General features: G+C 44.6%; 24 protein-coding genes and 1 pseudogene across 25 annotated transcripts; 12 read left to right on the forward strand and 13 right to left on the reverse strand.

Moving 5' to 3' along the window:
- Positions 1-1,026: 1,026 nt before the first annotated feature.
- On the reverse strand, positions 1,027-19,123 carry LOC137876630 (mediator of RNA polymerase II transcription subunit 13-like). Its single transcript, XM_068716381.1, has 30 exons — positions 18,280-19,123; positions 17,243-17,477; positions 15,959-16,127; positions 13,037-13,182; positions 12,709-12,906; positions 12,131-12,325; positions 11,860-12,016; positions 11,649-11,756; positions 10,838-11,557; positions 10,526-10,742; positions 9,675-9,702; positions 9,437-9,558; positions 9,201-9,291; positions 8,914-9,110; positions 8,623-8,822; positions 7,505-8,394; positions 7,198-7,365; positions 6,883-7,106; positions 6,568-6,763; positions 6,096-6,474; positions 5,073-5,289; positions 4,411-4,602; positions 4,047-4,270; positions 3,827-3,969; positions 3,516-3,674; positions 2,920-3,102; positions 2,655-2,800; positions 2,340-2,504; positions 2,054-2,154; positions 1,027-1,961 (listed from the first exon to the last, which is right to left on the reverse strand). Exons 1-30 carry the CDS (start codon positions 18,343-18,345, stop codon positions 1,829-1,831), a joined length of 6,369 nt encoding a protein of 2,122 aa, XP_068572482.1. The 5' UTR covers positions 18,346-19,123; the 3' UTR covers positions 1,027-1,828.
- Positions 19,124-20,171: 1,048 nt separating this feature from the next.
- c18h3orf33 (c18h3orf33 homolog (H. sapiens)) lies at positions 20,172-22,764 on the forward strand. Of its 2 annotated transcripts, none has more exons than XM_068729272.1 (5): positions 20,172-20,329; positions 20,750-20,809; positions 21,088-21,247; positions 22,050-22,210; positions 22,341-22,764. In XM_068729272.1, the coding sequence occupies exons 1-5, from the start codon at positions 20,192-20,194 to the stop codon at positions 22,596-22,598; spliced, it is 777 nt and encodes a 258-aa protein (XP_068585373.1). In that variant the 5' UTR covers positions 20,172-20,191; the 3' UTR covers positions 22,599-22,764. The 2 variants fall into 2 exon arrangements, with proteins under 2 accessions (XP_068585373.1, XP_068585457.1); XM_068729356.1 differs by having other exon boundaries at positions 22,344-22,764.
- Positions 22,765-24,474: 1,710 nt separating this feature from the next.
- Positions 24,475-71,740, forward strand: plch1 (phospholipase C, eta 1). The gene is made up of 24 exons (XM_068716394.1): positions 24,475-24,583; positions 30,233-30,338; positions 43,841-43,987; positions 46,378-46,621; positions 46,730-46,859; positions 49,252-49,422; positions 49,734-49,827; positions 51,320-51,523; positions 52,035-52,155; positions 54,636-54,807; positions 57,094-57,201; positions 59,435-59,590; positions 60,320-60,382; positions 61,489-61,583; positions 62,268-62,365; positions 62,465-62,644; positions 63,340-63,447; positions 64,188-64,312; positions 64,495-64,579; positions 65,216-65,362; positions 65,760-65,839; positions 65,964-66,023; positions 66,562-66,943; positions 67,821-71,740. The coding sequence occupies exons 2-24, from the start codon at positions 30,260-30,262 to the stop codon at positions 70,547-70,549; spliced, it is 5,778 nt and encodes a 1,925-aa protein (XP_068572495.1). The 5' UTR covers positions 24,475-24,583; positions 30,233-30,259; the 3' UTR covers positions 70,550-71,740.
- Positions 71,741-72,720: 980 nt separating this feature from the next.
- On the forward strand, positions 72,721-76,824 carry LOC137877064 (extracellular calcium-sensing receptor-like). The gene is made up of 11 exons (XM_068717144.1): positions 72,721-72,974; positions 73,304-73,542; positions 73,637-73,719; positions 73,859-74,038; positions 74,131-74,319; positions 74,422-74,898; positions 75,008-75,217; positions 75,336-75,459; positions 75,542-75,735; positions 75,885-76,166; positions 76,252-76,824. Exons 1-11 carry the CDS (start codon positions 72,721-72,723, stop codon positions 76,672-76,674), a joined length of 2,655 nt encoding a protein of 884 aa, XP_068573245.1. The 3' UTR covers positions 76,675-76,824.
- A 5,322-nt stretch (positions 76,825-82,146) lies between these two features.
- Positions 82,147-86,021, forward strand: LOC137877815 (extracellular calcium-sensing receptor-like). The gene is made up of 11 exons (XM_068718276.1): positions 82,147-82,406; positions 82,662-82,897; positions 83,030-83,112; positions 83,222-83,401; positions 83,498-83,686; positions 83,782-84,285; positions 84,433-84,642; positions 84,737-84,860; positions 84,943-85,136; positions 85,217-85,507; positions 85,599-86,021. The coding sequence occupies exons 1-11, from the start codon at positions 82,147-82,149 to the stop codon at positions 86,019-86,021; spliced, it is 2,694 nt and encodes an 897-aa protein (XP_068574377.1).
- A 2,419-nt stretch (positions 86,022-88,440) lies between these two features.
- On the forward strand, positions 88,441-92,621 carry olfcr1 (olfactory receptor C family, r1). Its single transcript, XM_068719470.1, has 12 exons — positions 88,441-88,706; positions 88,882-89,063; positions 89,233-89,324; positions 89,635-89,814; positions 89,911-90,099; positions 90,237-90,448; positions 90,578-90,773; positions 90,903-91,112; positions 91,208-91,331; positions 91,414-91,607; positions 91,819-92,100; positions 92,199-92,621. The coding sequence occupies exons 1-12, from the start codon at positions 88,441-88,443 to the stop codon at positions 92,619-92,621; spliced, it is 2,550 nt and encodes an 849-aa protein (XP_068575571.1).
- A 1,150-nt stretch (positions 92,622-93,771) lies between these two features.
- Positions 93,772-97,938, reverse strand: olfcq20 (olfactory receptor C family, q20). Its single transcript, XM_068720646.1, has 9 exons — positions 97,694-97,938; positions 97,110-97,404; positions 96,870-96,956; positions 96,326-96,595; positions 95,773-95,979; positions 95,404-95,679; positions 94,988-95,212; positions 94,761-94,884; positions 93,772-94,682 (listed from the first exon to the last, which is right to left on the reverse strand). The coding sequence occupies exons 1-9, from the start codon at positions 97,936-97,938 to the stop codon at positions 93,772-93,774; spliced, it is 2,640 nt and encodes an 879-aa protein (XP_068576747.1).
- A 913-nt stretch (positions 97,939-98,851) lies between these two features.
- On the reverse strand, positions 98,852-104,869 carry LOC137880222 (extracellular calcium-sensing receptor-like). Its single transcript, XM_068721865.1, has 10 exons — positions 104,625-104,869; positions 104,040-104,334; positions 103,800-103,886; positions 103,256-103,525; positions 102,703-102,909; positions 102,334-102,609; positions 101,918-102,142; positions 101,691-101,814; positions 100,716-101,612; positions 98,852-99,153 (listed from the first exon to the last, which is right to left on the reverse strand). The coding sequence occupies exons 1-10, from the start codon at positions 104,867-104,869 to the stop codon at positions 98,852-98,854; spliced, it is 2,928 nt and encodes a 975-aa protein (XP_068577966.1).
- Positions 104,870-105,782: 913 nt separating this feature from the next.
- LOC137881007 (extracellular calcium-sensing receptor-like) lies at positions 105,783-111,994 on the reverse strand. The gene is made up of 10 exons (XM_068723098.1): positions 111,882-111,994; positions 111,492-111,786; positions 111,163-111,249; positions 110,611-110,880; positions 109,829-110,044; positions 109,470-109,736; positions 108,920-109,144; positions 108,689-108,812; positions 107,646-108,542; positions 105,783-106,084 (listed from the first exon to the last, which is right to left on the reverse strand). Exons 1-10 carry the CDS (start codon positions 111,992-111,994, stop codon positions 105,783-105,785), a joined length of 2,796 nt encoding a protein of 931 aa, XP_068579199.1.
- Positions 111,995-117,087: 5,093 nt separating this feature from the next.
- Positions 117,088-120,569, forward strand: LOC137881792 (extracellular calcium-sensing receptor-like). Its single transcript, XM_068724228.1, has 7 exons — positions 117,088-117,348; positions 117,444-117,733; positions 117,978-118,273; positions 118,420-118,625; positions 118,763-118,984; positions 119,465-119,588; positions 119,665-120,569. The coding sequence occupies exons 1-7, from the start codon at positions 117,088-117,090 to the stop codon at positions 120,567-120,569; spliced, it is 2,304 nt and encodes a 767-aa protein (XP_068580329.1).
- A 2,962-nt stretch (positions 120,570-123,531) lies between these two features.
- LOC137882737 (extracellular calcium-sensing receptor-like) lies at positions 123,532-127,079 on the forward strand. The gene is made up of 7 exons (XM_068724928.1): positions 123,532-123,792; positions 123,888-124,177; positions 124,481-124,776; positions 124,923-125,128; positions 125,267-125,488; positions 125,971-126,094; positions 126,175-127,079. Exons 1-7 carry the CDS (start codon positions 123,532-123,534, stop codon positions 127,077-127,079), a joined length of 2,304 nt encoding a protein of 767 aa, XP_068581029.1.
- A 1,657-nt stretch (positions 127,080-128,736) lies between these two features.
- On the forward strand, positions 128,737-132,770 carry LOC137883922 (extracellular calcium-sensing receptor-like). Its single transcript, XM_068725914.1, has 8 exons — positions 128,737-128,834; positions 129,191-129,485; positions 129,581-129,870; positions 130,173-130,468; positions 130,615-130,820; positions 130,959-131,180; positions 131,662-131,785; positions 131,866-132,770. The coding sequence occupies exons 1-8, from the start codon at positions 128,776-128,778 to the stop codon at positions 132,768-132,770; spliced, it is 2,397 nt and encodes a 798-aa protein (XP_068582015.1). The 5' UTR covers positions 128,737-128,775.
- Positions 132,771-135,191: 2,421 nt separating this feature from the next.
- On the forward strand, positions 135,192-139,245 carry LOC137884734 (extracellular calcium-sensing receptor-like). The gene is made up of 8 exons (XM_068727119.1): positions 135,192-135,289; positions 135,642-135,936; positions 136,032-136,321; positions 136,559-136,854; positions 137,090-137,295; positions 137,432-137,653; positions 138,131-138,254; positions 138,341-139,245. Exons 1-8 carry the CDS (start codon positions 135,231-135,233, stop codon positions 139,243-139,245), a joined length of 2,397 nt encoding a protein of 798 aa, XP_068583220.1. The 5' UTR covers positions 135,192-135,230.
- Positions 139,246-143,671: 4,426 nt separating this feature from the next.
- LOC137885554 (extracellular calcium-sensing receptor-like) lies at positions 143,672-147,287 on the forward strand. The gene is made up of 7 exons (XM_068728180.1): positions 143,672-143,932; positions 144,028-144,317; positions 144,621-144,916; positions 145,133-145,338; positions 145,476-145,697; positions 146,179-146,302; positions 146,383-147,287. The coding sequence occupies exons 1-7, from the start codon at positions 143,672-143,674 to the stop codon at positions 147,285-147,287; spliced, it is 2,304 nt and encodes a 767-aa protein (XP_068584281.1).
- A 4,040-nt stretch (positions 147,288-151,327) lies between these two features.
- Positions 151,328-155,320, forward strand: LOC137886454 (extracellular calcium-sensing receptor-like). The gene is made up of 8 exons (XM_068729313.1): positions 151,328-151,425; positions 151,801-152,095; positions 152,191-152,480; positions 152,718-153,013; positions 153,160-153,365; positions 153,503-153,724; positions 154,206-154,329; positions 154,416-155,320. The coding sequence occupies exons 1-8, from the start codon at positions 151,367-151,369 to the stop codon at positions 155,318-155,320; spliced, it is 2,397 nt and encodes a 798-aa protein (XP_068585414.1). The 5' UTR covers positions 151,328-151,366.
- Positions 155,321-159,890: 4,570 nt separating this feature from the next.
- Positions 159,891-163,394, forward strand: LOC137887266 (extracellular calcium-sensing receptor-like; annotated as a pseudogene).
- A 1,971-nt stretch (positions 163,395-165,365) lies between these two features.
- Positions 165,366-170,084, reverse strand: olfcu1 (olfactory receptor C family, u1). Its single transcript, XM_068729477.1, has 13 exons — positions 170,063-170,084; positions 169,659-169,842; positions 169,332-169,469; positions 169,018-169,170; positions 168,740-168,940; positions 168,037-168,213; positions 167,701-167,892; positions 167,442-167,572; positions 167,059-167,155; positions 166,763-166,886; positions 166,094-166,566; positions 165,917-165,997; positions 165,366-165,782 (listed from the first exon to the last, which is right to left on the reverse strand). Exons 2-13 carry the CDS (start codon positions 169,812-169,814, stop codon positions 165,432-165,434), a joined length of 2,274 nt encoding a protein of 757 aa, XP_068585578.1. The 5' UTR covers positions 169,815-169,842; positions 170,063-170,084; the 3' UTR covers positions 165,366-165,431.
- Positions 170,085-172,904: 2,820 nt separating this feature from the next.
- On the reverse strand, positions 172,905-181,447 carry LOC137886885 (extracellular calcium-sensing receptor-like). Its single transcript, XM_068729597.1, has 7 exons — positions 181,187-181,447; positions 180,802-181,091; positions 180,183-180,478; positions 179,831-180,036; positions 179,474-179,695; positions 174,196-174,319; positions 172,905-173,809 (listed from the first exon to the last, which is right to left on the reverse strand). Exons 1-7 carry the CDS (start codon positions 181,445-181,447, stop codon positions 172,905-172,907), a joined length of 2,304 nt encoding a protein of 767 aa, XP_068585698.1.
- Positions 181,448-183,338: 1,891 nt separating this feature from the next.
- LOC137888038 (extracellular calcium-sensing receptor-like) lies at positions 183,339-186,832 on the reverse strand. Its single transcript, XM_068731691.1, has 7 exons — positions 186,572-186,832; positions 186,188-186,477; positions 185,649-185,944; positions 185,297-185,502; positions 184,936-185,157; positions 184,331-184,454; positions 183,339-184,243 (listed from the first exon to the last, which is right to left on the reverse strand). The coding sequence occupies exons 1-7, from the start codon at positions 186,830-186,832 to the stop codon at positions 183,339-183,341; spliced, it is 2,304 nt and encodes a 767-aa protein (XP_068587792.1).
- A 22,026-nt stretch (positions 186,833-208,858) lies between these two features.
- LOC137888914 (extracellular calcium-sensing receptor-like) lies at positions 208,859-212,050 on the reverse strand. The gene is made up of 7 exons (XM_068732833.1): positions 211,748-212,050; positions 211,365-211,654; positions 210,767-211,062; positions 210,415-210,620; positions 210,057-210,278; positions 209,844-209,967; positions 208,859-209,763 (listed from the first exon to the last, which is right to left on the reverse strand). The coding sequence occupies exons 1-7, from the start codon at positions 212,048-212,050 to the stop codon at positions 208,859-208,861; spliced, it is 2,346 nt and encodes a 781-aa protein (XP_068588934.1).
- An 8,497-nt stretch (positions 212,051-220,547) lies between these two features.
- Positions 220,548-224,012, reverse strand: LOC137889682 (extracellular calcium-sensing receptor-like). Its single transcript, XM_068734010.1, has 7 exons — positions 223,752-224,012; positions 223,368-223,657; positions 222,829-223,124; positions 222,477-222,682; positions 222,116-222,337; positions 221,533-221,656; positions 220,548-221,452 (listed from the first exon to the last, which is right to left on the reverse strand). Exons 1-7 carry the CDS (start codon positions 224,010-224,012, stop codon positions 220,548-220,550), a joined length of 2,304 nt encoding a protein of 767 aa, XP_068590111.1.
- Positions 224,013-231,944: 7,932 nt separating this feature from the next.
- Positions 231,945-235,489, reverse strand: LOC137890555 (extracellular calcium-sensing receptor-like). Its single transcript, XM_068735074.1, has 7 exons — positions 235,229-235,489; positions 234,846-235,135; positions 234,244-234,539; positions 233,892-234,097; positions 233,534-233,755; positions 232,930-233,053; positions 231,945-232,849 (listed from the first exon to the last, which is right to left on the reverse strand). Exons 1-7 carry the CDS (start codon positions 235,487-235,489, stop codon positions 231,945-231,947), a joined length of 2,304 nt encoding a protein of 767 aa, XP_068591175.1.
- An 8,798-nt stretch (positions 235,490-244,287) lies between these two features.
- On the reverse strand, positions 244,288-247,824 carry LOC137891329 (extracellular calcium-sensing receptor-like). The gene is made up of 7 exons (XM_068736289.1): positions 247,564-247,824; positions 247,181-247,470; positions 246,581-246,876; positions 246,229-246,434; positions 245,878-246,099; positions 245,273-245,396; positions 244,288-245,192 (listed from the first exon to the last, which is right to left on the reverse strand). Exons 1-7 carry the CDS (start codon positions 247,822-247,824, stop codon positions 244,288-244,290), a joined length of 2,304 nt encoding a protein of 767 aa, XP_068592390.1.
- A 9,020-nt stretch (positions 247,825-256,844) lies between these two features.
- LOC137892145 (extracellular calcium-sensing receptor-like) lies at positions 256,845-261,160 on the reverse strand. The gene is made up of 8 exons (XM_068737487.1): positions 260,856-261,160; positions 260,129-260,423; positions 259,746-260,035; positions 259,146-259,441; positions 258,794-258,999; positions 258,436-258,657; positions 257,830-257,953; positions 256,845-257,749 (listed from the first exon to the last, which is right to left on the reverse strand). The coding sequence occupies exons 1-8, from the start codon at positions 261,158-261,160 to the stop codon at positions 256,845-256,847; spliced, it is 2,643 nt and encodes an 880-aa protein (XP_068593588.1).
- Positions 261,161-267,463: 6,303 nt separating this feature from the next.
- On the reverse strand, positions 267,464-271,367 carry LOC137865851 (extracellular calcium-sensing receptor-like). The gene is made up of 8 exons (XM_068701799.1): positions 271,063-271,367; positions 270,335-270,629; positions 269,952-270,241; positions 269,372-269,667; positions 269,020-269,225; positions 268,662-268,883; positions 268,449-268,572; positions 267,464-268,368 (listed from the first exon to the last, which is right to left on the reverse strand). Exons 1-8 carry the CDS (start codon positions 271,365-271,367, stop codon positions 267,464-267,466), a joined length of 2,643 nt encoding a protein of 880 aa, XP_068557900.1.
- Positions 271,368-281,521: the final 10,154 nt, after the last annotated feature.

Genomic DNA, 281,521 nt, shown 5'->3' on the forward strand with positions numbered 1-281,521 from the left:
GTCAATACTATGACATACTATACTATGAATTTTTTGAGTTTTTCGACATGCTATACTATGACTTTTTCGCACCTTTTTAGACAGACTATATTTATATTTTCAGGACTTTTTAAGACATACTATACTGTGACTTAATGACTATTTCATGACTTTTTTGCCATACTATGCTATGATTTTAATTACTTTTTTTCGACAGAATATACAGATTTTATTTTCTACATAAAGTGTAACTTTTTACATTCATTAATTTGAGACAACATGACTTTATTTCCCACATACTATACTATGAATTTTTGGATGAATTACATTTATTTTTCGTGACATTTTTTTTATGACACATTGCGCTTTGACTTTTTTGTACTCATGACATGACCATCTTTTAACTCCTACTATGCTACTAAACTTAATGACAAACTATACTATGATTTCTTCGGACTTTTTTCAACATATTTTTTTCATCACATTTCACAACATACTCCAAGACTTTATGAGAAATACCATCCTGTGACTTAATATTTTCTTTAACATCGTCTTCCATGGGTGCATGGTGGTACGGTTGCCGGCACCGTCACCTCACAGCGAGAGGGGCCTGGTTCCAGTTCCCGGGCTGGACGGTCCTTCTCCATGGAGTGTGCATGTTCTCCCCGTGTCAGCTCTCCGGCTTCCTCCCACAGTCCAACGACATGCGTCTCAGGTTAACTAACTACTCTAAATGGCCCTGAGGTGTGACTGTGAGCGTCTGTCTCTACATCAGCCCTGTGGTACGTCAGCTGGGGTCGGCTCCAGCCCTCCACCACTCTGAAGATGATTCATGGAAGACTCCATCCATTACATGAAGTATTCAGATATTAAACTGTCTTATGACTCGGTACATCTCGTTCTTTCCTTTGATTTTGACCAGATTAAAATATCTATATTTATTGATGTCCACTAGTAAATTGTTGGGAGTGTTGTAGTATTTTTGGTGATGAAGTACCCAAAGCTGTTCAAACGTGTCAAAAAACGAATCAACAAGAACAAAGAGCATAATGTAGACGCACTTTATTCCTAAAACAGAAGCTGCACCATCAGTAGCGGCACACAATTATATGTACACATATACACACACAATTACCTAAATCTGTTATATAAAATATATAATCTGACAATGTACCTTTTAATTCCTCTTCAGAGCTCATTGAGTTACTGTGCGAGAGACTCTGGAGCCGAAGCAGAGAGAGAGGTAAGTCTCGTCCACTCATCGGGTGGGACACAAATGCCCAGGCCAGCTTTTTACTTCATCTTTACAGCATGGCAATAAAAAGGTCTGTACCCTTTGAAAAAATAATATTCTAAAAGCAATCTACAGCAAAATTCACTTGAACGGGTTTGTCCGTGTTGTAATTGAGACAATCACACTTTTTTTGAAACCGATTCCTTTACAGTGAGATGTACACACCCTCTAGGATTTGTAATATATAAAAGATATTAAGCATTAAAAATTCCACATTTAAAAACTTACAATAAATAATATATGCAGGCATTTCATTAAGATAAAATTTCATAGATTGCAATCTACAGTCAATAAAAAGACAATTTATTCTCCTTTTATGAAATGTCCCTTGATCTTCCAAAATGCTAAAATGGATTCTTGGCATCTGATTGATAGATTGATTGGAAACTTGTAGTCAGTCAGTGTTGTGGGAGTATGTAAATGTGAAGGGAGCACTTTAACGCTTCCTCCACATTTGTGCCCTGATGGAATCGGGGATCCTTCACAGCAGGCGATCCAAGATTCGACCGAGCCAGCCGTCCAATCGCATCTCAGCGGTTTGATCCCATTCAGAGTTCAGAGCATGTTCTGGATGAAGTTGTACATCTGGGTGAGCACCACGAAGTGAACAGGCAGACAAGAGCGTCGGTCCTGGGTTGCAGGGTCGCATGTCAGCCAGGAGAGGGCGTTGTATTGCTCTAGAACAAATCTATAATGTGGAACGCAGAAACAGAACTTTAGATCACACACATCTTGCACCATTCTCTTTGTAAACGGACTCTTCTTATCCGAGCGCTTTACCTGAGCACGTCAGAGGTGTGGTTGGAGTCCAGGGGGTGGGAGTGTTTACTGTGCAAGAGCTCGTCTGATTGGACAGAAGACACGTGCAGGTGCAGAGAGGCCTGGGGGAAAAAGAAAGATCGAGACCCAAATCAAGTCATTTGTGCTTCTCAGAGATACAGACCTGAGGTAAACGGTATTAAACAGACACCAGTCAAGCAAAAACACCAACAATTCTCTGGCTGCTGCTTGTGAAAAATGAAAAATAAGCATTAGTTGTAGCCCTACATGAATGTGACCAGCGTACCTTGAGGAAGAGAGGGCACTGGTTCTGGGCTTGAGGGCAGGCCGACCAGAACCAGTCAGGCAGCGGTCCGGCCTTGGCCGTTGAGACAAAGTAGCCCAGAGCCATCGGCTGCTGCAGGATGTTCAGAGCCTCCTCGTGGGACTCCATACGATCGGCACTCTGTCCCTGAAACACGACGTGGAAACAGTGAACGAGCTGCACTGTGAAAATAAAACGCTCTTGTACAAGCGTGCAGGTCAATGAACTTTATGATCTGTAACAGACGTTTAATATCGGCTTTTGTTCCGTCGTCGAGTAATAACAAAGGTGACCGACCTTTCCTCCTTCCCCCCCCTGGTGGAAGTGGGAGCCGGGCGAGTGAACAGGCGACGTTGTGGGGGAGTTGGGCAAAATGTTTATGAGGTCTGGATCCACCATGTCGTTGTCAAACAGGTCAAAGATGCCCATTCCATCAGATCCATCTGCAGAAGAGAAAACCAGGCAGAGAGCTCAGGGTTGGTCACCTTCAGCAGCATTCATGATGAAGAGCACACACAAAAGCGACGCGCTCCTTTGAGGACTCGCGAGCTGCAGATCGTACCGGGATTTATAGGATTGAAGTTGATGTCGATGGGCTCCGACGTGTTGGTGTTGACCTGCACCATGGCTGAGGTGGGGAACACCAGAATGTGTGTGCAGGATGTGTCCTGAGGAGTGCTCAGCTGCGACGTCTGCATGTTGAGAGTGGTGCTGCGACCAAACACCGAACCCGTCGAGACAGAATCTGCGGAGACAAAAGACGGACCATCAGATTTCGACGAACATTGGGTCTCTCTCGTTTCCTCGATCGAGGAGGCTTGCCGGAGGAGCTATGAGCGAGGAAACACCGGCGTGTCCTTTGCGGAAGTGTTTTCGGCACACGTTAACCAATAAGAGGCGTGACACACAGTGGTAATTATCTCAAACCACAGCTGGACTCTACAAATGTAACAGCTGCTTTTGTTTTCATAAACTGTATTAATTTAAGATGATCAATGATTTGTTAAACGCCTGCTGCCTCGACTCCTCTCCTCGCATCCTTCGCGGGCAGGACGAAGACGCGAGGCGAGGGGTCGAGGAAAGGAATCGAGAACGTACAAACTGTACTGGGCTCTCTGTTACAAAGTCTTAACAAACATGTTGCCGTTTCTCTTTTACCTGGCATGATGACAAAGGAACCCTGGGGCTCCATGGCAACCAGACAGGCGCTAAGGATGCTGGGAGTGTCCGCTGCAGAGATGCCGCACAACCTACACGTCTCCTTCAGACGCTTACTGAGCGACTGCAAGTTCCTCCTGCTCAGCAGAATACTCCAGTCTGGACCGGGGGACCAGAGAAGAGCTCATTAGTGTGCATACGTGTGTGTGTGTGTGTGTGTGTGTGTGTGTGTGTGTGTGTGTGTGTGTGTGTGTGTGTGTGAGTGAGAGAAGAAACCGCATGTTCTACAAACACTGCTGATGTGTTCGTACCTCTCAGCTCGCCGTGGCCCATCCTACCAAGCCGGCCAATCACCACCCTCCACGGCAGCGACGTCACCTGCACCAGGCCAAGGCACCACTCCCACAGCTTCTGCAAACCCACCCGCCTGGCTGAGCCCTTTTTCCTGCGAGCCCTGTGTCAGACGTCACATATTTAATATTTAATCGACACAGACACAGTTCTATCAATAGCTAAACGAGCGGGACATACCTATTGGGTACGTCAATACTAATGATGCAGGTCTCCAGCAGCTCTCCATGTTGGTCAGTGCAGGAGGCCAGCAACCAGCGCTGGTCATGTGACAGACAGTAGCCAACAAACAGGACGTTGTACTTCTGGGAGGCCTCGCCAAACGTCTCCCCGAGCTCGGTCTGCTTGTCTTTCACAGGAGCCAAAATGAAGGGCGGCGTGTACAGACGCAGACACTCGGGTCTCTGCGCAGAAGGGAAACGTGTTCGTTAAAAAAAACAGAAGAACCGACAGAGGACGCCGTGTTGCAATGCCGGACTCCGTTCTGGCTTTTCTTTACCGGAAGCCGAGCCAGTTTCAGACACGAGGCCGGAGCGGCACTTACCTCTGGGTTCCTGAGGGCCATATCGATGGCGAGACCGGGACCGAAACCGGTCAGCGCCTTGAAGTTGGTGGAGTTGGGCAGCGGCCGGCGACACTGCGTGAACACGGAGAAGGCCAGCGACTTGAGGTGCTGGCCGTAGAGATGGCGCTCACCGCTGCGCACCGGCTGCAGCAGATACTGGCAGGGAACAATCTGACGAGACATGAGCGACGGTTTAACAGTTTAAACAGGGGCGTGAACACACAGGTCGTCCTTCACTTAGAGCAACCGACTTTTGAATATGTACCATTTTCAGCTTCTTCAGCTAATATTATTATTAAACCAGCTCTACTCTAAAGAACAACACTGAAGCTATTAGCACATTCACACCTCTCGTGTTTCAGAATCCCCTCTGGCACGTTGACGCAATCTCGTTTCACTTTATCACAGGCGTTGCAGTTAGCGCCTTAATTAGTGTCTGCTAATGAGGCCCCTCCTCCTCCTCCTCCTCCTCCTCCTCCTCCCCCCCGTGTCTGCTGGTAGAACCTGCTCTATTGTGACTCAACTGGCCCTCAACCACAGCTCATCAGCTCATCAGCAGACTGCTGCGAGAGACTCAAAGCGTGTGATCTCAACGCGTCTCTCCAGCAATACTAACGTAAGACTGTGTTGCTGGGCTGTACCTGCACTGAGACGGCGTTTCTGATGCGAGACGGCAGGAACTGGAGCATCTCCATGTAGCAGCGCAGCAGGCCCAGCGTGTAGGCGCTGGAGTGGACCTCTCGGTCGGCGTCCTCGTAGCTGAAGGGGTCCACGATGTACACCACGATGGCGGGCGGGTAAGACACGGCGTGGGACTCTCCGTCCGTCGGCTTCCCCACTTTGTCTCTCTCCATTGTGCTGTTGATTTAAAAAAAAAAAAAAAAAAAAAAAGAGGCACATCATGATTTAGAAATCAGTCCGAAAAGAAACAACCACTAAATGTGATTAACTGAACGATGAAATAGATTCTTTGTATGTCAAAAGGACCTAAATTACACTAGATTCTATGTCACAGTGGTCTTCCAATGTCACACGTGTTTGATCACACAGTACAACGTGAACATAGAGGTCTAAATACTCCTCAACAGGATGTAGTATTCAGTACAAAAGTACTGTGCAGTAACTGTTGAGTAGACATCGTCAGCTAAGAAATATTGGAGCAGCCAAAGCCAAATGAAACAACATGGTTAAACAGGATAACGCTTATTTATTTAATAAAGAGTTGTTTATGGGAACCAAAGAATAAGAGCATCTAGGGAAAGCCAGATGTTTACAGTGTCATAAATCCAGATGTTCAAAACTTTTTGTGGTTTTGAAAAAGATCATCATTTGCATCCTTCGTCCACTCGTCGTGTAACAGCACCACCACAACTCAGCTGAGTCCCAGGCTGTCGATAAGTTGTGTCCTGTATTTGCATATGTGACACCGGGTGACATTCATGCATGACATTTATCTCTCTGTCAAACAGCTGTAGACTACAGGGACTTTCACAGTATTTTGACTAAACTACAACAGAATGGAGCGTTCATTTATTGAGATCTAATCTGTTCTCATAGTGTACAGAGGAAGGGCTTTGTTAGTAGTCGTATTAAGTATAAAACAAATAAAAATGCTGTAATCTCTCCATCTGGACGCCTCACTGACTCTCGTAGTGGTAACCTACCTCTCCGGCGCCTCGGTAGGCGCTTGAGGCTGGTTGGCAGAGGGTCCGTTCTCTGCCAGCCCCCCGGCACCCTGTGGGTTTGACTGGGGTCCATTCTGAGACGCGCCGCCCTGCAAGCCCGCCGTCCCGAACGGCGAGTAAGAGCTCGACTTGGCCGAAGCCATTCCCCCGACGGTCTGGGAGCCTGAGGTGGAAGAGGGAGGGGTGCTGTTGATCTGGGCAGGCTGGGCAGAGCTGGTGCTGGAGCTGGTAGTGTTGGTGCTCTGGGGTCCTGAGGAGGTGCTGGAAGAGCTGGAGGTCTGGGAGGAGGAAGAGGCCACAGCGGGGCTGCGCTGGGACAATAGGGAGCTATCCAAAGACTGCTCTGACAGGTACGGAGCTGACAGAAGGTAAACAAAAGAAAATGAGTTAAACACAACCTATGTGACCGTTCAAAAAATGGGATTTTAAGATTCACGAGTCAAGATGTTACCTAGATCATAGCGGCACACTTGAGCAAATAGTTTGAGCTTATTAAAGGCTTCATTGTTTCCGTCTTTGGCGGCCATCTTGAGGAACCAGTCGCTAAGGGGCTGCTCCGTCATGCTCCTGCCTTCTGTGGAGCCGACCTGCAAAACGCCCTCTGGGTGACTCTTGCAGATGGGCCTGTGTTGCCCAAGCTGACATGCCTGAGTACAAGAAGGTGAGATAATAGGAATGAAACCGCGTGAGTCACTTCATGAGAGCACGTACCGTGTTCTCGGGGCATGTCGGTACAAGAGGATTTTGTTTCCTGCCAGGTGCGTACCTCATACATTGCACTCAGATCTTTGAAGAAGGTCTTTGCTCCGCGGAGCAGAGCCTCATTTTCCGGGCAGACGACAACATATCCAACGTCTCTCTGGGAACCAAAAGGATCCAGAAGAAGCTTCTCCCAATAGGGCAACCCAAACGGAGACAGCACCACAAAATCGTACTCGTAACCGACCAGAAAAGTGGGGATGGGAAGAGGCTCAGGAGACTCGTCTGTACCTGCAGAGAAGAGACAAGATGTTCATCTTTAATTTCAAAAACCACTATATTCCAAAACAGATAAGCCTGATTAGATACACTCTCCCCGTACCATATGATCCCCTTCCAGCCATCTTGTGGAACTGTTGCCAAGTGAGCGGTCCCTGAACGCCCCAAGAGCGCACACTCCTTTTCTTCTGAATGGTGTCCTGCAGCACAGGCTGGAGGGACAACAGCAACCGCAGGACGTCCTGAGAGAATAGCTTGCTCATGTCTGCTGCTACAAAAAAAAGAAAAAAAAAGAAGGGAAAAACAAAAGAGAAACATGTTTTAACTTACCGGGTTTGAAGTTAGTAATGAAAGAAAAAGCAAGAAAATAAGCTTGCGGTACAAAGAAATGGTGATACAAAAATACATACATTTGCATTTTGGCCACTGATGAAGACAGGTGCTTTTCACTAGTGTTTCATCTACTTTGCCTCCTGACATATTGTCCATGAATTGCCTGCCGTGCTCCAGGGCCATGTAGCAGTCGTTATAACAGTCTCTCTCTTCCACCCTCAGGAATGAGCTGGGGACCGAGCCTTGCTTGGGGTACTCCACGCCGGCCATCGGGGCAAAAGGGTTGGTGCACTGGTCCTGCAGCAGCAGAATGAGCTCATCCGGAGGTTTTTCCGTCAGGCTTCCGGCCTTGTGCGCCGTGGAAGATCGCAGCTCTTCGAAACACCGCTCGGTGTCCCGACTGGCGTCCGAGCCTCGCACCACGACGTCCAGCTCGTCCTCCAGAAACAGCCCGGCCGTTTGACCGAAACGTCGATTGGTGACGGCGCTGAAGCCACAAGTGCAGGAGTACTGGGCCTCGCCATTGTCCTTGAGGTACACGCCCACATCCGCTCCCCTGATGTTCATGTTGCAGACGCAGACGCAGCAACTGTCAAAGTTGCAGTCCTTGAAGAGGTTCATCACCGACTCGGAGAGGATGAGGGTGACGTAGAGACTGTGAGCCTCGGGGATAGAAGGTACCGTGGCCGGCTCAACGGAGCTGAGCGGTCGGCAAGTGGAGGCAGTAGAGGCGGGGGAGTAAAGGTCAGAGTTGTCATACTTGAGTGAACCCTGGACGCTCGACGGGCCGCGGGGCGTCCGTGGAGTGCGCGGTGTGCGAGGCGTGGGCACCGAGAACCGTGGCGTGGCCGGGGAGGGCAGGATGCCTGTGCCGCTGTTGCTTGGAGGGGCGCTGCTGGACATGAAGGGCGTGTGGGTCTGAGGGGTGTAGGTCTGGCTGTAGTCCGGCTCCACACTGGGGACGTTACTGTTCCAGAGAGAGAAACAGGGATTCAAACGCATTTCATATTATTACCATTATAGGACGAGTCCACAAGGTTCAGACCTAGTTGCCGTTAAAGGAATATATACAGTAAGTGATGTGTTGCTTTTAAACAATAAACATGTTAATGAACATCTGTAATAGACTGCATCCGTTAAAAAGGTGACACACTTAATTTAGTTAGTGGTCCCTTCCCCCACTGTGAACACTGACCTGTCTTTGGTGAGGAGATTGACATTCGTCACTGGGGGTATTAGTTCCATTTTGCCCAGGGTCCAGCTGGGCGTGTACACACAGTCTTCTGGCAGTTTGATAGGCAACAGACACTGGCTGGGTAGCATCTTCAGGGGTGCGTACATGGAACAGCCGATCAACAACTGTTGAGTCTCCGGCTTGTATACAAAGGAGAAGTCCTAAAAGTAAAAGAGAAAGGTTTAAATGGTGAGGTACACTGATGTTTAACGTTTTAAACCTCATACGTAGCAGGCGTGTGGCGTGTCATACCTTTATATCGGATGGCTTCGGGCTACAGAAGCCCTCCTCCACCTCCATCTTGTAGTGGTTGTTGAGCTGGCTGCCATCCAAAAGGGTGAGGCCCGTCCCTGCTTCCAGGCTATCCTTGCTCCCAGAGTTCATGGGTGAGTAACCCTGTTGCTCCAGGGAAGGCGGAGTGGGAAACATCTGGTGCAGGTCTGCTGAGCCTAGAGATTGAAGACATTATGACTTCTCTTGAAAAACACATGATAAGTGGCTCCAATGCGCAGTGATTAAATGACGCCCGGTCCCCTTACTTATGCAAGACAGGGGGTCCGTCGTGGCTGCTTTATTGTCTTTACAGCCAAACTTGTCGTCGGTTCCAGCACCAGCTCTTTTGGATCCAGGCTGTGACAAAACATAAACCATTACATCATCCATATCAAGGTTTCAACAGGCTTTACAGCCCCCCCTCCCCCATCAGCAGCAGCTCTCAAGGCTGAAGAGTAAGATGTTCAACAAACAATTCCGTTAGCCGTATAGATGCTCTTACCGCTAGCTCATCTTCATCCGAATTGAAGATCTTATCCAGGTCGCTGTAGGACACAGCCAGGTCGTTCTCGTGGATGAGGCTGGTGGAGGCTGAGGGTTTACTGCCTGCGGCGCCCTGACCGTCTGCAACGCAAAACAATCAGAGAGGAGACCTCGAATAAGACACCAAACCGCAAATATGAATTATGATTAAATGTCGATCCTCGAGGGCCAGGCGAACAAAGGGATGGTGTTCTCACCGTCTGCTGCTCCAGCATCTTCATCCACCTGGATCCAAAAAAAAAAGAAAGAGAAGAAATCAATCAAGAGCATTGTGGTAACACTACCGGCCTCACAAGAGCTGTAGCTGAAGAAAAACAGTCTGAAACCGGCCAAACTAGAATTTCAGTAAATATCTGAGGCAGGAGTAAGTAAACAAGAGCAGATTGTGACAGGCATTCGATGCTGATTTTTTTTTTTGGTCAATGCAAATATTGTGGTTCAACAAACTTTTTTTCATAGACATGCTGAACATCTCAGGTTCAGGTCGGTGCTTTATTGGGAGATCGGAGCAGATCTTAGCATGAGCTCCTGTGCCATGCTAGGTAGGGGTGGAACGGCTCACAAAATTCTCGGTTGGATTCAACACAGCGGTGCCACGGTTTCAATACAGCAACAAAAAAAGCCAAATCCTCACTGGGGAGACTCTCAAGGGGGCGTGTCTGAAGAACATGGCTCTTCATCTCCCGTCCAGTAGTGAGGTAATGTGTCGTTACAGTCAGGTAGCTTAGTGTAGTCCGTGACGTCCGGCCGGCTGTTGTCAGAGCAACAGCGGGTGCTTCGGACATTTTTCCTGCTAAGCTAGTTTTGCATAGCGTGTAGAATGTTGTTCTTCCGTGGAGGCCGTGTTGAGCGCAGTGGCTCCACCGAGAGAACATTATCCTTCCCACAATTTAAGCTTCTGCATTTTCCAAAATGTATTATAAAATTTTTCGATTGTTCGGTTCGTGATGCGTTACCAAACAGTGAGCCTCGTACCGAACGGTTCACTACGAATACGTGCATCGTTACACCCCTGAGACTAGGATCTCAACCCCAGTCAGGAACCCACCTTGTGTTTCTTGCTGCCCTCTCTCTCGGCTCCAGACTTGTCCTTTTTGTCAGTGAAGCTGAACTCCTCGTCTCCCTCTTCAAAGGCGTAAGGGTCTGGCTCCTCGCCGTGTTCTCCGTCTCCTGTGGCCGAGGCAAGATGGCTGTTTCTCCGCTGGGCGTAGGTCCTGACCAGCTCCTGGGACACCTTCAGGGTCTGCGTGGAGCCCGACATCAACCTGAGTGGAAAGACATTGTGCAGAAATGCTCAGACAGATACACCAACAGCTACTTTTGTTTTAATGCAGCTAAAGACGAGTCATTTTACACTTACTCGGTGACCGACACGACACTTTCTATTCCTCCGCTTCGCCCTGAATCATCTCGTATTTTATCCACAGGTAGCTGGGGAGTCAGGAAGTTGGATGCCTTCTTCCTGGGCAAGTTGAAATACTTCCACGGGTTGTGGGTGGAGTCTTCATTGGGGTTGATGGCGGAACCCACAAAGACGGTGGGTTCTAAGGTTTCACTGTAGGCTGGGGGGAAGGGCAGAGGAGGCATAGGCATGTTCTCCAGCTGAGGTTCCTCAGATGTGCCCTTCTGTGGCAGCAGACAGGGCTCCACTGACGGCGGGTAGAACTGTTGGTGAATGGGCGTGGATGAGTTCTTCATCTCGCTCGGAGTCATGTCACCTTCTACGTGATCGCAGGGATGCGGGCTGAGTGGAGGGGGAGGCGGGGATCCGACGAGGTCCGCGGGGGGGCCGTGCGTGTGCAGCGTCGGGGCTTTGGAGGGCCCCGTGTCCACGTGGTGCAGGCTGGGATACGAGCCCTCCTCCTGTGATCTTAGACACAGCCTCTGGGTCTGCGGCTCCAGCGACTGCTCCTCGCTCACAGAGTTGCGGTGGTGAAAAGGCGTCTGCGGCCTCTTCTGCTGCTTCTCCCCCTTTTCCAGCTTCTCGCCCAGCTTGTGCTTAGGGGCCGGCTGGGCAGGCTGGCCTGATGAAGGCGGGTGTCCTGAGGTGCTGCTGGACCGCTGTTTCTGACTCTTATGTCTGTGTGGAAAAGAACAAACAACGCTTTCAAGATTCTTTCTTGTAAACATACAGCAAAATCTAGAGTCACTTGTGATTGCCATCGACATACCTTGAGCAGTTGCAATGTGGCCTGTGCGTACACTCCACAAAATCCCAAAGTCCAGTGTTGTCTGACTCCTCCTCACAGGTCCCATTGGTCAAGGTAGTAAACTTCCTCCTATTAAAAAAAAGGGGCAGATTAGCAAATAATCAGTCAGCATGGAGGGACTACTTTGACTGGCAATGGTCATTTTTGGAGGAAGAGATGTCACTAAACATACTTGTTGCCTGTACGGTTGATGTTATACTCCTGCCACACAGACTCAACCATCTGGCTGGCCAGCCTCCGAGGGATTTTACCCCCATGAAGAGTGTTGTTAGAGCTGTAGCCATCCGACGCAGACGACAACTTGAGCCACCTCTGGGAAGGCTGATAATCTATGAGGGAAGAGGAGACAAAAAATAAATAAAACTTAGTACGCAGAATCTCTCAGAAATAAAAAGGCTGAGACCTGCGTTCGTTGAGTTCTGGTCGCTATGCGGCAGTCTTACCAGTCTGAGCCTCCTCTGGTGACGTTGGAGGTGTCAGAGTGACAGAGGACATGGCAGGATCTCTGTGAGCAGCCGGGCCCTGCTGAGCACCGCACAGGCTTCCTGAGGTGTTGACGGAGCCCTGAGGGACCACAGCAGGGAGGTCCGACAGGGGGAGGAGTACCAGACAGGAAGGGTAAACCATCCTTACTCCGGCTGCAACCACACAAACACAAAGTTCAAAAACTTCATCATCATTTGTTCCATTTTGCAGTAATGTAACCAACCATTTCCGTAGTTAATTTGATGGTTTGGTAATTTATTATCTTCACTTCAGTTCAATCAAGGTTCTGATCATTTAAACAACAGGATACGGAAGGAGAATACCTGTAGTAGGCAACAATGAGACCACTTTGGGCTCAGTTGCAGCTCTGCGTTGATCTCCAGATCACCCACTTTCATAAAAAGGTTAATGTAACACTAACCTACTAAATCCTTTGGCAGTGACTCCCATGACGTTACAAAAGTCTGTTTCTCAAACCTTTCCGACCCTCTACCCCGTCTGCACCGCTCAGACATCCAGCATTATGACGTCTTACCGACAAGGACCTCCACAGCTGCCAGGGAGTCGTCCTCCCAGTCCGTTTCCTCCATTTTGTCTTCCTGGGCCTGCTTGGGATTGGGGCTGATGGGATAGAACTGCCTCCACTCTTCTATGAGCTTCTGAGTAGGGTGGTCTGACATCTTAAACGCCTGACCGGTGAGGGTCCCGTTCAAGCCATACGGGCTGAGGATGACTAGAGGGGCAGAGAGCAATCACAATGCTTACGCTGGATAACTAATAAACCAAATGGAAAATGCATTTTAAAAAAGGCATATGAAACATTTTTTTTTTTTTAACATTGTGCACAGCTGGCGTCGTCCTACCTTGCAAGGGGCTGGAGCTCTGCTGGGCGAGGCTGATGTGTTCCTCGTTCAGCCGCTGAAGAGGCTGATGTTGAGCGATCTCCACACTCGTGCACACATTGCTGTCGCCGTGTACGAAGAAGGTGAACGCACAAGACAGGTGCTCGCTGCAGGGAGGGTCAAAGATCAACAACAAAAAAAAAAAAGAGAGTTTAGAGAGATTTGTCCCAAAGCATAACCAATTAACATATTAAAAAAAAAAAAAAAAAACACTTTGCAATCAGCACCAAATAGCTAATGTAAACCATTCATTTATGGTCCGGACGTCACGGTCCGGTGCATGCAGTCGCACACGGTATATAGATTGATGCACGTTAATGACCGAGAGCGAGGTCTGCCCAGAAACCAAGCTGGCAGCTTGAGCTGAGGTTAGCCCAAGAAGCAGATTGGCACGCGGGTCAGTCCCACTATGTTGAGCAAAAAATGAAAACTGTGGAGCTGGAAGCCCCACCGGCAGCTTCCCAGCAGCTAAAGCAGCGACGGGAGAAGAGTTGTGTACAGTGGGGAAAAATATGATCTCAGCCTCGAGCGAGAGGATTTTGTCCTTCTTTGACACTTTCACTGAACAGTGTCTCCTGTCACGGGGTATGAACCGAATCAAGACTTCTGTGCATCGTTACACCCCTTGAAGTCTCAATCAGTTATTGTGAAGGAATGACACAAAGGGACTGAAAAGAGTTGAGATAATGTGAGAAGTACAATTCCTCGCATATCTGGCTTTAACCCAAATCATACTTTCAGGTGAGAGAACATGAGGGCTGCACACTCTGAACCTTTATCAAACTTTCTTGCAACTCACGGGCTAAAAATGTGAGTCAAAAATAAACATGGGAGATTTTTATAGTCCTGAAATGTTATAATAATAATATTCATAGTTATTTTCTTACTTCTGGAGGGCCAGGCGGCTAAACGCACTAAAATAGTACTTGTTGACATGGTTGCTGTAAAACCACAGTGCACACTCAGCATTTTCCAAAGACTGCCCTGCTCACCAGCCAGAGAGAGACGGCGACAGCGAGACTGACAGACTTTTATGTCGGCCGTCCTGCACTGCTGCTGCTGCCGCCGCCTCAACGCCACACTTGTAGACATCTTTATGTAGAAGAACAAGCTGAACACCAGCGAGCAAGAAATCACCTCCTGTTCTATACCAACAACTCTTTTATACAGCCGCTAAAACTCTCATTGACAAAGCTGCCAGAGGGAACGGAGCCAAGAGCGGCTGTGCATCAAACACGAGTCAAGCTTGTATCAACAGAGCCAAAAAAAAAAAAAAGAAGTACCGGCTCAAATGAGCTCGTCAGGGAACTCGTCAGGAAACTCCAGGATACACCAGCCCCCCCCCCCCCCCCCCCCCCACACACACACTCAAGAGCAAGGGAGCGCTAAAACGATGTCACCGCCCATGTGTGCAAGAGGAAAGGAAATACAGCCGTGCAGAGACACACTAGGTATTCATGTGCTGCTGCTGGTTCACATCAAGCTTGTATTTCTACTGCACAGACCAGTTCTACCTAAACGTGGAGGTGTGAACATGAAACACGACTCTGGAAGTGTTCTGCTATTACCTTGGACGAGACTAAAATGAAAGAGAAAGTGTGCAACAGGCGGGATGACTTCTGCTTGACAATGTGTCACGCTGATGGTGTAATTATAACATCGCAATGATCCTGTCATACTCTATCACAATTTCACATAAGATTTAAACTCTGGGAATGCAATGTTTCTCTGAAAAGTGCAGGATTCTGGTGACTTAAAGCGACACGAATCTTGTTCTAAATGCTTTTTTTTTTTTTAAATTAATATGAGTTATAAACTGACCTCAGATTATAAAACTGTATACGAGTTATGATATGTCTAGTGTCATGGTTACATTCGTTTAAGCTACTTTTTGTATGAAATTCTGTCTCATTCCCATAAATCAGCTTATAACAACAACAACACTGAAACGATGCAGTCACAAGCACCGTTTCTACAGTTGAATCACAAATGGGAATTTTAACAGGAATTGTTATGGGACATTTAAAGCACAACTTCCAGAACAATGAAGAGCCCGGCGAGGCTTCACACACACACACACACACACACACACACACACACACACACACACACACACACACACACACACACACACACACACACACACACACACACACACAGCAGTAAACAGTCGTCGGCCTTAAACGAGCAGAAAACACTGCATGCATGCTTCAAAAACACCCAACAAATATGTCAATCCACCTCTTTATACAGACGACTGTACTGCAGCAAAGCTTCTTGACCAGACCTCTCAGACCAAATACTGACTCACGTTCAGCCCTTCCACACCAGCAGGCATCCTGCTCTTCTGCCACATCAATCTGCAGTGATTGAGCAGCTTCTTCTGCGTTACAAACAAACTAGCTCGAGGAACACGTAAGCTCGACCGCTATGATGCGGGTGGAAAAAAGGAGCATCGGTATCGATACGGCCTTGTCGTCACTAGTTCAGCTTAAAATAATGTCAACAGCAGCATGTTTATATTGAAACATGAAACAATCTCCTTTTTACTGGACGGAGTTTTGTTGTGAGGAAATGTTGAGACTCATTAAAAAGAGCTTAACAATGCCAAAAGTAGAATCAGTTCGGATTACAGTCCATCAGTGAGAGAGAACAGTGGTTCTGTTAAATAGAGGAAAAAGCAGAGCAGCAGACAGCGGAGTGAAGCAGAACCATGTTGAATACCGACAACAGGTTATTCCCACAGATCCAAACAGAAAGCAGCCCAGCTGGAACTTGTCTTGACATCTTGATAATTAGTCGAGTCTCGGCTGCCAATTTCTCAAATTATGGTAGGTCATAAAAGTGTGTTGTTGTTGTTGGCGGGTAGGAAGCGGCGCATACCTTTTATTAATGGTCTTCTCCTCCTTCTGGTATGGCTTAACGAACCACTTGCCGATGCGAACAAAGCTGCGGTTCATGAGACACCGCTCCAACAAGTTGTGGATGGCTTTGAACAGGAGTGTTCGACACTCGTAGGACAGGCCACTCTCCCACTCACCGTCCTCCTCACCTGAAACAAGGCAGACACATCAGACCAGATGCTAACAAAACGGACCTCTCTGTTTCCTGAGGAGCCGCCTCGTGTCAACGGTAACCTGGGGTGTGCCAAATGGTTCTGACCCGTAGGGGACATAGTTTAAATGGTAAACAACTCACCACAGTAGTAACTGAAGTGACAAAAAAAAATCTGATTGGTTATACAATAACCTCATCCAAAATAAAAGATAAGTCAGCCCCTTAGATGTTAAGGTGAATGGAGACAAAACATTTTCATTATATAAAATGAAACATTATTGTAAAAAGATTTGAATCTGTTCCACAGATGAAGCACACCCATGGATTTTTTTGAATGCTGCTCTGTTCAATGATATTTCATTAAAAAAAACAACAACACACACACACAATGATTAAATGCAAAGTTCAAACTACAAAATAAACCCTCCAAATGTTATTGAATTTCATCTGACATTGGTGGATATGTGTTGCTGCTCTCTCTGTCTCTGTAAAGGCCAATCTGTGCTGTATTCAAGTTACACCTGACACTCCTGAAGACAGGAGGCAGACTACCTGTTCACTAAGGGGAACTGCTTCACAAATATGAAGACCATCAAAGCTAGACCTAAAATCAAGACTGCGTTAGGTGACTCTGATGCGCAACACCTTGCTATGATGCTACCACACAAACTTGCACCTGCGTGGCTGAGAGCCAGTGGATTCCACAAGGCTTTAAACTTTAAAAGACCCGACAGAAAGAAATCAGGCTATCGCATCTTATCGTCGTCAGACTACGCATCATTAAAGCTGCGTTCAAAATATTTGCTGCAGGTTAGAATGGTTGGCGCGGTCTTCAAACACTAAACATGTTTAAAGATAAACAGCAGTTCTTCGCAAACGGACCGATTTTGCCTGCAGCTTTTAATAACATCAACTACCACACACTTGAATCTTTGTTTTGAACATCGAGGCACCGATTCCAAAGCCCCGGAATAACTGGTTGTATTGTATGTGAATGTGACGATCATTTAGGGTAGATGTCAAAAATATGGTTGCTATTTACACAGGGGAATGAAATATATTCTTAGTGTAGCCAATTCTGACGAACATGGAGATGTCGCATGCACTTACTAGAGAGCTCATTATGGATTAGTTCGGCAAAACTGGGGTCGTCCCCCCACCAGAAGAGCCAGAGCTCTCTGCGACCCGGGGTGTGGTGCCTTCTCCACACACTCAGCACATCTGCCGTCAGGCATCGGCTGAAACTACACAAGATCGGGTCCTCCTCGGTCACAGGGAACAGGATTGGCGAAGAGGTGGGTCCTTGCCACACAAAACGCCGCCATTTTATTCCAGTCAAATCAGCCTAAAGAGAAAAACAATGTGAGAATGAACACAGCATAGCTGCACAGCATTAAGCCAATCATCTGTTGTTGACTGCATAACTCAGAGCTTGTGTGTGTGTGTGTGTGTGTGTACACAGGAGAGGAAACACACACACACACACACACACACACACACACACACACACACACACTAATGAGAAGCTGAAGACTGCTGTCATACAGAAAATCACTTTGAATGAAAAAAAAGCTAAAAACAGACTTGCTGTCATCTTGGAAAGTTTTGCAATACTTTGTACATGTGACACCACAATCATGACTGAAACATAACTGTCATGCAGAAATGTAGTCAGCAGTTATTAATTACTACCACTGACACACCACTGTCTAAAATAAGATTCGTTTTTCTAATTTAAAACTATTTGGCTTACCTTCCATTATGTGTATCATGTAATATTAGTGTCACTTCAATTATACAAAAACATGATGTCTTTGACAGGTTCTCAATAATTCGCCTGTTGGCTTGACCTGTAACCATCACGTTACTAACATTAATGCTTGTTGAGTATTTCTGTAACCAAAGCAGTGTAAACACACTATCGTGCCATTTTCACGGTCAACTCTTTAATATAGTTAATTTGCATTGTGTGCTTTCTATATTATGAAAGTTAGTTATATCACGATTTGCAAGTTGCAGGCCCGATGCCTTCACGCCAGTCTGCAACTGACGTTACAAAGCTTGTTGCCTGATTAGCCAAAATGGCTTTCTGGCCTCTCAGTATCATAGCTAACGCTAGCTAGCGCAGAGAGCAGTGTGTGTCTTACCAGGCAGAAGAGATTGGAGTGGCAGTCCTCCAAACTGGCCCCGTTTGGTACAAAGCACGAACTCATCCTTTCACTGCGTGGTTGTAACGTTAAAGTCCATTGTCTCAATCACCATCGGGGGCAATAGCTGATGTAGTGAAGTCTCTGGCGGAGCGCTGTTCTGTCGTAATTATCCCGTTAAAGCGCTAACCAACTTGCTAGCTACAGCTAGCTACCGCTAGTCAACCAGACAACTTGTAACCGGCGCTAGCCACCGCTAGCCCGGTAGCGCTAAGCTAACGTTAGACAGGCAGCCAGATAGCGTCAACTGAAAGCTTTTAGCTATTCGACTCATCAATCCTATTTGAAATGTATTGTCTGATCTGGTTAGCCGCAAGCTTGCAGCTACGTTACCTTAACGCCAAATAGTCAACGTTAACATCACCCGAAAAGACTAACGTTGAATCAAACACCAGAAAAGTTAGATGCGCAATAAAAATAAGAGCTCGAAAACTAAAAAAAACTTCACCCCGAAAGCTTAGTCCCTGGTGTGCTAATGCTAATGCTAGCTAGCTGATCTGAAACAATTTCAAAGCAAAGGAACTCTCCCCTCCCCCTGATCTCTGCTAGCATGCTAGCACAAAAGCTAACATACCAGAGCTCCAGCGCTAGCTTGCTAGCTAAATAAAACAATTAGCTACACCGCCCTCCTTTTCGCTAAAACCATCACAGTGCTCCGTCATAGTAAAACTACTCTTAAAACAGACGAAATGCCAATTTAGCGAGACTACTCATCGGCTACTTTTCTCTGCCAGATCCATGGGTCCTGCAGATTTCCATTATTTCAGTTCATGGATTGAATTCTTTAATGGCGGCCAGGAGGACAACTCTGCCTCTCAACTCCTATTGGCCAATTTGTGGTAATGGGGGCGTCATCCGTCTTCAAGTAGCTCCATGACTTCACAGTTTACAAGATGAGAGCTCCGGTGCATCTGTCATACAGTCGGTGGTCACTCCTCAGCGATGTCTGTTACTAAACATGTCTCACTTTGCAACATCTGCTGCATGCGACTGCTATAAAGAACTGACTTTTTTTGTTCACCATCAATGGGGACAAATGTGCGGTTTTGCACAAAATATGAATTATTATAAATATGCACGTCAATAAGAAGAACATAATATTTTCTGTCTGAGCCTTTTTGCTTTGTGCATTGAAATACAGGCTACAGCAGGTATGAAGTTATCTAGGTCAAGTTGTGCAGACAAAGATGGGGACCTGATTCCACCGGTAGGCTACAGGCTAATAGATTGATCATTTGAATCTCAGTTGCAATGGACATGAACTACTTACTTATATATATATATATATATATAATATATATATACATATTTAATGTGTGTGTGTATATATATATATATATATATATATATATATATATATATATATATATATATATGTATACATACACACATAAACATGTATTATTTATATACATTTATATATATATATATATATATATATATATATATACACATTTATATTTTTATTTGTATTTATATATTTAATGTGTGTGTTTATACATATATATATATATATATACATTTATTATTTATGTACATACACATTTATTATTTGTATATATATATATATATATATATATATATATATATATATATATATATATATATATATATATTTATGCTTGCTTAAATTAGCTTTTGGCAGAATAACTTACTTATATTAATATTTACAGTGCCAAGTGAAAATGATTGCAATTTCTGTTTTTATAACATATGCATTCAGGCGCACGTTGACGCCATCCTGTCGTATCCAAACCAAACCACAGGGCGGAGATTGTACTCAAGCGAACGCCTCTTGTGCGTCCCTCCCATGTAGGCGGAGCGTCGCGGATGCATCGCAAATGTCAACAACATGCCGGAGTCTTCTGGAGAAACAGAAACTGACGAGGCACTGACTGTCAGACAACAAAGAGATCAAGGACATCCGTCGTCTCGTAACGTCGTGTCTGTAATATCTCAGTTCGCAGATGATAATTTAACACTCGTGCGGGTAGGAGTCTCTCTTGTGTGACCTGGATTTGACTGAACATGAGTGTGCAATGTAGTCACTTCATTGCCAGGATGTACGTGAGCCACGTGCATCTACGTTTAATCTGTCAGTGGGTGGCAACATGACACAAATCAAACATCTGGACTGTGTGTGTATATATATATATATATATATATATATATATATATATATATATATATATATATATATATATATATAAACAACATTTGGGATCTTCCAAGTTCCTCCCAAACTATTCCTCCATATGAAATGGTGTCACCACACTGACCAGATCCTGTCCTTCACCAGTTGTTCCCAGTGGGTTTTTTGATGATCTTGTTTCGTTGTCATTATCCTACAATGTTCAACTGTTATCCTGTCAACTGTAAACCCGTCATTGCTCCTTTGTCTCTCACACAGAACATAAGCACAGGACTGGCAGTTGCTGGTGTCATTGTAATTGCAAGGAGTATCAAACTGGTAAGAGGATTAAAGCACACACTGGGGCAAAGGGACCCTCAAATTACAGACTCAGCTTTTTTTGGATTTAATGAGCATGTACTGTTGCACAGTAATAACCTTTGTTTCACGTTCAAATGTGACACTAATGCTCCTCAGTAAAGTGGAAACTATAGATTCTTGCAGTCTATCGGCTTCTGTTCTCTCCCTTAATTCCAAATCTCATTGCGTCTAACGACATTAGACTTGTAGTATGTTATTTAACGTGGCCACTCGGCTGTCTCCTCCCACCTCTTCAGGTCACCACGTTTCAAGCTGCGTCTGAGATCCCCGCTCGCTTTATTGAGAGGAACGTCAGCCTCCGTGGGAAAGTTCATTCGATCACAGAGAGAGGACTTGAAGTGGAGCATGTCCCAATCTATCTGCCAGTCGTCTCTCCGTTTCTTTCTAGACACAAAGGTAAGAGCATCCTTTGAGTGCAAATCAGGAAGGTGAACACACACACACACACACACACACACACACACACACACACACACACACACACACACACACACACACACACACAAATATTACAGCTTGCCTCATTAGTTCAACAGCATGATCAGTTACTGAAGGGGCAGCTTCTTGTCTTGTTATACCCAAAAATGTCATTGTGACATCTTTGCAAATGTCAGACTGTTTCATTTCATCATCTCTTCATGAGTGAGAGTGACGGGTAAGCTTGTTATCTCTGTTATCAAATTATGGTGTTCACTGACCAATAACGTCAAGCAGCTGATGCGTCGTACAGAGCGCTCCATCAGCATCTTCAGCGTGAAGGACTCACGTGAACAGATTGGCTCTCGTCGAGTTAATTCAAATATTACCTTCGTCCCACTTGACCTCCCGCCTTTTAAAGCGGATTAGACCCATCGCTTGGGACTGTGGCTGTGCACAAACAGGGTTAACGTACATTTACTTCATAGGTGTGGTTGGCCTGCGTGTGCTGTTTTTCATATTAAGTCTCGGCCAATCAATTAGATAGTTACTGATATGAAGCCTAATCTTTAGCTTAATCTAACGTATTTATGCTTTTCAAAATAAGTTAAAAAACAAAGGTATCATTTTTTTATTGATACCAAAACTCAGGTATCATATCGGGTCTATAAAACCCAGCCCTAATGATAATCAGTATTACAGTGTGCATAACTACGGATCAGCCATGTCCTATGCTTTACTGTAACACGCATGGTCGATGGCTCTTTCGTGTCCTCGTTAGGTGGGTGCAGGTCCCCGATGCTGGTGCATCTTGCCGGCGTGGAGATGACTCCAGAGGGCAGGGCATGGCTGCAGAAGAACTTGGCTCCTGCCCAAACCGTCTGGCTAAAACTTCTCAGCCGAGAAGACGACATGCTACACTGTCTGGTGTCTCAAAGCAGGGTGAGTAAGTGAGACGAAGGGAGTGGGGTCAGTGGAGCACCCTGAAAAAGTACTTGTATACGTGTATACATGTATAGTAAACGTATACCTGGACTTTATGTTCTGTAAAGTAATTTCCTTGTCTCTCCAGCAGGGGTCGATGTGGAGCTACTGTATCAACGAAGAGGTCCTCAGGCTGGGTCTGGCTCGCGCTGCGCCCCTGGTCGGGGTCCCGTCTGACTCTCGCCTCTACTGGCGTCTCCTCAAACGGCTGCACAGGGCAGAGGTCAAGGCTGAGAGGAAGGGGCGGGGACTGTGGAAGCAGGACGGCCTATGGGAGAGAGCCTCCAATGTTGTCAGAGACAATGCTTTATTCAGACTGATGAGGAGGATCTTCAAGAAGACCTGAGACTGATGGTTCTGATGGTCACGCATGATAGATATGCTTATCAATGCAATGAAAACAGATTCCCCTGATCTTACAAAACAAACGAGAACTCTAGTGATATATTTGTGTTTTTATTTCCATGTTTCACAGAAGTTTGAAATGATTAAACACACATTTCAAACCCTGATACTAATCCTTTGGCTTTCACTTACCCCATTAGATTACAGCTTAGCACAGCCTCCTCTGTAGCAGTGTGTGTGTGTGTGTGTGTGTGTGTGTGTGTGTGTGTATATGTGTGTGTGTGGGACACCCTACTAATCACTAAACCATGGCGGGGTATGTTAATGGTGTTCAACATGCAGAGGGGGGTCCCTCTCACTGTTGCTATAGAAACACCAAATGTGAAATACAAAGCAAAGGCTAAACTCTATATGGCCGCCCTCAAACCCCACAGGAGCCTTACATGTTGTGTGTGTGTGTGTGTGTGTGTGTGTGTGTGTGTGTGTGGGGGGGGGGGGGGGGGGGGGGGGGGGGGGGATCTTGAGGTACCTACAAAGAGGGCCCTTTTAGCCACAACGTGATCAAGACATTTGACTCCTTAAATGGAACAGAGACGAGGCCAGGCCTGTAACCCGCCTTGATTTCATTTGGTGTCATTATAGCAATGAATGAAGAACCCTTTTGAAGAATAAGCCCCAAAGCAAATGTCCTGGATTTCTAGGATCATGCTCACGTGCTTGTCTTTAATGTTTGCAATACAAGTACGCCGCCAAAAGTGCACCTTGTGCTGTGGTTGCTATCCATGCTTCATCCAAGCACGGCGGAGGAGGAGGAGGAGGAGGAGGAGGAGGGCCTGCAAATGAAGCCCGACTGTAATGTGTGTCCCGTGGGGTGCAGGGTGAGGGGGTCTAGATGCAGTGAGTGGGAACACCGGCCAGTCAATCCAATGGGCTGAAGGAGATTAGTGCAAAGGGGAGGAGGAGGGTCGCGGGGGTAGAAGGGGATTTTGGGCCCGGGCACAAAGACAGCAGAGGAGGAGTCACAGTGGAAGGGAAAGGGAGTGAAGGAAAAGGGGGGGGAGTTGATGAATCAGCTCTCTTTTGTTGTGCAAATGTTACTAGCGACTGTTACTGGTCAAAGAGGCTTGTGATTGGTGGGCTGGTTTAAATTGTAAGGTGCATTTCAGGCTGATGGCTGTTGCTGCCAGACTTTGAACTCGCACAGAGGGAGGAGTGGAAGGGAAACCACGAGACAGAGAGAAGGGGGAAGGAAGGGCAATCACCTTCTATGTTAATGGAGATGATTGTTGAATATGTGTGCAGATGTCTCTGTGTGAAATCAACGGTCAATATGTTATTGGAGCCATGTGGTCATCAATGTGCTGCATGGTTACCTACCACACTGACTATTGTAAATTAAACACCATGTGTCCAAATTGAAGCTTGAAGAAGTTTCAAAGGAACAAGATTATTTAAAAAGAACGTCAAAGGTAGGATTTAGGACCGCTTGTTTCTTCATCATACTTTAAATACTACAGGGCAAAAATAATGTTAAAATTAAAACAAAATCATAACATTTCATTCTATTAACACAAAGAAAATGAAGTATTGTCCCTTACTGGTAAAAAGGGTTAATGAGGTCTATGTCTCATCTTCATTTGTGCTCCTAGTGTTGAATGGAAGGATGGATTGAACGAGTATCTTTCTCTTTGGTCCCTCGTGGAAAAAACTGTCCACTCCAAAATCCATTCCAGGTTTTTCCTCGCTCCACTAGTCCCACACCAGTAGTAGTCATTTGAAAAGGCACTGAGCTTGATGTAGTGGTGGGTACTTGCCCACACCAGTGAAGTTGTTGGGACATTCTCTGTCTGCTGACTTCTATTACTTCTGTGCTTGATGCCATGGACATCCAGTGCCCTGAAGGACTACTGCTCTGGTGACACTGGCAACATTTTGTGAGGAAGCTGACAAACGTGGTTTCAAAAAGCTGAAACGGAAGTGGCAGAAGTAAGTAAACCTGTGATGCTTGTTGTGATTCATGAAGACATTTCTTTTGAGGGAAACAGTGACATTAGATCTCACACGGTGCAACTTTAAAAAAGAAACACTTAATAACTGTGCACTTTTCTGACGATGCCAATCAGCGTACAGTTAACTGCCACTTTAAATGTGCTGTTGTCAGGATACTGTGTACAGTATCCAAGCAAGCGTGCACCTGTTAAACCTGTGAGCCTGGACACTGCTCTGTAATATAGAAACTCAAGACATGTCCTTATCTTCATTGCACCCCTCTAAGGAAAGCCACAGACAAACATGTGCTTAATCCTGAATCATTTTGACAACCACAAACTGCCTGAGCTGATGTGATCAGGTATATAGGTCTGTCATGTACATTGGCTTGTATTCTACCAGAAGCAATAATTCATCGGTGTGATTGATAAAGCATTTTCCGCTGCGTGCGTTTTCACATGTTGCTGCTCCTTCCCATTGTGCTTTAACTTAACAGCAGAGAGATTTGCAGCAGGGCAGCATAACAAAGGCCTTTATCAAACTCAGCCGGCAGCCATTGAAGAGGGAAGGAGACGGGGCGATCCCCCGTCCCAGAGCAGGGTCCTTGGGGATTTTTTGATTTGATTTGAGTGGTTGTGTGTGTGTAGCTGCCCGGGTGTGAAAGACAAAGAGATTTAAAGAGACAGAGAGCTGGTGTGACACTGACTGCACCCCAAAAAGACACAAAGGTGACCCCCCATCTTTGCTCCTGCCTGATGGACCTTACACAGTGTTGTCAACGTCTCATACAAGGAGGGTCTTTGTCAGGCAGAGTTGGTGAAGCTTATTTGCAAATTGACACATGAATAAAGGCCTCAGGTCCAAACTCACTCACTTTTGTGACGTGTGCATGTGTTGATTGAACTTTCTCACTCTTGATTTCACCTGCTGTCACTATAAACTCTTACTGTGAAACAACTATAACACTCAGTAGCTTTTCCATCACACACCCACATGCACTGTAGAGGCTGTGTGTGTGTGTGTGTGTGTGTGTGTGTGTGTGTGTGTGTGTGTGTGCAAGAATGCATCAGCCGTAAAGTGACTCCCTCGTCATTATGCGACTACAAGTATTGTGAACAGTGTATCGGCTTGCTGGTGTAGGGTTGTAGGAGTGGGAACACGAGTCGTTGTGGGAGCTGTGATACCCTCATGGATAATTTAAGATTTTTGGTTGGAAAGGAAGGGAGGACTGAGGGTGAACACTTTGGGATCGAATGAACCAAATTGTGTGTGATTTGTGTATATGTATTGTATGTGTAAAAGACACAAATATAAAAGCAAGCGGTGATAAAGCTGTCGACTGTACGTCAGAGGCCAATCACACACTTCCTCATATCTATTATCAAATACTGAATTCTGTCAATAAGGACATTTAAGCAGACAGTTTGAGTCTAACACCTGAGAGTAACAGTAAAGGATAGGGACAGGAGGGAGAGATTAGGAGGTCGCTCTACTTGAAATAGATCCGAAGGTTTGACTCATGACCTTAGCCACCCCTCAATTTCACGGTAAAGCAAGACGACCCCACCGCGCACACACACACACACACACACACACACACACACACACACACACACACACACACACACACACACACACACACACACAGATGTGCACAGAGCAGCACACATGAAAGTTAAAATAAGACTGCACTGGATACTTGATATTCTTGATATAGAAAATGTTTGGACACTTAATGATTCTCTTCTATAAACTTTAATTTGTTAACACAAGTGCTCTCCAGGTGTCTATTTCAGCTTTAAATCTAGACGCTAAGTTTGACAGTACAGTTTGGTCACAGAGGAGATTTCTTAGTTAGCGTTGCGTTTACGACTCCGTGGCGTTACAGCGTCTGTCGGCAGCCTCAGATAGCCTCGCTGACCCCTCAGTGACAACGCTGACCCCTCGGTAAACTCGCTGCCTCGAGGTTCGCTCTGTTTCCTTATCAGGTCAAAGGCTCCGTGAAACAGCACCGGCTGAACAACTTCCTCTTGCTTCCTCTTCGCCCGGTGAACACACGTTTTAGCTGTTCTGTAGAGCTCAATGATAAGTCAATTTTTGATAATCGCTTAATTGCTTAAACCTTTTCAAGCAAAATTGACAATTAATCTCTTGTTCCAGCTTCTCAAATGTCAGGATTCTCAGCATGCATGATTATGAATCGGGTTTTGAATTGTCGGTCAGAAACAGCCTATTGAAAGATGTTACTGTGGACTTTTTCCTATTTTCAGATATTTCATCGACCAAACAATCAAGAAAACAATATGAAAATTAATTGAATCATTCAGTTGCATCTCTATAGATTTGAACAAGTATAAGAAATAGAAGATTCTACAGTCTACACATTGCCAATAAGCAGAGAATTAACTTTGATTCATTGTTAGAAGAAATACAAACTGTAGTGATGCAGATACAGATATTTGACCATCCCAAACTACTTACACATGAAACAGGAACTTTATTCCATAGAAAGCATTTCCAAGTCTGTGACAATGTTCAACAAGGACAACATGTTCACGTTACTTTAAATGCCTTTTACCTCTAGCCCCCCACACACCCTTTAGTTCCATATATCAATGAGTGAGTGGAAACCTGTCTAGCCATCAACATACCAACCGAGATAGTTGCAGATTTAAAAATACATGATTATTATTATTATAATATTGAATGCTGGTTACTAATCACTCAGTAGTTATGCCAGCTGGTCACATGAAAAAGAATGGCGGTTGTATATCTCATTATTCATGTGTTAATAGAGCGCTCTTTGACATGTGTCAGTATGGGTTGACAGATGCTGCTGTCTTTGTGTCTGTGTGCCGTGAGAGGCCCATTGTTGCAAACAAACATGTTTATGTGAGCCGCTATTCGTTCCATGAATATTAAACAGCCCTTTAAAAAAGAATTATGGTTTAAACCTGAGTTTTATGTTCATCGTTAAGCTTAACGGTAACAACTTTGCAGGTGCTGCAGTTCTGTTATTATTTCTATTCAACTGTCATAAACATAAAGACCCAAAGACGTGATAATCACAGGTGATAAATCTGATTAAAATCAGGCATCCACGATCTTGAAGAATAATAATAGACATTCTATTTTGTATTGCAGCTGCACAGGCCTGCTCTCAATATTTGAAAGACACAGTAGTACCCCTACAGTTAACGGGTCCAATTTATAGTCCACAGCCAATGGTTGTTCAGCTAGATAAGAACCAAAACCAGCTGCATCAGCAGTGCATTGACCTACAGCCTGCGTTAATAGAAATGGATTGCTCTCCTGTCAGATCAAATCTGTGTTTTACATCCAGAAAAAAACAGGAAAAGTTCTAAAATGCTGCATCCACATATTTCAGATCGTTTTAGTTACGTTTCATTTAAATAGCTACGACAACAACACTTTGAACTTGGTGGCATCCTCGGGCCAACTTCCTGTCAGGGCCTCACATGGAGTAGCTCATCAGGCAGTCTGGCAGAGAAACATTTATTTATACGCTGCTTTCTCTCCCAGCAGCCTGGAAAGAGCACACTGCATTCCCCCGAGGTTACTAGTGTTACACACAGTCAGAAGAGCAACGTCGTTTTACTCTCTCACCTTGATCATGCACTGACGCACGCAAAGCAGCCTCAGCCAGGTTAGCCTAGCTTAGCATAAAGACTGGAAACGGGGAAATAGTTAGCATGGCTCTATCCAAAGAGATATATATATATATATATATATATATATATATATATATATAGGCAAACTCACGTTGATGACAAGACTCCAGGCAGAGACTGTTCCCAGCCAAGAAATAGTCCCGCCGCACATTACACCCCGCAAAAACCACAACGCTCCATTTTTCAAAAACATTTTGTACTAATTAAACAAAAGGAGAATTAACATGTTAATTAGTTGCATTGTGAATATGTAGTCATTTCCTTTGGTTCGAGTGTTTCAATTTTCGCTTGTTATGTTTGCGACAGTAACCGTGGAATGAGATGTTAAATTAAGCTGCACCGCTACTATAGACACTGATCTCTGATGATGTGTAACTTGCAGTTACATGCAGTATTTGTAAAGCTTGCTAACTTGCACATTCTGGTAACTTCTTTATGCTCCGTGACTTCAGTGTTTACGGTGGATTCATGTAATCTAGCCGCATCGGGAGCTGACATGCCGTTAAAGCTGCTCAGACAGTGTCTTTCATCTGCCTCGACTCCGATCTCAAATACGGGCTCTGTTATGAAAACAAACAGTAATTTAGAAACATTATTCTATAATCGAGCAGAAAGCCACAAGGGGCCGTGCTCTGCAGTGAGTTCACAGCAACAGAGCGGCGTTGCAGGCGTAAGGTGAAGCAGAGTTTAATGACTGTGAAGAAAAGCCTCTGATGACTTCTTACGCTTACAACGTGAAGGAAACACCAACGGTTTCAAACTGCACACACTGCAACGGATTCATACTTCAGCAGGAATTATGATATGAGATCAAAGGCCCACCAGAAAGCACTGATTATAGGATGATCACACATATTTGGTCTTTTCTACTTCTCTTTTCCTTCATGTCTTGTTGTAAAAGTGAATCTTTTGGCTTCCAACTCAACTTCCTGCACCAACTTTGAATCACCTGAGTACGACTTAATATTTAATAAGTAATGATAAAATATTACCGATGATAAAAAGCTCTTGCATTATTCAAAGGAACAGATATTAAACGTTGCTGATCTAATCTACGACTATAGTAAGAGAGCAGAGATCCATTGCATTATTCAACAAACTGCTACTACAATACATTTATGCCACACAGTTATCCAGGTTTTGGTTCTGCACTGGATGCACACACTAACTTGCCATGACATGGGTGTCATATTCCCAGAATGAGTGGGTCTTTGTCCCATATCGTAAACCATGTCATAAACATCACAGACATAACAGGCCTCTGTGTTTTAAAGTGAGGTGGCGGCGGGGTCACAGGAAAGTACTTTCACCTCAGAGACACTTAACCCGCGAGCTCTACGTGCTCCACCAGACACTCCCCTCTTCTCGGGTCAGCCGGCACCAGACGCCAATAACTGTCTCAGAGGCTCCGAGCCTTTCTGGATCTATACAACTCCTGTGTGTGTGTGTGTGTGTGTGTGTGTGTGTGTGTGTGTGTGTGTGTGCGCGTGTGTGTGTGTGTGTGTTTGTAGTGGGATGCAGTAAATCAGAGGAAGACAGATGAGCAACAGGTGGGGAAACACTAAGCGGTCCAACTGGCAGGAATGAAAAGTGATCAGGAGGAAGTAGTTGAAAATTGGGAATCCGGGAATAATGGCGAGGAGAAACAACAAGTAGGATGAAAGATATAGAAATTCAAAGAGTACAAAAAGGTGGACAATAATATGTGTTAAGGCATGGAAGAGTTGGCGATGCTGCCACTAACAAAATAATAAAAAATAAAAAAAAACATTTCAAAATAAAAGCTTAACTAAATAAAACTGGACAAAAACTCTCTTCTAACTCTCTCAAGAATCCACCATTTATGAAAATGTAATTTGAAATGTTTGCCTTTCCCCCCTCAAAGTCTCCCTGTCCAGAAAGGAAGCAAATGATATTAAAAAACACAAACGTTAAACTCTCTTCTCCCCTACAGGTCCTCCCCCATCCCTCCTCCTCCACCATGAGCTCCAGGGTTGTGAACAGGAAAGGAGAGCCACAGTACCGCCGCCACTTCCTGACAGACAACAGCACCTTTCATGGTAAATACAGTGTGAAACACACACACACACACACACACACACACACACACACACACACACACACACACACACTTTAATAGCTAAACCTATGAATGAATGTTCACACAGAATCAGGTGCTCTCTCAGTCTCTCTCTCAGTCTCTCTGTACATCTTCTCTGATAACTGTACGTCATGGGAATGACCAGTAGGGGGAGACTCGTCTCCATTATTGTGCCTCAAACGCTCAGGCTTTTTGTCAGACGGCACAACCGAGATTCAGTCTCGTGACCTCAATAAAACCGTATTACTGGTAGACAGAACCTCAATCCCAATCACTGTGGCGTGAATGAAAATGTGTCCCCAGCACTTCATTCAGACAGGGTGTGGTTTTGCCAATATAAAACCATGTGTACTAGCGGGCTACAACCCCCGAGGTGTATTGCTATGTCTGTCTCCTCATGTGGGATTCCTGCATACTAGCACTTATACAGTGGGAAGTTAGAGAAAAAGGACAAACCGGCACAATAAGAGGATTTGCTGCTCTGCTACTAAATAATTGCATGCATGGGCTTGAGTAACCTGACACATGTATGCAAAGCTGTTCATACCAGTATCTTGTATGATTCAATGAACAACAACACATTTGTCGTTCTGCTTAAAGCTGACATTAATCCAGACATCACTTTGATCATGATTTATGAGTTTCGAGGCAGCCAGGCTGCACACACTGACAGATCCGCCTCACGAATCCAGAATCAATCTCTGATCTCGGGTCTGCCTTCGTGGCTGTCACACCTTCAGCAGACGGGTCGCCTCACCTTGACTTACTACAGCCAGCGTCCACACCCAGCCCCTGCAGACTGCGTACAAGTGGGTACTTCTAGCTCGTCTGCGGACCACACAGAATCCAGGCCCGCTGCCCTCTGCTGTGGATGATGGATTGACCTGGTTGATGCAGAGATTAAACACAAGGGTCTGCTTCCCCTTCCTTCGTTCATGCTTACAAATATTGATATTATCACATTTGTGGGGATTTCACAGATTTTGTCCCTTTGCAAATACGTTTCTCCAAGTCAAAGTCGATTTGTCCTCGAGAATCTGTGATTAATATGTTGTTGCAATGAATACAGAGCATGAGTACATTTTTATAAATTCCCACAAAAATAAACTGCACTACCCTTTACCCCCTCCAATCCGTATTGTGAAGCTAATCTAGTCACATGTATTACATCCAGGCTGCTAAAAGGGAGACAGGAAGCAGAAACAGAACATAGTGAATAAATTGTATGTAATATCTTCATTTAAGATCCTAATCTCCGTCTGTATTCCCCCTCGTGTCCCTCGCAGTTTGTCCTTAATTGTCACACAGAACCGTTTTGGTAACATCTGCCTCTTTGCCTCTTTTCCTGTCAATTTTCCGCATGAAATCGCTTCACTCTGCCTCGTTCTCTTCCTTCCAGTTGTTTCCAATCTGTTGTGAATGACAGCTTGGCTGATGGTTTTTGTTTGGACATGGTTCATAAATCAGTGTAAGGGGGGGGGGGGGCTGTCTGTGATCAGGCAGGTGTGGATGAAAAGAGGTTTACAACTTAAATCAAAGTGAGCAATCACTGGAAAGACCCATGTAGCCTACTTGCAAATACACAGCGTGCACATTCACACACACACACACACACACACACACACACACACACACACACACACACACACACACACACACACACACTCTCAGCAGCATTGAACTGAGGGTGACGCTGGTGGTCAGACATGTCTTTTTGTTCCTCCAGACAGCACTTATCGATTTGGTAACCTCTGCCTCTGGCTCTCAGTGTCTGAACACAATTGTGTGTGTTTGTGCGCAAGTGTGTGTGTGTGTGTGTGTGTGTGTGTGTGTGTGTGTGGCTGAGTGTGCTTGGTCACTCCATAATTGTCTCCTGCAATCCTAAATTAAATGGCTTTAATGTGGAACTGACACACACACACACACACACACACACACACACACACACACACACACACACACACACACACACACGCAGGCTCTCAGTCTCTCTTTCTCTCACTTGGGACACGGGCCCCAGTGTGCACACTACCCTCATATGCAGTTTTTTCCCCTGCTGCGCCTTTGAGGAAGCACAACACGAGAGACATACCGAGAGCGTAAAGTAGGTCACAGCGCTGGCATCCCTGCGCAATGGGGACTCTTTAGGATACACACCGAGGGACGGCTGACCGAAAACAAACAAACAAACAAACAAACAAACAAACAAACGTGTGTGACACGAGCTCGGTTTGGTGGGAATTCAAAGTGTCGCCACAGAGCTGAACCAGACTGTCGGGCAAAGCTGATGAAATGCCCCCAAAAATGTCCAACTCTTGCAGTTAAGCCACCGCTCTGTGCGCTATCATTCACTCTCGCTCAGTCCACGCATTGAGTAATCTCTTGCTTATTAACAACCACTCTCCGTCGGTCCAACGAGCGTGTGAGGAATCCGCTTATCGTGTTGCGGCTGGTGAGAGGAGCGGATGTGCGCGCAGCGGCTGTGGATGTCAGAGGTTTGAGAACCCACTCCACAGATCGCACAGGGCTGGGGAGGCAGATGCCGAGGAGCAGTTTGTTTCTGGGCTCGTTTTTAGTACAACACAAGTGACACTTCATTATCATGGCGCATTTCATGTGAACGTCCAATCATCATGGAGAAATGGACTAGTCAGGCATGGTTTGATGGGTTTTCGAGCCGCTGCAATTAGGAGATAAAAATGATGTCCAAAACGCATGGAGGGACCTTGTGAGATCAACAACTCGAGTCCTAAATGGCAGAACTTGAAGTTTGCAGAAATCTCAGTTTGGAGAAGGGTAAGTTATAATTTTCAAACCTTTTTTCCCGTTTGGTAATTTCATCTTTCAGTCATATATGGAGAGAAATACTGTGTGGTGCACGCATTCCTTTGGATGCCGAGCATTCTCCATTGCAGGCAAGCGGGAAGCCCATGCGTAATTTCTCCATTGCGCTTGTTTTTGTGGAGAAATTACATCCCCCACGCTGTTAAACAGCTGAGAAATTAATCTTAATTGAGGATTGCCAATTAGCATGAAGGCTTTATTGTGTAATAATTAACGTTTATCGACATTTGGGGTACAAAACATCCGAAATGTGTGTTTTTTTAATGTGCATTTGATTTATAAACTGGTTTTGTCAGTTTACATGAAAGCTCACGATGAAGAGCATCATTGGAGTACAGCGGGAAACAGTCCCTCAAAATTCCCCTTTGTTCTTGTCACTAGGGGGCAGACAAGCCTCTTAATATGTTGATTTGACAAGACTCGCTCTGCCCTCAGACCATACAGCGTCACATAGGTGTGGAAGTGCCCGTTCTCTACCATCCTGCACCCTCTGCACTGGTCACACACATGTGCATGGGTTCTGTCACTGCAGCGCCTGGGAGAGAAGCCGCCTAAGACACTTACAGACCACATAGCATTACCGCATGCCAAAGCCCAGTGACAGCGGTGGGGTGTTTTTGTCTTCAGCATTAGCAGAAGGAACCCCTTGAAACCCAGAAAGGGCACGTTGAGCACCACACACTCTGACAGAGCTTTGGGTCGAGCTTTGACGACACAATTTAAGTCCAAACTGTCCCCTGGCTATATTAGAGTGACCCCTTTGCTCTTCCCTGTACGCTGTCAAAAATGTGACGCATGCCTGGGACTTAAAAACCAGGATGTGTCAGGCTGCCAGTCTTCACCCCTACAGCGCCTGCTTTTCTTTATCTATTTGAGCGTTGGGGTGTGAGAGGGAGGTTCCAGCTTTCTTCAATGGCCAACAGGGCTGCCTCTTAATTCATTTTGGCAACACTTGTGCTTAGAAGACGAGCCCTTGCTGAGAGAAAAGGAGAGGAAATGATGGAGGGAGGAATGTTTTGGAGGCACATGCATGGCTACTAATCTCCTCCACATGGAGGAAATGGCTTTTCCATGTAAAATGTGTTTTTCCTCATGTGTCTCTCCTGCACTGATGATGATGATGAATCTCAGCATGCGCCCCCTTTTGTCTCTGCCTCTTCCTTTCTGTCGCTCCAGGGCAGATAAACAGCTAACAGACACCAGGGAAGGAACACACTCTCATCCTTTCAGCTCTTCTCCTCGCTTTTCTTTTTGTTATTTTCAATCTCCTTTCCTTTCCTCTCCTAAATACTTTATTGGTACTGACGGGAATGTGTTGAGTGTGAGTACTGAAAGCCCTAATGTACCAAAAGGCAGGCACTGAATGTCAAATGGCTACTGATTTATGATTTACTCATATGTCAGATTTAGGCACATTTTTCAAAGTAAGTCAAAATGAGGTATACTTCTCTCCTCTCCTCTCCTCTCCTCTCCTCTCCTCTCCTCTCCTCTCCTCTCCTCTCCTTATGGCAAGGTATCACACCTCAATACTTTTAGAGACCGAAATGTGTCTGTAGCACAAGAGTAACACAAAATATCAAGAGCCAAAAGCTGGTGTTGAATATCTGATCTGGTAGTTCCAATTAGCTAAAAATAATTTGCCAATTTTAGACTTTTTTCCGAAAACAAATTGTTCAAAGTAAGGTTTCAAAATAAGTAATGTTAGGAAACTCAAGGTTCTGTTGAGTCATTTTAGAAAATACCCAGCCCTACCTCTACCCCCCCTTCCTCCTTTGTATCCAATTTATCAAAAATATTTGTCACATTTCATTTGTTCATCAACTAGCTTCACATCTGTGATATCCAGGGAGCCACTAACACACTTGAGTTACTGTATCTACCCACATCTTGACTTAGCCACTGGCACCGTACGTTTGCGAATGTGAAACGTCAACTTCTCAAACCTACTGGGAGGCCGTCGGCTCTATGAGGCGGCGTGTCTATATATACCTGCGTATAGGCGAGAAATGAAAAGCAAATGATACATAACCACTTTTATTTCATGCACCTCCATTCCCTCAGCAAATTAATACGATCCCCAGAAGCCTGGTTCACTTTCAGGCCCGAAAAGCAGCTACAGCTTCCCTCCAACATTTGCATCAGTTTGCGTGTCAGACTAGCTCTGCTCACCGTGATCCTGACTGGTTTAGAAGAAGCTTGGACATTGTGTGAACATCAATACATAATTCCCCCCCCCCCCCCCCCCCCCCCCACACACACACACACACACACACACACACACACAAAACACACTCAGGCTTCAGTTCCCTCCTTTGATGTCAGTGCTGAACTCCACCACTCGGGGAGCCCCGGGCAGCATCTTTAGTGAACGTGTTATCATGCTGCAGTTGTCGTGTGTTTATTTTCATTCCGGTGTCGCGCAACCCTCTGTACCCTGGGGGGGGGGGGGGGGGGGGGGGGGTCTGGGAACCCATTTGTAGCATTGGCTGGTGTGAGCGCTGCCTTGGGTGCTCTTAATTAGACGAACTGTGAGACCAGAGTGTGTGTTTTTTCCCGCTTTTCGCTCATCATTTCTCTTTGCAGCCGAACCGTTTCTGTTGCTAATAAGAGGGGACTCCACAAATAATTTGTGACTACTTCCATGCCGCTATTGTGTCATTAGTTGTCTTAAAAAAAAAAAGAAGGTATTTACATTTGAATTTGTCCCCCTATGGGTGTGAATATTTAAGACTCACCAGCGTTATGCTGCTGTAGAATGTGTTGAAGTAGTGAGGAAACATTTCCAGTGATAAGCTGCCATTTTCATGGATTAACTCTTATTACTGCGAGTCGTAGCAGCTGTTTATCAGAGTCACTAAGAACGTCGTGTTATTCTTGATATATGCAGTGTATTAGTAGGTAGTCAGGAATTACATGAAAACATGGTTAAAAGCTCACATCAGCGATGATCGTGTGCTACCATGTTGCTGTTTAGCAGGCACAACGTTGACCATGTTCACCGTGTTCCTTTAGCGTCTTACCATTCATGTGCACTACACACAAAGGACAGCTGAGCCTGGTGTTATTCTTGAGTTGAAAACCACATACAATACATCCAATATCTGTCGAAACAGAGGAAGAAGTCAGAGGATCGCCAAAGTCTTAAGATTTTAGAGAGATGCAACTAAAGTCCCGCGCCGGATTCAACCAGAGACGTTGTGGTTCATGGTCGCCATCTTTCCTTACAAGTGACCTCTTGTGGTTGTGTGAATGACTGTTGTCTTTCACCAGGAAAGGCAGAAGTAGCGGTGATGCCATTTAAGCGCTCCAAAGCCTCTTAAGGGGGACTTTGGGTGGGTAGATTGACAGATGTCATATTCAATATCAAAGTTAGTTTCTTATAACTCCCTATTCTCAACAAAGTCTAGTTGCCTAACCAAACAAACACATGCTGGGGCTGTCTGAATTATTTTTGTGATGGTAATCTGTAGTGGTTTGAAAGGCACTGACTGCTGAGAGAGGGGCCACATGAGGAAATGATGCAATGGATCACAATGGAAGGCAATTATAAACAACCTGTTTATTCATTGACGTAAGATGGATCCTTCTCGGGCACCATTATATCTGCCAGAGTTACAACCATCCTGATTATTTGACACAACATGAAATGTTTCTGTATTTGTGCTCTTCTTGCTGTTCTGAAATGGGCGGGGCCTTGTTCGAGTGTGGCGACTTCAGGCTTTTTCATTCATTTCATTCATCACGTATGAATCACGGTGGTTGGACTGTTTGCCTGTTTCCATTTTTTTGGACGTGCGCTCTCCCTTCTTTTTTGTTTCATTGACTAATAAAAAAACAAAATCAGCCAGTGAATGTCGTTGTGGCTTAGTGTTTAGCTCTACTCCCTTCGGTCTGCGTGTTATCTCTGCCTTCTTTGTTTCCTTCCAACGACACACATCAGACTCCAGCTGTCCCGCCGGTATGAGCGTCTGTCTGTCTGTGTTAGGCCTGACTGACGACTGGTTCAGGCTGGACCTATAAAGCATACTCCATGAGGCTGAACAGATACGAACAGAAATATGACCGCCCAGTAGTCACGTTGTTGGCCATCACACTGGTGGAGCAGGTGATGGAGTTTGGCTCAGTACTGTACCAGCTTCTGTCCATCCAGCCTGACTTCCCCTCACATTTATCCCAAAGTCATCAAGCCGAAGCTGTGCGCCTGACTAAATTAATTTCACAAGCTGTTGAATGTCCCGAGAGGATCAGCGAAAGCAGGGCCGGGAACTAATGACGCAACCCCAAATTCAGAACTCTATTAAAGAAGATAACGCGGCGTCCCTGAAACATCCAAAACTGAAGCTAGAGCGTCATCGTTTGAAGCGCAGGGCCAATGACCAAGCGGCTTGACGAGTCGGGAGTGAGAGCATGTTTTGCTTTAGGTGTCATTTCGGGTTTACCATCTTTGATTTACACTTCTGCAGTGATATCAGAAACCAAGCAGCCTACTAAGCTAATCTGAAACACAACAAACATGGTCATATAATCACTTCTTCCATCTAGCTGTGCCTGGTTGCCAGAATTGCACATTTTGTTTATCATGCCCATCTGTATTTACATCTGGATATAGCGTACCATTGAGCCCTTTTCCCAGAAAAGATAGCTCCAGGAGTTTTCCGTCAAAGTCAAATGATATTCTCTCTTTTTTTTGATGGTATTTCGTTGTTCCCGAAGAACGGGCTCTCCCTGGTTTAGTGATCCAGTACCTGGAAACACCAGTAAGCTACACATAGTGAAACGTGGGCAAAGAGGACTTCCCCCTCAGGAGGGCGAAGCCTGTGTGAAACAGAAGAGCATTTGGTTCACGATGGACAGATGGACAGCACACACACACACACACACACACACACACACACACACACACACACACACCACAGGTCAACCCATTAAATCTTACTTTTAGTAATGCATTATCATGAATGTTATGTCATCGTTCTTATCCCCTCATCCCACTGGTTGACCTCAGTGATCCCAGCTGATATGCAGAGACACACATCTGCTTGCACTCCACTCTTCATAATCGCGCCATAAACTACACAAACAATGCTGGAGCTGCTAAATATGCTGAATTGTTGTTTTTTTTTGGGTCCGGGCATCAGGGCAGCACGTTGGCAGCAGACTGACACAGCAGCACATCTTCTGAGAGACTGCAAACATCAGAGAGAGGTAGATGGGAAGAGCAGGAAGGGGGAGTGGAGAACAGATGACCAGTAGAGAGGTGGAAACGTGTGTGTGTGTGTGTTTGCACAGAGAAGACTGTCAGTTGAAGGTGCCGCCACAGATCACAGGACGGCGCAGAGGATGATGAACAGCAGAAGTTGTGGAGCGTGAAGGTTTTCTGTCTGAAGCCACTCTGGAGTCAGGTCCGATGTGAGGAGAACCAGAAGCGTTTAAAGAGTTTTTAGCTACAGGTGGAGTGTATTGCGCCACTGGTGGATTCCTACTGGCTGCTTATTTTCTGCCGAGAAAATGGAGGAAATTAGTTTGGGTCCCGCTGCATTACCTGCGACTAAAGTTCGATCCACTTTTATTTATGGTCCTGCTGAAAAATCGTCGGCGTCGAGAGTCGCGACTCTCCTGGCGCGCAACGTCTACCACATTGGCGGCACCCTGGCTGTACCGCAGAAATGCAGGCTTACACAAATCGGTAAGTCACTGTGTGTTTGTGAGTCTAAGCACTATAATTCAGTGTTGCCTTAACAGAAGGAAACGTAAGAGATTGCATTTCCCACCGCTCGACACTTAAATTGAGACATTCTGTCCTTGTGTTTCTCTTATTGTGCAGGTTCTCGTCTACAGACTAAATTTGTGCGTGTGGACGAACACACTGCATATTGATCACACTGCTTGTCGGTGCTATTTATAGCGCAGGAAAGGAGCTCATGTTTATGTATCAGAATATCCCCAGGACGATCAAACTGCTCACTTTCGGCCTCCGTAACTTTGAACCTGTGAAGCTCGTCTTAATGAGACGCTGCTCCTGCTGGAGACGAGTTCTGTGCGTTTTACCACCCGTCTGAGCAATAATCACGTGTAAATGTAAGTCATGTTGACAGTTAGTCAACCAAAACCGAATCCCGTCTTGATTAAACTTCAGCATGCAGAGCAAACCTTCAGGTCACGAGAGCTAACAGAGCAGTGAGTGAAGAAGCACGGTGCCTCCGTTCAGTCGGACTGGCTCGGATAGTTCGGGTGGCGGAGCCTCGTGTCACATGAATAGTGCATGAAGGATCAGGCAGATGCTGCTGAATATGAATTTATGTACTTATGAATAATTCACGATAAATCTTCCGGCGGTCCGTTCGAGTCGTCACCTTCTGACCAAATCTTAACAGAGATCTCACGCAGAGCTGTTCAACAATATTACTCCCGACTAATAATAAACTCATAAGCTCCGGAGACCGCTGAGAGGAATCTCTCGTCGTCGTCATCTCATCGCGTAGAGGTAAAATGGAGACTGCTGCGGACGCTGTTGTTTGCTCGCCGTCGTTGCGTGGATCTGAGTGAGGACGGGTTTGTTCATCAGGCCATCGCAGAGTCGTCTCTCTCACCTGCCCCATTAAAACCTATTTGAATTGCCTGGGCCTCTGTGGCGAGACAAAGCTTTGATGTGCTCTCTCTGCTCTGCACCGACAGAGATGATGAGTTCAGGCGAACACACACAGTGAATGCACACGCATCCATCTATCGCTCAAAAGAAATGGGAACCACAGGGTAGAGGTGGGACAGAGGGAAAATATGTTTTACATATATATCTTTTTGTTCTCTTACCTCGCTGAAAATCCCATTCTTCTAATACTTTGGTTGAGTTTGGCTTTTCTGTCAAAGCAGAGCTACTCACTGTAGCCACCGGCAGCAACAAACGAGGAAGGATAACCTGAGCATAAATGTCAGGTGGGGTTAAGAAGACATTCAATTCACTTTTTTTTTTTCTTTCAGATGTCCAAAAAAAAAAAGATACCGGAATTGAAAGTTTAAACTAAACTGTACATTTCAATCCTCACACTCAGATGGTTAGAGCGTTAATAACGCTTGAGGGAAAACGGGACAAGAGATGGGAGTGAAGACGTGAAGGGCGCTCACTGATCCTTTGATTCAGCCGTCGTTGCTCTTCTGAGAGCCACTTACATCAGTTCTCATCTTTGATTACGAGGCAGCTCCCCCCTCTCTCCGGACCGGAGATTAATCCCGCTATCGCCTCTCCTTGGGCCTCTTGCTTAGCCACCGTCAGCCTCAGTAGGTCTGAGGTTTGACTCTTCATGGTCGGTATCATAGCTGATGGAGAGGAAAGAGGCTGGAGTACCAAAGACAGATATTCCACTGGTACCACCAACACTAAGGAGCGTCCTTCTTTTAAGAAACAGGCTGACGTGCCATGGATTGATTCTTGTACATGTCAGTCCTCTGCTGTTGGAGAGCTGTTCATGTTGGCAGTTAAGCTTGATGAAGATAAAGCAGACGTCTGTATTCTGTGCTCTCTAGTGATGGCGGATAGCACGAGTTCACTTTGGGCCTGATTCATGCCGTGACATATGTACGCACCGGAAAAGTGTTGTTGGCTTGTTTTAGTCATGGATTTATTACATTTTTTTTTAAGCTTGGTGTGAGATCAAAGATCCCAGAAGAACACGCCTGCTCTCTGCAGCAGAGCCCGTGGACGTGATCAATACTACAGTCAACCCATATTTAACAGAGACCTCCAATGAAGCTGTGTGGATTTCAGAAAGGTGCTGCGTGAGATAAATAATTAAAAAACGACCTATTTTCTTATTGCTGATTAATTCTCTTTCCCCGAGTCTTCAGCGTCCCGTTCTTTTGTGCAGCTCTGAAGAGTCGTCACAATGCTATATACTATATACTATACACGATGCTTTATTAAACATTATGAGCATATATATATATATATATATATATATATATATATGTATATGTATATGTATATGTCTCCCTGATGAGTGGGTGGAGACCACAGACAGAGCTGAAACAAGAGGGAGCACTGGACGTAATGTCTGCTTGATGTGTAAAACAATGAATGCATGTGGCTTCAAACCGTTGATACAAAGCGATACATTTGCTCAAGCGGTTCCGTAGAACAAAGTTGTGCGTTAATTGAAGTTGCTCTGTTTTATTTGCCCGTAGTGGAGACATTTCTGCATCAAACCTAATCTCTTGTTTACATGGCTGCTTGCTCCTCTTCCCACATCCTCCACTGTGTTGTCAACACAGCAAGTTGCGTGACCATTTTGATGCATTTGCCATGCACCTTGTGAGATAACGCACAGGCCTCAGGGCCATGTGCTTAAGTTAATACTGTTCCTGGAAACTCAGAGAAGTCCTCTAGTATCGAGAGAACATTTGTGTCACTGCTGAGCCTATCCTTAGGACAGAACGCCTGTTCACTAGTATTCTGTTGAGTATTCTTAAATATGTGTTATGGATCCGGAGAGGTTTGAATTGACTTGTCTTTGAAGAACATTTTAATGTTTTTGTCTAATAGTGTGTGTGTTTTATGTGAGTACTTTTGGAAAGTTTAGAAGTCCTTGAACTTTAGAACATCTTGTAATTACTCATTTTTAAAAGGCTAATAGTTTTAAACCCTGAAGACGTTGGGGCGTTGGGCATTGAGCATTCTTTACATTTAACATCTTAACCAGGAATTTTGGAAAAACAGGAAATGCAATTGTTTTTTTTATATATCCTTGATGTGTGGTTCCAATATGATAAAAAAGTGTCCAAAACATTGGAACCCTGAGCAGAGCTAAATGCTACAATATTTAGGGTTTCGGATTCAGATTGGAGTTATGGTATACGTTATACTACCAGTTAATGTTTGTGTGTGTGTGTGTGTGTGTGTGTGTGTGTGTGTGTGTGTCTGCGTTTGCAGTTTCTGGTGCTCAAAGAAGTGGGTAATACCTTGTAGTTATGGTAAATAAACTTGTACTTGTACGGTGCTTTCCTAGCGCTTTAACACGACTTGTCATTCACCCATTCACTGATAGGGGACAACTATCTTAAACCTGACAAGTTGCGAGCAGTGGTGGGGCCTGGTATTACGTAACAGATCTGAAATCCATCTAAAAGGTTTATTTTGCGTTTAATGTTTAAATGTCTTTACCGGAGGAAGACCATGTCTGTCATTTCTACGTAGGATGAAAAGAACCAAGCAGTGTGCAGGCATTTCTTCATCTCTCAGTGCCAATTATTATTATTATTATTATTATTATTATTCAGCACCAGCAAGGCATCGAAGGGTGACTGCGTGCCTCGTACAGAGCGCGTTGCACAAAGAGAGCCTGTCCTTGACGAGCATTCAAACAGCGGAAGTGCTTCAGAAAGCCCTCGAACTCTCAGAGTCTTGTCAAATAAAAGCTTTGTGCAAGCTGCAACGTGATTTCATCCCTACTCTATTCTACTCTTTACTCACTATAATGACGTGAGGTGCACTGAATACTTCACAGCCAAGGTTGTATTGAGTAAATTCTATTAATTAAAAATAATCATTTTCTTCAACAATGTTATTCTTTAAACTTCTTTATTCTCAGATGTGTGTACTGATGCATGCAATCGTATCGTGGACATATAGACATATTGCATGTATACACTGAAACACATGCTGCAGTACGTGCACACTTTCATAGCCAAACACACACACACACACACACACACACACACACACACACACACCCATAGGGGCTTGCATGCACACACTCTACTAATGAGGATGGAAATCCCAGCAGCTCTCTGTTGTCATCGCTGTCTGTATCTCTGCCACAAGCTGTCACAGAAAGTACAAAGTTTGAAGTTTTGTCTTTTATCCTTTCTTCATGCTGGACAGTGCCAGGCAGTCAAGCAACACACACACACACACACACACACACACACACACACACACACACACACACACACACACACACACACACACAGTCACTTCTCACCATCATTTCAGTCACTGTGTTCTCCTCTTCAGAACACTCCATCATTATTTTCTTTCTCTTTTTCAATTCAAGTGTCTTTAATTGAACCATCGCCTGTAGATGACAGTAGATGATTTTTTAATTTCTTTTTTTTCGATGCAATCTAAATCCCACTCACCTCTGTTGTGGTACGGGCGAAGAGGCTGAACATCCAATCACATAAAACTCAAATGATCTGCAGAGGCAAAGTAGCAAAGTATGATATTTCTTTTTTTTTTGTTTGGGTAAACCAATTTCTGGAATCGCCGTTGCAAGATTAAAACAATTTCACTGTTTTATGCAGCCCGAGCTCCCACCTGCCTCAGCATGATGTGTAGATATATGAGACACGTCGGCTCTGTCTCTCTCTCTCTTTGAGAGCTCTCTCTCTCTCTCTCTCTCTCTTCCTTCTCTCCATTGCTTTCAGCAGCGGGTCAGTGGGAAACAGAAAGGCGGCCCTGTGTGTCCACACAGTAGCATCTCTGTTGCAGTTTGGACTCTGACCCACATCAGTCGCCTTACTTCCTCCTAAGAAACAGAGAAGCCAGACACCTGTTCCCTTCGTGTCTTAGCATAGTGCTCCGCTGACCCCAGTGTTTGCGTTTGTGCACATTTTCTTCCGCAGTGGAGCGATGCATGGGCGTGATGCAGTCGGGTACACAGATGGTGAAGCTGAAGGCGGGATCCAAAGGGCTGGTGAGACTTTTCTACCTGGATGATCATCGCTCCTGCATTCGCTGGAAGCCCTCACGTAAGAGTGAGAAGGCCAAGAGTGAGTATTCATGGGCACGCATACATACATACATACATACATACATACATACATACATACATGGTGTGGAGTCTGAAAGACGCGGTTCTAACTAAATACATCATGGAGTTCAATCATGGGAACGGTAGGTTCCTGCATATTTGCAGATTGACCTTTACTAGAGAAAAAAAAACAGCATATCTCAGCGTTTGCTGCTTTAATTCTGACAAACATTGTTTTCTACAACTTTATGGAAGAAATCACTGGAGTATCTACTTTGCTGAAAAGCCTAAAGGGGCAAAAAAAAAAATTGAGCAGTCAGCATCAAAACTCCAGGTTGCATAAATTAGTTTGGAATAGAAATCAAAGTGAAACAATAAAATGACTTATTGTAAGCATTCACCACACTTTACGGACTGATCCAACTTTGAATACAGAAAATAATCCCATTAAGTCATCACTTGTGACCCAGTAAGTGTGCGGCGCTGGCAGCATCTGTATCTGCAGAGACCTTTGCCCTCGGCCCGTGTTTTCTTATTTTGCGGTACTCAACACGTTTCTAGGTAATCAACCTCTACAAAAACGGTATAGCGGTCAGGTGCCGGATCGTAAGCCAGCATCCAGGAAGCAACCACTATGGCAGAGACGGCCCTGAAAAAATGCAAATATAGTGAGGTGAAACACCAAGCGGTCAAAGGTCGGGGTTTGTTTGGGGTTTGGCTTTCACCTGCCGGCCAGAACCCCAAAACTAGGGCCAGAACTCAGAGGGTGTTGTTCTGGTGTTGTCGAGCTGTGGAGGAGGAGGGGACAACTTTGAATGTTGTCTGACAGATCCTACCTGTTCTGCCATTAAAGATGCTAACTTCCATATTCAAAGCATATCTGTGATTGAGGAGTTAAGTCCCAGTGAAACAGAAGCTAGAGCAGCTTGAGCTCCTTTGTGAAACAGAATATCGGAGCGGTTTACAGTCACGAGAGGAATTTAAATAAAATCCTTTGCATCTGATTGAACCTCTACAAAGTGGTCAGGTGTTATGTCACAAAGGGCTTTGAGGGGATTACCATCATTTCAATGGCCTCCTCAAAGCATCACTGTCACTTTTTTACTTAACTGGATTTATGTTACTGAAGCATACATCTATGGACCTGTCCTTAACAGTGTGTGTGTGTGTGTGTGTGTGTGTGTGTGTGTAGGCTGTCAGCATTATATAAGCCTCTTAGATACTCTCCATTGACATGATTAAGTGACTCAAACAGCTGCGCAGTTCTTTCTTTGAGAGTATGTCCTCCTGTGTGTGTGTGTGTGTGTGTGTGTGTGCGTTGTCTATCTGAGCAGGATCAACATAAGGCTGCCATGTTGTTACTTTCAGTCGTATCAGACCTTCAGAGATGAGATTATGTAATGGGGAAATGGACGGGGATCATTTTGGAATGGATTATGACAGAAGTATTTTTGGGGTGGATGAGAAGGCAATTAGCTGAATTGACTCATCATATAATTCATTCATTAATCAATTATTCAAACGCAATGACGTTTCCAAAAATCATTAAGGTCCATTATTCTGAGGGAAAACACATTAGAGCATTGATGAGGGGCATTAATGAATCGATTTAATTGAATGAGACACATGTGAGGGTGAGGAGAAAACACGCTGAAGAGGCTGGTGTGCAGAACAGGAAGTAGTTTACTGCAGGCTGTGGCTCAAAGACACAGAATCAAAAATAGTCCAATCTCATTAGACTGTGATGCACTCTGAAGCCTACAGGAACTACTTACCCCATGTGTGTTCAGATTGAGAACATCTCAACAGGTTTTGGTCATTGTTGTTTTTCACAAAGATCAGCAGTTTTTTTGCTGCTATTCCATTTTAAAAATGTGTAATTATTCTGCCTGCTCAATTCCTCTGTCAATGTACTGTAATGGGAACTTGTCATGAACTTGGGTCACAGTATTAAAGGATAAGACCGGTGCTATTCTAATGGTTTAGTCTGCCTCTCAATACTCTCCCACTCCCCGACCTGGTCTGTGGCCCCAAGACTCGTTCGTCCCTGCTGAACAGTAAATCTTTAAATACATTGAAACTTTTATAAAAGACCCAATATGTTCCTATAGCACCTGTGCATTGTAGTTTTTAGAATAACATATGGAAACAGGAGCACACCGCATTAATACACATTGGGTGCTCTCATGAGTGTTTACAGCAGGTAAACATGAACTACTACTGGCCACGTTCGTGGTAATAAAGGTCCAACAGTGTGGCTATTAAATATGTTTTTAATATTCTGTGGACAACAATGGAGGTCTGTGAATACGTGTTATATATAGAAACATAGGATATCACCAGCTTCATCGTTCAAGTTAACGCAACAATAATCAAACGTCTCTCTTCGTGTCCTCCGCTCTCCCTCAGTCACCATCGACTCGCTCTACAAAGTGACAGAGGGCAGTCAATCGGACATCTTCCATCGGCACGCAGACGGCAGCTTTGACTCGGCCTGCTGTTTCACGGTGTACCACGGGAACCACATGGAGTCCCTTGATCTGGTGACGTCAAACTCGGAAGAGGCCAGAACCTGGATAACCGGCCTCCGCTACCTGATGGCCGGCATCAGCGATGAGGACTCGCTGGCGAAGCGACAGCGTACGCACGACCAATATCCTTTAGCCCAGTGTTCTTTGTGCAGCACCATCCTTGTCAAACTTGAAGTCATGCACGCGCTCAGATCGCACACACCTCGTTTTCCTTAATGTGCGTGTTTGACGTGGCTGAAGCAGACGTTTGAGGAGGCCGATAAGAACGGAGACGGTCTCCTGAACATCGATGAGATCTACCAGCTTCTCCACAAGCTGAACGTCAATCTGCCACGCAGGAAGATCAAACAGATGTTTCAGGTGAGAATAAGAAGCCGTTGTGTTATTCATTTCATCTCAAATCCAATATATCGGATACAACCTTTGAGGCATCGCTATATCAGTGAATAGAAATTAAATATCAAAACACGTACGTGTATATATGAAGCCCTCTTATTACATAAAAAGTAGGTTTGCTTTCAGCTGAATACATTAAATTCCTTGTGTATAAATATTTGAGATCGGTGACGTCACATTACAGTTTAAAATGAATAACTCAAATATGTGTTCGAGAAATATTTCATACGTTCGTGCGCTAGAGAGCCACTTTAAGAGGAAATGGATGAAGAAGTGTGTGGAGAGGGCTGGTTCCATTTTTAAAACAGATGTCACCTTGAGTGATGTCAGAAATCCACACACAGAGTCTGCCGGCTCTTCTAATGGGGTTCATCGTTTGCAGAAACACTTTCTTCTTTTATCTACTGACCACAAACACAAACGTGCCTTTGCTCAGGCAGGCATGCTTGACTTTGAACAGCCGTCCTAATTTGATAGTTAATCCTGAGATGAGAATATGTCTTTTGATCTTTTAATTTGGACCTGGGTGAATTGGCCAATTTTGTTTGGAGGAAGCTTTTGTTTTTGTCAGTTGTGAGCACGCTCAGAAGCAGATGTTTGAGGGTTCAACTAACTGGTGCAGGAGCGATGGCTGAAGATGCAGACTCACAAGGCAGAGGTTTAGGGGTTAAACAGATCCAAAAAATATAGTCAATACCTGCAAGGAAATCACCACCCAGTGCTCAAGGGACCGAGGGATGCACGGCAAAGATTAGCCAACAAGGGCACAAAGACAGCAGGAACATATGCTGGCTCTGAAGGCTAATGGGACGCAGTCAGGTGACGGGTCAGGTGATGGGTACGTTCAGATGGGCCGGTGTGGACCAACAGGAGAGGTTAGTCCTGTGCGAGAGTGACCAGGAAAGCTAGTCTACCGCGGGCAAATGATCCCAACCTCAGGTTTGCAGTTTAGACTCGATGCAGTGGATTTCAAAATGTTTTGTATCTCTTCATAATTGGCTAAACTATAATTTTGCTCCATAAAAAAAAATGCACTCTTTGGGTTGAGATTAGATGGGAAATTTCATTAATTTATGTCTTTCCTATTGAAGCGTTGGCAGATTACAACGCAGCAAACCGGACCAGCTTGTGCAGTTGCTTGATATACCCTGGATCTCTTTGTTTTCTGTCCATCTCGGTGATTTATCCCGCTGGCTGTGTGTAGATTCTTTCTGTGATCGAATCCCCCAATGCGCACGGCGAGCTCATTATGGGAGTGTGATGGATGCATTAGCTGGTATTATTAGATTCTGGTGCGGAGAGTCGATGGGCCCCTGTGTGAGATCCAGGTGAAATGAGACGCTGCCCAGCGAGCAGCCAGAGCGAGGCGGGCGCGAGAGAACGAGCAGCGCGCCCGGCCGTGGGTGTCCTCAGGCAACGTCTAGTGAGACAAAAACCGGGTGAAGAAGTAACGTGTCTGTCTCTTAAAGACTGATACAGTGTGAATGTGTGTTTGTATCAGTGTGTCTCGTGATAAGAGATGGACAAAAACAAACAGAGATGAGACGTGTGCAGCTGCACGTGTGCGCAGATCAAATCTCAGACCGATGTATAGGCAGGGCTGGTGTTGGCTTATCACTTACGGTAATTATAGTTGTTTTTGTGGCTACAATAGCCCAATAAGAAGACTGAATTGCCATCTCTTCAGCCTGACATTGTGTTCATGGCGGCTGACATCTTGTTAGGACGGAAGGTCATTTTGTGATGCGTCTATCTGGCCTTCCTCCCGCCTCATTTTGTGTAGTTTGGTGTGGATGGATGAAAGCAGATTTGGGTTATATTTGCATGTTTTTATATATTCTTTTGCTAACATTAGATATTCATACAGCTAACAGACATATCCAGCGTTACAAAAATGTGTTAGCGTTCGTGAACATTAGGCGGCATATTTCCGCGATAGTCTGTGCATCTAAACGTTTTTTTTTACATTAATCGTTATTTGTATTTCTATAAGTTTTGTTTAGGTGTGACATATGAAGATGACATCTTCTACATATGAAGATGACGTCCTCGTTGTTATTCTTGCGTACCACGCTATAATTGGTTGTTGAATATGCAAAATGAAGTGACGTGAGGTACATTTTTTAATTTTAAGCTGGGGGGGGTAGATACATTTGCGGTACTGGGAAGTACTCAAAAAAAAAATACTGTATGTTAATTGTTAGTGCAATCGTGTAGAATATTTTTTTTTCGTCCTGTCTCTAAAAACAGTTGTTTACGTGTCGTAGATAGTTCATTTATCTGTTATGGCCTCCAAAATGTAGTGAGATTGAGTTCAAACTCACATCCCTGTTTTCTATTTTTCTCGTCCTCACAGGAAGCAGACACGGACGACCAGCAGGGCACGCTGACCTACGAGGAGTTCTCCGTCTTCTACAAGATGATGTCTCTGAGGCGGGACCTGTTCCTGCTGATGATGGCGTACAGCGACAGGAAGGATCACCTGACGGCGGACGAGCTGGCCAACTTCCTGCGCAACGAGCAGAAGGTGAGAGGAAGACTAAAGACTCTTCTTCACACGTTTTCTCTATCAGTGTTTTTCTTTGTGTTTCTGACACGTTACGCTGCGATGGTGTCATTTTTCATCATGCTGTATTTGCCTTTGAATCTCAGCGTTAATGCTGTTCTCAGACTGTGCCGCTTGCTCGACATGGCTGCTAATTAATTTACAGCAACACAAATACGTTACAATGATAGGAAATCAGTCTGACTCCATTTAGCATTCGTAAAGGGGTTTAATCATTATGTGCTACATCTCAAAGAGTCGAAACCATTTTGTGCATCTCTTTTTTTCTCTAGATGGCCAATGTGACTCCAGAGTATGTTGCAGAAATCATGGAAAAGTTTGAGGTGTTGGATGAGAATAAACAGATTGGAGTCTTGGGGATTGACGGTAACGTTCACTGTTATTTTACCTCTTTATTACCCACAATTCTTTCCTCAAACGTGTTTGGCTCATAGTCAAGTGTAACATATAATCCAGCTTGATATGCATATATGTCCTTGACTTTGGTTTTATCAGCCATCTAGAGACCAACTTGCGATGGGACCATTCATTTTGATCCTGTAAACTTTTGTGTTGCCAAATCAGTTCAGACAGACAGACAGAGAGCGATATGTGTATAAACACCTCTCTGTGGTACTTCCTGCTACAGTAGGTGTGTCCAGCACCACATTTTGGCAAGACTCATAAGGTGAAAACAACACCAGCGCCACTGTCACAGCTGGTAAAAACACTGGTGTCCTTTTAAAATGAAATTGACATTTAAGGGCAATTTAATAGTAATTTCATCACCATTTTTTACTTTTATTTTAGAGCAAATTTACCATTTTTTACATTTATACTAACCCTGTTTTTGTAATTTACTGTGAATTCCACATAAGGTGTTTAAAATCCTGACAAAAAGAATGGCCATGAAGGATTTGGGACTTTGCCTTTGGCAACTGTTCGTCTCTGAGTGTTATTTTAAGTAACGCCACATGCAACCGAAGGGTGAGCTTAAGGGAGAAGAAGGAGCGCCGAGCGAGCAGGGTAGCTGGAGTGAGAAAATTGGGAAGTAAGAATGAAGGCGGTGGGAGAGAGAAAATGAGAGTGTGACAGAAAAGAGAGGAGGGAGCATGGGGAGAGGAGATGAGAGGGGTAGGAGGAAGGGTGAGACTAATCTTGTTGTTGGGAGGCATGACGGCTAAAACTGTGTGCGTCTGACTGATCGGACCAGTGTGCCTGCAGGCCAGAAATGTGTGTTTCAACACTGCATTGTGCACAGATGTGACGGCGACGTACAAACAAATCCACATTAACAGCTTCTTTTTTTTTTACAGTGTGACAAGCTGTCACCTACAGTGTTTTATGTCATATACGGTGTACTGGGTTTAGCCGTGATGGCACCGTGACGAGATCCCGTCTCCAGCCTGATCGCTGACTTCCCGTATGAAAAACCTTCACACATGTTCACATTGTTTCGTTTCTCCTCCAGTCTCCACATCAGCTGTCTGCCTCTCTTCCCTCGTCTGCTTTGCTCTCTGGCGGGTTTTTTTTTCCACGCTCTTGGTATTCTTGTACCCCTCCGCTCTGGATGAAGGGGGCTTTCTTCCCTCTCGCTCCTCCTCATGCTTTACCGCCTTAAAAAAAGTTGAATGTGTGAATTATATCCACCGTAGCGCGGCTTCAAATCCCACTTCTCCAGTTTGAAACCACAGCGCTCGGGCTTGAATGTGCTTGTCTGTCATCCCTCGGTGTTTTCCAGGAGATGTCACTGTTAGACGCTGTTAAAAGGCGATATGATATGATCTGGAAGCCGGTAGTTTAAAAATAAAAAGGTTGTGTTGCGGCGGTCACTTTCATTTCAGGATATTAAATCTAAATGTGAATCTTTTTCCTGCAGGTTTCACAAGCTTCATGCGCAGTCCAACGTGTGATGTCTTCAACCCTTTGCACCACGAGGTGAATCAAGACATGGAGCAGCCTCTGTGTAACTACTTCATCGCCTCCTCCCACAACACATACCTGACTGGAGACCAGCTACTCTCCCACTCCAAGACCGACATGTATGCCTGGGTGTTGCAGTCGGGCTGCCGCTGTGTAGAAGGTATGCATACGGCTCCTGTGCAAATCTAATCTTGACTGTGCAAACATTGAGCCTGTTCCTCAGAAGACATTTGATATGTGTCACAGCAGGAAAAGCACAGGTGTAAAGAATAAGATAAAGCTGTGCTCCGGTTAGCCGTTTCACTTTCTGGCACCTTGGTGACATTGCTGTCACACTGTCGTGATTTACTGGGACACGTCCAACCAACAGGGTAATCGTTAATGTTGTGCTTTTTCCTAATGTGGCATGTCAAAATGGCGACTGTGGAAAACGTCCATTTTAATTGGACAAGCTGGTTTATAATTGCGACCCACAAATGGTATGCGTTAAAAGTGTAATAACACAAACACGGCTATTTATGGACGAACTGTTTTGTGTCACGGAATAATTTTTACGCTAGCGTTCCCAGGAGAATATGAAATAGCTCGGATGTCAGACTGTCTTTTCAATATTCAAAGCAAAGAGAGCTATTCATGCATCACGTCTTCTGTCTGTCTGTCTGTCCCTGCAGTGGACTGTTGGGACGGTCCTGATGGAGAGCCGATGGTCCAACACGGCTACACTCTGACCTCCAAGATACCGTTCAAGTCTGTCATAGGGACCATCAATAAATATGCCTTCATAAATAACCAGTGAGTCAACAACCCTATTGTTGTGTGTGTGTGTGTGTGTGTGTGTGTGTGTGTGTGTGTGTGTGTGATAGCATATGGAAACTAGACAAGATCTCATATTGTACTGGGAGAAAATGGCCCAGAATATCAAATAGAAATGACATTTTACTTATTTCTCCTCCAGTTTTCTCTCTCATGTACGTAAATATGACGGAAACAACATTGGTTGACATTCAGTAGAGCAAATGATGAGTCCTTTGCACCAGGACAAACCTTTCTCCAAGTGTGCGCACACACACACACACACACACACACACACACACACACACACACACACACACACACACACACACACACACAGATTAAATTATTGATTGAATATTGTTTTCTTCTGTTCATTTGTGGCGCTGCATCTTCTCCTACGGGACGAGATATAATTGCATCAGCTGGCTCGTAAAAAGAAGCTGCAGACCTGCCGTATCTTTCTTAATAAAACTCGTCTCAAACCAGCATTTCTCACACAGATTTAATGAAACATCTTTGAATTCGATGTAAGATTCCCCTACAAGGCGTAACAAGAGAGTTGCAACATTCAGACAGCCAGGTTGGTGTGTTTTCGGAGAGCGTTGTGATTCCTGGCAGTAATTAGCACCTATTACTGAACCATCTGCTCAGCAGCGTTTCCTCTGGCTCCCCGAGGATCCACTGTTGGTCTCTGTTGGGTCCAACAATACCCAAACAAAGTGATGAATGATGCAGCTTCCTGCTGCTACATTGGCTCGCTTCGACATTTATTGCCACTACTTATGAGTGCAGTGCTTGTGTTATAAAACCATTTATTCTACACGAAGGCACAGACAGTGTTGGAGCAGATTACATCTATGTAATTAAACTTAGAAAGCTAAGTATGTTTAGCAATAGCTTATTTTCTAGTCGTCAACAATTATTTCAATATCGCAGGTAATCAACGATGTGGTTTTATAGGAATGATTCAACATTTTTTGAGTAAAATGCTTATTTTAGATGCTTTCTTACCAAGAGTTAGATGATCAGATTGATGCGACTCTCAGAAGCTCAAGCTAGCAGCTACTTAGCTTAGCATAAACTCCATGAAGTCATTTTTTACTCTTTTTGATCAGGCGACACACATGTTAGGAAGTGAGCTGAGTTTGATTTAGCAACCTGTGGACAGAGCATGACTAGCCGCCTCCTCTTTCCAGTCTTTATGCTAAGCTATGCTAGCTGTAGCTTCATATTGCATATATATATATATATATATATATATATATATATATATATATATATATATATATAGCCTAATTTCAGAACAAGGATAGAAAATCCCACGAAAACGCTGTTAATGGCTGCCTCTCTTGACGCTACGCTACAAGTTAGAGCTGATATACGATTAGTTGATGAATTGATTATTCAATAGGCCAAATGATTCAGTTAATTGGAGAAATGAATTGTCAGATTCCTCTGTAATTCAAATAATGGTATATGTCTGTTCCGTTGAACATGTTTGACTAAGTTGCAGCTCAGGGTAACTCCTTTGTATTCCTCTGTGAATGTAGTCAAACACCATATATCGCCACCTTCACACGATCTAAAACCAGAATTATCTGTATAGTCTCATAAACTTAACACCATATTAATTAGTAATCTTTAATTCTGACAGCGAGACCAGCAGAATAAATTAAACATCCTGTGCTTTATCTCCTCTCCTCCTCTCTGCTGTTATCACCTTTTACATACAGCTGATATTTTATCACCAGCGCCACCTGTTAATATGATTAATGGCCCCATGGCTGTATTGAAATGGAGCGAGTCTCTGCTCTCTCCCCCCCCACACACACACACACTACACACACACACACACACACACACACACACACACACAGCTCATTGAGCCGCCTCAATGTTTCACTTGAGAGAAGCTCCTGGATGTCAATGTCTCTGTGTCGAAGTGAAATGACTGGATGCTCTATTCTCTGTTGTCTCTTTTTGTCTTTGGCAGTGGACTCGTTTGTGTGTGTGTGTGTGTGTGTGTGTGTGTGTGTGTGTGTGTGTGAGTGTGTGTGTGAGTGTGTGTGTGTGTGTGTGTGTGTGTGTTTTGTGGATCAAAGGTGGGGTTTGAGAGCGGGGCTGCTTCCCCTGAGGGAGAGCTGTCAGTCTGACAAACCTGACATTTGAGCTGCGCTACCTTGTGGCCACAAGTCATTTCACCTTTTCTTGATGAAAACACAGAGACACACACACACACACACACACACACACACACACACACACACACACACACACACACTTTGACATACACACCATGTCACATAGGTGGAGAGGTGTTTATGCAGCTGTCTTTTTTTGATCATTTGCCTCCTCGCTGTTCTGTTGGTTGGAGCTGAGACATGGAAGTACAGTTAGAGACGTGGCTCACGCTCATATCAGACTATGTCGTTTATAGAAATCTGAATATTTATATTGATCTTTTGTCTTTCCTACAGGTACCCAGTGATTCTGTCCATAGAGAACCACTGTAGCATCCAGCAGCAGAAGAAAATTGCTCAGTACCTTCGAGAAATCTTTGGAGACAAACTGGATGTGAGAGATGCTCTGAGCAGAGATTCAAAAACACTACCCAGTCCCCAAAGCCTGCAGGGCAAGATCCTCATCAAAGTAAGGACACATCTACGGACACTGCTGATGCCATGGTGGACCGACACTTCATGTTTTCAAATGAATTGATCATTTGCTTGCAAATGAAACCATCTGCATTGCACGTCTCCATTTCCTTCCTCTTATTCCAGTGGAGAAAGCGGAGAACCGTGTTTTACTTCATGTGCGTTACTGTACTGACGTTGGGGAGTGGGAGAGGCACTGCAAGCAGCTAATTATTGCCCATAAACAGATGACGGGAAGGAAGAGGACAAAACTAGGTCATTGTATCCGTAGTGGGGAAAGGAGAGGAGGACGAGATGCTGAGAAAAAGACATGTTTTAGTTTCCTTACACAGTCATGCACAAACAGGAAAACACAACCTGCAAGGAGAGTCACTCGGGGCTGTCCAACTATTATTTGTTCAAATTGCTACTAGCCGCAGCAATTCTGCAATTAACCGTAATGAATAGATAAATATTTAACGACATTGCACTCCATGAAACACAATGTCACCCGGCAGAGTTTAGAGTTTAGATCGTAAGCAGCAGATTTGCCCCCCGACCGCTGCAACACCCGCTGCCCGTCTCGGCACGGCGACCCTGGCTTTGTGAGGAGTCCCTCTAAGCCTGTGCAGCGCTCCTCTCTGAGGGCGTCGTCGTTCAAGACTAGCTTTGCTGCTTCCACTGACCTCAGGTCAGAAAGCGTGCGCGTGTCGGAGCCCCAGTTGACACTCAGACCAAATCCCTCCTCTGTTCCCAAGAACTGAAGCAGCTCTTTCAGGTTGAGGGTTGCACCGCTTGGATACGTTTTGTTTTTCACCCCCAAAGCTACATGTGCTTTGCCCAGTTGATGCGTGGGCGTTAGATTTTGAATGCACGGCCTGTGAAAAGGTGTTCGTGTGTGGGGGTGGAGTGGTCGGTGAAGCCCTATCCAGAAGATTCTTTGCGGGACGGCTTTGTGAAGCCTAAAGGTAGGTGGGAAGAGAGCCTCCCACTGCCGTGCACACTCTACACACAGAGCAGTGTCGGTGGCTCTGCCAGGTGGGGGTGAGCGTTGAGGACATGCGTACGGCAGAGAGGCGTGGTTGACGACTTGTCCGTTCATACGGTTCCATCTCTTGGACACGTCAGGCTCCTTTTCAGGGTCTGTGTTTACTGGAACGACTGGTGAGAGAGCTGTGTGTGTGTGGATCGGTTGTGCTGCACCTGCCCCCCCCCCCCCCCCCCCCCCTTTGGGCATGATACACCTGCATTTTACAGTATGCAAGTGATCATGTCCAGCCTCGTCAAGCTTATCTCTTTACAGCACCTATTGTTGTAAATCCCAAAGCAAAAGATGATCTGTGAATCATAGTTGGTATGATCATCCTCAAGAGGAATGAAAAACCCAACATCGTCCTGGTTTTAATGCCAGCTTTCACTTTAACTGCCTCAGAGCCAGACGATCCTTATCCACCAGCACGGGGAGAGTTGTTCATACAAAGAAACGGAGAGCATCTCGTTGAGCTCTCAGCTTTCAGCATTTATGGATAAGATTAAATTGACTTTATCTGTGATGTGAAAAAAAAAAGCCTGCATCTTCCCCAGGATCTCTGGCTTTGTCCCTCCCCAGCCAGATGTGTGGAAAGTGAAAGAGCATTATTGATTTTCTATAAAGCCCTTTACTCCTCTAACACCCCCCCCCTCCCCACACTTCATGCCCTCGTTTGAGAGCCTTTAACCTCTCTCCGTCCCCCAGTGGAGCAAGACACCAGAGAGACAATAAAGGAATACGGCATCACGGCTTTTGACATTCACAGATAGAAAGAAGGGAGCAGACTGCTGGTGGCAGTGGCTGAAACGAGGGCAGTCATGTCAGCCAGTGAGACACTCGACGTACTGCGGGAAGCTCGGAGTCTGCCATCGATTTCTGGAAGAACCTTAGAAAGTCTTGACTCCCACTCACACCTTCAGAACGGCTCACTAATGGGCTTTCTACTCTGCAGGAAGAGCTGCTCAGGGCGCTTCGAGGAGAATCTGCAGCTGATTGTATAATTTGTGTGTGTGTTGGTGTGTGCACGAGTGTGTGTGTTTTGTGCCCTCTGGTGTGCTCGTATGTGGCGGTATTTGCTTTCACTTTGCCTATAAATACCGAGAAAGGAGTCACATGACAGAGACAACTTCAAGGTGCGTGTTTGTGTGTTTGAGTGCAGTTAAATGATTAAAGCGTGCTGCGTTCTTCTGCGTCATGCTCGGAGCGTGTGGGCTCTCTACAGACGTGGCTGCATGGTTTACATGTGTTCGTCCGTCCGCTCTCTCTACCCAGGGCAAGAGTCTGCCTGCCTACCTGTCTGCAGACGTCGAGGAAGGCGAAGTGTCTGACGACGACAGCGCTGATGAAATTGAGGACGACTTCAAGCTGAAGAGCAGTAACGTAAGATATAGATACACAGCTATATAAATATGCACACAATAACGCATGAAGGACCAAGTTACCACCCCCCCAAACAGACGTTAGCTCGCATTACTCAAGTCCTTCTCAAGCCCATCTATGGCGTCAAGTTTCTGTCTCTTATTTCTGGCGTTATCATAGTGAGACGGTTATGTGTATTGGCAGGGTAACCGGGTGCTCAGGAAGGCCGTGTCCTAAATGTAGTATTGCATTGTAATGTTAATGTTAAGGCAAGGCAAGTTTATTTGTAGAGCACATTTCAACAACAAGGCAATTCAAAGTGCGTCACATAAAACCATTAAAAGCATCAAAACATAAGGCGAAAGAAAAGGAGATTTAAAAACAATTAAGAACATTCATTGAAACATTAAAAAGAGTCATTAAAACACTAAAACGCTAAAAAATAGAATAATAGTTGCAGTGCAGTTTAAGAAATAAAATACAGTAGTAAAATGCAGAAATGGATTAATACCCTTGAATGTGGTTCAATCAAAGGCAGCAAACAGAGACGTCTTCAGTCTGGATCTAAAGGAGCTGAGGGTCTCTGCAGACCTGCAGCTTTCTGGGACTTTGTTCAGGATATGTGGAGCAGAAGAACTGAACGCTGCTTCTCCATGTTTAGTTCTGACTCTGGGAACAGAAAGTAGACCGGTCCCAGACCACCTGAGGGGGTCGGGATGGTTCATGAGGTAGCAGCAGATCCCTGAACCATTCAGTGCTTTATAAACCAACAGCAGGGTTTTTTAAAGTCAAGTCTTTGTTGGACAGGAAGCCAGTGAAGACCTCAGAACTGGAGTGATGTGATCCACTTCCTTGGTCTTAGTGTAAAACAGCCGTACTGTCAGAGAGTCATCATTCTTGTTTTTCTACAATTGAAACCAGAACAACACTGACATGATTTGAATAAAAATGAATCCTCTAACAAACTAGAGCAATATTTCGATAGATACAACAGATCATATGAATGAACCTGCTTTTTGTGCTTCTCTTCTGCTTCATCAGTGATGTTAGAGAATACAGCCGGTCCTCCACATACAGAAGCGAGATAATGGGATCTTAATGACATTGTTGTGCTCGAGGTAATGACCTCAGTAATTGGGTAGTAATGTTGGTACTTGTATCGTTTTATTGATCATCATTGCAGTAATGTTTGGGAATAATCAATGCTTAATGTTGCGGATATAAATACAAGCATCTGAATTTCTGTTGCTTTTAGAAGATCAGCAGCTCAGAAACACGTCAGCGGATATCAGCGCTGCTCGCTGTGTGCAAATCACTCCTGAACGTGCCTCGTGCCACTTTAATAATCATTCTTAATAATCCTGATTATTCATCCCTTCGTAGTGCCGCGGTCCTCCTCACCACATTTAAAGCAGGACAACACTTATTTTCCAGATGGTTGAGTTGCGTAACGTGGCATCGCTCTTCCACATTCAGCTGGAGGCGTGAGGCTGCAGATGCCACTTTGGATGATCGTTGCCATTTTAAAAGGGTGGCGGCAGGTTTTCACTGATGAGAGGTTTTTGTATTGCGCTCGTTAAACCAATATGCTTTCGCAGCAGTCGCCGCTAACATGTGCATTAATAGCATGATATAGCTTTTTGTCTGATAATGAAACACCGGCTGCAGAAAAAGAGAGACTCGTATAGTGATGCCAAATAAAATCTCAATTTACAGCTCACTGCAGACTAAACTACTTGGTGTCTGTTATGTAGGGAGACAAGTGAGCTTATGAATCTGTATAGTTGTAATGTTTTCCATTTTAGACTGGTACCACTGAAGTACAATTCAGCTTGTGGCAATAAAACTTTAAATATTAAACACACACTGTCTTTTGCAGCTGTGTAAAATGACTGGTAACAGTTATTGTCTGCAGGTGGAGCAGGAGTCCAAATTGCAGCAGCATGTTGTTTCTCTACCGCACATCTATATGTGTCTATATCTGCAATTCTAAACTGCTGCTGTAGTTCATTTGAACGGCTAAGGGCGGTGCTGATGTTGCATTTGGTGGATTTGGGTTGAACCTGGTTTCAGGTGCTTTGCATCAGTCACGATGTGTCCATCACTACTCTCCGTCATCTCCTTGCGTCTGTATTGAAATGACCACCTTCGTGTGTCTCACCTACCCGCCCAGCTCTCTCTCTCTCTCTCTCTCTCTCTCTCTCTCTCTCTCTCTCCTTCCCTTTCCTAATGACTCTCTTCTTCTTTCACTCAGGACAATGGGCATCACCAGGTGGAATCTCACATCAGAAAGAAACTGGACTCTCTGCTGAAGGAGTCTCGGATCGGGGACAAGGAAGACACAGACAGCTTCAGCATCCGAGCTCTGCTCCGGGCCACTCACCAGGGCCTTCAGAAGAACCTGCGGCAGGTACCACCCCCGAGGCATTGTGTGGAGCTGCGTATGGAGTCGAGTAATACTCGTCAACAGATTAGGAGAAGAAAGCAAAGGGAGGGGGGGGGGGGGTAAAACTAGGCCATGGTATTAGTCACAGAGGGAAATGGAGAAAATGAAAGAGTGGACTAGTTACTGCACCACTCACAGGTCAAACACTCACTGAACAATAGGAATACAAACGGAGGGTAAAGCAGGACCTCCTCGGGCCGGTCTGAAGGGACTCCTGCTCTCCCACCTCAGCGGCGTTTCATCCAAAGCGTGTCAAAACAGACGGAAAGTGATGAGAACCTAAATGTCTGCAGTGTTACTTAATATTTAATTTCCCTGCTTGCCTCCTGTGCTATTTTTAGAAGGTTCAGTTTCCTGTCAGCCATTTTAATGCAGTGGGTGTGCATCGGGGTTTCCTATGCTTTCCATTCCACCCTTCTTTGGTGATCCCTTTCCCCTCTTTTTCTCCCTGTCCTCTCGACTATAATTTTCCTTTTTTCCGTTTCTCTCTGTTTCTTGTTTCTCTCCCACTCTCTTCTTCAGCTGCGCTGATGTCTGATACAGCCCCCCTCCAGCTACTGAGCTTCAGGGTTTAAGTGTCTTGCTGGGTGCTAATGTAGTCGGGATTAGATTCACATCAAATGATCCACACACACATGAATGTAAACAAGCACACACACACACATATAAAAGAATGTGTTTTCTTGTCTGTAGAGCTCCAAAGGCGTTCTGAAGAAATCCCAAAGCAGATCCTTCATCACAACGCTTAAACAAAAGGTGAGGAGGAAGAGAGGTTTGTCTTTTTGTGCTGTGAGTTCCCATGAAACTGTCCACTGAGTGTCTAGTTCAAACATTAAGAGCCTCTTCAACTGACATTCACGTAAGGGAAGCTTCACTGTTCTCCTGCAGATGCATCTTCCATAAACTCATTCATGATAAACATGCCTGCACAAAGCATGACCGTGGATCAAAGTGAAGGTTGTGTTAGATCCAGACGTATCTTACAATTTCACACCGCGGATCGATGCGTTGAACGTGTGCGCTGTGCGCTTCTGTGAACTACAGATGCGGATCTAAAGCATGTAGCCTATAGGATTCACATCGTGTGTTTTTCTCGCATCGTGAAATTGATTAAGTTGTTTTCTATTCCTTCAGGGGTTTTCTTGAAGATGCAGTTAGCGTCGATCCATTTGATCATTCATTTTACAGTATAGGTTTGGAGGACAGTGGGTGTTGTGTTAAAGACGTTTCCTCTACACTCCCTCATTATTTCCCACTCTGAATTCTTTCCTCCGTCCATTTGCTTCATTTTACCTTCCTCTACTTCATGTGCAGTTTACCCACTCACATCTCCTCCTCATTCTTTTATGCCTCCCACTTTGCATATTATGCATCCTCCCACGTGTGTGTGTGTGTGTGTGTGTATATATATGCGTGCATGCATGGGTGCATGTAATCTGTTGGCAACCAGCCTAAACCCTGTAATTACTGTGACCCTCATCCGCTCCTCAACTCCACTTTAGCCCTAATAGAAATGTTCAAAATGCACACTTCAGCAAATACACACAAATATAATTACATACGTTTTATCCAAAACAAGCACCAACATGCACGACCACACACTCACAGTGCTACTGCAACGATAACACTCTCCATGAATCACACAGAAACACATGCAATCAGCTAAAGACACATTATCAACCTGGTCCACTTCAGAACTCTTTACTGTGAGTTCATGTGTGTGTAGGCAGTATCATGTTTGTGTGTTTAACACGTTTATCACGATGGCAACTGAAGACAAGGATACACGCCATGCCTTCATTGCAGTGTGTGTGTGTTTATTTATGTATTTATGTATTTATGCATCTGTGTCCGTTGTCCAGAGACACTCTAAATCCAGGCTGTCATGCCAAAGCGTGGACAAGGAGGAGGACATTCAGGAGAAGTGTGGGAGGGAGGCCGGAGGACAGTTCAACAGGTAACCTTTAACCTGCTTCACCGCAACACTGACGCTCCCTGACAACTGGGAGGTTTGATAGTTGCTGATTGCTGGAAGCATTGAACAGTCCAGGACTTTATAACCACAACGTCCTGCTCATAGTTCCGCGAATTGGATATTCACGCATGGAAGAGACCCAAATCACAATCCAACATGTCAGATCACATCATTGTTTACTCCCCTCCTTTAACATGGTTATTGATAAACAAACAACTGAAAAGTGAATATCTCCCAGTTCTCTGTCACACACACTATTCGTTCACCTCTGTCATGTTTTCTTTGTGAGTAAGCGTTGGACAAGAAGTATGGAAAGTCAGCTGTCTCTTCCTTGTCTGTCTTTGTTATGGTTGCATATCAATATGTCACAGTGCAGATTATTGCAAGCATGTGTCTTTGTGGCTATGTGACTGACTTACTGATTGCTAGACTGTGTGTGTGTGTGTGTGTGTGTGTGTGTGTGTGTGTGTCGTTGTATATGTGTGGATTCCTGGTGTGCAAGCTGCTTCAGTGATGGACAATCCTTTTGCTTGATTTGCGACTGTTAAATCTTTAAGCAGGCATGAGCGCGTGCACGTCCTCTTGCTTTACCTGTCCCGTATTATCTCACTCGCTCTCTTCCGTCCTCTCTTGCAATTGTCTTCTGTCATCTGGCAATCGCTACAGGGGTGGAAGGAAGAGGAAGACGATGAAGCTGAGCAGAGATCTGTCAAATCTGGTCGTGTTCACCAACTCTGTTGCCTCGCAGGAGTGCCTGAATGAAGGTGAAACGCCGAACAAAGCTCCGGCACCTTCACACACGAACAAATAGTCGCGTCGCAATCTTTACCTCGAAGACGTGCCCAACCCTTGTTTCTCTTCAGGTACTCCGGGCGACGTTCTTTCGTTCAGCGAGACCAGAGCCCAGTCTCTGGTCAACCACAGAGCCGAACAGTTCTTGGCTTTTAACCAGAGGCAGCTGTCACGGATTTATCCCTCAGCCTATCGCATCGACTCGTCCAATTTCAACCCCCAGTTCTACTGGAACGTGGGCTGTCAGCTGGGTAAGACGGCCGTCTGTCGCTCTAAGGTGCCTTCTCTATAGCCACATACCTGCCAATACACACTAACTGACACTATTGTGTGTAACGTGTGTGTAATGTGTGTGTACTGTATGCATTTGCATGTTGTGTATAATTGAATATGTGCATGTTTATTTTGTAGGGCTACAGTTGGAACAGGACAGTGTGAGGATTTGGGAGAAATACATAAATAAATAAAAAGGAGATAAGATAATGAAAAAGAGTCAGAGATGATTATTTTTTTTTTATCTTGATCTAAAATGAGCAGCGTCAGGAAATCCAACATTCAAGGAATCCCTGCCTGTCCCTGCCAATTAAAGACACATCTATTAAATTCAGAGAGCAGAGAAATCTCCGTTAGGTGTACAAAAATAGAAACAGTTAAACAGGAAGTAAAACTGATAATAAATAAAAACAGAGAAGATTATCATTGAATCGTCCTTTTCATTTTTGCTGGTTTCCTTCCTCATCTGTTTTTTCTAATTAAGATTTCAAGGTTGTGTTCAGTCTTCATGAATAAATGAATGAGTCTCCTCATATCATTTTTGCTTCAGACTATTGAGCATCCTCAGTGATTTTCACAGTTCATGTATACTGCAACAACATCGGGGTGATAATTAAAGATTGCAGAGTTTTAGTGACACTTTTGTATCTTGACTTAAGTGTTTCTGTTTCAGTCGCTCTGAACTACCAGACGGAGGGCAGGATGATGCAGCTCAACAGAGCCAAGTTCATGGTGAACGGAGGTATTGGCTACGTCCTCAAGCCTCCTCCCATGTGTAAAGGTGAGGCAACCCGCAGACCGCATGCACACCAACAAGCACCCACACGTGCATACCAATCATTGTTCATGCAATTCAAAACTGATGTGCAAATCAGTGTGCATGGATGTACGAAATAATAGCAGGTTAGAATTTAGGAATGTAAATATATTGGGTGTTCACAAACATACATACATGGTGTAAAGGAACTGTAAGTGGATATAACTTATATATCACTCTCTTCATTTTCCATTTGAATTAAAACCTTTTACACTATTGCACATACAGTACATTTTGGATCTGCATGCTCTATTGGAACTAGACAGTAGACTGATATTGGTACACAATTACATGAAATAGATACAAGTGATAATTTGCATCAAGTTTTATAAGTTTTTCCTGTAAATCAATGTGAGATATTTGCTGTTTTCCACACTACATCAGTTTATGAAGATGATCCACATTATAGTACTGTTCCACTGTTGATTGTTTTAATATTCATATTTTATATTATCCATCTAAAAGAGAGCTTGCTGCACATGTAGTTTATAACACTGCACTTTATGATGCCGTGCGTATTGAGCACATCTGTAGTCAGTCAACATGATCTGACCAGCTACAGAAATGTGTGTATACATGTCATTTTCACCTTTTGTGTGCATGAATATTACATATAACAGGAACAGTGTGAGAGGATCAGACGTTGGCATTGAGTGATGACGTGAATCAAAGTTATTCCTCTGCTTGTCTGTTATTCCTTGTAGGCTCCTTCAACCCATTCTGCGATGACCCGCTTCCAGCTTATCCCAAGAAGCAACTCATTCTCAAGATCATTAGTGGACAGCAGTTGCCCAAACCACCAGACTCCATGCTGGGGGACCGTGGAGAGGTACAAACACACCGAAGCACACAGTCGCCATCTGTATTTTTCACACACACACACACACACACACACACACACACACACACACATGCTTGACTACTCATCAATGTTCAACTTGCTTTCAGCTGCAAATATATGCAGCATCATAAAATACATATAACTAATGTTTTTTTTTTTATCCTCGTCAGATTATCGATCCGTTCGTCGAAGTAGAGATCATCGGCCTGCCAGTTGACTGCTGCAAGGAACAGACACGAGTCGTTGATGACAACGGTTAGACGCACACGGACTTGAACAACATCACAACACCGCGCACTCACGGAACCACTAAAGAACGTTTTAGCATATCACGCATCTCTCTCATCTTCAACCTCTTATCCGGGATTGGGTCGCGGGGGCAACAGCTCCAGCAGGGGACCCCCAAACTTCCCTTTCCCGGTGCCACATCACGCATATCATCTTGAAATAGCCTTAAAGGAGCTACAGTGGATATTATAAAAACAACGTGACAACAATGTGAAACGGGTCGCTTGTGGTGACGAACCAACAGAACTTCAATCTGCTGCCTCTGAATAAAGCTGAGCCATTGTTACTGAGTCAACATGTCTCTTGTGAAAATGGTCTGTTGTCTATTGTAGACCTTTTACCCATAAAATATAGATCATAACCTCAGGCGCTGTTGGCAGTTTTACAATATAGATGAAAATAACCCGGTTCAATCTAATCTAGGGCTCTGATAATTGACCAATGACTTGACTAAGTATTGGATAATCGGGTCAACCACACGTTGTACCTGTGAAAAGTGACACCTAACATTTTAACAGTAAATTACACTTTACATACTATAGAACCTATTCTAAATATGGAATACATCATTTTGTCTTGTGTACTCTATACATGTTTTCTCAGGTTTTAATCCAGTGTGGGAGGAGACTCTGTCCTTTACACTTCACATGGCTGAGGTGGTTCTGGTGCGTTTTCTTGTCTGGGACCATGACCCAATTGGAAGGGACTTTATCGGTCAACGGACTGTTGCCTTCAGCAGCCTGATGCCTGGTATGTGCAGAATCCCTCAGTGTTTGTAAATGACCTGAACTTAAGAGGGGGTACAATTTGTCACTGCAAGTAACAATCATTATAGTTCTGCAATGTAACACAAATAGACAGACAGACTCTCAATCAAACACATGATTTCACTTTAGGGTGCTGGCAGTGCTACGGCTGTGGGGCAAGTTATCCAGTGAACCATGCTTTGTATAGTAACAGACCTTTGGGTTGGTGGGTTATTTTTGTTGTTTACATCCATTAGCGTAGTCCCTGAACTCCCGATGCCCTCTCCGCAGGCAACTACCACGCAAACACCAGTCTGATGGCAACCCACATCTTTCTTTGACCCGCTCTATCGCTCACTCTATCTCACTCACATGCTTTCTCTCTCCATCTCTAACAACAGGTTACAGACATGTCTACTTGGAGGGGCTGACTGAGGCTTCTATCTTTGTGCACGTGTCAGTGCATGATGTCTATGGAAAGGTAAGTGCAGAATTCTGGTCTTTATTGTAGCATTTCCCCCTGCGACCCACTTTTGTTCAAATAGAAAGAAATGTGTGTCCCTCAACACATGAATCCATTGAAGCCCCATCCTTTGTCTTTCTAGTGGAGTCCTCTAGTCCTGAACCCCAGCTTTACCATAATGCACTTTCTAGGATCTAACAAGGTATCCTGATGCCCTGAGGCTCTGTGTGGTGCTGCATGAAACAGCAATGCATGATGCTAAAGTGCAGATTGTGTTCAGCCGTATCTCAAATGACTTGTTTGTGTGTTACATTGAACCACTGAGGAATACAGTTTGCTATTAAGCTCAAAATGAATAAAAATCAACCGAGGTTGTCTCATTTTCAACAAAGACGGAATCATTTGCAACGTGAGCATGCATTCATAATCCTCGACGTCTTCTTGCAGATTGTTCGTTGTGTTAACTTAAGGAGGAAGGGTGCCATCTATTGGCAATGCATTTAAAAGCATGCACTTGTTATTATTAGCTGTGAGTTAAGTTCAGTACTTGATGTCTTTTTGTTGTTTTCATGAAAATTGCCACTTTAATTTCAAACTGTAATGTGTGAAAAGGTTTTGGTCGGTCTTTGTCTGAAGTGCACCTTGGTTGATAATGTGTTTCTGAGCACGTCTCGCCTCTTTCTTGTTGTCTTTTTTTCCCGCTTCTTATTTCTTTCCTGTTGCGTTCCTACTGCCCTCAGGGTCATCAGCTGCGAGGTATCCGAGGTTTGTTTAACCGTTCTTCCAAGTCCTCTATGGACACCAACTCCGGTGGCCTTCGGAAACGCTCCATCAGCGACCACCTCCTGCGGCGCACAGCCAGTGCCCCAGCAAAGGGTCGGAAGAAGACCAAGATGGCGCTGTCAGAGTCGGTGGCTTCAATATCAGACCAAAAGAATGGCGCGGGAGCAAGAGGAGAGGACATGTCAGGGAAGGAAGTAGGTGTGGAGAAACGCTACGAGCCACGAGGCCCCCTCATCCACAGACCTATCTCCATGCCTTTAGACAGGCTTCTGCAAGGGCAGCTATCCCTCTGCTCCCCAGACAAGGAGCAACGTGACATGGGCTCAGACACGGTCATCGGTGGGTATTGTCCTTTCATCATCACAGTCAAAGAATTAAGTACTTTTGGAATTATGCAAATACACCCACATTACTATTATTAATTATGTAATAAGCATAAGGAATTTATACGATTCATGATACTAATACAAAACCAAGCCGCAGCAATCTGATGCATTAACTATTGGCTTTGGAAACAGTTGTGCTGTTTTATTCAAGGCATTTCTTTAAGTGCTACTTTCTTTGTGATGAAACGCTTGGAGTGTCTTAAAGCAGCATTTTTGCATTGACTTGTTTTGCACATTAATTAATGTACTTTTTCAAATTTCACTCCTTTGCTTTACATATTCTACTACAACTATCTAAAATCCATGTACAATAACCATGTGAACTGACATACTGCAGCCTACTCTCCATGATACCTTAACATGCCTTTTCTGTCCCATCTTCATTTGTTGTGCTTCTTTATAGTAGAGAACTGACTAGGATATTCCAGCAGGTAATCTAAAATACGTATTGTCTGAAGATTGCATCGTCCAAAAACATACCAGTATTGCGTCCACCCAGTGTATTTTGTCCGAAAGTCGTATGAGGAATATATTGCTGTGTCTTTTGATCCCATTTGACCAAACCAATCCCATTTGACCATCTCTTTCCTAATCTGATGTCCTCAAACATGGATTCTTCCTTTTGTTTTAACCTCCTCAGCCTCATTTTCCAGCTTCCCCTTCACAGTTGTACTTGGTGATCCATTTGTCTGTGTATTGCTATTGCTTTGTATTGGCTGGACTGTTAATTGTTGTCATTTAATTGTTGGTTGGCTTGGTGTTCTACATCAGATGTTGTATATATAAGCCTATCTGTATTAATCTCTTTGTTCAATTATCTGTGTCCACAGGAGCTTGCCCCTTCAACAGACCCAGGTCTTCCTCTTTGGACCCTTTCATCGAATCCTCATTTTCTATTGAACCAAACATCTCTTCCCCTTCTAAGACATACATCAATAGAAAAAAAGACTTTGACCAATCAGGGGAGGCTTCTTATCTGGTTATTGGTGGAGGCAATGTAAGAAAGGAAGAGGAATATGCCAATTACCAGTCAGAAGACAACAGAGTCAAATCAAAAATCATCGCCACAGGAGCAGAGAAAAGGTGTTTCGTCTCGCCTTCCAGGAATGGCCAGATGAGATCACATAATCCAGAAACATCAAACAGCACAACATTCACAGTTGCACCTTCAATCTCCTCATCCTCATCCTCTGCCCCCTCCTCTTTGCCCCCTCTTTCCCCTATCAGTAGGGACTGTGATCTGAAGAGTCCAAGCTCTTTGCACGACAGCACTATCTCCAGACTCATTGATGCTGTGTCTTTGGGCAATGAGCAAGACACATGTGGCTCTATTTCTGCTCTGATTGGTCAGTTTGAAAGCACTGTTGAACAAAACGAATCACACACATTACCTCATCATACCCCTTTCCGTCATTCAAACTACAGGCCTACCACCCCTACCACACTACAAGATTTAAGGTCACCTATGAAGACCATCACTGCATCTACTAACAAGAACCACTTAAGTCCCCAAAAAGTAGCTGAAAAAACAAATCATGAAATCCAATCACCGCGCAAGATTTCCCAGGCAGGAGCTCCTGCACCAGCTCTCCTCTCCAGCCCAGAAACCGCAGAGCTTGAGGAGATCTACACCATTCTGGATGAGGAGGTGCTGTTGCCTGTATCAGTGTACGACCTGAGAAAGCAGACAGTCCATGTTCAGGCAGACACTAGGGAGAGCATACCTTTAAATAGCTTAGGGTCCTCTCCGGCCAAAGTGGTCCAGGGTTTAGGGAAAGGGCACAATCTGGGCTGGGATGACGTGAACAGAAGGAGGGGCGGGAGGGTAGAAAGTGAGGAGGCGGAGGAGAGTGTGTACGAGGAAGTGTATGATCCACCAGCACTAGCATCAGTACCAGGCATAGAGCAAAGTACTTCTAAAAGGTACACAGGCTCCTCTGTAAACAGTAACTGTTTCCAGTTTCTCCATGACTCAGCTGGAAATGCTTTTGCAGAAGTGGAGATAAATGTCGACGAGGATCCGTTAGATATGATGATGACCTCGCCGAAACATAGCAACCAATGGGAGGGACCCATAAGTCCAACCAAACGGCATGCTATTTACCAAAACCATGAGTCCACTCCCGACCACTCCCAACAAAAACAGCCTTTGTCATACCGTGATCCTCAACAGCAGTACCCGCCACATGCATTTTCACAGCGTCCCACTGCAATGAATCAACCTTCCTATCAGCTGGCCAATCACCACCAACACCAGAACAACTCCCAGGCTTCTTCCTTCCACAGACCCATCAACTCTAGACCTTCCAACCCTAGTCCACTGCGTCTGAACAGCTACCCTGTTCCTCAGAGCAATTCTGATGCCTTTAACAACAGCAGAGACTTCAGGAGTTCCTACACACAACAGAGGAGCTATAGCGGCAGCCTGGTCATGAACGGGTCCCATCAAGATAGGCTAGGGTATAAACAGATGGAGATGGAGCAAGTAAAGTGCTTCTACAATAGTATCTCCTCTTCTGAAGGCCTCCCTGGCCAATCTGCTGTGTCTACAAACATTGGTAGAGAGAGAGGCCTATACCCCCCTTCTTCAGACTGTGATGGAGTGTACAGCCACCTGGACTATGACTGCATTACGCCCCCATTAGAGTCTTTAGCTACTCAAAGAACCCACTCACACTGTCAAAGTCAAACACAATCATACTCCCCTCATTCCTGGAACCAAAATGTTTCCCCCATCACTACAAAACACCAGTCATACCCTGAATCCACAGATTCTCTCCACTCAAACGTAGGCCCTATATCTACTCGACACCAGTCTGGTTCCATAGACCCCACAGCCCCCAGCCCATGTAAGTCCAAGTCCCTGGGAGACCTGACCTCTGAAGACATATCATGCAACTTCCAGAGCAAATACCACATTATAAGTCGCAGTTTCATCACTCCCCATATGAGGAAGCAAAAGAGGATGGGCACCATGGGGGAAGTAACTTTCCAATCACAGTCTTGTGATCCACTTACAGAACAGCTACGTAAGCTGGTCAGTCTAGAGGGGGATGACAGTTACAGAGATAGACCCCAGCCTCCTCAGTCGCATCAGGAAGCAAAAACCCCACTGCCTCAGCCCCAGGTAGCAAGTGTAGCTTCTGTTGTTCACAGGGATGTAGAGGATTCCCCTCCACTCCTTACCCGGCGCCTATCTTCTCGGAGCCAAAGCCGAGTGCGTCACATCAACATCCGCGCTCGTGAAAGACTGCAAGAGGCTCTAAAGCCTCGGGCAGGTGAGGCGATCAATAGCACTGCCAGCATTGGCGGGGTGGTATTGAGGAATAAACCAGCTTCACAAAATCCTCCAGCAAACAGACACTCGACTGGTTCTTACATAGCAGGCTACCTTGGTCAGCTGGAAGACAGGGGGCTTCCTGAGGGAGCTTGTACATCATTGCGTAATGGCAATGGGGATCATTATGGAGATCACTTCTACACAGATGACTCTCTTCCATCTGCTGACTCCAACCACTCTGCGTCAGAGCCTGAGGTTTACTTTCTGCTCAGACTCTAGCTCTGACCATAACCTAAAATTAGATTAATGATCAAGCTGTGATTCTTGGTGACTTCTTCAATTACACCAAAAGCCAGAAGATCAAGGAAATAAATACTAGCCATTGTTTTTACCCATGTTCAAAGACCAGTAGGTTTCCATCATGACAGTTAAATAAATCTTATTCTGGGCCATTTCTAGAGAAAGATGTAGTCTATATAATGTATGTGAAACATCACATGTAATCCATAGCTGGATCTGACGGCATGAACTTCTTGTATGAAATGTTCTCTATTCAAAGTGAATGGTCTTTCTAGTCTGGCAGTGTATTGTCTGTATTCTGCTTAATGTGTAAATGTTCTTGGGAACTTTGATTCCCTCCGAATGGCTTCCTAGACTGATTGTACAGATACTTGTTATCTTTGTCCCTGTGATGTATTTTTCAAACTGTGAACATTGACTATGAAGCAAAAAAAAAAAAAAAGAAGAATTGGGTTTTAAGCAGAGAGGGAATGTCTTTCTTTGTATCATTTAAATGTGTTGTATAATCAAACAGCTACTTTTAATAGATGGGGTTCATCTTTTCAAAGTCTTCCTTCTCTTTTCAGTGGTATTTCTTTACGTGTGATGTGTAAATGTGTCCTTGTTTTAAATCTGAGATGGGTTTTAGTTGAGAACCAATTCTAACTGTACATTTTTGTTTGTGCATGTTACCTGTGAACATGTCAAGCATGACTATGCACCAATTCATACGATAGATGTTGCATCGCCTAACAACATTTTGCACAGAACAAGTAGCTGCATTGGAAACAACCGAGGATGTAGGCTTGTTTGTATTAGGTGCAATACAGTACATTAACTTCCTTGCTTGGACTTGTTGATCTCTATGATTTGTAGAATTTGAAAACATTATTGCAAATTTGAAAGATTTGGAGTTTAAAGGTTTTATTTTTATAATTACTTTGATACAGACTGCAAAAATAATCTCTTGTTGGTTATGGTTGTTTTATTTTGTATAACTTAATGAAATGAAAACACAGAGTGACAGCTACAGTGGGCCTGGCTGAGGAGGGGAGGGTGGCAAAGCAGCAGTTTGTTTTTTATTGTTACAGTGTTACGCCATCCTATTTTCTTTGTATCGTTGCTCATCGGCGAACTCTGAGCATTTTCCTACCAATGCAATAAAACATTGAAATATTTGATTTCAACAAATTTCATGGTTTATTTTCTGTTTCACTCTAAAATGCTACACAGAACATTTGACAGATAATTTATCAAGAATGAAGCTCAAGCTCAAAAACAGCCTAATCTTTCCCCATATGCCACCTTAACTTTAATGGGATGTAATTGCTCATGAAATTACTGTATAATAGAGCTGACAAACAGCACACCTGTTGCTCTGGGCGTACAATTCCCCATACCAGACTGCCTCACTTTGTTAAGTTGTATGGATCAATCGTAGTACAATATTCCTTAGAAATGTAAGAGAAAAGGAGCCGTGAAGTTGGATGTTTTCTTTCATTTTGTATCTTTTCAGCTCATTAAAGATAATCAGCCTTCTGGCACTTTCACTTGTTTATCTTGAGGTACAGTATCTCTGTTACCTGTGTTCATTTGAACGAAATCATACAGTAGTTTATCTATAGGAAACATAATATACACCATACACACACACACACACACACACACACACACACACATACACACACCTTACATGCTAATCACTTGCAAGCATTCGATTGTTTTTCCACCATCACTCTAGAGAGGAGTCATTTTGGCTTGTGTGTCATCAGTTTTACTTCCTTGCAAAGGGCTTTACACCTATTATAAATATTCACAACAACACTTCACTTGTGCAGAGTAGGGGGGTGGTTATGTTCAGGTCATATTCAGAGTTATCTATGTACCTTGTGATAGGAGCTTTTGAACTAAGTGTAACATGTTTCTGTTCTCTGTTTTTGACATGAGGCTATGATGTTGGATTGTGACATTTAATGGGATTTGTCTTTGGTAACAGGAGCTGTTGAATTGTGTCTATGAGGTACCATTTGTTCTGAATTTAACTTGCTCTGTTGTCAGGTTTCCTGATGTAGGTTGTGTGTGACTGGTGTTTTACACAGACTGAATGCATTGATGCATATTCTGACTTTCAGATAACCTATATGTGCTAAATGTTCTCAACAGCTGCATCAATGTCTTGGCTCCCCTGGCTCTTCGCTCCGTGGTCGCCCTCAGCTCTCTCCCTGCTGCTCCTCAGTGTAGTGGACCGGCAGACGGGGCTGGAGGTGGCTCAGGCGATAGTGTGCTCCAGGTGGGGAGCGCCGGTCGACAAGAGCCTCTCCCAGGATGGAGATGTGATTATTGGTGGACTTTTTAATCTTTATTACAGAAGTTCAGCTGTAGAGCATGGATTCACCGAGCTGCCTCATTATGAACCTTGCACAGGGTAAACCCAACATGTATTATTATTATTATTATTATGTATTGTCATGCTCATATATTTCTGTTAAAATACAGAAATGTTGAGCTATTATGTTATATAATGTTTATAATATGCATTGTGTTTTATAATTGGTTAATTTATAACAAAAATGTTAAAGTTGCATATATCTGAGATAAGCAAATGTTTGTATAATTTAGAAGTATAGTAGAATGATTTCAACACATGTTGCTGTAATACCTCTATTACATACCTTATATACATCTATCCACGGTGAATATATATTTCACTGATATTGTCGTTTATTTCATTCGTTTCATCTCCTGTGGTCTCAGTTTAGATCTAGAGTCATTAATAAATGCATATACTATGACGTTTGCGGTGGAGGAAATCAATAGAAACAGCACCCTGCTACCAGGAGTGAAGCTGGGCTACCGCATACTTGACAGCTGTGCCAGCTCCTACTGGGCTCAGCTAGTTGCACTGTCGCTGGTCGGAGGAGACGCGCCCAGCTGCAACCTAACACCTTCTACGCCTCGCTCCGCAGCTCATGGACAACCCGGAGAGACAACAGGTATGACTTGAACATTTACCACGTCGATGACAACAACAGCTCATATGATTATAGTATAAAAAGGTTCACGTCATGCAATTATACGTCTAAGCAGCTGGTCAGCCTGTTCCTTTGCTCATTGGTACGGCCTCATCAACATCCACCATAGTTCTGTCCAGAGTCCTGGGGCCTCTCTCTGTGCCGCTGGTGAGTTTCATTACCTAAGGAAATGAACCTTTATTTTTATACATCAAGATACTATTTGAAATCATTTTAATTAAAGATGTTATTGCTGTAAAAGCGGTGTCAAAATACTATTTCTGCATCTTTCTTTCAGATCAGCTACATGGCAAGCTGCCCTTGCCTGAGTGACAGGCTGAACTTTCCCAACGTCTTCAGGACAATCCCCAGTGATACTTACCAAGCCCGGGCCATGGCACGGATGGCCATTCGCTTCCGCTGGACTTGGATAGGAGCTGTGATTGTAAACAAGGATTATGGTCATCTGGCAATACAGGTGTATGTCTTTGATATTTTACAGTAAATCTCCTGGATTTCCTTTATATATAACAATATATGCATGAACGTGTTTGTTGTTTTGGTCTCCAGGCATTTCAGGAAGAGACCCAAGGGAAAGGGGTGTGTTTCGAATTCATAGAGACGGTCCTTAAAGAAACTATTGTGAGTGATGCCAGTCGTATAGCGCTCACGATTCAAGCTTCGACTGCCAGGGTGATTCTGGTCTTTTGCTGGTATACAGAGATTAAGAAAGTGTTTCTGGAACTGGCCAAGATAAATGTGAGCAACCGCCGTGAACATTTGTATAGACTACTAAGGGATTCATCACTAAACAAAGACGTATATGTTTCTTGTCGTAATGCTCGTGTCCTTTCACTGTAGGTGACTGACAGACAGTTTCTGGCCAGTGAGGCTTGGAGCACCAGTGATGATCTTCTTCAAGATGTTGACATCTCTAATGTGGCAAGTGGTGTTGTTGGTGTGGCCATTCGAAGTTCAACAATACCCGGATTTGAAAATCATCTCAGAAGTTTGCACCCAATGCGTCGTCCTGATGATGAATTCTTACGGGAATTCTGGGAAAATGAGTTTGGATGCACTCTTGGAGCTTCTCGCTTTCCTGCTAAAGGGTCCTCTCAGAAAGGTTCTCTGCCCCTCTGCAGTGGGACAGAGTCCCTGGAGGGAGTGAAGAATCCCTTCACTGATATCTCCCAGCTAAGGGTGGCGTATAACGTCTACCTCGCTGTTTATGCTGCAGCTCACGCCCTTCACCGCCTTCTCTCCTGCCCTGATAGACAAAGCTCATCCAGAAACAACAGCTCCAGCTGCTCTTCTCCAAAACACATCGAACCCAAAGAGGTAAACAGTATTGTCCCTGAGCTAGCTTTTAACATCGTCAATGGATCTTTTGTAAACAGAATACAGAATTTTAAATGTTAACAGTCTCTTCAACATTTGGTACTTTCAGCTGTTGCGGCACTTGAACAAATTGAACGTCACCACACCACAAGGAGATATGTTTTATTTCCAAGGTGCTGACATTCCAGCAAAGTACGACCTTGTCAACTGGCAAGAAACCCCCGAGGGTTCACTCAAACTGGTTCTGATCGGTCGTGTGGATGGGTCTGACCTCCACCTTAACGAATCAACTATTCAGTGGAGCACAGGATCCAATCAGGTGGTCAGATCAACAAGTCGTCCCATGTCTACTAACGAAGTTGCTGTTGAAATAAACACCTTTGTTGATTCACCGGATTATGTCATTGAGAATGTTGAACATTGAGATTTTTGTGCAGGTGCCTGTTTCAGTGTGCAGTGAGAGCTGTACCCCAGGTACCCGAAGGGCCAACAAAAGAGGAGAACCTGTCTGCTGCTTTGACTGTATCCAATGTGCTGAAGGGGAGATTAGCAATCAAACGGGTGAGGAAATGTCTCCATAAGACACCCTCCATTTTCCTCTTTGCGTTTTACTTTCCTTAACTCCTCTGTCTTCCTGTCCCAGATTCCCTTCACTGTGAGCGTTGTCCATCTGAGTTTTGGTCCAATGCTAAACAAACTGCCTGCATCCCTCGCCAGCTGGACTTCCTTTCCTTTAATGAAACCTTGGGCATCACCCTGACTACAGCAGCTGTGTCTGGTGCAGTGGTGACAACAGCTGTGTTTGTGGTGTTTCTCTGTTACCGTCAAACACCTGTGGTGAGAACCTAACCTAATACAACATATGAGTGCGTTGTATGCATTTGAAATTCTTCCACATTTCTTTCTTTAATTTGTTTTTGTCCGTGCAAAGGTATTGTATTGTTTAAGCGGTCACGTCTTTGTCTGTTCATCTGATTCCCTTCAAGGTGCGAGCCAACAATTCAGAACTGAGCTTCCTGCTTCTCCTGTCCCTCAAGTTGTGCTTCCTGTGCTCACTGGTGTTCATTGGTCGTCCATCAGTCTGGTCTTGTCGGTTCCAACAGGCAGCTTTTGGGATCAGCTTTGTACTTTGTGTTTCCTGCCTGCTAGTCAAAACCGTAGTAGTTCTTGCAGCTTTCCGCTCCGCTCGGCCTGGTGCTGGAGCCTTGATGAAGTGGTTCGGTCCAGGCCAGCAGAGAGGAAGCGTCTGCCTCTTTACATCTATACAGGTGTGAACATTGTTTAGTTGATGAGAACATTTCTTCACTTGATATAAAAAATGATAACACTGACACGTGTTTACTTTCCATCCAGATTATCATCTGTGTGACATGGCTGTCCCTCAGCCCCCCCGTGCCTCAACGTGATCTGGGTTTCCAAGGGTCAACGGTCACCTTGGAGTGCGCCATGGCCTCTGTGGTGGGCTTCTCTCTGGTTCTGGGCTACATCGGTCTGCTGGCCTGCACCTGTCTCCTCCTGGCCTTTCTTGCTCGGAAACTCCCTGACAACTTCAACGAGGCCAAACTGATCACCTTCAGCATGCTGATCTTCTGTGCTGTCTGGGTGGCCTTTGTCCCTGCTTACGTTACCTCTCCTGGAAAATACACTGTTGCTGTGGAGATTTTTGCAATCCTGGCCTCTAGCTATGGTTTACTGCTCTGCATTTTTGTCCCCAAATGTTTCATCATTCTCTTGAGGCCGGAGAAGAACACTAAGAAACACCTGATGGCCCGGTAGTTTTTCTGGCTTGAACGTGAGCACATAACTGTGTCTGGTGGAGACAGTAGCCCCGGTGTCATGCAGTTGTTCACGTGTATGCATTATGTCAATTCCTTTCATCTAAATAATGCTTCTTAATGTGCTAATATGAAATTAGCAAACCTCTTGCAGCTATTTGTAATTATGGCTTTCATTGGTAACTAAATATTGTTCATACTGTTCATAGACAACACCTTTAAATTTAAATCTGCTCACTATGTTATTGATATATTTTGCATTAATGTGGTTGGTTGTTCTCTTTTTCTGTGTTTTTGAATAAATATACCGTAACTCAACTGAATTAAGCTCTCTACCAGTTATTACTACACAACATTAATATATGATCTAGTCAAGAAAGATTATGTAGCTTGTGTACCATACTGCACTATTTTAAGATAAGATCATAATCCTTTATTAGTCCCGCAGCGGGGACATTTACAGGATTACAGCAGCATAGTGGATAGTGCAAACAAGAGACATAATACAAAAACAAGAGTAGGTTTTTTGGTTAAAATTACATTATATTATTGTTATTAAATGTACTTCAAACCTTGGGAAAACATACATATTGTGTAAAAATACATAAAAAATAAGTACCTTTCAGGTTAATCTCTGTAAATGTAGGGTGTTCGTTTGTTTCTTAAATTGCTCATCCATAGGCGGCACTAATAAGAGTCTCTCTGGTGAACAGAGGCCGAATAAGTGATCGCCACCAACCTTCACGAGTCACCAGACAAAGTGGCAAGTGGATCTGAAGGTTCAGTAAACTGTTGGCTTTTGAGAAACAGGGCCACAAACAGCATGCGCCGCCTGTGCTCCATTTAAACAAGCCAAGTGTACAAACCCACGAAGTAAAGAAGCATAGAATTTGGGAAAACACCTTACGCATCCATGGAGCCCATAGAGCAAGCTCACTAGCAACAATCAAATTATTTTTACTAAAAGATAGAAAGCATGTGAGCAAACTTGAGGAATGACTGACATGACATAAATGACTGTCTCTGATTTATAATGCCGCTTCTTCATTATATTTGTGTTTCTTTACTTTATTTAGTAAAGACATTTTTGACCAACATGGGAAAAGGACTGAAAATGTGCATCTAATTTATGATGTTGTGGTTCTTAATACAATTTTAGTGTAGACTAAAGGTAGTGCTTTGTTAGGAATTTAGGGCACAAATTGCTGTAAAAAAAACAAGACATTTCAGACAGTAATGTACTGTTTTTCATATATACAGTTGATAAAACTCAAGTCACATCGAGTCCCTCTAACACAGTTAACATAAAGAAATAAAACAATAAGCGGCACTTATCATGGATCTGTGATTATATTCAAGATAGAAGGTGATAGAAGAGGAAGAGAACGAATTGGAGAAGACAATTTTCAACTGACTCTGGACTCTGGAGCGCCACCTGCTGCTTTATTCAAACATTGCACACCGCGTCAGACTGCGTGGTCCATCCTGCTCCTGCGGTTTACTTAACAAGGCAAATTGAATGTTGTGAAAGTTATATAACTTTATAACCCAGCTATGACATTTTGTGTTGAATTGTTGTTTATAGAACATAAGTCTGTTTATTTTCTCAAAAAGATAAATTGTGTCTCAAAATGAGATTATTCCCTTTTATTTAGAAGACAGAGAGATCATTATAATGAGAACAACTTAGAATTACATTTTTATTTATTTTACTTAATGTGTTGAGTTGTTTCTGTTCTGGCAAGTTTCAGGGGTTTTCATTTTGAATTGTGACATTTTATAATAATCAGCGTTTAGCAGTGTTATACTGTCAATATGACATTCTATAGTTTTTTAATGCATTTTACAGTATTACACTTTTGGCTTTTTTTCTATACAGCACAGTACTGTAGTACTGTTTACAGTATTACACTGTTGTAGACGACAGTAGGTAGACTGTAGAATTAGAGTTGAATGTAGTGTACTGTAATGTAACAGGGAACTGTGTTACAGTGTAGGCACAGTAAGTTTAGGATTCCTCAGAATACAACGTTTGACTGTATTTAATTTTATTTTACGTATCTGATGATTTCATACTAACCACTTTTAACATGGGCAAATTGTTGTATTGTGAAAAAATGTGCGGAAAAATACGTAGAGTAAACTAAATATCATATTAGTAGGGGAATCTGCCACCTATTATACCAACTGCAGTTAATACGTTCATCACTTTAAAGAAGGAACAATATGTTTTTTTTTGCTGCATGTACAGAATCACGACCACTAGATGGAAGTATTATACCGTTCAATTATACTCTAACGCTCTCTCCTCGTCACTCCACAATGTTTCCTCCTTGTGTTCATGTACGTCTACATTAACTGTGCGACATTGTTCTCTTTCTCTACTGTTAATGAAGCATTTGCTCTATGTACAGTAACTGTCCTGTGGTTAAAATACTGTAACATTACAAATTATTGATGAACTTTTTAGAATACCTGTTTTTTTAAGATTACGTCTTTTTTTCTAGGTACAGGGGAGGGACAGGGGAATTGCAACATTACACAAAACTATTTTATTTTATTTTCAACGAAGCAACAACTATATTGTACACATATATTTTCCTCTCAAATACATTTTTAAAAAGTGTTCAGCCCATGAATATAACTAGAGATTGACGTTGGATCCTACACACTGCTCTGTTGAGTGGTCTTGTCATTTTGCCAATCAACTCCACAGCTGACAACATGAATTCAACATGTTTCATCTTCTCTGCTAATACATCAGTCACCAGAGTCACTTGGACTTTGTTCAGCCGGTGTCCTTTTGCTGTTTCAGTGGCCTGCCCAGATGTATATTTGTATTGCATATGTCACTGCTCACTGAAGATGTTAAACATCATGCCAGTTGTGTACTCTCGTCACTGTCTGCTCCTACCCCTTATAGGAGCCATTTAAACACAGATATCTAATGCCACCTTTCTAGGTAAAGTATAATTCATGACAAACATCTGTGCTGCAGATATTCTGAGTTTGAATCCTGACAGACTCTTTTTTTTTTTTTTACAATAGTTTTCAAGTAGTAGGTGCAGTTCCCACTGTGCATGTTTATTGGGACTAGTGTGGGTTCAATGCATCCTCTAGTCACACGCCTAACACCCGTCACACACCTATTCCCATCAGGGAGGCAGGTGGGTGTGTGTGACAGAGTTGTTTGCCTCTACTCACTTGTGCGTGATGCCGATCGGGGAGAGTTGAGTGTGGCCGTTACCTTACTGTTGCGAGTGCAGAGGGAGCCTGAACATGACTACCTTCTTTTCTCATGAACAGGCTTGTTCAAATACTCATGCATAATGTATGTATTCATGTATTCCTGCATGGTAGTGTACAGTAATATGTTAGCAAAGTAGGTAATTACTTCACAACACTTTATATCCCTTTGGAGGTTTGGATAGAAGTAGTATGTTAATGTAATCATTTCCCCCAAAGCCAATATCAAATCCAATTTACCCCTGAAACTGCATTCATTTCGACGACGCCACCAGAGTGCAGAGGGAGAAGGCGAAGCTTGAATGAAATAGAACGAACATTATTGCAACCTTTCCTCATCTTCTTTTAACTTTTTTATTATCTAATTTATAAACTAAGCTATGATCTGCATCACCATGAAAAACAACAAACATGCACACAGCCTCTTTTTCCCCTCTGAGCCTCCTCTCTGTCAGTGTGTAATGGGATGTAATTGTTTGTAAAATTAACAATGATGGAGGTGAGCGATTGCACACCTGCGACTCATCCTCACTAAACCCTCTTGAATTAATTGTGATGTAACTTAGTCCTCGGAGACGAGATGACCTTTTGCTCTCCTGAACGAGGGCTGTCCCAACGTAAGCCTTGCTTCCTACCTTTTAGTTACCTTTTAGTTGCAAGGACCATTGTCACAAATGATTTATTACATAACACATGAAGACGCCTCCCAGACGGAGAAATATGTAATAATTGCCGTGAGCCGCACTTTGCCTCTGCCTGGTATGTTTGCAGCTTAAACCATCCAAAGCCTGTAGCTGGCAGGTTTAAGACAACTGGCATGAGTGCATGGTTGTGAGACGACTGGCTGTGGACCACTGCCGCTGGTGTTCAAGTCTGTGTTGCAGTGGCTGATGGATGCCAAGCCCACTAGAATATAATATGACAACTCTACAGGGATTACCCTCTGGCCGGTAGGAGGGCTCGGACCTAGTTTTTGAGATGTAGGTTTCCTTGTTTCTTAGCTGGAACAGCATATGGTGGTGATGACTGGCAAGGCCGTGGTCTCCTCCTAGATGGGGAGCTTTTACATCTAGCTGTCCCAGTCACAGGCCCAGGGGCAGACAAGGTCTACTTGTGCTTTCTTTGCCATCGGCCATGTTTAGGCCACATCCAAAGTCAGACGTTCCAGCTGGCCCAACATGGCTGCCGTTGTACTTCTGAGATGTTCGGGGCTGTTTCGGAACCGGGGAAGAGGGTTGTTGTGACTTCATTACTTTATCTACGGCGCTCGGACATGGTTCACCCTGGACGGGTCGCCGGGCTGTCATTGGGCTGACACCATTTAGAGTCCTCATTTAATCCGCATGTCTTCGGACTGTGAGGAAACCAGAGAACCTGCAGAAAACCCACGCTGACACGGGCAGAATATGCAAACTCCACACAGACGTGTCTGCCCTTTATTGTATTTAGTTTCCACAAAAGCATAAACGTCCCCATGAAAACAGCCCACAGTGAGGTCTTAGAGACTTTCTGCAAATAGACGTTGCTGCTGATTTGATACATCTAAACCTGAATGTTACTAGATACCACAAGAGGTAAGCAAAACTAATATTTGGATCCACCACATATTAACTTTCTTTTATAAAATGAAAGATCCAGTCTTTTAAAACATATTTTGCAAAAGGTCTTTGTAATGAACCTTTTTCTGATAAAGCCCAATGTGGTGAGGCAGGGCCCCGGTGTGAGAGGTGTGGCTGTGTACTTCAACTAAATGTTAAAGATGAAGTGCAACTCTATTGGGACATCCATGGCCACTGCCCTCCAGGTAAACCCTCTAGTTTCTGCATCACGCAGCAGTCAGCTATTTCATTGTCATCCTGCTCTCACCTTTGAGAGAAGTGATTCGGTGCAGTGTCATCCTGTTTACTATCATTCCGCCTGGACTTTACAACTGTTATAAATACACAGAACAACATCTATGTTGTGCAGAGTAGGAAGGGGGGGGCATGTCATACCTTGTCAGTTGTCAGTGCAAGTTGTATCTGTTGTAACATACATTTTGTAGTTTAATTGTGTTTAGATTTTCAGGTGGATGTTTTCTGGATGCAGTAAGGGGGATTTAATCAAATTCTACTTTTTAATTTCAGGAACTATTCACGGTTTATTACACCTCCTATGTTTTGCCAATGAGAAGCTACAGTATCTGACTGAGTATATTGTATATAAAGTGGCCAGAACTGCTCCGTCCATGTCTCGGTTATCCTGGTTCTTCACTCTGAGGCTGTGCTCATCCCTGCTCCTGGTGGAGCTTGTGTGCAGACAGCTGGGGCTCAGGGTGGGGCTGCAGGTGGTTCAGACGGCGGCTTGTTCCCGATGGGGTGCATCGAGCGATCAGGGTCTGTTCCAGGAGGGAGATGTAGTGATCGGTGGGCTCTTTAGTCTTTATTACAAGCCTCCAGCTATAGACAGCGACTTCACTCAGCTGCCATACTACAAACCTTGCACTGGGTAAAACTCTGAGCTGTACTATTTACTGTGAAAACTATGTTTGACAAACACAAGAAGCATTATTGGCTGCATCTTTTCTATTCTACTGGCGGTATAACTATTGGTGGTTTCTTTACATTCACATGTTAATTTTCTTGTTGTTATAATAGTTTATACAATGATGGCTGATTACGTATAAAATTAAAAAAATTATTACAGAGTCATTTCAGCATTTTGACTGATATTTCTCTAATTTCCTCTCTTCTGTGGTCTCAGTTTGGAAAATCTTCCATTACAGTACATACATGCGATGGTGTTTGCCGTGGAGGAAATCAATCACAGTACAACCTTGCTGCCCGGTGTGAAGCTGGGCTACCACATTCATGACAGCTGTGCCCTGCCCCTTTGGGCCATGCAGGCAGCTCTGTCGCTGGTCGGGGGAGACGCCGCCAGTTGTAATTCAACAGCCCTGCCGGACTACTCTGCTGGAGAAGGAATCAGAGGAAGGAGAGGTACTAAATTAAGCTTGCCATGGAGCTGATGTACATCCTTCTACATTAAGCGAATAAAATGCACCACAATGCCGTGTCTGAAACAGAACCAAAGCTTGACAATGACTTTATTGCATCTTATAATTTCATCAGGTGATCAGACTGTTCCTTTGATCATCGGTGGTTCCTCCTCTATAACAGCCCAGATCCTCTCCAGGATCCTGGGGCCCCTTGCTGTACCTTTAGTGAGTTCTCAAAAAGTGAAAATAATCTTTATGTGAATGCAATTTCAGAATGACTATGTGATTTTACAATATCTATGTACGTATGTGTCCTTTACTGTAGATGAGCTACACGGCGAGCTGTCCGTGTCTGAGTGACAGGCGTGAATTTCCTAACTTCTTCAGGACCATGCCCAGTGATATCTACCAAGCCCGGGCCATTGCCCAGCTTTCTATACGTTTCAATTGGACCTGGATCGGAGCAGTTGTAGCAAACAACGATTATGGCCTCGTGGCAATAAAGGTGATTTCCATTCAGCATCTACACAAGACATCAACACTTGAACACTCTTTATTTATCTAATCTGCTCCTTTCTCTATATGTCTATGTACATGTCAGGTTTTTCAGGAGGAGACTCGGGGGGCAGGGGTGTGTCTGGCATTTGTAGAGACTCTCCAAAGGGAGAACATCGTGAGCGACGCCAGACGAGCAGCGCTCACAATTCAGGCCTCGACTGCAAAAGTGGTTCTGATCTTTACCTGGTACACAGACGTGAGAGAGCTGTTTCTGCAGCTGGCCAAGATTAATGTGAGCAAATTAAATAAACCTGAACTGAACTGATGTCTTTTGAGAAACATAATAGCTTTTTTTTTAAATATCTTTGATCGTGTTGCTATCTGTAGGTGACTGACAGACAGTTTCTGGCCAGTGAGGCTTGGAGCACCAGTAGCGATCTTCTTCAAGATCCTGTCACTTCTAAAGTGGCAAGCGGTGTTGTTGGTGTGGCCATTCGAAGTTCAGCTATACCTGGATTTGAAAATTACGTCAGAAGTTTGAAGCCATCTGGTCGTCCTGACGATAAGTTCTTTAAAGAATTTTGGGAAAAGATGTTTGGTTGTAGTGTTGGGGCCACGCCACTCTCTACATATGCATCTTCACCGCCGCCTCAACAAGACCGGTTGCTTCAGAAAGGTTCTCTGCCCCTCTGCAGTGGGACAGAGTCCCTGGAGGGAGTGCAAAACCACTTCACTGATGTCTCCCAGCTAAGAGTGACGTATAACGTCTACCTCGCTGTTTATGCTGCAGCTCACGCCGTTCACAGCCTTCTCTCCTGCCCCGATAGACAAAGCTCATCCAGAAACAACAGTTCCAGCTGTTTCTCCCCAAAACACATCGAACCCAAAGAGGTAAACAGTATTGTGTCTATTTCAACGTCACATATTTTAATGGGGACATTAACAGTACCACTGCGATTTTGTATGTGACCAAATGCAGCTGCTTAATCTTCTTTTAAATTAAAAAATATATATTTATTACAATTTTGTTACTTTCAGCTGTTGCAGCACTTGAACAAGGTGAATTTCACCACACCACAGGGGGAAATGTTTTATTTCCAAGAGGGTGACACTCCAGCAAAGTACGACCTTGTCAACTGGCAAGAAACCCCCGAGGGTTCACTCAAACTGGTTCTGATCGGTCGTGTGGACGGGTTTGACCTCCACCTTAACGAATCAGCTATTCAGTGGAGCACAGGATCCAATCAGGTGGTTAAAAAAGAACAATATTGATTCAGGCCAGTACCAAAATATGATTCACAAGGCATTAAGTCTTGACAATATTGTTGTACTTGTTGTTTAGGTACCGACTTCAGTGTGCAGTGAGAGCTGTACCCCAGGTACCCGAAAGGCCAACAGGAAAGGAGAACCTGTCTGCTGCTTTGACTGTATCCAATGTGCTGAAGGGGAGATTAGCAATCAAACGGGTGAGGAAATGTCTCCATAAGACACCCTCCATTTTCCTCTTTGTGTTTTACTTTCCTTAACTCCTCTGTCTTCCTGTCCCAGATTCCCTTCACTGTGAGCGTTGTCCATCTGAGTTTTGGTCCAATGCTAAACAAACTGCCTGCATCCCTCGCCAGCTGGACTTCCTTTCCTTTAATGAAACCTTGGGCATCACCCTGACTACAGCAGCTGTGTCTGGTGCAGTGGTGACAACAGCTGTGTTTGTGGTGTTTCTTTACTACCATCAAACACCTGTGGTGAGAATCCAGAGATTTGCGGTTTGTAATTGTGAGAATGTGTTGTTTATTACCAAATTAATCCCAATTCTTATTTAAAGGTGCGAGCCAACAATTCAGAACTGAGCTTCCTGCTTCTCCTGTCCCTGAAGTTGTGCTTCCTGTGCTCACTGGTGTTCATTGGTCGTCCATCAGTCTGGTCTTGTCGGTTCCAACAGGCAGCTTTTGGGATCAGTTTTGTACTTTGTGTTTCCTGCCTTCAAGTCAAGACTATAGTTGTTCTGGCAGCTTTCCGCTCCGCTCGGCCTGGTGCTGGAGCCTTGATGAAGTGGTTCGGTCCAGGCCAGCAGAGAGGAAGTGTTTGCCTCTTTTCTTTTATACAGGTCAGAAATGCGGAAAAAGCTTTTAAATAGCAAAATGAATACTTATTAAAATATTTGTCTTACTTTAACATGATATTGTACAATGTGTTTTTTCATCAAGGTTCTCATCTGTATTATCTGGCTACTGTTCAGCCCCCCCGTGCCTCAAGTTGACCTGGACATCCCAGGGTTAAAGGTCACCTTGGAGTGCGCCATGGCCTCTGTGGTGGGCTTCTCTCTGGTTCTGGGCTACATCGGTCTGCTGGCCTGCACCTGTCTCCTCCTGGCCTTTCTTGCTCGGAAACTCCCTGACAACTTCAACGAGGCCAAACTGATCACCTTCAGCATGCTGATCTTCTGTGCTGTCTGGGTGGCCTTTGTCCCTGCTTACGTTAGCTCTCCTGGGAAATATGCTGTTGCTGTAGAGATTTTTGCAATCCTGGCCTCTAGCTATGGTTTACTGCTCTGCATCTTCGCTCCAAAGTGTTTCATCATTCTCTTGAGGCCGGAGAAAAACACTAAGAAACACCTGATGGCCCGGTAGCAGAGAAATGAACAACACATCTGAGTCCATATGTCCTTGCATTTGTTTTATGTAGTAGGCCTACTAAAAAACCCTCATCTTTTTTTACAGATTCTCCTAAAATGTGACATGTCCTGAGATTCAGTTGTGCCGCTCTCTGCTGGCTACTATTAGTTATTGAGCAATAATGTCGGGTGTGTTCACGCAGACAACTGAATAGTCTGTGTTATAAATAAAACAAGTAATAATACATTGCTTTAACATTAACAGCTATTATTACTGTAATAAACCTTGTACCGCTTGAGAAAAACAGCAACATTAATAAACATAAATAAAACAATGTCAATGTTGTGTTTCGTTTTTTTTTGTAGTTATGTAACTATTTGCATCACAGGTTTTGGCGTGCACATTTATTTTGAGCAGAGAATCAAAGTGAGAAGGCGTTACATCAGATTTCACAATGATTTACTGAATTAACATATTTTTAGTAGATCAGGTGTGAATCACAGGAGAGACTCCATGTGAAGTGTTGTCGGGAGAGAAATACAACGGTGGTCACACCACGACAGATTACAACTTTATCATTTTGGAGTTCTTATGAAATTTGAGAAAATACCTAAAGAGAAAGCTGCTTTTGAGGACTTCAGCATTTATTAGTTAAACCATGATCTCTTCAGTCAGTCAGCAGGGGATTGGAATCAAAACATCAAACCGTATTTACAGAAGTCTTGTTTGAAATGCACACTAACATAAATCAAACATTTTAAAGCAGTGAACTACGGCGAGGTCTCGGTTCTTATCGTAGACAAATCCAGATCTTTGATCCAGATCTGAAGAATGAACAAATGTCAAAATCCCACAAAAATCTTAATAGTTTCAATTCCATTCAGATCAATTCGGGTTTTTTTACAGCCCAAACATCACAAATTTGCCTCAGAGGGCTTTACAATCTGTACACCTACGACATTCTCTGTCCCGGGACCCTCACACCGGAACAGGAAAAACTCCCCCCCAAATAAAGAAAGAAACCTCAGGGAGAGCAACAGAGTGCAACAGATGTCATGTGTACAGAATGAACAACATAACAGAGTTACAACACATTCAATGCATACGACATAAATGACTCAACTAACGAGTAGTAAGCAGAATAAAGACAGACAAAGTATGACTACTAACAATAACAGGAGCAGTGGATATAGTAGAATAACAATGATAATGGTAACAGTAATGTGACTAATAATAATAATAATAATAATGACGGTAGCAGTGGGTGTCAGCACGGCCATGGCAGGAGACACGACCACGGTCCAGGTATAACCATGGTCCATGGAACCCTGCAAAGAACCGCTCAGAGTTACTGACCTAATCTTTTATCCCTGAACAGGTAATAAACCCATGAAGGACAATGAAGACGAACCGAACTGAATCATGGTCTGAGGGAATTGCAAAAGGTGTTTTTTGAGACACATCTTAAACACACTGAAAGCCCAAACATATAATTCACTGATGAGACTCGGTGAGTCCTTCTAAAACTGCTACAAGGATATGGTCTGAAATGAATCATTTGTTAATGAGTAAGTCCTTTTACCTTCAGCTAATGTCATAAGGTCATGACATACATCTTAACAGTAGTTGCAACTCTGCACTGACAGAGTATTTTCTTTACCGAATGTCATTATTGACGACAGTTATTCATATTCACGAGGTCAGTTTCTATAAAATAGATGTGACAGTGATGTCAGCCTTACAGATAAAAAAAAAGGCCTATCTGTATGACCTTTATCAGCTTTTGCTTGAAATGTGCATTTGTGCTACATGTTTGTCTCGTCATGCCTGTCTCACCAATGAAGCTAAGGTCAGCAGGAAGTGTTGCACACCAGGCCGGCCCGTTGACCCAAACATCAAGAAAACATAGGTTTCCTGCATGTAAAATAAAGCATTGAAGAACTCAATTTAATAAAGGAAAAACAAATACATTGGCTTGCATGTACACACACTTTGCACTTACACCACTTACACACACACACACACACACACACACACACACACACACACACACACACACACACTAATCATTTGCCATCGTGCTGTTATTGTCTTACTGTCACTCTTGAGAGGAGTAATTTGGGATTGTGTGCCATCCTGTTTACCTGGTTGCAAAAAGGCTTTACATGTATTATAAGTACCCACGTCAACGGTGCAACTGTTCAGAAGACGAGGGGGGTATGTCACAGTTTGGATGCTGTCAGTTGGCTATGCAACTGAACTTCACAGTGTTTTTGCTCTAGGTGGATGTCTAGAAATATAACCTTTTCCTACTGCATTGTGAGGGATTTTGCTTTTTCATTGCACAACTGTTTATGTATGTTGAATGTACTGCCTCTGAGAAACCTAACTGAGTATATTGTACATATTCTAAGTGTCCAGAACAGCTGCGTCCATGTGTCGGTTCTCCTGTCTCTTCACTCTGTGGCCCTCCTCAGTCCCATCCCTGCTCCTAGTCTGGCTTGTGGGCAGACAGCTGGGGCTCAGGGTGGGACTGCAGTGTGTTCAGACAGAGACTTGCTCTCGGTGGGGTGCGCCCGGCAACCAGGGTCTGCTGCAGGATGGAGATGTAGTGATTGGTGGGCTCTTTGCTCTTCACTACCAACCTCCAGCTATCGACAACGACTTCACTCAGCTGCCGCACTACAAACCTTGCACTGGGTAAAACTCTGCTCTGCACTGTGGAATGACAATGATTGCACAACAATAATTTATAATTTACATCTTGGGTCTTTCTTTATAGGACAGAAACTTAAAAATCCAGATCAGTACATGGTGGCTTCAACATTTTGATTGATATTTCTCTCATTCTCATTTCTTCTTCCTGTGCTCTCAGTTTAGAAGATGTTCCATTACAGTACATATATGCTATGGTGTTTGCGGTGGAGGAAATCAATCACAGTGCAACGCTGCTACCAGGTGTGAAGCTGGGCTACCGCATCTTAGACAGCTGTGGCCGACCGCCATGGGCTCTCAAGACGGCACTGTCACTGGTCGGAGGAGACGACGCCAGCTGTAGTTCAACAGACCCTCCAGACTCTTCTGCTGGAGAAGGACTCATAGAAAGGAGAGGTAGCTTGTTGTTTATACTCTGTCTATAACATAATTCAAATGATGCATTTTGGTTCTGTAAACATTATTTTTCATGTAACAAACCCTTGATTTCTTCTTTTGTTGCTGTCTTTAGGTGATCGTCGTGTTCCCTTAATCATTGGCGGTCCTTCATCCGTTACAGGACAGATACTCTCCAGAACCCTCGGGCCACTCTCTGTACCGTTAGTGAGTTTTGAATAAATAATAAACACTGTACTGTAACTTGTTTTTCCCTATTTTAGGGACCTGGTGCCATATTTTACTTCACTATCTTATACCCTTGGCAATATTTTATTTTCCTTTCTGGGAGAGGACCTGATTTTACTCTGAACTGCAGTGAAAAGTTTCCTTCTAGGGCAGGAAAACAACACTTTTTGGGGATGAAGAGATTAAGTCTGGGAAGAAAATCACTCAAACACACCTGCTTCTTTTAAGAAGATAAGTATATTTCAATGAAAATATCAAATTATGTAACTTTTTTCTTCTGATCTTTCAGATCAGCTACTTTGCGAGCTGTCCGTGTCTGAGTGACAGGCGTGAATTTCCTAACTTCTTCAGGACCATGCCCAGTGATATCTACCAAGCCCGGGCCATTGCCCAGCTTTCTATACGTTTCAATTGGACCTGGATCGGAGCAGTTGTAGCAAACAACGATTATGGCCTCGTGGCAATAAAGGTGATTTCCATTCGGCATCTACACAAGACATCAACACTTGAACACTCTTTATTTATCTAATCTGCTCCTTTCTCTATATGTCTATGTACATGTCAGGTTTTTCAGGAGGAGACTCGGGGGGCAGGGGTGTGTCTGGCATTTGTAGAGACTCTCCAAAGGGAGAACATCGTGAGCGACGCCAGACGAGCAGCGCTCACAATTCAGGCCTCGACTGCAAAAGTGGTTCTGATCTTTACCTGGTACACAGACGTGAGAGAGCTGTTTCTGCAGCTGGCCAAGATTAATGTGAGCAAATTAAATACAATTGTGTTGTGAATATAGTAAATGCAATAGACAATTGAGACATTTTATATTATAACGATATCATTTAAAAAAAAATCATTCTTAACTTGATCGTGATCTTGTCTTCTTGCTATCACTAGGTGACTGACAGACAATATCTGGCAAGTGAGGCCTGGAGCACCAGCGGTGATCTTCTCCAAAATGTTGTCTCAACTAAAGTAGCAAAAGGGGTTTTTGGTGTTTCCATTAGAAGTTCAGCTGTACCTGGATTTGAAAATTATATCAGAAGTTTGCACCCAATTCATCGTCCTGGAGATGAGTTCCTAAGAGAATTCTGGGAAGCGGAATTTGGGTGCATTTCTGGGGCCTCACCTCTCTTTTCACATTCCTCTCCATCTTTCAAATACGCAGCCCCATTAAATATCTCTACATCATCTCCTGCCAATAGATTTTCTCAGAAAGGTTCTTTGCCCCTCTGCAGTGGAACAGAGTCCCTGGAGGGAGTGAAGAATCCCTTCACTGATGTCTCCCAGCTAAGGGTGGCATATAACGTCTACCTCGCTGTTTATGCTGCAGCTCACGCCCTTCACAGCCTTCTCTCCTGCCCTGATAGACAAAGCTCATCCAGAAACAACAGCTCCAGCTGCTCTTCTCCAAAACACATCGAACCCAAAGAGGTTAGCATGATAATCAGCATTTCACTGAGCCTGAAAATCAATTAATGATGTTAATAAACCCCCCAAATAGGTTTGGCATTATTTTGCACATGCTGTCAGTGAGTATTTTTAATATCTTTATACTTTCAGCTGTTGCAGCACTTGAACAAGGTAAATTTCACCACACGACAGGGGGAAATGTTTTATTTCCGAGGTGCTGACATTCCAGCAAAGTACGACCTTGTCAACTGGCAAGAAACCCCCGAGGGTTCACTCAAACTGGTTCTGATCGGTCGTGTGGACGGGTTTGACCTCCACCTTAACGAATCAGCTATTCAGTGGAGCACAGGATCCAATCAGGTGGTTAAAAAAGAACAATATTGATTCGGGCCAGTACCAAAATATGATTCACAAGGCATTAAGTCTTGAGAATATTGTTTTCACTTGTTGTTTAGGTGCCGACTTCAGTGTGCAGTGAGAGCTGTACCCCAGGTACCCGAAAGGCCAACAGGAAAGGAGAACCTGTCTGCTGCTTTGACTGTATCCAATGTGCTGAAGGGGAGATTAGCAATCAAACGGGTGAGGAAATGTCTCCATAAGACACCCTCCATTTTCCTCTTTGTGTTTTACTTTCCTTAACTCCTCTGTCTTCCTGTCCCAGATTCCCTTCACTGTGAGCGTTGTCCATCTGAGTTTTGGTCCAATGCTAAACAAACTGCCTGCATCCCTCGCCAGCTGGACTTCCTTTCCTTTAATGAAACCTTGGGCATCGCCCTGACTACAGCAGCTGTTTCTGGTGCAGCGGTGACAACAGCTGTGTTTGTGGTGTTTCTTTACTACCGTCAAACACCTATGGTGAGATCCTTAAATATTATAAATAATACCGTACTGTACACTTTCAACAAATTGTCATTGTGCAGCTTTAGCTGATTAATCTGTTTCATACCATGCCAATTATTCTACAAGGTAAGCTGGAGAACAAAACATTAGGTTCACCTTAAACATGTCCTGTTTGGCTTAAGGTTAATGTACTTGACTTTATTTTTATATTACTTTTCAATTATAGGTACGAGCCAACAATTCAGAACTGAGCTTCCTGCTTCTCCTGTCCCTGAAGTTGTGCTTCCTGTGCTCACTGGTGTTCATTGGTCGTCCATCAGTCTGGTCTTGTCGGTTCCAACAGGCAGCTTTTGGGATCAGCTTTGTACTTTGTGTTTCCTGCCTTCAAGTCAAGACTATAGTTGTTCTGGCAGCTTTCCGCTCCGCTCGGCCTGGTGCTGAAGCTTTGATTAGGTGGTTCGGTCCAGGCCAGCAGAGAGGAAGCGTTTGTCTTCTTACTTGTGTACAGGTACTAAAAATGTTTTTATTCTAATTTGTTTTAATATGTACATAAACTTTGGCATACAATATTTTACATCAATTTGATTACATTTTATTTTCATCCAGATTATCATCTGTGTGACATGGCTGTCCCTCAGCCCCCCCGTGCCTCAACGCGATTTGGGTTTCCAAGGGTCAACGGTCACCTTGGAGTGCGCCATGGCCTCTGTGGTGGGCTTCTCTCTGGTTCTGGGCTACATCGGTCTGCTGGCCTGCACCTGTCTCCTCCTGGCCTTTCTTGCTCGGAAACTCCCTGACAACTTCAACGAGGCCAAACTGATCACCTTCAGCATGCTGATCTTCTGTGCTGTCTGGGTGGCCTTTGTCCCTGCTTACGTTACCTCTCCTGGAAAATACACTGTTGCTGTGGAGATTTTTGCAATCCTGGCCTCTAGCTATGGTTTACTGCTCTGCATTTTTACCCCCAAATGTTTCATCATTCTCTTGAGGCCGGAGAAGAACACAAAAAAACACCTGATGGCCCGATGACAGGGATACATTAACAATGCACACATTTGAGTGAATCAAATAAGACCAATATTCCCCACACAGCCACTCTTCAGGTCCTCTTAGTTTTCCTTTCTTTTCAATGTCAATGCATTTATCATATTCCTTAACTGTAATGTTATGAAACTATAAAAAATGGGAAATAATATGTTATAGTAACTATTGTTGCTTTAGTGTTTAGCATATCTCTACATTGCCTAATCTATAATTACTGAAGATATTAAACCTTTGACATAATTAAAAACATGTTCATGTTAAATTGTTGTCTTTATTGTAGTCTCACAGAATGAAAGCAGGCACCTGTCTTATGTTAAATATTTCTTGTACTGGGTTCTGATTTTGCAGACTGTACTATGGATTCAAGGTTTCTGTAAACAATACCTGCATACATTCAGAATCAGAATCAGAATCAGAACCATTTATTGCCAAGGACGTTTGCACCTACAAGGAATTTGTCATGGTGGGAGGTGAATGACATCAAACAATAACATCAAACAATCAACAACTTGAAATTGAAAGCTTGTTTTGACTGATTTGCGATTTATAATCAAAATCGTGTCAATTCTCAAATGTACCAACTGGTGAGTGTGCCTTTAAGTCCACATCAGCTCCAGACAGTTCAACATATATATATATATATATATATATATATATATTTATAGAGAAAGAAAAAGAAGAAGTCCTAGACTAGAAATATAAAGTAGCCTAAAATGGAAATACTTAAGTAAAGTATAGGTACCTCAAAATGGTGGTTAAGTAGGCCTAAAGTACTAGAGAAGCCTGCAGAAAGTGGATACTTACATCCCACCACTGCTAGAAGAAGGTTACCAAATTGTTTACAAAAGCACAGAGTTCTTCATAGATCTAACCTCTTAATTTGGTTCTCAAAGTGCACCAAATTGATGCATTTAACTTTAAAATGTACAAACATTTTAACATGGACCCCTCCGATGGTCCGAGGTCCTCCCTCATAGTCTCACTAAATCATGTTTGAAACATTGATTCTTTCATATATGAGCCAAGTCATCAGCCCAGCTTTCACAATAACTAAACATCGCTACTATCGACCAAATATTTTTCTATTGAATAAAGAAAATGCATCAATCATGTCTTGGTAATCTAAGTGCATGTTTTATGACTGGATGCCCCGACCCATGATTGCTTTCTTTGTGTTCCTCTCTGGTCTCAGCAGGATTATATAACATTTGGGTCCAAACAGTGCTAATAAGAGACCAAAACTGGAGGCCAAGATGGCAAAAACCTCCACTGCATCTGCATAATGGCCTGGGGAGTTGATGTAAGCGGGAACAAAGGCCACCCACACAGCACAGAAGATCAGCATGCTGAAAGTGATGAGCTTGGTCTCATTGAAACTATCTGGAAGATTCCTTGCCAGAAATGCTAACATGAAGCTGAGGACAGCCAGTAAGCCAATATAGCCCAGTAACACTGCAAAACCAACAGTAGACCCAACTACACACTCATACACTATCTTGTCGTTGTGGTATTGAGTGTTTTTATGGGGAGCTGGTGAGGCAGAGACAATCCAAGCAGTGCAGATTGCTGCCTGAATAGAAGTAAGAACCATAACTGTCCCTCTCTGCTGCACAGCACCAAACCACTTTAGACTGCCTCCAACTCCTGGTTTGGAGGCCTTGAACACAGCCAGAACCACCATGGTTTTTACCAGAATACATGACACACAAAGCACAAAGCTGATCCCAAATGTTGCATGTCTCAGCTGGCATGTCCACAGCCTGGGACGGCCGATAAACAACAGTGAACACAGGAAACATAATTTAAGTGACACCAAGAGCAAGAAACTAAGTTCTGAATTGTTGGCGCGTACTATAGGGGTGCTGCGATGATAGGTGAAGATTCCCAGGACAACAGCACAGATGAATGTTCCCAGCAACGAGATGGTTGTCAAGCAGATACCCAGAGGTTCTTGATAAGAGAGGAACTCAGTTTTCTTAGGGACACAGTGGTCACGCTGGGCAGTGGACCAGAAGTCCTCTGGACAAGTGGTGCACTCCAGGGAGTCTAAGAAGACAGGGAAAGTGTTGAGATACATGCTTAAATTATATCTCCAAACTGCTCTGTTTGAAACTGAATACCAACCAGTCCTATTGCTGATCTGTCCCTCAGAACAAAGGATGCAGTCAAAACAGCACTCAGATTCCCCCTTCTTTCTGGCCATCCGGGTACCTGGAGGACAGCTCTCACTGCACACTGACCTGGGTGGCTATAGGTAGAAAAACAAACATCTGTTACCCTACACTACGCTACACTGCTATAATGAGTCATCCATGGGATGCAAAATAGTTGTCTGAGTAATCAGGAATAACCTTTTTGGATTCAGAGTTCCAGAAGATTTTGTCTTCATCAAGTGTGAGTTCTTCACCTTTGGCTGACTCTTTAAACTCACCCACATTCTGAATTTTAGTTCTTCCGTCAGGGAGCCACAGCCAGTTCATCACATCATATATTGGTAAGGCATCACCATTCTCATCAAATGACACTTGATCACCAAATGATGTGGTGAAGTTGACCTTTTCCAGGTAATGCATAAGCTATAAATGGGGTACAATTTAAATAAAGGAGGGGAGACTCAAATACAAATACACTGCTGTTGATTGTGCATATGCTTTCAGATACTGTTACCCATGTAGGGAAAATCCTTTCAGCTGTATGCTTTAAGATTAGTAAACACATAGCTTTGTATTTAATTCTATACCCTAATTGCTGTAAACTGATATCCCACCTGCCATGACTCCAGTCTTTGCAAAGTTCCACAGCTGTTCCCACTGAAAGGCCCTCTCCCTGGCTCGCACCGCAGCATGTCATCAAGTGCATACGCCAGGGCGTACACCGCCTTGTACACGTTGTACTCTGGCCTAAGGTTTGAAATGTCCAAGAACTTAGTCTCCGCAATCTCCAGATCTTCCTGTCCAGTGCATAGTGATCCCCCAGCTTCCACCCAACCTGCATGAGGTGGTGCAAAGCTACACTGAAATGTGTATTCCCAAAATTGATTCACCTGAAATGTTGTCAAAACAGAGTGTCATAAACTAGGACAATATACTGTATTAGTATTGCAAAATACCAGTTCAGACTGCAAGGTTAAACTCACCATGCTGTTTCCATAGCTTTTGTTGTGTTGTAGGTCAGGTTGTATTTGTAACAGGAAGTCCCTGAAACCGGGTATTTCTCCTCGACGGATGGCAATGCCCAGAATGCCACCTATGTACGGCATGAGTTGAGGGGTCTGAAGCACAGTAGCTGAAATCCAGGCTTCGCTGGCCATCCACTGCAGGCCTGTCACATTCTGCCTCACCACCTGGGCATTGCATTATATCAACATATGTAAATTCATACTGTCATGACATGGTTGGTGTCTTGCTTTAGTCATTCAAACATATGTGAAATCCTGTGTTTTACACAGTATTATGAGCAAAGTGATACATGTCATTATAACTACAGGTCAATGTAGTTTGTCTCAGTTAGTGATCTCAGTCTAATACCTTGCTTACAGCGCCTTGAACAATAAGACATGATTTAAATGTTCTTAATTACATCTATTTTTTACAGGACGTTTTATTGCAACTTACATTTTTCGGTTTGATAAATAAAACATTAAGGTGTATAACTATATTAAGTTACGATTAAACTATTTCAAGTCCAACCTCTTCCACGAGGTTAATCATGCGACTCTCATGCGCAAACACAATGACCACACGAGCTGTAGATTTCCTCATCACATCCACAATTCTCCTTAGTTCTGCTGGGTCATTGCCCAAGGGCAAAACCTCTAGGTAGGCCAGACACCCTCCACTAGACTGAGCCAAGTCAGATTGGAAGGAACGGGCAGCATGGAGTCCATAGTCATCATCACTGACCAGCAGGCCTGTCCAAGTCCAGCCAAAGTGCCGGAGAATCTGAATCATAGCGCGCACCTAAGTAAATGCAGAGTGGTGGGATTAGTGCGCAGGCTGGAATAATCTTTCAGTGGGGAACCTGATAAACAGGTTCCACAACGGACCGTGTTTAACCGTTGCCTTTCAGCATTGTTAGCTCAGACAAAACAGCTCCGTCAATGGCACAAGGAATGTGACAGGTATCACGCTAAAGGAATACATTGTTCATTGCAGCACAGGGACGTTCTTTCTGAGGAATATTTAGGTGCAACAGCGTATTTTATGCTTTTATATTTTGCTGATAGACGCTCACCTGGAAAGCGTCACTTGGGATCGTCCTAAAGAAGGATGGAAACTTTTGCCGGTCACTCAGACACGAACATGTGGCAAAGTAACTCACCTGTTAAAAAAGACACAGACTATACAGCCGAAAAACATTCAACGCCTTTACTGGCCCTTAAAACGTTTTAAGTGGATTAGTCCGTGTTTACAATGGACATTAAATTTGAAACTAAATCAAAATGGTTCAAAAGATTTACGGCGGAAAACTTACCATAGGTACTCTGTACAAACCTAGGACAGTGGAGATGGCAATAGAACTTGTAGAGGAAGAATCACCCACAATTCCTAGGACCGGAGGGGTTCCTACACAGGTATCGTCTAATATAAACTGCTCTTCTCGACCATTGGCTAATGACAACGCTGCACGGAATCCAACTCCTAGTTTGACGCAGTTATCATAAAGACTATATCCCAAAGTCACGTTAGGTAGCAGGTTGGTGCTCCTGTTGATCTCTTCAATAGCAAAGGCCATGCTCTGGGCATACCTGAACCCTGGAATATCAAAACTAACACAGAAATAGCACCGTTGATAAAAAAAACAACATCAAATAGCAATTGTGTAGACATGTACAGGTTGCACAATTACATATTTTGAAAACAATTTAACCAGTTGAATAGCAACAGTTATTACAATACTAAAGGAGGCAGTGCAAAATGTGTCCAAAATGTCCAACATGGCATAAATACACAATTTGTTTTTCTTTCAGAGTAAAATCCTATTATATAAAATACATTGCACTAATAAGACTGACCACCCTCACTTTTTGCTCTTCAATGTTTCCCTGACAGACTAACCTGTGGCAGGTAGGCTGCTGTGGCTCTGAGGTAAAAGACAGGTCAGGAAAGACAGAGAAGAAGTGAATCCCAAATAGCCCACCCAGAACCACATCTCCAGCCTTGTGCATCCCATTTAGATGAAACTGTCCCTGTAGCTGGCAGGAGGTGGAATAAAGATGGGAGGGCACAGAAGAAGACAAGTAGGAATACAACAACAGGAAGTGCACGAACAAGAGCAGGTTGATATCCAAAAATGGCCACATGACTTTACCCCCGTTTACCCTTTACTGATCCATAGCCAAGCCCTTTTATTCACTTGCAGCATTGTTTAATCTTGCACACCACCCATCAGGGCATACGCAAAAGTAAGGGCAGGGCCTAAATTGCATTTTATTTGAGATTGATTTTGCATTGAGGCAGATTGTGTGTTTATTAGTTTGATTGAATGTCAATTGACTGATATATGTATATCAGGTTGCAGATAAAGTAGAGACTGTTTCACCTTCCAGGAAAACACAGAGTTCAACTCTGCAGTTTAATACATATACAGTATGGGAAGAGCTGTACTTTATAGTATGAGTATAATCCTACATTTGTGTGTGACAAGCAAACCAAATTAAACTCACCAAATGCTCAAATAAGCCCTGGGTATGTCCCATGGATGTGTATGTGGATGTGTATGTCCACTAGAGGGTAGCAGCATACCAAGATGTTTGGTGAAATAATACGTCCTCCCGTGAACAGTGTCTGCTGGATGGAGGGTTATTGTATCTGTCTGGCACCCATAGTATTTTGGCAGGTTTTAGATATGATCAGTTCTGCAGAAACATGTGGGAAAGACATATTTCCACATTAGTCTGTCGAATTTGCAATGTTATAGATTTGGTAAGGCAGGATGACCTTACTAAGCTCCATTTCCTGTTAGCTAAATTGTAGCAGAATATTGCATCCATTACAGTTGAGGCCAAAATTATTAGCCCCCCCTTATGAAATTAGACAAAACTCTTGATTTCTCCATGGAAATGACCATTAACAACAAGTGTTTATAGTGCATTTGTTTCCAAAATAACAAAGACAAAATGTCCAATAAGTTTGATTAGGATATTTTATTGATACACCGAGTTGAAACAAGAAAAGGCAAAAATGAGACATCCAAAATGATTAGCCCACTGGCCATTAATAGTCAATAGTGTACCCTTTCTGAGCCACAACTGATAACAACCTCTTAGAGTAGTTCTTTACTAGGTTGGCACAGGTCTCCTGAGAGATTTTGGCCCATTCTTCCAGCTGGTCCAAATTGCGTGGTTTCCGAGCATGGACATTCACTTTGAGCACCCGCCACAGATTCTCAATAGGATTGAGGTCTGGGCTCTGTGCGGGCCACTCCAGGACCTTGGTTTTGGTATCCTTCAGGAACTGTTGGACCAATTTCGATGTATGCTTTGGGTCATTGTCTTGTTGGAAGACCCAGCGACGACCTAAGGATAGACTGCGAGCAGATTTCTGCATATTATCCCTCAAAACATCAACATAATTTTCTTTTTTCATGATGCCATGCACCCGAACAAGGCTCCCTGTGCCTGAGGCTGCAAAACAGCCCCACAGCATGATGCTCCCACCACCATGTTTAACTGTGGGAACAGTGTTCTTAGGGTTGAAGGCTTCTGCCTTTCTTCGCCAAACATAAGCAACATCCATGTGCCCAAAAGGTTCCAGTTTAGTCTCATCAGACCAAAGCACAGACTTCCAAAACTCATCTTTACCTTTCAAATGTTCACAAGCAAACCTAAGTCTGGCTGTGATATGCCGCTCTTTGAGTAAAGGGGCTCTTCTGGGACGATGGCCCTGAAGCCCACCACGATGGAGAGACCTCACAACTGAGTTCCTTGAAACATCAACTCCAGAAGAGGCCAGGTCAGCAACAATCAATGGTGAGTAAAAGCAGTCCCTCTCAATAATGTGTTCCAGTGCCCTGTTTCTTGGAGTCTTTTTATGCTGATTGAATGCTCAGGTGTTGTTAGGAAGCTAATTGACTGCACAGGTGTGGCTTGAAAGCTGATTGGTTAATTAGGTGTGTTTGACAGCAGAAATTCACATGGGGGGGGTAATATTATTCACCACCCTGTTTTTCACTATATTTGATATAAAGCAAGCCTAAAAATGTATTTTATATTCCAAAATTTACAAAAAGCTACTAAATAGCACTGGTGAATGTTTGATTATATCAAGTTTTATCAATGCTGCAAAACATTGGGGAGAATTTTAGGAAAATGTTCCATAATTCCTGGGGGCCTAATAATTTTGGCCTCAACTTTACATTGGCATTGTCTGACCAAAAAGCAAGGAAGCATCTTATTTAGGCGGTATTTCAGAAAAACAAAAACAAAAGAACATTTCTCACAAAATGACTGGCAAAACCAACAATAAGGACACTTTGATAGCCTCTGGCATAATGTAAATGTACAGTATGTGCAATTACAATAATGATGCTTGAAATCAGTCTTTCAATCAGATCTTATTTTCCATGCTGGCTTAATTAGAACATCGAATAATAGTTGGCCATTGCATGGTCGTCATTTCCAGAACTGACAACGGCTTTGTCTTCAAAAATTCTGTCTCAACTGTCTTCTGTTCTTTCTTCATGAGCAGGACAGCATATAGAAAATGAAGGTGGTACTGCAACTGATGATGTGTTTGATCCAGGATTATGTTATTTTTAATGATGACGGATACATTTGACACTGCTGCATCTATACACACGAACATCCAATTTCCCAACAGCCTTTTTAATTGGATTTTTGGTAGTAATTTGTAAAATATATCCATTTTTGCTAATTAAAGTGCTCGGAGGGTATGGATATGTAGTTATTTCAGTTTTTGTCAATTTACTGATATAAGACTAGACCAGGCATCATACAAAAATGACAATAATAATGTAAGATTCAAATTTTTTATTTTTTATTTATTAATTATGTATTGCTTCTAGTTGTGTTTGTTGAATGCAAAATACAGAGCGGATAGGATTATTTCATACATTCACCTCGCCCCATGATTGCTTTCTTTGTGTTCCTCTCTGGTCTCAGCAGGATTATATAACATTTGGGTCCAAACAGTGCTAATAAGAGACCAAAACTGGAGGCCAAGATGGCAAAAACCTCCACTGCATCTGCATATTTGCCTGGAGAGTTGACATAAGTGGGGACAAAGGCCACCCACACAGCACAGAAGATCAGCATGCTGAAAGTGATGAGCTTGGCCTCATTGAAGTTGTCTGGAAGATTCCTTGCCAGAAATGCTAACATGAAGCTGAGGACAGCCAGTAAGCCAATATAGCCCAGTAACACTGCAAAACCAACGGTGGACCCAACTACACACTCATACACTATCTTGTCGTTGTGGTATTGAATGTTTTTATGGGGAGCTGGTGAGGCAGAGACAATCCAAGCAGTGCAGATTGCTGCCTGAATAGAAGTAAGAACCATAACTGTCCCTCTCTGCTGCACAGCACCAAACCACTTTAGACTGCCTCCAACTCCTGGTTTGGAGGCCTTGAACACAGCCAGAACCACCATGGTTTTTACCAGAATACATGACACACAAAGCACAAAGCTGATCCCAAATGCTGCATGTCTCAGTTGGCATGTCCACAGCCTGGGACGGCCGATAAACAGCAGTGAACACAGGAAACATAATTTAAGTGACACCAAGAGCAAGAAACTAAGTTCTGAATTGTTGGTGCGTACTATAGGGGTGCTGCGATGATAGGTGAAGATTCCCAAGACAACAGCACAGATGAATGTTCCCAGCAACGAGATGGTTGTCAAGCAGATACCCAGAGGTTCTTGATAAGAGAGGAACTCAGTTTTCTTAGGGACACAGTGGTCACGCTGGGCATTGGACCAGAAGTCCTCTGGACAAGTGGTGCACTCCAGGGAGTCTAAGAAGACAGGGAATGTGTTGAGATACATACTTAAATTATATCTCCAAACTGCTCTGTTTGAAACTGAATACCAACCAGTCCTATTGCTGATCTGTCCCTCAGAACAAAGGATGCAGTCAAAACAGCACTCAGATTCCCCCTTCTTTCTGGCCATCCGGGTACCTGGAGGACAGCTCTCACTGCACACTGACCTGGGTGGCTATAGGTAGAAAAACAAACATCTGTTACCCTACACTACGCTACACTGCTATAATGAGTCATCCATGGGATGCAAAATAGTTGTCTGAGTAATCAGGAATAACCTTTTTGGATTCAGAGTTCCAGAAGATTTTGTCTTCATCAAGTGTGAGTTCTTCACCTTTGGCTGACTCTTTAAACTCACCCACATTCTGAATTTTAGTTCTTCCGTCAGGGAGCCACAGCCAGTTCATCACATCATATATTGGTAAGGCATCACCATTCTCATCAAATGACACTTGATCACCAAATGATGTGGTGAAGTTGACCTTTTCCAGGTAATGCATAAGCTATAAATGGGGTACAATTTAAATAAAGGAGGGGAGACTCAAATACAAATACACTGCTGTTGATTGTGCATATGCTTTCAGATACTGTTACCCATGTAGGGAAAATCCTTTCAGCTGTATGCTTTAAGATTAGTAAACACATAGCTTTGTATTTAATTCTATACCCTAATTGCTGTAAACTGATATCCCACCTGCCATGACTCCAGTCTTTGCAAAGTTCCACAGCTGTTCCCACTGAAAGGCCCTCTCCCTGGCTCGCACCGCAGCATGTCATCAAGTGCATACGCCAGGGCGTACACCGCCTTGTACACGTTGTACTCTGGCCTAAGGTTTGAAATGTCCAAGAACTTAGTCTCCGCAATCTCCAGATCTTCCTGTCCAGTGCATAGTGATCCCCCAGCTTCCACCCAACCTGCATGAGGTGGTGCAAAGCTACACTGAAATGTGTATTCCCAAAATTGATTCACCTGAAATGTTGTCAAAACAGAGTGTCATAAACTAGGACAATATACTGTATTAGTATTGCAAAATACCAGTTCAGACTGCAAGGTTAAACTCACCATGCTGTTTCCATAGCTTTTGTTGTGTTGTAGGTCAGGTTGTATTTGTAACAGGAAGTCCCTGAAACCGGGTATTTCTCCTCGACGGATGGCAATGCCCAGAATGCCACCTATGTACGGCATGAGTTGAGGGGTCTGAAGCACAGTAGCTGAAATCCAGGCTTCGCTGGCCATCCACTGCAGGCCTGTCACATTCTGCCTCACCACCTGGGCATTGCATTATATCAACATATGTAAATTCATACTGTCATGACATGGTTGGTGTCTTGCTTTAGTCATTCAAACATATGTGAAATCCTGTGTTTTACACAGTATTATGAGCAAAGTGATACATGTCATTATAACTACAGGTCAATGTAGTTTGTCTCAGTTAGTGATCTCAGTCTAATACCTTGCTTACAGCGCCTTGAACAATAAGACATGATTTAAATGTTCTTAATTACATCTATTTTTTACAGGACGTTTTATTGCAACTTACATTTTTCGGTTTGATAAATAAAACATTAAGGTGTATAACTATATTAAGTTACAATTAAACTATTTCAAGCCCAACCTCTTCCACAAGGTTAATCATGTGACTCTCATGCGCAAACACAATGACCACACGAGCTGTAGATTTCCTCATCACATCCACAATTCTCCTTAGTTCTGCTGGGTCATTGCCCAAGGGCAAAACCTCTAGGTAGGCCAGACACCCTCCACCAGACTGAGCAAAGTCAGATTGGAAGGAACGGGCAGCATGGAGTCCATAGTCATCATCACTGACCAGCAGGCCTGTCCAAGTCCAGCCAAAGTGCCGGAGAATCTGAATCATAGCGCGCACCTAAGTAAATGCAGAGTGGTGGGATTAGTGCGCAGGCTGGAATAATCTTTCAGTGGGGAACCTGATAAACAGGTTCCACAACGGACCGTGTTTAACCGTTGCCTTTCAGCATTGTTAGCTCAGACAAAACAGCTCCGTCAATGGCACAAGGAATGTGACAGGTATCACGCTAAAGGAATACATTGTTCATTGCAGCACAGGGACGTTCTTTCTGAGGAATATTTAGGTGCAACAGCGTATTTTATGCTTTTATATTTTGCTGATAGACGCTCACCTGGAAAGCGTCACTTGGGATCGTCCTAAAGAAGGATGGAAACTTTTGCCGGTCACTCAGACACGAACATGTGGCAAAGTAACTCACCTGTTAAAAAAGACACAGACTATACAGCCGAAAAACATTCAACGCCTTTACTGGCCCTTAAAACGTTTTAAGTGGATTAGTCCGTGTTTACAATGGACATTAAATTTGAAACTAAATCAAAATGGTTCAAAAGATTTACGGCGGAAAACTTACCATAGGTACTCTGTACAAACCTAGGACAGTGGAGATGGCAATAGAACTTGTAGAGGAAGAATCACCCACAATTCCTAGGACCGGAGGGGTTCCTACACAGGTATCGTCTAATATAAACTGCTCTTCTCGACCATTGGCTAATGACAACGCTGCACGGAATCCAACTCCTAGTTTGACGCAGTTATCATAAAGACTATATCCCAAAGTCACGTTAGGTAGCAGGTTGGTGCTCCTGTTGATCTCTTCAATAGCAAAGGCCATGCTCTGGGCATACCTGAACCCTGGAATATCAAAACTAACACAGAAATAGCACCGTTGATAAAACAAAACAACATCAAATAGCAATTGTGTAGACATGTACAGGTTGCACAATTACATATTTTGAAAACAATTTAACCAGTTGAATAGCAACAGTTATTACAATACTAAAGGAGGCAGTGCAAAATGTGTCCAAAATGTCCAACATGGCATAAATACACAATTTGTTTTTCTTTCAGAGTAAAATCCTATTATATAAAATACATTGCACTAATACGACTGACCACCCTCACTTTTTGCTCTTCAATGTTTCCCTGACAGACTAACCTGTGGCAGGTAGGCTGCTGTGGCTCTGAGGTAAAAGACAGGTCAGGAAAGACAGAGAAGAAGTGAATCTCAAATAGCCCACCCAGAACCACATCTCCAGCCTTGTGCATCCCATTTAGATGAAACTGTCTCTGTAGCTGGCAGGAGGTGGAATAAAGATGGGAGGGCACAGAAGAAGACAGGTAGGAATACAACAACAGGAAGTGCACGAACAAGAGCAGGTTGATATCCAAAAATGGCCACATGACTTTACCCCTGTTTACCCTTTACTGATCCATAGCCAAGCCCTTTTATTCACTTGCAGCATTGTTTAATCTTGCACACCACCCATCAGGGCATACGCAAAAGTAAGGGCAGGGCCTAAATTGCATTTTATTTGAGATTGATTTTGCATTGAGGCAGATTGTGTGTTTATTAGTTTGATTGAATGTCAATTGACTGATATATGTATATCAGGTTGCAGATAAAGTAGAGACTGTTTCACCTTCCAGGAAAACACAGAGTTCAACTCTGCAGTTTAATACATATACAGTATGGGAAGAGCTGTACTTTATAGTATGAGTATAATCCTACATTTGTGTGTGACAAGCAAACCAAATTAAACTCACCAAATGCTCAAATAAGCCCTGGGTATGTCCCATGGATGTGTATGTGGATGTGTATGTCCACTAGAGGGTAGCAGCATACCAAGATGTTTGGTGAAATAATACGTCCTCCCGTGAACAGTGTCTGTTGGATGGAGGGTTATTGTATCTGTCTGGCACCCATAGTATTTTGGCAGGTTTTAGATATGATCAGTTCTGCAGAAACATGTGGGAAAGACATATTTCCACATTAGTCTGTCGAATTTGCAATGTTATAGATTTGGTAAGGCAGGATGACCTTACGAAGCTCCATTTCCTGTTAGCTAAATTGTAGCAGAATATTGCATCCATTACAGTTGAGGCCAAAATTATTAGCCCCCCCTTATGAAATTAGACAAAACTCTTGATTTCTCCATGGAAATGACCATTAACAACAAGTGTTTATAGTGCATTTGTTTCCAAAATAACAAAGACAAAATGTCCAATAAGTTTGATTAGGATATTTTATTGATACACCGAGTTGAAACAAGAAAAGGCAAAAATGAGACATCCAAAATGATTAGCCCACTGGCCATTAATAGTCAATAGTGTACCCTTTCTGAGCCACAACTGATAACAACCTCTTAGAGTAGTTCTTTACTAGGTTGGCACAGGTCTCCTGAGAGATTTTGGCCCATTCTTCCAGCTGGTCCAAATTGCGTGGTTTCCGAGCATGGACATTCACTTTGAGCACCCGCCACAGATTCTCAATAGGATTGAGGTCTGGGCTCTGTGCGGGCCACTCCAGGACCTTGGTTTTGGTATCCTTCTGGAAGTGTTGGACCAATTTTGATGTATGCTTTGGGTCATTGTCTTGTTGGAAGACCCAGCGACGACCTAAGGATAGACTGCGAGCAGATTTCTGCATATTATCCCTCAAAACATCAACATAATTTTCTTTTTTCATGATGCCATGCACCCGAACAAGGCTCCCTGTGCCTGAGGCTGCAAAACAGCCCCACAGCATGATGCTCCCACCACCATGTTTAACTGTGGGAACAGTGTTCTTAGGGTTGAAGGCTTCTGCCTTTCTTCGCCAAACATAAGCAACATCCATGTGCCCAAAAGGTTCCAGTTTAGTCTCATCAGACCAAAGCACAGACTTCCAAAACTCATCTTTACCTTTCAAATGTTCACAAGCAAACCTAAGTCTGGCTGTGATATGCCGCTCTTTGAGTAAAGGGGCTCTTCTGGGACGATGGCCCTGAAGCCCACCACGATGGAGAGACCTCACAACTGAGTTCCTTGAAACATCAACTCCAGAAGAGGCCAGGTCAGCAACAATCAATGATGAGTAAAAGCAGTCCCTCTCAATAATGTGTTCCAGTGCCCTGTTCCTTGGAGTCTTTTTATGCTGATTGAATGCTCAGGTGTTGTTAGGAAGCTAATTGACTGCACAGGTGTGGCTTGAAAGCTGATTGGTTAATTAGGTGTGTTTGACAGCAGAAATTCACATGGGGGGGGGGTAATATTATTGACCACCCTGTTTTTCACTATATTTGATATAAAGCAAGCCTAAAAATGTATTTTATATTCCAAAATTTACAAAAAGCTACTAAATAGCACTGGTGAATGTTTGATCATATCAAGTTTTATCAATGCTGCAAAACATTGGGGAGAATTTTAGGAAAATGTTCCATAATTCCTGGGGGCCTAATAATTTTGGCCTCAACTTTACATTGGCATTGTCTGACCAAAAAGCAAGAAAGCATCTTATTTAGGCGGTATTTCAGAAAAACAAAAACAAAAGAACATTTCTCACAAAATGACTGGCAAAACCAACAATAAGGACACTTTGATAGCCTCTGGCATAATGTAAATGTACAGTATGTGCAATTACAATAATGATGCTTGAAATCAGTCTTTCAATCAGATCTTATTTTCCATGCTGGCTTAATTAGAACATCGAATAATAGTTGGCCATTGCATGGTCGTCATTTCCAGAACTGACAGCGGCTTTGTCTTCAAAAATTCTGTTTCAACTGTCTTCTGTTTTTTCCTCATGAGCAGAACAGCATATAGAAAATGAAGGTGGTACTGCAACTGATGATGTGTTTGATCCAGGATTATGTTATTTTTAATGATGACGGACACATTTGACACTGCTGCATCTATACATACGAACATCCAATTTCCCAACAGCCTTTTCAATTGGATTTTTGGTAGTAATTTGTTAAATGTATCCATTTTTGCTAATTAAAGTGCTCGGAGGGTATGGATATGTAGTTATTTCAGTTTTTGTCAATTTACTGATATAAGACTAGACCAGGCATCATACAAAAACGACAATAATAATGTAAGATTCAAATTTTTTTTGTATTTATTAATTATGTATTGCTTCTAGTTGTGTTTGTTGAATGCAAAATACAGAGCGGATAGGATTATTTCATACATTCACCTCGCCCCATGATTGCTTTCTTTGTGTTCCTCTCTGGTCTCAGCAGGATTATATAACATTTGGGTCCAAACAGTGCTAATAAGAGACCAAAACTGGAGGCCAAGATGGCAAAAACCTCCACTGCATCTGCATATTTGCCTGGAGAGTTGACATAAGTGGGGACAAAGGCCACCCACACAGCACAGAAGATCAGCATGCTGAAAGTGATGAGCTTGGCCTCATTGAAGTTGTCTGGAAGATTCCTTGCCAGAAATGCTAACATGAAGCTGAGGACAGCCAGTAAGCCAATATAGCCCAGTAACACTGCAAAACCAACGGTGGACCCAACTACACACTCATACACTATCTTGTCGTTGTGGTATTGAATGTTTTTATGGGGAGCTGGTGAGGCAGAGACAATCCAAGCAGTGCAGATTGCTGCCTGAATAGAAGTAAGAACCATAACTGTCCCTCTCTGCTGCACAGCACCAAACCACTTTAGACTGCCTCCAACTCCTGGTTTGGAGGCCTTGAACACAGCCAGAACCACCATGGTTTTTACCAGAATACATGACACACAAAGCACAAAGCTGATCCCAAATGCTGCATGTCTCAGCTGGCATGTCCACAGCCTGGGACGGCCGATAAACAGCAGTGAACACAGGAAACATAATTTAAGTGACACCAAGAGCAAGAAACTAAGTTCTGAATTGTTGGCGCGTACTATAGGTGTACTGCGATGATAGGTGAAGATTCCCAGGACAACAGCACAGATGAATGTTCCCAACAATGAGGTTGTTGTCAGACAGATACCCAGAGGCTCATAGTAGGAGAGAAAATCAGTTTTCTTAGGAAAACAGTGGTCACGCTGGGCATTGGACCAGAAGTCCTCTGGACAACTGGTGCACTCCATGGAGTCTGTATGAAAACACGGTAACAGAGCATCAAGGACATTGTCTCTCCCAGCTGTGAACGCTGACGTTGCATGTATAGGCAATAAGGCCAAGATTCACAAAAACAAATTCATTTTCAATAATTTAACATGTTATTATAATGATACCGGCCTGTGTCATTGCTGAACTTTCCCTCAGAGCACGGTACACAGTCGAAACAGCAAGAAGGCTGCCCCTTCTTTCTGGCCATGCGGGTACCTGGAGGACAACTCTCACTGCACACCGACAGGGGTGACTGATAGGATTGTAAGAGTTTTATCACAGTTATTCTACTACTGTTTGATTCTGTTATTGTGTGTCAGCACTACGGTGAAGTAAAAAGGTACAATAAAAAGGTGTAACCTGTTTGGAGTCAGAGTTCCAGAAGATTTTGTCTTCATCAAGTGTGAGTTCTTCACCTTTGGCTGACTCTTTAACCACACCCACATTCTGAATTTGAGTTCTTCCGTCAGGGAGCCACAGCCAGTTCATCACATCATATATTGGTAAGGCATCACCATTCTCATCAAATGACACTTGATCACCAAATGATGTGGTGAAGTTGACCTTTTCCAGGTAATGCATAAGCTATAAATGGGGTACAATTTAAATAAAGAAGGGGAGACTCAAATACAAATACACTGCTGTTGATTGTGCATATGCTTTCAGATGCTCTGTGTGATAGATTGTGGATTTCGTCATGCAAGCTTTCAAATATAGTGCAATATAAGCTCTCTATATTTGATCAACCACTTTTGCCATTGAAGAAATAAAGGGAATGTTATCTTGCAACTTCTAGGAACATTTTGTCTTCTGCTCAAAGACAATCAGGAGGGTCAAAGTGGCCTGCTAATGACACAGTTAATACGTTCTTCTTTCCACAGAACAGCTTGAGTGTAAACTGATATCCCACCTGCCATGGCTCCAATGTTTGCAAAGTGGCACAGCTGTTCCCACTGAAAGGCCCTCTCCCTGGCTCGCACTGCAGCGTGTCATCAAGAGCATACGCCAGGGCGTACACCGCCTTGTAAATGTTGTACTCAACCCTGAGATCAGAAACATCCAACAACTCAGCGCCCACACTCTCTAGATCTTCCTGTCCAGTGCATAACTCTCCACCAGCCTCCATCCAATCTGCTGGAGGTGGTGCAAATCTACACTGAAATGTGTATTCCCACAACTGCATGACCTGAAATGTATTTAAAACAGAGTCTTAACAGAAATTACATTATTATTGTAATTACAGATCTGATTGTAAGGTTACAATCTTACCACGCTATGTCCATTATTATTACTACTATTACTTATATGCATGTCAGGACGTATTCTTAGTAGAAAATCCCTGAGGCCTGGTATTTTTCCTCGGCGGATGGCGATGCCCAGTGTGCCACTCAAGTATGGCATAAAGTGTGGGGTGTGGAGCGCAGCAGCTGCTGACCAGGCTTCACTGGCCATCCACTGAAGGCCTGTCACATTCTCCCTCACCACCTGTGTATTTAATTCAATCACATTCATTTATTTTCATACAACTAATTGAATTAGTAAAGAAATGAACACGTTCTCTCCCCCACCTCGTTAAATACTTGGTCATTGGCTCTAAGCTTTAAACTGTGAAACTCTTGGTACCCCTCTGTCAGGGACAGAATGTCAGTTTGTGGTTGAAATGATCTTGACCGACTAACAACTCGTGACTACCAAGTGATTAACGACTCATGTGACTAGCGAGTGCCCAATGAGTTACTTGACTCACTCACTTGGGTCACGGGACTGACGTGAAACAACAAGTCGACGTTGACTTTTTGTTTCACACAGGATACAGTCAGCGGTCTCCTTGGTAAAGGTTCTGCATTTGTTTGACCCAGTGGACTATCGCTCACTTTATACTAGTTGCTTTGAGCGTCTAATATTGAAGCGGATCGGTTTACATTAGAGTTAGTTGAAAGTTTGGTTCATGGCATACAGAAGCTAAAGGTTGCCTCGATGCATCAGTATCAGGTGCAGAGGGGTACTGACCAACGTGTTGGGGGTGAGACCAGGTTGAGAAGATAAGATACCTCTTCCATGAGTTCAACCATGTTGCTCTGATGCGCAAACACAATGACCACACGAGCTGTTGATTTCTTCATTATTTCCACAATCCTCTTTAGTTCAGTGGGGTGTTCACCCCAGGGCAAAACCTCTGAGTAAGCTAGACACCCTCCACCAGACTGAGCCAAGTCTGATTGGAAGGTTCGGGCAACATGGAGTCCATAGTCATCATCACTGACCAGCAGACCAGCCCAAGTCCAGCCAAAGCGTTTCAGAATCTTAATCATAGCACGCACCTTTATGAACAGAGAGCGGGGGGGGGGATTAATGCAGGGTTTTGAATGATCATTCAGAGGAAACATACCCATTCAGGTCGCACAATAAAACTACAGTTAGTTGATCTAATTACACTCTTTTTCCTAATTAATACAGTTTCCTCAATGAAGGATAAAGCAAATACAGTACTTTAATTTACAATATACAAAATGTGCATTTAAATTGGCAGAACATGTTTTAAAGCTCAATACACTTCATCTGAAACATATTTTGCATTTGTTATTTCTAGACCAGAGTTTCACCTGGAAAGCATCACTTGGGATCGTTCTGAAGAAGGATGGAAACCTGCGCCTGTTACTCAGACAGGAGCATGTGGCAAAGTAACTCACCTACAAAGAAACATATAGTATGCACGCAGGTTTTACTTCTGATGCAAGTTAGCAGAAGCATGCAGACAATGTCACGCATTTAACGATTCCTAAATCTAGGGTCTAAATGAAGATTATCCCTTCTTACCAAATAAAGGCTTGTTGGAGAAGCTGGAGCTGAGAATTAATGTACATCTCTAAATACATTCAAATATGGCATATCAAAAGCTCAGCTACAGCAAGACTGAAGAAGGTGAACTTACGATGGGCAAATTGAATAAACCTATCATGTCAGAGGTGGCGATAGAAACTGTTGAGATGGAATCACCCACAATCCCCAGGACTGGAGGGGTCCCCAAACATTTCTCCTGAAGCAGAAACTGCTCCTCTTGACCACTGGCCAGCAACAATGCAGCACTGAATCCAATCACAAGTGTGGCACAGTTGTCATAAAGACTGTATCCCACAGTCACATTAGGTAGAAGATGGGAGTTTCTGTTGATCTCATCAATGGCGAAGGCCATGGTCATGGCATGCCTGAATCCTGCAGTGTCAAAGCTAATACATAAAATGTCACGGTTAACGGCTAAAAAGCAATTCATTATTTGTAATTACCAACGCATTTTTTTCTGCAATACGAGTGTGAAACTTACCCTTGGCAGCAGAGCTGATTTGGTTCTGAGGTGAACGACTCAGGCTCAGGTAAAACAGAGGTGTAGTGGACCTCAAACAGCCCACCCAAAACCACATCACCGGGCTTGTGCATCCCATTGAGATAAAATTGTCTCCTTAATTTACAAGATGAGAAAAGAGAGGAAGAGAACACAATCAACATCAGGTAGACGTACAAGAACAAAAATGGGTCCAGAAATGTCCCCATATCTGCCCTCCTCACTGTCTGAGCTTTATGAACAACTATTTACTTTTATATGCAGGTCTATGTCATCCCCCTTGGTGTTTCTGGTCATAGTTTGACACCACCCATCAGGGCACAGGCGTGGAGGCAGGACTCAACTCATATCAAACCAGCTCTACAAATATGGAATATTGTGATAACATCATTTATGTGATGCATTGTCTGTTTATCACTTTCATTTTTGAGTTCTTATTTATTTTGTGCTATTGGAGCTCATGTTGAATATTTTGTATTGTTTTTCTTTACCTCAAACACACATCAAGGGGTAAAAGATAAACAAGAACAAAGCAATATAAGATCATTTTTACATACATTAACTAATGTCACTGTGGAGATCAACTGAACTTAAAGGTCTAAACATAAAGTTCCAGATGCTGTAATATTGATTACAGTAACCCAGTGAGCAGTACAATAGTAAAGGAAGGTAGATGAACCGTGCTGCATTTTGGGTAATTCCTGCAAGGTGTTTTAAGAACTAATCGCTATTGTGCTGGCTTTTGATAGCTATGGTTTACAGGAAAACACATTCCACCAGGAGCAAGGTCACTTCATGGGACCTGTTAAGGGGCATTTCTGTAAATTGAAATTGCTTCGCAGCAAGTTGGGCATCCTGACACGATTATTTCTTTTTAGACCTAGGATATGACGGCGCCTTCACACGACTGAAGAAAGAGGCCTTCCGGGATATGTTATCCCGGAGGACTCCTGAGGCAGTTGCAAGGTACCGACAGACCCGAAGGGCTACAGCCGCTGCCGTGAAGGAGGTAAAGCAGCGGGTGTGGGAGGAGTTCGGAGTAGCCATGGAGAAGGACTTTTGGTCGGCACCAAGGTGTTTCTGGAAAACCATCCGGAACCTCAGGAGGGGGAAACGGAGAAACATCCAAGCTGTATACAGTAAGGATGGGACTCTGTTGACTTCAACTGAGGGGGTAATCGGGCGGTGGAAAAAGCACTTTGAGGAACTCCTGAATCCGACTAATACGCCCTCTATTGTAGAGGCGAGCTGGAGGCTGATGGGGGAGCATCATCAATTTCCCTGGTGGAAGTCACTGAGGTAGTCAAACAACTCCACAGTGGCAAAGCCCCAGGGATTGATGAGATCCGTTCAGAAATGCTGAAGGCACTGGGTGTGGAGGGGCTGTCTTGGATGACACGTCTCTTCAACATTGTGTGGAGGTCTGGGACGGTGCCTAGAGGAGTGGCAGACCGGGGTGGTGGTTCCCCTGTCCAAAAAGGGGGACCAGAGGGTGTGTGCCAATTACATCGGTATCACACTACTCAGCCTCCCTGGTAAAGTCTACTCCAAGGTGCTGGAAAGGAGGGTTCGGCCGATAGTCGAACCTCGGATTGAAGAGGAACAATGCGGATTCCGTCCTGGCCGTGGAACAACGGACCAGCTCTTCACTCTCGCAAGGATCCTGGAGGGGGCTTGGGAATACGCCCATCCAGTCTACGTGTGTTTTGTGGACCTGGAGAAGGCGTATGACCGGGTCCCCCGAGAGATACTGCGGGAGGTGCTGCGGGAGTATGGGGTGAGGGGGCCACTTCTGGGGGCCATCCAATCCCTGTACGCCCAAAGCGAGAGCTGTGTCCGGGTCCTCGGCAGTAAGTCGGACTCATTTCCGGTGAGAGTTGGCCTCCACCAGGGCTGCGCTTTGTCACCAATCCTGTTTGTGGTATTCATGGACAGGATATCGAGTTGTGGGGAGGAGTGTTTACAGTTTGGTGGGCTGAGGATTGCATCGCTGCTGTTTGCAGATGATGTGGTCCTGATGTCTTCATCGGGCTGTGACCTCAGAACCAAATCAGCTCCGCTGCCAAGGGTAAGTTTCACACTCGTATTGCAGAAAAAAATGCGTTGGTAATTATAAATAATGAATTGCTTTTTAGTCGTTAACCGTGACCGTTAACCGAGTCATCCGTGAGGGACTCGGAGTAGAGTCGCTGCTCCTTTGCGTGGAAAGGAGCCAGTTGAGGTGGTTCGGGCATCTGGTAAGGATGCCACCTGGGCGCCTCCCTAGGGAGGTGTTCCAGGCACGACCAGCTGGGAGGAGACCCCGAGGGAGTCCCAGGACCAGGTGGAGGGACTATATCTCCAAACTGGCCTGGGAGACGCCTCGGGATCCCCCAGTCAGAGCTGGCTGATGTGGCCCGGGAAAGGGAAGTTTGGGGTCCCCTGCTGGAGCTGTTGCCCCCGCGACCCGATCCCGGATAAACGGTTGAAGATGAGATGAGAGAGAGAAGTTGGGCATCCTGACACAATTATTTGTTTTTAGACCTAGGATGTGACGGCGCCTTCACTAGGATTCAGTCTTTAGTGTGGGTTCTTCATAGCCATGTATAATCCCATGAACAGGGTTCGTGGTGTTCGCCTTTTTGGGTTGAAGCATGATGGGCTTCGGAGCATGCAATTAGGGATTGGACTATATCTCAGAAAGAGTAAAGATAAATCAAAAGGTAAGTGAGTAAAATACTGGTGCCAGGCCATGTGGGATAAAAGTATGTTATATGTTATGTCAACATGACGGTAGTACAACTATCCACAGAATCAGATAGTAGAACACTTGTTTCTGTCAAAAGTGATGAGCTTGGCCTCATTGAAGTTGTCTGGAAGATTTCTTGCCAGAAATGCTCACATGAAGCTGAGGACAGCCAATAAGCCAATATAGCCCAGTAACACTGCAAAACCAACGGTGGACCCAACTACACACTCATACACTATCTTGTCGTTGTGGTATTGAGTGTTTTTATGGGGAGCTGGTGAGGCAGAGACAATCCAAGCAGTGCAGATTGCTGCCTGAATAGAAGTAAGAACCATAACTGTCCCTCTCTGCTGCACAGCACCAAACCACTTTAGACTGCCTCCAACTCCTGGCTTGGAGGCCTTGAGCACAGCCAGAACCACCATGGTTTTTACCAGAATACATGACACAAAGCACAAAGCTGATCCCAAATGCTACATGTCTCAGTTGGCATGTCCACAGCCTGGGACGGCCGATAAACAGCAGTGAACACAGGAAACATAATTTAAGTGACACCAAGAGCAAGAAACTAAGTTCTGATTTGTTGGCGCCCCTGTGCCCACCTATAGTCTGTTCAGTGTCTGTGCTGTTTCTTACAGCTGCACTGTGTTCTCACCATTTATTGGCACAAAATAGTTCTATTATCCTTCCTGGAAGGAGACAGACACTCTGTCCTGCAAAGCGCAGGAGCCTCTGTACAAAGGGTCACGCAGATGCAAATCCCAGGAGCAGCACATGTCTGGTTTACGACTTCCAACACACAGCGAGGGCTCATAAACGTGTTGCTTACTGATTGGTTAGGCACTAGTGTGAAAGGTCACTCATTGACTCCCTGATGTTTTTCAGGACTTTTTTCAGGTCTATTTCCAGTGTTGATACCACAAGCAGTCAAGCACTAAATAATCCCTGCACATGGTTATGTTGTGTGATTTTCATGATAAATACAAGTAACTTTTTTTGATTTTTGTTAGTTTTGATGTGTTTGCTACCATTATGATTCATGTTACTGTATGTTAGGATGCTTTTAGAATGCTGTTATGAGGTGTGCTTTACATTTTATCAGGCACATCCATTTGAACTAACCACAGAGTTGTAGATCATCTGTGAACATGTTCAATTCACTGTCATATATTCCCTCAGTCTTAATAAAATGTCCACTAGGTGGTAGTAGCAGAGTGAGCCAAAAAATGACAGCACGGTATACCTGGGTGGATCCTTGAGTTTGGGAATTCACATGCAAAACAGATTATCTCAAGAGATGTTTCGTTGTTGCTCAGTTGCTCAGTTAATCCATTACCAAAACTACAAACAGATTTGATTTTGTCTGGGTGCATGCATGCAAGCATTTAAGCATTGAAAAATACAATAAAGCACATAATACATTTAAATGGAAGAGTACTGAAAGAAAATGTTGTATTGCTAATTAAAAAAATACACAACATATACAATGTTTCAGGACACCTCTGGCTTGTCAGGGCCAGTTCTGCTTTGATGGATTTAGATTAGGATTTAGTATCATCAATAAAAACTGTATGCCTTTTGTATGGCTTAGTTTATCAAACAGACCCAGCCACAGTTCTTGTTCAAATTCAGATATACCATGTCATGCTAAATATTCAGTGCCTTCTCAACAACTTGGAGTAAAGACTGTAATCTGTCAGAGCGAGGTTTGTTTTAAAATGCAGTCATCCATTAACTGTTAAATGCTGATTTTTTGCAGTTTGGTCAAATTAAAGAGCAGTTATATTGAAATAAAGGGAACAATAAATATTTGAATCACTGGGTAAGAGCATCCTCTCTCTGACGTACAGTAAGCTGACGTACAATAAAAGGAGGGAAGCTTCAATCTGAAAATCTATATTAAACTGTGAAAATACAGTATGCCCACATGAGGACAGTTGAGGGGTGGAGATGGCAGCTCTCTTTATTGGTCTGATCCTGTCGTTGGGTTTGTGTGAGCTGAACTCAGCTCTTGCCTTCAATGGTTCTGGGGATGGTGTGAAACAAAGGGCTGGGCTTACAGAGGAGAGGACTGGTGTTGGGGTCAGCACTGAGGCTTCATTGGTTAAATGCAAGCTCCAGGGTACCACTCGTCTACCTGCATTCTCAATGGATGGTGACTACGTTATTGGTGGTGTTTTCTCCATACATAACTACATGCATACAGTGAAGCATAACTACACCACCATGCCTGAGCCAATAAGATGCTCAGGGAGGTTAGTAAGAGGGAGATGTGGGGGCTAAGAGGATGTTACGCAGTGCAGCCATCTCTTCTTGTCCATAGCTTTGAATTGTAATTCTCCTAAATTATGTATTTCTATTTTCCTCATCATATGTAAGCCATATTTTAAACAGTGATACAAGTGTGTGTGTGTGTGTGTGTGCAGCATTGATGCCCGTGAACTGCGCTTTTTACGCGCAATGATCTTCGCCATCGAGGAGATTAACAACAGCATGGAGCTGCTGACGGGCATTAAACTCGGTTATCAGATCTATGACTCGTGTGCCGCTGTGCCTGTGGCGGTGCATGTGGCATTCCAGCTATCAAGCGGCCTGGACCCAGTGTTTTACAAAGGTGACAATTGCTCACAATCTGGTACGGTGATGGCCATTGTTGGTGAGTCTGGGTCCACGCCATCCATCAGCATGTCGCGCATCATCGGGCCCTTTAACATTCCTCAAGTAAATATTTTTCATTTCTGCAAACTATGTGTTAAATAGACCAGTGCTATTTTTTGGCCGTCCTGTTAAACAATTACACTGTTGTATTAATTCAGGTGAGCCACTTTGCCACTTGTGCATGCCTGTCCGATAAGCAGCAGTACCCGAGTTTCTTCAGAACAATCCCCAGTGATCAGTTCCAGGCTGACGCAATGGCCAAACTGGTAAAACACTTTGGTTGGACTTGGATAGGTGCCATCCGATCGGATTCGGATTATGGAAACAATGGCATGGCGTCTTTCCTGGACGCAGCGCACAAAGAGGGGATCTGTGTGGAATACTCTGAATCTTTCTATCGGACCCACCCACGTAGAAGGATCCAGAAAGTAGCTGACATTATCCGCAGGTTTCTACGTTCACTGATTATGTGCTTTTGTTCCCTGTGCTCATACTGACCTTCTGCACACAAATCCACATCAACAATGAAGGGCCTAATACTGATGTTGTTATAGAAGTGGAGCAATACTGCACATTAACACACTAAAAAATAAAGTATGTCATATGTGTTTGTGTTAATTATCCTGATATATAATTTTAAAAGTTATTTTGTTTATATTGGTATAATACAATGCAGTGTAATTTCTCTCCAGGTCGACAGCTGTGGTTGTTGTGGCATTTGCATCTCCTGGAGACTTGAGGATTCTGCTGGAGGAGCTGTCACTCAAGCCCTCTCCACCTCGCCAGTGGATAGGCAGTGAGTCCTGGGTAACTGACCCAGACATGCTGAGGTTCAGCTTCTGTGCTGGAACAATTGGATTTGGCATTGAGCAATCTGTCATCCCTGGTCTGAGAGACTTCCTGCTGGATCTCTCTCCCTCTAAAGTGGCTGCCTCTCCAGTGCTTACTGAGTTCTGGGAGGATGAATTCAACTGCAGGCTGGGACAAAGTGAGAAAGTTTGGCTGATCTTTAACATAACTGACTCACAGATGGGTCTTTGTCTGACTTGTGTTTTTTTATTCAGTCAGTTGATTCAATGAAACTAAACAAGAACATTATACATACAACATCTTCCTGTCTTTGTGTGTTTTTAGGATCAGCCACAGAAAAAAATGCGTGCGATGGAACTGAAGACATAGAGATGATCCAGAGCCCGTACACTGACACATCTCAGCTCCGAATCACTAACATGGTGTACAAGGCTGTTTATGCAATAGCACATGCCATTCATAATGCAATGTGTCAGGAAACACACTCTATAACTCAATGTGACAAATTCACCAGCATAGAGTCCAAACAGGTGAGTCAAAAAAATTACATGAACAATCCCAATGTCCTTTTTTTCTATACTGTACTGTTTCCTACATGAAATATTCCTTTTAGTTTACATTGTTTTTTTTCTCGCCCTCACCGTCTTCCATTACTTCATCCTCACAGGTTCTCACTCAGTTGAAGAAAGTTAAGTTTTCCCAAAATGGTTATGATGTGTCATTTGATGCCAACGGGGATCCTGTGGCCACATATGAGCTGGTTAATTGGCAAACAACTGAGACTGGCTACATTGAGTTGGTGACAGTAGGGCACTATGATGCTTCACTGCCGGTGGGCCAGGAATTCCATATCAATAGGAACCTCACCTGGGTGGAGGGTGGCACACAAGTAGGGAGCCCAAAATGAATATTGTAACATGTTCCAATTTAAAATTAGGTGATAAGTGTTCTTGGTCCCTGTTCCTCCAGTCCATACTGGCTGTGAAGAGATCTGTTCTAAAGTTACAGCATTTTCAGTCTCACATCACACGTAATAGTTTCAACAAAAGAGTTCCCTTGCTGAGTTGCGCAGAAGAATAATAATACAAAATGTGACTTTGTCCAAAAACACAAACTTTGAAAGATAACCACTTGCTTTGTCCAAGCCAGACTGCTGAAGCCTCATTTTGGCTTTAGTTGAACTTTAGAACACATATTTTACACAACTGTGCTTTTTCTCCACCAGTAGCTTCAATGACAAAACACATGTACACAATACACATATTGACATGCAAGTATTGTTTTTAGACAGATCTGAACCTATCCTTTAATCCTTGGCGCTTCGAAGCAAACCTGAACATATGTGAATTTGTTTGTGTCTATGTGCCAGGTGCCTGTGTCAGTGTGCTCTGATAGCTGTCCTCCAGGAACCCGTAAAGTGCTGCAGAAAGGAAAACCCATCTGCTGTTATGATTGTATACCGTGTCCTGAGGGAGAGATTAGCAATGCTACAGGTATTGTTTTTCCTACTGCATATCTACTGGACAACATCAAATATCGACAACTAAAAGACATTTTTGTTTTTTTCAGATTCCCCTGATTGTTTCCATTGCTCCAAGGAATTTTGGCCTAATGCAAAGAGAGACACTTGTCTCCCCAAGCCTGTAGAGTATCTTTCCTTCAATGAGGCCCTAGGAATCATCCTGGCTGCATTCTCAGTTGGTGGTGCCTGTCTTACCATTATAACAGCGGCTGTGTTCCATCGCCACAGGACTTCCCCGATTGTCAGGGCCAACAACTCTGAGCTGAGCTTCCTGCTGCTTTTCTCTCTGACTCTCTGTTTCTTATGTTCATTAACTTTCATTGGAGCACCCTCTGAGTGGTCCTGCATGCTGCGCCACACAGCTTTTGGAATCACCTTCGTCCTCTGTATGTCTTGTGTTCTTGGAAAAACAATAGTAGTGTTAATGGCATTCAAAGCCACTCTCCCAGGTCGTAATGTCATGAAATGGTTTGGTCCGCCACAGCAAAGAATGACTGTGGTGTCTTTCACATTCATTCAAGTTGTAATATGTACTCTTTGGTTGGTTCTTAGTCCTCCTTTTCCAAAGAAAAACCTAACCACATACAAGGAGAGAATCATCCTGGAGTGTGCATTAGGCTCAGCCATTGGGTTCTGGGCTGTGCTCGGGTACATCGGCCTGCTGGCTGTCTTTTGCTTTGTGTTAGCTGTCCTAGCCCGGAAACTCCCTGATAATTTTAACGAAGCCAAGCTTATAACCTTCAGCATGCTGATATTCTGTGCAGTCTGGGTCACCTTTATCCCAGCATATGTCAGCTCTCCTGGTAAATTTACTGTGGCTGTGGAGATATTTGCCATTCTGGCCTCAAGTTTTGGACTCATATTGTGTATATTTGCTCCAAAGTGTTTCATCATATTGTTTAAGCCAGAGAAAAACACCAAGAAACATTTAATGAACAAAAGCCAATTCTAAAAAAATCTGACTTTTTGAAAAAACAAAGATGGCAGTTGAAGGGACTTTTAATAAAAATACATAAACCACAGAGGGCAAACAGGGATAATTTGTCTCACATGTGTACTCTTGGCTAGAAATAAACCAATGTCCAGTTGGTACAGTTTAACATAAATGCTCACTGGTATAATGTAAATAGCAGCACTGTCCAAATTCATTCTGTTTCAATTCATCAAATTGAGAATCTAATCATGCCAGTTAAGCTCTCACTCAAACATGTTGACACAGTCAAAGAACTGTTCAACACACCTTATTATCATCACCTGCAGCTTACTTATGTGCACTTCATACATTAATACTCCAATATGTGATCAATGTCAGAACTGGATGTATACAATCAGCCTGTGTTTTAGGTAAGGATACAATAAAACACAACACTAGATTATGCTCCAATAGCAACATTCAGTGTGAAGTTCATGATAAAACATTCAATTTTCACTTTGTTTAAATGTTTACATTTTAAGTTTTTATACATTGTACAAATGTTTTAATCATTGTAATGTTGTTTTGTGAAAATCCTTTAAAATGATTTTTTTCTTATTTTACAAATATTTTATCAAGTTCTGAAAATATAGAAGAAAGTGAATAAATAAAGTAAAAAATAATAATATAAATGTGTGTTACTTTCTCTTTTACAAACTCAGTGCTACTTTAATAATATGTATTTCACTAACAAGGCCCACGGCAATAACGGTATGAGTTTCGAAGTTTATTGCATGATGGAGTGATTCGATTTTGGAAGCTGAAGGGGTAGAGGGATGAAGGTATATAGGGTAGGAGTCAAGGGATGAAGGGATGTAGGGTATGGGTCGAGGGATGAAGGGATGTAGGGTAGGGGTTGAGGGATGTAGGGTATGGGTCAAGGGATGTAGGGTAGGGGTCGAGGGATGAAGGGATGTAGGGTAGGGGTCGAGGGATGAAGCGATGTAGGGTAGGGGTATAGGGATGAAGGGATGTAGGGTCGGGGAAGAGGGAAGAGGGATGAAGGGATGTAAGGAAGAAAATGAAGAGGTTGTAGAAGGGTGGTTAGGTGAGCGATGGGTTGGTGTCCGATGGCTGGCGGGAACTGAGGGAATGGAGACGTAGAATGTGGGCCGTCTCTTTGGAAGCTCTGGTGGTGCAGAGTCCCTTGTTGTTCCTGTAATCCTGCAAGAGAGAGAAAAAATAGAAAGACAAAAATGGGGTTGAGGGGGGGGGGGGGGGGATTTGAAAGCAGAGATGAAGAGGAAATGAACGGGTTCATTGTGCTTAAATACTTTGTGCACAGGAACTGAGCCGTGTTCTGGGCGTGGTCCTTGTTCCTGCGCTACGTTTGTAAAACTAAATTTCACTAACATGACCCACGGCAATAACAGTAGGAGTTTCGAGATTTATTGCATGATTTATTGATTAGATTTTGGAAGCTGAAGGGGTATAGGGATGAAGGGATGCAGGCTAGGGGTTGAGGGATGTAGGGTAGGGGTTGAGGGATGAAGGGATGTAGGGTAGGGTTCGAGGGATGAAGGGATATAGGGTAGGGTCAAGGGATTAAGGGATGTAGGGTAGGGGTCGAGGGATTAAGGGATGTAGGGTAGGGGTCGGGGGATGAAGGGATGTAGGGTAGGGGTCGAGGGATGAAAGGGTCGAGGTAGAGGGATGAAGGGGTCGTGGTAGAGGGATGAAGGCGTTGAGGTAGAGTGAGGAAGGGGTCAAGGTAGAGGGATGAAGGGATATAAGGAAGAAAACAAGGAGGTTGTAGAAGTGAGGTTAGGCAAGCGATGGGGGACCGTTGGTGTCCGATGGCTGGCGGGAACTGGGGGAATGGAGACGTAGAGTGGGGGCCATCTCTTTGGAAGCTCTGGTGGTGCAGAGTCCCCTGATGTTCCTGTAATCCTGCAAGAGAGAGAGAAAATAGATAGACAAAAAGCCATTTGTTAGGATTAACTGTAATATGAGCTAAAACACAGGAAAAAGGTGTAAGGGTATAGAGATAATTACGACATTCAGTGTTTACAATGATAACTTTAAAAGAACAGAAAAGATACATGGATACTTAGTGCAGATTATATTGTACACACATTTCACAAAAAAGACTTGGACAAGAGTTAATCAAAGATCACTGTATAAGAGGATCCTCTCTCTGACGTACAGTAAGCTGACGTACTGTCGGAGGGAAGCTTCAATCTGAAAATCTATATTAAGCTGTGAAAACACAGTATGCCCACATGAGGACAGTTGAGGGGTGGAGATGGCAGCTCTCTTTATTGGTCTGATCCTGTCGTTGGGTTTGTGTGAGCTGAACTCAGCTCTTGCCTTGAATGGTTCTGGGGATGGTGTGAAACAAAGGGCTGGGCTTACAGAGGAGAGGACAGGTGTTGGGGTCAGCACTGAGGCTTCATCGGTTAAATGTAAGCTCCAGGGTACCACTCGTCTGCCTGCATTCTCAATGGATGGTGACTACGTTATTGGTGGTGTTTTCACCATACATTACTACATGCACACAGTGAAGCATAACTACACCACCAAGCCTGATCCAATAAGATGCTCAGGGAGGTTAGTAAGAGGGAGATGTGGGGGCTAAGAGGATGTTACTCTGTGGGGATGGAAATGTTTATACTTTTATTTTATTTTAATGCATTCGTATGTATTATATTCACAAAATAGTAGATCATTTGAGTGATTTTTTTATTTCATTACTGAAAACAATATGAAAACTAAAATTACAGTTTAAAATAATAAACTATTGTTAAATCATGGATTAAGATTATTGTGCAAATTCATCTGACATCTTCTGTTTTGTGATTTTTGGTGTTCAGTTTTCCCGAATTATATATCTCTATGAAAATAGTGAATTGTCATCATCAATTGTATGACAGTACTTTAAACAGTGATACGAGTGTGTGTGTACAGCATTGTTGCCCGTGAACTGCGCTTCTCACGTGCAATGATCTTCGCCATAGAGGAGATTAACAACAGCACGGAGCTGCTGCCAGGCATCAAACTCGGTTATCAGATCTATGACTCGTGCGCCTCTGTGCCTGTGGCGGTGCATGTGGCATTCCAGCTATCAAGCGGCCTGGACCCAGTGTTTTACAAAGGTGACAACTGCTCACAATCTGGTACGGTGATGGCCATTGTTGGTGAGTCTGGGTCCACGCCATCCATCAGCATGTCGCACATCATCGGGCCCTTTAACATTCCTCAAGTAAATATTTTTCATTTCTGCAAACTATGTGTTAAATAGACCAGTGCTATTTTTTGGCCGTCCTGTTAAACAATTACACTGTTGTATTAATTCAGGTGAGCCACTTTGCCACTTGTGCATGCCTGTCCGATAAGCAGCAGTACCCGAGTTTCTTCAGAACAATCCCCAGTGATCAGTTCCAGGCTGACGCAATGGCCAAACTGGTAAAACACTTTGGTTGGACTTGGATAGGTGCCATCCGATCGGATTCGGATTATGGAAACAATGGCATGGCGTCTTTCCTGGACGCAGCGCACAAAGAGGGGATCTGTGTGGAATACTCTGAATCTTTCTATCGGACCCACCCACGTAGCAGGATCCAGAGAGTAGCTGACATTATCCGCAGGTTTCTACGTTCACTGATTATGTGTTTTTGTTTCCTGTGCTCATACTGACCTTCTGCACACAAATCCACATCAATGTTCTGTAAATATAAGATATAAGAATATTTTGTCATCTTAGAGGCATATTGGAAATGTATCTTCTTTTCTGACACCTGTATTTATCTCATATTTGTTAATGATCTTTATTATGAAAATAATCAGTGAGACCAAAAACCGTGTTAACTATATCCATACATATGTACAAATATTTTGTAATATATTTTGTTTATATTGGTATAATGCAATGCTGTATAATTTCTGTCCAGGTCGACAGCTGTGGTTGTTGTGGCATTTGCATCTCCTGGAGACTTGAGTATTCTGCTGGAGGAGCTGTCACTCAAGCCCTCTCCACCTCGCCAGTGGATAGGCAGTGAGTCCTGGGTAACTGACCTAGACATGCTGAGGTTCAGCTTCTGTGCTGGAACAATTGGATTTGGCATTGAGCAATCTGTCATCCCTGGTCTGAGAGACTTCCTGTTGGATCTCTCTCCCTCTGAAGTGGCTGCCTCTCCAGTGCTTACTGAGTTCTGGGAGGATGAATTCAACTGCAGGCTGGGACAAAGTGAGAAAGTTTGGCTTATCTTTAACATAACTGACTCACAGATGGGTCTTTGTCTGACTTGTGTTTTTTCATTCAGTCAGTTGATTCAATGAAACTAAACAAGAACATTATACATACAACACCTTCCTGTCTTTGTGTGTTTTTAGGATCAGCTACAGAAAAAAGTGCGTGCGATGGAACTGAAGACATAGAGATGATCCAGAGCCCGTACACTGACACATCTCAGCTTCGAATCACTAACATGGTGTACAAGGCTGTTTATGCAATAGCACATGCCATTCATAATGCAATGTGTCAGGAAACACACTCTATAACTCAATGTGACAAATTCACCAGCATAGAGTCCAAACAGGTCAGTCAAAACAATTACATGAACAATCCCAATGTCTTTCTTTTCCTATACTGTACTGTTTCCTAAATGAAATATTCCTTTGATTATACATTGTTTTATTTCTCGCCCTCACCGTCTTCCGTTACTTCATCCTCACAGGTTCTCACTCAGTTGAAGAAAGTTAAGTTTTCCCAAAATGGTTATGATGTGTCATTTGATGCCAACGGGGATCCTGTGGCCACATATGAGCTGATTAACTGGCAAAAAAGTGAGAGTGGTAGCATTGAGATGGTGACAGTAGGGCACTACGATGCATCACTGCCGGTGGACCAGGAATTCCATATCAATAGGAACCTCACCTGGGTGGAGGGTGGCACACAAGTAGGAAGCCCAAAATGAATATTTTAACATGTTCCAATTTAAAATTAGGTGATAAGTGTTCTTGGTCCCTGTTCCTCCAGTCCATACTGGCTGTGAAGAGATCTGTTCTAAAGTTACAGCATTTTCAGTCTCACATCACACGTAATAGTTTCAACAAAAGAGTTCCCTTGCTGAGTTGCAGCAGAGGAATAATAATACAGAATGTGACTTTGTCCAAAAACACAAACTTTGAAAGATAACCACTTGCTTTGTCCAAGCCAGACTGCTGAAGCCTCATTTTGGCTTTAGTTGAACTTTAGAACACATTTTTTACACAACTGTGGATTTTTTTCCACCAGCAGCTGCATTGACAAATCACATGTACACAATACACATATTGACATGCAAGTATTGTTTTTAGACAGATCTGAACCTATCCTTTAATCATCGGCGCTTTGAAGCAAACCTGAACATGTGTGACTTTGTTTGTGTCTATATGCCAGGTGCCTGTGTCAGTGTGCTCTTATAGCTGTCCTCCAGGAACTCGTAAAGTGCTGCAGAAAGGAAAACCCATCTGCTGTTATGATTGTATACCGTGTCCTGAGGGAGAGATTAGCAATGCTACAGGTATTGTTTTTCTTACTGCATATCTACTGGACAACATCAAATATCGACAGGTAAACGACATTTTTGTTTTATTCTTTCAGATTCCCCTGATTGTTTCCATTGCTCCAAGGAATTTTGGCCTAATGCAAAGAGAGACACTTGTCTCCCCAAGCCTGTAGAGTATCTTTCCTTCAATGAGGCCCTAGGAATCATCCTGGCTGCATTCTCAGTTGGTGGTGCCTGTCTCACCATTATAACAGCGGCTGTATTCCATCACCACAGGACTTCCCCGATTGTCAGGGCCAACAACTCTGAGCTGAGCTTCCTGCTGCTCTTCTCTCTGACTCTCTGTTTCTTATGTTCATTAACTTTCATTGGAGCACCCTCTGAGTGGTCCTGTAAGCTGCGCCACACAGCTTTTGGAATCACCTTCGTCCTCTGTATGTCTTGTGTTCTTGGAAAAACAATAGTAGTGTTAATGGCATTCAAAGCCACTCTCCCAGGTCGTAATGTCATGAAATGGTTTGGTCCGCCACAGCAAAGAATGACTGTGGTGTCTTTCACATTCATTCAAGTTGTAATATGTACTCTTTGGTTGGTTCTTAGTCCTCCTTTTCCAAAGAAAAACCTAACCACATACAAGGAGAGAATCATCCTGGAGTGTGCATTAGGCTCAGCTATTGGGTTCTGGACTGTGCTCGGGTACATCGGCCTGCTGGCTGTCTTTTGCTTTGTGTTAGCTGTCCTAGCCCGGAAACTCCCTGATAATTTTAACGAAGCCAAGCTTATAACCTTCAGCATGCTGATATTCTGTGCAGTCTGGGTCACCTTTATCCCAGCATATGTCAGCTCTCCTGGTAAATTTACTGTGGCTGTGGAGATATTTGCCATTCTGGCCTCAAGTTTTGGACTCATATTGTGTATATTTGCTCCAAAGTGTTTCATCATATTGTTTAAGCCAGAAAAAAACACCAAGAAACACTTGATGAACAAAAGCCAATTCTAAAAAAATCTGACTTTTTGAAAAAACAAAGATGGCAGTTGAAGGGAGTTTTAATAAAAATACATAAACCACAGGGGGCAAACAGGGATAATTTGTCTCACGTGTGTATTCTTGGCTAGAAATAAACCAATGTCCAGTTGGTACAGTTTAACATAAATGCTCACTGGTATAATGTAAATAGCAGCATTGTCCAAATTCATTCTCTGTTTCAATTCATCAAATTGAGAATCTAAGCATGCCAGTTAAGCTCTCACTCAAACATGTTAACACAGTCAAAGAACTGTTCAACACACCTTATTATCATCACCTGCAGCTTACTTATGTGCACTTCATACATTACTACTCCAATCTGTGATCAATGTCAGAACTGCATGTATACAATCAGCCTGTGTTTTAGGTAAGGATACAATAAAGAAACAACATTAGATTATGCTCCAATAGCAACGTTCAGTGTGAAGTTCATGTTAAAACATTCAGTTTTCATCTTGTTTAAATGTTTACATTTTAAGTTTTTGTACATTGTACAAATGTTTTAATCATTGTAATGTTGTTTTGTGAAAATCCTTTAAAATTATTTTTTTCTTATTTTACAAATATTTGATCAAGTTCTGAAAATATAGAAGAACATTAATAAATAAAGTAAAAAATAATAATATAAATGTGTGTTACTTTCTCTTTTACAAACTCAGTGCTACTTTAATAATATGTATTTCACTAACAAGGCCCACACCAATAACGGTATGAGTTTCGAGGTTTATTGCATGATGGAGTGATTCGATTTTGGAAGCTGAAGGGGTAGAGGGATGAAGGTATATAGGGTAGGAGTCAAGGGATGAAGGGATGTAGGGTATGGGTCGAGGGATGAAGGGGTCGTGGTAGAGGGATGAAGGCGTTGAGGTAGAGGGAGGAAGGGGTCAAGGTAGAGGGATGAAGGTATATAAGGAAGAAAACAAGGAGGTTGTAGAAGTGAGGTTAGGCAAGCGATGGGGGACCGTTGGTGTCCGATGGCTGGCGGGAACTGGGGGAATGGAGACGTAGAGTGGGGGCCATCTCTTTGGAAGCTCTGGTGGTGCAGAGTCCCCTGATGTTCCTGTAATCCTGCAAGAGAGAGAGAAAATAGAAAGACAAAAAGCCATTTGTTAGGATTAACTGTAATATGAGCTAAAACACAGGAAAAAGGTGTAAGGGTATAGAGATAATTACGACATTCAGTGTTTACAATGATAATTTTAAAAGAACAGAAAAGATACATGGATACTTAGTGCAGATTATATTGTACACACATTTCACAAAAAAGACTTGGACAAGAGTTAATCAAAGATCACTGTATAAGAGGATCCTCTCTCTGACGTACAGTAAGCTGACGTACTGTCGGAGGGAAGCTTCAATCTGAAAATCTATATTAAGCTGTGAAAACACAGTATGCCCACATGAGGACAGTTGAGGGGTGGAGATGGCAGCTCTCTTTATTGGTCTGATCCTGTCGTTGGGTTTGTGTGAGCTGAACTCAGCTCTTGCCTTCAATGGTTCTGGGGATGGTGTGAAACAAAAGGCTGGGCTTACAGAGGAGAGGACTAGTGTTGGGGTCAGCACTGAGGCTTCATCGGTTAAATGCAAGCTCCAGGGTACCACTCGTCTGCCTGCATTCTCAATGGATGGTGACTACGTTATTGGTGGTGTTTTCGCCATACATTACTACATGCACACAGTGAAGCATAACTACACCACCAAGCCTGATCCAATAAGATGCTCAGGGAGGTTAGTAAGAGGGAGATGTGGGGGCTAAGAGGATGTTACTCTGTGGGGATGGAAATGTTTATACTTTTATTTTATTTTAATGCATTCGTATGTATTATATTCAAAAATATTAGATCATTTGAGTGATTTTTTTATTTGATTCCTGAAAACAATATGAAAACTAAAATTAGAGTTTAAAATAATAAACTATTATTAAATCATGGATTAAGATTATTTTGCAAATTCATCTGACATCTTCTGTTTTGTGATTTTTGGTGTTCAGTTTTCCCGAATTATATATCTCTATGAAAATAGTGAATTGTCATCATCAATTGTATGACAGTACTTTAAACAGTGATACGAGTGTGTGTGTACAGCATTGTTGCCCGTGAACTGCGCTTCTCACGTGCAATGATCTTCGCCATAGAGGAGATTAACAACAGCACGGAGCTGCTGCCGGGCATCAAACTCGGTTATCAGATCTATGACTCGTGCGCCTCTGTGCCTGTGGCGGTGCATGTGGCATTCCAGCTATCAAGCGGCCTGGACCCAGTGTTTTACAAAGGTGACAATTGCTCACAATCTGGTACGGTGATGGCCATTGTTGGTGAGTCTGGGTCCACGCCATCCATCAGCATGTCGCACATCATCGGGCCCTTTAACATTCCTCAAGTAAATATTTTTCATTTCTGCAAACTATGTGTTAAATAGACCAGTGCTATTTTTTGGCCGTCCTGTTAAACAATTACACTGTTGTATTAATTCAGGTGAGCCACTTTGCCACTTGTGCATGCCTGTCCAATAAGCGGCAGTACCCGAGTTTCTTCAGAACAATCCCGAGTGACCAGTTCCAGGCTGACGCGCTGGCCAAACTGGTAAAACACTTTGGTTGGACTTGGATAGGTGCCATCCGATCGGATTCGGATTATGGAAACAATGGCATGGCGTCTTTCCTGGACGCAGCGCACAAAGAAGGGATCTGTGTGGAATACTCCGAATCTTTCTATCGGACCCACCCACGTAGCAGGATCCAGAGAGTAGCTGACATTATCCGCAGGTTTCTGCGTTCACTGATTATGTGCTTTTGTTCCCTGTGCTCATACTGACCTTCTGCACACAAATCCACATCAATGTTCTGTAAATATAAGATAGAAGAATATTTTGTCATCTTAGAGGCATATTGGAAATGTATCTTCTTTTCTGACCCTGTATTTATCTCATATTTGTTAATGATCTTTATTATGAAAATACTCAGTGAGACCAAAAACTGTGTTAACTATATCCATACATATGTACAAATATTTTGTAATATATTTTGTTTATATTGGTATAATGCAATGCTGTATAATTTCTGTCCAGGTCGACAGCTGTGGTTGTTGTGGTATTTGCATCTCCTGGAGACTTGAGGATTCTGCTGGAGGAGCTGTCACTCAAGCCCTCTCCACCTCGCCAGTGGATAGGCACTGAGTCCTGGGTAACTGACCCAGACATGCTGAGATTCAGCTTCTGTGCTGGAACAATTGGATTTGGCATTGAGCAATCTGTCATCCCTGGTCTGAGAGACTTTCTGCTGGATCTCTCTCCCTCTGAAGTGGCTGCCTCTCCAGTGCTTACTGAGTTCTGGGAGGATGAATTCAACTGCAGGCTGGGACAAAGTGAGAAAGTTTGGCTGATCTTTAACATAACTGACTCACAGATGGGTCTTTGTCTGACTTGTGTTTTTTTATTCAGTCAGTTGATTCAATGAAACTAAACAAGAACATTATACATACAACACCTTCCTGTCTTTGTGTGTTTTTAGGATCAGCTCCAGAAAAAAGTGCGTGCGATGGAACTGAAGACATAAAGACGATCCAGAGCCCGTACACTGACACATCTCAGCTCCGAATCACTAACATGGTGTACAAGGCTGTTTATGCAATAGCACATGCCATTCATAATGCAATGTGTCAGGAAACACACTCTATAACTCAATGTGACAAATTCACCAGCATAGAGTCCAAACAGGTCAGTCAAAACAATTACATGAACAATCCCAATGTCTTTCTTTTCCTATACTGTACTGTTTCCTACATGAAATATTCCTTTGATTATACATTGTTTTATTTCTCGCCCTCACCGTCTTCCGTTACTTCATCCTCACAGGTTCTCACTCAGTTGAAGAAAGTTAAGTTTTCCCAAAATGGTTATGATGTGTCATTTGATGCCAACGGGGATCCTGTGGCCACATATGAGCTGATTAACTGGCAAAAAAGTGAGAGTGGTAGCATTGAGTTGGTGACAGTAGGGCACTACGATGCATCACTGCCGGTGCGCCAGGAATTCCATATCAACAGGAACCTCACCTGGATGGAGGGTGGCACACAAGTAGGGAGCCCAAAATGAATATTGTAACATGTTCCAATTTAAAATTAGGTGATAAGTGTTCTTGGTCCCTGTTCCTCCAGTCCATACTGGCTGTGAAGAGATCTGTTCTAAAGTTACAGCATTTTCAGTCTCACATCACACGTAATAGTTTCAACAAAAGAGTTCCCTTGCTGAGTTGCGCAGAGGAAAAATAATACAGAATGTGACTTTGTCCAAAAACACAAACTTTGAAAGATAACCACTTGCTTTGTCCAAGCCAGACTGCTGAAGCCTCATTTTGGCTTTAGTTGAACTTTAGAACACATTTTTTACACAACTGTGGATTTTTTTCCACCAGCAGCTGCATTGACAAATCACATGTACACAATACACATATTGACATGCAAGTATTGTTTTTAGACAGATCTGAACCTATCTTTTAATCATCGGCGCTTTGAAGCAAACCTGAACATGTGTGAATTTGTTTGTGTCTATGTGCCAGGTGCCTGTGTCAGTGTGCTCTTATAGCTGTCCTCCAGGAACCCGTAAAGTGCTGCAGAAAGGAAAACCCATCTGCTGTTATGATTGTATACCGTGTCCTGAGGGAGAGATTAGCAATGCTACAGGTATTGTTTTTCTTACTGCATATCTACTGGACAACATCAAATATCGACAGGTAAACGACATTTTTGTTTTATTCTTTCAGATTCCCCTGATTGTTTCCATTGCTCCAAGGAATTTTGGCCTAATGCAAAGAGAGACACTTGTCTCCCCAAGCCTGTAGAGTATCTTTCCTTCAATGAGGCCCTAGGAATCATCCTGGCTGCATTCTCAGTTGGTGGTGCCTGTCTCACCATTATAACAGCGGCTGTGTTCCATCACCACAGGACTTCCCCGATTGTCAGGGCCAACAACTCTGAGCTGAGCTTCCTGCTGCTCTTCTCTCTGACTCTCTGTTTCTTATGTTCATTAACTTTCATTGGAGCACCCTCTGAGTGGTCCTGTAAGCTGCGCCACACAGCTTTTGGAATCACCTTCGTCCTCTGTATGTCTTGTGTTCTTGGAAAAACAATAGTAGTGTTAATGGCATTCAAAGCCACTCTCCCAGGTCGTAATGTCATGAAATGGTTTGGTCCTCCACAGCAAAGAATGACTGTGGTGTCTTTCACATTCATTCAAGTTGTAATATGTACTCTTTGGTTGGTTCTTAGTCCTCCTTTTCCAAAGAAAAACCTAACCACATACAAGGAGAGAATCATCCTGGAGTGTGCATTAGGCTCAGCTATTGGGTTCTGGGCTGTGCTCGGGTACATTGGCCTGCTGGCTGTCTTTTGCTTTGTGTTAGCTGTCCTAGCCCGGAAACTCCCTGATAATTTTAACGAAGCCAAGCTTATAACCTTCAGCATGCTGATATTCTGTGCAGTCTGGGTCACCTTTATCCCAGCATATGTCAGCTCTCCTGGTAAATTTACTGTGGCTGTGGAGATATTTGCCATTCTGGCCTCCAGTTTTGGACTCATATTGTGTATATTTGCTCCAAAGTGTTTCATCATATTGTTTAAGCCAGAAAAAAACACCAAGAAACATTTGATGAACAAAAGCCAATTCTAAAAAAATCTGACTTTTTGAAAAAACAAAGATGGCAGTTGAAGGGACTTTTAATAAAAATACATAAACCACAGAGGGCAAACAGGGATAATTTGTCTCACATGTGTATTCTTGGCTAGAAATAAACCAATGTCCAGTTGGTACAGTTTCACATAAATGCTCACTGGTATAATGTAAATAGTAGCATTGTCCAAATTCATTCTCTGTTTCAATTCATCAAATTGAGAATCTAAGCATGCCAGTTAAGCTCTCACTAAAACACGTTGACACAGTCAAAGAACTGTTCTACACACCTGATTCTCATCACCTGCAGCTTACCTATGTGCACTTCATACATTAGTACTCCAATCTGTGATCAATGTCAGAACTGCATGTATACAATCAGCCTGTGTTTTAGGTAAGGATACAATAAAACACAACACTAGATTATGCTCCAATAGCAACGTTCAGTGTGAAGTTCATGATAAAACATTCAGTTTTCATCTTGTTTAAATGTTTACATTTTAAGTTTTTGTACATTGTACAAATGTTTTAATCATTGTAATGTTGTTTTGTGAAAATCCTTTAAAATGATTTTTTTCTTATTTTACAAATATTTGATCAAGTTCTGAAAATATAGAAGAACATGAATAAATAAAGTAAAAAATAATAATATAAATGTCTGTTACTTTCTCTTTTACAAACTCAGTGCTACTTTAATAATATGTATTTCACTAACAAGGCCCACGGCAATAACGGTATGAGTTTCGAAGTTTATTGCATGATGGAGTGATTCGATTTTGGAAGCTGAAGGGGTAGAGGGATGAAGGGATATAGGGTAGGAGTCAAGGGATGAAGGGATGTAGGGTAGGGGTCGAGGGATGAAGGGATGTAGGGTAGGGGTTGAGGGATGTAGGGTATGGGTCAAGGGATGTAGGGTAGGGGTCGAGGGATGAAAGGATGTAGGGTAGGGGTCGAGGGATGAAGCGATGTAGGGTAGGGGTATAGGGATGAAGGGATGTAGGGTCGGGGAAGAGGGAAGAGGGATGAAGGGATGTAAGGAAAAAAATTAAGAGGTTGTAGAAGGGTGGTTAGGTGAGCGATGGGTTGGTGTCCGATGGCTGGCGGGAACTGGGGGAATGGAGACGTAGAATGGGGGCCGTCTCTTTGGAAGCTCTGGTGGTGCAGAGTCCCTTGTTGTTCCTGTAATTCTGCAAGAGAGAGAGAAAATAGAAAGACAAAAACGGGGTTGAGGGGGGGGGGGGGGGGGGAGATTTGAAAGCAGAGATGAAGAGGAAGTGAACGTGTTCATTGTGCTTAAATACTTTGTGCACAGAAACTGAGCCGTGTTCTGGGCGTGGTCCTTGTTCCTGCGCTACGTTTGTAAAACTAAATTTCACTAACAAGACCCATGCCAATAACAGTAGGAGTTTCGAGGTTTACTGCATGATTTATTGATTAGATTTTGGAAGCTGAAGGGGTATAGGGATGAAGGGATGCAGGCTAGGGGTTGAGGGATGTAGGGTAGGGGTTGAGGGATGAAGGGATGTAGGGTAGGGATCAAGGGATGAAGGGATATAGGGTAGGGTCAAGGGATTAAGGGATGTAGGGTAGGGGTCGAGGGATGAAAGGGACGAGGCAGAGGGATGAAGGGGTCGTGGTAGAGGGATGAAGGCGTTGAGGTAGAGGCATGAATGGGTCAAGGTAGAGGGATGAAGGGATATAAGGAAGAAAAAAAGGAGGTTGTAGAAGGGAGGTTAGGCAAGCGATGGGGGACCGTTGGTGTCCGATGGCTGGCGGGAACTGGGGGAATGGAGACGTAGAGTGGGGGCCATCTCTTTGGAAGCTCTGGTGGTGCAGAGTCCCCTGTTGTTCCTGTAATACTGCAAGAGAGAGAGAAAATAGAAAGACAAAAAGCCATTTGTTAGGATTAACTGTAATATGAGCTAAAACACAGGAAAAAGGTGTAAGGGTATAGAGATAATTACGACATTCAGTGTTTACAATGATAACTTTAAAAAAACAGAAAAGATACATGGACACTTAGTGCAGATTATATTGTACACACATTTCACAAAAAAGACTTGGACAAGAGTTAATCAAAGATCATTGTGTAAGAGGATCCTCTCTCTGACGTACAGTAAGCTGACGTACTGTCGGAGGGAAGCTTCAATCTGAAAATCTATATTAAGCTGTGAAAACACAGTATGCCCACATGAGGATAGTTGAGGGGTGGAGATGTCAGCTCTCTTTATTGGTCTGATCCTGTCGCTGGGTTTGTGTGAGCTGAACTCAGCTCTTGCCTTGAATGCTTCTGGGGATGGTGTGAAACAAAGGGCTGGGCTTACAGAGGAGAGGACAGGTGTTGAAGTCAGCACTGAGGCTTCAACGGTTAAATGCAAGCTCCAGGGTACCACTCGTCTGCCTGCATTCTCAATGGATGGTGACTACGTTATTGGTGGTGTTTTCTCCATACATTACTACATGCACACACTGAAGCATAACTACACCACCAAGCCTGATCCAATAAGATGCTCAGGGAGGTTAGTAAGAGGGAGATGTGGGGGCTAAGAGGATGTTACTCTGTGGGGATAGAAATGTTTATACTTTTATTTTATTTTAATGCATTAGTATGTATTATATTCACAAAATAGTCGATAATTTGAGTGATTTTTTCTATTTGTTAACTGAAAACAATATGAAAACAAAAAATTACAGTTTAAAATAATAAACTATTATTAAATCATGGATAAAGATTATTGTGCAAATTCATCTGACATCTTCTGTTTTGTGATTTTTGGTGTTCAGTTTTCCCGAATTATATATCTCTATGAAAATTGTCATCATCATATGTATGACAGTACTTTAAACAGTGATACAAGTGTGTGTGTACAGCATTGATGCCCGTGAACTGCGCTTCTCACGTTCAATGATCTTCGCCATCGAGGAGATTAACAACAGCACGGAGCTGCTGCCAGGCATCAAACTCGGTTATCAGATATATGATTCGTGCGCCTCTGTGCCTGTGGCGGTGCATGTGGCATTCCAGCTATCAAGCGGCCTGGACCCAGTGTTTTACAAAGGTGACAATTGCTCACAATCTGGTACGGTGATGGCCATTGTTGGTGAGTCTGGATCCACGCCATCCATCAGCATGTCGCGCATCATTGGGCCCTTTAACATTCCTCAAGTAAATATTTTTCACTTTTGCAAACTATGTGTTAAATAGACCAATGCTAATTTTTGGCCGTCCTGTTAAACAATTACACTGTTGTATTAATTCAGGTGAGCCACTTTGCCACTTGTGCATGCCTGTCCGATAAGCAGCAGTATCCGAGTTTCTTCAGAACAATCCCGAGTGACCAGTTCCAGGCTGACGCGCTGGCCAAACTGGTAAAACACTTTGGTTGGACTTGGATAGGTGCCATCCGATCGGATTCGGATTATGGAAACAATGGCATGGCGTCTTTCCTGGACGCAGCGCACAAAGAGGGGATCTGTGTGGAATACTCCGAATCTTTCTATCGGACCCACCCACGTAGCAGGATCCAGAAAGTAGCTGACATTATCCGCAGGTTTCTACGTTCACTGATTATGCACTTTTGTTCCCTGTGCTCATACTGACCTTCTGTACACAAATCCACATCAACAATGAAGGGCCTAATACTGATGTTGTTATAGAAGTGGAGCAATACTGCACATTAACACACTAAAAACAAAAGTATGTGTCCGTGTTAATTATCCTGATAAATCATTTTCAAAGGTATTTTGTTTATATTGGTATTATAAAATGCAGTATAATTTCTCTCCAGGTCGACAGCTGTGGTTGTTGTGGCATTTGCATCTCCTGGAGACTTGAGGATTCTGCTGGAGGAGCTGTCACTCAAGCCCTCTCCACCTCGCCAGTGGATAGGCAGTGAGTCCTGGGTAACTGACCCAGACATGCTGAGGTTCAGCTTCTGTGCTGGAACAATTGGATTTGGCATTGAGCAATCTGTCATCCCTGGTCTGAGAGACTTCCTGCTGGATCTCTCGCCCTCTAAAGTGGCTGCCTCTCCAGTGCTTACTGAGTTCTGGGAGGATGAATTCAACTGCAAGCTGGGACAAAGTGAGAAAGTTTGGCTGATCTTTAATATAACTGACTCACAGATGGGTCTTTGTCTGACTTGTGTTTTTTTAATCTGTCTGACTGGAGCAGCAGCTACTTTAACAACCCAATCCCAGAGTGATACATAACACCTGCTAAACCCACATTTTGTGTTTTTTTATTCAGTCAGTTTAGTCAATGAAACTAAACAAGAACATTATACATACAACACCTTCCTGTCTTTGTGTCTTTTTAGGAACAGTCACAGAAAAAAGTGCGTGCGATGGATCTGAAGACATAAAGACGATCCAGAGCCCGTACACTGACACATCTCAGCTCCGAATCACTAACATGGTGTACAAGGCTGTTTATGCAATAGCACATGCCATTCATAATGCAATGTGTCAGGAAACACACTCTATAACTCAATGTGACAAATTCACCAGCATAGAGTCCAAACAGGTGAGTCAAAACAATTACATGAACAATCCCAATGTCCTTTTTTCTATACTGTACTGTTTCCTAAATGAAATATTCCTTTGAGTATACATTGTTTTATTTCTCGCCCTCACCGTCTTCCGTTACTTCATCCTCACAGGTTCTCACTCAGTTGAAGAAAGTTAAGTTTTCCCAAAATGGTTATGATGTGTCATTTGATGCCAACGGGGATCCTGTGGCCACATACGAGCTGATTAACTGGCAAAAAAGTGAGAGTGGTAGCATTGAGTTGGTGACAGTAGGGCACTACGATGCATCACTGCCGGTGGGCCAGGAATTCCATATCAATAGGAACCTCACCTGGGTGAAGGGTGGCACACAAGTAGGTAGCCCATAATGAATATTGTAACATATTCCAATTTAAAATTAGGTGATAAGTGTCCTTGGTCCCTGTTCCTCCAGTCCATACTGGCTGTGAAGAGATCTGTTCTAAAGTTACAGCATTTTCAGTCTCACATCACACGTAATAGTTTCAACAAAAGAGTTCCCTTGCTGAGTTGCGCAGAGGAATATTAATACAAAATGTGACTTCCAAGAACACAAACTTTGAAAGATAACCACTTGCTTTGTCCAAGCCAGACTGCTGAAGCCTCATTTTGGCTTTAGTTGAACTTTAGAACACATTTTTTACACAACTGTGGATTTTTTCCACCAGCAGCTGCATTGACAGAACCCATGAACACAATACACATATTGACATGCAAGTATTGATTTTAGACAGATCTGAACCTATCCTTTAATCATCGGCGCTTTGAAGCACACCTGAACATGTGTGAATTTGTTTGTGTCTATGTGCCAGGTGCCTGTGTCAGTGTGCTCTGATAGCTGTCCTCCAGGAACCCGTAAAGTGCTGCAGAAAGGAAAACCCATCTGCTGTTATGATTGTATACCGTGTCCTGAGGGAGAGATTAGCAATGCTACAGGTATTGTTTTTCCTACTGCATATCTACTGGACAGCATCAAATATCGAGTACAACAGCTAAAAGATATTTTTGTTTTATTTTTTCAGATTCCCCTGATTGTTTCCATTGCTCCAAGGAATTTTGGCCTAATGCAAAGAGAGACACTTGTGTCCCCAAGCCTGTAGAGTTTCTTTCCTTCAATGAGGCCCTAGGAATCATCCTGGCTGCATTCTCAGTTGGTGGTGCCTGTCTTACCATTATAACAGCGGCTGTGTTCCATCGCCACAGGACTTCCCCGATTGTCAGGGCCAACAACTCTGAGCTGAGCTTCCTGCTGCTCTACTCTCTGACTCTCTGTTTCTTATGCTCATTAACTTTCATTGGAGCACCCTCTGAGTGGTCCTGCATGCTGCGCCACACAGCTTTTGGAATCACCTTCGTCCTCTGTATGTCTTGTGTTCTTGGAAAAACAATAGTAGTGTTAATGGCATTCAAAGCCACTCTTCCAGGTCGTAATGTCATGAAATGGTTTGGTCCTCCACAGCAAAGAATGACTGTGGTGTCTTTCACATTCATTCAAGTTGTAATATGTACTCTTTGGTTGGTTCTTCGTCCTCCTTTTCCAAAGAAAAACCTAACCACATACAAGGAGAGAATCATCCTGGAGTGTGCATTAGGCTCAGCTATTGGGTTCTGGGCTGTGCTCGGGTACATCGGTCTGCTGGCTGTCTTTTGCTTTGTGTTAGCTGTCCTAGCCCGGAAACTGCCTGACAATTTTAATGAAGCCAAGCTGATAACCTTCAGCATGCTGATATTCTGTGCAGTCTGGGTCACCTTTATCCCAGCATATGTCAGCTCTCCTGGTAAATTTACTGTGGCTGTGGAGATATTTGCCATTCTGGCCTCCAGTTTTGGACTCATATTGTGTATATTTGCTCCAAAGTGTTTCATCATATTGTTTAAGCCAGAGAAAAACACCAAGAAACATGTAATGAACAAAAGCCAATTCTAAAACAATCTGACTTTTTGAAAAAACAAAGATGGCAGTTGAAGGGACATTTAATAAAAAATACATAAACCACAAAGGGCAAACAGGGAGAATTTGTCTCACATGTGTATTCTTGGCTAGAAATAAACCAATGTCCATTTGTTACAGTTTCACATATATGCTCACTGGCATGATATAAATAGCACCATTGTCCAAATTCATTCAATTCATCAAATTGAGAATTGAAGCATGCCAGTTAAGCTCTCACTCAAACACGTTGACACAGTCAAAGAACTGTTTTACACACCTGATTCTCATCACCTGCAGCTTACCTATGTGCACTTCATACATTAATACTCCAATCTGTGATCAATGTCAGAACTGCATGTATGCAATCACCCTGTGTTTTAGGTAAGGATACAATAAAGACACAACACTAGATTATGCTCCAATATTAATGTTTAATATGAAGTTCATGATAAAACATTCAGTTTTCACCTTGTTTAAATATTTACATTTTAAGTTTTTGTACATTAAATGTTTTGATAATTGTATTGTTATGTGAAAAGCCTTTAAAACATTTTTTTTTTCTTATTTTACAAATATTTTATCAAGTTTTAAAAATATAGAAGAACATGAATAAATAAATTAAAAAATAATAATATAAATGTGTGTTAGTTTCTCTTTTATAAACTCATTGCTACTTTAATAATATTTATTTCACTAACAAGGTCCACGCAAATAACGGTATGAGTTTCTAGGTTTATTGCATGATGGAATGATTTGAATTTTGGAAGCTGTAGGGGTAGAGGGATGTGGGGATACAGGTAGAGGGATGAAGGGATGTAGGGTTAGGGTTGAGGGATGAAGGGATGTAGGGTAGGGGTCGAGGGATGAAAGGATTGAGGTAGAGGGATGAAGGGGTCATGGTAGAGGGATGAAGGGGTCGAGGTAGAGGCATAAAGGGGTCAAGGTAGAGGGATGAAGGGATGTAAGGAAGAAAACAAGGAGGTTGTAGAAGGGAGGTTAGGCAAGCGATGGGGGACCGTTGGTGTCCGATGGCTGGCGGGAATTGGGGGAATAGAGACGTAGAGTGGGGGCCATCTCTTTGGAAGCTGTGGTGGTGCAGAGTCCCCTGTTGTTCCTGTAATCCTGCAAGAGAGAGAGAAAATAGAAAGTCAAAAACGGGGTTGGGGAAGGGATGTGAAAGCAGAGTTGAAGAGGAAGTGAATGGGTATATTGTGCTTAAATACTTTGTTTCCAGGAAATGAGCCATGTTCTGGTAGTGGTCCTTGTTCCTGAACTAAGTTTGTGAAACTAAATTTCACTAGCAAGACCCACGCCAATGACAGTATGAGTGCCGAGGTTTATTGCATGATGGAATGATTAGATTTCGGAAGCTGAAGGGTTAGAGGGATGAAGGGATGTAGGGTAGGGTCGAGGGATGAAGGGATGTAGGGTAAGGGTTGAGGGATGAAGAGATGTAGGGTAAGGGTCGAGGGATGAAGGGATGTAGGGCAAGCGTCGAGGGATGTAGGGTAGGGGTCGAGGAATGAAGAGATGTAGGGTAGGGGTCGAGGGATGAAGGGATGTAGGGTAGGGTCGAGGGATGAAGGGATGTAGGGTAGGGGTCGAGGGATGAAGGGATGTAGGGTAGGGACGAGGGATGAAGGGATGTAGAGTAAGGGTCGAGGGATTTAGGGTAGGGGTCGAGGGATGAAGAGATGTAGGGTATGGTTGAGGGATGTAGGGATGTAGGGTAGGTGTCGAGGGTTGAAGGGATGTAGGGTAGGGGTCGAGGGATGAAGGGATGTGGGGTAGGGGTCGAGGGATGAAGGGATGTAGGGTAGGGGTAGAGGGATGAAAGGGTCGAGTTAGAAGGATGAAGGAATGTAGGGTTGGGGAACAGAGATGAAGGGATGTAAGGAACAAAATGAGGAGGTTGTAGAAGGGAGGTTGTAGAAGGAAGCGATGGGTTGGTGTCCGATGGCTGGCGGGAACTAGGGAAATTGAGACGTAGAATGGGGGCTGTCTCTTTGGAAGCTCTGTTGGTGCAGAGTCCCCTGTTGTTCCTGTAATCCTGCAAGAGAGAGAGAAAACAGAAAGACAAAAACCAGGTTGAGGGGGGCGGATAAGCAGAGTCGAAGAGGAAGTGAACGGGTTCATTGTCCTTAAATACATTGTGCACAGGAAATGAGCCGTGTTCTGGGCGTGGTCCTTGTTCCTGAACTAAGTTTGTGAAACCAAATTTCAGTAACAAGGCCCACGTCAATGACAGTATGAGTTTCGAGGTTTATTGCATCCTTGAATGATTAGATTTTGGAAGCTGAAGGGGTATAGGTATGAAGGGATGTAGGGTAGGGTTCGAGGGATTTAGGGTAGGGGTAGAGGAGTGAAGCCCACAGGGCAGTGAAAGGAACAGCTCTTTCCTATCTCCAGGCCATGGTCAAGCCCTACACCCCCGCCCGACCACTTCGCTCTGCTGCCTCGGGGCGGTTGGTTGCCCCGTCGCTCAGAGGTCTTGGCGGCCGATCGACCCGGTCACGGCTGTTTTCTGTCCTGGCCCCACAGTGGTGGAATGAACTTCCCTCTGACGTCAGGACAGCAGAGTCGCTGCCCATCTTTTGGCGCAGGCTGAAAACCCACCTCTTCAGGAAGTGCTACCATGAGCCTTCCACTCAGCACTTATTGTATTCATACTAGCTTGTTGCACTTATTGTATTCGTATTACTTATAGCACTTACTGTTTTTCTTTGTTTCTGTACTGTACTTTGGCTCTGAGTTATGCTCTGTTTCATGCTCTTAGATGCTTGTTTGGAAAAAGAAATGTACTTATGACTTCTGGTGACTAGTAGTTCTTTTGATTACCAATGTTGAATGCACTTATTGTAAGTCACTTTGGATAAAAGCATCTGCTAAATGACTGTAATGTAATGTAATGAAGGGATGTAGGGTAGGGTCGAGGGATGAAGGGATGTAGGGTAGGGGTCGAGGGATGAAAGGGTCGAGGTAGCGGGATGAAGGGATGTAAGGAAGAAAACTAGGAGGTTGTAGAAGGGAGGTTAGGCGAGCAATGGGGGACCGTTGGTGTCCGATGGCTGGCGGCAACTGGGGGAATGGAGAGTGGGGGTCGTCTCGTTGGAAGCTCTGGTGGTGCAGAGTCCCCTGTTGTTCCTGTAATCCTCTAAGAGAGAGAGAAAATAGAAAGACAAACACCAATTTGTTAGCATTAACTGTAATATGAGCTAAAACACAGGAAAAAGGTGTAAGGGTATAGAGATAATTAAGAAGACATTCAGTGTTTGCAATGATAACTTTAAAAGAACAGAAAAGATGCATGGACACTTAGTGCAGATTATATTGTACACAAATTTCACAAAAAAGACTTGGACAAGAGTTAATCAAAGACCATTGTGTCAGAGCATCCTCTCACTGACGTACAGTAAGCTGACGTACTGTCGGAGGGAAGCTTCAATCTGAAAATCTATATTAAGCTGTGAAAACACAGTATGCCCACATGAGGACAGTTGAGGGTGGAGATGGCAGCTCTCTTTATTGGTCTGATCCTGTCGCTGGGTTTGTGTGAGCTGAACTCAGCTCTTGCCTTGAATGGTTCTGGGGATGGTGTGAAACAAAAGGCTGGGCTTACAGAGGAGAGGACTGGTGTTGAAGTCAGCACTGAGGCTTCATCGGTTAAATGCAAGCTCCAGGGTACCACTCGTCTGCCTGCATTCTCAATGGATGGTGACTACGTTATTGGTGGTGTTTTGTCCATACACCACTATGTGCACACAGTGAAACATAACTACACCACCAAGCCTGATCCAATAAGATGCTCAGGGAGGTTAGTAAGAGGGAGATGTGGGGGCTAAGAGGATGTTACTCTGTGGGGATGGAAATGTTTTTGATTTGTACTTTTTTATGTGTTTTAATGAAAACTTTAAGAAATATTTCACATAAAGTGCCAAATCAATATTTGTCTTTAACATTTTAGATATCATATTTACTACAATAGCAGTGTGACTATTTAGAACGGATCATTTTTGTGTTTTTTAACTGATGTTAACTTTATCAACTATTTATACATATTAAAATGTATCAACCCAAATTAAGAGTTTAGGTTTAGGTTCACTTAAATTTTGGACTACTATCTTATACTATTTTTGTTTACTGTTTATTTTGGTGTTCAAGCAGATCTGTGATGTAATTGTGGATGATAGATGCAGTGCAGCCATCTCTTCTTGTCCATAGCTTTGAATTGTAATTCTCCTAAATTATGTATTTCTATTTTCCTCATCATATGTAAGCCATATTTTAAACAGTGATACAAGTGTGTGTGTGCGTGTGTGTGTGTGTGTGTGTGTGTGTGTGTGTGTGTGTGTGTGTGTGTGTGTGTGTGTGTGTGTGTGTGTGCAGTATTGATGCCCGTGAACTGCGCTTTTCAATCGCAATGATCTTCGCCATCGAGGAGATTAACAACAGCACGGAGCTGCTGCCGGGCATCAAACTCGGTTATAAGATCTATGACTCGTGCGCCTCTGTGCCTGTGGCGGTGCATGTGGCATTCCAGCTATCAAGCGGCCTGGACCCAGTGTTTTACAAAGGTGACAATTGCTCACAATCTGGTACGGTGATTGCCATTGTTGGTGAGTCTGGGTCCACGCCATCCATCAGCATGTCACGCATCATCGGGCCCTTTAACATTCCTCAAGTAAATATTTTGAATTTCTGCAAACTATGTGTTATATAGACCAGTGCTATTTTTTGGCCGTCCTGTTAAACAATTACACTGTTGTATTAATTCAGGTGAGCCACTTTGCCACTTGTGCATGCCTGTCCGATAAGCGGCAGTACCCGAGTTTCTTCAGAACAATCCCCAGTGATCAGTTCCAGGCTGACGCACTGGCCAAACTGGTAAAACACTTTGGTTGGACTTGGATAGGTGCCATCCGATCGGATTCGGATTATGGAAACAATGGCATGGCGTCTTTCCTGGACGCAGCACACAAAGAGGGGATCTGTGTGGAATACTCCGAATCTTTCTATCGGACCCACCCACGTAGCAGGATCCAGAGAGTAGCTGACATTATCCGCAGGTTTCTACGTTCACTGATTATGTGCTTTTGTTTCCTGTGCTCATACTGACCTTCTGCACACAAATCCACATCAATGATCTGTAAATATAAGATATAAGAATATTTTGTCATCTTAGAGGCATATTGGAAATGTATCTTTTTTTCTGTCACCTGTATTTATCTCATATTTGTTAATGATATTTATTATGAAAATACTCAGTGAGACCAAAAGCTGTGTTAACTATATCCATACATATGTACAAATATTTTGTAATATATTTTGTTTATATTGGTATAATGCAATGCTGTATAATTTCTCTCCAGGTCGACAGCTGTGGTTGTTGTGGCATTTGCATCTCCTGGAGACTTGAGTATTCTGCTGGAGGAGCTGTCACTCAAGCCCTCTCCACCTCGCCAGTGGATAGGCACTGAGTCCTGGGTAACTGACCCAGACATGCTGAGGTTCAGCTTCTGTGCTGGAACAATTGGATTTGGCATTGAGCAATCTGTCATCCCTGGTCTGAGAGACTTCCTGCTGGATCTCTCTCCCTCTAAAGTGGCTGCCTCTCCAGTGCTTACTGAGTTTTGGGAGGATGAATTCAACTGCAGGCTGGGACAAAGTGAGAAAGCTTGGCTGATCTTTAATATAACTGACTCACAGATGGGTCTTTGTCTGACTTGTGTTTTTTTAATCTGTCTGAGTGGAGCAGCAGCTACATTAACAACCCAATCCCAGAGTGATACATAACACCTGCTAAACCCACATTTTGCAGGTTTAATGACACTAAACAAGAACATTATACATACAACACCTTCCTGTCTTTGTGTGTTTTTAGGATCAGTCACAGAAAAAAGTGCGTGCGATGGAACTGAAGACATAAAGACGATCCAGAGCCCGTACACTGACACATCTCAGCTCCGAATCACTAACATGGTGTACAAGGCTGTTTATGCAATAGCACATGCCATTCATAATGCAATGTGTAAGAAAACACACTCTATAACTCAATGTGACAAATTCACCAGCATAGAGTCCAAACAGGTCAGTCAAAACAATTACATGAACAATCCCAATGTCCTTTTTTTCTATACTGTACTGTTTCCTAAATTAAATATTCCTTTTAGTATACATTGTTTTATTTCTCGCCCTCACCATCTTCCGTTACTTCATCCTCACAGGTTCTCACTCAGTTGAAGAAAGTTAAGTTTTCCCAAAATGGTTATGATGTGTCATTTGATGCCAACGGGGATCCTGTGGCCACATACAAGCTGATTAACTGGCAAAAAAGTGAGAGTGGTAGCATTGAGTTGGTGACAGTAGGGCACTACGATGCATCACTGCCGGTGGGCCAGGAATTCCATATCAATTGGAACCTCACCTGGGTGGAGGGTGGCACACAAGTAGGAAGCCCAAAATGAATATTGTAACATATTCCAATTTAAAATGAGGTGATAAGTGTTCTTGGTCCCTGTTCCTCCAGTCCATACTGGCTGTGAAGAGATCTGTACTAAAGTTACAGCATTTTCAGTCTCACATCACATGTAATAGTTTCAACAAAAGAGTTCCCTTGCTGAGTTGCGGCAGAAGAACAATAATACAAAATGTGATTTTGTCCAAAAACACAAACTTTGGAAGATAACCACTTGCTTTTTCCAACCAGACTGCTGAAGCCTCATTTTGGCTTTAGTTGAACTTTAGAACACATTTCTTACACAACTGTGGATTTTTTTCCACCAGCAGCTGCATTGACAAAACACATGTACACAATACACATATTGACATGCAAGTATTGATTTTAGACAGATCTGAACCTATCCTTTAATCATCGGCGCTTCGAAGCACACCTGAACATGTTTGAATTTGTTTGTGTCTATATGCCAGGTGCCTGTGTCAGTGTGCTCTGATAGCTGTCCTCCAGGAACCCGTAAAGTGCTGCAGAAAGGAAAACCCATCTGCTGTTATGATTGTATACCGTGTCCTGAGGGAGAGATTAGCAATGCTACAGGTATTGTTTTTCCTACTGCATATCTACTGGACAACATCAAATATCAACAGCTAAAAGACATTTTTGTTTTATTCTTTCAGATTCCCCTGATTGTTTCCATTGCTCCAAGGAATTTTGGCCGAATGCAAAGAGAGACACTTGTCTCCCCAAGCCTGTAGTGTTTCTTTCCTTCAATGAGGCCCTAGGAATCATCCTGGCTGCATTCTCAGTTGGTGGTGCCTGTCTTACCATTATAACAGCGGCTGTGTTCCATCGCCACAGGACTTCCCCGATTGTCAGGGCCAACAACTCTGAGCTGAGCTTCCTGCTGCTCTTCTCTCTGACTCTCTGTTTCTTATGCTCATTAACTTTCATTGGAGCACCCTCTGAGTGGTCCTGTAAGCTGCGCCACACAGCTTTTGGAATCACCTTCGTCCTCTGTATGTCTTGTGTTCTTGGAAAAACAATAGTAGTGTTAATGGCATTCAAAGCCACTCTTCCAGGTCGTAATGTCATGAAATGGTTTGGTCCTCCACAGCAAAGAATGACTGTGGTGTCTTTCACATTCATTCAAGTTGTAATATGTACTCTTTGGTTGGTTCTTAGTCCTCCTTTTCCAATGAAAAACCTAACCACATACAAGGAGAGAATCATCCTGGAGTGTGCATTAGGCTCAGCCATTGGGTTCTGGGCTGTGCTCGGGTACATTGGCCTGCTGGCTGTCTTTTGCTTTGTGTTAGCTGTCCTAGCCCGGAAACTCCCTGACAATTTTAATGAAGCCAAGCTGATAACCTTCAGCATGCTGATATTCTGTGCAGTCTGGGTCACCTTTATCCCAGCATATGTCAGTTCTCCTGGTAAATTTACTGTGGCTGTGGAGATATTTGCCATTCTGGCCTCCAGTTTTGGACTCATATTGTGTATATTTGCGCCGAAATGTTTCATCATATTGTTTAAGCCAGAGAAAAACACCAAGAAACATTTAATGAAGAAAAGCCAATTCTGAAAAAATCTGACTTTTTTGAAAAAACAAAGATGGCAGTTGAAGGGACTTTTAATAAAAAATACATAAACCACAAAGGGCAAACAGGGAGAATTTGTCTCACATGTGTATTCTTGACTAGAAATAAACCAATGTCCAGTTGGTACAGTTTCACATATATGCTCACTGGTATAATGTAAATAGCAGCATTGTCCAAATTCATTCTCTGTTTCAATTCATCAAATTGAGAATCTAAGCATGCCAGTTAAGCTCTCACTAAAACACGTTGACACAGTCAAAGAACTGTTCTACACACCTGATTCTCATCACCTGCAGCTTACCTAAGTGCACTTCATACATTAGTACTCCAATCTGTGATCAATGTCAGAACTGCATGTATACAATCAGCCTGTGTTTTAGGGAAGGATACAATGAAGACACAACACTAGATTATGCTCCAATAGCAACGTTCGATATGAAGTTCATGATAAAACATTCAGTTTTCATTTCAATATTTACATTTTAAGTTTTTGTATATTAAATGTTTTTCATAATTGTAATGTTTTTTGTGAAAATCCTTTTAAAATGATTTTTTTTCCTATTTCACAAATATGATTTCATCAAGTTCTGAAAATATTGAAGAACATGAATAAATAAAGTAAAAAATAATAATATAAATGTGTGTTACTTTCTCTTTTTTAAACTCATTTCTACTTTAATAATATTACTTTCACTAACAAGGCCCACGCCAATAACGGTATGAGTTTTGAGGTTTATTGCATTTTTGAATGATTAGATTTCGGAAGCTGAATGGGTAGAGGGATGTGGGGATAGAGGTAGAGGGATGAAGGGATGTAGGGTATGGGTCAAGGGATGAAGGGATGTAGGGTAGGGGTCGAGGGATGAAAGGGTCGAGGTAGAGGGATGAAGGGGTTGTGGTAGAAGGATGAAGGGGTCGAGGTAGAAGGATGAAGGGGTCAAGGTAGAGGGATGAAGGGATGTAAGGAAGAAAACAAGGAGGTTGTAGAAGGGAGGTTAAGCGAGCGATGGGGGACCGTTGGTGTCTGATGGCTGGCGGGAACTGAGGGAATGGAGACGTAGAGTGGGGGCCGTCTCTTTGGAAGCTGTGGTGGTGCAGAGTCCTCTGTTGCTCCTGTAATCCTGCAAGAGAGAGAGAAAATAGAAAGACAAAAACGGGGTTTGGGGGAGGGATGTGAAAGCAGAGTTGAAGAGGAAGTGAACGGGTACATTGTCCTTAAATTCTTTGTACACAGGAAATGAGCCGTGTTCTGGGAGTGGTTCTTTTTCTTGAACTAAGTTTGTGAAACTAAATTTCACTAACAAGACCCACGCCAATGACAGTATGAGTTTTGAGGTTTATTGCACGATGGAATGATTAGATTTCGGATGCTGAAGGGGTAAAGGGATGAAGGGATGTAGTGTAGGGGTGGAGGGATGAAGGGATGCAGGGTAGGGGTCGAGGGATGAAGGGATGTAGGATAGGGTTGAGGGATGAAGGGATGTAGGGTAGGGGTCGAGGGATGAAGGGATGTAGGGTAGGGGTCGAGGGATGAAGGGATGTAGGGTAGGGGTCGAGGGATGAAGGGATGTACGGTAGGGCTGAGGGATGAAAGGGTCGAGGTAGAGGGATGAAGGGGTCGTGGTAGAGGGATGAAGGGGTCGAGGTAGAGGGATGAAGGAATGTAGGGTCGGGGAAGAGGGATGAAGGGATGTAAGGAAGAAAATGAGGAGGTTGTAGAAGGGAGGTTAGGCGAGCGATGGGGGACCGTTGGTGTCCGATGGCTGGCGGGAACTGGGGAATTGAGACATAGTTATGCGCTGGAGAGGTAGCAGTGATGATACGTTTGTCAAGATCCGACAGAGTGCTTCTGGTAAGCAATAACATTTTTTCGGGCTGCTCTTGGTGGACGCATGGCAGAGTAATACGCATCGATCTGAAGGAAGAAAAGAAAGGTGCCGGTAGTCTGGTTCGGTGATAAGGACTTAGAGGGTGCTGGTGGTGTCTGCCTTAGGCGACCGGCTTCTTGGCCTGCTATATACCTACCTGTTCCCTGTTGGAGCGGTCTGTGCAGCTGGGGTAGCTGGTAGAGGTGGGAGGAGTTAGCCGAAATGGGTGGGACATGAAGGGTAGAAGTAAGGGTAAAGGAAAGGATGCTGGGATGAATGTAAGATCTTTAGCGCGATCTTTAGTACGGTCGATAGGTACCCGGTTAGGGTAATGAGGCCGGTATTGAGGTTTTGAATCAATCCTTTTCAGGCCGAGTCGCGATTAAATATCTGTTAAACTATGTGCGGGAGTCAGAGATACGGCGTTCAGTAGGGGAAAGTGAAGTTGTGCAAGTTTGGATGCTGCTTCCGATCTGCTGTAAGCCTTCACTTAAATGTGTTTTAGAGAAGGGCTGTTGACTGTGTCATTGGAAGTTGTTCCATGCCATACTGACTGGCTGTGAAAGAACATTTCCTGATGCCGGTTTATAGTGGATTTGTAGATTCTGGCTGTGGCAGGTAGTGTTGGATGTAGTATGGAATTACCGCAAGTGAAGCAGGGTCTGTTGCGTTTAGCGCTGTCATACCCACATGCCTGGGTTAATAGTGAAGTTTGGGGAAAACATTGCAAGGTGAGATGTCTCTGGCACAGAGGGAGCTTGAAGTGGGTGGTATACAACCTGGCCCTCTGGAGGGACTGATGTAGATCGCTGAGCATCTTCAGCCATGTGATGTGTCATGACATCCTCAGCGCGCACCTAACGTGACACGGGGAAACCCGGAAGTGCTCAGGAAGCTCGGAGAGTTGTGCTGCGAGTGCTTGAATAGTTTGGAAAGTTGTGCTTTTTTAAGCAGACTGATGCAAAGGCGTGTTGTGTTAGGTGATTGCGTTCTTTGTTTGAGAGAACTGTCCACTCGCGATGGTTTCGCGGGTCGTTCAAGCGCCTGGATCTCCGGCTGTCAGGATAGCGGCGTGGGGGTGTAGGAGAAAGGATGGGGGGATTAAGTTTGAGGGGTCGGATGCCAAAACTGGGATCTCCCCCCGGGCTGTTGGAAGGCGGGGGCGGACGACTTCGGAGTTGATGGAGAATGGTTATCGAGAGCCGCGGGGAACGTGAATGGCTACACGCAGCCGAGGTTGCCGGCAACGAAGTGTGGTGTGAGAAAGAGGGAACTATGGGACTTCGAGACAAGGCTGGTTGTCCTGAAGGGTTGAGAAAGAGCCTTTGAGCAAAGGTAAGCGGTTTTAAGACTTTGCTTGTCTTTCGTACGTCATATCGAAGCAGAGTTGAAGTTTGGTTGTTGTCTGTCGTACTTCGTGTTGAAGCTGAAATCAGAGAGCGTTTGCTCGTCTGTCGTACGTCGTGTGAAAGCAGAGTCGAAGAGGAAGTGAACGGGTTCATTGTGCTTAAATATGTTGTGCAAAGGAAATGAGCCGTGTTCTGGGCGTGGTCCTTGTTCCTGAACTAAGTTTGTGAAACTAAATTTTTTGGCATTATTTATGTGATTTAACCACACAAACAACACATTTGTTAGGATTAACTGTAATATGAGCTAAAACACAGGAAAAAGGTGTAATGGTATAGAGATAATTAAGAAGGCATTCAGTGTTTACAATGATAACTTTAAAAGAACAGAAAAGATACAGGGACACTTAGTGCAGATTATATTGTACACACATTTCACACAAAAAGACTTGGACAAGAGTTAATCAAAGACCATTGTGTAAGAGCATCCTCTCTCTGACGTACAGTAAGCTGACGTACTGTCGGAGGAAAGCTTCAATCTGAAAATCTATATTAAGCTGTGAAAACACAGTATGCCCACATGAGGACAGTTGAGGGGTGGAGATGTCAGCTCTCTTTATTGGTCTGATCCTGTCGCTGGGTTTGTGTGAGCTGAACTCAGCTCTTGCATTGAATGGTTCTGGGGATGGTGTGAAACAAAGGGCTGGGCTTACAGAGGAGAGGACTGGTGTTGAAGTCAGCACTGAGGCTTCATCGGTTAAATGCAAGCTCCAGGGTACCACTCGTCTGCCTGCATTCTCAATGGATGGTGACTACGTTATTGGTGGTGTTTTCTCCATACACTACAATATGCACACAGTGAAACATAACTACACCACCAAGCCTGATCCAATAAGATGCTCAGGCAGGTTAGTAAGAGGGAGATGTGGGGGCTAAGAGGATGTTACTCTGTGGATGGAAATGTTTATAACCTTTTATTTGAATTGTAATGCATTAGTATTTTTGCCATAACAAAGTATGTATTATATTCACAAAGTAGTAGAGATTTGGAGTATATTTTTTGTATTTGGTAACTGAAAACATTATAAACACTACAATTTAAGTAGGGCTAATCCGTGCATATTGTGCATTTGGGACAGATATCCTATTCCGTGTTTTTTGTCTTCAGTTCTCACGTGTTTCTGTTAAAATTGTGTATTGTCCCCATATGTAGGACATATTTAAACAGTGTGTGTGTGATTGTTTGTGTGTGTGTGTATGTGTGTGTGTTTGTCCGTGTACAGCATTAACTCCCGTGAACTGCGCTTTTCACGCACAATGATCTTCGCCATCGAGGAGATTAACAACAGCACGGAGCTGCTGCCCGGCATCAAACTCGGTTATCAGATCTATGACTCGTGCGCCTCTGTGCCTGTGACGGTGCATGTGGCATTCCAGCTATCAAGCGGCCTGGACCCAGTGTTTTACAAAGGTGACAATTGCTCACAATCTGGTACGGTGATGGCCATTGTTGGTGAGTCTGGGTCCACGCCATCCATCAGCATGTCACGCATCATCGGGCCCTTTAACATTCCTCAAGTATATATTTTTCATTTCTGCAAACTATGTGTTACAAACACTAATTCTGTTTTTTGGCCATCCTGTTAAATAATTAAACTGTTGTATTAATTTAGGTGAGCTACTTTGCCACTTGTGCATGCCTGTCCGATAAGCAGCAGTACCCGAGTTTCTTCAGAACAATCCCGAGTGATCAGTTCCAGGCTGACGCGCTGGCCAAACTGGTAAAACACTTTGGTTGGACTTGGATAGGTGCCATCCGATCGGATTCAGATTATGGAAACAATGGCATGGCGTCTTTCCTGGACGCAGCGCACAAAGAGGGGATCTGTGTGGAATACTCCGAATCTTTCTATCGGACCCACCCACGTAGCAGGATCCAGAGAGTAGCTGACATTATCCGCAGGTTTCTACGTTGACTGATTATGTGCTTTTGTGCCCTGTGATCATACTGACCTTCTGCACACAAATCCACATCAACAATGAATGGCCTAATACTGATGTTGTTATAGAAGTGGAGCAATACTGCATATTAACACACTAAAAAATAAAGTATGTGTCTGTGTTAATTATCCTGATAAATCATTTTAAAAGTTATTTTGTTTATATTGGTATAATACAATGCAGTGTAATTTCTCTCCAGGTCGACAGCTGTGGTTGTTGTGGCATTTACATCTCCTGGAGACTTGAGGATTCTGCTGGAGGAGCTGTCACTCAAGCCCTCTCCACCTCGCCAGTGGATAGGCAGTGAGTCCTGGGTAACTGACCCAGACATGCTGAGGTTCAGCTTCTGTGCTGGAACAATTGGATTTGGCATTGAGCAATCTGTCATCCCTGGTCTGAGAAACTTCCTGCTGGATCTCTCTGCCTCTGAAGTGGCTGCCTCTCCAGTGCTTACTGAGTTCTGGGAGGATGAATTCAACTGCAGGCTGGGACAAAGTGAGAAAGTTTGGCTGATCTTTAACATAACTGACTCACAGATGGGTCTTTGTCTGACTTGTGTTTTTTTATTCAGTCAGTTGATTCAATGAAACTAAACAAGAACATTATACATACAACACCTTCCTGTCTTTGTGTGTTTTTAGGATCAGTCACAGAAAAAAGTGCGTGCGATGGATCTGAAGACATAGAGATGATCCAGAGCCCGTACACTGACACATCTCAGCTCCGAATCACTAACATGGTGTACAAGGCTGTTTATGCAATAGCACATGCCATTCATAATGCAATGTGTCAGGAAACACACTCTATAACTCAATGTGACAAATTCACCAGCATAGAGTCCAAACAGGTTAGTCAAAAAAATTACATGAACAATCCCATTGTCCTTTTTTTCTATACTGTACTGTTTCCTACATGAAATATTCCTTTTAGTATACATTGTTTTATTTCTCGCCCTCACCGTCTTCCATTACTTCATCCTCACAGGTTCTCACTCAGTTGAGGAAAGTTAAGTTTTCCCAAAATGGTTATGATGTGTCATTTGATGCCAACGGGGATCCTGTGGCCACATACGAGCTGATTAACTGGCAAAAAAGTGAGAGTGGTAGCATTGAGTTGGTGACAGTAGGGCACTACGATGCATCACTGCCGGTGGACCAGGAATTCCATATCAATAGGAACCTCACCTGGGTGGAGGGTGGCACACAAGTAGGGAGCCCAAAATGAATATTGTAACATATTCCAATTTAAAATTAGGTGATAAGTGTTCTTGGTCCCTGTTCCTCCAGTCCATACTGGCTGTGAAGAGATCTGTACTAAAGTTACAGCATTTTCAGTCTCACATCACACGTAATAGTTTCAACAAAAGAGTTCCCTTGCTGAGTTGCGGCAGAAGAACAATAATACAAAATGTGACTTTGTCCAAAAACACAAACTTTGAAAGATAACCACTTGCTTTGTCCAAGCCAGACTGCTGAAGCCTCATTTTGGCTTTAGTTGAACTTTAGAACACATTTTTTACACAACTGTGGATTTTTTCCACCAGCAGCTGCATTGACAAAACACATGTACACAATACACATATTGACATGCAAGTATTGTTTTTAGACAGATCTGAACCTATCCTTTAATCATCGGCGCTTCGAAGCACACCTGAACATGTGTGAATTTGTTTGTGTCTATGTGCCAGGTGCCTATGTCAGTGTGCTCTGATAGCTGTCCTCCAGGAACTCGTAAAGTGCTGCAGAAAGGAAAACCCATCTGCTGTTATGATTGTATACCATGTCCTGAGGGAGAGATTAGCAATGCTACAGGTATTGTTTTTCCTACTGCATATCTACTGGACAGCATCAAATATCGAGTACGACAGCTAAACGACATTTTTGTTTTATTTTTTCAGATTCCCCTGATTGTTTCCATTGCTCCAAGGAATTTTGGCCTAATGCAAAGAGAGACACTTGTGTCCCCAAGCCTGTAGAGTTTCTTTCCTTCAATGAGAGCCTAGGAATCATCCTGGCTGCATTCTCAGTTGGTGGTGCCTGTCTTACCATTATAACAGCGGCTGTGTTCCATCGCCACAGGACTTCCCCGATTGTCAGGGCCAACAACTCTGAGCTGAGCTTCCTGCTGCTCTTCTCTCTGACTCTCTGTTTCTTATGCTCATTAACTTTCATTGGAGCACCCTCTGAGTGGTCCTGCATGCTGCGCCACACAGCTTTTGGAATCACCTTCGTCCTCTGTATGTCTTGTGTTCTTGGAAAAACAATAGTAGTGTTAATGGCATTCAAAGCCACTCTCCCAGGTCGTAATGTCATGAAATGGTTTGGTCCTCCACAGCAAAGAATGACTGTGGTGTCTTTCACATTCATTCAAGTTGTAATATGTACTCTTTGGTTGGTTCTTAGTCCTCCTTTTCCAATGAAAAACCTAACCACATACAAGGAGAGAATCATCCTGGAGTGTGCATTAGGCTCAGCTATTGGGTTCTGGGCTGTGCTCGGGTACATCGGCCTGCTGGCTGTCTTTTGCTTTGTGTTAGCTGTCCTAGCCCGGAAACTCCCTGACAATTTTAATGAAGCCAAGCTGATAACCTTCAGTATGCTGATATTCTGTGCAGTCTGGGTCACCTTTATCCCAGCATATGTCAGCTCTCCTGGTAAATTTACTGTGGCTGTGGAGATATTTGCCATTCTGGCCTCCAGTTTTGGACTCATATTGTGTATATTTGCTCCAAAGTGTTTCATCATATTGTTTAAGCCAGAGAAAAACACCAAGAAACATTTAATGAACAAAAGCCAATTCTAAAAAAATCAGACTCTTTGAAAAAACAAAGATGGCAGTTGAAGGGACTTTTAATAAAAATACATAAACCACAGAGGGCAAACAGGGAGAATTTGTCTCACATGTGTATTCTTGACTAGAAATAAACCAATGTCCAGTTGGTACAGTTTCACATAAATGCTCACTGGTATAATGTAAATAGCAGCATTGTCCAAATTCATTCTCTGTTTCAATTCATCAAATTGAGAATCTAAGCATGCCAGTTAAGCTCTCACTAAAACACGTTGACACAGTCAAAGAACTGTTCTACACACCTGATTCTCATCACCTGCAGCTTACCTATGTGCACTTCATACATTAGTACTCCAATCTGTGATCAATGTCAGAACTGCATGTATACAATCAGCCTGTGTTTTAGGTAAGGATACAATAAAGACACAACACTAGATTATGCTCCAATAGCAACGTTTGATATGAAGTTCATGATAAAACATTCAGTTTTCATTTAAATATTTACATTTTAATTTTTTGTATATTAAATGTTTTTCATAATTGTAATGCTTTTTGTGAAAATCCTTTTAAAATGATTTTTTTTCCTATTTCACAAATATGATTTCATCAAGTTCTGAAAATATTGAAGAACATGAATAAATAAAGTAAAAAATAATAATATAAATGTGTGTTACTTTCTCTTTTTTAAACTCATTGCTACTTTAATAATATTACTTTCACTAACAAGGCCCACGCCAATAACGGTATGAGTTTTGAGGTTTATTGCATATTGGAATGATTAGATTTCGGAAGCTGAATGGGTAGAGGGACGTGAGGATAGAGGTAGAGGGATGAAGGGATGTAGGGTATGGGTCGAGGGATGAAGGGATGTAGGGTAGGGGTCGAGGGATGAAAGGGTCGAGGTAGAGGGATGAAGGGGTCGTGGTAGAGGGATGAAGGGGTCGAGGTAGAGGGATGAAGGGATGTAAGGAAGAAAACAAGGAGGTTGTAGAAGGGAGGTTAAGCGAGCGATGGGTGGCCGTTGGTGTCTGATGGCTGGCGGGAACTGAGGGAATGGAGACATAGAGTGGGGGCCGTCTCTTTGGAAGCTGTGGTGGTGCAGAGTCCCCTGTTGTTCCTGTAATCCTGCAAGAGAGAGAGAAAATAGAAAGACAAAATCGGGGTTGGGGGGAGGGATGTGAAAGCAGAGTTGAAGAGGAAGTGAACGGGTACATTGTCCTTAAATTCTTTGTACACAGGAAATGAGCCGTGTTCTGGGAGTGGTCCTTTTTCCTGAACTAAGTTTGTGAAACTAAATTTCACTAACAATACCCACGCCAATGACAGTATGAGTTTTGAGGTTTATTGCACGATGGAATGATTAGATTTCGGATGCTGAAGGGGTAAAGGGATGAAGGGATGTAGGGTAGGGGTCGAGGGATATAGGGTAGGAGACGAGGGATGAAGGGATGTAGGGTAGGGGTGGAGGGATGAAGGGATGTAGGGTAGGGGTCGAGGGATGAAGGGATGCAGGGTAGGGGTCGAGGGATGAAGGGATGTAGGATAAGGTCGAGGGATGAAGGGATGTAGGGTAGGGGTCGAGGGATGAAGGGATGTAGGGTAGGGGTCGAGGGATGAAGGGATGTAGGGTAGGGTTGATGGATGAAAGGGTCGAGGTAGAAGGATGAAAGGGTCGTGGTAGAGGGATGAAGGGGTCGAGGTAGAGGGATGAAGGAATGTAGGGTCGGGGAAGAGGGATGAAGGGATGTAAGGAAGAAAATGAGGAGGTTGTAGAAGGGAGGTTAGGCGAGCGATGGGGGACCGTTGGTGTCCGATGGCTGGCGGGAACTGGGGAATTGAGACGTAGTTATGCGCGGGAGAGGTAGCAGTGATGATACGTTTGTCAAGATCCGACAGAATGCTTCTGGTAAGCAATAACATTTTTTCGGGCTGCTCTTGGTGGACGCATGGCAGAGTAATACACATCCATCTGAAGGAAGAAAAGAAAGGTGCCGGTAGTCTGGTTCGGTGATAAGGACTTAGAGGGTGCTGGTGGTGTCTGCCTTAGGCGACCGGCTTCTTGGCCTGCTATATACCTACCTGTTCCCTGTTGGAGCGGTCTGTGCAGCTGGGGTAGCTGGTAGAGGTGGGAGGAGTTAGCCGAAATGGGTGGGACATGAAGGGTAGAAGTAAGGGAAAAGGAAAGGATGCTGGGATGAATGTAAGATCTTTAGCGCGATCTTTAGTACGGTCGATAGGTACCCAGTTAGGGTAATGAGGCCGGTATTGAGGTTTTGAATCAATCCTTTTCAGGGCGAGTCGCGATTAAATATCTGTTAAACTATGTGCGGGAGTCAGAGATACGGCGTTCAGTAGGGGAAAGTGAAGTTGTGCAAGTTTGGATGCTGCTTCCGATCTGCTGTAAGCCTTCACTTAAATGTGTTTAAGAGAAGGGCTGTTGACTGTGTCGTTGGAAGTTGTTCCATGCCATACTGACTGGCTGTGAAAGAACATTTCCTGATGCCGGTTTATAGTGGATTTGTAGATTCTGGCTGTGGCAGGTAGTGTTGGATGTAGTATGGAATTACCGCAAGTGAAGCAGGGTCTGTTGCGTTTGGCGCTGTCATACCCACATGCCTGGGTTAATAGTGAAGTTTGGGGAAAACATTGCAAGGTGAGATGTCTCTGGCACAGAGGGAGCTTGAAGTGGGTGGTATACAACCTGGCCCTCTGGAGGGACTGATGTAGATCGCTGAGCATCTTCAGCCATGTGATGTGTCATGACATCCTCAGCGCGCACCTAACGTGACACGGGGAAACCCGGAAGTGCTCAGGAAGCTCGGAGAGTTGTGCTGCGAGTGCTTGAATAGTTTGGAAAGTTGTACTTTTTTAAGCAGACTGATGCAAAGGCGTGTTGTGTTAGATGATTGCGTTCTTTGTTTGAGAGAACTGTCCACTCGCGATGGTTTCGCGGGTCGTTCAAGCGCCTGGATCTCCGGCTGTCAGGATAGCGGCGTGGGGGTGTAGGAGAAAGGATGGGGGGATTAAGTTTGAGGGGTCGGATGCCGAAACTGGGATCTCCCCCCGGGCTGTTGGAAGGCGGGGGCGGATGACTTCGGAGTTGATGGAGAATGGTTATCGAGAGCCGCGGGGAACGTGAATGGCTACACGCAGCTGAGGTTGCCGGCAACGAAGTGTGGTGCGAGAAAGAGGGAACTATGGGACTTCGAGACAAGGCTGGTTGTCCTGAAGGGTTGAGAAAGAGCCTTTGAGCAAAGGTAAGCGGTTTTAAGACTTTGCTTGTCTTTCGTACGTCATATCGAAGCAGAGTTGAAGTTTGGTTGTTGTCTGTCGTACTTCGTGTTGAAGCTGAAATCAGAGAGCGTTTGCTCGTCTGTCGTACGTCGTGTGAAAGCAGAGTCGAAGAGGAAGTGAACGGGTTCATTGTGCTTAAATATGTTGTGCAAAGGAAATGAGCCGTGTTCTGGGCGTGGTCCTTGTTCCTGAACTAAGTTTGTGAAACTAAATTTTTTGGCATTATTTATGTGATTTAACCACACAAACAACACATTTGTTAGGATTAACTGTAATATGAGCTAAAACACAGGAAAAAGGTGTAATGGTATAGAGATAATTAAGAAGACATTCAGTGTTTACAATGATAACTTTAAAAGAACAGAAAAGATACAGGGACACTTAGTGCAGATTATATTGTACACACATTTCACACAAAAAGACTTGGACAAGAGTTAATCAAAGACCATTGTGTAAGAGCATCCTCTCTCTGACGTACAGTAAGCTGACGTACTGTCGGAGGAAAGCTTCAATCTGAAAATCTATATTAAGCTGTGAAAACACAGTATGCCCACATGAGGACAGTTGAGGGGTGGAGATGTCAGCTCTCTTTATTGGTATGATCCTGTCGCTGGGTTTGTGTGAGCTGAACTCAGCTCTTGCCTTGAATGGTTCTGGGGATGGTGTGAAACAAAGGGCTGGGCTTACAGAGGAGAGGACTGGTGTTGGGGTCAGCACTGAGGCTTCATCGGTTAAATGCAAGCTCCAGGGTACCACTCGTCTGCCTGCATTCTCAATGGATGGTGACTACGTTATTGGTGGTGTTTTCTCCATACGCTACAACACAAACACAGTGAAACATAACTACACCACCATGCCTGATCCAATAAGATGCTCAGGGAGGTTAGTAAGAGGGAGATGTGGGGGCTAAGAGGATGTTACTCTGTGGATGGAAATGTTTATAACCTTTTATTTGAATTGTAATGCATTAGTATTTTGCAATAACAAAGTATGTATTATATTCACGAAGTAGTAGAGATTTGGAGTATATTTTTTGTATTTGTTGACTGAAAATTTTATAAACACTACAATTTAAGTATGGCTAATCCGTGCATATTGTGCATTTGGGACAGATATCCTAATCCGTGTTTTTTGTCTTCAGTTCTCACGTGTTTCTGTTAAAATTGTGTATTGTCCCCATATGTAGGCCATATTTAAACAGTGTGTGTGTGTATGTGTGTGTGTGTGTATGTGTGTGTGTTTATCCGTGTACAGCATTAACTCCCGTGAACTGCGCTTTTCACGCACAATGATCTTCGCCATAGAGGAGATTAACAACAGCACGGAGCTGCTGCCCGGCATCAAACTCGGTTATCAGATCTATGACTCGTGCGCCGCTGTGCTTGTGGCAGTGCATGTGACATTCCAGCTATCAAGCGGCCTGGACCCAGTGTTTTACAAAGGTGACAATTGCTCCCAATCTGGTACGGTGATTGCCATTGTTGGTGAGTCTGAGTCCACGCCATCCATCAGCATGTCGCGCATCATCGGGCCCTTTAACATTCCTCAAGTATATATTTTTCATTTCTGCAAACTATGTGTTACAAATACTAATTCTGTATTTTGGCCGTCCTGTTAAATAATTAAACTGTTGTATTCATTTAGGTGAGTTACTTTGCCACTTGTGCATGCCTGTCCGATAAGCAGCAGTACCCGACTTTCTTCAGAACAATCCCCAGTGACCAGTTCCAGGCTGGCGCGCTGGCCAAACTGGTAAAACACTTTGGTTGGACTTGGATAGGTGCCATCCGATCGGATTCGGATTATGGAAACAATGGCATGGCGTCTTTCCTGGACGCAGCGCACAAAGAGGGGATCTGTGTGGAATACTCCGAATCTTTCTATCGGACCCACCCACGTAGCAGGATCCAGAGAGTAGCTGACATTATCCGCAGGTTTCTACATTCACTGATTATGTGCTTTTGTTCCCTGTGCTCATACTGACCTTCTGCACACAAATCCACATCAACAATGAAGGGCCTAATACTGATGTTGTTATAGAAGTGGAGCAATACTGAACATTAACACAATAAAAACTAAAGTATCTCATATGTGTTTGTGTTAATTATCCTGATATATCATTTTAAAAGTTATTTTTTTATATTGGTATAATACAATGCAGTGTAATTTCTCTCCAGGTCGACAGCTGTGGTTGTTGTGGCATTTACATCCCCTATTGAATTGAGTATTCTGCTGGAGGAGCTGTCACTCAAGCCCTCTCCACCTCGCCAGTGGATTGGCAGTGAGTCCTGGGTAACTGACCCAAACATGCTGAGGTTCAGCTTCTGTGCTGGAACAATTGGATTTGGCATTGAGCAATCTGTCATCCCTGGTCTGAGACACTTCCTGCTGGATCTCTCTCCCTCTGAAGTGGCTGCCTCTCCACTGCTTACTGAGTTCTGGGAGGATGAATTCAACTGCAGGCTGGGACAAAGTGAGAAAGTTTGGCTGATCTTTAACATAACTGACTCACAGATGGGTCTTTGTCTGACTTGTGTTTTTTAATTCAGTCAGTTGATTCAATAAAACTAAGCAAGAACATTATACATACAACACCTTCCTGTCTTTGTGTGTTTTTAGGATCAGCCACAGAAAAAAGTGCGTGCGATGGAACTGAAGACATAAAGACGATCCAGAGCCCGTACACTGACACATCTCAGCTCCGAATCAGTAACATGGTGTACAAGGCTGTTTATGCAATAGCACATGCCATTCATAATGCAATGTGTCAGGAAACACACTCTATAACTCAATGTGACAAATTCACCAGCATAGACTCCAAACAGGTGAGTCAAAACAATTACATGAACAACCCCAATGTCCTTTTTTTCTATACTGTACTGTTTCCTACATGAAATATTCCTTTTAGTATACATTGTTTTATTTCTCGCCCTCACCATCTTCCATTACTTCATCCTCACAGGTTCTCACTCAGTTGAAGAAAGTTAAGTTTTCCCAAAATGGTTATGATGTGTCATTTGATGCCAACGGGGATCCTGTGGCCACATACGAGCTGATTAACTGGCAAAAAAGTGAGAGTGGTAGCATTGAGTTGGTGACAGTAGGGCACTATGATGCATCACTGCCGGTGGGCCAGGAATTCCAAATCAACAGGAACCTCACCTGGGTGGAGGGTGGCACACAAGTAGGGAGCCCAAAATGAATATTGTAACATATTCCAATTTAAAATAAGGTGATCTTGGTCCCTGTTCCTCCAGTCCATACTGGCTGTGAAGAGATCTGTTCTAAAGTTACAGCATTTTCAGTCTCACATCACACGTAATAGTTTCAACAAAAGAGTTCCCTTGCTGAGTTGCGGCAGAGGAATAATAATACAAAATGTGATTTTGTCCAAAAACACAAACTTTGGAAGATAACCACTTGCTTTGTCCAAGCCAGACTGCTGAAGCCTCATTTTGGCTGTAGTTGAACTTTAGAACACATTTTTTACACAACTGTGGATTTTTTCCACCAGCAGCTGCATTGACAGAACCCATGTACACAATACACATATTGACATGCAAGTATTGTTTTTAGACAGATCTGAACCTATCCTTTAATCATCGGCGCTTTGAAGCACACCTGAACATGTGTGAATTTGTTTGTGTCTATGTGCCAGGTGCCTGTGTCAGTGTGCTCTGATAGCTGTCCTCCAGGAACCCGTAAAGTGCTGCAGAAAGGAAAACCCATCTGCTGTTATGATTGTATACCGTGTCCTGAGGGAGAGATTAGCAATGCTACAGGTATTGTTTTTCCTACTGCATATCTACTGGACAGCATCAAATATCGAGTACGACAGCTAAAAGACATTTTTGTTTCATCTTTTTCAGATTCCCCTGATTGTTTCCATTGCTCCAAGGAATTTTGGCCTAATGTAAAAAAAGACACTTGTCTCCCCAAGCCTGTAGAGTTTCTTTCCTTCAATGAGGCCCTAGGAATCATCCTGGCTGCATTCTCAGTTGGTGGTGCCTGTCTTACCATTATAACAGCGGCTGTGTTCCATCTTCACAGGACTTCCCCGATTGTCAGGGCCAACAACTCTGAGCTGAGCTTCCTGCTGCTCTACTCTCTCACTCTCTGTTTCTTATGTTCATTAACTTTCATTGGAGCACCCTCTGAGTGGTCCTGCATGCTGCGCCACACAGCTTTTGGAATCACCTTTGTCCTCTGTATGTCTTGTGTTCTTGGAAAAACAATAGTAGTGTTAATGGCATTCAAAGCCACTCTCCCAGGTCGTAATGTCATGAAATGGTTTGGTCCTCCACAGCAAAGAATGACTGTGGTGTCTTTCACATTCATTCAAGTTGTAATATGTACTCTTTGGTTGGTTCTTAGTCCTCCTTTTCCAATGAAAAACCTAACAACATACAAGGAGAGAATCATCCTGGAGTGTGCTTTAGGCTCAGCCATTGGGTTCTGGGCTGTGCTCGGGTACATCGGCCTGCTGGCTGTCTTTTGCTTTGTGTTAGCTGTCCTAGCCCGGAAACTACCTGACAATTTTAATGAAGCCAAGCTGATAACCTTCAGCATGCTGATATTCTGTGCAGTCTGGGTCACCTTTATCCCAGCATATGTCAGCTCTCCTGGTAAATTTACTGTGGCTGTGGAGATATTTGCCATTCTGGCCTCCAGTTTTGGACTCATATTGTGTATATTTGCTCCAAAGTGTTTCATCATATTGTTTAAGCCAGAGAAAAACACCAAGAAACATTTAATGAACAAAAGTCAACTCTAAAAAAATCAGACTCTTTGAAAAAACAAAGATGGCAGTTGTAGGGACTTTTAATAAAAAATACATAAACCACAGAGGGCAAACAGGGAGAATTTGTCTCACATGTGTATTCTTGGCTAGAAATAAACCAATGTACAGTTGGTACAGTTTCATATATATGCTCACTGGCATAATGTGAAGAGCAGCATTGTCCAAATTCATTCTCTGTTTCAATTCATCAAATTGAGAATCTAAGCATGCCAGTTAAGCTCTCACTAAAACACGTTGACACAGTCAAAGAACTGTTCTACACACCTGATTCTCATCACCTGCACCTTACCTATGTGCACTTCATACATTAGTACTCCAATCTGTGATCAATGTCAGAACTGCATGTATACAATCAGCCTGTGTTTTAGGTAAGGATACAATAAAGACACAACACTAGATTATGCTCCAATAGCAACGTTCAGTGTGAAGTTCAGTTTTCACCTTGTTTAAATATTTACATTTTAAGTTTTTGTACATTAAATGGTTTTCATAATTGTAATGTTGTTTTGTGAAAATCCTTTAAAAATTATTTTTTTCCTATTTCACAAATATTGTTTCATCAAGTTTTGAAAAAATAGAAGAAAGTGAATAAATAAAGTATAAAATAATAATATAAATGTGTGTTACTTTCTCTTTTATAAACTCAGTGCTACTTTAATAATATTCATGTGTTGGCATTATTTATGTGATGTAACCACACAAACAACCCATTTGTTAGGATTAACTGTAATATGAGCTAAAACACAGGAAAAAGGTATAAGGGTATAGAGATAATTAAGAAGACATTCAGTGTTTACAATGATAAGTTTAAAAGAACAGAAAACATACATGGAATATTTAGTGCAGATTATATTGTACATACAATTCACAAAAAAGACTTGGACAAGAGTTAATCAACGACCATTGTGTAAGAGCATCCTCTTTCTCAATGTTGATAGCAGACTTTCTCAAGGTGTCAATCAGAGAGAATCAGGACATTCTGATGTAGCATTTCAAAGTTAAAGCCCTTCAAAATTGCATGCATGAGCTAACGTCAAATCACATTCATGAGACAATTTTTCTAATTTCAGATTAGATTTTAGAGGAAATGGTGCATAGTTACAAAATAATTTCACCTCAGGTTGATAGCAGACCACCTCAAGGTGTCTGTCAGAGAGAATCAGGACATTCTGATGTAGCATTTCAAAGTTAAAGCCCTTCAAAATTGCATGCATGAGCTAACTTCAAATCACATTCATGAGACAATTTGTCTAATTTCAGATGGGATTTTAGAGGAAATTGTGCATAGTTACAAAATCATTTCACATCAGGTTATTAGCAGACCACCTCAAGGTGTCTGTCAGAGAGAATCAGGACATTCTGATGTAGCATTTCAAAGTTAAAGCCCTTCAAAATTGCATGCATGAGCTAACTTCAAATCACATTCATGAGACAATTTGTCTAATTTCAGATGGGATTTTAGAGGAAATGGTGCATAGTTACAAAATCATTATTACAATATTCTGAAATTACCTAAATTACCCCCCTCCAATGCAGTGGATCAGTAAATTAGATAGACTAGGTTTTTCACTCTATTGGAAAAGCCCCAGAATCAAACTATCCACCTTACAACACCTTACGAATTAGGCTTCGAAGCACCCAATTTTTTGTTTTTCATATATACCCAGTAATAGTATGTAAGTCATTTGATAATAAACACAAACCAGGAATGTTTGCAGCTTTTCTGGGAGGGTGCTGTGAATATGGGGCATGGACTACTTAACCAGTTGAGTTAAAGGCAAGGCTAAGCAAGGCATATTTATTAGGGTTGTTGCCAAAGAGCCACTCCACAGTGACAGGAAAAAGTGTATACACACACTGTAATAATTCACAGTAATGAAGCAAACTTTCGGTCAGGTCACTCCTTGGGGAATGGTGTTAAAATCAAAACCTAGACACATGTCAGTTTAGTGTGTCATTTTATTTTGTTTCACATTCAAATGTATTTTCATAATTTCTTGCTTAGTGGCCACTTAAAATTAATTATGTTTAGTTCATGTGAGTCATTCCTTTCTTAATGTTTCTCTGAGGCTGCAGTAATATTATATAACATTTTGGCACAAAAATACATAGCAACAGTCCAAAACTGGAGGCTAATATAGCAAATACTTCCACAGCCACAGTGAACTTCCCAGGAGAGCTGACATAAGCTGGGATGAAAGAGATCCACACGGCCCAGAAGATCAGCATGCTGAAGATGATAAGCTTTGCCTCATTGAAGGTATCGGGTAGCTTGCGTCCAAGGAACGCCAGGATGAGGCAGACGAAGGCCAGTAGACCAATGTAGCCCAGGACCAGATAAAATCCAGTAGGCCATGGCTCCTTACACTCCACAACAATCTAAGTATGTCCAAAAATACATAAATATAGCTCAATCAACATGAATAGTACAATTTGCACCAGGGTGTATATAACACATTTTAAATGATTCATGGCATTCATGGTAGTATCAAAAAATACACTGTCATTCTTACTTTTCCAGTTGAGGCTTGGTAGTTTGAGTTCTTGAATGGAAAGGGAGGTGCACCCAATAGATAACCAGCACAGAGACAAATCTGGGAGCAAAATGGAAAGATAAGCTATTCTTTAAAAACACACTTGAATGGTCACAACTTGAAGTCAAATTAGTGGTGGTTCTAAAGCACTCCCACCTGAGGAGCTGTAGTGCAGAGGATCAAAGTCCGCTGTTGAGAGGGACCAAATTGCTTCAGGGCCCTTGAACCAGGTACATTAGCACGAAAGGCCAAGAGAACAACTATGGTCTTAACGAGGAGGCAGGAAAGACAGAGGACAAAGCTAATCCCAAATGCTGCATGGCGGAGCCTACATTTCCACACAGATGGCTGGCCAATGAACACCAGGGAACACAAGAAGCACAGCTTGAGCGACAAAAGAAGCAGGAAGCTTATTTCTGAGTTGTTGGCCTTGACGATCGGTGTGGAACGGAAACGTTGAAAGACAGCAGTGACGATGGTTGTCAGGACAATGCCCAGCAGTGTGAGCGTGACCAGGATGATGCCCATGATGTCGTGGAAAGACAGGAATTCTTCGACCCCAGCAACGCATTTCACCTTGTCTTTGTCTGACCAGTAGTATTCAGCACATTTTGTGCACTCAGTGGAACCTTTTAGAGACACATACAGTGGAGACACACCGTGTAAACAAACACACACACACACGCAAACTCTACATAGCAGTTTGCATTCATTTAGCATGCCTTGACGACTCAGTAGTTGTGCAAGTTTGTATTGAGTTTAATGGCCTCTTGCTTCTGACAGAAGTTAGAAATTTTATAAATACGAAAAACATGAATGGGCCACCAGTCTGGTTGCTGATCTCTCCATCTGCACAGGGCAAACAATCGAAGCAGCAGTGGGGCTCTCTTGGACGTCTGGCCTGTCTGCTGCCAGGGGAGCATGGAGAACTACACCGAGATGCAGGCACCTGAGGAAATAAAGCTGTTAAATTACACACCAAGATTTGCTTTGCAGCAGATTAGATCCTTGGTGGAACAAATCGTTTTTTACTAAAGAAAACAATTTTAATCATCAGGTAATATATGAAATGTCTTATTCTGTAAAGAAACTTAAATGTTTTTAGAGGACATATGACCCACCTGAGACTGTCCTCTTGTCCACACAATGGTGCTCTGCTCTATTTCCAACTGTTCTTTCAATGGAGCGGAACCATCATAACGTCCCACTTTTATAAATCTAAACACAGCATCAAATTATTAAAAAATCGGGCCAAACAAATTGACAATTTTTTATCCCGACTCATCTGAATGCTTAAAAAGCTACAACGTCTCCTCATACAATGATTCGTATGATATCCTACGAGACGTTTTGTGGGATATCTACAAATTGCGGCGCATTATTTTTGTCGTTTTGTTATGAATGCTGGGTGAGACCAGCCTGACAATAAACTAAATATAAAGCTTCTCAATCACAATTTCTTAAACAAAATTATATTCCTGTGTATTGAAGTATAATATCCCACCTAATTTCACCCTTGCTGTCCTTCTGCCAGTTAATGATGTCATAGAGAGGGACTGGCTCTCCGTTGGAGTCAAAAAAAACCTTCTCCTCAAACTGGTTGGTGAAATTCACTGTCTTCAAATGATGCAGCAACTATTTGAAAAGAGAAATAAAAAAGGAAATCAAGAACAGAGAACAGAACAACTCAGTAAAAATCTGAAATAATTACATATAGTTCAAATAAATAATTCATTTGATTATTTTGTAGTGGTTCAACTTGCCTGCCTAGAAGTGAAGGATTTGTGATTCTCACACATTCCATAATGTTCTGCAGAATCACAGTTTAATAAAGCGTGAAGAGCATGGGCGATGGCGTATACAGCTTTATAAACATTATAGGATATTCTGACCTGAGATACATCAGTAAAGCTGCTGTCAATGTAACTCAGATCCTCTGAACCAGTGCATACAGGCTTTTTGGTAGCACCATTATAGTTTTCATCAGCTGCTCCCTCGAATGTGCTTGGTTTTCCTACAACAGGCCTGACCAAGGACCCAGGATGGTTTTGAGAGTCTGTTTTGTAACCAATAGCATCCAATCCCATCAAGTTATCCACGGTATCTGCTTCATTTTCTTTGGATTGGTTTCTTCTAAACTCTAGCTTGCAGCTAAACAGCTCTTCCCAGAACATGTTGACAAATGCCATCCCAGGTTTGGGAGAAGGGCGGACATTCAACAGGAACTCTTTTAAGCCGGGGATCCTGACTCCAGGGAAGGAGAAGCCCAGCGTGCCCTCTAGGAGAGGGTGGAAGTGGAGTGAGGTCAGCAGGCTAGCGGTCACCCAGGCTTCACTAGCTATCCACTGGATTCCAGTCACATTTCTCTTAGCCAGCTGGAAAATAAGGCATACTTAAAGAAATCAGATAAGAAAGCAAACAGATGAGCATGAGCACCAACAATCTTTTGATAATCCTAATTATCATATTACTTCCAGTGCTGCATAATATATAATTTTGTGTGCATGCATATTTATTGACTGAGATAAAGAGCCATTTCCTTTGGATGTAGTGACAAAAAGTGAATCGTTTTTGAGAGTTGGTTTTTTTGGAAGTTAGGAATGCAATGTTTAAGTCAAGTCTGATGTTGCCTTACACATAAAAGAATGATACCAGTCAATACCACAAAACGAGGCATTCAGGTTTTTAATTAAAAACTGGTGTAGTCAGTATCAGCCTCTGAATTTTTTTTAACACAAGACAGAAGTCGGCGACACAAAACGAATAACAAAAGGTTGAGAACACCTGATACAGAGTGCTTACCTCTGAGATCAGGTCGAGCAGCTGTCCCTCCGTGGCAAACACCACCACTACCACTGCGGTTGAACTCTGTAGCCTGTCTGCCATTTCTTGTATCTCAGCCGCTGTGGGTGATTTCGGGATGGTCAGATGAAATGCCACACACCCACCTTGTTGTCTAAACTGGTTGGAAAATTCTTGGATACCATATTGACTGTAGTCATCCTGAAATATATAGAACTTTTGTAAATCATGTTATGTTTATTTAATGGTGGAGTTACTCAAGAAAATGCTTATCTCACCGTGGTTCCTATTGTGCCCACCCAGAGCCAGCCGAAGAAGGTGACCAGCTGGACAAGACCTCTAACTTGAAAGAGATCATTCGGCACAGTCCGCAAGAATGACGGGTACATATACTTGTCAGTGAGACAGGTACAAGTGGCAAAATAGCTCACCTATATGGAGATAAAGTTAACTGTAGTGAGATAGACAGAAGCAAAAATCTAAACCTATTAAAAATTCTTTTGTGATTTATCACCAAAAAACATGGTGGAAAGGACTATGTGAAAATGAAGTGCTGTGCATGTTTCTGCCTTTTCATTCCTTTTTTTTTTACCAGCGGGAGGTTGAAAGGTCCAAGGATGTGAGCTACAGCTCTTGTAGGGGAGGAGGATGCAAGGCCGATCACAGCCGGCACAGGAGAGTCAGCCAGACATGAGGGTACAGTTTGAGATTGTGTACTCCTATCTATTGTCTCCCCTGTTTCATTTCCATAATTTTCAAGACTGTGAGGCATCGCATCAAGAATTTCAGAGCCTCTCTTATTCACTGTGCTCAGCCTCCTTTCCTTTCTTTTATTTTCTTCTGTTTTTACCCCCTCCGATCTCGTACTCCTCTCCTTTGACATACCTAATCTTTTTTCAGTTTCTTCCATTTGTTTCACCTCATTCATCACTTTGGATTGACTGACTAAAGACAAAAGAGCTTTCAGGCTGGTGTGGACATGGTCACAGCTGTCCATAATCCTATAGCCCAGTTCAACACCTGGCAACAGGCTCGAATTACGGTTTATTTCCTCCACTGCAAACACCATGGTCATTATCCATCGAAAGGCTCTGTAGTCAAAGCTGCAGATAATTAAATACAGTTAAATGCAGTCTATGTAATTCATCCTGAGACAGAAAACACAGTATCACAGCAAAATATGTATCAGTGTAGTAATAGAGATCTAATTACAGCAAGAGGAAATTATTTCAGTCACCTTTCTCTGTAAATATGAAAACAATTAGGAAAAATGTAAAAAAAAAATTTAACGTGGGATTATATCAACAGTATGCTCACACTTACCCTCTGCAAGGTGTGAGCTGAGGTTTGCTGCGGAAGCTTTGCTCTTGCTTAGGAGCCACATAATGCAGAGGGAAAAGCCCTCCAATCACAACATCCCCTCCCGACTGTAGGGCCAGAGGCTCACTGTCTGCCAGTTTCAAACAGTGAGATAAGCTGGAACCAACCCCACTCACTCCCTCCTCATTCCCCACCACACTTCTCTCTAAACTTGGTTCTTCCCTTTCCTTCACATCAGAGAACACTGGAAATAGAAGGCTAAATAAGGCCCACAGAATCAGCCAGGGAGAAGCCATAACAATGGTATAATGCAATGTCCATACAGACCAAATGAAGACTGTGTGTGTACCGAAGGTAATAGTTCTCCAACATATTCTCTGAAAGGCTGATAAAGTAGACTATATAAAAACTGTGATGCTTGCTTCATTTCATTGGTCAAATGAGTCATCGCCAGATCAACCAACCACAATAAATTGCAATGCTGCAGGAGAGAGGAGAATAAGTGGAAGCTGTGACCAGCAGCTCTAGCTCATTCTCTTGCTCGGTTGGTTTGAATCGGTCCACAAACATTTCCCCACCCCTTGGCTGCCACAGTTTTGGTGGAAATTTGGCCTGGAGGACAAGTGTGACATTGTGAGGGTGTGTGTTTGTGTTCATGCCAATCTGCAAAAAGAGGGTGTGGCAGAGAGAGTGGCCTATTAAGTGACTGTGCAAAAGGATTAGATAACAGATGAAAGGAGACAGGCAGTTATGTGGCCATTTGTTGGCACACACCTGTGTCTTGATTTTGTGGTCTTCATCTGTCTTTCTGCCCGTTTTCTCCTCCCTTTCCTTATCTTTTAAATTACACAGACAGTTTTATCTCAATGGGATGCACAAGGCTGGCGATGTGGTTTTGGGTGGGCTGTTTAAGGTCCACTACTTATCTGTCTTCCCTGAGCTTTCCTTCACCACTGAGCCAAAGAGTTTCACACACACATCGCAGACAGCAAAACAGAGTGCTCCTTATTCTACTCTATACCCAGAGTATTTTAGTTTGATAAAAATATGAAAGAACTGTTTTTTACAGTACAACTTAAAAGTGTTTCAAAATATTAAAATACAATTTCTGGGTAGACAATGTATTAATAACAAAGTACCAACTATGTTTGCATATTTCAACTCAGTTCTCACAGGTGACACAATATTTGTTAGTGGTTTATATAAATACATCAAATCCAGCTACAACAAAGCATCAGCGAGATATGAGCCAAAGAACACCAACAACAGAAATCACTTCATCAAACGATAGTTGTAAAATATTTCTTAACTTTGCTGTTTTTCATCGATATGTTTATTTTGCCGGTAAATCCACGCTGAGATATGTTAGAGCTGCATCCTGTGTTACAGTAAAATCATTCCGGGCATTTCTAGGTGGCTGTGGGACCAAGCAGGAAGTCTGTGAATCGCCTTACGTCACAAGCAGCATGTCTCACAGGACGGCGCCCTGCTGATTCTGATTGGCTAACAGTGCGGTCAATCTCATTTTGGTCATTATAGCTAAATTTTATTGGCTCTAACGCTTCAAATGAGGTGTCAGTCACAGAAATCGACCAATGGGTTGCTGAGATAGAGCCCTGTGTACACATGGGGCTGACATCGAGAAAAACTCCAATACGCAGAGAGACACAGAGAGGACTCAGAGAGGATTCTGGCTTTCAAAATAAATCCCAAACTGCTTTATTTCGATGTATTGAACACCATTAGTGATATACAAGTGAAATATATAGTTTGGTACATGAGAAAATTCAAATGGCACAGATGGTGCCAAAATGACCATTTTGGAGACCTCGTCTGAACTCTCTGTAGTAAAACCTTTCTAATTTTGTTGTGCTTCACTTTATCAAAGTCAAGCTTTGCAGAGAGACTGTTCACATATTGTGCTATGATTTGGGACAGGTCTAGACCTGCAGCTACATCATTCCAAAGAAATAATAATCCTGTAAGTGCTTTTTTTTTTTAAGCGAACCTGACACTTTTCAATTTGTGCTGTGTCCCATCTTCATTTACTTTTAAACAGTAACATAAATACTGATATTTACACATCTGAAAAAATCTTACAAGTGTTCCCTTTATAGACATTGTGGTTGCAGAGATATACTCTTTTTAGTATGGGTATGCAAATTTCGAGCAGAGGCCTAAAAAATAGGTCCGTTTGCTGCGTTTCCTGTGTTCACTGCTGTTTATCGGCAGTCCCACGCTGTGGACATGCAAACAGACATTTCTGCCAAGGAAACTTCTGTTCAACTTCAGCGAGGCCAAGTTCATCGCCTTCAGCATGCTGATCTTCTTTGCTATGTTGGTGACTATTGTCTCTGCTTATATTAACTCCCCAGGCAAATATGCAGATGCAGTGAAGACATTTGCCATCCTGGCCTCAAGCTTTGGCCTCTTGGTGTCTCTGTTTGGATCCAAATGTTACATCGTTCTGCTGAGACTAGAGAAGAACACAAAGAAAGCAATCATGGTTCGAGGAACCACCAAATTCAATCAGTTTAATGTAGCGCTGATGCATTCATATGGTCTTAAATAATGTGGATACGGGCATTATTAAAATAGCAATAATTTTCTAAAGATGTTGAGAAAGAACTCAGTACCACATATGTTGTGAATTTTGACTTTGTTTATTCACTTTATTTTATATGTTCAGCCCATTAAAGATAACATATTAAAGAGATATTTATCAAATACAAATATTTATTGTGAAATTACTTGCTAAATCAACAAGGTGAAGACTGTTGAATGTCCACGTCATTAGCCTTATACTGTATGTTGTCATCTTAACTATTTTGAAACCTGAGATGTTTTAGGATACATTTTTGTTCATTAAATGTTTCTTGGTGTTTTTCTCTGGCTTAAACAATATGATGAAACACTTTGGCGCAAATATACATAATATGAGTCCAAAACTGGAGGCCAGAATGGCAAATATCTCCACAGCCACAGTAAATTTGCCAGGAGAGCTGACATATGCTGGGATAAAGGTGACCCAGACTGCACAGAATATCAGCATGCTGAAGGTTATCAACTTGGCTTCGTTAAAATTGTCAGGTAGTTTCCGGGCTAGGACAGCTAACACAAAGCAAAAGACAGCCAGCAGGCCGATGTACCCGAGCACAGCCCAGAACCCAATAGCTGAGCCTAATGCACACTCCAGGATGATTCTCTCCTTGTATGTGGTTAGGTTTTTCATTGGAAAAGGAGGACTAAGAACCAACCAAAGAGTACATATTACAACTTGAATGAATGTGAAAGACACCACAGTCATTCTTTGCTGTGGAGGACCAAACCATTTCATGACATTACGACCTGGGAGAGTGGCTTTGAATGCCATTAACACTACTATTGTTTTTCCAAGAACACAAGACATACAGAGGACGAAGGTGATCCCAAAAGCTGTGTGGCGCAGCATGCAGGACCACTCAGAGGGTTCTCCAATGAAAGTTAATGAACATAAGAAACAGAGAGTCAGAGAGAAGAGCAGCAGGAAGCTCAGCTCAGAGTTGTTGGCCCTGACAATCGGGGAAGTCCTGTGAAGATGGAACACAGCCGCTGTTATAATGGTAAGACAGGCACCACCAACTGAGAATGCAGCCAGGATGATTCCTAGGGCCTCATTGAAGGAAAGAAACTCTACAGGCTTGGGGAGACAAGTGTCTCTCTTTGCATTAGGCCAAAATTCCTTGGAGCAAGTGAAACAATCAGGGGAATCTGAAAAAATAAAAAACAGGACTTTTAGCAATCGTAGTATATGATGTTGTAAGGTGGATAATAATAACAATAAAATGACAACAATAATGGTAATATATCTTATTTATAGAGCCCTTTTTGTATTACTCAAAGAAATTTAAAAAATGTAAAAAGACATTTTACAGAAGTTAAAATGACAATATAAAACACACTATAAATATACAACACAAAACATTAATCACATTAATTGTAGTTCTGAAAAAGTTTTGATTTGAGATTTGAAAATGAACATTTGTTGCAGTTTTGGCTGTTTGCGGAGTGATTTCTGGAGCGAGGGGGCAGATATGGAAAATGCGGCTGCCAAAATGTGCCAGCATCTGTCTAATCTGCGGTAGGAAAAACAATACCTGTAGCATTGCTAATCTCTCCCTCAGGACACGGTATACAATCAAAACAGCAGATGGGTTTTCCTTTCTGCAGCACTTTACGGGTTCCTGGAGGACAGCTGTCAGTGCACACTGACACAGGTACCTGGCACATGAATACATAGAAACAAAGTCATACATATTTAGGTATGCCACAAAGCTCTGGGCATTAGAGGATAGGTTAGCATTTTTCAAGTTCATCTAAAAACAATTCTCACATGCCAATATGTTGAGTGAAAGCTTTATTGATCACTGTAACCAAACCGTAAACCCTCCTAAATATAACTGGTCAGCGACAAAATACAGTTTTTGTGTAAAAAATGCATTCTTAAATCTATCTGAATCTAAAGTGACTTTGAGTTGGACAAATATAGAGTTTCTAACTCACACAGTTGCTTAATGTTTTTGTTCTAACTCACACAGGCTCCACCCTCCACTGGACTCTATGGGTAATACTCTCTTTCACTACTGATTTACAAATTTGCATAAGCATAGCCGGCCAATCAGGACATGCTAACCAGAATATGTCTGGCCCTCACAGTATAGAAGCTAGCACATCCCCCCACTGAGTTATCCTTTTCTTTTCACTGAATTGACCACTGACTGCCTATCTCCATGGATGGAGTCGCCGCTTCAAGAACATCGTCAGTGCCAGTCATGTCTCGGTCTTTTTTGCCCGGGCGGTTCTTCACAACGTCTGGTTCAAATGCCTCAGAGGGGACCATGCAAAGAGCAGTGTTCAGCAGCCACCAGCTTGCCCGGCCTGTCGACCCAATATTAAAGGCCAGAAGCGGAGGGATTATTTCTGACAATTCAATGTGATGCTCCAATGCGATGCGAGCAACTCGGAGTTCGAGATCTACACCGTCCAGTTGATTTCACAAACTAACGAAGTTGAGGTTCATTATCGACTGGAAATGGAGCAGCCCCCAATCACAGTAGTATCTGTGGGCTATGCTCAACACATGCATGCTGTAGGTTCTCTGTTGGACCACTGACAGATGGCCCTGCTGCAGGCAGTCTGCAACTGCTGTGGGGGGTAGAAGCGAGGATTGGTTATCATTCCCCCCTCACTAACTGGATGCGGGGGACTTGCCTGGCAGAGTGGTAAGTGATGTGTCATGTACCTTCCCCCGTATCAGGGGCCTAAAGTGTTGGTTGACCAAGAATTCTGCTTGTAGATCGAGGACGTTGATTTGTTCGTCCTCCATTGGGCCCCAATGGAGAACACTTTAGACCCCTGATACGGGGAAGGTACGTGTTGGTGAGGACCGAAAACAGCACCATGGTGGCCTACACAAACAGGCAGGGAGGGGTTCAAACTGCTGCTGAGGTTGGTGGAGAAACAGTGGTTGGGGGCCCCAGAGTCCCTGTTGTTTCTTAGTGCTCTTCACATACTCAGGGTGGGGAAGTGGAAATTGATTTTGTTTTAGCCAAACAACGCAACACTGATTGGCTGCTATGGTTCTCCGTGGCACAGCAAGAAAATCTACCACGCCACAGCCATGGTCAAGAAAGCTCCTTCACAGCTCTCCGCCGCTCCATCTCACACCTCCACTGTTGTAGAGGGTGAGTCTGAAGCAGTTGTCGGTCATTCTGGTAGCCGCAGGTCATCGCATAGAACCGTTGTATGCAGAAATGACTCTGTCTGTAGATGGCGCCCCGTTTGGGGAGGCTCTGTCTCAGGTGCAATGAATGCGCTGCCCACTCTGGACCATCCTCTCCAGTTTTGGCTTCTGAGTAGGATAGGCTGTGCAGACCATCCAGGCTGCGAGAGCAGGATCCACCGCTGCCTGTTAAAGAGTAAAATGGTCGGGGTTCCAACCTTGGTGCGAGGGAAGGTTGGTAGATCCCCTGTCTTGTGCATTTGGTTATATTCTCTCCTTTTAGCAGTGTTTAGTGCATAGTGAGCTGTCTCATGCCACTATTTAGTTGTATGCAGCAGACTGCTCTTTGACTATCCTCTTGTGTAGCGGTTCTTGCAGGGGGTCAGGAGACAATGCCTGGTGATGTGTGCTTTGGTGTAGGATCCTTTTAAGCCTCTGGAGCGCCGCTCTCAGAAGGCATTATCATTCAAGACAGCTTTCCTGCTTGCATTGACGTCGGCTAAGTGTGTTTGAACTGATTGCCTTTTGACCCCTGCAGGGTTATGCCATGGCTCCAACCAGTTCAATAATGTACTACCTGGGTTGGCTGAGGCCCCCTACTTCTTTGATGTGGTAGCCCACGTAATAAAGAAGTAGGTGGACTGTGGCAGGTAGCTTTTCGCCAGCCAGTCAGTTGTGCCTGGGTCAATGTTATGTGGCAACAGGGCGTGACTTTGTGAGTTAGAAGAAAGGTTACAATATTTTAACCCTTGGTCAAAGCCCTCTGGCTGAAGAGACTGCAGGATATTGTGTTGCCTTATATACTGTTGGGTCTGCACATATTTTGGGTATACATATCCTGATTAGCCAGCTACGTTAATGCAAATGTTCAGTGGGCGAATGCATGCTTGTGATTGAGGAAGACTATTACACATGGAGTCCAGTAGAGGGCTTCACCTGCGCTTATAGAATTACGGTTACAATATCGTAACTCTTGTTTTCTTTTGAAGTCTTTTTAGCATAAATTCCCTCTTTGTATTACTATCCCTCTGTCGTGGCTCAGTAAGGGAGCATTTTTGCTTTTTCCTGGTAAAATGTCATACTAAAAATATGCTTACATTATGTATTACATTGGAATTGTATTAGTAATAGATTTCTTTACAGCAATTATGTACAAGTGGAACAATTGCAGTGACCGAAAAAATATTTGAATGTATAAACAATATAACATTTAAGATCACTTAAAGGAACAGTGAGTAACATTTAGAGGGGTTAATTTGCTGTAATGATGCTGCATTGGATATTCTACCAACACACTTTTTCAAAAATATTTCAAACTGCATGACCACTGATCTTTTACAAATTGTAAACACATCCCCTCTCTTAGGTGTCTTTCCACAAGCCCTAAAAACTGTTTAAGCCCGAAGCCCCCAAATTCGGGGGCACTCAGGCTCAGATTAGTAGCATATACCGTCGAAAAAAGTCCATTTATGCATGTGTACAATTTATGAATGTGTACATGTTATATACAAAAAAAAATGAAAATTCTGGGCAATACAAACAATCAAGCCATTTTTGCAAACTCCAAACACAATTCTACACAACTAATATAAGCAACTAGAAGATTTATCACAATATCACGTATCTTTAGCAATGACTCGGCGAGCTACGCACTCCTCTCCGAGACACCATCACAAAGCTAACGGTTAGCACGGACAACCGAGATAGCAAAAAGCAAGATAATTCAACACATATTCCAGAGATACCTTCAGAATTTCTCTCCATGAAACCATTATAAAGATGTGAGCAAACAACCACCAGAAGCACAAACCGCAATATCCATCAAAATCATAAAAAGCTCCTTACTTTTTCGTCGTTCTCCGGTAAATCTCCGCTTAATTCCTTCAAACATATTTCTACGTGTATCCGGTGCACGTCTCTGAAATGTTCCCGTGTAGAAACAAGGGTCTGTCTAACTAGGGGACCTGGGGGAAAGGATTTGATTTTCTGCCAATCGGTTCGAATACTTCAGGCGGAGCGCTACGTTTTTAATTCTGACTGGCTAACGATTCTGTCAATCAAAAGCACGAGGGGTCTGTTAAATTTTATGGACTCAGACGCTTTGAAGGAGGGTTCATTGACTGAAATCGACCAACCATAGGCTGTGCTAGGAGACATAGACTGGAAGTCAGAGAGAAAATCCCATGGATGACAGACATAAACAGTCTCTCAAAATGATGCCAAACTGCTGTATTTGGATAGATTGAACAATATTAGTGATAAAAGAAGTGAATATATATAATTATATAGTATATAAAATTACAATGGAACAGCTTGAACAAAATTACATTTTGGCTGACCTCGCCTGACCTCTCTGTACTGAAACGTCTCTAACTATTGAATGCTTCACTTTATCAAAGAACAATTTTGCAGAGAAACTCTCAACATATTGTGCTATGATATGGGAGAGATTTAAAGCTTTCAGCTACAACATATCAAAAAAATATGTATTACAAATTAGACTTTTTATAGTCAAAAATTAAAATTTTCAATTTGTGCTGTGTGCCATCTTAATTTACTCTTAACTAGTAACATATATACTGATATTTACAAATCTGAACAAATTTCACAAGTGTTACCTTTATTAACACACCAAAACTATTAAAATACACCTTGTAGTTAGACGAAATACACTCTCTTTAGTATGGGTATGCAATTTTCGAGCAGAGGCCTAAAACTAGGTCTAGGGCCTAAAGAAGGCTAATTTAGACTTCGCAACAATGACAAATTATAGGCCAATATCAAACCTCCCATTTTTAAGTAAAATAATTGAAAAAGCAGTTTTTCAACAGCTGAACAACTTCTTGGATGTAAATAAATGTTGTGATGTCTTCCTGTCAGGCTTTCAACAGCACCACAGTACTGAGACTGCTCTTGTTAACGAAATTTATTAGAGTCGTCATATACATGAAATGTAACTTCTGCATTTAACCCATCCCTAGCTTATTGGGAGCAGTGGGCTGCTGAGAAGCACCCGGGAAGCAGTTAGGGGTTCAGTGTCTCACTTCGGCACATTGGCGTTTTACGTTATCTGAATGTAGGGATGTGTATTATCACGCTGCAGTATGTGTAAACAAAAGTGAAAACTTAATTAAATCGGCTCTATCAGCAGTCTCATCCAACGCCACTGTTTACACAAATGAGGACAGAAGAAACGAGGAATGATTGTGTTTTTTGTTCTTTATAAACTTCACTCAGAAGTGTTTTTAACAACATTTTACATTTGTTTTGAGTATTAATGCATTTTTATAGAGGGACTTTGTTTTCGTAAACATAACTGTTGTTGCACTATAAACAATATTTGGATATATTTTAAATATACATTCTAATCCTGTTATGAATTAATTTGTTTTTAAAATTCTACTTTTTAAGAGTAATTATTTAGTCATGTAGAAAAGAAGAGTATTGATAATAGTAGCTCATAGTTGTACTACAATCCTAAAAATAACTCATCCACCTGAAGGCCACCATATATCTCCATCACACTTGGAAAGGGAGGGGTGAGCAGAGATGTATTTAGTTGATTGCAATCTGCAACACATTACTAGATGCCACTAAATCTTACACACTGGGCCTTTAAGTTAAAATGTAAACATTGATTTTAAATGCCTTACTTGTGTGCCACCCTCCACCCAGGTGAGGTTCCTGTTGATTTGGAATTCCTGGCCCACCGGCAGTGATGCATCGTAGTGCCCTACTGTCACCAACTCAATGTAGCCAGTCTCAGTTGTTTGCCAATTAACCAGCTCATATGTGGCCACAGGATCCCCGTTGGCATCAAATGACACATCATAACCATTTTGGGAAAAATTCACATTTTTCAGCTGAGTGAGAACCTGTGAGGATGAAGTAACGGAAGACAATGAGGAAGAGATTTGAAACCATGTAAGATAAAATTAATATATAATTTAAAAAAGGTACACTATGGCAAAAAAGGACATAGTGGTGTTGACGTATTTGTTTTGACTCACCTGTTTGGACTCTATGCTGGTGAATTTGTCACATTGAGTTAGAGAGTGTGTATCCTGACACATTGCATTATGAATGGCATGTGCTATTGCATAAACAGCCTTGTACACCATGTTAGTGATTCGGAGCTGAGATGTGTCAATGTACGGGCTCTGGATCGTCTTTATGTCTTCAGTTCCATCGCACGCATTTTTTTCTGTGACTGATCCTAAAAGCACACAAAGACAGGAAGGTGTTGTATGTATAATGTTCTTATTTAGTTTCATTGAATAAACTGACTGAATTAAAAAACACAAGTCAGACAAAGACCCATCTGTGAGTCAGTTATGTTAAAGATCAGCCAAACTTTCTCACTTTGTCCCAGCCTGCAGTTGAATTCATCCTCCCAGAACTCAGTAAGCACTGGAGAGGCAGCCACTTCAGAGGGAGAGAGATCCAGCAGGAAGTCTCTCAGACCAGGGATGACAGATTGCTCAATGCCAAATCCAATTGTTCCAGCACAGAAGCTGAACCTCAACATGTCTGGGTCAGTTACCCAGGACTCACTGCCTATCCACTGGCGAGGTGGAGAGGGCTTGAGTGACAGCTCCTCCAGCAGAATCCTCAAGTCTCCGGAGGATGTAAATGCCACAACAACCACAGCTGTCGACCTGGAGAGAAATTATACTGCTTTGTATTATACCAGTATAATAATATAACTTTTAAAATGATTTATCAGGATAATTAACACAAACACATATGATATACTTAGTTTGTAGTGTGTTAATGTTCAGTATTGCTCCATTTCTATAACAACATCAGTATTAGGCCCTTCATATGACAGAAATTAACAAAAAAAATAATTTCCAATTTAACACGAGGATAAGAAAATGTTCTTCCATTTCATATTTTAATGAACATTGTTATGGATTTGTGTGCAGAAGGTCAGTATGAGCACAGGGAACAAAAGCACATAATCAGTGAACGTAGAAACCTGCGGATAATGTCAGCTACTCTCTGGATCCTGTTACGTGGGTGGGTCCGATAGAAAGATTCGGAGTATTCCACACAGATCCCCTCTTTGTGCGCTGCGTCAAGGAAAGACGCCATGCCATTGTTTCCATAATCCGAATCCGATTGGATGGCACCTATCCAAGTCCAACCAAAGCGTTTTACCAGTTTGGCCAACGCGTCAGCCTGGAACTGATCACTGGGGATTGTTCTGAAGAAACTCGGGTACTGCTGCTTATCGGACAGGCATGCACAAGTGGCAAAGTGGCTCACCTATAGGAATACAACAGTGTAATTGTTTAACAGGAAGGGCAAAAAATAGCACTGGTCTATTTAACACATAGTTTGCAGAAATAAAAAATAAATACTTGAGGAATGTTAAAGGGCCCGATGATGCGCGACATGCTGATGGATGGCGTGGACCCAGACTCACCAACAATGGCCATCACCGTACCAGATTGTGAGCAATTGTCATCTTTGTAAAACACTGGGTCCAGGCCGCTTGATAGCTGGAATGCCACATGCACCGCCACAGGCACAGCGGCGCACGAGTCATAGATCTGATAACCAAGTTTGATGCCCGGCAGCAGCTCCGTGCTGTTGTTAATCTCCTCGATGGCGAAGATCATTGCGCGTGAAAAGCGCAGTTCACGGGAGTCAATGCTGCACACATACACTTGTATCACTGTTTAAAATATGGCTTACATATGATGAGGAAAATGTACTAATTCAATAGAAATACATATTTTAGGAGAATTGCAATTCAAAGTTATGGACAAGGAGAGATGGCTGCACAGCATCTATCATCCACAATTACATCACAGAATTGATTGAACATCAAAATAAACAGTAAACAAAAATAGCGTAAGATAGTAGTCCAAAAGTTAAGTTAACCTAAACCTAAACTCTTAATTTGGGTTGATACTGTTTAATATGTATAAAATAGTTGATAAAGTTAACATCAGTTCAAAAACACAAACATGGTCATCTCTAAATAGTCACACTACTACTGTAGTAAATATATATCTAAAATTTTAAAGACAAATATTGATTTGTCACTTTATGTGAAATATTTCTTAAAGTTTTCAGTAAAACACATACAAAAGTACAAATCAAAAACATTTCCATCCCCACAGAGTAACATCCTCCTAGCCCCCACATCTCCCTCTTACTAACCTCCCTGAGCATCTTATTGGATCAGGCTTGGTGGTGTAGTTATGCTTCACTGTGTTCGCATAGTGGTGTATGGACAAAACACCACCAATAACGTAGTCACCATCCATTGAGAATGCAGGTAGACGAGTGGTACCCTGGAGCTTGCATTTTACCGATGAAGCCTCAGTGCTGACCCCAACACCAGTCCTCTCCTCTGTAAGCCCAGCCCTTTGTTTCACACCATCCCCAGAACCATTCAAGGCAAGAGCTGAGTTCAGCTCACACAAACCCAGCGACAGGATCAGACCAATAAAGAGAGCTGCCATCTCCACCCTCAACTGTCCTCATGTGGGCATACTGTGTTTTCACAGCTTAATATAGATTTTCAGATTGAAGCTTCCCTCCGACAGAACGTCAGCTTACTGTACGTCAGAGAGAGGATGCTCTTAATTCTTGTCCAAGTCTTTTTTGTGAACTGTATGTACAATATAATATGCACTAAGTTTTCTGTTCTTTTAAGGTTATCATTGTGAAGACTAAATATCTTCTTAATTATCTCTATACCCTTATACCTTTTCCCTGTGTTTTAGCTCATATTACAGTTAATCCTAAAATATGGGTTGTTTGTGTGGTTAAATCACATAAATAATGCCAACAAATAAATATTATTAAAGTAGCACTGAGTTTATATAAGAGAAAGTAACACACATTTATATTATTATTTTTTTACTTTATTTATTCACGTTCTTCTATATTTTCAGAACTTGATAAAATATTTGTGAAATAGGAAAAAAAAACATTTTTAAAGGATTTTCACAAAACAACATTACAATTATTAAAACATTTAATGTACAAAAACTTAAAAAGTAAATATTTAAAAAAGGTGAAAACTGAATGTTTTATCATGAACTTCACACTGAACGTTGCTATTGGAGCATAATCTAATGTTGTGTCTTTATTGTATCCTTACCTAAAACACAGGGTGATTGTATACATGCAGTTCTGACATTGATCACAGATTGGAGTACTAATGTATGAAGTGCACATAGGTAAGCTGCAGGTGATGAGAATCAGGTGTGTAGAACAGTTCTTTGACTGTGTAAACGTGTTTTAGTGAGAGCTTAACTGGCATGCTTAGATTCTCAATTTGATGAATTGAAACAGAGAATGAATTTGGACAATGCTGCTATTTAGATTATGCCAGTGAGCATATATGTGAAACTGTACCAACTGGACATTGGTTTATTTCTAGCCAAGAATAGACATGCGAGACAAATTCTCCCTGTTTGCCCTCTGTGGTTTATGTATTTTTATTAAAAGTCCCTTCAACTGCCAACTTTGTTTTTTCAAAAAGTCAGATTTGTTTTAGAATTGGCTTTTGTTCATTAAATGTTTCTTGGTGTTTTTCTCTGGCTTAAACAATATGATGAAACACTTTGGAGCAAATATACATAATATGAGTCCAAAACTGGAGGCCAAAATGGCAAATATCTCCACAGCCACAGTAAATTTACCAGGAGAGCTGACATATGCTGGGATAAAGGTGACCCAGACTGCACAGAATATCAGCATGCTGAAGGTTATCAGCTTGGCTTCATTAAAATTGTTAGGGAGTTTCCGGGCTAGGACAGCTAACACAAAGCAAAAGACAGCCAGCAGGCCGATGTACCCGAGCACAGCCCAGAACCCAATAGCTGAGCCTAAAGCACACTCCAGGATGATTCTCTCCTTGTATGTGGTTAGGTTTTTCTTTGGAAAAGGAGGACTAAGAACCAACCAAAGAGTACATATTACAACTTGAATGAATGTGAAAGACACCACAGTCATTCTTTGCTGTGGAGGACCAAACCATTTCATGACATTACGACCTGGGAGAGTGGCTTTGAATGCCATTAACACTACTATTGTTTTTCCAAGAACACAAGACATACAGAGGACGAAGGTGATTCCAAAAGCTGTGTGGCGCAGCTTACAGGACCACTCAGAGGGTTCTCCAATGAAAGTTAATGAGCATAAGCAACAGAGAGTCAGAGAGAAGAGCAGCAGGAAGCTCAGCTCAGAGTTGTTGGCCCTGACAATCGGGGAAGTCCTGTGGCGATGGAACACAGCCGCTGTTATAATGGTAAGACAGGCACCACCAACTGAGAATGCAGCCAGGATGATTCCTAGGGCCTCATTGAAGGAAAGAAACTCTACAGGCTTGGGGACACAAGTGTCTCTCTTTGCATTAGGCCAAAATTCCTTGGAGCAATGGAAACAATCAGGGGAATCTGAAAAAGATGAAACAAAAATGTCTTTTAGCTGTCGTACTCGATATTTGATGCTGTCCAGTAGATATGCAGTAGGAAAAACAATACCTGTAACATTGCTAATCTCTCCCTCAGGACACGGTATACAATCATAACAGCAGATGGGTTTTCCTTTCTGCAGCACTTTACGGGTTCCTGGAGGACAGCTATCAGAGCACACTGACACAGGCACCTGGCACATAGACACAAACAAATTCACACATGTTCAGGTGTGCTTCAAAGCGCCGATGATTAAAGGATAGGTTCAGATCTGTCTAAAATCAATACTTGCATGTCAATATGTGTATTGTGTACATGGGTTCTGTCAATGCAGCTGCTGGTGGAAAAAATCCACAGTTGTGTAAAAAATGTGTTCTAAAGTTCAACTAAAGCCAAAATGAGGCTTCAGCAGTCTGGCTTTGACAAAGCAAGTGGTTATCTTCCAAATTTTGTCTTTTTGGACAAAGTCACATTTTGTATTATTATTCCTCTGCCGCAACTCAGCAAGGGAACTCTTTTGTTGAAACTATTACGTGTGATATGAGACTGAAAATGCTGTAACTTTAGTACAGATCTCTTCACAGCCAGTATGGACTGGAGGAACAGGGACCAAGGACACTTATCACCTAATTTTAAATTGGAATATGTTACAATATTCATTTTGGGCTCCCTACTTGTGTGCCACCCTCCACCCAGGTGAGGTTCCTGTTGATTTGGAATTCCTGGCCCACCGGCAGTGATGCATCGTAGTGCCCTACTGTCACCAACTCAATGCTACCACTCTCACTTTTTTGCCAGTTAATCAGCTCGTATGTGGCCACAGGATCCCCGTTGGCATCAAATGACACATCATAACCATTTTGGGAAAACTTAACTTTCTTCAACTGAGTGAGAACCTGTGAGGATGAAGTAACGGAAGACGGTGAGGGCGAGATATAAAACAATGTATACTAAAAGTATATTATTTAATTTAGGAAACAGTACAGTATAGAAAAAAAGGACATTGGGGTTGTTCATGTAATTGTTTTGACTCACCTGTTTGGACTCTATGCTGGTGAATTTGTCACATTGAGTTATAGAGTGTGTTTCCTGACACATTGCATTATGAATGGCATGTGCTATTGCATAAACAGCCTTGTACACCATGTTAGTGATTCGGAGCTGAGATGTGTCAGTGTACGGGCTCTGGATCGTCTTTATGTCTTCAGTTCCGTCGCACGCACTTTTTTCTGTGGCTGATCCTAAAAACACACAAAGACAGGAAGGTGTTGTATGTATAATGTTCTTTTTTAGTTTCATTGAATCAACTGATTGAATAAAAGAACACAAGTCAGACAAAGACCCATCTGTGAGTCAGTTATGTTAAAGATCAGCCAAACTTTCTCACTTTGTCCCAGCCTGCAGTTGAATTCATCCTCCCAGAACTCAGTAAGCACTGGAGAGGCAGCCACTTCAGAGGGAGAGAGATCCAGCAGGAAGTCTCTCAGACCAGGGATGACAGATTGCTCAATGCCAAATCCAATTGTTCCAGCACAGAAGCTGAACTTCAGCATGTCTGGGTCAGTTACCCAGGACTCAGTGCCTATCCACTGGCGAGGTGGAGAGGGCTTGAGTGACAGCTCCTCCAGCAGAATACTCAATTCAATAGGGGATGTAAATGCCACAACAACCACAGCTGTCGACCTGGAGAGAAATCACACTGCATTGTATTATACCAATTTAAAAAAATAACTTTTAAAATGATATATCAGGATAATTAACACAAACACATATGAGATACTTTAGTTTTTATTGTGTTAATGTTCAGTATTGCTCCACTTCTATAACAACATCAGTATTAGGCCCTTCATTGTTGATGTGGATTTGTGTGCAGAAGGTCAGTATGATCACAGGGAACAAAAGCACATAATCAGTGAACGTAGAAACCTGCGGATAATGTCAGCTACTCTCTGGATCCTGCTACGTGGGTGGGTCCAATAGAAAGATTCGGAGTATTCCACACAGATCCCCTCTTTGTGCGCTGCGTCCAGGAAAGATGCCATGCCATTGTTTCCATAATCCGAATCCGATTGGATGGCACCTATCCAAGTCCAACCAAAGTGTTTTACCAGTTTGGCCAGTGCGCCAGCCTGGAACTGATCACTGGGGATTGTTCTGAAGAAAGTCGGGTACTGCTGCTTATCGGACAGGCATGCACAAGTGGCAAAGTAACTCACCTAAATGAATACAACAGTTTAATTATTTAGTGGAATAGCAAAAAATAGCACTGGTCTATTTAACACATAGTTTGCAGAAATTAAAAATATTTACTTGAGGAATGTTAAAGGGTTCGATGATGCGCGACATGCTGATGGATCGTGTGGACTCAGACTCACCAACAATGGCCATCACCGTACCAGATTGTGAGCAATTGTCACCTTTGTAAAACACTGGGTCCAGGCCGCTTGATAGCTGGAATGCCACATGCACCGCCACAGGCACAGCGGCGCACGAGTCATAGATCTGATAACCGAGTTTGATGCCCGGCAGCAGCTCCGTGCTGTTGTTAATCTCCTCGATGGCGAAGATCATTGCGCGTAAAAAGCGCAGTTCACGGGATTTAATGCTGTACATGGACAAACACACATACACACACACACAAACACACACACACATACACACACACTGTTTAAATATGTCCTACATATGGGGACAATTCACAATTTTAACAGAAACACATAATACGGGAGAACTGAAGACAAAAAACACGGAATAGGATATCAGTCCCAAATGCACAATATGCACAGATTAACCATACTTAAATTGTAGCGTTCATAATGTTTTCAGTTAACAAATACAAAAAATATACTCCAATTCTCTACTACTTTGTGAATATAGTACGTACTTTCTTATGGCAAAATACTAATGCATTACAATTCAAATAAAAGTAAAAACATTTCCATCCCACAGAGTAACATCCTCTTAGCCCCCACATCTCCCTCTTACTAACCTCCCTGAGCATCTTATTGGATCAGGCTTGGTGGTGTAGTTATGTTTCACTGTGTGTATTTTGTAGTGTATGGCGAAAACACCACCAATAACGTAGTCACCATCCATTGAGAATGCAGCTAGACGAGTGGTACCCTGGAGCATGCATTTAACCGATGAAGCCTCAGTGCTGACCCCAACACCAGTCCTCTCCTCTGTAAGCCCAGCCCTTTGTTTCACACCATCCCCAGAACCATTCAAGGCAAGAGCTGAGTTCAGCTCACACAAACCCAGCGACAGGATCAGACCAATAAAGAGAGCTGCCATCTCCACCCTCAACTGTCCTCATGTGGGCATACTGTGTTTTCACAGCTTAATATAGATTTTCAGATTGAAGCTTCCCTCCGACAGTACGTCAGCTTACTGTACGTCAGAGAGAGGATGCTCTTAATTCTTGTCCAAGTCTTTTTTGTGAACTGTGTGTACAATATAAACTGCATAAAGTGTCCATGTTTCTTTTCTGTTCTTTTAAAGTTATCATTGTAAACACTGAAATGGAAAAAATATATTTTTAGCATCATGAAATGTTTTAAAAGATGTACAACAGAAAGGGAAAGTGAGGAACACAAACACTGACAAAACACAGCAGTCCTGGAGAAGCAGTTAATCAGTTTATGAAATCAGTGTCCTGTTTCTCATGGCTGATCACACACTCCCACTTCAGAAAGAGAAAGTGAAGACACAGTGTCTTCTTTGTCTGTTTGGCAAGTTTGAGACAGACCTTAAAACCGTGACTGACTCTCAGTTAACGCACCTGGCATGTGTCTAGATAAGAACGATAGCCAGTGTACAAAAACATCTAATCCCTGTCTATGATTTATCCCAAGGCGTGAACTCATGTATGCATAAAATGGTTTGGTATCTTGTACGATGTTGAAGTTTTCACCACAGACACTGACTGAAGTGGCTGTGGTGCATTTTTCCCTTGCAAGTGAAATAAACAGATGGCAAACCAGTTCTACATCACACACTGATTGCAGAACTGTTGGAATCCATTTTGCTACCAACTGACATTGCAATATGTAAATGTGCTGCACACACATCTAACACTGATGACATTTCAAAAGGAAATGCTCGTGCAGATGCTGCTGCAAAAGCTGCTGCACAGCTTCCTTTACATTTTTCTGCTGCTGACAAAATCCACTCATTTGTTACAGTCCCTTCTTCTCTTTCAGTCATGCAGTCACTCTCCACACCAGATGAGAGGCGCCTTTGGGCCTCAGCTGGCTGCAAGTTCACTGACGGACTTGTGGTGTGGCCCTGACAGCAAACCTTGTTTGCCTAAAAATGTCTTTTCTCACTATGCCAAATCAACACACGGTTTAGACCATGTGTCAAAAGGGGGAATGTTAAGTGCACTTAGTGAGACTTGGTTTACAAAGGGGTTTTGCAGCATATAAACAGAAATACTGCCAAGCATGTATAACTTGTGCCACACACAACATAGGCGTACCGGTACCAGTAACACAGCAAGCTGCACACCCACCACCAGCACATCCGTTTGAACACATTATGATGGATTTTGTTGAATTATCTCCGTCTGAGGGTAAAAAACACTGTCTCGTATTGGTAGACATGTGGTCTAAGTGGGTTGAAGTTTTTCCATCTAGCAAGCAAACAGCTGCAACAGTAGCAAAAGCTGTGATTGCTGAAATATTCCCCTATAGGATATTCCAACTAAGATATCAAGTGACAATGGTTCTCACTTTGTAAATCAGACCATAACAGAATTAAGTGCATACGTGGGTATTGACTTAAAAACACACTGTGCTTACCATCTAGCCAGTGGAGGCGCTGTAGAAAGAGAAAATGGAACCCTCAAGACCAAGTTAGGAAAATGTTGCGCTGACACAGGTCTCCCTTGGACAAAAGCCCTGCCTCTAGTAGCTGATGTATATGTGAATGAGAAAACGAACACGGAGCAATCTGAGTTTTTTTGAGATTTTGTTTGGTGCTCCACCTCATGTAGGCACCGAAGCTCCGAGAGCTCCTCTTTTGTCCACCGCAATAAGCGAACATGAAATGTTAACATATTGTGCACAAGTCTCCTCTGATTTATCTAACATAAGAAAACAGGTGTCTGCAGCCCTTCCACAACCAGCAACAGGACCGCTACACAAGCTGCAGCCTGGTGATTTCGTGGTGGTCAAGGACTTCAGGAGGAAAAGCTGGAAAGCTAAGCGCTGGCAGGGCCCGTTCCATATCCTACTCGTCACTCACACAGCAGTCAGAGTAGCTGAACGTGCTACTTGGGTGCACGCAACACACTGCAAAAGGGTTCTACCTCCTGCTGAGACGACTACAACTCCTCCTGCTCCTGCACATGCCAGTGCGAGGAAATAGGAGTCCTCTACCAGTGACACACTGCTCTGTGTCACCATCGAGGGATCTACGTGACGTGCGGTCACCAACGCGGGTGAAGCAAGTGACTTTCGAGGGAGCTACCCTGTGGCGGCGGGGCGTGTGTGGGCTCAGCTGTAGAGGGGACAGAGTGGGGGAGTGGTTCAGGGAACGGGGCCGGGAAGAGACTTAATTAGGCCCAGCTGAAACGCATCCTGTGTTGCCTCACTGTTTTGCATACCCTGCTAGTAACGGAGGCGCGAGAGGGCTCGGAGAGAGACACAGACTGGTTGTGGCACAAGCAGGACGGTGGAACACACCAAACTCCCGCGGCGTGTGCTCGGAGGCAAGGCAGGGGAACACACGGCCAGGTCCAGTCTGTTGATATACATAACAATAAAGAACGTTTGTGAACGCCTTTCTGAGTCTGACAACATCATTGTGGTCCCAAGACCCACCGGGGTAGCAAGAGAGTGTTACACTGGAGCCCAACGTGGGTTGAGCACAGGGAGATGGACGCCGAATTACCGGACACAGTCAATTGTGGTGCTGGGCCAGATGCTGGGAGGGATCGCGGCCATACAGCAGGACCTAGCCGAGACGAACCGGCAGTTACTGGGGCCCATGCGGAGCGGCAGACTTACGCCCTGGAGCAGATCGTGGTCCAGACAGCGCCAGGCCCGCCGGTGCCAGCCCCCTCCTCGTTGGCCGGAGTGGTCCTCTACAAAATGAGTGCCGCGGACGACGTACAGTCATTTCTGGACACGTTTGAAGCCACAGCGACGGCGTGCGGCTGGCCCGCGGCAGAGTGGGTGGTCCGGCTCCTGCCCCTCCTCACTGGGGAAGCGTAGACAGCGGCCCTGGGGCTGCCCCCGGCAGCCAGGCACAGCTACGCGGATGTGCGTAGAGCTGTCACCGACCGACTGGGCCTGTCTCTGGAGGACCACCGGCAGAGGTTTCGGGAGGCCAGACTGGGACCCGAGGACTGGCCCTTCGCGTTTGCTCAGTGGCTGAGGGATGCCGCAGCCAGGTGGCTGGAACCGGAGAGTCCAGGTGGGGCGCAGGAAGTCCTGGAGAAGGTGGTCCTGGAGCAGTTTGTGGGGGCCCTGCCTGCTCGTACGTCAGGGTAGGTCCGTTATCACCACCCCACGACGCTGGGAACCGCCATCACCCAGCGGCGGCCCGGGGGACAGTGGACGCCCGCTGACTCCAGCCCGGCCGACGCCGGCACCTCGGAGGAGTCTGCATCAGCAGCTCCTGGCATGGCCCCACTGGCTCCGCTGTCGGCACCCTTCCTCCCCTTCCCCGATGCACCGACCTCTGCAACCACCGGCACTCTTCCCAACCCACAGGGGGTCCCTCAAGCGCCAGGGCAGGAGTGTTGGAGGTGTGGGCAGCCCACTCACTGGGAAAAAAACATAAACATGTAAAGGTTGCAGTTAGCTCCCGCCTTACGCACCCCCTAAACTTGGGGATACATTGGCCAGGGTTTAATAAATTAATGGGGCACAGTGTGGGGGTGCGTTCGCGACAGACAGGGTCATGCGGTATGTGTGCTGTGCTCAGCACACATACCGCATGACCCTCCCGTGGAGACTCCACCGTGTCACGAATTACACTCCATGGAAGATTTTCCACTTGAGCAGTCTCGGGATGATACTCTACGCTCAGCCTTTGACCAAGTGATACGAATTGATGGTCAGTTGGTGTGCCCTGACGCAGCAGTCATATCCGCACTTTTCATTGATTAGGGACAGGCTGTATAGAGTGACTCGTGACACTCAGTTAGATCAGGAAAACACCCAGTTGCTGGTGCCGAAAAGCCGTCGGCTCACTATAACCCGATGGCTGGCCACATGGGATATGAAAAAACACTGGACCGGATAATGACCCGATTTTATTGGCCAGGTATCCGGGGGGATGCGCGCCGTTGGTGCGCATCCTACCCGGAGTGGCAATTGGTAAACCAGCCGGCCATTCCGAGGGCGCCGTTGCGTCCTTTACCATTAATGGAGGTGTAATGGAGTGAGACCTCTGCTCGCAGGAGGCCGCGGACCTCTCGCTCTTTCGTTGTTGTTTGAGCAACGAAGTCACGCTAAGAAAAATCAGCTGGATCCGGCTTACAATGAAAAAGTATTTATAATTCACAAATGCTAAAAAGACAATTACAAACTGAATTACACTGTCGACAGTAAGGAATCGCGAAACCGAGTTCAAACACTCTCCCCCCCTAACCGGCCAACAAACGCCAGTTTACAGTAAAGAAGATCGCCAAGAACTGAATAGCGTCTCTCCGAACAATGTTTTTATACCCAAAAGTCAACGGTTTACATTCAAAATCTAGTAACAACTTCAGTGGCTGGCTAAAATTCAATTGTCTCCTCCTGGCCTCAGACAATGCTCTCCATTGGTCCATATGATGATCCTTGTAATGTCCGTTGGTCCACCTCCTCGTAAAAGCTTCGTCCATCCGACCCCCGCTTGACCACCGTCCTGTCTCCCGCGGTGCCGATTCACCTCCGACCCATCACATCTCCATATATGGTCATGAAAAACTCTGAAACTCTCACCCTTCCTCTCCTTGCCCTCTCTCTACTCCAAACAGTCAACTACTATACTTCTAGTCTAATACATTCAATTGATTAAGATTGTGTGGTTTAACACTTTTGTAAGTAATATATGTTGCACTTATACTATCCTTTACAAGTGAATATACTGTAAACCTATTATACATTTCATAAGTGAATATTTTGTGAACATATGATATTTTATACTTTCTTTAGGTGTGCTTTAAATCAAACTATTGTACTTCTAAACTTAAATTCCTCACAAATTCCCCCCTAACTCACTGTTCACAGTGAGTTATCAAATCCCTGATATAACTGTCCCTGTTCAGACAGTATTCAACAACAGTTCTAGTTCTTCCCCATCATCTACACGTATCTGATTGCCCTGCATATGTGTTTCCCTAAGTGCAGTTTCAATTAATCGTTGCAGGAGTCCTCGGATGCAAGGGATGCAGCAGCATCCACAAAGGATAAGAGCTGTGGCGACAACACAAAGAGAGATTAAGATTGACAAGAATGCATTTTTGTATTTACCAAACATACCATCCAACCAGTCGGTGAACGGATCATCAACACCAGAATTCTCTGCTAGCTCTTGGCTGAGAGCTGTCAATCCAGCCAGCGCCTTGGTCACCGATCCATCAGGAGCTGTGTTGTTCGGAATGAAAGTACAACAGGCAGATCCAAACATCTTGCAAACGCCGCCTCTCTCTGCTAAAATCATATCTAATGTCATTCTGTTCTGCCAGGCCATTAAACTAGTTTTATCTAACTGCTCATGAAGCCCTGCTATGGCATCACGGGTGAAGTTTACAAAACGCTGCTGATTGTAATATATATAATTAATCCAATCGACATTTTTATTAATTGTCACCCACCAGAAAAAGGCAGATTCTAAACCTGCTGCAATTTGATTTCTGGCTTTAAATTTGTCAGGCACCCCCCTGGGCACCCCAATAGTATCTATATATACTTGATTGTCAAATGAGCCTCCCGGGCTATCAGCACCTCTTTTGGATCGTCTGTTTATCCGTGTGCGCGGGGAGATAAGATCTTGATAAGTTTCGTCATTGACAGGCAAAATATAAAATGGCAGGATAAGTTGTACTAGCGCGCATGTGCCTGTCCAATTACCAGGTAAAATGGGGTATATGATTCTACTACCACACCACCACCACAGGTCAGCTCTGGCAGTTGTCTGAGTTAGCACGCTTTTATATTGATAATCCTTGGCACTGTGAGTACTGTTGCAATTTGCTTCAGTAATATTGCCTACTGAGGGTCCTTTAGCATTGTTGGAAACTATGCAGTCAAACGCACCTTCTGAAATCACAAACAAAGGTGGAGTACTCAATACCACAGGCGGGTAAGCCCAATGATACTCTTGACATGTGTGATGAAGGGGCAGAACCCTGTCAGTAAATAGAGCCAAAATACAACCAAATGCAGAGCTAAGGGGCTGGAATTTTGACGGGACAGGGGTGAGTAAAGGTCTAGGTTCAGAGCACACTATGCAGTCTGTACCTCGTACACTTGAGGTCGAATATTGTACCCACTGGAGCCATAAATTCGAATCGCCGAACCCAGTCTCCATACTCAATACATTACGCCATGAGGTGTCAGTCAAACGTTGAACCCGATCATCAGTGGTCACCTGTTTGTTATTAATAGCGGGTTTGACAATAATTCTAAGGAGTCCCAATGGATCATAGTCAATGCCAGATCCCCTACCTGCTAATACGTAAACTCCGCTGTCTTTCAATTTAGGGTTTTTTAAAGTGATTATTAAGGGGTTACAATTCCCCTTCTCGCATCCAGGGTTAATAGTCAAAGATTTAATCATTGTTAGTCGGGCTTTAAGATCTGGGTTGGGGTTATTCCCCCAATCTTCTTTCCCAGTGGACAAAAAAGCCCATCTCCATTCCTCACATTCACACCCATACACTTGTACGATTGGACCGCCACATTGGTTATTAGCGATACACATATATTTGATCATCCAATGGTAGGTGGCACCATTCCCTAAGCAGGGAACTACAGCACAGAAATCAAATTGTACCGATGATGTTGTGCCTTCTATAAACGTAAGATTAAGGGAAACCTTTGTGTTAGGAGTTGGTGACAGAGAGGTGTTTCGTCGTCTTCTGAGTTTAGTATGGTTTGTTACAAGAGTCAAGCTTTGAGTCTTAGTCTGGTTGCATTCATTTTGTGGTTCCTGATTATATTTAACTTCCCACACTAATATCGGAAGTACTACTACTACTGAAATCAAGAAAAGAATAATTAACGACCTCCCTAGCTCACTGAATTTAGGGTCTCTAAATGAATGCCATTGTTTAGTCTGTGGGGAAGGCATCATTTTTGGTACCATCTAACCCCTCTTTTGGTGTATTTACTGCTTCAAGATTTGCTCGGGCGATGTTTAATCTAGTCTCTGCTCTGGTTCGGCTTGGTGCCTCAGTTGTTGCACAGTGAGTGAGGTGGTGCCAATTATTTCCAGGTTTATTTTTTACCTTTACCGCATGCGAGGTTGCCAATATTACCTCCCATGGACCAGTCCACCTTGGTTCACTCCACTTACGCTTATGGACTTTTATCCACACCCAGCTTCCTGGTAATACAATAGGGGACTGCTTTCCCTTGTCAACGGCTGCCTCTGCGTTCGTCACCTGTGAAAACAAAACTTGACTCATTTTAGTTAGCGCCCTAGTATACTCCTCAATTTCTAGGGTTAACAGATCTAAGTTAGGGCCATGACTGCTGGACCTTGGTGGACCAGGCATTGGCCTGCCTGTAAGTATCTCATGTGGTGTTAAATGAGTGTTATTGTGTTCTGTGTTTCTCATGGACATCAGTGCCAATGGTAAGGCATCCGGCCATTTAATGGATGTGCTGTGGCAGATTTTAGCAATTTTTCTTTTCAAAGTTTGATTGGCTCTCTCCACTATACCTTGAGATACTGGATGATAAACTGATCCAAACCTATGTTGGATCCCTAGGCACTTTTCTACCGCTGCTAGATGTTCATTAGCAAAATGAGAGCCATTGTCTGATTGAATAACTCTCGGAAAACCATATCTCGGGATTAGTTCATTTCTAAGCCATTTTACCACTGTTGCACCATCTTCATTCCGGCAAGGTATCGCCTCTACCCATCGGGAGAAACGATCCACCATTACCAACATGTAACGCATTCCTCGCACTCTGTTATCAATTCCCATGTCTGTATAATCGATACAAATTTCCTGAAAAGGAGCTTGTGGTACCGGATAGCTCCCCATAGGACACTTATATACTGGTTTGTTGTTAAAACCATTACAGGATACACAGTCTGTAACAAAGATTTCCACCATCTCTTTTAAATAAGGATGCCACCAATTCTTCTCCAAAGCTGCACATGTCCGCCTTTTTGACTCATGAGATGGACCATGTGCTTCAATCATCAGCAAGTGCACTAGTTCGGGAGAAGCTACCATTCGTCCATCATGGGACCTCCACAATCCTTCCTTGCAGGTTGCTCCCTGAGCCAACCACTGAGAATGCTCATGAGCACCAGCCTTTTTCTGCAATAACACAAGATCACCTTTAGTCGGGGATATTTGTAATTCATTTTGACTTACCACCAACATTTGTGTTTCATCACCAATGTACCCTCCAGCTTTCTTAGCTGCGAGGTCGGCAGCATCATTTCCCCTTGCTTCTTGGTCGTCCTCCTTTGAGTGACCTCTGCATTTTATGACAGAAATTTGTGCTGGCAACATTACTGCAGCCAGTAAAGTTCTTAATGCCTCATGGTGCTTAACCAGGGCTCCTGAACTAGTCAAAAACCCTCTCCTCAGCCACTGAGGCCCATCTAAATGCACTGCACCATGAGCATAAGCCGAATCAGTATAAATGTTTACTTTTCTGTCCTTGGCCAAGCTAAGGGCTCGGGTTAGCCCTACCACTTCTGCCAATTGAGCTGAGGCAGGTTGAGGAATGATAGCAGCTTCCGCCTCCACCAATGTCCCATCAGGTAATTGCTCCACTACTGCATATGAAGCTATGTTACCTGCTGGACCTCGATAACAACAACCATCACAAAAGAGTGTCATATCTTCGTCTGGATCCTTTTCTCCTTTAAGATCTGATCTTAACTTTATCTCCTTTCTAGCCACTTCTGCACAGTCATGAGTGCCCTCATCATGTGGCAATCCAGACGTCATATTCACTCCTCCTGAGGTGAAAGATAGGTGGGGTTGTGTCAAAGTATCTGATAATTTAGCTCCTCTCATAGCTGTTTGTGAGAAGGCTTGAGTCTCCAGATAGGCAACTATTTTCTAGGGGTGGCACATAACTAAGTAAGCGGTCTGTTGGACTGCCCTAGCTATTGCTGCTAGGTGTCTAGTACACCCTACTTGTCCTAGTTCTATGGGGTCTAATTTGGAACTATGGTAAGTTAAAACTGCCCTTCCCTCTCTTCTCATCTGATATAAGACTGCGTTTACTACTCCTTGCTTTTCTCCTACATCTAAATGAAAATCTGCTTCATAATCTGGAACTGCTAGAGCGGCTGCATGAGCCAAACACTGCTTGGTCTTGATGAATGCTTCTTCTCCTTCAATTGTCCAGATCAATTCTGCCCTCAGATTTCGGTTTCCAACTTTGGTCAGCATGTCTCGCAGTGGCTGGGTGAGATTGACATAGTCTGGTACATAGCTTCGGCTGTAGCCTGTCAGTCCCAGAAATCCGAGCATTTCTTGGACGATTCTAGGTTTGGGATAGGTCAGAGCCGCTGATTTCTGCTCAGGTGATATCTTCTTCTTATTTCCTGAGAGTACTCTTCCCAGGAATGTCACTTGCCTTCTTCCAACATGAGTCTTTTGTCGTTTGATTTTATAGCCACATTCCGCTACTCTTTTCAGCACAGCTTCCGTTGCTGCTAGACAGCTTTCTGCTGATGGAGCTGCCAACAGTAGATCATCAACATACTGAATCAGGGTCACTCCTTGTGGCAATTTGAGTTCTTTCAGATCTTCTTTCAATGCCGCATTGAATATGCCAGGGCTATCCTTAAACCCTTGAGGCATTCGGTTGTAGGTGTATCTTTGGCCTTGAAAGGTAAATGCAAACATTTCTTGACTTGAGGGGTCGAGTGGCAGGCAAAAAAATGCGTTTGCCAGATCCAGTACAGTGAAATACTGGTGTTGTGGACTTATGTTCTGTAGCGCCACATATGGGTTGGGCACTGCGATCCCTTTTGTCTTGGTAGCTTGATTTACTTCCCTCGAATCATGTACCATTCTCCAACCTTTTCCTCCAGCTTTGGGGACAGGCAATATAGGCGTGTTCCAGGGAGAGTCTGATGGTCTCAACACTCCTGCTTCGAGCAGACCATAAATGGTGTCTGTTATCCCTTCTACAGAATCTTTGTTGAGTCGATACTGTGGTTTCCACACAGAAGGCTGTCCAGATTTCTTTTCTATTTTCACTGAATGGTGGGGGGTGCAGCCGACATCATAGTCTCCTTTTGCCCATAGATGTTCTGGCATTCGGTTTAGCAAATCTTCCGCTGCTGGATGGTCTGACAACTCACGACCATGGTGTCTTTCCAGTTCCTGCTTTTCCAATATGCCTTTTTCTCTGCTACAATGTGATATTTTCCAAATTATCTTATCTGGGCTATGGTGAAGTAATGGGGAGGCGGTGGGACACCAGTTTGTTGTTTCCTGGGCTCTTTTCATCATCGGTCCTAATGAACGGGCTTCTTGACCGGCTGCTATGGCCAGTGTGACATGAGGTACACTTTCATGGTCCAGCTCATACCATTGTGCTTGGGTTTCAGTGAGTTCACAATATGCTGCTACTCCTTCTGGACCCACAAAGATATCAGTAATCCTAATCATTTCTTGAACTCCTTCTCTTTCTTGCTCCCATGCATCTGTATATTCTTCATCAGGTGTTCTCAGGTAGTTGTAGGTGCAATGAAATGGGTCAATAGGAGGGCCATATGCTCCTTGACTGTTGATCCATGGCTTCCAGTCTTGATAAGTTTTGTTGACGCAAGGCTGTTCCCTTTCTCCTGGTAACAGCCTGGCCCAAAACACCTCAGTCTTTTCCTCTTGTTCTTCGGAATTTGTCATAATGAGAATTCTTTCTCCGTGTGTCTGCCATGGAGTGAGAGGCTGACCCTTGAAAGTGATCCTTAACCCGTCCGCTGAACATTTAATTTCAGCTCCGACTCTTGTCATTAGATCTCTTCCCATTAAATTGACAGGGCATTTCGGAGAATACAGGAATTGATGTAACAAGTTTTGTCTTCCTAGTGTGGTTTCCAATGGTGTTGTGAATCTCTGCACCTCTGTCTTTCCCGAATATCCAACCGTTCTCATGGTGTCTTCTGAGAGTGGGGGTGTTTTCCCACTAAGGTTTCGTAAGCATGAGGCTGCGGCACCAGAGTCAACCATCATTTCAATTTCAACTCGGCAACGCTACAGGTCACCATTGGTTCTGTCTGAGCCCTGTAAACCACACATGCTTCTGGATCTTCTGGGCCTCCTCAGTACTGACCTTGTTGGTCAGCACCGTTCCATGTTCCTGGTGGCAGCACGGACATCTGTTGATGTTGAGGTCTCATGAGGGGAGCTACAGTTGGTTCTACTGGACCAGGTCTTGCATACTGCTGCTGTCGTGGTGGAAATGTAGCGCGTCCTCGTGGTGCACTGAACTGTATTCCTCCTCCTTGTCCATATGGGCAGTCTCTTGCCCAGTGTCCTCTTTGTTCACATATGTAACATTCATCACCAGGTCTCACATAGTTGCCTTGTTGATATCCTCTCCCTCTACCATATCCACGTCCTCTGCCTCTACCTCTACCTCCGTACTGTGGAGGGGGTTGGTAGTACACCACTGGGGGAACTGGGGCTGCTGGACATGTGGCCAGAGGTGCAGCTTGATTTTGAGGCTGCTGAGGGGTCTGAGTCTCTGTTAGTGCCATCTGTTTCCTTATCTGCTGTTTCCTCTTGTTCGCTTCTGCATCAGCCTCTGCTAATTGACTCCTCAGCAGTCTCTGCGACAGTTTGTTAACTCCTCTTTTCCGTTTGCTTCAACAGCTAAATATCTTTGAAGGTGATGGGTGAGGTGTTCCCTCCATATGGCATCTTCCATGGTACTCATACCCACTACTCCATCCAGCGCTGTTTGAACTGGTAGGGGCAGGCCTTTCCGTACTACATCTCGCCATACTACCATTGTAGGTTCACTGCTGTCATGTCTCCCCCCTGTGGCCATATACCACTCTGATTCCACTCTTTTTAGATACTGATGCATCTCCTCCTCTGGTTTCATCTTCATTCCAGTGAGAGCAGCCATGTTTGGTCTTGTAGGCCACATTTCTCGCATTACCTTCCAAAAGATTCCTCGGAAATTATCGAATGGAGTCTCTTCTGGTCTGCCAGACGTTCCTGTTCCTGCTTCCAGGGCATTTATTTTGACTATTCCCTCCGCTCGAACTATTATGGCCCGTATGTCTCCAAGTGCCAATTTATCTGCTGCCGTAAGTTTTTCAAAGAGGCAGATCCACGGGTTGGCTCCTCCTCCCAGCGATGGCAGTGCTTCCTGTAGCATGTTCATATCTCGATGTCCCCACGGCACAAACTCAGCTTGTCCGTTGGATTTCACCAGCAGAGGGCACTGTTGGGCTGGAGATGATGTTGACATTTCACCTCTTACTGGACAAACCCAATTTGCATAGCGGTTTGTTTTCTTCTTTTCTCTGGTGGAACGTCTGAGAGGTTGAGGACCTCCAGATGCTCCTTGCATCTCCTCACTTCCATCTTCCTCGTCAGTGCTATTAGGATAGTCATCGTCATCTGAGGATGTTTTTGATCTACTAGGTTTGAGGTACAGGACTCCTTCCGTCTCAAACTTCTCACCCTTGTCCTTCTGTTCAACTTTCTTCTTCTTTGTTTTCTCTACTTTACTTTTTCTTTGCTCTACCTCTAGTCGCAGACTTGCACAGGTTCGTTCTAGGTCTCTGAGGTCTGCCTTTACATCTGCATTTCTTCTTTCTTCTTTCTTTCTGTACCCTTCTTCTTTCTCTGCACGTACTTGCTGTTTCAGTCTTTCGAACTCTCTTCTTTCTTCATCCATTCGATACAATGCGTATTCTGTGTCAATCTCCACTAGTCTGCTCTCTTCTTGACTTTGGGGCTCACTTCCTTCAGCATCTTGTTCTCGCACAGATTCCAAATTACACAAGCCCTCTTTATTACTTTCTTCTCCTTCTCTGCTCACGATGGAATCTTGGCGCCCTGCTCCGTCTAGATTCTCTCGTTCTTGAGTCAATATTCTCACTTCTTCCCGCATCATTTCCAACACAGACTTGGTTAGGTCTTTGGATTTAGACTTCATCCTTCTCCTAGTTTCCCCTTCGTCATCTGTTTCCATGTCCAACTCTCCTCCCCTGATTTTGCGCACGGGTGCTTGGATTGAGAAGTTTTCCAAGAAGGGATTGTTCATTCTCCGTTTCCTCTGATCATATGGTGGGGGAAGCTCAGACTGCGCCTGTGCTTCCGTTAGCAATGACGGGTACAATGGTGAGTAGACCGGGTTGTTCGGTTCGAGACTGGTGATGTCCTTATGGGGTTTGAAATCTGTCACTTCTGGTTTCAGGACTTCAGGCAGTCCCACAGCAGATGCAGGGGTGGTCGGATCAACTGCCTTCCAGTAGGTGAGCAGCCGTTTGGTCTCTGCGCACCTCTTGTCTTCTTTGTCGAGGGCTCTTTTCTTGCCGTGCTTGCTTGTGAAACTGGCTCCTTCATACTCAGCAGTGGCATCATTTCTTGCCCTTGCAGCCTCTTTCCACACCTTGCGTCTGTGATCAGCAGTAGGGGCCACCACTTCCGGAAACCACCCATTCTTTTGCCATTTTTCCAGATATTTCTTCATTTTCTCCCATTCCCTTTTCCTTTCTTTGGGCTCCGTCTGATCCTCCATTCTTTCTCTGGCTCTTCCCAGCATTTCCTTAGTGTTCAGTGTGACCATCATGCAGCCTGGGAGTATCTTTAATCTGTTTTATTGTTTCTTTATTTTTTACCTCACACTTCTCACTGTCTACGAAGCTCTTCTCTAATCGTAATTCTGACCGTGTAAAACTGTATGCAATGAAAATGTATAAAAAATTATTATTATTTTTTTTTTAATATAAAATCTAAATTAAAATTAAAAAAAATCCAAAACTTGAAAATTTTAAATTTAAATTTAAAATACCGAATCAAAATCTCAATGGTCTATGGTAATTGAAATCAAAACTCAGGATCAATTTCAAATTCAACAACGTAAATTAAAATATTGGATTAAACCAGCCTTACAATTGAAGAAGCGAAATCAAAACTATCAATAAAATATAAAACGTTGAATTACAATTATTTTAACAATTACTGGATTAAAATTGTTTTAATTATCTAACAAGTACAATTAAATGTATCAGTGATAATTAGAAACATCTAATTAAAAACTAACTTCATCAACTAAATCAAAATGTTGAATTTATGCTTATAAAATTCACCCTACTGTAATTATCTGAAACACATACTTCCTTTTAACTATTTTGTGCCTACTTCTTCAGCCCACCAGATGGCAGACTTTCTGTAGTCCTAATGCACTTACTATTCCGGGTCTATAGGGGGCAAACTTTTGTAGTTTTACTTTCTGCAAAAACCATGTGCTCACAGCACGTGTCTCGTGGCTAAAACAAAAGGCTAAGCTAACTACTAGCATGAGCCAATAATTAACACACAACTAAAGCCTAACTAGCCGGGAACATGTGCTGCAAGCTATCTCGATGCTAACACAAAGACTTTACCGGCCACAGACATGTGCCTGAAGTCCTCTCACAGAACAAAGGGCTCAACCACCTTTCTCTCAGTACTCCACACACACTCTTTATTTCACTAGACCGGGACTTGGCTTTTCACCAACGTACCGGTTATTTCTCATAATCTCCTCTTTTATCTAAATATATAAGGTTAGACACCAGAGCCTACAGCCTCCAGTACAACCAATTCATCCACGCCTTACTCAATCACCATGTATTCTACTCTATATTATCTAAGCTACTCAGTAGCCTTATTTATAATACTATACTCTCTCTTATCACGTGATGTAAACAACACAGCGACACTCTCAGAGAATACAACACCAGCAAACCACACTTCAGCAATCAGTATTCTCTCCCATCACGGGTGGAGAATAGACTGACTCGTTAGCGTGACTTCGCTCTGAAAAGAAAACACGATACTAAACTACAAATCCCCAATGTACTTTCCCCTGTTCCACCCCGGAATTCAGTCTCCTTAGACTCAAGTCAAAACCAGCGAACTACCACCCGAGAATCAACCCCCCCCCCTTTTTCGGGCAGAGTTACGGCGAATCCTCGTTGGCTTAGCTTCGCTAGTCTCAGCCAATATTTCGTCTGTTACTAATTCGTTCCCACCCAGTACATAAGCCCCCGCATTGTTAAACACAGAACGCCAGTATAGGACTACTCAGAGATCGTCACCTGTTGAGCGTAATCTATCCGCAATTCACTGTTAATCGTTTAATCAATCGGTGCTTTTAGCCCTGATAGCTTTACTCGGTGATCGCTCCGTTCTCTTGACGGACGTCCCGGTATATTTTCTCTCGTCCAGCTCGGTGTCTGGACGGTATTTACAAACACAATATCACACTCAAATAGTTGACGGCCGCCTCGGAACAGATTCTCTCGTCCAGCTCGGTGTCTGGACGGTATTTACAAACATGCATCACACTCAAATTTGTAATCAGTTTGTAAGTGTGTTTCCGCACTCAATACAGTCTCATCACTTTAGATTTCAAGTTATTATACTTCACCGGCCTCCTGCAGCTTCTCCTCTTATCCGGCCGTCAGAAGCGCCGACCCCCGACACCTTCGCTAAGTTTTTCCTATATAACTATACAGATTTTATTAAAAAGGTTCTGCCTACCTTTCGTCCGTTGGGCCCCGAAGGTATCGCCGGTCAACGCCTCGTCCAGTCCGTGTTCTGAGGTCCACTGAGAAATGCCCACCCAGGGACGCCAAATTGTAATGGAGTGAGACCTCTGCTCGCAGGAGGCCGCGGACCTCTCGCTCTTTCGTTGTTGTTTGAGCAACGAAGTCACGCTAAGAAAAATCAGCTGGATCCGGCTTACAATGAAAAAGTATTTATAATTCACAAATGCTAAAAAGACAATTACAAACTGAATTACACTGTCAACAGTAAGGAATCGCGAAACCGAGTTCAAACACTCTCCCCCCCTAACCGGCCAACAGTAAAGTAAAGAAGATCGCCAATAACTGAATAGCGTCTCTCCGAACAATGTTTTTATACCCAAAAGTCAACGGTTTACATTCAAAATCTAGTAACAACTTCAGTGGCTGGCTAAAATTCAATTGTCTCCTCCTGGCCTCAGACAATGCTCTCCATTGGTCCATATGATGATCCTTGTAATGTCCGTTGGTCCACCTCCTCGTAAAAGCTTCGTCCATCCGACCCCCGCTTGACCACCGTCCTGTCTCCCGCGGTGCCGATTCACCTCCGACCCATCACATCTCCATATATGGTCATGAAAAACTCTGAAACTCTCACCCTTCCTCTCCTTGCCCTCTCTCTACTCCAAACAGTCAACTACTATACTTCTAGTCTAATACATTCAATTGATTAAGATTGTGTGGTTTAACACTTTTGTAAGTAATATATGTTACACTTATACTATCCTTTACAAGTGAATATACTGTAAACCTATTATACATTTCATAAGTGAATATTTTGTGAACATATGATATTTTATACTTTCTTTAGGTGTGCTTTAAATCAAACTATTGTACTTCTAAACTTAAATTCCTCACAGCAGCCCAGTCACTTCCGGAGGGAGTGTCCACTGATGGAAGTGGAAAAGGTGGTTCGGGTTGCCGGCCCTCCAACACCCTCCCCTGGTCCAGGGGCGACGTACCGCATTCTGGTAAGGATCCAGGGGGGTGTACATCAGGCAATGGTGGATACTGGCTGTACACAGTCTATGATTCACCAGAGCCTGGTTCGGCCCGGGGCATTGGTGGAGGAATTGTGGGTGAAAATTAGGTGTGTGCATGGGGATGTTCACGAGTATCCCATAGTGTCAGTAGAAATTAGATACATGGGAAAAAAACATAGTGTAAATGTTGCAGTTAGCTCCCGCCTTACGCACCCCCTAATCTTGGGGACAGATTGGCCAGGGTTTAATAAATTAATGGGGCACAGTGTGGGGGTGCGTTCGCGACAAACAGGGTCATGTGGTATGTGTGTTGTGCTCAGCGGTGACGCGAGGTTGTCCGACGCTGCAGACGGGGAGGGGGAACCGGCGGAGCCTCCCGTGGAGACTCCACCGTGTCACGAATTACACTCCATGGAAGATTTTCCACTTGAGCAGTCTCGGGATGATACTCTACGCTCAGCCTTTGACCAAGTGATACGAATTGATGGTCAGTTGGTGCGCCCTGACGCAGCACAGTCATATCCGCACATTTCATTGATTAGGGACAGGCTGTATAGAGTGACTCGTGACACTCAGTTAGATCTAGATCAGGAAAACACCCAGTTGCTGGTGCCGAAAAGCCGTCAGGAAATTATTTTCCAGACGGCTCACTATAACCCGATGGCTGGCCACATGGGATATGAAAAAACACTGGACCGGATAATGACCCGATTTTACTGGCCAGGTATCCGGGGGATGTGCGGCGTTGGTGCGCATCCTGCCCGGAGTGGCAATTGGTAAACCAGCCGGCCATTCCGAGGGCGCCGTTGCATCCTTTACTATTAATGGAGGTCCCATTCGAGCGAATCGGCATGGACCTCATCGGGCCACTACACCGGAGTGCAAGGGGATATTGCTTTGTGTTAGTCCTAGTGAATTACGCAACACGATATCCCGAGGCAGTGCCTTTGCGCAACATTTCTGCAAAAAGTGTCGCGCAGGCTCAGTTTCAGGTCATCTCCCGAGTCGGAATCCCGAAAGAGATTCTGACTGACCAGGGCACCTCGTTCATCTTACGCACACTAAGAGCAATTTACGGATTACTGGGCATTAAATCTATTCGAACCAGTGTGTACCACCCACAGACCAATGGTCTGGTGGAGCGTCTGAATAAGACTTTAAAATCCATGATCCATAAATTTATAAACGAAGATGAACGTAATTGGGATAAATGACTTGATCCTCTGTTGTTTGCAGTGCGGGAGGTTTCCCAGGTTTCCACGGGATTTTCTCCCTTCAAACTACTGTTTGGCAGGACACCAAGGGGGGTGCTCGACCTGATTAAAGAAAACTGGGCGGAAGGTCCGAGCACCAGGAAAAGTGAGATCCAAAACGTCCTGGACCTGCGAGCAAAACTTCACATACTGGGTCGGATGTCACGTGAGAATTTGCTCCAGGCCCAGGAACGTCAACAACGGCTGTACAACAGAGGGGCCAAGTTGAGACAATTCACACCAGGAGAAAAGGTACTTGTATTGCTTCCTTCTTCCAGCTCTAAACTCCTCGCCAAGTGGCAAGGGCCCTTTGTGGTCACACGGCGAGTGGGGGATGTCGACTATGAGGTTGTGCGTTCTGACAAGGGTGGAGCTACACAGATCTACCACCTCAATCTCCTGAAAGCATGGAGAGAGGCGGGGTCTGTTTCTCTGGTGGCCGCAGTGGCTGAGAGAGAGGAGCTGGGGCCCGAGGTTTCAAAATTCACCAATCCTACCTCGCTCCTTTGTGAAGGCCCTCTCTCCGTGACCCAAAGAACAGACATCGCCCAGTTACAAAAGCAGTTTGCTGACGTGTGCTCCCTACGGCCAGGACGCACAAACCTCATAGAGCACCAAATCGAGACTCCCCTGGGCGTGACGGTGCGATCATGACCCTAAAGGTTACCTGAACACAAAAGAAAAATGGTTCAGAGGGAATTGGTGGCTACGCTGGAGATGGGGGTAATAGAAGAGTCCCACAGTGCCTGTTGTAGCCCCATTGTTCTTGTGGTCAAGAAGGATGGATCTATACGGTTCTGTGTGGACTATTGCAGGGTGAATGATGTGTCACGATTCGATGCGTACCCAATGCCACGGGTCGACAAACTCCTGGACCGACTGGGCACTGCACGTTTCTTTACGACACTGGATTTGACTAAGGGCTACTGGCAGATTCCTCTGTCGCCAGAGTCCAAGGAAAAATCAGCCTTCTCCACTCCGTTTGGTTTGTACCAATTCACCACACTTCCCTTTGGGTTGTTCGGGGCCCCAGCCACATTCCAACGCCTCATGGACCGGGTGCTGTGTCCACATGCTGCATATGCTGCCGCCTACCTGGATGATGTGATCATCCACAGCACCACCTGGGCGGAGCATCTGCAGCGGGTGAGCGCGGTGCTGGAGTCCCTGAGGCAGGCGGGGCTCACCGCCAACCCAGGGAAATGTGCAGATGGACGGAGGAAAATACGGTATCTGGGGTACCACTTGGGCGGCGGGCAGGTACGCCCTCAGGTGGACAAAACCGCGGCTAACGCAGCATGCCCGCGGCCCAAGACTAAAAAAGAAGTGAGGGGTTTTTGGGGATGGCGGGTTATTACAGGTGGTTCATCCCGAACTTTGCAGAGCTCACCAGCCCCTTGACTGACCTGACCCGAAAAGGTGCCTCAGATCCGGTCCAGTGGTCGGAGCAGTGCCAGTTGGCGTTTGAGAGGGTGAAACAGGCTCTCTGTGGGGAACCACTGCTTCATACGCCTAACTTTTCTCTTCCTTTTACTCTGCAGACTGACGCGTCGAACAAAGGGCTGGGGGCCGTTTTGTCCCAGCAGGTACGGAGGGTTGACCGCCCGGTGCTATATATCAGCCGGAAGCTGTCCGAGAGGGAGGCCAGGTACAGCACGGTGGAGAAGGAGTGCCTGGCCATCCGGTGGGCGGTCGACTCTCTGCGCTATTATCTCCTGGGAAGCTCATTCACCCTCTCTTCGGACCACGCCCCGCTCCAATGGCTCCACCGCATGAAAGATACCAACGCCCGGATCACTCGGTGGTATCTGGCGTTACAGCCATTTAATTTCAAGGTGGTCCACAGGCCGGGGGCGCAGATGGCCGTGGCCGACTTCCTCTCCGGCTCTCAAGGGGGGGGGGGGGGGGATAGGTTAGGCCGGATGGCTACCCGGCCTAAGTCGGGCGGTGGGGGTATGTGGCGGCGGGGCGTGTGTGGGCTGAGCTGCAGAGGGGACAGAGTGGAGGAGTGGTTCAGGGAACGGGGCCGGGAAAAGACTTAATTAGGCCCAGCTGAAACGCATCCTGATTTTGGCCTCACTGTGTTGCATACCCTGCTAGTGACGGAGGCGCGAGAGGGCTCGGTGAGAGACACAGACTGGTTGTGGCACAAGCAGGACGATGGAACACACCAAACTCCTGTGGCGTGTGCTCGGAGGCAAGGCAGGAGAAGACACGGCCAGGTCCAGTCTGTTGATATACATAACAATAAAGAACGTTTGTGAACGCCTTTCCGAGTATGACAACATCATTGTGCTCCCAAGACCCACTGGAATAGCAAGAGAGTGTTACATACCCATTTGGCACCACACCCAGAAATACACATATAGTTGCATACACACATTTAGAACCTAAAGAGAGGTAAAATAGTGTCTCTGACAGTTTTGTGGAAACCTCACGGTGTCAACAGAAACACTGTGAAATGAACAGAACAAGACAACTTTGAATCATTTGAAGACTTTATTATTTTCTTTTGATTTGTGAACAAAACTCTTCTCCCGATTTATCATTAGACATTTTCCACAACAACACTGAATGTCTTCTTAATTATCTCTATACCCTTACACCTTTTTCCTGTGTTTTAGCTCATATTACAATTAATCCTAACAAATGGGTTGTTTGTGTGGTTAAATCACATAAATAATGCCAACAAATAAATATTATTGAAGTAGCACTGAGTTTATAAAAGACAAAGCTACACAAATTTATATTATTATTTTGTACTTTATTTATTCACTTTCTTCTATTTTTTTAGAACTTGATGAAATAATATTTGTGAAATAGGAAAAAAAAAATTTTAAAAAGATTTTCACAAAAAAAACATTACAATTATTAAAACATTTAATGTACAAAAACCTAAAATGTAAATATTTAAACAAGTGAAAACTGAATGTTTTATCATGAACTTCACACTGAACGTTGCTATTGGAGCATAATCTAGTGTTGTGTCTCTATTGTATCCTTACCTAAAACACAGGGTGATTGTATACATGCAGTTCTTACATTGATCACAGATTGGAGTATGAATGTATGAAGTGCACATAGGTAAGCTACAGGTGATGAGAATCAGGTGTGTAGAACAGTTCTTTGACTGTGTCAACGTGTTTTTGTGAGAGCTTAACTGGCATGCTTAGATTCTCAATTTGATGAATTGAAACAGAGAATGAATTTGGACAATGCTGCTATTTACATGATGCCAGTGAGCATTGATGTGAAACTGTACCAACTGGACATTGTTTTATTTCTAGCCAAAAATACACATGTGACAAATTCTCCCTGTTTGCTTTCTGTGGTTTATGTATTTTTATTAAAAGTCCCTTCAACTGCCATCTTTGTTTTTTCAAAAAGTTAGATTTGTTTTAGAATTGGCTTTTGTTCATTAAATGTTTCTTGCTGTTTTTCTCTGGCTTAAACAATATGATGAAACACTTTGGAGCAAATATACACAATATGAGTCCAAAACTGGAGGCCAGAATGGCAAATATCTCCACAGCCACAGTAAATTTACCAGGAGAGCTGACATATGCTGGGATAAAGGTGACCCAGACTGCACAGAATATCAGCATGCTGAAGGTTATCAGCTTGGCTTCATTAAAATTGTCAGGCAGTTTCCGGGCTAGGACAGCTAACACAAAGCAAAAGACAGCCAGCAGGCCGATGTACCCGAGCACAGCCCAGAACCCAATGGCTGAGCCTAAAGCACACTCCAGGATGATTCTCTCCTTGTATGTGGTTAGGTTTTTCATTGGAAAAGGAGGACTAAGAACCAACCAAAGAGTACATATTACAACTTGAATGAATGTGAAAGACACCACAGTCATTCTTTGCTGTGGAGGACCAAACCATTTCATGACATTACGACCTGGGAGAGTGGCTTTGAATGCCATTAACACTACTATTGTTTTTCCAAGAACACAAGACATACAGAGGACAAAGGTGATTCCAAAAGCTGTGTGGCGCAGCTTACAGGACCACTCAGAGGGTGCTCCAATGAAAGTTAATGAACATAAGAAACAGAGAGTCAGAGAGTAGAGCAGCAGGAAGCTCAGCTCAGAGTTGTTGGCCCTGACAATCGGGGAAGTCCTGTGGTGATGGAATACAGCCGCTGTTATAATGGTAAGACAGGCACCACCAACTGAGAATGAAGCCAGGATGATTCCTAGGGCCTCATTGAAGGAAAGAAACTCTACAGGCTTGGGGAGACAAGTGTCTCTCTTTGCATTAGGCCAAAATTCCTTGGAGCAATGGAAACAATCAGGGGAATCTGAAAAAATTAAACAAAAATGTCTTTTAGCTGTCGATTTTTGATGTTGTCCAGTAGATATGCAGTAGGAAAAACAGTACCTGTAGCATTGCTAATCTCTCCCTCAGGACACGGTATACAATCATAACAGCAGATGGGTTTTCCTTTCTGCAGCACTTTACGGGTTCCTGGAGGACAGCTATCAGAGCACACTGACACAGGCACCTGGCACATAGACACAAACTAATTCACACGTGTTCACATGTTCAATTTTAAATTGGAATATGTTACAATATTCATTTTGGGCTCCCTACTTGTGTGCCACCCTCCACCCAGGTGAGGTTCCTGTTGATTTGGAATTCCTGGCCCACCGGCAGTGATGCATCGTAGTGCCCTACTGTCACCAACTCAATGTAGCCAGTCTCAGTTGTTTGCCAATTAACCAGCTCATATGTGGCCACAGGATCCCCGTTGGCATCAAATGACACATCATAACCATTTTGGGAAAAATTCACATTTTTCAGCTGAGTGAGAACCTGTGAGGATGAAGTAACGGAAGACAATGAGGAAGAGATTTGACACCATGTAAGATAAAATTAATATATCATTTAAAAAAAGGTACACTATGGCAAAAAAGGACATAGTGGTGTTGACATATTTGTTTTGACTGACCTGTTTGGACTCTATGCTGGTGAATTTGTCACATTGAGTTATAGAGTGTGTTTCCTGACACATTGCATTATGAATGGCATGTGCTATTGCATAAACTGCCTTGTACACCATGTTAGTGACTCGGAGCTGAGATGTGTCAGTGTACGGGCTCTGGATCGTCTTTATGTCTTCAGTTCCATCGCACGCACTTTTTTCTGTGGCTGATCCTAAAAACACACAAAGACAGGAAGGTGTTGTATGTATAATGTTCTTGTTTAGTTTCATTGAATCAACTGACTGAATAAAAAAACACAATTCAGACAAAGACCCATCTGTGAGTCAGTTATGTTAAAGATCAGCCAAACTTTCTCACTTTGTCCCAGCCTGCAGTTGAATTCATCCTCCCAGAACTCAGTAAGCACTGGAGAGGCAGCCACTTTAGAGGGAGAGAGATCCAGCAGGAAGTCTCTCAGACCAGGGATGACAGATTGCTCAATGGCAAATCCAATTGTTCCAGCACAGAAGCTGAACCTCAACATGTCTGGGTCAGTTACCCAGGACTCAGTGCCTATCCACTGGCGAGGTGGAGAGGGCTTGAGTGACAGCTCCTCCAGCAGAATACTCAAGTCTCCAGGAGGTGCAAATGCCACAACAACCACAGCTGTCGACCTGGAGAGAAATTACTCTTCTTTGTATTATACCAATAAAAACTAAATATATTACAACATATTTGTACATATGAATGGATATAGTTAAAACAGTTTTTGGTCTCACTGAGTATTTCATAATAAAGATCATTAACAAATATGAGATAAATACAGATGACAGAAAAAAAGATACATTTCTAATGTGCCTCTAAGATGACAAAATATTCTTATATCTTATATTTACAGAACATTGATGTGGATTTGTGTGCAGAAGGTCAGTATGAGCACAGGGAACAAAAGCACATAATCAGTGAACGTAGAAACCTGCGGATAATGTCAGCTACTCTCTGGATCCTGCTACGTGGGTGGGTCCGATAGAAAGATTCGGAGTATTCCACACAGATCCCCTCTTTGTGCGCTGCGTCCAGGAAAGACGCCATGCCATTGTTTCCATAATCCGAATCCGATCGGATGGCACCTATCCAAGTCCAACCAAAGTGTTTTACCAGTTTGGCCAGTGCGTCAGCCTGGAACTGATCACTGGGGATTGTTCTGAAGAAAGTCGGGTACTGCTGCTTATCGGAGAGGCACGCACAAGTGGCAAAGTAACTCACCTAAATGAATACAACAGTGTAATTGTTTAAGAGGACGGGCACAAATTAGAAGTCATCTATTAAACACAGTTTGCAGAAATTAAAAATATTTACTTGAGGAATGTTAAAAGGCCCGATGATGCGCGACATGCTGATGGATGCCGTGGATCCAGACTCACCAACAATGGCAATGACCGTACCAGATTTTGAGCAATTGTCACCTTTGTAAAACACTGGGTCCAGGCCGCTTGATAGCTGGAATGCCACATGCACCGTCACAGGCACAGCGGCGCACGAGTCATAGATCTGATAACCGAGTTTGATGTCCGGCAGCAGCTCCGTGCTGTTGTTAATCTCCTCGATGGCGAAGATCATTGCGCGTGAAACGCGCAGTTGACGGGATGTAATGCTGTACATGGACAAACACACACACATACACATACACACACTCACACACACACACACACACACACACACACACACACACACACACACACACACACACACACACAGTTGAGTAACTGTTTAAATATGGCCTACATATGGGGACAATACACAATTTAACCAAAAACACATAATACGGGAGAACTGAAGACAAAAAACGCGGAATAGGATATCAATCCCAAATGCACAATATGCACAGATTAACCATAATTAAATTGTAGTGTTCATAATGTTTTCAGTTAACAAATATAAAAAATATACTCCAATTTTCTACTACTTCGTGAATATAATACGTACTTTCTTATGGCAAAATACTAATGCATTTCAATTCAAATAAAAGTATAAACATTTCCATCCCACAGAGTAACATCTTCTTAGCCCCCACATCTCCTTCTTACTAACCTCCCTGAGCATCTTATTGGATCAGGCATCGTGGTGTAGTTATGCTTCACTGTGTGCATGTAGTAATGTATGGCGAAAACACCACCAATAACGTAGTCACCATCCATTGAGAATGCAGGTAGACGAGTGGTACCCTGGAGCTTGCATTTAACCGATGAAGCCTCAGTGCTGACCCCAACACCAGTCCTCTCCTCTGTAAGCCCAGCCCTTTGTTTCACACCATCCCCAGAACCATTCAAGGCAAGAGCTGAGTTCAGCTCACACAAACCCAGCGACAGGATTAGACCAATAAAGAGAGCTGCCATCTCCACCCTCAACTGTCCTCATGTGGGCATACTGTGTTTTCACTGCTTAATATAGATTTTCAGATTGAAGCTTCCCTCCGACAGTACGTCAGCTTACTGTACATCAGAGAGAGGATGCTCTTAATTCTTGTCCAAGTCTTTTTTGTGAACTGTGTGTACAATATAAACTGCATAAAGTGTCCATGTTTCTGTTCTGTTCTTTTAAAGTTATCATTGTAAACACTGAAATGGAAAAAATATATTTTTAGTATCATGAAATGTTTTAAAAGATGCACAACTGAAAGGGAAAGTGATGAACACAAACACTGACAAAACACAGCAGTCCTGGAGAAGCAGTTAATCAGTTTATGAAATCAGTGTCCTGTTTCTCATGGCTGATCACACACTCCCACTTCAGAAAGAGAAAAAGAAGACACAGTGTCTTCTTTGTCTGTATGGCAAGTTTGAGACAGACCTTAAAACCGTGACTGACTCTCAGTTAACGCACCTGGCATGTGTCTAGATAAGAACGATAGCCAGTGTACAAAAACATCTACTCCCTGTCTATGATTTATGCCAAGGCGTGAACTCATGTATGCAAAAAATGGTTTGGTATCTAGTACGATGTTGAAGTTTTCACCACAGACACTGACTGAAGTGGCTGTGGTGCATTTTTCCCTTGCAAGTGAAATAAACAGATGGCAAACCAGTTCTACATCACACACTGATTGCAGAACTGTTGGAATCCATTTTGCTACCAACTGACATTGCAATATGTAAATGTGCTGCACACACATCTAACACTGATGACATTTCAATAGGAAATGCTCGTGCAGATGCTGCTGCAAAAGCTGCTGCAAAAGCTGCTGCACAGCTTCCTCTTCACATTTCTGCTGCTGACAAAACCCACTCATTTGTTACAGTCCCTTCTTCTCTTTCAGTCATGCAGTCACTCTCCACACCAGATGAGAGGCGCCTTTGGGCCTCAGCTGGCTGCAAGTTCACTGACGGACTGTGGTGGGGCCTTGACAGCAAACCTTGTTTGCCTAAAAATGTCTTTTCTCACTATGCCAAATCAACACACGGTTTAGACCATGTGTCAAAAGGAGGAATGTTAAGTGCACTTAGTGAGACTTGGTTTACAAAGGGGTTTTGCAGCATATGCAAAGAAAAACTGCCAAGCATGTATAACTTGTGCCACACACAACATAGGCAGACCGGTACCAGTAACACAGCAAGCTGCACACCCACCACCAGCACATCCGTTTGAACACATTATGATGGATTTTGTTGAATTATCTCCGTCTGAGGGTAAAAAACACTGTCTCGTAATGGTAGACATGTGGTCTAAGTGGGTTGAAGTTTTTCCATCCAGCAAGCAAACAGCTGCAACAGTAGCAAAAGCACTGATTGCTGAAATAATTCCCCGATGGGATATTCCAACTAAGATATCAAGTGACAATGGTTCTCACTTTGTAAATCAGGCCATCACAGAATTAAGTGCATACGTGGGTATTGACTTAAAAACACACTGTGCTTACCATCCAGCCAGTGGAGGCGCTGTAGAAAGTGAAAATGGAACACTCAAGACCAAGTTAGGAAAATGTTGCGCTGACACAGGTCTCCCTTGGACAAAAGCCCTGCCTCTAGTAGCTGATGTACATGTGAATGAGAAAACGAACACGGATCAATCTGAGTCCTTTTGAGATTTTGTTTGGTGCTCCACCTCATGTAGGCACCGAAGCTCCGAGAGCTCCTCTTCCATCCACCGCACTATGTGAACATGAAATGTTCACATATTGTGCACAACTCTCCTCTGCTTTATCTAACATAAGAAAACAGGTGTGTGCAGCCCTTCCACAACCAGCAACAGGACCGCTACACAAGCTGCAGCCTGGTGATTTCGTGGTGGTCAAGGACTTCAGGAGGAAAAGCTGGAAAGCTAAGCGCTTGCAGGGCCCGTTCCAGATCCTACTCGTCACTCACACAGCAGTCAGGGTAGCTGAACGTGCTACTTGGGTGCACGCAACACACTGCAAAAGGGTTCTACCTCCTGCTGAGACGACTACAACTCCTCCTGCTCCTGCACATGCCAGTGCGAGGAAATAGGAGCCCTCTACCAGTGACACACTGCTCTGTGTCACCATCGAGGGATCTACGTGACGTGCGGTCACCAACGCGGGTGAAGCAAGTGACTTTCGAGGGAGCTACCCTGTGGCGGCGGGGCGTGTGTGGGCTCAGCTGTAGAGGGGACAGAGTGGGGGAGTGGTTCAGGGAACGGGGCCTGGAAGAGACTTAATTAGGCCCAGCTGAAACGCATCCTGTGTTGCCTCACTGTTTTGCATACCCTGCTAGTGACGGAGGCGCGAGAGGGCTCGGAGAGAGACACAGACTGGTTGTGGCACAAGCAGGACGGTGGAACACACCAAACTCCCGCGGCGTGTGCTCGGAGGCAAGGCAGGAGAACACACGGCCAGGTCCAGTCTGTTGATATACATAACAATACTGAACGTTTGTGAACGCCTTTCTGAGTCTGACAACATCATTGTGCTCCCAAGACCCACCGGGGTAGCAAGAGAGTGTTACACTGGAGCCCAACGTGGGTTGAGCACAGGGAGATGGACGCCGAATTACCGGACACAGTCGATTGTGGTGCTGGGCCAGATGCTGGGAGGGATCGCGGCCATACAGCAGGACCTAGCCGAGACGAACCGGCAGTTACTGGGGCCCATGCGGAGCGGTAGACTTACGCCCTGGAGCAGATCGTGGTCCAGACAGCGCCAGGCCCGCCGGTGCCAGCCCCCTCCTCGTTGGCTGGAGTGGTCCTCTACAAAATGAGTGCCGCGGACGACGTACAGTCATTTCTGGACACGTTTGAAGCCACAGCGACGGCGTGCGGCTGGCCCGCGGCAGAGTGGGTGGTCCGGCTCCTGCCCCTCCTCACTGGGGAAGCGTAGACAGCGGCCCTGGGGCTGCCCCCGGCAGCCAGGCACAGCTACGCGGATGTGCGTAGAGCTGTCACCGACCGACTGGGCCTGTCTCTGGAGGACCACCGGCAGAGGTTTCGGGAGGCCAGACTGGGACCCAAGGACCGGCCCTTCGCGTTTGCTCAGTGGCTGAGGGATGCCGCAGCCAGGTGGCTGGAACCGGAGTGTCCAGGTGGGGCGCAGGAAGTCCTGGAGAAGGTGGTCCTGGAGCAGTTTGTGGGGGCCCTGCCTGCTCGTACGTCAGGGTGGGTCCGTTATCACCACCCCACGACGCTGGGAACCGCCATCATCAGCTCCTGGCATGGCCCCACTGGCTCCGCTGTCGGCACCCTTCCTCCCCTTCCCCGATGCACCGACCTCTGCAACCACCGGCACTCTTCCCAACCCACAGGGGGTCCCTCAAGCGCCAGGGCAGGAGTGTTGGAGGTGTGGGCAGCCCACTCACTGGGAAAAAAACATAAACATGTAAAGGTTGCAGTTAGCTCCCGCCTTACGCACCCCCTAAACTTGGGGATACATTGGCCAGTGTTTAATAAATTAATGGGGCACAGTGTGGGGGTGCGTTCGCGACAGACAGGGTCATGCGGTATGTGTGCTGTGCTCAGCACACATACCGCATGACCCTCCCGTGGAGACTCCACCGTGTCACGAATTACACTCCATGGAAGATTTTCCACTTGAGCAGTCTCGGGATGATACTCTACGTTCAGCCTTTGACCAAGTGATACGAATTGATGGTCAGTTGGTGTGCCCTGACGCAGCACAGTCATATCCGCACTTTTCATTGATTAGGGACAGGCTGTATAGAGTGACTCGTGACACTCAGTTAGATCAGGAAAACACCCAGTTGCTGGTGCCGAAAAGCCGTCGGGAAATTATTTTCCAGACGGCTCACTATAACCCGATGGCTGGCCACATGGGATATGAAAAAACACTGGACCGGATAATGACCCAATTTTATTGGCCAGGTATCCGGGGGGATGTGCGCCGTTGGTGCGCATCCTACCCGGAGTGGCAATTGGTAAACCAGCCGGCCATTCCGAGGGCGCCGTTGCGTCCTTTACCATTAATGGAGGTCCCATTCGAGCAAATCGGCATGGACCTCATCGGGCCATTTCACCGGACTGCAAGGGGATATTGCTTTGTGTTAGTCCTAGTGGACTACGCAACACGATATCCCGAGGCAGTGCCTTTGCGCAACATTTCTGCAAAAAGTGTCGCGCTGGCTCTGTTTCAGGTCATCTCCCGAGTCGGAATCCCAAAAGAGATTCTGACTGACCAGGGCACCTCGTTCATATCAAGCACACTGAGAGCACTTTACGGATTACTGGGCATTAAATCTATTCGGACCAGTGTGTACCACCCACAGACCAATGGTCTAGTGGAGCATCTGAATAAGACTTTAAAATCCGTAAATTTATAAACAAAGATGAACGTAATTGGGATAAATGACTTGATCCTCTGTTGTTTGCAGTTTTCCCAGGCCTCCACTGGATTTTCTCCCTTCGAACTACTGTTTGGCAGGACACCAAGGGGGGTGCTCGACCTGATTAAAGAAAACTGGGCGGAAGGTCTGAGCACCAGGAAAAGTGAGATCCAATACGTCCTGGACCTGCGAGCAAAACTTCACACACTGGGTCGGATGTCACGTGAGAATTTGCTCCAGGCCCAGGAACGTCAACAACGGCTGTACAACAGAGGGGCCAAGTTGAGACAATTCACACCAGGAGAAAAGGTACTTGTATTGCTTCCTTCTTCCAGCTCTAAACTCCTCGCCAAGTGGCAAGGGCCCTTTGTGGTCACACGGTGAGTGGGGGATGTCAACTATGAGGTTGTGCGTTCTGACAGGGGTGGAGTTACACAGATCTACCACCTCAATCTCCTGAAAGCATGGAGAGAGGCGGGGTCTTTTTCTGTGGTGTCCGCAGTGGCTGAGAGAGAGGAGCTGGAGCCCAAGGTTTCAAAATTCACCAATCCCACCTCGCTCCTTTGTGAAGGCCCTCTCTCCGGGACCCAGAGAACAGACATCGCCCAGTTGCAGAAGCAGTTTGCTGATGTGTTCTCCCGACGGCCAAGACGCACAAACCTCATAGAGCACCAAATCGAGACTCCCCTGGGTGTGAAGGTGCGATCATGACCCTACAGGTTACCTGAACACAAAAGAAAAATGGTTCAGAGGGAATTGGTGGCTATGCTGGAGATGGTGGTAATAGAAGAGTCCCACAGTGCCTGGTGTAGCCCCATTGTTCTTGTGGTCAAGAAGGATGGATCTATAAGGTTCTGTGTGGACTATCGCAGGGTGAATGATGTGTCACGATTCGATGCGTACCCAATGCCCTGGGTCGACAAACTCCTGGACCGACTGGGCACTGCACGTTTCTTTACAACACTGGATTTGACCAAGGGCTACTGGCAGATTCCTCTGTCGCCAGAGTCCAAGGAAAAATCAGCCTTCTCCACTCCGTTTGGTTTGTACCAATTCACCACACTTCCCTTTGGGTTGTTCGGGGCCCCAGCCACATTCCAACGCCTCATGGACCAGGTGCTGCGTCCACATGCTGCATATGCTGCCGCCTACCTGGATGATGTGATCATCCACAGCACCACCTGGGCGGAGCATGTGCAGCGGGTGGGCGCGATGCTGGAGTCCCTGAGGCAGACGGGGCTCACCGCCAACCCAGGGAAGTGTGCAGTTGGACGAAGGGAGGTACGGTATCTGGGGTACCACTTGGGCGGCGGGCAGGTACGTCCTCAGGTGGACAAAACCGCGGCTGTCGCAGCCTGCCCACGGCCCAAGACTAAAAAAGAAGTGAGGGGGTTTTTGAGGCTGGCGGGTTATTAAAGGGGGTTGATCCCAAACTTTGCAGAGCTCACCAGCCCCTTGACCGACCTGACCCGAAAAGGTGCCTCAGATCCGGTCCAGTGGTCAGAGCAGTGCCAGTTGGCGTTTGAGAGGGTGAAACATGCTCTCTGTGGGGAACCACTCCTTCATACGCCTAACTTCTCTCTTCCTTTTACTCTGCAGACTGACGCATCGAACAGAGGGCTGGGGGCCGTTTTGTCCCAGCAGGTACGGGGGGTTGACCGCCCGGTGCTATATATCAGCCGGAAGCTGTCCGAGAGGGAGGCCAGGTACAGCACAGTGCAGGAGTCCCTGGCCATCCAGTGGGCGGTCGACTCCCTGAGCTATTATCTTCTGGGAAGCTCATTCACCCTCTGTGCGGACTGCACCCCGCTCCAATGGCTCCACCGCATGAAAGATACCAACGCCCGGATCACTCGGTGGTGTCTGCCGTTACTTCCTCTCCAGCTCTCAAGGGGGGGGGGGGGAGTAGGTTAGGCCGGATGGCTCCCCGGCCTAAGTTGGGCGGTAGGGGTATGTGGCGGCAGGGCGTGTGTGGGCTCAGCTGCAGAGGGGACAGAGTGAGGGAGTGGTTCTGGGAACGGGGCCGGGAAAAGACTTAATTAGGCCCAGCTGAAACGCATCCTGATTTTGGCCTCACTGTGTTGCATACCCTGCTAGTGACGGAGGCGCGAGACGGCTCGGAGAGAGACAGACTGGTTGTGGCACAAGCAGGACGATGGAACACACCAAACTCCCGCGGCGTGTGCTCGGAGGCAAGGCAGGAGAACACACGGCCAGGTCCAGTCTGTTGATATATATAACAATAAAGAACGTTTGTGTCTACGTAAGCCATGGAGTTCTCTCCGCAGAGTGGGAGGCACACAAGCTTTCTTCTGTATAACATCTCTGGTTGCATTTGTAGTTATTTTTCCTTTTGTATGGTGGGAGCTCGAAGTAGCACGCAAACACTATGCCAATACCACCACTACAATGGTGTAAATAAACAAGTGAAATGAACAGAACAAGACAACTTTGAATCATTTGAAGACTTTATTATTTTCTTTTGATTTGTGAACAAAAGTCTTCTCCCGATTTATCATTAGACATTTTCCACAACAACACTGAATGTCCTCTTAATTATCTCTATACCCTTACACCTTTTTCCTGTGTTTTAGTTCATATTACAATTAATCCTAACAAATGGGTTGTTTGTGTGGTTAAATCACATAAATAATGCCAACAAATAAATATTATTAAAGTAGCACTGAGTTTATAAAAGAGAAAGTAACACAAATTTATATTATTATTTTGTACTTTATTTATTCACTTTCTTCAATTTTTTCAGAACTTGATGAAATAATATTTGTGAAATCGGAAAAAAAATATTTTAAAAGGATTTTAACAAAAAAAACATTACAATTATTAAAACATTTAATGTACAAAAACTTAAAATGTAAATATTTAAACAAGGTGAAAACTGAATGTTTTATCATGAACTTCACACTGAACGTTGCTATTGAAGCATAATCTAGTGTTGTGTCTTTATTGTATCCTTACCTAAAACACAGGGTGATTGTATACATGCAGTTCTGACATTGATCACAGATTGGAGTATTATTGTATGAAGTGCACAAAGGTAAGCTGCAGGTGATGATAGTAAGGTGTGTAGAACAGTTCTTTGACTGTGTCAACGTGTTTTAGTGAGAGCTTAACTGGCATGCTTAGATTCTCAATTTGATGAATTGAAACAGAGAATGAATTTGGACAATGCTGCTATTTACATTATGCCAGTGAGCATATATGTGAAACTGTAACAACTAGACATTGGTTTATTTCTAGCCAAGAATACACATGCGAGACAAATTTTCCCTGTTTGCCCTCTGTGGTTTATGTATTTTTATTAAAAGTCCCTTCAACTGCCATCTTTGTTTTTTCAAAAAGTCCGATTTGTTTTAGAATTGGCTTTTGTTCATTAAATGTTTCTTGCTGTTTTTCTCTGGCTTAAACAATATGATGAAACACTTTGGAGCAAATATACACAATATGAGTCCAAAACTGGAGGCCAGAATGGCAAATATCTCCACAGCCACAGTAAATTTACCAGGAGAGCTGACATATGCTGGGATAAAGGTGACCCAGACTGCACAGAATATCAGCATGCTGAAGGTTATCAGCTTGGCTTCATTAAAATTGTCAGGTAGTTTCCGGGCTAGGACAGCTAACACAAAGCAAAAGACAGCCAGCAGGCCGATGTACCCGAGCACAGCCCAGAATCCAATAGCTGAGCCTAAAGCACACTCCAGGATGATTCTCTCCTTGTATGTGGTTAGGTTTTTCTTTGGAAAAGGAGTACTAAGAACCAACCAAAGAGTACATATTACAACTTGAATGGATGTGAAAGACACCACAGTCATTCTTTGCTGTGGAGGACCAAACCATTTCATGACATTACGACCTGGGAGAGTGGCTTTGAATGCCATTAACACTACTATTGTTTTTCCAAGAACACAAGACATACAGAGGACGAAGGTGATTCCAAAAGCTGTGTGGCGCAGCTTACAGGACCACTCAGAGGGTTCTCCAATGAAAGTTAATGAGCATAAGCAACAGAGAGTCAGAGAGAAGAGCAGCAGGAAGCTCAGCTCAGAGTTGTTGGCCCTGACAATCGGGGAAGTCCTGTGGCGATGGAACACAGCCGCTGTTATAATGGTAAGACAGGCACCACCAACTGAGAATGCAGCCAGGATGATTCCTAGGCTCTCATTGAAGGAAAGAAACTCTACAGGCTTGGGGAGACAAGTGTCTCTCTTTGCATTAGGCCAGAATTCCTTGGAGCAATGGAAACAATCAGGGGAATCTGAAAAAATAAAACAAAAATGTCTTTTAGCTGTCGATATTTGATACTGTCCAGTAGATATGCAGTAGGAAAAACAATACCTGTAGCATTGCTAATCTCTCCCTCAGGACACGGTATACAATCATAACAGCAGATGGGTTTTCCTTTCTGCAGCACTTTACGGGTTCCTGGAGGACAGCTATAGGAGCACACTGACACAGGCACCTGGCACATAGACACAAACAAATTCACACATGTTCAGGTGTGCTTCGAAGCGCCGATGATTAAAGGATAGGTTCAGATCTGTCTAAAATCAATACTTGCATGTCAATATGTGTATTGTGTACATGTGTTTGTCAATGCAGCTGCTGGTGGAAAAAATCCACAGTTGTGTAAAAAATGCCAAAATGAGGCTTCAGCAGTCTGGCTTTGACAAAGCAAGTGGTTATCTTCCAAAGTTTGTCTTTTTGGACAAAGTCACATTTTGTATTATTATTCCTCTGCTGCAACTCAGCAAGGGAACTCTTTTGTTGAAACTATTACGTGTGATGTGAGACTGAAAATGCTGTAACTTTAGTACAGATCTCTTCACAGCCAGTATGGACTGGAGGAACAGGGACCAAGAACAATTATCACCTAATTTTAAATTGGAACATGTTAAAATATTCATTTTGGGCTCCCTACTTGTGTGCCACCCTCCACCCAGGTGAGGTTCCCGTTGATTTGGAATTCCTGGCCCACCGGCAGTGATGCATCGTAGTGCCCTACTGTCACCAACTCAATGCTACCACTCTCACTTTTTTGCCAGTTAATCAGCTCGTATGTGGCCACAGGATCCCCGTTGGCATCAAATGACACATCATAACCATTTTGGGAAAACTTAACTTTCTTCAACTGAGTGAGAACCTGTGAGGATGAAGTAACGGAAGACAGTGAGGGCGAGAAATAAAACAATGTATCCTAAAAGTATATTATTTAATTTAGGAAACAGTACAGTATAGAAAAAAAGGACAGTGGGGTTGTTCATGTAATTGTTTTGACTCACCTGTTTGGACTCTATGCTGTTGAATTTGTCACATTGAGTTATAGAGTGTGTTTCCTGACACATTGCATTATGAATGGCATGTGCTATTGCATAAACAGCCTTGTACACCATGTTAGTGATTCGGAGCTGAGATGTGTCAGTGTACGGGCTCTGGATCGTCTTTATGTCTTCAGTTCCATCGCACGCACTTTTTTCTGTGACTGATCCTAAAAACACACAAAGACAGGAAGGTGTTGTATGTATAATGTTCTTTTTTAGTTTCATTGAATCAACTGACTGAATGAAAAAACACAAGTCAGACAAAGACCCATCTGTGAGTCAGTTATGGTAAAGATCAGCCAAACTTTCTCACTTTGTCCCAGCCTGCAGTTGAATTCATCCTCCCAGAACTCAGTAAACACTGGAGAGGCAGCCACTTCAGAGGGAGAGAGATCCAGCAGAAAGTCTCTCAGACCAGGGATGACAGATTGCTCAATGGCAAATCCAATTGTTCCAGCACAGAAGCTGAACCTCAGCATGTCTGGGTCAGTTACCCAGGACTCAGTGCCAATCCACTGGCGAGGTGGAGAGGGCTTGAGTGACAGCTCCTCCAGCAGAATACTCAATTCAATAGGGGATGTAAATGCCACAACAACCACAGCTGTCGACCTGGAGAGAAATTACACTGCATTGTATTATACCAATTTAAAAAAATAACTTTTAAAATGATATATCAGGATAATTAACACAAACACATATGAGGTACTTTAGTTTTTATTGTGTTAATGTTCAATATTGCTCCACTTCTATAACAACATCAGTATTAGGCCCTTCATTGTTGATGTGGATTTGTGTGCAGAAGGTCAGTATGAGCACAGGGAACAAAAGCACATAATCAGTGAATGTAGAAACCTGCGGATAATGTCAGCTACTCTCTGGATCCTGCTACGTGGGTGGGTCCGATAGAAAGATTCGGAGTATTCCACACAGATCCCCTCTTTGTGCGCTGCGTCCAGGAAAGACGCCATGCCATTGTTTCCATAATCCGAATCCGATCGGATGGCACCTATCCAAGTCCAACCAAAGTGTTTTACCAGTTTGGCCAGTGCGCCAGCCTGGAACTGATCACTGGGGATTGTTCTGAAGAAAGTCGGGTACTGCTGCTTATCGGACAGGCATGCACAAGTGGCAAAGTAACTCACCTATAGGAATACAACAGTGTAATTATTTAGTGGAATAGCAAAAAATAGCACTGGTCTATTTAACACATAGTTTGCAGAAATTAAAAATATTTACTTGAGGAATGTTAAAGGGCTCGATGATGCGCGACATGCTGATGGATCGTGTGGATCCAGACTCACCAACAATGGCCATCACCGTACCAGATTGTGAGCAATTGTCACCTTTGTAAAACACTGGGTCCAGGCCGCTTGATAGCTGGAATGCCACATGCACCGCCACAGGCACAGAGGCGCACGAGTCATAGATCTGATAACCGAGTTTGATGCCCGGCAGCAGCTCCGTGCTGTTGTTAATCTCCTCGATGGCGAAGATCATTGCGCGTAAAAAGCGCAGTTCACGGGATTTAATGCTGTACATGGACAAACACACATACACACACACACAAACACACACACACACATACACACACATACACACACACTGTTTAAATATGTCCTACATATGGGGACAATACACAATTTTAACAGAAACACATAATACGGGAGAACTGAAGACAAAAAACATGGAATAGGATATCAGTCCCAAATGCACAATACACACAGATTAACCATACTTAAATTGTAGTGTTCATAATGTTTTCAGTTAACAAATACAAAAAATATACTCCAATTCTCTACTACTTTGTGAATATAATACTTACTTTCTTATGGCAAAATACTAATGCATTACAATTCAAATAAAACTAAAAACATTTCCATCCCACAGAGTAACATCTTCTTAGCCCCCACATCTCCCTCTTACTAACCTCCCTGAGCATCTTATTGGATCAGGCTTGGTGGTGTAGTTATGCTTCACTGTGTGTATATTGTAGTGTATGGCGAAAACACCACCAATAACGTAGTCACCATCCATTGAGAATGCAGGCAGACGAGTGGTACCCTGGAGCTTGCATTTTACCGATGAAGCCTCAGTGCTGACCCCAACACCAGTCCTCTCCTCTGTAAGCCCAGTCCTTTGTTTCACACCATCCCCAGAACCATTCAAGGCAAGAGCTGAGTTCAGCTCACACAAACCCAGCGACAGGATTAGACCAATAAAGAGAGCTGCCATCTCCACCCTCAACTGTCCTCATGTGGGCATACTGTGTTTTCACAGCTTAATATAGATTTTCAGATTGAAGCTTCCCTCCGACAGAACGTCAGCTTACTGTACGTCAGAGAGAGGATGCTCCTAATTCTTGTCCAAGTCTTTTTTGTGAACTGTGTGTACAATGTAAACTCCATAAAGTGTCCTTGTTTCTTTTCTGTACTTTTAAAGTTATCATTGTAAACACTGAAATGGAAAAAATATATTTTTAGCATCATGAAATGTTTTAAAAGATGTACAACTGAAAGGGAAAGTGATGAACACAGACACTGACAAAACACAGTAGTCCTGCAGAAGCAGTTAATCAGTTTATGATGATTTTTGTGCATATGATATATGCACAAAAATACTGCCAAGCATGTATAACTTAGGCAGACCGGTACCAGTAACACAGCAAGCTGCACACCCACCACCAGCACATCCGTTTGAACACATTATGATGGATTTTGTTGAATTATCTCAGTCTGAGGGTAAAAAACACTGTCTCGTAATGGTAGACATGTGGTCTAAGTGGGTTGAAGTTTTTCCATCCAGCAAGCAAACAGCTGCAACAGTAGCAATAGCTCTGATTGCTGAAATAATTCCCCGATGGGATATTCCAACTAAGATATCAAGTGACAATGGTTCTCACTTTGTAAATCAGGCCATCACAGAATTAAGTGCATACGTGGGTATTGACTTAAAAACACACTGTGCTTACCATCCAGCCAGTGGAGGCGCTGTAGAAAGAGAAAATGGAACCCTCAAGACCAAGTTAGGAAAATGTTGCGCTGACACAGGTCTCCCTTGGACAAAAGCCCTGCCTCTAGTAGCTGATGTACATGTGAATGAGAAAACGAACACGGATCAATATGAGTTTTTTTGAGATTTTGTTTGGTGCTCCACCTCATGTAGGCACCGAAGCTCCGAGAGCTCCTCTTCCATCCACCGCACTATGTGAACATGAAATGTTCACATATTGTGCACAACTCTCCTCTGCTTTATCTAACATAAGAAAACAGGTGTCTGCAGCCCTTCCACAACCAGCAACAGGACCGCTACACAAGATGCAGCCTGGTGATTTCGTGGTGGTCAAGGACTTCAGGAGGAAAAGCTGGAAAGCTAAGCGCTGGCAGGGCCCGTTCCAGATCCTACTCGTCACTCACACAGCAGTCAGGGTAGCTGAACGTGCTACTTGGGTGCACGCAACACACTGCAAAAGGGTTCTACCTCCTGCTGAGACGACTACAACTCCTCTTGCTCCTGCACATGCCAGTGCGAGGAAATAGGAGCCCTCTACCAGTGACACACTGCTCTGTGTCACCATCGAGGGATCTACGTGACGTGCGGTCACCAACGCGGGTGAAGCAAGTGACTTTCGAGGGAGCTACCCTGTGGTGGCGGGGCGTGGGTGGGCTCAGCTGTAGAGGGGACAGAGTGGGGGAGTGGTTCAGGGAACGGGGCCTGGAAGAGACATAATTAGGCCCAGCTGAAACGCATCCTGTGTTGCCTCACTGTTTTGCATACCCTGCTAGTGACGGAGGCGCGAGAGGGCTCGGAGAGAGACACAGACTGGTTGTGGCACAAGCAGGACGGTGGAACACACCAAACTCCCGCGGCGTGTGCTCGGAGGCAAGGCAGGAAAACATACGGCCAGGTCCAGTCTGTTGATATACATAACAATAAAGAACGTTTGTGAACACCTTTCTGAGTCTGACAACATCATTGTGCTCCCAAGACCCACCGGGGTAGCAAGAGAGTGTTACACTGGAGCCCAACGTGGGTCGAGCACAGGGAGATGGACGCCGAATTTCCGGACACAGTCAATTGTGGTGCTGGGCCAGATGCTGGGAGGGATCGCGACCATGCAGCAGGACCTAGCCGAGACGAACCGGCAGTTACTGGGGCCCATGCGAGCGGCAGACTACGCCCTGGAGCAGATCGTGGTCCAGACAGCGCCAGGCCCGCCGGTGCCAGCCCCCTCCTCGTTGGCTGGAGTGGTCCTCTACAAAATGAGTGCCGCGGACGACGTACAGTCATTTCTGGACACGTTTGAAGCTAGAGAGACGGCGTGCGGCTGGCCCGCGGCAGAGTGGGTGGTCCGGCTCCTGCCCCTCCTCACTGGGGAAGCGTAGACAGCGGCCCTGGGGCTGCCCCCGGCAGCCAGGCACAGCTACGCGGATGTGCGTAGAGCTGTCACCGACCGACTGGGCCTGTCTCTGGAGGACCACCGGCAGAGGTTTCGGGAGGCCAGACTGGGACCCGAGGACCGGCCCTTTGCGTTTGCTCAGTGGCTGAGGGATGCCGCAGCCAGGTGGCTGGAACCGGAGAGTCCAGGTGGGGCGCAGGAAGTCCTGGAGAAGGTGGTCCTGGAGCAATTTGTGGGGGCCCTGCCTGCTCGTACGTCAGGGTGGGTCCGTTATCACCGCCCCACGACGCTGGGAACCGCCATCACCCAGCGGCGGCCCGGGGGACAGTGGACGCCCGCTGACTCCAGCCCGGCCGATGCCGGCACCTCGGAGGAGGCTGCATCAGCAGCTCCTGGCATGGCCCCCACTGGCTCCGCAGTCGGCACCCTTCCTCCCCTTCCCCGATGCACCGACCTCTGCAACCACCGGCACTCTTCCCAACCCACAGGGGGTCCCTCAAGCGCCAGGGCAGGAGTGTTGGAGGTGTGGGCAGCCCAGTCACTTCCGGAGGGAGTGTCCACTGATGGAAGTGGAAAAGGTGGTTCGGGTTGCCGGCCCTCCAACACCCTCCCCTGGTCCAGGGGCGACGTACCGCATTCTGGTAAGGATCCAGGGGGGTGTACATCAGGCAATGGTGGATACTGGCTGTACACAGTCTATGATTCACCAGAGCCTGGTTCGGCCCGGGGCATTGGTGGAGGCATTGTGGGTGAAAATTAGGTGTGTGCATGGGGATGTTCACGAGTATCCCATAGTGTCAGTAGAAATTAGATACATGGGAAAAAAACATAGTGTAAATGTTGCGGTTAGCTCCCGCCTTATGCACCCCCTAATCTTGGGGACAGATTGGCCAGGGTTTAATAAATTAATGGGGCACAGTGTGGGGGTGCGTTCGCGACAAACAGGGTCATGCGGTATGTGTGTTGTGCTCAGCGGTGACGCGAGGTTGTCCGACGCTGCAGACGGGGAGGGGGAACCGGCGGAGCCTCCCGTGGAGACTCCACCGTGTCACGAATTACACTCCATGGAAGATTTTCCACTTGAGCAGTCTCGGGATGATACTCTACGCTCAGCCTTTGACCAAGTGATACGAATTGATGGTCAGTTGGTGCGCCCTGACGCAGCACAGTCATATCCGCACTTTTCATTGATTAGGGACAGGCTGTATAGAGTGACTCGTGACACTCAGTTAGATCTAGATCAGGAAAACACCTAGTTGCTGGTGCCGAAGAGCCGTCGGGAAATTATTTTCCAGACGGGTCACTATAACCCGATGGCTGGCCACATGGGATATGAAAAAACACTGGATCGGATAATGACCCAATTTTATTGGCCAGGTATCCGGGGGGATGTGCGCCGTTGGTGCACATCCTGCCCGGAGTGGCAATTGGTAAACCAGCCGGCCATTCCGAGGGCGCCGTTGCGTCCTCTACCATTAATGGAGGTCCCATTCGAGCGAATCGGCATGGACCTCATCGGGCCACTACACCGGAGTGCAAAGGGATATTGCTTTGTGTTAGTCCTAGTGAATTACGCAACATGATATCCCGAGGCAGTGCCTTTGCGCAACATTTCTGCAAAAAGTGTCGCGCAGGCTCAGTTTCAGGTCATCTCCCGAGTCGGAATCCCGAAAGAGATTCTGACTGACCAGGGCACCTCGTTCATGTTACGCACACTGAGAGCACTTTACGGATTACTGGGCATTAAATCTATTCGAACCAATGTGTACCACCCACAGACCAATGGTCTGGTGGAGTGTCTGAATAAGACTTTAAAATCCATGATCCGTAAATTTATAAATGAAGATGAACGTAATTGGGATAATTGGCTTGATCCTCTGTTGTTTGCAGTGCGGGAGGTTTCCCAGGTTTCCACGGGATTTTCTCCCTTCGAACTACTGTTTGGCAGGACACCAAGGGGGGTGCTCAACCTGATTAAAAAAAACTGGGCGGAAGGTCCGAGCACCAGCAAAAGTGAGATCCAAAACGTCCTGGACCTGCGAGCAAAACTTCACATACTGGGTCGGATGTCATGTGAGAATTTGCTCCAGGCCCAGGAACGTCAACAACGGCTGTACAACAGAGGGGCCAAGTTGAGACAATTCACACCAGGAGAAAAGGTACTTGTATTGCTTCCTTCTTCCAGCTCTAAACTCTTCGCCAAGTGGCAAGGGCCCTTTGTGGTCACACGGTGAGTGGGGGATGTCGACTATGAGGTTGTGCGTTCTGACAGGGGTGGAGTTACACAGATCTACCACCTCAATCTCCTGAAAGCATGGAGAGAGGCGGGGTCTGTTTCTGTGGTGTCCGCAGTGGCTGAGAGAGAGGAGCTGGAGCCCAAGGTTTCAAAATTCACCAATCCCACCTCGCTCCTTTGTGAAGGCCCTCTCTCCGGGACCCAGAGAACAGACATCGCCCAGTTGCAGAAGCAGTTTGCTGACGTGTTCTCCCTATGGCCAAGACGCACAAACCTCATAGAGCACCAAATCGAGACTCCCCTGGGAGTGACGGTGCGATCACGACCCTACAGGAAAAATCAGCCTTCTCCACTCCGTTTGGTTTGTACCAATTAACCACACTTCCCTTTGGGTTGTTCGTGGCCCCAGCCACATTCCAACGCCTCATGGACCGGGTGCTGCGTCCACATGCTGCATATGCTGCCGCCTACCTGGATGATGTGATCATCCACAGCACCACCTGGGCGGAGCATGTGCAGCAGGTGGGCGCGTTGCTGGAGTCTCTGAGGCAGGCGGGGCTCACCGCCAACCCAGGGAAGTGTGCAGTTGGACGGAGGGAGGTACGGTATCTGGGGTACCACTTGGGCGGCGGGCAGGTACGTCCTCAGGTGGACAAAACCGCGGCTGTCGCAGCCTGCCCACGGCCCAAGACTAAAAAAGAAGTGAGGGTTTTTTTGGGGCTGGCGGATTATTACAGGTGGTTCATCCCAAACTTTGCAGAGCTCACCAGCCCCTTGACCGACCTGACTCGAAAAGATGCCTCAGATCCGGTCCAGTGGTCAGAGCAGTGCCAGTTGGCGTTTGAGAGGGTGAAACAGGCTCTCTGTGGGGAACCACTCCTTCATACGCCTAACTTCTCTCTTCCTTTTACTCTGCAGACTGACGCGTCGAACAGAAGGCTGGAGGCCATTTTGTCCCAGCAGGTACGGGGGGTTGACCGCCCGGTGCTATATATCAGCCAGAAGCTGTCCGAAAGGGAGGCCAGGTACAGCACAGTGGAGGAGTGCCTGGCCATCCAGTGGGCGGTCGAGTCCCTGAGCTATTATCTCCTGGGAAGCTCATTCACCCTCTGTTCGGACTGCGCCCCGCTCCAATGGCTCCACCGTCTGAAAGATACCGCCCGGATCACTCGGTGGTATCTGGCGTTACAGCCATTTAATTTCAAGGTGGTCCACAGATGGCCATGGCCGACTTCCTCTCCCGTTCTCAAGGGGCGGTGGGGGAGTAGGTTAGGCCGGAATGCTACCCGGCCTAAGTCGGGCGGTGGGGGTATGTGGCGGCGAGGCGTGTGTGGGCTCAGCTGCAGAGGGGACAGAGTGAGGGAGTGGTTCAGGGAACGGTGCTGGGAAAAGACTTAATTAGGCCCAGCTGAAACGTATCCTGATTTTGGCCTCACTGTGTTGCATACCCTGCTAGTGACGGAGGCTCGAGAGGGCTCGGAGAGAGACAGACTGGTTGTGGCACAAGCAGGACGATGGAACACACCAAACTCCTGCGGCATGTGCTCGGAGGCAAGGCAGGAGAACACACGGTCAGGTCCAGTCTGTTGATATATATAACAATAAAGAACGTTTGTGAACGCCTTTCCGAGTATGACAACATCATTGTGCTCCCAAGACACACCGGAGTAGCAAGAGAGTGTTCCACACCCATTCGGCACCACACCCAGAAATACACATATAGTTGCATACACACATTTAGAACCTAAAGAGAGGTAAAATAGTGTCTCTGACAGTTTTGTGGAAACCTCACGGTGTCAACAGAAACACAACTGATCACACAAACCAGTTGCTCGGGTGAATTCCATACAAACTGGTTGGCTGTTCACTTTTTTACACACATTATGGCAGATGTACGTAGGCCATGGAATTCTCTCCACAGAGTGGGAGGCACACGAGCTTTCTTCTGTATTACATCTCTGGTTGCATTTGTAGTTATTTTTCCTTTTGTATGGTGGGAGCTCGAAGTAGCACGCAAACACTGCCAATACCACCATGACAATAGTGTAAATAAACAAGTGAAATGAACAGAACAAGACAACTTTGAATCATGTGAAGACTTTATTATTTTCTTTTGATTTGTGAGACAAAGTAACACAAATTTATATTATTATTTTGTACTTTATTTATTCACTTTCTTCTATTTTTTTAGAACTTGATGAAATCATATTTGTGAAATAGGAAAAAAAAAATTTTTTAAAGGATTTTCACAAAAACAACATTACAATTATTAAAAAGTTTAATGTACAAAAACTTAAAATGTAAATATTTAAACAAGGTGAAAACTGAATGTTTTATCATAAACTTCACACTGAACGTTGCCATTGGAGCATAATCTAGTGTTGTGTCTTTATTGTATCCTTACCTAAAACACAGGGTGATTGTATACATGCAGTTCTGACATTGATCACAGATTGGAGTATTAATGTATGAAGTGCACATAGGTAAGCTGCAGGTGATGAGAATCAGGTGTGTAGAACAGTTCTTTGACTGTGTCAACGTGTTTAAGTGAGAGCTTAACTGGCATGCTTAGATTCTCAATTTGATGAATTGAAACTGAGAATGACTTTGGACAATGCTGCTATTTACATTATGCCAGTGAGCACATATGTGAAACTGTACCAGCTGGACATTGGTTTATTTCTAGCCAAAAATACACATGTGACAAATTCTCCCTGCTTGCCCTCTGTGGTTTATGTATTTTTATTAAAAGTCCCTTCAACTGCCATCTTTGTTTTTTCAAAAAGTCCGATTTTTCTTAGAATTGGCTTTTGTTCATTAAATGTTTCTTGGTGTTTTTCGCTGGCTTAAACAATATGATGAAACACTTTGGAGCAAATATACACAATATGAGTCCAAAACTGGAGGCCAGAATGGCAAATATCTCCACAGCCACAGTAAATTTACCAGGAGAGCTGACATATGCTGGGATAAAGGTGACCCAGACTGCACAGAATATCAGCATGCTGAAGGTTATCAGCTTGGCTTCATTAAAATTGTTAGGTAGTTTCCGGGCTAGGACAGCTAACACAAAGCAAAAGACAGCCAGCAGGCCGATGTACCCGAGCACAGTCCAGAACCCAATGGCTGAGCCTAAAGCACACTCCAGGATGATTCTCTCCTTGTATGTGGTTAGGTTTTTCTTTGGAAAAGGAGGACTAAGAACCAACCAAAGAGTACATATTACAACTTGAATGAATGTGAAAGACACCACAGTCATTCTTTGCTGTGGAGGACCAAACCATTTCATGACATTACGACCTGGGAGAGTGGCTTTGAATGCCATTAACACTACTATTGTTTTTCCAAGAACACAAGACATACAGAGGACGAAGGTGATCCCAAAAGCTGTGTGGCGCAGCATGCAGGACCACTCAGAGGGTTCTCCAATGAAAGTTAATGAACATAAGAAACAGAGAGTCAGAGAGAAGAGCAGCAGGAAGCTCAGCTCAGAGTTGTTGGCCCTGACAATCGGGGAAGTCCTGTGGCGATGGAACACAGCCGCTGTTATAATGGTAAGACAGGCACCACCAACTGAGAATGCAGCCAGGATGATTCCTAGGGCCTCATTGAAGGAAAGAAACTCTACAGGCTTGGGGAGACAAGTGTCTCTCTTTGCATTAGGCCAAAATTCCTTGGAGCAAGAGAAACAATCAGGGGAATCTGAAAAAATAAAACAAAAATGTCTTTTAGCTGTCGATATTTGATGTTGTCCAGTAGATATGCAGTAGGAAAAACAATACCTGTAGCATTGCTAATCTCTCCCTCAGGACACGGTATACAATCATAACAGCATATGGGTTTTCCTTTCTGCAGCACTTTACGGGTTCCTGAAGGACAGCTATCAGAGCACACTGACACAGGCACCTGGCACATAGACACAAACAAATTCACACATGTTCAGGTGTGCTTCGAAGCGCCAAGGAATAAAGGATACATTCAGATCTGTCTAAAATCAATACTTGCATGTCAATATGTGTATTGTGTAATGGGTTCTGTCAATGCAGCTGCTGGTGGAAAAAATCCACAGTTGTGTAAAAAATGTGTTCTAAAGTTCAAATAAAGCCAAAATGAGGCTTCAGCAGTCTGGCTTTGACAAAGCAAGTGGTTATTTTTCAAAGTTTGTGTTTTTGGACAAAGTCACATTTTGTATTATTATTCCTCTGCTGCAACTCAGCAAGGGAACTCTTTTGTTGAAACTATTACGTGTGATGTAGGACTGAAAATGCTGTAACTTTAGAACAGATCTCTTCACAGCCAGTATGGACTGGAGGAACAGAGACCAAGAACACTTATCACCTAATTTTAAATTGGAATATGTTACAATATTCATTTTGGGCTCCCTACTTGTGTGCCACTCTCCACCCAGGTGAGGTTCCTATTGATTTGGAATTCCTGGCCCACCGGCAGTGATGCATCGTAGTGCCCTACTGTCACTAACTCAATGTAGCCAGTCTCAGTTGTTTGCCAATTAACCAGCTCATATGTGGCCACAGGATCCCCATTTGCATCAAATGACACATCATAACCATTTTGGGAGAAATTCACATTTTTCAGCTGAGTGAGAACCTGTGAGGATGAAGTAACGGAAGTCAATGAGGAAGAGATTTGAAACCATGTAAGATAAAATTAATATATCATTTAAGAAAAGGTACACTATGTCAAAAAAGGACATAGTGGTGTTGACATATTTCTTTTGACCGACCTGTTTGGACTCTATGCTGGTGAATTTGTCACATTGAATTATAGAGTGTGTTTCCTGACACATTGCATTATGAATGGCATGTGCTATTGCATAAACAGCCTTGTACACCATGTTAGTGATTCGGAGCTGAGATGTGTCAGTGTACGGGCTCTGGATCGTCTTTATGTCTTCAGTTCCATCGCACGCATTTTTTTCTGTGGCTGATCCTAAAAACACACAAAGACAGGAAGGTGTTGTATGTATAATGTTCTTGTTTAGTTTCATTGAATCAACTGACTGAATAAAAAAACACAAGTCAGACAAAGACCCATCTGTGAGTCAGTTATGTTAAAGATCAGCCAAACTTTCTCACTTTGTCCCAGCCTGCAGTTGAATTCATCCTCCCAGAACTCAGTAAGCACTGGAGAGGCAGCCACTTTAGAGGGAGAGAGATCCAGCAGGAAGTCTCTCAGACCAGGGATGACAGATTGCTCAATGGCAAATCCAATTGTTCCAGCACAGAAGCTGAACCTCAGCATGTCTGGGTCAGTTACCCAGGACTCAGTGCCTATCCACTGGCGAGGTGGAGAGGGCTTGAGTGACAGCTCCTCCAGTAGAATACTCAAGTCTCCAGGAGGTGCAAATGCCACAACAACCACAGCTGTCGACCTGGAGAGAAATTACTCTGCTTTGTATTATACCAATAAAAACAAAATATATTACAACATATTTGTACATATGTATGGATATAGTTAAAACAGTTTTTTGTCTCACTGAGTATTTTCATAATAAAGATCATTAACAAATATGAGATAAATACAGGTGACCGAAAAAAAAAGATACATTTCTAATGTGCCTCTAAGATAACAAAATATTCATCTATCTTATAATAAACAGAACATTGATGTGGATTTGTGTGCAGAAGGTCAGTATGATCACAGGGAACAAAAGCACATAATCAGTGAACGTAGAAACCTGCGGATAATGTCAGCTACTCTCTGGATCCTGCTACGTGGGTGGGTCCAATCGAAAGATTCAGAGTATTCCACACAGATCCCCTCTTTTTGCGCTGCGTCCAGGAAAGACGCCATGCCATTGTTTCCATAATCCGAATCCGATCGGATGGCACCTATCCAAGTCCAACCAAAGTGTTTTACCAGTTTGGCCAGTGCGTCAGCCTGGAACTGATCACTGGGGATTGTTCTGAAGAAAGTCGGGTACTGCTGCTTATCGGACAGGCATGCACAAGTGGCAAAATAACTCACCTAAATGAATACAACAGTGTAATTGATTAAGAAGACGGGCACAAATTAGCACTCATCTATTAAACACAGTTTGCAGAAATTAAAAATATTTACTTGAGGAATGTGAAAGGGCCCGATGATGCGCGACATGCTGATGGATGGTGTGGACCCAGACTCACCAACAATGACAATCACAGTACCAGATTGTGAGCAATTGTCATCTTTGTAAAACACTGGGTCCAGGCCGCTTGATAGCTGGAATGCCACATGCACCGTCACAGGCACAGCGGCGCACGAGTCATAGATCTGATAACCGAGTTTGATGCCCGGCAGCAGCTCCGTGCTGTTGTTAATCTCCTCGATGGCGAAGATCATTGCGCGTGAAAAGCGCAGTTGACGGGATTTAATGCTGTACAGGGACAAACACACACACACACACACACACACACACACACACACACACAGAGTTGAATAACTGTTTAAATATGTCCTACATATGGGGACAATATACAATTTAACCAAAAACACATAATACAGGAGAACTGAAGACAACAAACACAGAATAGGATATCAGTCCAAAATGCACAATACGCACAGATTAACCATACTTAAATTGTAGTGTTCATAATGTTTTCAGTTAACAAATACAAAAAATATACTCTAATTTTCTACTACTTCGTGAATATAATACGTACTTTGTTATGGCAAAATACTAATGCATTACAATTCAAATAAAAGTATAAACATTTCCATCCCCACAGAGTAACATCCTCTTTGCCCCCACATCTCCCTCTTACTAACCTCCCTGAGCATCTTATTGGATCAGGCTTGGTGGTGTAGTTATGCTTCACTGTGTGCATGTAGTAATGTATGGAGAAAACACCACCAATAACGTAGTCACCATCCATTGAGAATGCAGGTAGACGAGTGGTACCCTGGAGCTTGCATTTAACCGATGAAGCCTCAGTGCTGACCCCAACACCAGTCCTCTCCTCTGTAAGCCCAGCCCTTTGTTTCACACCATCCCCAGAACCATTCAAGGCAAGAGCTGAGTTCAGCTCACACAAACCCAGCGACAGGGTCAGACCAATAAAGAGAGCTGCCATCTCCACCCTCAACTGTCCTCATGTGGGCATACTGTATTTTCACAGCTTAATATAAATTTTCAGATTGAAGCTTCCCTCCGACAGTACGTCAGCTTACTGTACGTCAGAGAGAGGATGCTCTTAATTCTTGTCCAAGTCTTTTTTGTGAACTGTGTGTACAATATAAACTGCATAAAGTGTCCATGTTTCTTTTCTGTTCTTTTAAAGTTATCATTGTAAACACTGTAATGGAAAAAATATATGTTTAGTATCATGAAATGTTTTAAAAGATTTACAACTGAAAGGGAAAGTGAGGAACATAAACACTGACAAAACACAGCAGTCCTGGAGAAGCAGTTAATCAGTTTATGAACCCAGTGTCCTGTTTCTCATGGCTGATCACACACTCCCACTTCAGAAAGAGAAAGTAAAGACACAGTGTCTTCTTTGTCTGTTTGGCAAGTTTGAGACACACCTTAAAACCGTGACTGACTCTCAGTTAACGCACCTGACATGTGTCTAGATAAGAACGATAGCCAGTGTATGAAAACATCTGCTCCCTGTCTATGATTTATCCCAAGGCGTGAACTCATGTATGCATAAAATGGTTTGGTATCTTGTACGATGTTGAAGTTTTCACCACAGACACTGACTGAAGTGGCTGTGGTGCATTTTTCCCTTGCAAGTGAAATAAACAGATGGCAAACCAGTTCTACATCACACACTGATTGCAGAACTGTTGGAATCCATTTTGTTACCAACTGATATTGCAGTATGTAAATGTGCTGCACACACATCTAACACTGATGACATTTCAAAAGGAAATGCTCGTGCAGATGCTGCTGCAAAAGCTGCTGCACAGCTTCCTCTTCACATTTCTGCTGTTGACAAAACCCACTCATTTGTTACAGTCCCTTCTTCTCTTTCAGCCATGCAGTCACTCTCCACACCGGATGAGAGGCGCCTTTGGGCCTCAGCTGGCTGCAAGTTCACTGACGGACTGTGGTGTGGCCCTGACAGCAAACCTTGTTTGCCTAAAAATGTCTTTTCTTACTTTGCCAAATCAACACACGGTTTAGACCATGTGTCAAAAGGGGAAATGTTAAGTGCACTTAGTGAGACTTGGTTTACAAAGGGGTTTTGCAGCATATGCACAGAAATACTGCCAAGCATGTATAACTTGTGCCACACACAACAGTAGCAAAAGCACTGATTGTTGAAATAATTCCCGATGGGATATTCCAACTAAGATATCAAGTGACAATGGTTCTCACTTTGTAAATCAGGCCATCACAGAATTAAGTGCATACGTGGGTATTGACTTAAAAACACACTGTGTTTACCATCCAGCCAGTGGAGGCGCTGTAGAAAGAGAAAATGGAACCCTCAAGACCAAGTTAGGAAAATGTTGCGCTGACACAGGTCTCCCTTGGACAAAAGCCCTGCCTCTAGTAGCTGATGTACATGTGAATGAGAAAACGAACACGGAGCAATCTGAGTCCTTTTGAGATTTTGTTTGGTGCTCCACCTCATGTAGGCACCGAAGCTCCGAGAGCCCGTCTTTTGTCCACCGCACTAAGCGAACATGAAATGTTAACATATTGTGCACAAGTCTCCTCTGCTTTATCTAACATAAGAAAACAGGTGTCTGCAGCCCTTCCACAACCAGCAACAGGACCGCTACACAAGCTGCAGCCTGGTGATTTCGTGGTGGTCAAGGACTTCAGGAGGAAAAACTGGAAAGCTAAGCGCTGGCAGGGCCCGTTCCAGATCCTACTCGTCACTCACACAGCAGTCAGGGTAGCTGAACGTGCTACTTGGGTGCACGCAACACACTGCAAAAGGGTTCTACCTCCTGCTGAGACGACTACAACTCCTCCTGCTCCTGCACATGCCAGTGCGAGGAAATAGGAGTCCTCTACCAGTGACACACTGCTCTGTGTCACCATCGTGGGATCTACGTGACGTGCAGTCACCAACGCGGGTGAAGCAAGTGACTTTCGAGGGAGCTACCCTGTGGCGGCGGGGCGTGTGTGGGCTCAGCTGTAGAGGGGACAGAGTGGGGGAGTGGTTCAGGGAACGGGGCCTGGAAGAGACTTAATTAGGCCCAGCTGAAACGCATCCTGTGTTGCCTCACTGTTTTGCATACCCTGCTAGTGACGGAGGCGCGAGAGGGCTCGGAGAGAGACACAGACTGGTTGTGGCACAAGCAGGACGATGGAACACACCAAACTCCCGCGGCGTGTGCTCGGAGGCAAGGCAGGAAAACACACGGCCAGGTCCAGTCTGTTGATATACATAACAATAAAGAACGTTTGTGAACGCCTTTCTGAGTCTGACAACATCATTGTGCTCCCAAGACCCACCGGGGTAGCAAGAGAGTGTTACACTGGAGCCCAACGTGGGTCGAGCACAGGGAGATGGACGCCGAATTTCCGGACACAGTCAATTGTGGTGCTGGGCCAGATGCTGGGAGGGATCGCGACCATGCAGCAGGACCTAGCCGAGACGAACCGGCAGTTACTGGGGCCCATGCGAGCGGCAGACTACGCCCTGGAACAGATCGTGGTCCAGACAGCGCCAGGCCCGCCGGTGCCAGCCCCCTCCTCGTTGGCTGGAGTGGTCCTCTACAAAATGAGTGCCGCGGACGACGTACAGTCATTTCTGGACACGTTTGAAGCCAGAGAGACGGCGTGCGGCTGGTCCGCGGCAGAGTGGGTGGTCCGGCTCCTGCCCCTCCTCACTGGGGAAGCGTAGACAGCGGCCCTGGGGCTGCCCCCGGCAGCCAGGCACAGCTACGCGGATGTGCGTAGAGCTGTCACCGACCGACTGGGCCTGTCTCTGGAGGACCACCGGCAGAGGTTTCGGGAGGCCAGACTGGGACCCGAGGACCGGCCCTTCGCGTTTGCTCAGTGGCTGAGGGATGCCGCAGCCAGGAGGCTGGAACCGGAGAGTCCAGGTGGGGTGCAGGAAGTCCTGGAGAAGGTGGTCGTGGAGCAGTTTGTGGGGGCCCTGCCTGCTTGTACGTCAGGGTGGGTCCGTTATCACCGCCCCACGACGCTGGGAACCCCCATCACCCAGTGGCGGCCTGGGGGACAGTGGACGCCCGCTGACTCCAGCCCGGCCGACGCCGGCACCTCGGAGGAGGCTGCATCAGCAGCTCCTGGCACGGCCCCCACTGGCTCCGCAGTCGGCACCCTTCCTCCACTTCCCCCGATGCACCGACCTCTGCAACCACCGGCACTCTTCCCAACCCACAGGGGGTCCCTCAAGCGCCAGGGCAGGAGTGTTGGAGGTGTGGGCAGCCCAGTCACTTCCGGAGGGAGTGTCCACTGATGGAGGTGGAAAAGGTGGTTTGGGTTGCCGGCCCTCCAACACCCTCCCCTGGTCCAGCGGCGACGTACCGCGTTCTGGTAAGGATCCAGGGGGGTGTACATCAGGCAATGGTGGATACTGGCTGTACACAGTCTATGATTCACCAGAGCCTGGTTCGGCCCGGGGCATTGGTGGAGGAATTGTGGGTGAAAATTAGGTGTGTGCATGGGGATGTTCACGAGTATCCCACAGTGTCAGTAGAAATTAGATACATGGGAAAAAAACATAGTGCAAAGATTGCGGTTAGCTCCCGCCTTAAGCACACCCTAATCTTGGGGACAGATTGGCCAGGATTTAATAAATGAATGGGGCACAGTGTGGGGGTGCGTTCGCGACAGACTGGGTCATGCGGTATGTGTGGTGTGCTCAGCGGTGACGCAAGGTTGTCCGACGCTGCAGACGGGGAGGGGGAACCGGCGGAGCCTCCCGTGGAGACTCCACCGTGTCCCGAATTAAACTCCATGGAAGATTTTCCACTTGAGCAGTCTCGGGATGATACTCTACGCTCAGCCTTTGACCAAGTGATACGAATTGATGGTCAGTTGGTGCGCCCTGACGCAGCACAGTCATATCCGCACTTTTCATTGATTAGGGACAGGCTGTATAGAGTGACTCGTGACACTCAGTTAGATCAGGAAAACACCTAGTTGCTGGTGCCGAAAAGCCGTCAGGAAATTATTTTCCAGACGGCTCACTATAACCCGATGGCTGGCCACATGGGATATGAAAAAACACTGGACCGGATAATGACCCGATTTTATTGGCCAGGTATCCGGGGAGATGTGCGCCGTTGGTGCGCATCCATCCCCGGAGTGGCAATTGGTAAACCAGCCGGCCATTCCGAGGGCGCCGTTGCGTCCTCTACCATTAATGGAGGTCCCATTCGAGCGAATCGGCATGGACCTCATCGGGCCATTTCACCGGAGTGCAAGGGGATATTGCTTTGTGTTAGTCCTAGTGGATTACGCAACACGATATCCCAAGGCAGTGCCTTTGCGCAACATTTCTGCAAAAAGCTCTGTTTCAGGTCATCTCCCGAGTCGGAATCCCGAAAGAGATTCTGACTGACCAGGGCACCTCGTTCATGTCACGCACACTGAGAGCACTTTACGGATTACTGGGCATTAAATCTATTCGAACCAGTGTGTACCACCCACAGACCAATGGTCTGGTGGAGTGTCTGAATAACACTTTAAAATCCATGATCCGTAAATTTATAAACAAAGATGAACGTAATTGGGATAAATGGCTTCATCCTCTGTTGTTTGCAGTGCGGGAGGTTTCCCAGGCCTCCACGGGATTTTCTCCCTTCGAACTACTGTTTGGCAGGACACCAAGGGGGGTGCTCGACCTGAATAAAGAAAACTGGGCGGAAGGTCCGAGCACCAGGAAAAGTGAGATCCAATACGTCCTGGACCTGCGAGCAAAACTTCACACACTGGGTCGGATGTCACGTGAGAATTTGCTCCAGGCCCAGGAACGTCAACAACGGCTGTACAACAGAGGGGCCAAGTTGAGACAATTCACACCAGGAGAAAAGGTACTTGTATTGCTTCCTTCTTCCAGCTCTAAACTCCTCGCCAAGTGGCAAGGGCCCTTTGTGGTCACACGGTGAGTGGGGGATGTCGACTATGAGGTTGTGCGTTCTGACAGGGGTGGAGTTACACAGATCTACCACCTCAATCTCCTGAATGCATGGAAAGAGGCGGGGTCTGTTTCTGTGGTGTCCGCAGTGGCTGAGAGAGAGGAGCTGGAGCCCAAGGTTTCAAAATTCACCAATCCCACCTCGCTCCTTTGTGAAGGCCCTCTCTCCGGGACCCAGAGAACAGACATCGCCCAGTTGCAGAAGCAGTTTGCGGACGTGTTCACCCTACGGCCAAGACGCACAAACCTCATAGAGCACCAAATCGAGACTCCCCTGGGTGTGACGGTGCGATCACGACCCTACAGGTTACCTGAACACAAAAGAAAAATGGTTCAGAGGGAATTGGCGGCTATGCTGGAGATGGGGGTAGTAGAAGAGTCCCACAGTGCCTGGTGTAGCCCCATTGTTCTTGTGGTCAAGAAGGATGGATCTATAAGGTTCTGTGTGGACTATCGCAGGGTGAATGATGTGTCACGATTTGATGCGTACATAATGCCACGGGTCGACAAACTCCTGGACCGACTGGGCACTGCACGTTTCTTTACGACACTGGATTTGACCAAGGGCTACTGGCAGATTCCTCTGTCGCCAGAGTCCAAGGAAAAATCAGCCTTCTCCACTCCGTTTGGTTTGTACCAATTCACCACACTTCCCTTTGGGTTGTTCGGGGCCCCAGCCACATTCCAACGCCTCATGGACCGGGTGCTGTGCCAAAGTGCTGCATATGCTGCCGCCTACCTGGATGATATGATCATCCACAGCACCACCTGGGCGGAGCATGTGCAGCGGGTGGGCGCGGTGCTGGAGTCCCTGAGGCAGGCGGGGCTCACCGCCAACCCAGGGAAGTGTGCAGTTGGACGGAGGGAGGTACGGTATCTGGGGTACCACTTGGGCGGTGGGCAGGTACGTCTTAAGGTGGACAAAACCGCGACTGTCGCAGCCTGCCCACGGCCCAAGACTAAAAAAGAAGTGAGGGATTTTTTGGGGCTGGCGGATTATTACAGGTGGTTCATCCCAAACTTTGCAGAGCTCACCAGTCCCTTGACCGACCTGACTCGAAAAGATGCCTCAGATCCGGTCCAGTGGTCAGAGCAGTGCCAGCTGGCGTTTGAGAGGGTGAAACAGGCTCTCTGTGGGGAACCACTCCTTCATACGCCTAACTTCTCTATTCCTTTTACTCTGCAGACTGACGCGTCGAACAGAGGGCTGGAGGCCATTTTGTCCCAGCAGGTACGGGGGGTTGACCGCCCGGTGTTATATATCAGCCGGAAGCTGTCCGAAAGGGAGGCCAGGTACAGCACGGTGGAGGAGTGCCTGGCCATCCGGTTTGGCGGTCGACTCCCTGAGCTATTATCTCCTGGGAAGCTCATTCACCCTCTGTTCGGACTGTGCCCCGCTCCAATGGCTCCACCGTATGAAAGATACCAACGCCCGGATCACTCGGTGGTATCTGGCGTTACAGCCATTTAATTTCAAGGTGGTCCACAGATGGCCATGGCCGACTTCCTCTCCCGCTCTCAAGGGGCGGGGGGGGAGTAGGTTAGGCCAGAATGCTCCCCGGCCTAAGTCGGGCGGTGGGGGTATGTGGCGGCGAGGCGTGTGTGGGCTCAGCTGCAGAGGGGACAGAGTGAGGGAGTGGTTCAGGGAACGGGGCCGGGAAAAGACTTAATTAGGCCCAGCTGAAACGCATCCTGATTTTGGCCTCACTGCGTTGCATACCCTGCTAGTGACGGAGGCTCGAGAGGGCTCGGAGAGAGACAGACTGGTTGTGGCACAAGCAGGACGATGGAACACACCAAACTCCTGCGGCGTGTGCTCGGAGGCAAGGCAGGAGAACACACGGCCAGGTCCAGTCTGTTGATATATATAACAATAAAGAACGTTTGTGAACGCCTTTCCGAGTATGACAACATCATTGTGCTCCCAAGACACACCGGAGTAGCAAGAGAGTGTTCCACACCCATTCGGCACCACATCCAGAAATACACATATAGTTGCATACACACATTTAGAACCTAAAGAGAGGTAAAATAGTGTCTCTGACAGTTTTGTGGAAACCTCACGGTGTCAACAGAAACACAACTGATCACACAAACCAGTTGCTCGGGTGAATTCCATACAAACTGGTTGGCTGTTCACTTTTTTACACACATTATGGCAGATGTACGTAGGCCATGGAATTCTCTCCACAGAGTGGGAGGCACACAAGCTTTCTTCTGTATTACATCTCTGGTTGCATTTGTAGTTATTTTTCCTTTTGTGTGGTGGGAGCTCAAAGTAGCACGCAAACACTATGCCAATACCACCATGACAATGGTGTAAATAAACAAGTGAAATGAACAGAACAAGACAACTTTGAATCATGTGAAGACTTTATTATTTTCTTTTGATTTGTGAGACAAAGTAACACAAATTCATATTATTATTTTGTACTTTATTTATTCACTTTCTTCTATTTTTTTAGAACTTGATGAAATCATATTTGTGAAATAGGAAAAAAAACATTTTTAAAGGATTTTCACAAAAAAAACATTACAATTATTAAAAAGTTTAATGTACAAAAACCTAAAATGTAAATATTTAAACAAGGTGAAAACTGAATGTTTTATCATGAACTTCACACTGAACGTTGCTATTGAAGCATAATCTAGTGTTGTGTCTTTGTTGTATCCTTACCTAAAACACAGGCTGATTGTATACATGCAGTTCTGAAATTGATCACAGATTGGAGTATTAATGTATGAACTGCACATAGGTAAGCTGCAGGTGATGAGAATCAGGTGTGTAGAACAGTTCTTTGACTGTGTCAACGTGTTTTAGTGAGAGCTTAACTGGCATGCTTAGATTCTCAATTTGATGAATTGAAACAGAGAATGAATTTGGACAATGCTGCTATTTACATGATGCCAGTGAGCATTGATGTGAAACTGTACCAACTGGACATTGTTTTATTTCTAGCCAAAAATACACATGTGACAAATTCTCCCTGCTTGCCCTCTGTGGTTTATGTATTTTTATTAAAAGTCCCTTCAACTGCCATCTTTGTTTTTTCAAAGAGTCTGATTTTTTTAGAATTGGCTTTTGTTCATTAAATGTTTCTTGGTGTTTTTCTCTGGCTTAAACAATATGATGAAACACTTTGGAGCAAATATACACAATATGAGTCCAAAACTGGAGGCCAGAATGGCAAATATCTCCACAGCCACAGTAAATTTACCAGGAGAGCTGACATATGCTGGGATAAAGGTGACCCAGACTGCACAGAATATCAGCATGCTGAAGGTTATCAGCTTGGCTTCATTAAAATTGTCAGGCAGTTTCCGGGCTAGGACAGCTAACACAAAGCAAAAGACAGCCAGCAGGCCGATGTACCCGAGCACAGCCCAGAACCCAATGGCTGAGCCTAATGCACACTCCAGGATGATTCTCTCCTTGTATGTGGTTAGGTTTTTCATTGGAAAAGGAGGACTAAGAACCAACCAAAGAGTACATATTACAACTTGAATGGATGTGAAAGACACCACAGTCATTCTTTGCTGTGGAGGACCAAACCATTTCATGACATTACGACCTGGGAGAGTGGCTTTGAATGCCATTAACACTACTATTGTTTTTCCAAGAACACAAGACATACAGAGGACGAAGGTGATCCCAAAAGCTGTGTGGCGCAGCATGCAGGACCACTCAGAGGGTTCTCCAATGAAAGTTAATGAACATAAGAAACAGAGAGTCAGAGAGAAGAGCAGCAGGAAGCTCAGCTCAGAGTTGTTGGCCCTGACAATCGGGGAAGTCCTGTGGCGATGGAACACAGCCGCTGTTATAATGGTAAGACAGGCACCACCAACTGAGAATGCAGCCAGGATGATTCCAAGGGCCTCATTGAAGGAAAGAAACTCTACAGGCTTGGGGAGACAAGTGTCTCTCTTTGCATTAGGCCAAAATTCCTTGGAGCAAGAGAAACAATCAGGGGAATCTGAAAAAATAAAACAAAAATTTCTTTTAGCTGTTGATATTTGATGTTGTCCAGTAGATATGCAGTAGGAAAAACAATACCTGTAGCATTGCTAATCTCTCCCTCAGGACACGGTATACAATCATAACAGCAGAAGGGTTTTCCTTTCTGCAGCACTTTACGGGTTCCTGGAAGACAGCTATCAGAGCACACTGACACAGGCACCTGGCACATAGACACAAACAAATTCACACATGTTCAGGTGTGCTTCGAAGCGCCGATGATTAAAGGATAGGTTCAGATCTGTCTAAAATCAATACTTGCATGTCAATATGTGTATTGTGTACATGTGTTTTGTCAATGCAGCTGCTGGTGGAAAAAGTCCACAGTTGTATAAAAAATGTGTTCTAAAGTTCAACTAAAGCCAAAATGAGGCTTCAGCAGTCTGGCTTGGACAAAGCAAGTGGTTATTATTCAAAGTTTGTGTTTTTGGACAAAGTCACATTTTGTATTATTATTCCTCTGCCGCAACTCAGCAAGGGAACTCTTTTGTTGAAACTATTACGTGTGATGTGAGACTGAAAATGCTGTAACTTTAGAACAGATCTCTTCACAGCCATTATAGACTGGAGGGACAGGGACCAAGAACACTTATCACCTAATTTTAAATTGGAATATGTTACAATATTCATTTTGGGCTCCCTACTTCTGTTCCACCCTCCACCCAGGTGAGGTTCCTGTTGATTTGGAATTCCTGGCCCACTGGCAGTGATGCATCGTAGTGCCCTACTGTCACTAACTCAATGTAGCCAGTCTCAGTTGTTTGCCAATTAACCAGCTCATATGTGGCCACAGGATCCCCGTTGGCATCAAATGACACATCATAACCATTTTGGGAAAAATTCACATTTTTCAGCTGAGTGAGAACCTGTGAGAATGAAGTAACGGAAGACAATGAGGAAGCGATTAGAAACCATGTAAGATCAAATTAATATATCATTTAAGAAAAGGTGGCAAAAAAGGACATAGTGGTGTTGACATATTTCTTTTGACTCACCTGTTTGGACTCTATGCTGGTGAATTTGTCACATTGAGTTATAGAGTGTGTTTCCTGACACATTGCATTATGAATGGCATGTGCTATTGCATAAACAGCCTTGTACACCATGTTAGTGATTCGGAGCTGAGATGTGTCAGTGTACGGGCTCTGGATCGTCTCTATGTCTTCAGTTCCATCGCACGCACTTTTTTCTGTGGCTGATCCTAAAAACACACAAAGACAGGAAGGTGTTGTATGTAAAATGTTCCTGTTTAGTTTCATTGAATCAACTGACTGAATAAAAAAACACAATTCAGACAAAGACCCATCTGTGAGTCAGTTATGTTAAAGATCAGCCAAACTTTCTCACGTTGTCCCAGACTGCAGTTGAATTCATCCTCCCAGAACTCAGTAAGCACTGGAGAGGCAGCCACTTCAGAGGGAGAGAGATCCAGCAGAAAGTCTCTCAGACCAGGGATGACAGATTGCTCAATGCCAAATCCAATTGTTCCAGCACAGAAGCTGAACCTCAGCATGTCTGGGTCAGTTACCCAGGACTCACTGCCTATCCACTGGCGAGGTGGAGAGGGCTTGAGTGACAGCTCCTCCAGCAGAATACTCAAGTCTCCAGGAGGTGCAAATACCACAACAACCACAGCTGTCGACCTGGAGAGAAATTACTCTTCTTTGTATTATACCAATAAAAACAAAATATATTACAACATATTTGTACATATGTATGGATATAGTTAAAACAGTTTTTGGTCTCACTGAGTATTTTCATAATAAAGATCTTTAACAAATATGGGATAAATACAGGTGACCGAAAAAAAAGATACATTTCTAATGTGCCTCTAAGATGACAAAATATTCTTCTATCTTATATTTACAGAACATTGATGTGGATTTGTGTGCAGAAGGTCAGTATGAGCACAGGGAACAAAAGCACATAATCAGTGAACGTAGAAACCTGCGGATAATGTCAGCTACTCTCTGGATCCTGCTACGTGGGTGGGTCCGATAGAAAGATTCGGAGTATTCCACACAGATCCCCTCTTTGTGCGCTGCGTCCAGGAAAGACGCCATGCCATTGTTTCCATAATCCGAATCCGATCGGATGGCACCTATCCAAGTCCAACCAAAGTGTTTTACCAGTTTGGCCAGCGCGTCAGCCTGGAACTGATCACTGGGGATTGTTCTGAAGAAAGTCGGGTACTGCTGCTTATCGGACAGGCATGCACAAGTGGCAAAGTAACTCACCTAAATGAATACAACAGTGTAATTGTTTAAGAGGTCGGGCACAAATTAGCACTCATCTATTAAACACAGTTTGCAGAAATTAAAAATATTTACTTGAGGAATGTGAAAGGGCTCGATGATGCGCGACATGCTGATGGATCGTGTGGATCCAGACTCACCAACAATGGCCATCACCGTACCAGATTGTGAGCAATTGTCACCTTTGTAAAACACTGGGTCCAGGCCGCTTGATAGCTGGAATGCCACATGCACCGCCACAGGCACAGCCGAGCACGAGTCATATATTTGATAACCAAGTTTGATGCCGGGCAGCAGCTCTGTGCTGTTGTTAATCTCCTCGATGGCGAAGATCATTGCGCGTAAAAAGCGCAGGTCACGGGATTTAATGCTGTACATGGACAAACACAAATACACACACACACAAACACACACACACACACACACACACATACACACACATGCACACATACTGTTTAAATATGTCCTACATATGGGGACAATACACAATTTTAGCAGAAACACATAATTCGGGAGAACTGAAGACAAAAAACACGGAATAGGATAACAGTCCCAAATGCACAATATGCACAGATTAACCATACTTAAATTGTAGTGTTCATAATGTTTTCAGTTAACAAATACAAAAAATATACTCCAATTCTCTACTACTTTGTGAATATAATACGTACTTTCTTATGGCAAAATATTAATGCATTACAATTCAAATAAAAGTATAAACATTTCCATCCCACAGAGTAACATCCTCTTAGCCCCCACATCTCCCTCTTACTAACCTCCCTGAGCATCTTATTGGATCAGGCTTGGTGGTGTAGTTATGCTTCACTGTGTGCATGTAGTAATGTATGGAGAAAACACCACCAATAACGTAGTCACCATCCATTGAGAATGCAGGTAGACGAGTGGTACCCTGGAGCATGCATTTAACCGATGAAGCCTCAATGCTGACCTTAACACCAGTCCTCTCCTCTGTAAGCCCAGCCCTTTGTTTCACACCATCCCCAGAACCATTCAAGGCAAGAGCTGAGTTCAGCTCACACAAACCCAACGACAGGATCAGACCAATAAAGAGAGCTGCCATCTCCACCCCTCAACTGTCCTCATGTGGGCATACTGTGTTTTCACAACTTAATATAGATTTTCAGATTGAAGCTTCCCTCCGACAGAACGTCAGCTTACTGTACGTCAGAGAGAGGATGCTCTTACACAATGGTCTTTGATTAACTCTTGTGCAAGTCTTTTTTGTGAACTGTGTGTACAATATAAACTGCATTGAGTGTCCATGTTTCTTCTCTGTTCTTTTAAAGTTATCATTGTAAACACTGTAATGGAAAAAATATGTTTTTAGTATCATGAAATGTTTTAAAAGATGTACAACTGAAAGGGAAAGTGAGGAACACAAACACTGACAAAACACAGCAGTCCTGGAGAAGCAGTTAATCAGTTTATGAACCCAGTGTCCTGTTTCTCATGGCTGATCACACACTCCCACTTCAGAAAGAGAAAGTGAAGACACAGTGTCTTCTTTGTCTGTATGGCAAGTTTGAGACAGACCTTAAAACCGTGACTGACTCTCAGTTAACGCACCTGGCATGTGTCTAGATAAGAACGATAGCCAGTATATGAAAACATCTGCTCCCTGTCTATGATTTATCCCAAGGCGTGAACTCATGTATGCATAAAATGGTTTGGTATCTTGTACGATGTTGAAGTTTTCACCACAGACACTGACTGAAGTGGCTGTGGTGCATTTTTCCCTTGCAAATGAAATAAACAGATGGCAAACCAGTTCTACATCACACACTGATTGCAGAACTGTTGGAATCAATTTTGTTACCAACTGACATTGCAGTATGTAAATGTGCTGCACACACATCTAACACTGATGACATTTCAAAATGAAATGCTTGTGCAGATGCTGCTGCAAAAGCTGCTGCAAAAGCTGCTGCACAGCTACCTCTTCACATTTCTGCTGCTGACAAAATCCACTCATTTGTTACAGTCTGTCACAACTTCAGCCAGGCTTTAGTTTTTCATTTGTCTGTCTCCTGTTTTGCCACACTAACTCTCATGTCATTTCAGAATCTGCCACTCCCCCCCGCTCTGCACTAATTGCTGATTTCATTTCACCTGGCCTGCCCCACCTCCATACTCACCTGCTCCTCATCAGCAATCAGCCCCTCAGTGTATATGTACCGGTCCATTTCCCTCAGTTCTCTGCCAGATTGTCTAGTGTGTTTCCCTTGCTATCCAGCAACCTGTCATTCCGATTCTGATCCTGATTATTTGTGTATTGACCTACCTTTTTGGACTTTGGACCTTCCCTTTTGCCTGCTCCCACTGGATTTGTTTGCCACGCAGGTTACTACCTGGTTTGACATCTGCTGGTTATTAAACCCGGTTTCTACACCTGAACTGTTTTCTGTGTCGTGCTATTGGGTTCTTGTCTGTCGTTTTGTGATACCTGACAGTACAATCTGGCCAAAAATGAACCCAGCCGACATGGAGAAAATAAGGCAGGAAATGGCAGCACAAGCTGCCGCCCTACACCATCATGAGAAGCAATTCACCGCTATGGCGACGGCTCTCCAGGAGACTTCTGCACGCCACAACCAACATTTGGAGGCTCTGAGCAATCAGCTTCAGCAGCTCATACAGCCCAGACAAACGCCAGCGGTTTCACCACCCACCAGTCCTTCTGTTCCCACTGTTCTGGGTCCAGAACCCCGCTTAAGTGCTCTGGAGCGCTTTTCTGGAGCTCCAGGTACCTGCCGCTCTTTTCTGACTTTGTGCAAATTGACTTTTGAACTTCAGCCTCTCACATATCCCACTGAGAGGTCAAAAGTGGCTTTCATAATCACCCAGCTTACTGGGCGGGCTCGGGACTGGGGCACCGCTGAGTGGGAGAAGCAGTCGGCTTTCTGTTCTTCTGTGACTGCCTTCTCTGAGGGTCTTCGGAAGGTGTTCGATCATGCTACCCCTGGTCGAGAGGCTGCTCGTGGACTGTTAAACCTGGTTCAGGGGAACCGGAGAGTGACTGATTATTCCATTGAGTTCCGGACACTTGCTGCGGAGAGTGACTGGAACGCTTCCTCCCTGACTGACGCTTTCTACAACGGCCTTTCTGATGGCATCAAGGATGAGCTGGCGGCTCGGGATCCTCCGACTGATTTGGACACGCTCGTCGCCACGGCCATCCGCATTGACGGGCGTCTCCAAGAAAGGAGACGAGAGAGAGCGCTGATCAGTAATCCCCGGAGCCTTCCATGTCCTCCATCGTCGCCTCCCACTTCAATGTTTTCTCCTCCCGCCGGTGCCTCTGGAGACCCGGTTGAACCCATGCAACTTGGCCGGACCAGGCTGTCAGCGGCTGAACGACAGCGGCGCCAAAGGGAGAACTGCTGCATGTACTGTGGGCAGGGAGGCCATTATGTGTCTTCCTGTCCTGTAAAAGACAGGGCTCACCAGGAATCCAGAGGGTGCTGGTGAGCCATATCATGAACTCTGAAATGCCCTCTCGTCCACTACTTCATGCCCAGCTCAACTGTAATGGACAATCACACGCTGTCTCTGTCCTCATTGACTCCGGGGCCGATGCCAACCTTCTGGATCGTGGTCTTGCCATGCAACTGGGTATTAACCAGGAACCCTTGGTCGAGCTTATCAAGGCGACTGCTCTGGATGGGCGCCTCCTCTGCACAGTAACCCACCGCACTGTTCCTCTTCATCTGGGCATATCGGGTAACCACACTGAATCACTTACCTTTCACCTGATAAATACTCCTCGGCACCCAATCATCCTGGGGTTTCCTTGGTTAATAAAACATAATCCACATATTGACTGGGGGACTGGTTCAATTCTACAATGGAGTGAACATTGTCATGCGGTCTGTCTGAAATCTGCTTTGCTACCTGCCTTCAACACCTCTTCCTCTAATGAGCTCCCAGATCTCTCAGGTGTCCCATCCGAGTACTATGACTTAAGGGAGGTGTTCAACAAAGTACGGGCCACATCGCTTCCCCCACACCGCCCGTACGATTGTGCCATTGACCTCCTCCCTGGCTCATCACCGCCAAGGGGGAGACTCTTTTCTCTGTCAGCCCCTGAAACCAAGGCCATGGACGACTACATTAACAACTCACTGGCAGCAGGCATCATCCGTCCCTCTTCATCCCCTGCTGGAGCCGGATTTTTCTTTGTGGATAAGAAGGACAAATCCCTCCGACCCTGCATCGATTACCGCGGTCTGAATGATATCACCATTAAAAACCGGTACCCCCTCCCACTCATCTCTTCTGCATTTGAACTGTTACAAGGGTCTTCTGTGTTTACCAAGCTTGATCTCAGGAATGCCTATCACCTTGTTCGCATCCGGGAGGGGGATGAGTGGAAGACGGCGTTCAACACCCCTAGAGGCCACTATGAGTACCTGGTTATGCCTTTCGGACTCACTAATGCTCCTGCAATATTCCAAGCCTTAGTAAACGATGTGCTCCGGGATTTTCTCAATGTGTTTGTGTTTGTATATCTTGACGATATCCTCATCTTTTCAAAGACTGAACGGGAACATGTGCAGCATGTCCGCAGTGTTCTCCAGAGACTCCTAGAGAACCAGCTGTTTGTGAAAGTGGAGAAGTCTGAGTTCCATGCCACTGAGGTGTCGTTCCTGGGATACATCATTTCAGTTGGACGTATTCATATGGATCCCACCAAGGTTAAAGCAGTGGCGGATTGGCCGGTTCCCACCACTCGGAAGAAGCTTCAACAGTTCCTTGGGTTTGCCAATTTCTATCGTAGGTTTATCCGCAACTATAGTTCTGTGGCAGCTCCCCTGACAGCCCTCACCTCCCAGAAGATAGCCTTCCAATGGTCCCCTGCTGCAGAAAGGAGGTTCAAGGAGTTAAAATCACGGTTCTCTTCTGCTCCCATTCTCATCTTTCCAGATCCTGAACACCAGTTTGTTGTGGAAGTGGATGCGTCAGACTCTGGGGTGGGGGCAGTCCTGTCTCAGCGGTCAGCTGAGGACCAAAAGTTACACCCATGTGCTTTTTTCTCCCGCAAGTTGTCCCCAGCAGAAAGGAATTACGACGTCGGAAACCGGGAGTTACTGGCTGTCAAACTGGCTCTCGAGGAGTGGAGGCACTGGTTGGAGGGGGCAAAGCATCCGTTTGTGGTGTGGACAGACCACAAAAACCTGGAGTACATCCGGTCAGCCAAACGGTTGAACTCCCGTCAGGCCAGATGGGCATTATTCTTTAATCGTTTTGATTTTACCCTGTCTTATCGCCCAGGTACAAGGAACGTCAAACCAGATGCCCTGTCCCGTCAGTTCCAGTCAGACAACTGTCCCACACAGCCTGAGAGTATCCTCCCCACTAAGGTGGTCATCGGCGCAGTTACCTGGGACATTGTGGACAAGGTAAAACAGTCCCAGGCCAACCACCCGGCTCCCAGTGCCTGCCCTGATGATCGTCTGTATGTGCCTGTGAGTCTCCGCTCTCAGGTCCTCCAGTGGGGACATTCTTCTCGCCTTGCCTGTCACCCAGGGGTTAGGCGCACCCTAGCTCTGCTAAAGCAACGTTTCTGGTGGGCTTCCATTGAAGAGGACACCAAGGAGTTTATCGCCGCTTGCCAGATTTGTGCTCAGCACAAGACTGCTCGCCATGCCCCTTCTGGTCTTCTTCAGCCACTGCCTATTCCTCATCGTCCATGGTCCCATGTCTCACTTGACTTTGTCACCGGACTGCCTCCCTCAGAGGGTAACACCACCATTCTGACTATTGTGGACAGATTTTCTAAGTCTGCTCAGTTTGTTCCGTTGCCTAAATTACCATCTGCCAAAGAAACAGCTGAACTTATGTTACATCATGTTTTCCGTCTGCACGGCCTCCCCTGTGATATTGTCTCAGACCGGGGGCCACAGTTCACTTCTCGTTTCTGGACAGAGTTTTGCCAGCTGTTGGGGGCCACGGTCAGCCTATCCTCTGGGTTCCATCCTCAATCCAACGGACAGACGGAACGGATGAACCAGGAAATGGAGACTGCCTTGCGTTGCATTGCATCCCAGACACCAACCTCCTGGTCCAAACAGCTTCTGTGGGTGGAGTATGCTCACAATACGCTTCCAAGCTCAGCAACAGGGCTTTCTCCTTTCCAGTGCTCTCGGGGATATCAACCTCCACTGTTCCCGGAGCAGGAGCGAGAGGCCAGGGTCCCATCTGTCCAGGCGTTCATCCAGCGCTGTCGGCGCACCTGGTGGCGGGCCCGTTCTGCTCTCCTGCGTTCGTCCAACCGGTACCAGAGAAATGCCAACCGCCGTCGGATCCCTGCACCCTGCTACACTCCTGGTCAGAAGGTTTGGCTGTCCACACATGACCTCCCACTCCGGGTAGAGTCTAGGAAGTTGGCCCCAAGGTTTGTGGGCCCGTTCTCCATCACTAAGGTCATCAACCCTGCTGCAGTCCGTCTCCGCCTTCCTCGCTCCATGAGAATTCATCCCACCTTTCATGTCTCCAAGATCAAACCCGTAAAGGAGAGCCAGCTCCAGCCCTCCTCCAGACCCCCGCCACCCCCCCGGCTCATTGACGGGGGTCCTGCTTACTCTGTCCATCGTCTCATCAAGTCACGACCGCGGGGAAGGGGTTTTCAATACCTGGTCGATTGGGAGGGTTATGGCCCTGAGGAGCGCTCATGGGTTCCAGCTCGTAACATCTTGGACCCTGACCTCATCTCAGCTTTCCATAGGGACCATCCTGACCAGCCCGGTGGGACGTCAGGAGCCGTCCCTAGAAGGGGGGGTTCTGTCACAACTTCAGCCAGGCTTTAGTTTTTCATTTGTCTGTCTCCTGTTTTGCCACACTAACTCTCATGTCATTTCAGAATCTGCCACTCCCCCCCGCTCTGCACTAATTGCTGATTTCATTTCACCTGGCCTGCCCCACCTCCATACTCACCTGCTCCTCATCAGCAATCAGCCCCTCAGTGTATATGTACCGGTCCATTTCCCTCAGTTCTCTGCCAGATTGTCTAGTGTGTTTCCCTTGCTATCCAGCAACCTGTCATTCCGATTCTGATCCTGATTATTTGTGTATTGACCTACCTTTTTGGACTTTGGACCTTCCCTTTTGCCTGCTCCCACTGGATTTGTTTGCCACGCAGGTTACTACCTGGTTTGACATCTGCTGGTTATTAAACCCGGTTTCTACACCTGAACTGTTTTCTGTGTCGTGCTATTGGGTTCTTGTCTGTCGTTTTGTGATACCTGACACAGTCCCTTCTTCTCTTTCAGCCATGCAGTCACTCTCCACATTAGATGAGAGGCGCCTTTGGGCCTCAGCTGGCTGCAAGTTCACTGACGGACTGTGGTTTGGCCCTGACAGCAAACCTTGTTTGCCTAAAAATGTCTTTTCTCACTATGCCAAATTAAGACACGGTTTAGACCATGTGTCAAAAGGGGGAATGTTAATTGCACTTAGTGAGACTTGGTTTACAAAAGGGTTTTGCAGAATATGCACAGAAATACTGCCAAGCATGTATAACTTAGGCAGACCGGTACCAGTAACACAGCAAGCTGCACACCCACCACCAGCACGTCCGTTTGAACACGTCATTTCCCCCCGGTGACACCCAAGTGGAGACGCGCATCGCTGCATGTTTGTCCTGACATCTCGAAGTGGATGACGACACACCACCTCAATCTCAACCTAGACAAAACTGAGCTACTGTTCCTCCCGGGGAAGGGTTGCCCCCACCGGGACCTGTTAATCACCATTGATGATACCGTGGTGATGCCAACTCGGACTGCGAGGAACCTGGGTGTGACCCTGGATGACCAACTGTCATTCTCGGCAAACATTTCATCCGTTACACGCTCCTGCAGATTCCTGCTCTACAACATCAGGAGGATTCGTCCCTTTCTCACTGACGAGACGGCGCAGGTTCTCATCCAGGCTCTTGTCATCTCCCGCCTGGACTACTGCAACTCTCTACTCGCCGGAGCCCCAGCATCGGCCATCAGACCTCTGGAGCTTGTCCAGAAAGCCGCAGCTCGCCTGGTGTTCAATCGCCCCAAGTTCTCCCACACAACTTCCTTTCTCCGTTCTCTACACTGGCTCCCTGTAGGAGCTCGCATCCAGTTTAAGACTCTGGTGCTAGCCTACAGGGCAGTGAAAGGAACAGCTCCTTCGTATCTCCAGGACATGATCAAGCCCTAAACCCCCGCCCGACCACTTCGCTCTGCTGCCTCGGGGCGATTGGTCGCCCCGTCGCTCAGAGGTCCTGGCGGCCGATCGACCCGGTCACGGCTGTTTTCTGTCCTGGCCCCACAGTGGTGGAATGAACTTCCCACTGACGTCAGGACAGCAGAGTCGCTGCCCATCTTTCGGCGCAGGCTGAAAACCCACCTCTTCAGGAAGTGCTACCCTGAGCCTTCCACTTAGCACTTATTGTATTCATACTAGCTTGTTGCACTTATTGTATTCGTATTACTTATAGCACTAACTGTTTTTCTTGTTTCTGCATTGTACTTTGGCTCTGAGTTATGCTCTGCTTCATGCTCTTAGATGCTTGTTTGGAAAAAGTAATGTACTTATGACTTCTGGTGACTAGTAGTTCTTTTGATTACCAATGTTGAATGCACTTATTGTAAGTCGCTTTGGATAAAAGCGTCTGCTAAATGACTGTAATGTAATGTAAAGTAACAAACATTTATATTAATATTTTATACTTTATTTATTCATGTTCTATATTTTCAGAATTTGATAAAATATTTGTGAAATAGGAAAAAAACATTTTTAAAGGATTTTCACAAAACAACATTACAATTATTAAAACATTCAATGTACAAATACTTAAAATGTAAATATTTAAACAAGGTGAAAACTGAATGTTTTATCATGAACTTCACACTGAACGTTGCTATTGGAGCATAATCTAATGTTGTGTCTTTATTGTATCCTAACCTAAAACACAGGGTGATTGTATACATGCAGTTCTGACATTGATCACAGATTGGAGTATTAATGTATGTAGTGCACATAGGTAAGCTGCAGGTAATGAGAATCAGGTGTGTAGAACAGTTCTTTGACTGTGTCAACGTGTTTTAGTGAGAGCTTAACTGGCATGCTTAGATTCTCAATTTGATGAATTGAAACAGAGAATGAATTTGGACAATGCTGCTATTTACATTATGCCAGTGAGCATTGATGTGAAACTGTAACAACTGGACATTGGTTTATTTCTAGGCAAGAATACACATGTGAGACAAATTCTCCCTGTTTGCCCTTTGTGGTTTATGTATTTTTATTAAAAGTCCCTTCAACTGCCATCTTTGTTTTTGCAAAAAGTCCGATTTTTTTTAGAATTGGCTTTTGTTCATTAAATGTTTCTTGGTGTTTTTCTCTGGCTTAAACAATATGATGAAACACTTTGGAGCAAATATACACAATATGAGTCCAAAACTGGAGGCCAGAATGGCAAATATCTCCACAGCCACAGTAAATTTACCAGGAGAGCTGACATATGCTGGGATAAAGGTGACCCAGACTGCACAGAATATCAGCATGCTGAAGGTTATCAGCTTGGCTTCGTTAAAATTGTCAGGTAGTTTCCGGGCTAGGACAGCTAACACAAAGCAAAAGACAGCCAGCAGGCCGATGTACCCGAGCACAGCCCAGAACCCAATGGCTGAGCCTAAAGCACACTCCAGGATGATTCTCTCCTTGTATGTGGTTAGGTTTTTCTTTGGAAAAGGAGGACTAAGAACCAACCAAAGAGTACATATTACAACTTGAATGGATGTGAAAGACACCACAGTCATTCTTTGCTGTGGAGGACCAAACCATTTCATGACATTACGACCTGGGAGAGTGGCTTTGAATGCCATTAACACTACTATTGTTTTTCCAAGAACACAAGACATACAGAGGACAAAGGTGATTCCAAAAGCTGTGTGGCGCAGCATGCAGGACCACTCAGAGGGTTCTCCAATGAAAGTTAATGAACATAAGAAACAGAGAGTCAGAGAGAAGAGCAGCAGGAAGCTCAGCTCAGAGTTGTTGGCCCTGACAATCGGGGAAGTCCTGTGGCGATGGAACACAGCCGCTGTTATAATGGTAAGACAGGCACCACCAACTGAGAATGCAGCCAGGATGATTCCTAGGCTCTCATTGAAGGAAAGAAACTCTACAGGCTTGGGGAGACAAGTGTCTCTCTTTGCATTAGGCCAAAATTCCTTGGAGCAATGGAAACAATCAGGGGAATCTGAAAAAATGAAACAAAAATGTCTTTTAGCTGTTGATATTTGATGTTGTCCAGTAGATATGCAGTAGGAAAAACAATACCTGTAGCATTGCTAATCTCTCCCTCAGGACACGGTATACAATCATAACAGCAGATGGGTTTTCCTTTCTGCAGCACTTTACGGGTTCCTGGAGGACAGTTATCAGAGCACACTGACATAGGCACCTGGCATATAGACACAAACAAATTCACACGTGTTCAGGTGTGCTTCAAAGCGCCAAGGATTAAAGGATAGGTTCAGATCTGTCTAAAAACAATACTTGCATGTCAATATGTGTATTGTGTACATGTTTTTTTGTCAATGCAGCTGCTGGTGGAAAAAGTCCACAGTTGTGTAAAAAATGTGTTCTAAAGTTCAACTAAAGCCAAAATGAGGCTTCAGCAGTCTGGCTTGGACAAAGCAAGTGGTTATTTTTCAAAGTATGTGTTTTTGGACAAAGTCACATTTTGTATTATTATTCCTCTGCCGCAACTCAGCAAGGGAACTCTTTTGTTGAAACTATTACGTGTGATGTGAGACTGAAAATGCTGTAACTTTAGAACAGATCTCTTCACAGCCAGTATTGACTGGAGGAACAGGGACCAAGAACACTTATCACCTAATTTTAAATTGGAATATGTTACAATATTCATTTTGGGCTCCCTACTTGTGTGCCACCCTCCACCCAGGTGAGGTTCTTGTTGATTTGGAATTCCTGGCCCACTGGCAGTGATGCATCGTAGTGCCCTACTGTCACCAACTCAATGTAGCCAGTCTCAGTTGTTTGCCAATTAACCAGCTCATATGTGGCCACAGGATCCCCGTTGGCATCAAATGACACATCATAACCATTTTGGGAAAAATTCACATTTTTCAGCTGAGTGAGAACCTGTGAGGATGAAGTAACGGAAGACAATGAGGAAGAGATTTGAAACCATGTAAGATCAAATTAATATATCATTTAAAAAAAGGTACACTATGGCAAAAAAGGACATAGTGGTGTTGACATATTTCTTTTGACTGACCTGTTTGGACTCTATGCTGGTGAATTTGTCACATTGAGTTATAGAGTGTGTTTCCTGACACATTGCATTATGAATGGCATGTGCTATTGCATAAACAGCCTTGTACACCATGTTACTGATTCGGAGCTGAGATGTGTCAGTGTACGGGCTCTGGATCGTCTTTATGTCTTCAGTTCCATCGCACGCACTTTTTTCTGTGGCTGATCCTAAAAACACACAAAGACAGGAAGGTGTTGTATGTATAATGTTCTTGTTTAGTTTCATTGAATCAACTGACTGAATAAAAAAACACAAGTCAGACAAAGACCCATCTGTGAGTCAGTTATGTTAAAGATCAGCCAAACTTTCTCACTTTGTCCCAGCCTGCAATTGAATTCATCCTCCCAGAACTCAGTAAGCACTGGAGAGGCAGCCACTTTAGAGGGAGAGAGATCCAGCAGGAAGTTTCTCAGACCAGGAATGACAGATTGCTCAATGCCAAATCCAATTGTTCCAGCACAGAAGCTGAACCTCAGCATGTCTGGGTCAGTTACCCAGGACTCAGTGCCTATCCACTGGCGAGGTGGAGAGGGCTTGAGTGACAGCTCCTCCAGAAGAACACTCAAGTCTCCAGGAGGTGCAAATGCCACAACAACCACAGCTGTCGACCTGGAGAGAAATTACTCTGCTTTGTATTATACCAATAAAAACAAAATATATTACAAAATATTTGTACATATGTATGGATATAGTTAAAACAGTTTTTGGTCTCACTGAGTATTTCATAATAAAGATCATTAACAAATATGAGATAAATACAGGTGACCGAAAAAAAGAGATACATTTCTAATGTGCATCTAAGATGACAAAATATTCTTCTATCTTATATTTACAGAACATTGATGTGGATTTGTGTGCAGAAGGTCAGTATGATCACAGGGAACAAAAGCACATAATCAGTGAACGTAGAAACCTGCGGATAATGTCAGCTACTCTCTGGATCCTGCTACGTGGGTGGGTCCGATAGAAAGATTCGGAGTATTCCACACAGATCCCCTCTTTGTGCGCTGCGTCAAGGAAAGACGCCATGCCATTGTTTCCATAATCCGAATCCGATCGGATGGCACCTATCCAAGTCCAACCAAAGTGTTTTACCAGTTTGGCCAGTGCACCAGCCTGGAACTGATCACTGGGGATTGTTCTGAAGAAAGTCGGGTACTGCTGCTTATCGGACAGGCATGCACAAGTGGCAAAGTGGCTCACCTAAATGAATACAACAGTGTAATTAATTAAGAGGACGGGCACAAATTAACACTCATCTATTAAACACAGTTTGCAGAAATTAAAAATATTTACTTGAGGAATGTTAAAGGGCCCGATGATGCGCGACATGCTGATGGATTGTGTGGATCCAGAATCACCAACAATGGCAATCACCGTACCAGATTGTGAGCAATTGTCACCTTTGTAAAACACTGGGTCCAGGCCGCTTGATAGCTGGAATGCCACATGCACCGTCACAGGCACAGCGGCGCACGAGTCATAAATCTGATAACCGAGTTTGATGCCCGGCAGCAGCTCCGTGCTGTTGTTAATCTCCTCGATGGCGAAGATTATTGTGCGTGAAAAGCGCAGTTGACGGGATTTAATGCTGTACAGGGACAAACACACATACACACACACACACACACACACACACATACACACACAAACAGACAGTTGAGTAACTGTTTAAAAATGGCCTACATATGGGGACAATACACAATTTGACGATAAAACACATAATACGGGAGAACTGAACGCCAACAAGCACAACACGGAATAAGACATCAGTCCCAAATGCACAATAATCCTAACGCTCGGATTAATGATAGTTAGCCATATTAAACTCTAATTTTACTTTCCACAATGTTTTCAGTTAACAAATACAAAAATTATACTCCAATTCTCTTCTATTTTGTAAATATAATACATACTTTTTTTATGGCAAAATACTAATGCATTACAATTCAAATAAAAGTAAAAACATTTCCATCCCCACAGAGTAACATCTTCTTAGCCCCCACATCTCCCTCTTACTGACCTCCCTGAGCATCTTATTGGCTCAGGCATGGTGGTGTAGTTATGCTTCACTGTGTGCCAATAGAGGTGTATCGGCAAAACACCACCAATAACGTAGTCACCATCCATTGAGAAGGCAGGCAGACGAGTGGTACCCTGGAGCTTGCATTTAACCGATGAAGCCTCAGTGCTGACCCCAACACCAGTCCTCTCCTCTGTAAGCCCAGCCCTTTGTTTCACACCATCCCCAGAACCATTCAAGGCAAGAGCTGAGTTCAGCTCACACAAACCCAGCGACAGAGTCAGACCAATAAAGAGAGCTGACATCTCCACCCTCAACTGTCCTCATGTGGGCATACTGTGTTTTCACAGCTTAATATAGATTTTCAGATTGAAGCTTCCCTCCGACAGTACGTCAGCTTACTGTACGTCAGAGAGAGGATGCTCTTAATTCTTGTCCAAGTCTTTTTTGTGAACTGTGTGTACAATATAAACTGCATAAAGTGTCCATGTTTATTTTCTGTTCTTTTAAAGTTATCATTGTAAAAACTGAAATGGAAAAAATATATTTTTAGCATTATGAAATGTTTTAAAAGATGTACAACTGAAAGGGAAAGTGAGGAAACAAACACTGACAAAACACAGCAGTCCTGGAGAAGCAGTCAATCAGTTTATGAACCCTGTGTCCTGTTTCTCATGGTTGATCACACACTCCCACTTCAGAAAGAAAAAGTGAAGACACAGTGTCTTCTTTGTCTGTATGGCAAGTTTGAGACAGACCTTAAAACCGTGACTGACTCTCAGTTAACGCACCTGGCATGTGTCTAGATAAGAACGATAGCCAGTGTACAAAAACATCTAATCTCTGTCTATGATTTATCCCAAGGCATGAACTCATGTATGCATAAAATGGTTTGGTATCTTGTACGATGTTGAAGTTTTCACCACTGACAGTGACTGAAGTGGCTGTGGTGCATTTTTCCCTTGCAAATGAAATAAACAGATGGCAAACCAGTTCTACATCACACACTGATTGCAGAACTGTTGGAATAAATTTTGCTACCAACTGACATTGCAGTATGTAAATGTGCTGCACACACATTTAACACTGATGACATTTCAAACCGGCAGTTACTGGGGGCGCTCCAGGCCCATGTAGAGCGGCAGACTTACGCCCTGGAGCAGATCACGGTCCAGACGGCGCCAGGCCGTGCCGTCCCCCTCCTCGTTGGCCGGAGTGGTCCTCCACAAAATGAGTGCCGCGGACGACTTACAGTCATTCCTGGACACGTTTGAAGCCACAGCGATGGCATGCGGCTGGCCCGCGGCGGAGTGGGCGGTCTGGCTCCTGCCCCTCCTCACTGGGGAAGCGCAGACAGCGGCCCTGGGGCTGCCCCCGGCAGCCAGGCACAGCTACGCGGACGTGCGTAGAGCTGTCACCGACCAACTGGGCCTGTCTCCAGAGGACCACCGGCGGAGGTTTCGGCAGGCCAGACTTGGACCCAAGGACCGGCCCTTCGCGTTTGCTCAGTGGCTGAGGGGCTCAGTGGCTGAGGGCCTGCCTGCTCGTACGTCGGCGTGGGTCCGTTATCACCGCCCCACGATGCTGGGAACCGCCATCACCCTGGCAGAGGACCACCTAGCGGTCCATCCCAGCTGCGGCCCGGGGGACAGTGGACGCCCGCTGACTCCAGCCCGGCCTCGGAGGAGGCTGTATCAGCAGCTCCTGGCATGGCCCCCACTGGCTCCGCAGTCAGCACACTTCCTCCCCTTCCCCGATGCACCGACCTCTGCAACCACCGGCACTCTTCCCAACCCACAGGGGTCCCTCAAGCACCATGGCAGGAGTATTGGAGGTGTGGGCAACCCAGTCACTTCCGGAGGGAGTGTCCACTGATGGAGGTGGGCCAGGTGGTTCGAGTTGCCCGCCCTCCAACACCCTCCCCCGGTCCAAGGGCGACGTACCGCGTTCCAGTATCCAGGGGGGTGTACATCAGGCAATGGTGGATACTGGCTGTACACAGTCTATGATTCACCAGAGCCTGGTTTGGCCCGGGGCATTGGTGGAGGAATTGTGGGTGAAAATTAGGTGTGTGCATGGGGAAGTTCACGAGTATCCCATAGTGTCAGTAGAAATTAGATACATGGGAAAAAAACATAGTGTAAAGGTTGCGGTTAGCTCCCGCCTTACGCACCCCCTCATCTTGGGGACAGATTGGCCAGGGTTTAATAAATGAATGGGGCACAGTGTGGGGGTGCGTTTGCGACAGACAGGGTCATGCGGTATGTGTGCTGTGCTCAGCGGTGACGCAAGGTTGTCCGACGCTGCAGACGGGGAGGGGGAACTGGTGGAGCCTCCCGTGGAGACTCCACCGTGTCCCGAATTACACTCCATGGAAGATTTTCCACTTGAGCAGTCTCGGGATGATACTCTACGCTCAGCCTTTGACCAAGTGAAACGAATTGATGGTCAGTTGGTGCGCCCTGACGCAGCACAGTGATATCCGCACTTTTCATTGATTAGGGACAGGCTGTATAGAGTGACTCGTGACATTCAGTTAGATCAGGAAAACACCCAGTTGCTAGTGCCGAAAAGCCGTCAGGAAATTATTTTCCAGGTGGCTCACTATAACCCGATGGCTGGCCACATGGGACATGAAAAAACAGTGGACCGGATAATGACCCAATTTTATTGGCCAGGTATCCGGGGGCATGTGCGCCGTTGGTGCGCATCCTGCCCGGATTGTCAATTGGTAAACCAGCCGGCCATTCCAAGGGCGCCGTTGCGTCCTCTACCATTAATGGAGGTCCCATTCGAGCGAATCGGCATGGACCTCATCGGGCCATTTCACCGGAGTGCAAGGGGATATCGCTTTGTGTTAGTCCTAGTGGATTATGCAACACGATATCCTGAGGCAGTGCCATTGCGCAACATTTCTTCAAAAAGTGTCGTGCAGGCTCTGTTTCAGGTCATCTCCCGAGTCGGAATCCCAAAAGAGATTCTGACTGACCAGGGCACCTCGTTCATGTCACGCACACTGAGAGCACTTTACGGATTACTGGGCATTAAATCTATTCGAACCAGTTTGTACCACCCACAGACCGATGGTCTGGTGGAGCGTCTGAATAAGACTTTAAAATCCATGATCCGTAAATTTATAAACGAAGATGAACGTAATTGGGATAAATGGCTTGATCCTCTGTTGTTTGCAGTGCGGGAGGTTCCCCAGGCCTCCACGGGATTTTCTCCCTTCGAACTACTGTTTGGCAGGACACCAAGGGGGGTGCTCGACCTGATTAAAGAAAACTGGGCGGAAGGTCCTAGCACCAGGAAAAGTGAGATCCAATACGTCCTGGACCTGCGAGCAAAACTCCACACACTGGGTCGGATGTCACGTGAGAATTTGCTCCAGGCCCAGGAACGTCAACAACGGCTGTACAACAGAGGGGCCAAGTTGAGACAATTCACACCAGGAGAAAAGGTACTTGTATTGCTTCCTTCTTCCAGCTCTAAACTCCTCGCCAAGTGGCAAGGGCCTTTTGTGGTCACACGGCGAGTGGGGGATGTCGACTATGAGGTTGTGCGTTCTGACAAGGGTGGAGCTACACAGATCTACCACCTCAATCTCCTGAAAGCATGGAGAGAGGCGGGGTCTGTTTCTCTGGTGTCCGCAGTGGCTGAGAGAGAGGAGCTGGGGCCCGAAGTTTCAAAATTCACCAATCCTACCTCGCTCCTTTGTGAAGGCCCTCTCTCTGGGACCCAAAGAACAGACATCGCCCAGTTACAGAAGCAGTTTGCTGACGTGTTCTCCCTCCGGCCAGGACGCACAAACCTCATAGAGCACCAAATCGAGACTCCCCTGGGCGTGACGGTGCGATCACGACCCTACAGGTTACCTGAACACAAAAGAAAAATGGTTCAGAGGGAATTGGTGGCTATGCTGGAGATGGGGGTAATAGAAGAGTCCCAAAGTGCCTGGTGTAGCCCCATTGTTCTTGTGGTCAAGAAGGATGGATCTATACGGTTCTGTGTGGACTATTGCAGGGTGAATGATGTGTCACGATTCGATGCGTACCCAATGCCCCGGGTCGACAAACTCCTGGACCGACTGGGCACTGCACGTTTCTTTACGACACTGGATTTGACCAAGGGCTACTGGCAGATTCCTCTGTCGCCAGAGTCCAAGGAAAAATCAGCCTTCTCCACTCCGTTTGGTTTGTACCAATTCACCACACTTCCCTTTGGGTTGTTTGGGGCCCCAGCCACATTCCAACGCCTCATGGACCGGGTGCTGCGTCCACATGCTGCATATGCTGCCGCCTACCTGGATGATGTGATCATCCACAGCACCACCTGGGCGGAGCATGTGCAGCGGGTGGGCGCGGTGCTGGAGTCCCTGAGGCAGGCGGGGCTCACCGCCAACCCAGGGAAATGTGCAGATGGACGGAGGGAGATACGGTATCTGGGGTACCACTTGGGCGGCGGACAGGTACGCCCTCAGGTGGACAAAACCGCGGCTGTCGCAGCCTGCCCGCGGCCCAAGACTAAAAAAGAAGTGAGGGGGTTTTTGGGGATGGCGGGTTATTACAGGTGGTTCATCCCAAACTTTGCAGAGCTCACGAGCCCCTTGACCGACCTGACCCGAAAAGGTGCCTCAGATCCGGTCCAGTGGTCGGAGCAGTGCCAGTTGGCGTTTGAGAGGGTGAAACAGGCTCTCTGTGGGGAACCACTCCTTCATAAGCCTAACTTCTCTCTTCCTTTTACTCTGCAGACTGACGCGTCAAACAAAGGGCTGGTGGCCGTTTTGTCCCAGCAGGTACGGAGGGTTCACCGCCCGGTGCTATATATCAGCCGGAAGCTGTCCGAGAGGGAGGCCAGGTACAGCACGATGGAGAAGGAGTGCCTGGCCATCCGGTGGGCGGTCGAATCCCTGCGCTATTATCTCCTGGGAAGCTTATTCACCCTCTCTTCGGACCACTCCCCGCTCCAATGGCTCCACCGCATGAAAGATACCAACGCCCGAATCACTCGGTGGTATCTGGCGTTACAGCCATTTCATTTCAAGGTGGTCCACAGGCCGGGGGCGCAGATGGCCGTGGCCGACTTCCTCTCCGGCTCTCAAGGGGGGGGGGGGGGGGGAATAGGTTAGGCCGGATGGCTCCCCGGCCTAAGTCGGGCAGTGGGGGTATGTGGCGGCGGGGCGTGTGTGGGCTCAGCTGCAGAGGGGACAGAGTGGAAGAGTGGTTCAGGAAATGGGGCCGGGAAAAGACTTAATTAGGCCCAGCTGAAACGCATCCTGATTTTGGCCTCACTGTGTTGCATACCCTGCTAGTGACAGAGGCGCGAGAGGGCTCGGAGAGAGACACAGACTGGTTGTGGCACAAGCAGGACGATGGAACACACCAAACTCCCGCGGCGTGTGCTCGGAGGCAAGGCAGGAGAACACACGGCCAGGTCCAGTCTGTTGATATATATAACAATAAAGAACGTTTGTGAACACCTTTCCGAGTATGACAACATCATTGTGCTCCCAAGACCCACCGGAATAGCAAGAGAGTGTTACATACCCATTTGGCAACACACCCTGAAATACACATATAGTTGCATACACACATTTAGAACCTAAAGAGAGTTAAAATAGTGTCTCTGACAGTTTTGTGGAAACCTCACGGTGTCAACAGAAACACTGTGAAATGAACAGAACAAGACAACTTTGAATCATTTGAAGACTTTATTGTTTTCTTTTGATTTGTGAACAAAACTCTTCTCCCGATTTATCATTAGACATTTTCCATAACAACACTGAATGTCTTCTTAATTATCTCTATACCCTTACACCTTTTTCCTGTGTTTTAGATCATATCACAATTAATCTTAACAAATGGGTTGTTTGTGTGGTTAAATCACATAAATAATGCCAACAAATAAATATTATTAAAGTAGCACTGAGTTTATAAAAGACAAAGCAACACAAATTTATATTATTATTTTGTACTTTATTTATTCACTTTCTTCTATTTTTTCAGAACTTGATGAAATAATATTTGTGAAATAGGAAAAAAAACATTTTAAAAAGATTTTCACAAAAAAAACATTACAATTATTAAAACATTTAATGTACAAAAACCTAAAATGTAAATATTTAAACAAGTGAAAACTGAATGTTTTATCATGAACTTCACACTGAACGTTGCCATTGGAGCATAATCTAGTGTTGTGTCTTTATTGTATTCTTACCTAAAACACAGGGTGATTGTATACATGCAGTTCTGACATTCATCACAGATTGGAGTATTAATGTATGAAGTGCACATAGGTAAGCTGCAGGTGATGAGAATCAGGTGTGTAGAACAGTTCTTTGACTGTGTCAACGTGTTTTAGTGAGAGCTTAACTGGCATGCTTAGATTCTCAATTTGATGAATTGAAACAGAGAATGAATTTGGACAATGCTGTTATTTACATTATGCCAGTGAGCATTGATGTGAAACTGTACCAGCTGGACATTGTTTTATTTCTAGCCAAAAATACACATGTGACAAATTCTCCCTGTTTGCCCTCTGTGGTTTATGTATTTTTATTAAAAGTCCCTTCAACTGCCATCTTTGTTTTTTCAAAAAATTAGATTTTTTTAGAATTGGCTTTTGTTCATTAAATGTTTCTTGGTGTTTTTCTCTGGCTTAAACAATATGATGAAACACTTTGGAGCAAATATACACAATATGAGTCCAAAACTGGAGGCCAGAATGGCAAATATCTCCACAGCCACAGTAAATTTACCAGGAGAGCTGACATATGCTGGGATAAAGGTGACCCAGACTGCACAGAATATCAGCATGCTGAAGGTTATCAGCTTGGCTTCATTAAAATTGTCAGGCAGTTTCCGGGCTAGGACAGCTAACACAAAGCAAAAGACAGCCAGCAGGCCGATGTACCCGAGCACAGCCCAGAACCCAATAGCTGAGCCTAAAGCACACTCCAGGATGATTCTCTCCTTGTATGTGGTTAGGTTTTTCTTTGGAAAAGGAGGACTAAGAACCAACCAAAGAGTACATATTACAACTTGAATGAATGTGAAAGACACCACAGTCATTCTTTGCTGTGGAGGACCAAACCATTTCATGACATTACGACCTGGGAGAGTGGCTTTGAATGCCATTAACACTACTATTGTTTTTCCAAGAACACAAGACATACAGAGGACAAAGGTGATTCCAAAAGCTGTGTGGCGCAGCTTACAGGACCACTCAGAGGGTTCTCCAATGAAAGTTAATGAACATAAGAAACAGAGAGTCAGAGAGAAGAGCAGCAGGAAGCTCAGCTCAGAGTTGTTGGCTCTGACAATCGGGGAAGTCCTGTGAAGATGGAACACAGCCGCTGTTATAATGGTAAGACAGGCACCACCAACTGAGAATGCAGCCAGGATGATTCCTAGGGCCTCATTGAAGGAAAGAAACTCTACAGGCTTGGGGAGACAAGTGTCTCTCTTTGCATTAGGCCAAAATTCCTTGGAGCAATGGAAACAATCAGGGGAATCTGAAAAAATGAAACAAAAATGTCTTTTAGCTGTCGATATTTGATGTTGTCCAGTAGATATGCAGTAGGAAAAACAATACCTGTAGCATTGCTAATCTCTCCCTCAGGACACGGTATACAATCATAACAGCAGATGGGTTTTCCTTTCTGCAGCACTTTACGGGTTCCTGGAGGACAGCTATCAGAACACACTGACACAGGCACCTGGCACATAGACACAAACTAATTCACACGTGTTCACATGTTCAATTTTAAATTGGAATATGTTACAATATTCATTTTGGGCTTCCTACTTTTGTGCCACCCTCCACCCAGGTGAGGTTCCTGTTGATTTGGAATTCCTGGCCCACCGGCAGTGATGCATCGTAGTGCCCTACTGTCACCATCTCAATGTAGCCAGTTTCAGTTGTTTGCCAATTAACTAGCTCATATGTGGCCACAGGATCCCCGTTGGCATCAAATGACACATCATAACCATTTTGGGAAAAATTCACATTTTTCAGCTGAGTGAGAACCTGTGAGGATGAAGTAACGGAAGACAATGAGGAAGAGATTTGAAACCATGTAAGATAAAATTAATATATCATTTAAAAAAAGGTACACTATGGCAAAAAAGGACATAGTGGTGTTGACATATTTCTTTTGACTGACCTGTTTGGACTCTATGCTGGTGAATTTGTCACATTGAGTTATAGAGTGTGTTTCCTGACACATTGCATTATGAATGGCATGTGCTATTGCATAAACAGCCTTGTACACCATGTTAGTGATTCGGAGCTGAGATGTGTCAGTGTACGGGCTCTGGATCGTCTCTATGTCTTCAGTTCCATCGCACGCACTTTTTTCTGTGGCTGATCCTAAAAACACACAAAGACAGGAAGGTGTTGTATGTATAATGTTCTTGTTTAGTTTCATTGAATCAACTGACTGAATAAAAAAACACAAGTCAGACAAAGACCCATCTGTGAGTCAGTTATGTTAAAGATCAGCCAAACTTTCTCACTTTGTCCCAGCCTGCAGTTGAATTCATCCTCCCAGAACTCAGTAAGCACTGGAGAGGCAGCCACTTTAGAGGGAGAGAGATCCAGCAGGAAGTCTCTCAGACCAGGAATGACAGATTGCTCAATGCCAAATCCAATTGTTCCAGCACAGAAGCTGAACCTCAGCATGTCTGGGTCAGTTACCCAGGACTCAGTGCCTATCCACTGGCGAGGTGGAGAGGGCTTGAGTGACAGCTCCTCCAGCAGAATACTCAAGTCTCCAGGAGGTGCAAATGCCACAACAACCACAGCTGTCGACCTGGAGAGAAATTACTCTGCTTTGTATTATACCAATAAAAACAAAATATATTACAACATATTTGTACATATGTATGGATATAGTTAAAACAGTTTTTCATAATAAAGATCATTAACGAATATGAGATAAATACAGGTGACAAAAAAAAGATACATTTCTAATGTGCCTCTAAGATGACAAAATATTCTTCTATCTTATATTTACAGAACATTGATGTGGATTTGTGTGCAGAAGGTCAGTATGATCACAGGGAACAAAAGCACATAATCAGTGAACGTAGAAACCTGCGGATAATGTCAGCTACTCTCTGGATCCTGCTACGTGGGTGGGTCCGATAGAAAGATTCGGAGTATTCCACACAGATCCCCTCTTTGTGCGCTGCGTCCAGGAAAGACGCCATGCCATTGTTTCCATAATCCGAATCCGATCGGATGGCACCTATCCAAGTCCAACCAAAGTGTTTTACCAGTTTGGCCAGTGCGTCAGCCTGGAACTGATCACTGGGGATTGTTCTGAAGAAAGTCGGGTACTGCTGCTTATCGGACAGGCATGCACAAGTGGCAAAATAACTCACCTATAGGAATACAACAGTGCAATTATTTAAGAGGACGGGCACAAATTAGCACTCATCTATTAAACACAGTTTGCAGAAATTAAAAATATTTACTTGAGGAATGTTAAAGGGCCCGATGATGCGTGACATGCTGATGGATCGTGTGGATCCAGAATCACCAACAATGGCAATCACCGTACCAGATTGTGAGCAATTGTCACCTTTGTAAAACACTGGGTCCAGGCCGCTTGATAGCTGGAATGCCACATGCACCGTCACAGGCACAGCGGCGCACGAGTCATAGATCTGATAACCGAGTTTGATGCCCGGCAGCAGCTCCGTGCTGTTGTTAATCTCCTCGATGGCGAAGATTATTGTGCGTGAAAAGCGCAGTTGACGGGATTTAATACTGTACAAGGACAAACACACACACATACACACACACACATACACACACACACACACACACACACACACAGTTGAGTAACTGTTTAAAAATGGCCTACATATGGGAACAATACACAATTTGACGATAAAACACATAATACGGGAGAACTGAACGCCAACAAGCACATGGACTAAGACATCAGTCCCAAATGCACAATAATCAATAACGCTGGGAAAAAATGATAGTTAGCCATTTTAAACTGTAATTTTATTTTCCACAATGTTTTCAGTTAACAAATACAAAAAATATACTCCAATTCGCTCTTATTTTGTAAATATAATACATACTTTTTTTATGGTAAAATACTAATGCATTACAATTGAAATAAAAGTATAAACATTTCCATCCACACAGAGTAACATCCTCTTAGCCCCCACATCTCCCTCTTACTAACCTCCCTGAGCATCTTATTGGCTCAGGCACGGTGGTGTAGTTATGCTTCACTGTGTGCCAATAGAGGTGTATCGGCAAAACACCACCAATAACGTAGTCACCATCCATTGAGAATGCAGGTAGACGAGTGGTACCCTGGAGCTTGCATTTAACCGATGAAGCCTCAGTGCTGACCCCAACACCAGTCCTCTCCTGTGTAAGCCCAGCCCTTTGTTTCACACCATCCCCAGAACCATTCAAGGCAAGAGCTGAGTTCAGCTCACACAAACCCAGCGACAGGATCAGACCAATAAAGAGAGCTGCCATCTCCACCCCTCAACTGTCCTCATGTGGGCATACTGTGTTTTCACAGCTTAATATAGATTTTCAGATTGAAGCTTCCCTCCGACAGTACGTCAGCTTACTGTACGTCAGAGAGAGGATGCTCTTAATTCTTGTCCAAGTCTTTTTTTGAACTGTGTGTACAATATAAACTGCATAAAGTGTCCATGTTTCTTTACTGTTCTTTTAAAGTTATCATTGTAAACACTGAAATGGAAAAAAATATATTTTTAGCATCATGAAATGTTTTAAAAGATGTACAACTGAAAGGGAAAGTGAGGAACACAAACACTGACAAAACACAGTAGTCCTGCAGAAGCAGTTAATCAGTTTATGAACCCAGTGTCCTGTTTCTCATGGTTGATCACACACTCCCACTTCAGAAAGAGAAAGTGAAGACACAGTGTCTTCTTTGTCTGTATGGCAAGTTTGAGACAGACCTTAAAACCGTGACTGACTCTCAGTTAACGCACCTGGCATGTGTCTAGATAAGAACGATAGCCAGTGTACGAAAACATCTACTCCCTGTCTATGATTCATCCCAAGGCGTGAACTCATGTATGCATAAAATGGTTTGGTATCTTGTACGATGTTGAAGTTTTCACCACAGACACTGACTGAAATGGCTGTGGTGCATTTTTTCCTTGCAAGTGAAATAAACAGATGGCAAACCAGTTCTACATCACACACTGATTGCAGAACTGTTGGAATCAATTTTGCTACCAACTGACATTGCAGTATGTAAATGTGCTGCACACACAGCTAACACTGATGACATTTCAATAGGAAATGCTCCTGCAGATGCTGCTGCAAAAGCTGCTGCACAGCTTCCGCTTCACATTTCTGCTGCTGACAAAACCCACTCATTTGTTACAGTCCCTTCTTCTCTTTCAGCCATGCAGTCACTCTGAGACACTCAGTCACACACTCCAGATGCTGGGAGGGATAGCGGCCATGCAGCAGGACCTAGCCGAGACGAACCGGCAGTTACTGGGGGCGCTCCAGGCCCATGCAGTGTGGCAGACTTACGCCCTGGAGCAGATCACGGTCCAGACGGCGCCAGGCCGTGCCGGCCCCCTCCTCGTTGGCCGGAGTGGTCCTCCACAAAATGAGTGCCGCGGACGACGTACAGTCATTCCTGGACACGTTTGAAGCCACAGCGATGGCATGCGGCTGGCCAGCGGCGGAGTGGGTGGTCCTGCTCCTGCCCTTCCTCACTGGGGAAGCACAGACAGCGGCCCCGGGGCTGCCCCCGGCAACCAGGCACAGCTACGCGGACGTGCGTAGAGCTGTCACCGACCAACTGGGCCTGTCTCCGGAGGACCACCGGCGGAGGTTTCAGGAGGCCAGACTGGGACCCGAGGACCGGCCCTTCGCGTTTGCTCAGTGGCTGAGGGGCTCAGTGGCTGAGGGCCTGCCTGCTCGTACGTCGGCGTGGGTCCGTTATCACCGCCCCACGATGCTGGGAACCGCCATCACCCTGGCAGAGGACCACCTAGCGGTCCATCCCAGCTGCGGCCCGGGGGACAGTGGACGCCCGCTGACTCCAGCCCGGCCTCGGAGGAGGCTGTATCAGCAGCTCCTGGCATGGCCCCCACTGGCTCCGCAGTCAGCACACTTCCTCCCCTTCCCCGATGCACCGACCTCTGCAACCACCGGCACTCTTCCCAACCCACAGGGGTCCCTCAAGCACCATGGCAGGAGTGTTGGAGGTGTGGGCAACCCAGTCACTTCCAGAGGGAGTGTCCACTGATGGAGGTGGGCCAGGTGGTTCGAGTTGCCCGCCCTCCAACACCCTCCCCCGGACCCAAGGGCGACGTACCGCGTTCCGGTAAGGATCCAGGGGGGTGTACATCAGGCAATGGTGGATACTGGCTGTACACAGTCTATGATTCACCAGAGCCTGGTTCGGCCCGGGGCATTGGTGGAGGAATTGTGGGTGAAAATTAGGTGTGTGCATGGGGATGTTCACGAGTATCCCATAGTGTCAGTAGAAATTAGATACATGGGAAAAAAACATAGTGTAAAGGTTGCGGTTAGCTCCCGCCTTACGCACCCCCTCATCTTGGGGACAGATTGGCCAGGGTTTAATAAATTAATGGGGCACAGTGTGGGGGTGCGTTTGCGACAGACAGGGTCATGCGGTATGTGTGCTGTGCTCAGCGGTGACGCAAGGTTGTGCGCCCTGACGCAGCACAGTGATATCCGCACTTTTCATTGATTAGGGACAGGCTGTATAGAGTGACTCGTGACATTCAGTTAGATCAGGAAAACACCCAGTTGCTAGTGCCGAAAAGCCGTCGGGAAATTATTTTCCAAGCTATAACCCGATGGCTGGCCACATGGGATATGAAAAAACAGTGGACCGGATAATGACCCGATTTTGTTGGCCAGGTATCCGGGGGGATGTGCGCCGTTGGTGAGCATCTTGCCCGGATTGTCAATTGGTAAACCAGCCGGCCATTCCGAGGGCGCCGTTGCGTCCTCTACCATTAATGGAGGTCCCATTCAAGCGAATCGGCATGGACCTCATCGGGCCATTTCATCAGAGTGCACGGGAGTATCGCTTTGTGTTAGTCCTAGTGGATTACGCAACACCATATCCTGAGGCAGTGCCATTGCGCAACATTTCTGCAAAAAGTGTCGTGCAGGCTCTGTTTCAGGTCATCTCCCGAGTCGGAATCCCAGAAAGAGATTCTGACTGACCAGGGCACGTTGTTCATGTCACGCACACTGAGAGCACTTTACGGATTATTGGGCATTAAATCTATTCGGGCCAGTGTGTACCACCCACAGACCAATGGTCTGGTGGAGCGTCTGAATAAGACTTTAAAATCCATGATCCGTAAATTTATAAACGAAGATGAACGTAATTGGGATAAATGGCTTGATCCTCTGTTGTTTGCAGTGCGGGAGGTTCCCCAGGCCTCCACGGGATTTTCTCCCTTCGAACTACTGTTTGGCAGGACACCAAAGGGAGTGCTCGACCTGATTAAAGAAAACTGGGCGGAAGGTCCGAGCACCAGGAAAAGTGAGATCCAATACGTCCTGGAACTGCGAGCAAAACTCCACACACTGGGTCTGATGTCACGTGAGAATTTGCTCCAGGCCCAGGAACGTCAACAACGGCTGTACAACAGAGGGGCCAAGTTGAGACAATTCACACTGGGAGAAAAGGTACTTGTATTGCTTCCTTCTTCCAGCTCTAAACTCCTCGCCAAGTGGCAAGGGCCCTTTGTGGTCACACGGCGAGTGGGGGATGTCGACTATGAGGTTGTGCGTTCTGACAAAGGTGGAGCTACACAGATCTACCACCTCAATCTCCTGAAAGCATGGAGAGAGGCGGGGTCTGTTTCTCTGGTGTCCGCAGTGGCTGAGAGAGAGGAGCTGGGGCCCGAGGTTTCAAAATTCACCAATCCTACCTCGTTTCTTTGTGAAGGCCCTCTCTCTGGGACCCAAAGAACAGACATCGCCCAGTTACAGAAGCAGTTTGCTGACGTGTTCTCCCTCCGGCCAGGACGCACAAACCTCATAGAGCACCAAATCGAGACTCCCCTGGGTGTGACGGTGCGATCACGACCCTACAGGTTACCTGAACACAAAAGAAAAATGGTTCAGAGGGAATTGGTGGCTATGCTGGAGATGGGGGTAATAGAAGAGTCCCACAATGCCTGGTGTAGCCCCATTGTTCTTGTGATCAAGAAGGATGGATCTATACGGTTCTGTGTGGACTATCGCAGGGTGAATGATGTGTCACGATTCGATGCGTACCCAATGCCCCAGGTCGACAAACTCCTGGACCGACTGGGCACTGCACGTTTCTTTACGACACTGGATTTGACCAAGGGCTACTGGCAGATTCCTCTGTCGCCAGAGTCCAAGGAAAAATCAGCCTTCTCCACTCCGTTTGGTTTGTACCAATTCACCACACTTCCCTTTGGGTTGTTCGGGGCCCCAGCCACATTCCAACGCCTCATGGACCGGGTGCTGCGTCCACATGCTGCATATGCTGCCGCCTACCTGGATGATGTGATCATCCACAGCACCACCTGAGCGGAGCATGTGCAGCGGGTGGGCGCGGTGCTGGAGTCCCTGAGGCAGGCGGGGCTCACCGCCAACCCAGGGAAATGTGCAGATGGACGGAGGGAGATACGGTATCTGGGGTACCACTTGGGCGGCGGGCAGGTACGTCCTCAGGTGGACAAAACCGCGGCTATCGCAGCCTGCCCGCGGCCCAAGACTAAAAAAGAAGTGAGGAGGGTTTTTGGGGATGGCGGGTTATTACAGGTGGTTCATCCCGAACTTTGAAGAGCTCACCAGCCCCTTGACCAACCTGACTCGAAAAGGTGCCTCAGATCCGGTCCAGTGGTCGGAGCAGTGCCAGTTGGCGTTTGAGAGGGTGAAACAGGCTCTCTGTGGGGAACCACTCCTTCATACGCCTAACTTCTCTCTTCCTTTTACTCTGCAGACTGACGCGTCGAACAGAGGGCTGGGGGCCATTTTGTCCCAGCAGGTACGGAGGGTTGACCACCCGGTGCTATATATCAGCCGGAAGCTGTCCGAGAGGGAGGCCAGGTACAGCACGGTGGAGAAGGAGTGCCTGGCCATCCGGTGGGCGGTCGACTCTCTGCGCTATTATCTCCTGGGAAGCTCATTCACCCTCTCTTCGGACTGCGCCCCGCTCCAATGGCTCCACCGCATGAAAGATACCAACGCCCGGATCACTTGGTGGTATCTGGCGTTACAGCCATTTAATTTCAAGGTGGTCCACAGGCCGGGGGCGCAGATGGCAGTGGCCGACTTCCTCTCCTGCTCTCAAGGGGGGGGGGAGTAGGTTAGGCCGGATGGCTCCCCGGCCTAAGTCGGGCAGTGGGGGTATGTGGCGGCGGGGCGTGTGTGGGCTCAGCTGCATAGGGGACAGATTGGGAGAGTGGTTCAGGGAACGGGGCCGGGAAGAGACTTAATTAGGCCCAGTTGAAACGCATCCTGATTTTGGCATCACTGTGTTGCATTTAAACCCTGCTAGTGACGGAGGCGCTAGAGGGCTCGGAGAGAGACACAAGCAGGACGGTGGAACACACCAAACTCTCGCGGCGTGTGCTCGGAGGCAAGGCAGGAGAACACAAGGCCAGGTCCAGTCTGTTGATATACATAACAATAAAGAACGTTTGTGAACGCCTTTCCAAGTCTGACAACATCATTGTGCTCTCAAGACCCACCGGGGTAGCAAGAGAGCGTTACACATGCATTTAGAACCTAAAGAGTGGTAAAATAGAGACAACATCTCTGGGTTTTGTTTTTCGCTCGCATGACTTCTCCTACCATTGTTATGCCGATGACACCCAGCTGATCTTGTCATTTCCCCCTGGTGACACCCAAGTGGAGACGCGCATCGCTGCATGTTTGGCTGACATCTCGAAGTGGATGACGACACACCACCTCAAGCTCAACCTAGACAAAACTGAGCTACTGTTCCTCCCGGGGAAGGGTTGCCCGCACCGGGACCTGTCCATCACCATTGATGATACCGTGGTGACGCCAACTCGGACTGCGAGGAACCTGGGTGTGACCCTGGATGACCAACTGTCATTCTTGGCAAACATTTGATCCATTACACGCTCCTGCAGATAATTAGGCCCAGCTGAAACGCATCCTGATTTTGGCCTCACTGTGTTGCATACCTTGCTAGTGACGGAGGCGCGAGAGGGCTCGGAGAGAGACACAGACTGGTTGTGGCACAAGCAGGACGGTGGAACACACCAAACTCCCGCGGCGTGTGCTCGGAGGCAAGGCAGGAGAACACACGGCCAGGTCCAGTCTGTTGATATATATAACAATAAAGAACGTTTGTGAACGCCTTTTCGAGTATGATAACATCATTGTGCTCCCAAGACCCACCGGGGTAGAAATAGAGTGTTACATACCCATTCGGCACCACACCCAGAAATACACATATAGTTGCATACACACATTTAGAACCTAAAGAGTGGTAAAATAGTGTCTCTGACAGTTTTGTGGAAACCTCACAGTGTCAACAGAAACACAACTGATCACACAAACCAGTTGCTCGGGTGAATTCCATACAAACTGGTTGGCTGTTCACTTTTTTACGCACATTATGGCAGATGTACGTAGGCCATGGAGTTCTCTCCGCAGAGTGGGAGGCACACGAGCTTTCTTCTGTATTACATCTCTGGTTGCATTTGTAGTTATTTTTCCTTTTGTATGGTGGGAGCTCGAAGTAGCACGCAAACACTATGCCAATACCACCACTACAATGGTGTAAATAAACAAGTGAAATGAACAGAACAAGACAACTTTGAATCATTTGAAGACTTTATTATTTTCTTTTGATTTGTGAACAAAACTCTTCTCCCGATTTATCATTAGACATTTTCCACAACAACACTGAATGTCTTCTTCATTATATCTATACCCTTACACCTTTTTCCTGTGTTTTAGCTCATATTACAGTTAATCCTAACAAATGGGTTGTTTGTGTGGTTACATCACATAAATAATACCAACAAATAAATATTATTAAAGTAGCACTGCGTTTATAAAAGAGAAAGTGTACTACCAAGCGTGTACTACCATGTGTTTGCATCCTATTTCTGTCCGTTCCTCTGCCTGGTGGTCACGTAGACATTGGGCAGCTTTCAGGAGCCGTGACCCCACTAACCTCATCTATCCTACTCTCTCAGCTCGGGGCAAGCGAGTGGTGGCGGGGGTGGGTTCTGGAACTGCCAGTCGGCAGTGCCGAAAGCTGAGTTCATCTCAGGTTACGCTTCCTTGCTCTCCCTTAACTTTTTTGCTCTAACTGAGACCTGGATCACACCAGAAAACACCACCACACCCGCAGCTCTGTCAGATGTGTACTCTTTCTCTCACACTCCCAGAGCTGCGAGGCGGGGTGGTGGTACTGGCCTGCTAATTTCCCCAAAATGGAAATACTTTCTTGTCTCTGTTCCTCAGTTCTCCCCGTCCTCTTTCGAATTTCATGCTGTTACTGTCACTTATCCAGTCAAGCTCACCATTGCAGTTGTGTATCGCCCACCAGGGCCTCTTGGTGAGTTCCTGGAGGAGCTCGACACATTAGTCTCGCACTTCCATGACGATGGCTCGGCGCTCATCCTGCTCGGTGACTTCAACATCCAGACCGATAAGCTTGAACCTCTTCTTTCCTTCCTCTCCTCTTTTGACCTTTACCACTCTTCTTCTCCTCCTACCCACAAGGCCGGCAACCAGCTGGATCGTATCTTCACTAGGCACTGTTCTACTGCTAACCTTTCTGTCACTCCCCTCCAGCTCTCTGACCATTATTTCATATCCTACTCCCTCTCCCTATCCTCTGCCCCATCACTTCCTCCACCTACCCACATGGTTTCTACCCGGAGTCATCTCCGCTCCCTCTCCCCTGCTGATCTTTCCTCTTCTGTCACCTCTGCTCTCCCTGACCCTGAATCTTTCTCTCTCCTATCCCCTGACACTGCTACTGATCTTTTCCTCTCCACCCTTACTTCTTTTTTGGACAAACTCTGTCCCTTCACCTCCAGGCCTGCACGCCCAACTCCACTTGCCCCGTGGCTGTCGGACTCAGTGCGTACTGATAGACGGAGCCTAAGAGAGGCTGAGCGTAAATGGAGAAAAGGCAAACTCCCGGAGGACCTTCTTAACTTCCAAGCTCTTCTTTCCACTTTTTCCTCCTCTCTATCTACTGCTAAAGCTGCGTTCTTCCGCTCTAAAACCCTAACCTCTGCTTCCAATCCTAAAAAACTCTTTGAAACTTTCACTTCACTCCTCCAACCCCCACCCCCTCCTCCTACTTCCTCCCTTCTCCCTGATGATTTCGCCAACTTCTTTGACAAGAAGGTAAACGATATCAGATCCTCCTTCTCCCACAGCCTTCAAGACCGCCAGAGTCACTCCCCATCTGAAGAAACCATCACTTGACCCCTCTGATGTCAAGAACTTCAGACCGGTTTCTCTTCTGCCCTTTCTATCCAAAACACTTGAACGTGCTGTTTTTAACCAACTGTCTTCCTATCTCCACCAAAACAGCCTGTTGGACCCCCACCAGTCCGGGTTCAAAGTGGGTCACTCGACAGAGACGGCCCTCCTTGCGGTGACAAAGTCGCTTCACGCTGCAAGAGCTAACTCTCTCTCCTCTGTCCTGATTCTCCTGGACTTGTCTGCAGCGTTTGACACTGTGAACCATCAAATCCTCCTCTCCACCCTCGAGGGGATGGGCGTCTCAGGCTCTGCACTCTCCCTGTTTGCATCCTACCTGACGGGTCGATCCTAACAGGTGACCTGGAGGGGGGCCGGGTCGGAACCACGCATGCTGACTACGGAGGTTCCACAAGGTTCAGTCCTGGGCCCCCTTCTCTTCTCGCTCTACACAACATCTCTGGGTTCTGTTATTCGCTCACATGACTTCTCCTACCATTGTTATGCCGATGACACCCAGCTGATCTTGTCATTTCCCCCTGGTGACACCCAAGTGGAGACGCGCATTGCTGCATGTTTGACTGACATCTCGAAGTGGATGACGACACACCACCTCAAGCTCAACCTAGACAAAACTGAGCTACTGTTCCTCCTGGGGAAGGGTTGCCCGCACCGGGACCTGTCCATCACCATTGATGATACCGTGGTGACGCCAACTCGGACTGCGAGGAACCTGGGTGTGACCCTGGATGACCAACTGTCATTCTCGGCAAACATTTCATCCGTTACACGCTCCTGCAGATTCCTGCTCTACAACATCAGGAGGATTCGTCCCTTCCTCACTGACGAGACGGCGCAGGTTCTCATCCAGGCTCTTGTCATCTCCCGCCTGGACTACTGCAACTCTCTACTCGCCGGAGCCCCGGCGTCGGCCATCAGACCTCTGGAGCTTGTCCAGAAAGCCGCAGCTCGCCTGGTGTTCAATCGCCCCAAGTTCTCCCACACAACTTCCTTTCTCCGTTCTCTACACTGGCTACCTGTAAGAGCTCATCCAGTTTAAGACTCTGGTGCTAGCCTACAGGGCAGTGAAAGGAACAGCTCCTTCCTATCTCCAGGCCATGATCAAGCCCTACACCCCCGCCCGACCACTTCGCTCTGCTGCCTCGGGGCGATTGGTTGCCTCGTCGCTCAGAGGTCCTGGCGGCCAATCGACCCAATCACGGCTGTTTTCTGTCCTGGCCCCACAGTGGTGGAATGAACTTCCCACTGACGTCAGGACAGCGGAGTCGCTGCCAATCTTTCGGCGCAGGCTGAAAACCCACCTCTTCAGGAAGTGCTACCCTGAGCCTTCCACTTAGCACTTATTGTATTCATACTAGCTTGTTTCACTTATTGTATTCGTATTACTTATAGCACTAATTGTTTTTCTTGTTTCTGCATTGTACTTTGGCTCTGAGTTATGCTCTGCTTCATGCTCTTAGATGCTTGTTTGGAAAAGGAAATGTACTTATGACTTCTGGTGACTAGTAGTTTTTTTGATTACCAATGTTGCATGCACTTATTGTAAGTCGCTTTGGATAAAAGTGTCTGCTAAATGACTGTAATGTAATGTACAGTAACAAACATTTATATTATTATTTTTTACTTTATTTATTTATGTTCTATATTTTCAGAATTTGATAAAATATTTGTGAAATAGGAAAAAAAACATTTTAAAAGGATTTTCACAAAACAACATTACAATTATTAAAACATTCAATGTACAAATACTTAAAATGTAAATATTTAAACAAGGTGAAAACTGAATGTTTTATCATGAACTTAACACTGAACGTTGCTATTGGAGCATAATCTAGTGTTGTGTCTTTATTGTATCCTTACCTAAAACACAGGATGATTGTATACATGCAGTTCTGACATTCATCACAGATTGGAGTATTAATGTATGAAGTGCACATAGGTAAGCTGCAGGTGATGAGAATCAGATGTGTAGAACAGTTCTTTGACTGTGTCAACGTGTTTTAGTGTGAGCTTAACTGGCATGCTTAGATTCTCAATTTGATGAATTGAAACAGAGAATGAATTTGGACAATGCTGCTATTTACATTATGCCAGTGAGCATTGATGTGAAACTGTACCAACTGGACATTGGTTTATTTCTAGCCAAAAATACACATGTGAGACAAATT

The sequence above is a fragment of the Cebidichthys violaceus genome, unplaced genomic scaffold (genome assembly GCF_023349555.1).
Source record: "Cebidichthys violaceus isolate CVI_PGR_0920_01 unplaced genomic scaffold, fCebVio1.0.p SCAF_1, whole genome shotgun sequence".
NCBI lineage: Eukaryota > Metazoa > Chordata > Actinopteri > Perciformes > Stichaeidae > Cebidichthys > Cebidichthys violaceus.

Excerpts from the sequence above, each read along its gene's own strand:
- LOC137877815 (XM_068718276.1), top strand. The coding sequence starts at position 82,147 with ATGTCTCGGTTATCCTGGTTCTTCACTCTGAGGCTGTGCTCATCCCTG. Across the intron at positions 83,402-83,497 it reads ATGGCCTCGTGGCAATAAAG|GTTTTTCAGGAGGAGACTCG; the intron begins GTGATTTCCATT and ends TGTACATGTCAG. Across the intron at positions 84,286-84,432 it reads AACACATCGAACCCAAAGAG|CTGTTGCAGCACTTGAACAA; the intron begins GTAAACAGTATT and ends TGTTACTTTCAG.
- LOC137889682 (XM_068734010.1), bottom strand. The coding sequence starts at position 224,012 with ATGATCTTCGCCATCGAGGAGATTAACAACAGCACGGAGCTGCTGCCG. Across the intron at positions 222,338-222,476 it reads ACAGCATAGAGTCCAAACAG|GTTCTCACTCAGTTGAAGAA; the intron begins GTGAGTCAAAAC and ends TCATCCTCACAG. Across the intron at positions 221,657-222,115 it reads GGGTGGAGGGTGGCACACAA|GTGCCTGTGTCAGTGTGCTC; the intron begins GTAGGGAGCCCA and ends TCTATGTGCCAG.
- LOC137886885 (XM_068729597.1), bottom strand. The coding sequence starts at position 181,447 with ATGATCTTCGCCATCGAGGAGATTAACAACAGCACGGAGCTGCTGCCG. Across the intron at positions 181,092-181,186 it reads GGCCCTTTAACATTCCTCAA|GTGAGCCACTTTGCCACTTG; the intron begins GTATTTATTTTT and ends GTATTCCTATAG. Across the intron at positions 180,037-180,182 it reads CAACTGCAGGCTGGGACAAA|GATCAGTCACAGAAAAAAAT; the intron begins GTGAGAAAGTTT and ends GTGTGCTTTTAG.
- olfcu1 (XM_068729477.1), bottom strand. The coding sequence starts at position 169,814 with ATGACCATGGTGTTTGCAGTGGAGGAAATAAACCGTAATTCGAGCCTG. Across the intron at positions 169,171-169,331 it reads GACCTTTCAACCTCCCGCTG|GTGAGCTATTTTGCCACTTG; the intron begins GTAAAAAAAAAA and ends ATCTCCATATAG. Across the intron at positions 166,887-167,058 it reads GGACAAGAGGACAGTCTCAG|GTGCCTGCATCTCGGTGTAG; the intron begins GTGGGTCATATG and ends TTATTTCCTCAG.
- LOC137865851 (XM_068701799.1), bottom strand. The coding sequence starts at position 271,367 with ATGGCAGCTCTCTTTATTGGTCTGATCCTGTCGCTGGGTTTGTGTGAG. Across the intron at positions 269,226-269,371 it reads CAACTGCAGGCTGGGACAAA|GATCAGCCACAGAAAAAAGT; the intron begins GTGAGAAAGTTT and ends GTGTGTTTTTAG. Across the intron at positions 268,573-268,661 it reads GGGTGGAGGGTGGCACAAAA|GTGCCTGTGTCAGTGTGTTC; the intron begins GTAGGAAGCCCA and ends TCTATGTGCCAG.
- LOC137884734 (XM_068727119.1), top strand. The coding sequence starts at position 135,231 with ATGCACACACTGAAGCATAACTACACCACCAAGCCTGATCCAATAAGA. Across the intron at positions 135,290-135,641 it reads CCAATAAGATGCTCAGGGAG|CATTGATGCCCGTGAACTGC; the intron begins GTTAGTAAGAGG and ends GTGTGTGTACAG. Across the intron at positions 135,937-136,031 it reads GGCCCTTTAACATTCCTCAA|GTGAGCCACTTTGCCACTTG; the intron begins GTAAATATTTTT and ends GTATTAATTCAG.
- LOC137890555 (XM_068735074.1), bottom strand. The coding sequence starts at position 235,489 with ATGATCTTCGCCATCGAGGAGATTAACAACAGCACGGAGCTGCTGCCG. Across the intron at positions 233,756-233,891 it reads CCAGCATAGAGTCCAAACAG|GTTCTCACTCAGCTGAAAAA; the intron begins GTCGGTCAAAAG and ends TCATCCTCACAG. Across the intron at positions 232,850-232,929 it reads AGAGATTAGCAATGCTACAG|ATTCCCCTGATTGTTTCTCT; the intron begins GTATTGTTTTTC and ends TTATTTTTTCAG.
- LOC137882737 (XM_068724928.1), top strand. The coding sequence starts at position 123,532 with ATGATCTTCGCCATAGAGGAGATTAACAACAGCACGGAGCTGCTGCCA. Across the intron at positions 123,793-123,887 it reads GGCCCTTTAACATTCCTCAA|GTGAGCCACTTTGCCACTTG; the intron begins GTAAATATTTTT and ends GTATTAATTCAG. Across the intron at positions 126,095-126,174 it reads AGAGATTAGCAATGCTACAG|ATTCCCCTGATTGTTTCCAT; the intron begins GTATTGTTTTTC and ends TTATTCTTTCAG.
- LOC137886454 (XM_068729313.1), top strand. The coding sequence starts at position 151,367 with ATGCACACAGTGAAACATAACTACACCACCAAGCCTGATCCAATAAGA. Across the intron at positions 151,426-151,800 it reads CCAATAAGATGCTCAGGCAG|CATTAACTCCCGTGAACTGC; the intron begins GTTAGTAAGAGG and ends GTCCGTGTACAG. Across the intron at positions 152,096-152,190 it reads GGCCCTTTAACATTCCTCAA|GTGAGCTACTTTGCCACTTG; the intron begins GTATATATTTTT and ends GTATTAATTTAG.
- LOC137888914 (XM_068732833.1), bottom strand. The coding sequence starts at position 212,050 with ATGTACAGCATTACATCCCGTCAACTGCGCGTTTCACGCGCAATGATC. Across the intron at positions 211,655-211,747 it reads GGCCTTTTAACATTCCTCAA|GTGAGTTACTTTGCCACTTG; the intron begins GTAAATATTTTT and ends GTATTCATTTAG. Across the intron at positions 210,621-210,766 it reads CAACTGCAGGCTGGGACAAA|GATCAGCCACAGAAAAAAGT; the intron begins GTGAGAAAGTTT and ends GTGTGTTTTTAG.
- LOC137883922 (XM_068725914.1), top strand. The coding sequence starts at position 128,776 with ATGCACACAGTGAAGCATAACTACACCACCAAGCCTGATCCAATAAGA. Across the intron at positions 128,835-129,190 it reads CCAATAAGATGCTCAGGGAG|CATTGTTGCCCGTGAACTGC; the intron begins GTTAGTAAGAGG and ends GTGTGTGTACAG. Across the intron at positions 131,181-131,661 it reads GGATGGAGGGTGGCACACAA|GTGCCTGTGTCAGTGTGCTC; the intron begins GTAGGGAGCCCA and ends TCTATGTGCCAG.
- LOC137891329 (XM_068736289.1), bottom strand. The coding sequence starts at position 247,824 with ATGATCTTCGCCATCGAGGAGATTAACAACAGCACAGAGCTGCTGCCC. Across the intron at positions 246,100-246,228 it reads CCAGCATAGAGTCCAAACAG|GTTCTCACTCAGCTGAAAAA; the intron begins GTGAGTCAAAAG and ends TCATTCTCACAG. Across the intron at positions 245,193-245,272 it reads AGAGATTAGCAATGCTACAG|ATTCCCCTGATTGTTTCTCT; the intron begins GTATTGTTTTTC and ends TTATTTTTTCAG.
- LOC137877064 (XM_068717144.1), top strand. The coding sequence starts at position 72,721 with ATGTCTTGGCTCCCCTGGCTCTTCGCTCCGTGGTCGCCCTCAGCTCTC. Across the intron at positions 72,975-73,303 it reads CATTATGAACCTTGCACAGG|TTTAGATCTAGAGTCATTAA; the intron begins GTAAACCCAACA and ends CTGTGGTCTCAG. Across the intron at positions 73,720-73,858 it reads GAGTCCTGGGGCCTCTCTCT|ATCAGCTACATGGCAAGCTG; the intron begins GTGCCGCTGGTG and ends TCTTTCTTTCAG.
- LOC137888038 (XM_068731691.1), bottom strand. The coding sequence starts at position 186,832 with ATGATCTTCGCCATCGAGGAGATTAACAACAGCACGGAGCTGCTGCCG. Across the intron at positions 185,503-185,648 it reads CAACTGCAGGCTGGGACAAA|GATCAGCCACAGAAAAAAGT; the intron begins GTGAGAAAGTTT and ends GTGTGTTTTTAG. Across the intron at positions 184,244-184,330 it reads AGAGATTAGCAATGTTACAG|ATTCCCCTGATTGTTTCCAT; the intron begins GTATTGTTTTTC and ends CATCTTTTTCAG.
- LOC137876630 (XM_068716381.1), bottom strand. The coding sequence starts at position 18,345 with ATGAGTTCGTGCTTTGTACCAAACGGGGCCAGTTTGGAGGACTGCCAC. Across the intron at positions 11,757-11,859 it reads ATCAACCGTACAGGCAACAA|GAGGAAGTTTACTACCTTGA; the intron begins GTATGTTTAGTG and ends TTTTTTTAATAG. Across the intron at positions 2,155-2,339 it reads AGTGCCCTCTCTTCCTCAAG|GCCTCTCTGCACCTGCACGT; the intron begins GTACGCTGGTCA and ends TTTTTCCCCCAG.
- LOC137880222 (XM_068721865.1), bottom strand. The coding sequence starts at position 104,869 with ATGTGGCCATTTTTGGATATCAACCTGCTCTTGTTCGTGCACTTCCTG. Across the intron at positions 102,143-102,333 it reads AAAGACTGGAGTCATGGCAG|CTTATGCATTACCTGGAAAA; the intron begins GTGGGATATCAG and ends CCCCATTTATAG. Across the intron at positions 101,613-101,690 it reads ACAGATCAGCAATAGGACTG|ACTCCCTGGAGTGCACCACT; the intron begins GTTGGTATTCAG and ends CTGTCTTCTTAG.
- olfcq20 (XM_068720646.1), bottom strand. The coding sequence starts at position 97,938 with ATGTGGCCATTTTTGGATATCAACCTGCTCTTGTTCGTGCACTTCCTG. Across the intron at positions 95,980-96,325 it reads TGATTAACCTCGTGGAAGAG|GTGGTGAGGCAGAATGTGAC; the intron begins GTTGGACTTGAA and ends TGCAATGCCCAG. Across the intron at positions 95,680-95,772 it reads AAAGCTATGGAAACAGCATG|GTGAATCAATTTTGGGAATA; the intron begins GTGAGTTTAACC and ends ACAACATTTCAG.
- LOC137885554 (XM_068728180.1), top strand. The coding sequence starts at position 143,672 with ATGATCTTCGCCATCGAGGAGATTAACAACAGCACGGAGCTGCTGCCG. Across the intron at positions 144,917-145,132 it reads CAACTGCAGGCTGGGACAAA|GATCAGTCACAGAAAAAAGT; the intron begins GTGAGAAAGCTT and ends GTGTGTTTTTAG. Across the intron at positions 145,339-145,475 it reads CCAGCATAGAGTCCAAACAG|GTTCTCACTCAGTTGAAGAA; the intron begins GTCAGTCAAAAC and ends TCATCCTCACAG.
- olfcr1 (XM_068719470.1), top strand. The coding sequence starts at position 88,441 with ATGTGTCGGTTCTCCTGTCTCTTCACTCTGTGGCCCTCCTCAGTCCCA. Across the intron at positions 89,325-89,634 it reads GGCCACTCTCTGTACCGTTA|ATCAGCTACTTTGCGAGCTG; the intron begins GTGAGTTTTGAA and ends CTGATCTTTCAG. Across the intron at positions 89,815-89,910 it reads ATGGCCTCGTGGCAATAAAG|GTTTTTCAGGAGGAGACTCG; the intron begins GTGATTTCCATT and ends TGTACATGTCAG.
- c18h3orf33 (XM_068729272.1), top strand. The coding sequence starts at position 20,192 with ATGCCGGAGTCTTCTGGAGAAACAGAAACTGACGAGGCACTGACTGTC. Across the intron at positions 20,330-20,749 it reads ATAATTTAACACTCGTGCGG|AACATAAGCACAGGACTGGC; the intron begins GTAGGAGTCTCT and ends TCTCTCACACAG. Across the intron at positions 21,248-22,049 it reads GTTTCTTTCTAGACACAAAG|GTGGGTGCAGGTCCCCGATG; the intron begins GTAAGAGCATCC and ends TGTCCTCGTTAG.
- LOC137892145 (XM_068737487.1), bottom strand. The coding sequence starts at position 261,160 with ATGTCAGCTCTCTTTATTGGTCTGACTCTGTCGCTGGGTTTGTGTGAG. Across the intron at positions 259,000-259,145 it reads CAATTGCAGGCTGGGACAAA|GATCAGCCACAGAAAAAAGT; the intron begins GTGAGAAAGTTT and ends GTGTGTTTTTAG. Across the intron at positions 257,750-257,829 it reads AGAGATTAGCAATGCTACAG|ATTCCCCTGATTGTTTCCAT; the intron begins GTATTGTTTTTC and ends TCATTTTTTCAG.
- LOC137881792 (XM_068724228.1), top strand. The coding sequence starts at position 117,088 with ATGATCTTCGCCATCGAGGAGATTAACAACAGCATGGAGCTGCTGACG. Across the intron at positions 117,349-117,443 it reads GGCCCTTTAACATTCCTCAA|GTGAGCCACTTTGCCACTTG; the intron begins GTAAATATTTTT and ends GTATTAATTCAG. Across the intron at positions 118,274-118,419 it reads CAACTGCAGGCTGGGACAAA|GATCAGCCACAGAAAAAAAT; the intron begins GTGAGAAAGTTT and ends GTGTGTTTTTAG.
- LOC137881007 (XM_068723098.1), bottom strand. The coding sequence starts at position 111,994 with ATGCACAAGCCCGGTGATGTGGTTTTGGGTGGGCTGTTTGAGGTCCAC. Across the intron at positions 109,145-109,469 it reads AAACATTGGAGCCATGGCAG|CTTATGCATTACCTGGAAAA; the intron begins GTGGGATATCAG and ends CCCCATTTATAG. Across the intron at positions 108,813-108,919 it reads GGAACTCTGACTCCAAACAG|TCACCCCTGTCGGTGTGCAG; the intron begins GTTACACCTTTT and ends CAATCCTATCAG.
- plch1 (XM_068716394.1), top strand. The coding sequence starts at position 30,260 with ATGAGCTCCAGGGTTGTGAACAGGAAAGGAGAGCCACAGTACCGCCGC. Across the intron at positions 49,423-49,733 it reads TCCTGCGCAACGAGCAGAAG|ATGGCCAATGTGACTCCAGA; the intron begins GTGAGAGGAAGA and ends TTTTTTCTCTAG. Across the intron at positions 49,828-51,319 it reads TGGAGTCTTGGGGATTGACG|GTTTCACAAGCTTCATGCGC; the intron begins GTAACGTTCACT and ends TTTTTCCTGCAG.